This window comes from Agelaius phoeniceus, chromosome Z (assembly GCF_051311805.1).
Source record: "Agelaius phoeniceus isolate bAgePho1 chromosome Z, bAgePho1.hap1, whole genome shotgun sequence".
Classification (NCBI taxonomy): domain Eukaryota; kingdom Metazoa; phylum Chordata; class Aves; order Passeriformes; family Icteridae; genus Agelaius; species Agelaius phoeniceus.
The window spans coordinates 44,225,582-44,513,939 of record NC_135303.1 but is presented as its reverse complement, the minus strand read 5'-3'; the positions used below and the strand labels follow the sequence as shown (position 1 = coordinate 44,513,939).

Below are 288,358 nucleotides of genomic sequence, written 5' to 3'. Positions count from 1 at the left end.
TGAGTGCCTCTTCTGATCATAAAATAACTAGATCCAAAACAATTAGGGCCTTGAAAGCTTTGAATTTTCCTTGGGGACTTCCACGCAGCCAGTGCAGCTGTCTGAGCAGCAGTGTAATGCTCTCCTGTCACAAAGTCCCACTTAAGTGAGCTACCAGGTTCCAAATTAGTTTTGGTGTCCAAGTGATGTCATTAAATAGAAGATTAAGGCCAGATAGGGAATAGGCCAGCCAGAATCTGAAACATCAATCCATAGCTTCTCCAATTGCAGATACATCTTTCTAGAAAGTGTTAAAATGCTATGTCAGCACTCATCAGGTAAGGTTAAGTGCTAATCAAAAATATTTATCATTGTGGGGAGGGATATATTTTAAAGTGCATGATCATACCCATACTGTTCTGATGTGTCATTCACAACAGATTTCATGCAAGACACACCATTAGCTTTTCTATACCTCCTATATATTGTCAAGTATTTAGTAACAAAGCATGACAGACATTGGTTCATGGTGGGTCTCTCTTCTTGAAATATTAGAAGAATTGTGAAATTCTGCAGTTTTCATATTTGTCTTCCTTTCCTAAGATATTTTCCCCATAATGGCAGGCCAAACTAATACAACATGGACTGAATGGATTTTTTTTTCATGAAAAATAATTCAGAGTGTGTTTGAAAAGGGATATAGCTTCCCTAATAAATAGTGGGATCACTGGGAACTGGGGTGAAGAGGACAGTTTGCATATGATCCTTTGATGATCTTATGTAAGCACCGATGGAGCAGGGATCATGGTAGCTCTAAGCAGGATTTTAGATGTTCCATGGAGGACTTCTAAGAGTAGAGGGAAAATAGATTAGGAGAAAATTTGTAGGCTAGTAGATCTAGTAGTAGCCCTGCTTAACAATGTATTTTAAGTAGCTCTTGTACACCAGGAAGGAAGAATTCAGGTTGAATTCTGAGGGATACTCCTCTTGCCTCACCATACCATTGTAGCTATATATTTCTTTCACCTCTGTGTGTCCCACGTTAAACAGAATATTTTTCTTATTCATTTCCTACTGTAGCAAATGCAGGTGAGTAGGCTGGGCCTAGGTGAGAATATAAGCTTGTTTGATATTTGATGAAACCTGGAGATCTCTTTGCTTCCTCTCCTGAAGAGGTTATTGTGCATTGGTGTCCTCTTACAAAACTCTGGCAGCAAGGGTTGAAGGAGTGGGTTCCACTGCGCAGAGCTCATTAGTTCAGCTGATGTTCTCAGGCAAATCAAACATCCAGGCTGTCCTGTCTAGTGCTCTAAAGGTTACAATGATTTTCACTTATTGGAAATATATCCTTCAGCTATATGGAGTCATTGGGAAAAGCTGGTTTTCACTGACCCTTTTTTTAAATCTGCCTTGAGTGGCTGAAAACTAAATCCTTCATCAAATAGCTCTTAGCAGAGCCAGAAACTCAACCAGTGTGTGCTTTGTGGACCTGACAGAGTCCTAGGCCCATTCATGTTATATTAATGTTGCAGCAATCCCAGGAGGAGACAAAATTCTGGCATTAGTTTCAGAAAAGCATTATTTCTGCCGTTGATAGGAGAGAGGAAGCAAAGGTTTAAAAACAAACAAACAAACAAACAAACAAACAAACAAACAAAACCCCCACCAAATAAACCCCCACAAAACCAAACCAAACAAACAAACCCACAAAAACTATGAGGAGAGGACTTACATTTTGTCAAAATACACTAAGATTATAGCACTTTCTGATCCACACATTTCTGAAAAAACAATCCTAAAGAGATGTTGTCAATATAAAAGCTAAAGTAAGTCCAGAGAGCATTTTGAATATAACCATTGTCCTGAGAGAAACCTTAAGCAGTGTTTGAGTCAGAAGAAACAGTGATTGAATTTTGCTGTTTACTTTTTGCAGATAGGAATAGCAAATAATTCTCTAATCTCAGAGGGACAAAGGGCACTGAGTTACACTCTTGGTGACCTTCATATAAAACATATAATCTTTTCATTCTAGAAGCAGAAGATTTTCCTAGTTCATGCTGCTAAAATTGGGTAAAACTTGTTTCCATGTACTTCACAATAAAATCTGGAGGATGATACTTACTACCAGCAGAGGAGTTATATTTTGCTTTGGAGAATTCTAGGAAAATTATCTTAATGCAAAAGTGAGGCTACTAATTTGGGCACATGTTGCCTTTCCCTCCAGGTACTCCTAGGTGTTTTCTCTTTAATTTTAGCATCACTCACACTGCTTGGCAAACATCAAAGAGATTTCATTACTGTAGAAATGCACAAGTCTCTGCCTCTCTCTTTCAGTTTTCAACCACAGAAAACCGTGAGAATATCCCACAGATGAGCAGAAACAGGCACATAGCAAGGGAAACAAGATGATTCATGCCAGTCTTTTGACCTCAGCAAGGTTTCTCTTTCACTCATGAAACCACCAGCAAATTTAGTCTGCTGGTGTTCACCTGCTTTTCCAACAAAACATGATTCCTTTCATGAGACACTGCCAGAGCAATAACAGCCTATGACCACCCAACCCACAGGTTAACGCCAGTGTCAGACCTTGGATAAATGTTTTTCTTCTCTCCTTACCAATTTTTTGGCCCAGACCCATAATGAGTTCTTGAGGCAGTTGTGACAGAGCTGGAATAAAAGCAGGCAACCAACAGCACGCATGCAGCAAAACATGCTTAGGCTTCTGGCACCACCAAAAGACCACCAAATGCTCTTGCTGATACCTTTCGGTTGCTGGAAATAATTTTTTCTATGAGCAACTATAATTATCAGGACAATCAGCAGAGGGAATAGCTGCCTTTCTGAATCACTGAACCAAAAAATAGGCTTTTGACACGATCACCATAATCTCTGGCCAACATCAACAAAAAAAGGATTCCAAACCTAATAAAGTTGTTGTGGAGCCATCCAATGGCTTTAGTCAGAATTCTTGAACTTTCCCTCCTCATAACCTGGCTCTTGGCAGTTCTGTGAATAATGAAGTCTGGTTGTAAGAAGTAGCCATTATACAGGAGGCATTTGTGAATGCTCCATAAGTCACCCAAAAGAATGACAAAACCAGGCTTACCATGCTTTTTGTAACATGGTATTTTCAGCTGTTGCTTGCCACTACACTGTATTTACTGAAACACCTCCAAATTGCAAAAAAAAAAAAAAAAATCTTAAATTGGAAATTAAAAAAAGCCAAACCACAAACAAACTAAAATGGACACACACAAAAGTCCCCAACACCAAAACCAAAGCAAAAAAACCCCAACACAATACCCCTGAAAATTAGCAGATATATGAAAAGGCTGATTCTGTGTTTACTTATGATAGCAAGGACCCTGTTTGAAATTTACCCTAACGTGTTCTTTTGCCAGGTATAGCAGTGGGAGATTTCCAGATTGTGTTTCTTTAGAATAAGTAAATCAGGACTGGTGGCACAGTTCCTAAATATAACAGAGAGAAGATTTACTGCTATAATATTTGTGCTTCATGCCAACAGCTTCAGTACAGTCTCCATAGTAAAAAAAGAACCACAAAAAATCAAAATAATGCACAGTAGCATGTGAGTCATGGACTTTGGAGTAGAGAACTTAGACTTTCTATTAAGAATACTTACACCAAAAAGAAAAGGAAAGAAAGGAAAGGAAGGAAAGGAAGTGGTGGAAGTGGAAGAAGGAAGGAAGTGGCGGAAGGAAGGAAGTGGCGGAAGGAAGTGGCGGAAGGAAGGAAGGAAGGAAGTGGCGGAAGGAAGGAAGTGGCGGAAGGAAGTGGCGGAAGGAAGGAAGGAAGGAAGTGGCGGAAGGAAGGAAGTGGCGGAAGGAAGGAAGTGGCGGAAGGAAGTGGCGGAAGGAAGTGGCGGAAGGAAGGAAGGAAGTGGCGGAAGGAAGTGGCGGAAGGAAGTGGCGGAAGGAAGTGGCGGAAGGAAGTGGCGGAAGGAAGTGGCGGAAGGAAGTGGCGGAAGGAAGGAAGGAAGGAAGGAAGGAAGGAAGGAAGGAAGGAAGGAAGGAAGGAAGGAAGGAAGGAAGGAAGGAAGGAAGGAAGGAAGGAAGGAAGGAAGGAAGGAAGGAAGGAAGGAAGGAAGGAAGGAAGGAAGGAAGGAAGGAAGGAAGGAAGGAAGGAAGGAAGGAAGGAAGGAAGGAAGGAAGGAAGTGGCGGAAGGAAGGAAGGAAGTGGCGGAAGGAAGTGGCGGAAGGAAGGAAGTGGCGGAAGGAAGGAAGGAAGTGGCGGAAGGAAGGAAGTGGCGGAAGGAAGGAAGTGGCGGAAGGAAGTGGCGGAAGGAAGTGGCGGAAGGAAGGAAGGAAGTGGCGGAAGGAAGGAAGTGGCGGAAGGAAGGAAGTGGCGGAAGGAAGGAAGGAAGTGGCGGAAGGAAGGAAGTGGCGGAAGGAAGGAAGGAAGGAAGGAAGGAAGGAAGGAAGGAAGGAAGGAAGGAAGGAAGGAAGGAAGGAAGGAAGGAAGGAAGGAAGGAAGGAAGGAAGTGGCGGAAGGAAGGAAGTGGCGGAAGGAAGGAAGGAAGTGGCGGAAGGAAGGAAGGAAGTGGCGGAAGGAAGGAAGGAAGGAAGTGGCGGAAGGAAGGAAGGAAGTGGCGGAAGGAAGGAAGGAAGGAAGGAAGGAAGTGGCGGAAGGAAGGAAGGAAGTGGCGGAAGGAAGGAAGTGGCGGAAGGAAGGAAGGAAGGAAGGAAGGAAGGAAGGAAGGAAGGAAGGAAGGAAGGAAGGAAGGAAGGAAGGAAGGAAGGAAGGAAGGAAGGAAGGAAGGAAGGAAGGAAGGAAGGAAGGAAGGAAGGAAGGAAGGAAGGAAGGAAGGAAGGAAGGAAGGAAGGAAGGAAGTGGCGGAAGGAAGGAAGGAAGGAAGGAAGGAAGGAAGGAAGGAAGGAAGGAAGGAAGGAAGGAAGGAAGGAAGGAAGGAAGGAAGGAAGGAAAAGAAAGAAAGGAAGAAAGAAGGAAGGAAGGAAGGAAGGAAGGAAGGAAGGAAGGAAGGAAGGAAGGAAGGAAGGAAGGAAGGAAGGAAGGAAGGAAGGAAGGAAGGAAGGAAGGAAGGAAGGAAGGAAGGAAGGAAGGAAGGAAGGAAGGAAGGAAGGAAGGAAGGAAGGAAGGAAGGAAGGAAGGAAGGAAGGAAGGAAGGAAGGAAGGAAGGAAGGAAGGAAGGAAGGAAGGAAGGAAGGAAGGAAGGAAGGAAGGAAGGAAGGAAGGAAGGAAGGAAGGAAGGAAGGAAGGAAGGAAGGAAGGAAAGAAAGAAAGAAAGAAAGAAAGAAAGGAAGAAAGGAAGAAAGGAAGAAAGGAAGAAAGGAAGAAAGGAAGAAAGAAAGAAAGAAAGAAAGAAAGAAAGAAAGAAAGAAAGAAAGAAAGAAAGAAAGAAAGAAAGAAAGAAAGAAAGAAAGAAAGAAAGAAAGAAAGAAAGAAAGAAAGAAAGAAAGAAAGAAAGAAAGAAGAACAGAAAAAAATAGAAGGAAAGAGAAGAGGAGAAAAGGAGAAAATTCTGCATCTTCTTTTTATAGGAAAGAAACAGTCTCCTTCTATCTGTAATCACAAGAGCACATGTGTGTGGTATGGAAGATAAATTGTCTATTTGTCCCACATGAACAGGAGGTAGAGACCACACCTTCAGGCCCAAGTTGTTCTGGCCATCCCTAGAGGGTGGCTAGGGACTAGAAATAAAGCTATTAATGAATGTGTGGAAGAGGTACATTGTATTTGCAGCAGGTGCATGATATATCATGGTGGTAGCAGCTCTCAAGAGAACAGTTCTTTCACCACTGTACTTTGGACACTCCCTCAGCAACCCCATCATCATCCTGCCTTCAGCACACATCAGCAGTGCAACCACAGCTGTTTGCAGCCCATCTTCCTGTCTATTGTGGCCTTGGCTAGGCTGGTCAACACTCTGCATGTTTCCAGAACTATCTGAGAACCAACTGTGCTAGATCTGTGCCATATACATAATTTTCATGTAGTGTGGTGTGAACGATCTGGTATAGTATGAAAGAGCACTCTTGTATTAAATATGTCTTTGTGACAACAGGCCTTCACTGTGTAGAAAGGTGGAGTTAAGTCAGAAGTTAATGCTCAGTACCACATGGTCATGCTGTGAACAGCAAAGAGCTGTAAAAATCATGAGTCAACCATGATGGATACTAATGTGAAGTACCCTCTGGGTTACCAACTGAAAGAATGTAGGGAGAAAGTATATTTAGGTTTGCATACATTGTGACTTGAGACTATTCAAGGTTTCATTAATTGATTGCCCGCATGTGTTGAATTTTTTGTATGCTTTCAAATTTTTATGTTTGTAATTTTTCTAAAAGTAACAGAGGAAAGCTAAGTCATGCTGGTGATGAAAAAGGAAAACTCTCTTAAAGAGGGACATAAAACATCTCCTCTACAGATCCAAAGGGTACCTAAAGGGCTGAGGTAGTAAATGCCTTCTAGCCATTTCTGTGTGCTTTGAGGTTGTGTATCTGACCCTGCTTGAGTCCAGGTGGGCATTGCAACACACAGGGGCAGTCTGGTGCCAGCACCTGATCAGCTGATTCAGGGCTTTCACATAAAATGAAACCAGTACATTTGATGTAGAAGGGAGTAAAAATGATGTACTTTGAAGTCTGTCATAAAAATTACCTTTAAGTTTAAATTGGGCTTAACAAAGCCACAGCAATTTCTTGTAGACTCAAATCAAAACCATAAGCTGGCCACTTGAAAAAGGAAAGAGGATGAAGTAGGCTCGGATTTTATCCTCCTTTCCCAAGAAAACAGTGGTTATGATAGCATCATGGTTATATACGTGCCTGTATTCTTATTGTCCCCTGCTAGCCCTTTGTATAATCAAGGGATAAATTAAGGGATGAAAATATAAAAAATGTATGTATTATGCCAGGGCAGAAAAATAGATGTACACAAATTTTGTTATCTACCAAGGAGACAAAGTGAATTTAGTCCTATCAGGCACAAGACCCCAAAACAATACAGAAAAACAGGCGGAGAACAGCCACAGGAAAACAATCCTTGTAAGATCCACTTACAAAATTTTGGTTCTTTCAGAGCATCCAAGCACACCTAATACTAAACAGCAACATCACAATATGTTATTCCTACTAGTTCAAATTATCCAATCGGTGTAATTCTCCATCTTGTATTCCCAACAGTGGCAGAGACTAAGCAGTCCTCAATCATTTGATGCTAAATTAAATTGCATTTCAGTTTGCTTGTACTGACAAAAATTAATCTGAAGACCTACTTTCTTTTTTTTAAGCTGTGTATTTTGCGTAGTAGGAAGACGAAAGAGCCTTAACTTTAACAACTTTGCAGTATGAGATTAGAATAATAGGGCATAGATGACTGAATCGACTCCTGGTTAAATTCAGCAGAAATAAATTGATTGATTGCGTTCACAGCTCTGGTTTCTGGCTTCTCTCCCAGCAGCAAAGGAGCAACTTCCATCAAACATGCTGGTGAACGTAGCCATGGCAATGATCCAGACTGCAACATGACTACAGGGAATGGAGAAGCAGGCACCTTTCTGTTCAGAAAGTCAGCTGTCCTTGATGTGCTTTTAAGCACTCTAGTAATTTCTGATGGTTAGAAAACAAAGGGGTTGTGGATTGAAGTTCAGGAAAAGAATTGTCTGTAGTTTGTCCTTTCTGGGCTCTTCTTTTGTTACCAAAAATAGGTTCTGCCTAAGCAAAGCTGGCAGGTTCTTGATATGCTTTAATTATTATAAATCACAGAAAAGAAAATGCTGTCCTCAAAGGCACTGTCTGTCCCTGTTTGAGTGTATATAACCAAATGGATCTTGTCAACTACACCTACTGCATTTTTTGAAACATCTTTCCACGGAGCATTTAGAGGGATGCAAACTTTTAACTTTTGGGGACAATGGAAAGGCAGTTACTTGTTTTCGTTGTTCAGTTGTTTTAACAGGGAGCTTGTCTGAAAATTATTTTACTGTGTCACTGTTTTTTAACCTGGCATTGTCCTTATGTTTAGGCCTTTCCAAATACCTTAGGAAATTTGGACTTTGACAGATTCTCTTTTTTAACCTACTCCTTCTTAGGGCTGTGATCCTGCAGACTCTCTGTATGCATGTTTTATTGTCTTTAATTTTGTACATAGAAATATGAAACACAGTAATGTCAATGTCAAACCGTTTCTGCAGGGCAGAAAAAAGAACTGATTCTGCCTGAAAGCAGGGAATTGGTAATGATATAAAAAAGCAGTTCTACCAGTGACTTAAACCTTTCTACTATCAGAAAAAAGATTATTTCTACTGCTATTTGTTCAGATATCTTTGTGAGGAACATTATGGTTGCCTCATAAAAAATAGAAAATTGTTTCAAAAAGGGTCACTTTTCAGGCTTTTCTTACAGTGTTTGTGAAGGTTGCAAGAGTTACTTCTATTATCTTTATTTGCAAGTGTTAGGAAATAGAAGTTAATCAGTCACAATAGAGTATTTCCTTCCAAGCAAACCAATCTTCTGCCCCAGTCACAACATGCTGGCAGCTTCTCAGGTACCCATCCACCTTTTCTCCTCCGGTTTGGCAGCCAGCAGTTCCTAATCCAACCTCTCATCTAAGAGGCCACAGATTCGGTCCTTCCCTCAGGCCAGCTAAGGTTCTGCTTTGACTCTGCCACATGGAAGCTGCTACCTCACTTCATCTCCAGTTTGAAGAGAGACAAAAGTTGGGCCCTTCTGTGACAGTACAGTTGGGATCCACAGCAGGGCAAGAGGCCACCTTCTTTGCCTTTCACAGTGGGAAAGGAAGCACAGTAGTTTTCAACAAACCTGGTTGATTTGCTGCTATTTTCTGCAAACCTGTTAAGTGGACGGTTCTTGGTCAATGTTTGCCCCACTGCTCTTATTCACAAAACACCTTCAATTTCGCATGATTATTTGTCTTGCATCTTTGTCAGGTTGTACCCTTGTGGGTCTCTGCTGCTTGAAAATAGGGAAATTTGGGGTTCGTTCACTCAGTAAAACCAGGATTTCCCAAACTCATTGTGCATTGCTGTTAGGTTTGCATTTTTTCCACCTAAGAACAGAGACTTTGGCATATAACCACCCTACTTTTAGTTGAGTGTCAGTGAAATGGGTCTCTGCTGTTATTCTCTCTTTCCTCCCACCTTCTGCCTCTTTTTTGTCTGCAGAAAAGATGGGTCAGATGGGAAGGTGTAAGAAATCTTTGTAGGCATGAAAAAGAAAGAACTTTTTTTCCAGTTTGTGTGTGTATATATAGTCAGCTGGGAGAATGTATGTTATGGTTGGGTATTTTCCCTACTGAGACAATCAGTACAATATAACTGCGAAGGTAAGTATTCTGTACACATGACTGTGCATCAACATACTCCCAAAAATGCCATGGGTTAGATAAATCAAAAATCGCATTAGCTGATAAAACAGTAACATGGATACTGTTATTTATTCTATCAGTCAACCCTGAGATAAGGGTTTGTGTCTATGCTGATGACTACCACATCAGCTGGGATACTGTTATGGAGGCAAACTCCTCCAGAGCACTGTGTCTGCAAGGAGCTCTGTGAAAGAGGAACATGGGGCCAAGGTTTTTACTGCTACTGCTACAGGTTCTATGGTTGGTCAAAGTCTCACATTTGTTGCCTAAACTAAAGTTAGGTTTTCTCCCAAAACCTAATTTAGGTTTTAGGTCTCTTCCCAGAAGCTGTCTCTTCCCAGAAGTAATTTTCCTGCTCTCGTCTGCAGTCGGGCAGCCTCGTCTGGAGACCAGTGTGCAGTTTTGGGTGCCATAACAGAAGGTATAAAGCCATTAAAGAGGGTGTAAAAGTGATGAAGGGCCTTGAAGGGAAGCCATATGAGGAGCAGCTGAGGTCACTTGGCCCATTCAGCCTCGAGAAGAGGAGACTGAAGGGAGACCTCAATGCAGTTGCAACTTCCTTGTGAGGGGAAGAGGAGGGGCAGGCACCGATCTCTTCTCTCCAGAATGTGAATTTGTGACCAGTGTCACAAACTCACAAAGTTCGTGGATCAGGTGACCAGTGACAGGACACAAGGGAATGGCCTGTAGTTGTGTCAGGGAAGGTTTAGGGTGGCTATCAGGAGAAGGTTCTTTACCCACAGGGTTGGGTACTGGAACAGGGTCCCCCCAGCACCAAGCCTGACAGAAGTATTTGCACAAAGCTCTCAGATACAGGCTGTGACTCTTGGGGATATCCTGTGCAGGGCTGGGAGTTGGATTTGATGATGCTGGTGGGTCCCTCCCAGCTCAGGATGGGCTGTGATTCCGCAGGACGCGGGCTGACCCTCGGGCAGGGTCGTCTGTGCTGGGGCTGGGGCAGTGTGTGCTGAGGCCCGACCGTGTGCGCTAGGGCCGTGGGGCGCGCTGGGCCCAGGTCAAGCCGCGCACGGGCAGGGGCGGAACGCTCGCCAGGGGGCGCCCTCCGCCGCGGCAGGGCTGCGCGGGGGCCCGGGGCCGTCGGGGGTGGCGCCCGGGGGGGCGGGACGGGCGCCGAGCTGAGCCGAGCTGAGCCGAGCCGAGCTGAGCCGAGCTGAGCCGAGCCGAGCCGAGCCGAGCCGAGCCGAGCCGACTAGACTAGACTAGACGAGACTAGACTAGACTAGACTAGACTATAGGCGGGGGAGCCAAGCCAGGCTGTTGCGTTCTTTTCCTGGCCCTCAGGCGAGGAAGGCACCTGAAGGAGCGGCGGCGCCCAGAGGGGTGGGAGGTAAGGCTGGGCCGGCGCACGAGAGGGTGGAGGGTCGGTCCCGCCGCCCACAAACTTTCCGCCGTGAGTGGGACGCGTTTGCGGTGCGGCAGCGGCTCGCCTGCTCCCTGCTGCGCTCGGTCCAAGCGGAGGTGACAGCCTTTCCCAGCTCCTCCAAGCCCGCGGGGACTGCCGTGCTTGGGGGCTCGGCCGGTGCCAGCCCCGCGGGGTGGGGCTCCTGCTGCTCCGCGGCCGCGCTGCCCTGGCGCCCCCGGGCCTTCTCCTGAGGCGGGCGCGGGCGGAGGCGGAACGTGCCCCTGGTGCCGGCCGGAACGACCGGTGGTGGGCGCTGCCTGGGAGGATGGGATGGTGCTGGTGAGCGCGCTCCGCTCCGAGCAGCAGCCCAGCACGAAGGTGCGCTTTCCCAAGTGCTCATCTTTCCTTTTACTTCTCTTTTTTCTTTTTTTTTTTTTTTTCTTGGGGGGGGAGGGGGTGGGCGTTATCTGTTCATTTGTTCGTTTCCCTTTTCCCCATCCCGTCTCTCAGAGGTAGGTCTCCGTGTCCTTCCTCCAGAGCTTCAGGAGCCGGCTCGGTGCTGCGCGGGAGCCGCGGGCTCTCTGGACCTGCTGCCCTCGGCGGGTGCCCGAGCGCGGCTGGACGAGCTGGGCTGGGCCGGGCCGGGCCGGGCGCAGAGCTCCCGCCGCCTCTCCGCACCGTGCTCTGGCGCAGGGAGGCGAGGTCCGGAGCCCTGCGTGCTGGTCCTGTTGTAACCGTGTAGAGCAGAGGGGTGGGAGACTCAGCAAGGAGCTTGTCGTCTTCCGTGGAAAATGCTGAGACACAGCCTCTTAAAAAAGGGCAATTTTGCTGCCCTTTCTTTAATGCTGTGGGCGAAGTTAGTGTCTCAAGAAACGTGCCGTGCAGCTGACCTGCCAGGTCTGTTGTAAAGACACAGGCTCGAGGTGCTGGATTTTACTTTTAGTTTTCAAGGTTGCTCAAGGAAAAATGATTTGTGTTAAACTCCTTGTTCCCTAGTGGAACACAGTATCTGAAATCCCTGCAAGTCTTTGCAGTCACAGTGTGACAGCCTGACAGCTGCTGTCTCAGAGACGGACCCAGGGCTTGTTACGGAGAAATGCTTAATTGCCGGTGCAAGGACTCACACGCCCTAGAGGTACCCACTGTTGGCTTAAAAGGGAACTGCAGTGCAAGTGCAGGCAAAGGCTATTGGAGAGTCCTGCTTGAAGGTGATTGACCCTGCCGATCATCTGTCTTCTGGCAAGACTGCTGCCAGCCAGCATTTGAAGGTGTAGAAGCCTTCTTGCTCCCATTTGATGGTCAAATCAGCCTGTTCTGGGACTGGTTGTGGACAGCTTTCATAAATAAAATATTCTGATTGAATAGCTGTATGGTGGTCTAAAGGATAATGGTGTTTGAGGACTCTTCCCAGCCCTGCCTAAATTTCAGCAAGTTTTTATATAGGCATCAGGATTGCCTCTATTCTCCAAGATTTTTAGTTGTATTTTACACACAGGTATAAATTGTATTTAATAGGAGATACTTGTGAGACAATGTTCTGGACATACCTAACTGGACAATTTATGTGCTGGTTGCACTGCAGTAGGTAGAGGAGAGCCCGTTTCCCGCTTTTCCACAGCAAAGCATGTTATTAAAGATTTGCACAAGTCTCTGAGTGGACCAGTAATTGTGACCTGTAAGCAGGTTGCGCTTCCCTGCTCCATGGCACACAGAAAGGAGCATTCCGGGAACACAAAAACAGCTCAAAAAACCCCAAACATAAGAACAACAACAAAAACAAACAAACAAACAAAAAACAAAACAAAACCCCCAAAAAACCCCAAAACCAAACAAACAAAAACCAAAACAAAACAAAAAACAAACCAAAACAAAAAACCCCAAAAAAACACCAGAAGGAGGAAACTGATGTTTTTTAAACAGACAATATGCACATCTGAAAGTGGACTGTAGGGTAGAAAGAAAAGGAGCACAAGGTAGAGTACAGTCAAGCAATACTGAATTCCAGAAAGTGCTAAAGAGAAAAGGAGGTGGGTGCAGAATGGCAGGATGTTGCTTGGCATCAAGCCTCTTGCAATGATGATTTTATGCAGTTTGCTGGTGTGTTGGTGTAGTAGCTGATGCTGCTTAGAACGCATTAGCGAGTGATGTGAGACTTGGGACTGGACCAGATCACTTCAGTTTTTTTGCTGGTGTTTCTCTCCTGAAAAATATTCTTTATTAACTGCCAGCAAAGTACTTGGAATCGTTAGGCCCCTGGGGAAGGTATTTGTGTTTTGGAACAGAAACTGAGAGAAACAGAGAGGTCCTAGTGCCCTGGGAACCATGACCACAGAGTAATTTGGAATAGCAGTTGTTTAAAAATGTTATAGGACAAACATGGTGCTCATCTTTGTTTAATATTTAGTCTTTATCACTAGTTAGGTAAACTGATATTTTAGATGGAATTTTTTAGGCAAAACACAGTGCTATTTTCAGTCTTCTGTTTTAGGGTATTGTCTCAAAATTAGAGACTTTGGCACCTTTGACAGATAGATAAATGTCTTGTGAGCCTCTTCTGAGCCAGTGACTTAGGCAAGAACTGTCCAGATAAGATGGAGAGAGAAACCTAAAATGAGTCAGCTAGAACTGGAATTTTAAGCTAAGTACTGCAGAATTAAATTTATTTCCAGAGAAACTATACTGTGCTATTCCACTAAGGTTGTGGTGATGGGTAATTAGCGTATTAGTATATTAAAGGAGAAATACTTGCGGAGGAACTGCAGATACGGCTGAAGATCATTTATGTGTGGTGTAACTGAGAGGTTCTTTTAAAGGCATTTGGACCAGACAAGAAAAGCAGAGGAGGTTTTGCTCACTGTTCTTGTTACCCAGTCTTGCTGCAGCACTCCCCTTTCTCTTTTGTGCTAGTTCTCATATGCAGTGGGTCTTCTTCTCTGATTTTAAAGCTTTACCTTTGAACAAAACTATGGATTTTATTTGTTTGGGTATTTTGGATAATTTTTTGTTTGTCTGATGGGCTTAGGAAAAGGTTCAACAACTATTAAAGCAGGACAAGGATGTGAGATTGGAAAGAGGGAAAGGGAGGAAGAAAGAATGTAAAACTTGGCCATCTGGTCTTGTGAACCATCACTGTTGTTTGATTTCCCCTGGAAGGATACCAGGGGACTTTGCCTAATCAGGTAGCTTAATGGGACCACACTTTTTAACAGCAGGGGGCTCTTTAGCCAAGAGTTTCTAAGAACTGTTTGGTCTAGGAAGTCTGTCATCGGTTTTAATCTAAGACATGTGCTGCTTCTGCTGTTGAGGTCATTTGCTTACCACACCAACACAATCAAATAAAAAATAAAAAGGTTGTTTTGTTGTTGTTTTTTTTTTTTATTTTGAAGATTCAACATACCCTTATGCTGACAAAAGGTGTAGGTTTTTAATCTAGAAAGAATTTAGTAGGTTCTGTGGATAATAGCGTGCAGTATATCCAGGCGGTTGGTAATAGATGACCACTTCTGTCTTAAAAATAACTTTCTTTCTGCTATAGTGAGCATTAGTTTTGGATCTTGGATTTTTGTTTTCTGTGATTTAGCACTTACTACCACTTGAGTATAGAAAAAATGAAAAAAAAATTATGCCACTCTAAAGTTTCAAAGCAAATTCTACCAGATAGAAGAATGCACCCTCTGGAGAGGGTGCTGAACAGGTGTTTAAAGCAGCCTCATGAGCCCTCATACCAGACATTGACTTGGGTGGCACTTCCAGTGTCCTGAAACTGGAAAGGTGTGATGGGGGGCTGATTTCTTGCCCTTTGGTTATTCATTCCTTACTTCAGCTCCTCATCTCCGCAGAATTGCAGTTTATCTTTTCCAGCTCACAACTGTCTGTATTTCAAAGTAATCCAACCTTTCATTGATCAGTACAATACAGTACAAATGCTAGGAGCTTTAACTTTTTCTTCTTTTAACCAGGAAAAAAAATTAAGAAAATCTTGAAATTTAGTCACCTTTTTTTTCTTAAAAGAAATTTTAAGTGGCTTTGAAATTTTTACTAGTTTTAATGATTAGTAATTATTTTCACTTTCCCATTTTGGTGTCTCCCTCCCTCCCCCCACCCCCTCTTTGTTCTTGTACCCACTGGCATGGTATTAGAGTGCTTGATGAAGATAGACATTGAAGTGGTGTCTATTCACAGATATATTGAAGCCAATACAATATAAAAACCTGAACAAACAGACATGGTTTTGTTTCTTTTGATCTCCAGTTACAGCAGAGATAGAAAGTTACAAAAAGATTTATTGTAAGAGTTATGTGTAACAGCATTAGTCTAGAATTTTTCATGAGAACGTTCAGTACTTAATTTTTAAGTACTCTTTTAAAGAAAAAAAAGTCAATACTTAGTTATTTGACTTTAAATAGTAGAAGACCATATTCAATTTCAGAAAATGCAGTTCTTTTCACAGGAGTAGAAAGTTGCATATTGTTTCCTCACGGAGGGTTAAGACTGAATTCCAGGTGAGAAATGTGAAAATAGTATTGGTTACAGTTACTTCTTTTTTCTTCTATAAGATACAGTTAACTGTAACTTGTGAAAGCACAGATTTTTTACAGAGAGCTAGCATGGGCAGTTCTTAAATAGCTGTGTTCCCTATAAAAGCTTGGCTGATGTCAGTTAGGTAAGCTTACCTGAATACCCCAAATTATCATCTAATGAGGTCTCTCTTCCTCCCTTTCAAAAAACCCCAAGCAGCCTGCATTTTGGAAGTGTGAGTCACAATTGACAATGAGTTAATAGGTATATCTTTTTTCTGTTCATTGAAGCACCTCTCCAGAAGAGCAGATGGAGGAAGTGAATGTTTCCATGCTGTCCAGGGATGAGCTCTTTTTAGGTCAAGGTGCTGTCATTACCTAACCAAAACATGCTGTGATTCCATGGAGAACTGATAGAATCCAGTTAGAATCCACTAGGCTGTGCAAGGTTGTTACAAGTCATAGCTGCTGAAGTCTGTGCTGATTCTTGGCGTTTTAGAGACTGGAATCTAAGTGTAGAGCAGAGCAAAGAAAGTAAAATATAAACATAGGTACATATTGATACAACCTTATGTCATCTTGCCTGATACATTATGCATAGGGAGACCTTAAGGTCACGGCCTTCAGTTTGTCAACTTCCTTGAGTTTGTTATCCAAAATTGGTTTACTTTAATTCCCCACAGTAACCACACATTAAAGGCAGCAAATTAAGGAAAAAAAAATCAGAGTTAAGTGTACTTGAACATATTTTGCAGACATCAAACATCACTTCAGTGTCAATGTAGTTGCAAAGTGTTTAAATTAATAAAACAGAGACTGACTAATAAAGTTGGGAATGTTACATTATCTATGTGCCGAACTTATGTTCCCCAAAAAAACAGTTAAGAACTGAGCTCTTCTGTTGGTAATTGAAAGCAGAATTATATTCAGGAGTCTGAAGCCCATTCTTTCCTCCCTGTCTCTGTAAAGAAGGAGCATATGAGAAGGGAGTGGGTGGGCCTGATTTCCCTAGCCCAGTGTCTAATTTGGATGCCTAAAATTAGGCAGTTGAAAATACCCTGTTGTTGCATTCCTGGAATAAGGAATTATACCAATTCATTGCAATAGCTGCATGCAGAATCAGTTTTCTTCCCCTCCACCACAAAGTGGAAGGGATTTTTAAATATCTATTTCATTTGAATAAAGGAAAGGAAGGCAATCCAAGGTACAATCCAGCCATTAAACTTCTTAGCAAAATCTTGAGATTCTGTCCACAGGTAATGGTAACAGTACATTAATTTTTTTGTCAAAATAATCCCTTTTTCTTCCCCAGTTCCAGAAGTCATGGACATATTTTAACTCCTTCTTACATTCAAGTTTGACACGTTTAATTTATGATGAAAATATATGAGAAATGAGATATTCTTGAAGATATATGAAATCTGAGGTGGAAAAAAATCCATGTTAGAGGTTTTCCAGTTTTCAAATTAATAGGGAGTGATACAGAGACCATAGGGTATTCAAGATGTCTTGAGTAAAGATTAAACTGATGAAGATGATAATTTGAAGTGTTGCTTGATTCTGCCTGAATGAAGGAAAGAAAGATAGAAGAGGGATGGAAGAAATTTGTTAGTATATGTTCATTCAGTAGTTCTTTTCAGAGTAATTTTGTCTGCTTATGAACTTGAAGCACATTGAATGCATACATATTTTACATAGTGTTGTGAATCAACATGTCCTGAAAATCTATGCTATAGTTATTCAATATGCTGTATAGAAAGCTATATATATAAATCTGTCTATATATATATAAAAATATAAATATATAGTTCATATATATTTATTTCATATTTGTATATTTCACATCTATAAATATATCTCCCTAGGCTATGGAGACAATTATACTTGCAAAATAAAGATCAAAGCTGGTAATTGACTTTTCTTGTTTGGGATAATCTGTCATTATTTTTTGAGTTTAAAGATGTCTTGGTCATCTTAAATTCTCATCTGTTTTGTAAAATAAGATCTTCATAATGCATAAGACTACAGGACGGTCTGTCTTCCTTATGCATGTCTGCATCTTGTACTTTTTTCCTGAGTGAAAGTACTGCAAATAAAAAATCTATGCAGTAATGTATGTAAATTTTTCAGGTTGTAAAACAACTGTTATTTTATGTGGAAAGACTACAAAACCTTTTTAAAATAGTGCAAAGAGACAATACAGGAGCAATATCCACTTGTATTTTTAAAGACCTACAGAAGCAATGATACCAAATGCCCTTTCATTTGAGTACTCTTCATGTTTAACTTAGAGCACTGAATGTTTTTTGAAAACAAGTCCCAACTGTCAGTTTGAAAATTATTAAAATGTGGATATGAAAAACATACCAAGATGAGGGAAATTATTGTATTATTAAAAAGAAACAAAACATAAAAGAATTTACCTCTTTATGTAGTTTTTTTTCCAAAGACTGTCAAAAATTCTGTGACATGTTCTCAGTTCCATTTGAGCTACTTTCCAGGAACAATGGCTGTATTGCTTATCTTTTAAGAAATTGGTGATTCTTTGAAAGTACTTTTTTATGCTATATGTCGAGCTTTTTAGGATCCATGTTTGAAAACTGTTTCTTGCTTTTGATTGTTCTTCTGACAAACATGTCTCCAGTTCTTCAATTTGATGATTAATTCTATTTTGGAAGCTCTCAATCTTGCTTGTATTCCAAACATCAACAGGAAGATTTTGGGTAAATAGTTGGAAGATGTGTTGAAGAAACTCATAGATGATCCTTATGATGTTCTTCTGTGTAACCTTGGTAATCTCTACAGGGAATCTGAAATCAGTTGTTTTGTTGAGACATTGCTGGGGAAAATAACCACCCATTTTCCACAGAAAGTTCGTGATATGGTAGTTCACTTTGTTTCCTTGGAAAAGACAAACTGAATGTGAGATTTTGATGTACAATGCCATTATCATGCAAATTTGCAGTAAACTTCTCTGAACCATAATGGTCATGCTGCTGAAGCAGTCAGCACTATTTTCCTTTCCTTTTTGCAGATCCGTTAGCTTGCAGTTTCTTGGTTGTCTTATCTTGCTTTCCTGCTTCTCTTTCACATCTCTGAATTTATTTCATCTGTACAACACACTGGGTATTACTCACTGTGTGGGAGTTGCTCTTTCTAACAATGGTCCTGCCAAGGTTTACTGTTTATTTCAGTTTCACATGGTTGCAAAGGTTTTGCTCATTTCTGCTGTATTTAATTGAAAAATGAGTAAATCAGTCAATCCAGTGATTCAGAGGATATTGGCAGATTAGCAGGTTAGAATGTGGTAAGAACACTTCATCTTCTTACATTCTTATTAGAATTGGCAGTCCTGCTTGAAAAATTTTACTTTTATGCTTAAGTTGGCAAAGACAGTAAAAGATAATCACATCCCTGGCTAACAGATATGCAACCAAAGCAAGATGTAATTTTATTGATTTAAGAATAAATATCTTTTTAGTAGGATAAATTGTTTTGTTTGGGCAACGGCTTAAATTTTATTAGCAAAATAACCTTGTTGTTGACACAAGCATTGACTCTCTAGGGCATATGTTGCTGTGACTATGTTGGCAAAAAAAGTAGTATATACAACTCTTGAGACAGATGCCTTTTTCTCCAAAATCTTGATAGCTCACTGTTCAGAGAAGCTTTGTTCTACTCCATCACTTGATGAATCAGCCTCAATTTTTAAATCCATTAAAGAAATCATGCTTTTACCTAAAAAAAGGGAATTCCTTACATTTCAGATTAAGAAAATTCTTGTTCTGAAGCCTCCTCCCATTGTCTCAAAGTGGGTTCTTTCACCTGGTTTGTGAGAGAGTCTGGCTCTGCTCATCCACTGAAATGCAGAAGAAAGCATCTTTTAAATCCAAACCAGTCACATCAGTAATTGTCCACAGTTATTTGGTGTATTGCTCTTAAATCCTGTTCCTTCTGACTTTCTTGTTCCTCTGGAGTCTGGGTCACTAGTAAACAGATTTAAGCCTTCTGTGCCTTACCTTGTGAGATGTATAGAGCCTTCTGACTCAAGCGTTTAACTTGCATAATAAATCTCATCCTAGAAAAGACAGCAACATTCTGGCATCTAGAAACTCATGAGTGAGTTTAATGTCTCCAATTGGCTACTCTGTGAGTTGCAGGAATGGCCATAAAGCTGCCCCAAAAATCAGTGTTGTAACTTCCCTTAGCCCTTACAGATAGTTTTTATTCAATATGTGTCTCTGCTATTTATAAAAAATACTTTTTTTTCCTCTGGTTTTACTGGAACTAGAGGGTCTCCTGGGGATTCCTTGATATGTCCCCCGGGTCCCCTCATTCATTGTAAAAAATTCTCCAGCATCATAATTTTTCCATGTTTTCAGTGACCCTTACTGGCTACAAATACCACATTGATTTAGGCCAGAATAGTGTGTGTGTATTTGTGCAGAGGAAGTTGGGGCCTGAAAGGCCTTGCTTGCCTGAAAGCCCCTTGCTTATCATGTTTCTTTCACCTTTGTAATACCAGTCTCTTTTCTTTCCACAGTAACATGGTAATCAATCTAGCCTAAGTATGACCCCAATTAGGGTAACCTGTTAGGTTAACAGTTTTCAAAAGTTGAAACCAACAGATCACTTCCAATTTGACAATTATGAAATATAAGAAAGGACATGTATAAAACCTGGCAGACCCCTGCCGCTTGTTTTAAAGTTGCCTGTATCCCTGCTTGCTTATTTCCCTGAGTCTGGCCAGCAACAGGACTAAAATCCATACTTCTTATATGCTCTTTATTTTGATCCATATTCTCTTCATCCATCCCCACTCCTATGTTATATGGTGTGAAAAGGAGGGAACTAACATTCACACATCTTCTGCCTCATCCCCCCTGCAACACACTATCTTTACCTTAGTACATGACATCAGCATATCTCCTCCCAACATATACTTTTTCTGAATACCTGGGTCTCTATACAATGTCATAAAAGCATCAGCATAAACCAAAACTTATCCCATTTACCAAGTCAGCAACAAAACACCAATTCCAAAATAAAACCACAAAAATCCATTTTCCCTATTCACCAATTTATAAGGTGTCCACTACTGCTTACAGTATGTATTCATTTTATCTTTAGTCATTGGATCTTCCCCAGCTTACTCCAGCTTTTCAAAATAAGACCGCAAGAGCTACAGGGTAGAATTGTTGGACTAGTTTGCCAATACTCAATTGCTGAATTCCATTATCCTTAGGTCCAGACCCTTAATACAAATAATTTTTTGCTCTCTGTTCTAACTTCTTGTTAGAAGAAGTTAGAGACAGAGAAAGGAAAAGCTCTCTCTTCCATCACACAGTTTTGTCTGTAACAATTTTAATGCCTAGTCATTTATTTCCCAGTTCTGATCTCCTGTTGTTATTTACACAGTGCCCTGACCTTGTGTCAGCAAAGACAGGAGGACACCTCCTCTCTTTCACACACTATTTATGTTGTGTACAGTGATAGTCACTGTTCCAAATCTTTCTTATCCAATTTACACAGAGCTTGAAGTTTTCAACTACCAATCCCACTGGTCAGCCCAGGACTGCTCACACTGATCAGTTACAACAAAATGAAATTTGATACTCACCAGTCTAGAAATTCACATCACTTTTGCCCTTGTTCAAATATCTCTGGAGTGTTTTACCTTTGAGTTGCTCACCGCCTCGATGCTGGAGAGGATTTGATGGAGTCTCCAACCAAACTGGTGCAAATTCTATTTGATCTGATTCTCCTTTGCTGGTAGCAGAAAGGTGATCTGGGCAAGGCAAGGCTTTATAGTTCCCATTGGATCACCTAGATTGTTGTCCCAAAATGGGTTCTTTCATCTGTTAATGCAAGAGATGATCCACACACAAAGGTGAGGTATTTGATTTATTTAGAGTTCTGCTCAGAAAGGGGTGCTGGGTGACAAACCTGCAAACCCAGCACACAGACTATCAAAGCTTTTTATTGTTTCTACATTTTAGCAAACAAAGGCATTAATGTTCATTTGTTAAAAGTTACATAATTCTGCTATTAATTAGTATTCTGTCTTCTCTTGGTTAAATTATTCCCTTGCTTCTTTTGCTAATTAGTCTGCTCACTCAGTCTTTCTCTTCCTTGTGTTAGTGTGTTTCTTCAGTCCCTGGTCATTATTTTCCCTTGCCAGAATTACCCTTTACCCAGCTGAAGTGTTGGCTTTTTTACTTCCTTATCTTGGGAGTTCTGCCAAATGACCTTGTGGCCTATAAATTCTGCATTCTTTGTGTCTACTATCAGTGGTGCATCATTCTCCCCCAGCTCTGCTAACCTCCTGCTAGGTCTGTGATCATTGAAGCATGACAAGCCCTAAACCTTAACAAGACTATTCTACGAGCAAGTAAATAATCTTTCTAATACCTGGATATCACTCCTGTGAAAACAAGCTCTCAAGGGGACTGAATTCACTTGTGTTGGTAGGAAAATGTCCCATCTTCAAGACTACTCCAGCTGGTGTAAGGCTGAAATTTTTCTTCCAGGGTCTGGCTGCTATACTTCTCTGACTGTCAGTTCTTTGGGCCAGGTTGTAGTAGGACTGCAGGTAGGCACCACTTGATGAATTCTAAGTGTCTGAATCAATCTGAGCCTTTGATAATGACACTTCTAAGAAAGTGCCACTAAGCACTCTGGCCTGAAATTGAAGTGCTTGGTTGGTTCCTGAATATGCATTAGCAAAGTGCCATGTTTCTATGTATCACTGACTTCCTCTAGTGCAGTACCACCTTTTGAATTCATTCCTATAATCACAATATAGGAAGTCACTGGTGGTTGGAAACAAAGACTGAATTGACCATTAAGATAAGCAAAAATTATGAAGTATTCAGCAGGCAGATTTGCTTTTCTTCTTGTGGGAATCTTTATGGATTGCTAATTCTAATAGTGAACAAAAGTGATTTACCTTTATGTTATTCAGTCTGCATAATTACAGGATTATTTGAAAAAGAATATGGGAAATGTATAAGTTCAGAAATATTTGATGTCCTGATTTCATTTGGAATAGGATTTGGTTTTTTCCTAATTGCATGATGTGTTTTAGATTCAGCAGGAGGATAGTGTTGATGAAACACTAATGATTTGGCTGTTGCCATTAGGACTGTTGTTTCCTGTGTTCTGCCAATGAACAAGTGCAGAAGAAGTTGGAAGGGAGCCCAGCGAAGACAGCTGACTTGAGCTGGTCAAAGGGATATTCCACACCAGAGAACATCATGCCCAGTATATTAACTGGGGGGAGTTGTACAGGAGCTGCAGATCTTTCACTGGCCAGTAGGTGATGAGGAATTGTATTGTGTATCATTTATTTTTTTTGGGTTTTATTCCTCTTTATCACTATTTTTGTGGTTGTTGTTGTTTATCATTGTGATGATAATGATATTACATTATGTGTCGTTTATTAAACTGTTCTTACTTAAACCTATGTGTTTTACTTTTCTTTCAGATTTTCCTTCCCACTGGGGAAGGGGGAGGAGTGAGTGAGTGACTGTGTGGTTCTTGGTCACCAGCTGGGGTTAAACCATGACAGATGCAAGCAGTGAAGGAATTCCACAATGATCTTGAGATTAGAAAGTATTTTTTAAAGGAAAAATAAATCCTGTTAATGCTTGGAAGGATCTATTATTGTCTGACAGAGTGAAACATTGCTATGGATAAGCAGTTTGTTTTAGCAAACCGGTGAATGACTTCAGTAGTTACACGTAGTATCCTAGTAATATAAGAACTCTCCCACAATTATTCTTGTTTTGCTTCTGCTGATGCTAAGGCTGTAGTTATGTTGTGGTATTGTCACAAATTATCTACACACAGAGGTCTTCAGAGAAGTTAGTTTATGAATGAAATATGTGGTAGGGATGTCTTAGTGTTTGAAAGACGGAAAAGAGAATCAGGAGGACTACGGTAGATTTAGCACATTGATTTGCCACAGATGTGTTTTTAATTTTAATTTGGTGTACATGTGTATGGATCTTTTGCATTAAATGGAACATTGATTTAAGTCAAATAAGGACCAGTTCTTTCATCTACTAAAGTAACTTGAGAAATGGCTTAGTCCTGTGTAACAAAGTGGATCTGATTCACTGTTCAGTGGTTCTATTCTGTTTATACACTCTCATACCTCTTTTCCTTCCATTGTCATTTCATAGGAAACCCATGAAATATTTGATTGTTGTGGGAAAAAAAAATAAAAATTCCAAGTGGAGATTAAGCAGTATGGAGTGATTGTAAGTGATGAAGAAGAGAATATCCTGTGTAAGAACCTTCAGGTTAGGGTTAGGGATCAGTGACCGGTTTGCTTTGTGCAGCTTGTCTAAGGACAAATCAGGACAATTGCTTCTCAGAGTAGCTGGAGAGGATTTGATGGAGTCTCTAATCAAACTGGTGCAAATACTATGTGTCTACCTAATATTATACGTCTACCTAATATTATGCATAACCTCCCTAATTTGGGGACATCTGAGGATCCACATGGAGATTACCATCTTCTAAATCAGAACTCTTCTTTCCTGAAAAGAGAGGAAGGAGATAAACACATTCTACCTTGTAGTGCAAACCAGCCACCCTGTGACCAAGCACCTCACACTGGCCCTTTCCTTGTCTCTTCCTGTAAATAAGAAAATACTTTTCCTGTGGAAATGAGAAAAGTGGGCTTGAATGACTGAGTCAGAAGCTATGCATCTGTGCTTTAGTTTCAGTGCTTCAGGATTTTGCATTTCATTGTGTTCTTGCCTCCTAAACACTTCACTGAAGTCTGGTGGATAAACCAAGATCTGCTGAAAGAACCTTTTTTTTTGTCTAGTGAGATAGAATATGGTTGTTTGGTTTAGATTTTTTTGGTTGCTTCTTTTTGTGGTTTGTTTTTCTCAACAACAACAACAACAACAATAATAATTTTAAAAATCTGTCTGTCACAGATTTTGTATGTCTGTAACAAATGTGAGCATCAAAATGTCTTGTAGTTATGCTTACATAGCCTGTTATGTTTCAGTGAAGGCTAAAGAACTTTTGGACTGAGGATCCCATTTTGCACCAAAGCAGATAACAATATGAACATTTTATGGCTCATATGGGAGGTGAAAACAAAATCCAGAGGATAAAGCTGAAGGTCTGGTACAAAGGACTAGGTGTCAGCTGAATGGAACTGAGATCCCATATCTGAATTCACCTAAATGAATTTATCTAGGTTCAAAGTTTCTTAGTTTTCCTGTATTTTAACTACATCTTTCTTTACAAAGTAGATATATCTAGTTAGTACGTGTCTTGGGAGCGTTATACAGTTTTACCCAGACTATTTGTCAAGATTGTCTAATGGAAGCATTATGAAGAATGCAGAAAAAAAAAAAAAGGCTGAGACCTGAAAGTCAGTTTTGACTTTGGGCAACCCTAAATTCTGAGAGATGCTACTTTAGCTACTTTAGCTTCCATATTGTCTTTGTTTCCCTCAGCATTGCCCTCTTTTCTTGCTTAAGAAATAGTAGTGATAAACTCTTAGTTTATGTGATAAAAACTTGCCTGTGCTCCACAAGGTAGTGCAGAGAAACATTGGCAGGTGTGGACAAGCCTTAGTAACCCTTTCCGCGGCTGCTCCCAGCCCCATCACTGGATCCTATCTCCTCAAACCCAGAGGAGCACAAGGGACAGTGGCAGACAAAGACCCAATCTAAGGATTCTGAGGAAAGGCCCCTTCCAGCATTGTGCTGGGGCAGCCTCATCCCCATGGCGTGGGAGAGAAATGCATCAATATGAGCCCGTCCTGGAGCACCTCACAGACTTCCTGGTTTTGCTGCCTGGAGGTAGAGGACACATTGCAGCACACAGAGGAAGACAGGACTTCTTATGGGATGCTTAGGGGAGAAACTAAAGGCAGGAAAAGGAATAGAACTGGGTTGTTTGGGAAGGAAAAAGCATGTGAAAGTAAAGGGAGGAAAATGACTGGTCATGTTTAAACAGCAGCTGGTCAAAACTCTTCTCTATTATGACCTGAAGACCATCATGCCCTCCCAGTAAACTCCATTTCTAAATATTTTCCTGGATGAGGGACTGTTTGACTTTCCAAAGGAATTTCCATCTGGCTGCATTGTCTGACTCTTTGGGTTAGATTTTCATGACTAATGTTCTCATCTGCTTACAATCAATTGTAATAAACAGTTAGACTAACTGTTATTGTTCATCTGTCTGTAAGAAGGTCATCTTGGCAGCTAGTGAAAGAGTGGTTATGAAAACACTACCCCAGAAATAGGAGATACAAGGTTCCTAATGCTTTTTCACCTGTATGAGTTAGTGCTAGTCTAGTTAAAGTTGAGGTGTCGTGTGATAAAAGAAATCAAAATGCCACATTAGATTTGCTTGGTTTTCCTGCTGAACAGTATTTTTGTTTCTGGGAAGCATGCATCACTTTATTTTTCCCCTGGAAAACCCTTACGCCTGAATCACAGAATCCAATAAACATAATAGGAAAAGCTCCACTGACTTGTTTACCCACAACTGCAGAGGAAATATTTCACACTGCATGTATTTTAAGAGATCTCCATCAGCCAAATTACTCCTGGGAGCAAGCCTCTAACAGGACATGAATGATCTCAAGCTTAAGGTGAAGTTTACTGCACACAGCCAAATTGATGTGATGGTTAACTCCTACCCAAAGAGCTGGTCCTTTTTCTCTCCTGTTTGGCCTTATTACTGTTTCAGCTTGGAAAAATAGTGTGACTGGAAAGCTAATCACCTTTCCTTTCTCTGAGCAGGAATGATGGTGATGAGAACAATCCAGAGGAGCACAGCCAGTAGGGTGAAAGAGTGGATTCTGTCCCTCTGCTCTGTTCTATCTTGGTGAGACCCCACCTGGAGCACTGCATCCAGCTCTGGGGGCCTCAGCACAAGAAAGATGTGGACCTGTTGGAGCAAGTCAGGAGAAGAGCTGCTAAGTTGATCAGAGGGCTGGAGCACCTCTCTTATGAACACAAGCAGAGAAGGTTGGGGCTGTTCAAGGCTCTCATAAACCTTGCCAGGAATGTGTGACCAGAGAGGTTCCTGTAACAGGATGGATTCTATGTTAGGAAAAGCTCATGTAGCCCCATGAAAATATGACTGTATATGTTCTCCTGTGTTCAGAGAAGTGCCTACAGTACCGTCCATTCTCACAGAATCACAGAATAGGTAAGACTGGAAGGGGCCATAGTGGGTCCCACATCAGCTCCAACTTCCTCTTCACACTATATCAGAAGCAGTTCACATTTCCTGCTTGAAGACCCTCAGTGAATCCAGTGATATTCAGTTGATTTGCTGTGTAGATTGTGACTCTAAAAACTAGAGAAAAAACTACTGGTACTGTCCTGTTTGCTGCTTAGAATTTTTTCAGAAGTCTGTCTGTGGAAGAACTTGCACAGAACCTAAAAATTAAGTGGGTTCCTAAGCCCTGTCTTAGTCTTTGCTGAGTAAGCAGTTGGACTGTATGGGAGTATATCACTTGTGGAATTGGTGAACTGGCATGAGTCTTTTAATTGTGTGACTTTAGTAACTGGTCATTGGCACCCTTGCTTATTTTGAAATTGCTTAGCCACACACAACAGGCAATTGAAGAAGGTTGCATATGACAGATCAATGTTTTGGGCAGGACAAAAGTTCTGAACACAGGAACTTTTGATGTACTGAAGCCATGAACAGCTCACTCTAATGCTTATTTCAAAGTCTATTGGAAGGAGAGCTTTGAAACCCGTGATGAATGTACATGTAGAAGATGTCAAGTTTGTGCTATCCATCAGATGTTTCATTTACACTGTGAATTTATTAGATCCAAAGGACTCCATTATCCAGTGGAAATTGGGATATATGTTGTGTTGAGCAGGTTCAAGCTGAGAGGGGCCAAATCTGTTTAAGAATGTATTTGGAGTACAGCTTTATGAACAGATGGCTGCTCCAAATGAGGCAACTGTGTTTTCCTTCCTTGATCTCTATTGGCCTGGTGTGCGACCTTGGACAAATGGCTTGCTCTCCTATTTCTTGCTTCCATCTGCTGTTCCCAAAGCTTTTGAGGAGACATAGTTTTTACATGATACAGTGGTTTTGATGAGAATTTTGTGGTTATATCTTACAGCAAAGAGAGCAGTCATTTGAAAACCTGATCTTTCACTATTAAAATAAAGCAGCTTTCATAATCTGATTTCTTTTGTTTATTGTACTGATAAAACTACCAAACACAACTTAATTACATTAATGACCTTTATAGAATTATAATGAAGGAAAACTTCTCTTAGATTGTATATCTTATTATGCTTGCAGGTGTAATTTCTTATCTTCTTCATTTTTATAGTGCTTTGCATTAGTAATTTACTGGTTTTTGCAGGTCATCAAATGTGGCATATTGCAGGGGCAGTGTGCTTCCATTGGGATGCATGGAATGAGACAATCCAGAAGTGTAACATATAGTATGTAAGATATTGCTGGCATTCCACTGTAATCCCTGAACAACATCTTGATTTCACATTATGCTTAAAAAATCTTGTCGTGCAATGAAAGTGCTTAGGTTGAAAAGCCTTCTACTGAAGCAGTTTGGAGGAAAAGGAGAGGATAAGCTGCTAAAAAACAGAATCACAGAGTATCCTGAAGGGATACATGAGGATTGGAAGGGATACATGAGGATTGTCAAAGTTAACTCCTGGCTGTTATCTGTAGGGTACAACACAGGTTAATATGATTTAACTTCCTTAGTCTCTTCTTTAGTGTTTTTTATTTTCAAAATCCTTTGCAGGTAAAGGGATTTTGCATTCCTTCCTGACTACATATTTAAGCAGCTTCTCTCTCTTTTATGAGGAGTCTGAAGGGTGCAGAACTTTCTTTCTTCTGTTTGCTTCAGGTAATCTTAAGTTCTGGTGTGATCTGCTTTACAAAATACAATCACCCAAATGCAATCCCCAAGTCACATTAATTTTTAGACAGAATTGCAAATTATTAATAAGCAATCTCTTAGCAGTACAACTGGAGCACAAGCTGGGAGATGCCTGTGTAACCCAGCTCTCCCACTCAACCAAATAGGTTTCCTGCAGAGTCTCCAGAGTTTTCAAAGTTCTCAAGGCTTTTCCATTGAGACAGACTGCAGAATCCACGTGGCATGAGGCATCAGAGTCTGCTGTGATAACCTCAGTAACTAATAACCTCTTTTCCATGTACTATATTCTGCACCATACTGTAAACTAACATGTTAACATAACAGAACTTAGCAAATAAATAAAGGCCTGAGAGAGAGCTGTGGATCACCAATACAGCTTCCTGTTTTCCAAAGTCTGTCCTACTCATGTTCTTATCTAGGAACCTAGTTAGGATTAAAAGATGGTGTCATCGGTTGGCCCTGGACAGTTGCCAGATACCCACCAAAGCCATGCATTCACTCCCTTCTGCAGCTGGACACAGGAGAGAAAATTTAACAAAGGGTTCCTGAGTTGAGATAAGGACCAGGAGAGACATCACTCATCAAATTATGTCACATGCAAAATAGGCTCAACTTAGAGGTATGCATTGAATTTATTACTAAGAAAATCAGAGCAGGAAAATAGGAGTAAAATGAGCCCTTAACAACACCTTCCCCCTACTCCTCCCTCTTTCCAGCTCAACTCTTACCTTAGTGGTGCAAGGAGACGGGGAATGGGGGTTATGGTCAGTTCACCACCTGAGGCTGCTCCCACTGCTCAGGGAGAGGAGTCATTTTCCTGCTGCACCCTAGGGTCTCTCCCATGAGAGACAGCTCTCCATGAATTTCTCTGATGCAGCTCCATCTCCTTAACAATAGCTCCCTGTGACCTGCTGCACGTGACTCCCTCCCTTGGGCACCAATCCCCCTCAAACTGCTGCAGTGTGGGTCACTCTTCCATGGGGTGCAGTCCATCAAGGACAGGCTGCTGCAGCCTGCGGGCAGGGCCCCTCTCTCCATGGGTCTCCCAAAGGATCACAGCCTCCTCTTAGGCATCCACCTGCTCTAGCATGGGGCTCCTCCACAGGAGGCAGGTGGATCTCTGCATCCCCCGTGGAGCCCTGTGGGCTGCAGGGGCACAGCTGCCTCACCATGGGCTGCACCACGGCCTGCAGGGGAATCTCGGCTCCAGTGCCTGGAGTACATCCTGCCTCTCCTTCACTGACCCTGGTATCTGCAGCATTGTTCCTCTCACATGTTCTCACTTTGCTCTTCTCTGGTCACAATTACAACTGCACAACCTCTTATTGTTTTTCTTTCTTCTTAAATATGTTAACACAGAGGTGTTACCACCATTTCTAATTGTTCCAGCCTTGGCCAGAGGCACATCTGTCTTCAGAGCCAGCATGAGTTGGCTCTGTAAGACATGGAATAAGTGTCCAACATCTTGTCACAAAATCCACCCCAGAATCCCTCCCTTTCCTCCCCCCTGCCATTTCCAGAACCAGGCCGTGGAACTCCAGTACAGATGCTCATAACTCAATGTCTTCTAAGAAAAAATAAGGTAGGTATAAGAAGTTAATTTACACCACAGTAGAAAGGTTCACACCATAACAGGGAGTAAATATGATTTATTAGATAAAAAATTTAACTTTGAGAGTCTGAATTCAACTGGTTAGAGCCTTTTAATTTAAAGGCTCATGGCAACATATTTAATACAGTGAAAATAAAATAAGGTGACTGATAGCCTGTAATGGCACAAGTGGACGCCACAAAAGATCATGTCAGGCTGCTAATTGCCTTGATTCTAACTGTAATTCCCTGTATCTTACCACTATCCAATGCCTTTTCCAAGAGGAAATACTCCAGGTTTATGTACTTTGCTATGAAAATAACCCACACAACTTACACAAAGGCTTTAGCTTTTGCCATGTTCTAGCTGTGGCAGTGGCTGCTGCACTTGGTCCTGCTGGACTGCTGTATTTATTTGTGCCAGAGCCAATGGCACAAATGTTGTACATTATTGAAGCATTGATTAGCCTGAACATACTGCTGGGCTAGTGCACTCCAGAGGGCCAGAAGGCTTCCCTGGTTTTCATGCTTTGAGGAACAAAAACATTGAGAACTGGGCTGGGATGGTAACCAGAAAGCCAATACATTTTTATGTCCTGGGGGCGCAGTGATGAAGCATCAGTGCTGGCTAGGTCACTTGGCTTGGGTGATCAGGCTGTGTTCACTGTGGAATTGTCTATATGTCTCTTCAAATCATACAGTCAAAATTCAGTCCTATGCCTTTTCAGAATTTAGTCCTTTTTAGACCATGCCAGTCCAGAGGCATAGTTGTCTTACTTTCTACTCTTCATGAATGGTTTTCTACTGAATTAAAATACTGATAGATGTTAATTGAGAATTCCTGGGGTTGCTTGTTAGGAACTTTGTTCAGCATTTATTTGTTGTAGTATGTGTGACTGTTTATTATGCCATGCAATTTGACATATAGTCCAGAAAAGTGGTGTTGCTGAGTTATTTTTTGTAATCATTGTATTTCTAAGGGAGGGCCATTAGCTGCTCATAATATAGACTTGTTCTCAGCAGTGCAGTAAGTTAAGCTGATGCTACATTGTTGTGTTGTTCATATTGCTCTTTCATTTGTAAATTGTGGCATTTAATTATGCACTAATGATTGTTTTTAGGTAGCTGCAGTAATACTATCAGGCATTTATCCTACATTCACCACAAACTCACTGTTTTTCATTATCAAAGCTAATTTTCTCTTTAGACAGGTCAGACTAGTTTTATTAGTTAAACTAGAGGAAGGGACATGCAAAATGTTTTTAAACGTCTCTTAGACTCTTGAATTCCAAGATTTATTTCAAAAGCACTTCATGGGAAGCACACAAGAAATCAGATCAGGGCAAATCTTTGTTTGCCCTGCAGACTACTCTCTTACCTCTTACATTCAGTAGAAAGAAGATGGTAGAATTACCATCAGTGGGCTGGTTTAGAATGGTATTATAAAAAGAAGCAACTGTGACCAGTTCTGAAATTGTCGTGGTGAGGGAAACTTGGACGCTCAATATGAGTGTTTAGCAAGCTTCGTTTATTGAAGAGAGCATCAGACTTTTATGCACAATAAGTAATAAGCTCATACATATTCTGCAAGCTAAGCAATCTATTGGCTATACTACAATATCAGCTCTTCCTTGTACCTTAGAGGTTACATCTTTCTTTTCTCATTCTCTCACTACTTGTTATTGTACCACAGCTATGCTCAAGGACACAGTGTTTTGCAGGTGCAGGGGCCCAGATTAGCTGCATCCTCCCGATTCTTGGTCCAGAACATGGCCCCTGTCATGTAGCCATTCTTCCACATGAAATGCTAAATCCTCTTTGAGAACTCTTTCTAAAAGTGTCCTAGTTAGGAAGTCCTTAACATCACATTGCATCTCATGGTTGATAGGTAAAGTATTTCCAGAGTTGTTTTTTCCCTTAAACAGAAATAGGTAAAAGGGACTGTTACTACTTACATTTCACAGGGTCATCAAGTTTTCGCCTGCAACTAATGTTCCACGGCTAGCAAATACTTTTTTCAGATCTGTAAACATGACAGAATGTGTTATGGATATGATAGCAGAGAAAACTGATACACAGTCTGCAAAAACAGACGTAGAAAATTGATTTGAAATTTTACCTAGTGTGGGGAACATGTTTACCCACAAAAAGACATCTGCTTTACTTTAAGAAGGTGTTAACTGGGTCATAAGTTAAGTCTTCACGAGACAGTTTTGTGCTATTCTGTGCTTCTCTTTACCTCTGTCTTGGGAGAAAAAAGTTTGCCTCAGTTCTTATTCTCTGCTTAGAGCTTAAACGAGAAGATGTGTTTCTACTCAAAATTTATTCCTAAAGATTTTTCTGTGTGCATGCTAGTGTTTCAACTCAAATGCAGACAGTAGGATAATAGTAGGGATCATTTTAGTTTTCTGGGATACTGGGGCCTGGATTAGTTAGATGATTCCTTGTATTCCCCATAGATGTCTCTACAAGGGATTTCCTCAGTCCAGTTCATTATACCTTCTCACAAAAAAAGAAGTGCAGTTGAACCAATTCACTTGTTTGGCTTGCTGCCTACACCTTGGAATATGTTCTATCAAAGTTCCATCTTTTGATGCTCCTGTGAACAGTAGTACAGTGCACCATCTGCACCCTAGACTAATTATCATTCTGATAATGTCTTAGAAACCAAAATATTATGAAGTCATAAACAGACAAGAAGCATAAAGCTTGACATAATGTTTCCTTGCATTTTTTCAGTGGAGCTGTTCTGTAACATCTGCCTGATGCTGGAATAAACCATGCAATTAATCTAATAGTTCTAATGACAAAGGGATGTGAAAGATCAGAAGAGAGCATATAAGGTTACCTCTTACCCTTTAGCAGCTGTATGTTGAAATCTCTTTTGTAAAAGGCACAGTTCAGGCATGGAGTATGCAGTTTCACAGTCTAGGTACGGTATCTCTGCCACGGAGCTGAAATATGAGTCAGTTTATCTAAAGACTGCTGTCAACAGATACATTTTATGTCTCCAACCTACCACAGATGACATCTGTTCTGTGGAGTTTTTCAGGGTATTGTGTCACTTGGCTTTAAGGGTGTTGGATGGGCACCTGTGTTAAGTTTTATGCTCTACTTCCATGGGTGTGTCTTCTGAAAAACTGGAGATTGCATCAAATTTATCAGCTTTGAATTAAATCTATAGAACTGCATAGCACCTACCATATCTCTGTGGGACAGAAAAGCTACATGCCTGTATCTGCGTGACTCTGTAGACAGAATCTGCTTTGCTATAATTACCTCGGAATTATATGGTTTGCTTGGGGCCTACACATTTACAGAAACACCCTTACTTTACATTTTTATTATATTCACAAGACTATCAGTATGTTGGTAATAAAGTAAATCTCATTTAACCCATTGGATAGGTCTGGATGGACTTCTGAAAATTATTTTTGTTGAAATATAGACATGACCATTTTGCAAGCCTTATTTGACTGCTTCTGTTCAATACAGTGATTGAAATATATTTGAATATTAATGTATGCTTGCATTGCAAGTTAGGTCTTTATTTTTCAATATCTAGGTCATAACGAGTTTTGTCTGTTGTTCTGCCTACTTTTTTTTTTTTTTTTAAGTAAGTAGTGGAAAATACAGTGCCAGTGTCCATGTTTGTTTTATAATAAAGAAGTTGGAGCTGAAAGAAACAGAAGAATTATAGTGTTTCACAGAATTTGGAAAATCCTGATTTTCTGGCAATAGTAGATTTTCCATTGCAATTATAACTGGCAAATTCAGTATTTGAAGTATTTTATCATGTTCCTTTATAGTGACCATGTTCTCTAAATACGCGTGCCACTTATACCACATTTTTCATGTCAGTTTAAGCAGATGTATTAAAATTGAATAACAGACGGAGTAGTGGTTTTTATCTTGAATTCCCAGGTGTGCCACATCAGTATGGCTCTGACCTAAATGGAGCTTTTATTTTAGAGCAAGCAGGTGAAGAGTTGCATGATAGGTTCTGGTCGTACAGGATGTAAAACTGATAGTATGTTGTCCTGTTGTAAAAACAGGAAGTCCACAAGAAGAATAATCCTCTAATTGCATGTACTCCCACATACATGCAATAATTTAAAAATTGAACCTGTCTGAACATGATTATGTAAAGGGCAGCAAATGTAGGTAGTTTACACTATCTTTGTATATATGCCTGATTGTTTTCTACAGTTGAACCTAGAGTTAGAAACTCAGTGGAGACAAAATGCCATGTGGCCAACAGCCTTTGCTGTAGTGTCTGCCTGTCATTCTTCTGGACTGCTGTTTAGCTGACACTTAAACCAAAGCCTGGTGCAGTGTCTGGGTGAGTGAAGGAGATAATAAAGAAAAAAAAAAGTGTTAAGGTAGGGAAGAGGGTGTTTTGAAATTAAGAAAGGAGTAGAAGGTATAGAAGTTCCTCACAAAGAACAATATAAGAAAGCATTTCAGAATTTAGCCTGATCTTACAGCATCAGTGAGGTGTGTGTTTTCTGCATGTGAAGCAGTGTGTTTATTCATTATCATCCAATTGGCTGTAATCATGACAACTGCAGATGCACCTCCCTTTTTTGCATCTTGGTACTCAGGTGTTATTCGTGGCTCCTAAAGAAATAACCCATAGTTGAAGTTTCCAGTCTTGCTGACATCAGAGTTATGATTTCCAAGACAGTGACAGTGGCTCTTGCCTAGAAACTTGGTTTTGTGGCTCGTTATCCAGGATTCTCACTCCTTTTTCTAAAGAAAATTTGGACCTCAGTCCCTGCTGTTCTAGGATGGGGATACAGTCAGTCACCTGGGTGGCGTTCTTTTCAGAGAACAGATTATTATTTGGGAGTACTCTTGGGATCTGTGGTGATTGCTGCCTCAAAAATCCTGATGGTATCTGCCTCTCTAATAGCAGATCTTGTTTGTGATACAGCTGGGTATACTCAAATAATTTGTAGACTGGATCAAAACCATAAACATATGGAATGCATGAGTGGCAAAAGATGTAATTGAAGGGGGGGTAAAGAATAGCAAGGTAGCAATGAGATTTCCTAACCATTTATTATGTAGCAATTATAATGATGAAAGCATCCTAGGGGGAAGTAGGTCTAAGGTTGTTTTGGCTTTGTGCCAATTCAGGAATAAATTCCAAGTGCTAAAACCTGTGTGAATTTAATCAGTATCCTGTGTGTTGTTAAAAATTCCACAAAATTCTAGTGGATAATAAAATGTTAGAATAAATATAATACAGCTATGTACTAGAAGTGCTAAATAGATAAAAAGTTCTAGCACCATTATTTTTATTCATTGAAGAATGTGTGTCTCTGGCAGGAAGCAGTAGAGGAAAGGACATAAAACAACCTGAGCATAAGGATATTCAAAAATACAACAAATACTCTTGTTTCTGTCATTGTGTTGAGAGGGCATGGCATCCAGGCCATGGTCTGGATGAATGGGTGAAAAACCTATTGCCAATCCAAGTGCTTCCCATTTGGAAGAATGCACAGAAGTGAGGAGAAGACTGCAGTAGGGTAGAAACCTCAGACACTAATCAAGCAGTAAGTGATATTTTGGGAGGATATTCTTTGTTGTCATTTTTCTACAGTTGAATACAATTATATTGAATGTATGAACTATTATTTGTGTAAGGTTCTCCAAATTATCTGCAAATGTTTATTTTGAAGCTCTCCTAGCTTTTCTTTTAACTCAGTCTTTCACCAGCTGAGTATTAACTCATAATAAAGTGCCATATATTCAGATTCTCAAACTGAGGACAACCTGTTGAAAGAATAAGATAGAAGACTCAGACTGAGTGCAGGTAGTTCAGATAATACAGGGCTTTTTGCCCCAGTGACTTCTCCACCATTTTGGTGGCTTTTCCTGCTTATCTCACATGTTTTCTCTCTTCAGTGATTTTCTGGCTTTTGGACTTTTTTTGAGTTGGGGATCTGTTTGGTTGTTTGAGGGTGGGGGTAGTGGGGAGACAATGTCTTTGGCAGGTGATTTTGTTTGTCAGTTTGGTTTTGGTGTTTTTGTTGACTTTAGTGGTGGTGCTTTGGGGTTTGGGTTTCTTTTTTGCTATGATTACTTTGAACCAACCTCTGCTTCTGATGTCTTTAAGTGTCATGCGAGTGTGCCAGTCTTATGAAATCTTACTTTGGGAGAAAAGGAATCTTACTGGTGAATTGGTTATATGCCTGGTTTAGTGATATACTGAAAATGCTGTGAATTGCTCCACTGCTGTAATCACAGTAACCGTCTTTTGGTTTGGATGTGCCTTTGATAAGACAGCCTGTCCTGCAGTATATTTTCCCAGCATCTACACTGTCTTAGAAAGTGCCAAGATTTCGATGCTTTTAACAGTTCCCACTAAAATTCTTCTGTGAAGCCATGGGATGAGATATGGTGTAAAGTGGCCTTAAAGTTTCAAGGGGTCCTGAATAAACATCACCACAGAACCCCCCAGTGACCTTTTAATTAGAGCAGCAAATTAAAGTTTTTTATGGTGTACTCTGATTGGGATCTGAGACAAAGACCTTCCTGTTGAGTCACAGCATGTGCTGCACAAAAATGTGCAAGTAGACACAAGAAGCTACTAGGCTTTCCTTTTTCTTGATCAGAAATTATGGGGGACGTAGTGTGGGAAACATGCTGCGTAAATGCATTCTGTAGGAGGAAGTTTATCCACCTGACAACTCCTGCATTCAAACTGTGCTGTCTTTACTATAAATTTTTTGATAAAATTCAGCAATTGACTTTTGTTTAGAGCTAAACCGGGCACTGCCAGGCTGTGGGGAACCACTGTACTGCAATGCAGATGCCACCTTCCAGAGCTTATCATCTGTGCTTTCCCTGTGTGCTGGCAGCTGTGGCCACACAGACAACAAGGAGCACTCATTTATTTTGCTTCATAGTAAACTGCCTGCAATGGTCATAGGGAAAGAACTCAACCCTGCTGGCTGGTTATGTTCATATGCTGTGTGAATAATGAATTTTGTTCCTTTCTTTTTTAGTATTGGATATTTATTGGCCACAGCTGTGGGCAACATGGTTTGAAAAGCAAGATCCTTAACTGGCAGTGAAGGTAGTTTTCCTCTATTTATACCTTTTAAGAGTTTGGTGCTATAGCTCTGTTACAGTAATTTTTTTGGATATATGGTTAGAAGGAGAGCTTGTACTGTGTGAAACTTGCTCTGACCACAAATTGTAAAGAGTAATAAAATACCGTACTTCTGACTATAAAGGGCTTTGCCACAGTGATCTATTTATATAAAAAAATTACCCAAACCCTTATTCCAGATCAGTTTGTGATTAGTTTTGTTTGCTTTGTTAAATTCCTTCTGAAGCACACCATGGGTTAGGCAGTATGCAGAAAAGGCTTTCAAAGTAGTTTAGTTCACTAGAAAGGTAAAGCAGAGTCATAAACTGAGAAGTTACTTTTCAGTGTGTAGAGGGAACGAGGCAATTCCACAGCTGTTCCCTGGGGCATACTACTAGTGCATTGCTCCTCTAGTGCTGGTACTTTATGGTCTTTTCAGAGCTGTGCAGTCAATACAATGCTGGCTGGTTACTGTATGCTCAACTGCATTAAAAGCAGCACATTTTTGCTATCCTAAACTCTCTCCTGGTGAAAAATCGTTGTTACAGCAACAATTAGTTGTATTGTCATTGGAGAGGAGACTGGCGTTCCTCAGAGGAAGTAGTTATAATGCTCAAGTGTCAAGTGTTCTTTCTAATATTGTTTTTTATTTATGATGTCACTGACTTCCTTTGCTTGCTTTCATATTTCACATATGGCAAGGAAAACAGTTTTTTTCCTCCAAGTCCTTCAAGACTGCTGATTTAGAGCTCTAGAGTGCGGATGGTTGCTCCACCCTAGGTATTCTGTTTCTATCTAGCAGATTCTCTTTTTTTCCTCTATGCATGGTAGTAGGTCTTTTTGGCCAAATGGTAAGTTTGAACATGCTAAAGTCTACATGGTGGGGATCAAAATTATTCTCCAGAGAAAATTTTTTTTCAGCCGTCAAGTCAGTTCAGTTCTGCAAGTTAAAACCTATGTAAAATCAACATTGTGGATGATTTATTTCTTGAATTTTGAAAGCACAAATCCCCCAACTAGACAATTATGACCCCACCACCACTTGCAGAGGCTATGCCATGTGACTGCATGCTGCTAAAGCATCTTATCACTTGCCAAATTGCAGGCTATTACTACACCATGCCCTTGACGTATAAAACTGTGAAGTCGTAAATCTGTGAAGTCTTTAAAAGACATCTGTACAAATACCTTTCCTTTGTCTCCTTCATATAAGTTTGAAAATGTCCATCCTGGGATGTATCAGGTACATCATTGCCAGCCAGGTGAGAGAGGGGGTTGTCCCAACTTTGCTTTCTACTGGGGCAACTTCACCTTGAGTACTGAGGGCAGTTCTGGGTGCCACAATACAAGAAAGACATTGAGCTGTTAGAGAGTGTCCAGAGCAGGGCATGAGGATGGTGAAGAGCTTTGAGGTGAAGCCATGTGAGGAATGGCTGAGGTCACTTGGTCTGATCAACCTGGAGGAGACTGAGGGGACTCATTACACTTACAGCTTCCTCATGAGGGGAAGAGGAGGGGCAGGCACTGATCTCTTCTCTGGGGTGACAGTGACAGGACCAATGGGAGTGGCCTGACCTTATGTCGGGGAGGTTAAGGCTGGATGTCAGGAGACGTTTCTTCCTCCAGAGGGTGGTTGGGCACTGGAACAGAGTCCCCAGGGAAGTGGTCACTGCACCAAGCCTGGCAGAGTTCAAGAAGTGTTTAGACAGTACTCTCAGGCACATACTGAGACTCTTGGGGATGTCATGTGCAGGGCCAGGAGCTGGACTTAATGATCCTGATGGGTCCCTTCCTACTCAGGAATTTTGTGATAATCAGCTGTAGTTGCTGCCACTCTGTCTATTGCCATATTGAGTGCTTTGATCCAAACCACAGAAAGTGGACTTCTGCTGTTATTTCATACACTTAACTTTTCTGATAATCATGCAGAGCTGTGTTTTAAAGTTAATGGATTAGGTCCTACAGCTGCTGGAGGTCTGTTTCAGAACAAGATTACAGATTTATGGTATAAATAATTGGAAGATATTCACAATTAAATTATCACTTTTGAGTTATTTGCAATTAATTTGAGGGGCTGCACTAGCTACCACATGATTTTGTTTCTTAGCAACATGGAGTTAAGGGTAATTTTTTTCTAACTGAAAATCATCATGTTCATGTACAAATTTATCAGTGTTTGTTAAGAAAGGGTGCAGTGCACCAACTAAAGGATGTCATAGCCTCCTTTGCTTTGGAAAATCCCTCTGATATCATGAATATCTTAGAAAAGTTGCTGAAGGCACTGTGTCAACAACAGTGTGTCTATGCTGTCCATCCCGCTGCATTAACCTGAGCTTTGGTGGGAGAAACCAGACTAAGGCTAATGGGTCTGAATGGGTGTCAGCTGAACTTTTTACATCTTGTTTTCAGTGTGTGTGCTTGTGGGAAGTGCCATTTTCACCCCAGTGTTAGCTATTAGTCTCTGCCAGCATAGTGTTTGTAACTTTACTCTGCCATTGTATCCCTGTTTTTTGCATGCTTTACTTGGACAAGAAGGTGAGTAGCTTTATTTGAAATGTCACTGAGATGTAACATATGATTTAGACATTTTTTTGTAAAGCAGAACACATACACAGTTTCCTAAAGCTGAGATTTAGACCAAAAATAAAATTTCAGTTTGGCCAGGGCATGCAGACTAGGACACCTGAAGTTCTAGGGCGTATAAAATTTCTGGCTTCTAGCAGATAGGCCTTCTACAGAAAGGCCCTGGAATGAGGTCTGAAATCACATTTTTGCATGTGCACATTTTTCTGTTTCGTGTAGCTCATATGAGCTGACTAGCATCTTCAGCGGAATTGAGTGGAGTTGGTTTTAGGCTATCATATATGGGAATTGCATGGATGATCTGATAATGTTGGAGAAGGCAGGAAATAATATTTTAACTCTCTCAGAGTTTACTCGGTTTTGTCAGTACTTTTAACAGCCAGAATTTAGGTTTAGGATTTAAGCTGAACAGAACAGAGGGATTTTTTAAGTTCAACCACAGTTTGATAAGGATATGTTATTGTTTTGTAAAGGAGAGTTTTCAGAGTGTAACTGTAAAATTTTAGCTCTGTTTTCTGAATTCATTATCACAGCTCCCACTGAATGCAGCTTAGTCAACATTTCATCTTCAGGAATGGCTTGGAATCAGAAGTTAAGCAAGCTGGAGGAAACAAATGCTATAGTATAATAGAGAATCAAAATGTAATTTGATTTGTGTCCTCTTCTTTAAGGCTATTTTAACTTAGTCCTTTCACCTGATCTTAGTATATTGACTTTAAAGGAATGGAGGATTACTGTTCTCTGTTGCAGCAAATGCTGCAATATGCATACTACAAAAGCCTAACAACCATCCACTGTTGGCATGAAGTCTCTGTCCCCAGATACCAAGAGATTTTGGCAGAAGCAGGGTTAGTGAGCTGGTTCTGTTGGTCTTCATACTGCAGTTAGTAAGCTGACCCACGCAGTCCAACAGTATAGTCAGCTGTGTACAAGAGCAGTGATTGTAACAGCAGCTGGTGAAACAAGCCACGTGCAGCTGTAAAGGCTTTGTTTTGTTGGTGTGGAAGGATGTAGCAGGTAACAGGGGCTTGATAACTGAAAGCAGAGGCTGGTTTTGTACTTAGTAAATGTGGTTTAGTGGTTCAGGATTAGTGGCACAGGATTCAGTGTGCTTGCACGTGTACTACCAACAGCTCAGGTCAGTAAAAAAGCCTGTGAACCAGAGAGAGAACTGGAAAAACCTGTGTGCAATTAAAAAAAACAGCATTCAAAGGGAATGTCAGAACTGCATGCTTCACTGTGATCTGTCACTCTGTCAGTAGTTGCCTGAGCTAAAGGGAGTTCCCCATCTGCTTGAAAGTTTGGGAGGTCTGAAATTGTTATGGCAAACGTAATTCACTTAAGTGGCTGTGGCTAAATAACCACTCCCATAGGGTTTTAGTCCATCTGTCTCATCCTCTGCCTTCCACACACCTTTTCTTATATTCTCCTTTTCTCTGTTTTGTGTGACAAAACAGGATCAAAGAAGTTGATTGGGATGAAAAATCTGTGGTTTTTTTAATTATTAAAGTTTACGTGTGAGTCTCATACAGCTCCCTACAAGGGGATGTATAAATGCTTGGGCCAGGTATCATAGGGGAGATGTCAAGAATGTAGGAACATGAAAAGAGAGAAGAGAAAGTGGGACTGAATTTTTAGAAAAATAATGTGGCCATATACAACCCTGCATGACTTTCAGCCTGTAATGGGTTAAGACCTCATATTCCTGGGTAACAGGGGAACATAAGCTGAATTTCAGTGTAATCTAACTAATGTATCTTTTGTAGTTTCTTTACTGTAGTTCTGAGAGATACTTATTTCAATTCACCTTACATTATATACTACAGGAAGTGCACATTCCTCACTAGAATGCCATGGATGCTGTAACCAATATAAACTTGTAGCAAATAAGCATCAGGGTATTTTCAGTTCCTTTGTGGTGATCAGTGTACTTTTGCAGAATTTCAGATGAGGTGTAATTGGATTTAAGATTTGTAAAAGGCACTAGAATTATACTACTTGAGCAGCCAGTTATCTGTTAAAACATAAACATTTACCCCATCGAGAAAAAGCATGCTTCATTTGCATTATTAAACAGCACTTATCATCTAGGATTTGAGCACTCATACCTGATTCTGCTGCTGTTAAACAGCTGATGCACTTCATCATAGAAATTACTGCTGTTTAAGTCAACTTCTAATTGTTCTGTACAACCAATTTTCCTAAAAGGAAAGAGGCGCATCTCCATCTGTATAGGAGGGAACTTTGTTGAAAGAATTGGAATTAAATATTTTTAAATAAATTATTGGGATACATAAATTCAATAGTTCTACCTAACATCACCTAACATGCTCATGGAAAATATGATGCAATATTTAAGGGCATCAGTCTAAGAATGACTGCAAATGTTATCTTTTGTGCCCTGATCTAAGCCCAAGCCATTCCTACTCAGTCATGACAGTGATTGTGTTCTTTAGCCAAATATTATTTTTCAATTTTATCCCTATGAAAACCTCAGTATTTTTTAAGAATCATAAATCATTTATTTCAGGCTGATCCAATTTAACAACTATTTATCTCTTGTTTCATAGCTGCGTTCATTTTTAAAGCACACAGTTTTATGGACAGCTATCCATTGTATCTTGCTTTCCCTTTCCAGCCTTCTACCTTAGAAAAGTATCAAAGGTTACTTATATTTGCTCCATTGGACCTTAATACTTTCATTATGGAAACAATATGGTGATTCCTGTGATTGTTTACAATTGCAGTTTTTTGTTAGTCTTGCAAAATCACTTGCCCCTTTTTTTTCCCCATGCCCAGACAGAGCATAAGGTAGTTATTGCATGTCAAATGAATGCATATAGTTATATGTTAGAAGTGTTTCTGACTGTGAGAAGGCTTCTTTCTAATCTGCCTGAGTGTCTTGAGTCTGCAGGTCATTATTTTGGTTACTAGCACAAAGTAACCCCAGCAGCTTTAGAGGAAAGGAAATTGTAACTCAACCAGTATCACTCCTGATAGAATGGGGAGTGGAGACTTAGATTTTAAAGAGAAAAATATAAAAATGTAGAAGCGAGCTGATGCAGAGTTGGTTTTCATATTGTGCATTGCTGGATAATCATCTCTGTGTGTGCTTTTTCTTGGAGAAATAATGTTTCTTCACTGTCTGGTTTAATAAAAGAGGATTTATATTAGCTACCTTCCCAGCAGACCTCTAAAGCTTGTGTAACTCTCCCTAGAATATCATGATGAAAGGTATGTGTCTAGAAACAGTGTGTCATTTAACATTCTTGTTCCCTGTGATTTAATAGAAAATATGTGGAGAAAGTATATAGTATGCTTTTAACACAGCAATGACTCTGATATGATGCTGGTCATGATGTGTGTTTGTTGTGTTTTTTTTTTTTTTAATGGTATCTGCATCAGTAGGACTGGTTTATTATTTCCAGATGTTGGTATACGTGATTTTGGGCCAAGTTTCTGTCTCTGTCTGTGCACAAACTGGAGGACAGAGTTGGTCACTATGGTGATGCCATGGATGAAGCTTATGAGGTCTGGTTGTCCTGAGACCATCTCCACATCTGTGTTTACCATTCTCAGGCATAGCTCTGAGAATGGTAAATTCCCCAGCAAGGGAATTCACCCAGCTGCATTATAAATGCTTTGGAATAGTCCACCAGGAAAAGATGTTGGTGACTGTCCCAGAAATACATTGCTCTGAAAAAAAAGAGAAACTAAATCATTGGGAGGAATTACCTTTCTGAGCTGCCCATACCAGGACAGTCATTTAGTTCGGAGGGATGTGCAGGACACTGTCCCAGTATACCATTAAGCCAAATACCATGAGTGATAACGTTATTCTTTATGCCTTTATGTATAATTAGAACCTGTCATAAAAGACTAGAAGCACGTTTTTATCAGTTTTGACACAAGTATAAATCAGGAGCAGTTCTGTTGGCATTACTGTAACAGTAAACTGCAAAGTATCTCTTACCAAGAGACAAATTTAGTTTTATGTGGAATGAGAGTGGGTGGTACTGTACCACGGGTTTCAAGGAGTTATGATTCAGTGTGACCCATATCACATTGTCCACAGTGTTTCAGTTTTGAAGCAGTTCCCCCAAGACCAGTTGAGATCATGAAACTGGAAGCATTTTTCATTCTTGTAAGGTGAAAACTGTCATAGAAGTGAATGTAATGACTGGCAAAGCAAGTTACATTCTCAGTGCTTTAAAAATGGTGAGATTTTGTTTGTCATTTGTTGTTGAAGCTATCTGATGAGTTTTCATTTTTGCTGATGTTATGCAGTTTTGAAGCAATAGCTTTGATTTTTAAGTTCCGCCATACAAAGTTTTAATTGACAGTATGTGGTTTAGGATGAAATGAAAAACCTCTTGTCATGATTGTTGATTCAAGCACAGTACAGGGAGTGCTGGAAGTCTAAAGGTAGAGTTCCTGAAACGGATTAGTGAATCAGGCCTCAGCAAAGGAGTGGCCATCCTGTCATTAACACCAGCCACTTTATTGCCTAAGCAGAAAAGATGGTCTTAGAGCACAATGATTTTGTCTAGAGTTCTCCCATTAGCATCAGCCTCTGAAGGATCCAAACCTAAAATGCCTGTGCTTGATCACTACTGAAAATAAGGTGAGCCTGCTCCTTTGTCTCCTGTCAATAAAGGAAAAGCTTCTTTATTCCAAGGAAGTAGTGGTAATGTTGTTTGTAAATGTTTACAAAAGCCTAAATTTTTATTTCTTTGATCATTTCTGTTAGCTTTTGAGTAAAGATAATAGTTAATTAGATAGCAAATACCATCAAGAACCAGGATGCAAAAAAAAAAGTATTTCATAGGGTTGATTCACTGCAGTATTTTGTGAAGGTCAGGTCTTATAGTTTTCTATTTTTCATTCTTGTATGTGAGAATACATGAGTAAACAAGTCTGTTCATCCCCTGGCATTGCACAGTCTTCAGTCATATTTCTAAACAGAGAAAGAGGGAAAAAATAAGCTCTTAGCAGAGCTGTATCTCTTAAGAGAAGTTAAACAGTGAGATACAAGCTTTGTACTTTGTATTTTGGAAGGTTACAGGAAGATGAAAGAGGAACAGCCTTGGCTTTTATTGCAGGATACTGAACAGAAGATTCTCCAGACACAAAATGTGTAGGAAGTTCTTGTTTGTTCTGATTCTGCCCGGGTGAGGTAAAGAACAGTTTCATCTGGCTGCACAGTAGAATAATTTTTTAGATGAGTCTTAGAGGTGAATTTGACCAGAATGTGTGTGTGCTTCTACAGAGACCTTCAACATCAACATAAGACTTGAGATAATGAGTTGTTTGCTGAATGTTTCGGTTGAATTTTCTCTGAATTAATTAATTTTATGCAGATTTCCTGAATATATGGAGAGGAGTGGGAAACATTATTTAATGTGATTCATTTTGTTTGCATATTTAGTAGAAAATAGCTTATAAAATACAGTGTGTTCTTTTTTTCTTGAAGGAGCTTTAATTGCTGTGAGTACTGTGTTTCAAAGTGTCTCTTTTGAAGATGAGTTTTATTTGCTGCTCAGCTTGTCGCTTTAAATAAAACTCCTTACATATTCTGATGAATATTTGCAGGTGATGAAGGGAGTCAAACCACATAAGAGCACCAGGTGTATTAATGTGGGGAAGAAAGTAATTACCTGAGTTGTAAAATTCTGGACTTAACCTGCTTATTATTGCAAACTGGGACATTGGCTCCATGCCATCTTCAGGTGTGTCAGTCACAGGCTCAGTCCATGCAGCACTACTCACCTATGTTTTTAAGGGCTTTTAAATAAACAGATGGCTGCCACAGAGTATTTGAGGCTGGAAGTTTTGGGTCTTAGTAACAAACAACAAATTGTAGGGCAAAGTTGACTATTTAAAAGTACCTTCATTTCCTGCCAATGACACTTAACTGTTCCAAGGCTACTTTAAAGTCTTCTTTCCCTGATCTTTGTCAAGGAAAGAATTTCTGGACTGGAATATTCAGGATCTCAGTCTTTGAATATTACTCAAGGGTCATGTCAGATATGACAATAATCTCCCTGGAGCTAATTCCAAAACTTCTTGGATTTTGCAGATATGGAAAAATGACTGTTTACAAGGTAATGATTGGAATATCCCTCCATCATGCCATCAGGAAAAGTTAAAGCAAGCACTTCTCTGCTGATTCCATGTGACTGCTGCTTACCAACAAATTAGCTTGCATGATAGTCTTTCACATGTTTGGAAGAGGATTTTTTTGTGGCCACTTACATCCTATTGTGGGGACACAGGGTCTAGCACACCAAATTTCTCTTTGCTAAGGTAGGTGTTACTTTCTTGTGGATATTAAGAAGAAAGCAACACCTTTTTCTCTTCCTTTTTGCCCCTCAGCAATGCCTCAGGCAACTGTCTTCAGAAGAATTTAGTGCTAGGCACACACTGCCTTGTAAAATTTTCATGGACATGATTTTGGTTAAGGAAAACAGTGCAACACAGATAATCCCGTAAGAATTGGCCACTGATAAGGGAGGATTTTTGTATTGCTATGCAGGTTTAACATATATTGTGTTATTTAATTTAATATTGCACAGAATGAAATGTTTATTCTCTGTATTTATTCACAAAATCTTTAGTACTAAAACAAAAGTCTAATTGAACCAGCTCCTCTCTATCCTGTCACTCTAAGTGTATAGATTTAGTGATAATATACTTTCTTTCTTGTACAAATATGAGAGCAAACAAAGCTGTAATGCAGTAATTTGTTCAGTCAGGCTCACTGTTGAAACCATTCCACTGCCTGCTTAGGTTAGATGGAACAACACAAAGTCTATGCTCTTGCTTTTGTAAGAACAATGCCAAGTATTTCCCTGTAAAGAAGATGAAGAGAGCTATAGAAAAGTGGTGGCTTCACAATTGCTAATAGTTGTACACAATCCAATAAAAATCTAAGTCTACTACTGAATTTCTGAAGGTGGGTCAATAAAAGTAACAATCTCCATACAGTTTTGTGGGAAACAGGAATTATTTCTGTGCAATACCATAGTTATCCTTCTTATTTGTTCTATGTGGTTTGCAAAAGTGAACACCTCAATAATTTAAAACAGAGAACAAATATGGATAAGTTTTGCTTGCTGATTTCTTTTTGCCACAGAGATGAGCACTGAAGCTATGGCAATTGGTTAGAGGCCCCATTGGTAGCTACAGGAGCAGTTAGATAAAGATTCTAAATTGTCACATAGTTTTTTTTCCTACTTGACTTATATGCACATTTTGAATGTTATACAGTGGCTGTAAAAATGTAGCAAAGTGAAAACGTTGGTTTTAAAATTTGATCATACAAGATTTATTGAATTCCCATCTTTATAACTTAAGAACCTCTATTGGGGTAGATATTTTAAAAGAACAGAGAAGTTAATTCCTTAATACTTCAAAAAATGAGTCACTTAAAAAAAATTAAGTCATCTAGTTAGGGATTGGGCAGCTTTTAAGGCTAGCATATTACACATTATATTTTATCTTATAATTGCTAGAAAATTCTGGAAAAAAAGTAGCAAACTGATGGGACCAGTCTTGAATTTGCCATTGATGTGTATTGTTTCTGTATCCTTAGGGAAATGAAGTCATTCAGGGGGGCTTTCAAGAGGAAGAGCTAATAAATTGCTCTGAAGTTGATACAAGCTTCTCTGGGAAAAAGAGCAGGGCCTGGAAAGCCTGTGATAGAGAGCAGCTGTTTCCAGATACTTGCATTAAATCTCAGACGTGCTTTCCTGCCAGCTACTTCAGTGCAGAAGATTAACAGACATGTCCATAGCACTCAAGCAAGTCTTCAATAAAGATAAGACTTTCCGCCCAAAACGTAAGTTTGAACCTGGAACCCAGAGGTTTGAACTTCACAAACGAGCGCAAGCATCTCTCAACTCAGGTGTGGACTTGAAAGCAGCTGTGCAGTTGCCCAGTGGAGAAGACCAGAATGACTGGGTGGCTGTTCATGTTGTCGACTTCTTCAATAGGATCAACCTCATTTATGGGACTATCTGTGAGTTCTGCACGGAGAGGAGTTGCCCAGTGATGTCTGGAGGCCCCAAGTACGAGTATCGGTGGCAGGATGACTTGAAGTACAAGAAGCCCACAGCACTGCCTGCACCCCAATATATGAATCTTCTCATGGACTGGATTGAGGTGCAAATCAACAATGAGGATATATTTCCCACAAGTGTAGGTAAGTGTAAGGAAGAAGTCCTAAAGCATAAACTGCCTTTCATTCTTGTACTAAGCATGTTCTTTTCCCACATATTTAGGGACATAAAAGCTGTTGAACAGCAGGTGGGTAGTAGGAGGGATCAGAAATAGTATGTAGTTTATGAAATGTTAACTATGGTTTCTAGGTATGGTAGTGTTTGTTAGCCTTAAATGTTTATCCCTAATGAGCCTCTGAGTTTAATCACTGAGTGTGATCAGCATTGCATTAATACCTTCTTGAAAACTAATCAAATGTGTAAGGCTTTGCACTTTGGCCAGCTACTTACATACAGAATGGATGGAAAGCAAAACTGGTCAGACTGCTCTCATAGTGTACATTTATAAACAAGACAGTGGAGAATCAAGAATGCAATGAACTTAGCCCTCCCACCCTCTCTTGATTTCTCATCCAAAACTCACAAGTTGTTAATTATTCTCCAAAGTATTGTTTTCAGTACTACATATAACTAATAAGCATTGTTATTATTTAAGCAGACAGCCTAGATGAGAGAGCTGTTAACAGCTTCACAAATTTCCTTTTATAATATTCTCTCTGAAGAGTGGCACAAGTAGGTTAAAGTATCCTTGCTGAAAGTGGAAGAATGCATTGTGTAGTGTAGACAGCATAAATATTTAGCTATGGCTGCATGCAACAACAAAAAAGTTATGCTTTCGAAATGTACTTGCTTGATTTTTAGCAGTTTTAATTAATGGGTCCTGATTTACTATTTTCAAATGGAAACGCTGGGGGCTTTCTGTAAGAAATGCAAGTTGTTGTGTATTAGTTGTCCCAGATGAGTAACAAACAGGAAGAATGCCATATGTTTAGATAAGCTCAGCCCAATATTTTGGAGTTTATAGGCAGCTAGGTCCTGCGACTAATTGGTAGATCATGCATCGAGAGTCTGTGTCTATCAGTGTTTACAGACCTTTGAAATACCTTACACTTGGACTTGATGGCTATCTATCTGGACAAATCTGTGGTTTGTTTCATAGTTTCTATCACTTTTCCGTTCTACTCTAATAGGTAGAAAGGATGCATTAATTACATTTTTAATCTGGACTTTGACAACATGGCAAGAAGATGGATGATATCAGAAGAAGCAGTATCATATATTTTTTGTAGGTGAAAAATGGGTTTGATTTCTCAAGCATTGGTTGCTTTTTGTTTCTTTAGGGTAAATGATTTTTGGAGTTGAAGATTGTTTGAAGGTGCAGAGAAATAGATGATTTTGCTTCCACTGGTATTTCTGCAGGCTTTCGTTATACCAAATTTCTTCCTTGGAGTATTCCAATATTGTTTTGTTTTTGTGTCATTTGCATAAGTAGAAAGTGTTTGTCAGCAGATATAGGGAGCAGGTAGCACAAATGGTGTGCTGATGGGTTTTACTGAACCAACTAATAATCTCTAACACACAAGCATTCAGCCCTAGATGCTCTGCCATTATATTTGTAATAAGACGCTTCTGAAGGAATTTTTGTCCTGATGGTTTACCTATTGTAAGCTAAGAATGACATCAATAAATACTCTCAGTCTACTTCTCCCATCAGCTTCTGCTGTTGTCAATTAAATCAAACATGAAACAACTGAAGGAGGGGAAAGACGTCTGGTCTCTAAAATGGGGCTGGACACTGCTAAAAGTAAAAACAGGAAAGCCCAATGTTCATAAAAATCTTTGTCTTACTCTGAATTGATCCAAAGGAAAGGGACAAGTCTGCTTGTATTGCTTGTATACTGTGCTGTATTCATTTTACAGACTGACATGATTGGACCGTCCTGTAAAGAGATTCTATAGATACCTTTAGAGCATTATTAGAGCAGCGCTTCTACCCCTATTACTTTCTTGCCTCCTCTCCAGCCTTTGTTGCAGATACCATGCTGGCCCCCTGCATATTTCTCATTTTCTTTTTGATTAGCCGCTTTCCATATGAAACTGTTGATAAAATTGTTTGGGAGCCTTTAGATCTTTCAATTCAGAGACAAATATATGCTATGTTGTATTTAGTATTCTGGGTATCTCTTATGTGAACAAGTCCCTACTTAGGAGACATGCAAAGGGAAGTTTGGATCTGTTCCTGGGGTAACTTGCCTTACAAAAGAATCTTTTTGGTTGATTTTCATATCAGTCCCAAATTTGAATGTGATACTACCTGTAAACCTATCTGAGTAATGCATTATAAAGCTGTTGAATGAAATTCACTGAACGTGTGTATTGTTACCTGTGCTGCATTTCACAAGTGATCAGAGAGGGAACCTTGGTTGCTGTGTTAGGTACTGTTTATTCCTACCTGTTCTGCAGCAGCCTTTTGGTTAGCCTGTGCACCATAGGCATAGTGCTAATTAAAATATCTATTTTCATTCACATAAATTAATGGTGATGAATATGACAATTCTTCATTCTTCACAGCAGCTGAAATAAATTTTGAAAGATTATATACTCAGAAAACAAAACAGGCTTATATATGACCTTACTAATAGGACAACAGTTTTAAAGTATTGAGTGGCTGTAAATTAGAGATTGCTTCATTGCTTTGAATCTTTCTAGTCTAAAGATAATTGTTCTAGGAAAAAAAATGTGTCCAGTGGATGGTATTTGGGCTGACTTTTTCATTAGCAGAAAAGTTTAATGAGGAGATCCAGAGTTGGGTTAGTAAGTGCTGTTCACAGAAACCCTGAACACACTTTTTCTCAGCTTAATCCTATTAAACTTTAGCTCTTTCATTTAGCATGTCTCATGGAAACTATCTAAAGAAGGATTTCAAGAACTGTAATTAAGTGCAGCTTTCACTGAGGAGCTAGTTTCAAGGTGTCATGGTTTGACACTGGCACAATGCCAGTGCCCCCATGAAGATACCTTCTCCCTGGTAGCTGCTGTGAGATGTGACCAGGAATAAGCAAAGCAGGCTCCTACTTAGGGAAGAAAGAAAACAAAACTTTATCAACTACACTACAACTATGGATAAAAAGGAACACACACACAGGGAAAATGAAAACCTTACAAATACATTTCCTCCTCCCACCAAATTTCCAACACAATACATCTATTCCTCAAATCACCAACTCTTAGTCCAGCACCACTCTTCAAACAATCAATCCTCAGTTCATCAAGAGGAGAGGAGTCCTTCTTGTACCATGGGCTTCCCCTGGAAACACAGCTGAAGCCTCGTGTGTTTCCGTGTCACTCGTGGCACTGCCTGGAGTACATCTGCCATCGTGACCTCTTCCTTTCATGTCCAGTGCTCTCACCACTGAACACGGACCAGAGCTGCTTCTAGGGTTGTCTTTTTAAGGATGCTCTGTCCCGATCCAAAAAAGGCACAGTCTCTCCTTTAGGACACCTGTCCCCACAATCTCTCCTTTGGGACACCTGTCCCCCCCATATTTTTTCACCCCTGGGGCCGAGGGGCACCAACACTGAACCCTCTTGGTTTTGTGGCCATTGCCTCCCCCTAGAATGCAGTCTCTGTGTCACAAGGAACATGGTTCTCTCCATGGCTGTACAAAAAGAGTCCAGCAAAAGCCACTCCATCATCTCTTCCCACTAGGATTCTTCTCTACTCTTCCACTATTTCTCACTTGCCCAGACCTCTCTCACACTTGCACATTTCCTTCCTCGTCTTCCACTCTATCAATGATCTGTAAAGTTCTCATTCTCTGAAAAGGGGCCAAAAGCTCCTACCAGCAGCCAGCTGCACCCCCCCCTTCTTCTCCGTCCCAGCCGTGCTGCCGGCACAGGCCCATGTTTATCCAGTCTCAAGGTTACAGTCCCAGGCAGCGGCTCTCTCTCTCTATGTCTCTCAGGGGGGGCTGCCCGATGGCTCCCGGTCTCTCTCTCTCTCTCTCTCTCTCTCTCTCTCTCTCTCTCTCTCTCTCTCTCTCTGTGTCTCTCAGGGGGGGCTGCCCGATGGCTCCCGGTCTCTCTCTTTCTCTCTTCCACCCTTCCACCCCGGGGCTCAGGCCTACCTCTCCCGGCCACATGGCTTTTCCCCTCCCCCTGCCCAGCCAGCAGCTGGGCTGGGGGAGAGACCCGAACTCTTTCCCGCCGGAAACCCAAAAGGACCCTCCCATGGGAGAGCTCTGCTTTTAACCCCGTGTTCTCAGAGGCATGTCCAATGTACTAATAGCCAGGTTAAATGCCAATATTAAAGTCTGAATATCCATTGGCCAAAACACAGCATCCCAAAAAACACGTTTCCTGTCAAACCACCACACAAGGAAAATAATTTCAGAGTAGGAATAGCCAGGTTTGGTGGGATCTTCATTTTGTGGTGGTGGTTTTCCTCAGTGGTAAAAAAAAAAAAAACAAACAACAAAAAAACAAACCAAAAAACCCCACAAATGCAATTGAGTTATAAATTGTTATAAATGTTATATTTAACCTTGTCAGTGTTTATACTGGCACAATGGCCTATGGCCTCTTACCAGTCATCTGTGGTCTGATGTGGTCTGATTTCCTTTCTGCTTTCCCCTGTCCTTCTGATTTATTCATTTTATTATAAAAAGCCTTATCCCTCAACCACTCTCCCACTTACAGGGAGCTGGTTGCATGGAAAAAGAACTGTCAAGAATTGTGTGCATGTGATAAAAGCAGGTGCTGAATATCAAGACCGCTTCTTTGTATAGCAAAACTTGAACAACTGTTTTTATAAAATGGCCTCACCATCTGTAGAAGATTGTATACATGATTATGTTCTTATGTCCTTAGTGGATGAGAATGCAGTAATAGAACAGAGTCTGTACACCTGCTCAGCCACTACTGAAGCTATCCATCTCCAAAATTAGTTTTTGTAATGTGCCTGGTGTTTATTTAGCTTTAGAGTAAATTCTTTGGTAAGTACTAGTTTCTCTTTAGGGCACCTACTAGTCTCACTGTTTAACACTTTTCAAGGAATATATTTCTCAGCCTTTGGTAAACAGTCTGAAGAAATAATTTGGAATGGAAAGCAGTAGATCCTAGGAAAAGATGCACTTTTTGTTGAACTGTATCAGCTTTCATCAAATGAGTTTTGGCAACCTCAAAAAAGGAGCTAAGAAAGATTTTTTTCTTGGAAAGAATTCTCACAGAAAAATTCTATTTTTCTGTGCTCCCTTTAAATCCTGATTTCAAACCATGATAAATTAATTTGCTTTAGGTTCTTTCCTGTACTTATTGCAGCCTTAAAATGAGAGTAATTATGTCTTGTTGGGATTCCATTCACTTTTCAGTGAATGGAATGCTGAGGTTTTTTCTGTTGTAAGAGTCACTGGGAAAGGTACACAGAAATTTAAGGCCACAGGGCATTATGTCATTTATTCTAATCTGAACACCAGCATAACACAGGCCAAAGAACATCACCACATGATTTCTTCATCTGGTCCACAGATTGAAATGAGAAGATGGTCAAGCAACAGAAAATGTTGCTGAAACTAACAGAAAATTCACTTCTTTTCTGGCTTGACATAATGAATTTTTTTTCCCAATTAAAAAAAAAAAATGGGAAAGAAGAAGAAGAAAATTGAAGAAAAGTAGTTGACAGAGACCAAAGGTTGTGCCATCTCCATCCTTCAGGGTTTTCAAGACCAGTCAGAATAACACCCCAAGCAACCTAATCTGATGGGATGCAGACTTCCCAAAACCAGTGCTAGCTTTAAATATTCATGATTCTTAATTCCAATTTCAGCACTGCCAGGCTGCCTAAGGAACTAAAAGAGCTAAATTTATTAAAACCTGATTAAGCAGTTTAAGAAACCACAGTTTGACATTTAAAGGATGTACAAAATCACTTTTAAGGTATGAGAGTTCTCGTATAGGAGGATTTTAAAAGTTATTAATTAATCAAATAGCCTAGTCATTGCTGATCAAAATAAAAATACTTCAAACATATTTAAAGCCTAGGACTTCAGCTGAAAAATTAATGTATCTTTATCAATACTTTGGCTGTTCCATGTTTGGCTAGCAAATTTTGCTATCTAACAGCTTCAGGTTTTGCAAAGAGCATGTGTGTGATGCTGCTTTCAAAGAAAGGAGCCTAGTATGTCACAACAATTCACCTACAAAAGCAGACCAAGATTCTGGAGGGACTTTGTAGATATAATTCAAAATTTTCTATGGTTTCCTACTAATATTGTGGTACTGTAGAATTTTCTACAGTTTTCTTTTATTACAGTTATGCCTGTCTTTTTCTGTTCAAAAGTACGAGGAAGTGTCCATAGTGTGGGCAAAGTGGTGCTTGCTGGCATTTCCTGCATACACTTTTTGTTCATTTTTTTGCTGCTGTTGCAATTGCACTATCTAGGAACTGCCATTGTTTCAAGCACACCCACCCCACAATCAAAAATATGCAATCTCTATAGCTGGTATGTTTCCATTTTTTTTAAGACAAAGCTTTGCCTGGGAGCAAAGGGAGAGGTCAGATTGCTGTCTGTTAACTGGTAATCCAGTCACCCAGTGCTAGATGCATATAGCTGTAGTCTACCACCTGAAGACCAATGTAAAATCCAAACAATCCTTTCTGCTTGATCTTTGCACGTGTCACACTATTGATGAATTTGGTCTGTAGAAGGGTTTTATTTTGTAAGGTTTACCTTCTTGTCCCTGTTGCTGCCCTTTCTTGGTCACTCCTTCAACATGGATGTGCCTGCCAAGAGCTTTGAATTATTCTTTATGTCAATGAAATAAAGAAAATTCTGCAAAATACAGACTGTCCTATGGCTACAGCTTTTTTCCAGTTATTAAACATTATGAATTCTGTGCCTATACGAATGTTATAGCAGCAGCACAGCTATGCTCTTAGAGAGTTTGGTGTCTTGAAATATATGTGCTTGGAAAATATCAGGTAGATATTTTACTATTAGATTACACATTTGAGCTTCCTCCTCCTTGCACCTTTTTCCTGCCCCTGTGGTTCAGGATCTAACAGATGATTCAAAGTAACCTAAGCTGGCATATGAACCAGCCCACAAACCTAGCATGCTTCAAGAGTATCATCACAAAAGATTGATGAAAATTGTATTAAGTCCATCTGGATGGTGAGTGATGCAGTTTAGCAGTTAGCAATCTGGTCTTCTTAGCATTGAATTACTTTCTTGCTGACTGATTATATCTTGGAGGAATTTGATTCCCTATTTGTATCTGATATCTAAAATGCCTTGATTAGTTTAAGTATCCTACTTTTACAATAATAGGGACTGAAGCTTGGGAGTAGTCTAGACTAGTAGTCTGGTCCTGAAGCCATATCACTGACAAGCCTTCCTCAGTGTACCCCCTTGGTCTGTTGCTCTGTGTATCATTTGAGGTACCTAAAGGTCCACTGCCAGCTCAGACATATGAATTAACCCATTCTGCAATCTAGTTTTGATGATAGAAGAAAATACGTGCAGCAGAAAGTAAGTGCAAATCTATTAGTGTATTCTCTGCTTTTCCATGGGAAGGATTTAGCACTGCTGGTACGAAGGAATGCTGTCTCACCTGGAGAATGTGTACTGGGAGTCTGATGCCTTGTGTGACATGTTTTCAGTATTGTGGTAGTCATTAAGGGCTACAACGCACTTTTACTAACAGACTAAGAAGCAGGTCTCAGTGGCTTTCTTCATTCTCCATGTCTCAAACTTGAGGGAAATAAAAGGAAATCAACTCAAGTGGTGGTATGAATGGTGGTGGAGGGAAAATTTGAGAGGAAGAGGATGTATTAACTGGCTCTGCAAAGGTTTCAGGATCTCTGCTCAGTCTGATGCTGGTTTTGGAGGAAGAAAAAAGTACAGAACACCCACAAGAAATGGTGTCCCATGTAGGAACTGGGGTGGTTTGTCCAATATCTGCCATCTCCCTTGTTCTTGAGGAATTCAGCTTTTCAGCATGTTGTCAGTACATATGTTGTGGGACATTACTTAAATTAGTCTCTCAGAGATTCAGAAATGCCATGACCACAACTTCTACCCTAACTGAACTTGTGACCTCTTCTCTTTAGCCACCTTCACAGCACAGCCAATGTCTACAATTTTTAAGTAGGCATGCTGGGGTTGAGCTTGTGCCCAACTCAAAAGGTGTGGGAAAATGTGATACCTTGAACATACTTTACCTTGTAAAGTGGGTTTTTGTGAACTGAGCACTCTGCATTCTGCAGTGATGTGTGAATTCCTTCCTGTGATGAACAAGAAGAATAGCTTCTTATGTAAAACCTTCTAAAAAAGACTTTGTGTCACAGGCTTCGAGGCAGAATGTGTGTAGGAGAAGAATTTACATATCATAATGACTTTGCTAGTTCATTGTTTGGAACACAAACAAAATCAGATTCACAGGAATAAATTTTTTTAGTGACTACCTCTTGCTTATGTTTTTTTTGCCAAATTGAAGTTGTTGTTTAAGCTCAGAAATATTGTAGAAAATATTGTAGAAAATTGCTCCATGAGAAGTAGTCCCTACTTTGAGAAATGTATTTTCATCCTCAAGGTCAATCTTCTGAGCACAACACTGGCACTTTGGGGCATTGTTTTATGCACAATCTGGCCCAGGGAAGAGATGTATGCCCTGATAACATGGCATCATCAGCTGCACCCAATATATGGTAACAATCATCAGAATGAAGTGTGATCATAGAGGCATGAAAATAAAATAATTTAGTCCTAATTGGTTTAAACAACAACCTCAATTTGATTTCACTGTTGAGTGGCTGAAGTGATGCTTAGTGTGGCTCTTAGGGAACTTTTGGAAGTCCTAAGTCTAGGAGAAGATTTTTGCTTCAGACAGAAACATCAATACTCTCTTGTAAGTTTCTCCATCCTCTTTCAAGTAGAAATTTGGCCTTCTAAATTCATATAGATTATGAATATATGATATATGGAGCAAAAGCAGAAACTTTAGGAGGGAGAAAACTTATTAGTTGCTTTTAAATGAGGTTCTCATGTATTTTATAGGTATTTTTTGAAGAAAGTCAAATATGTATGTAGAAAATACTTGGATAAAAAAAACATTGTGCAGCTAAAAGCCAAAAATAATGTGGCCAGCAGGACCAGGGCAATGGTGAGGTCCACCTTGAATCCTGTGCCTAGTTGTGGGCCTCTCCCTACAAGAAAGACATTGAGGTGCTGGAGCGATTTCAGAGAAGGGCAACAAGGCTGGTGAAGGGTCTGGAGCACAGGTCTTTTGTGGAGTGGTTAGGGACCTGGGTGTGTTTAGTCTGGAGAAAAGGAGTCTGAGAGGGGCATTGCTCTCTACAGCCCGCCTGGTTGCAGCCAGGTGAGGGTCAGCCACTGATCTCAGGTAGTCAGCAACCAGACAAGAGAAAATAACCCCATGTTGTGCTAGGAGGAGTTTTGATTGAATATTGGGGAAAATTGCTCCATGAAAAGCATTGTTAAGCACTGGAACAAGCTGCCCAGAGAAGTGGTTGAGTCATTTGGAAGTATTTGAAAGACATGTAGATGTCATGTAGAAGGTACTTGGACACATGTCTTAGTGATGAACTTGACAGTGCTAGGTTTATGATTTGACTTCATCTAAAGGGTCTTTTTTTTTCAAACCTAAATAATTTCATTCTTTTATCTTTAAACACAAAGCCAAGAATTATATATTCAGATAACCTGTAAGTACAGTATTCATTCTGATAATGCCACAGAGAAAACCATCAAACCTTTTAAAGTTTGATTGTTTTCAATAGGAGTATTTATAGGTGTGATTAAGTCACTTGTGTGTTAACGATTAGAAGACAACTGTATTTGTACATTTCTATGCCTAGTTCTGCAGAAGTTCTCTGCCTTGAGGAGCTTTACATGCTCATAGAAAAAAAAGTCAGCAAGAGATTACAGGAAGAAAAATTATTTATATATATATATATATATATATATATATATTATATATATATATATATATATATATATATAACAATACATATACATATATATATATATAAACATATAAAATTATTATATTATATAACAGGAAGAAAAGTAGTTTAGTATGGCTTCTGCGAGGATGGATTTTTCTGCATCATATTTGTTTGGTCAGTGTTTTCAGCTGAATACTCACTGATAGTGCTGCACATGACATGATTAGTCCTTGTCTGCATAACTGCGTCTTATGGATCTCTTTTCTTCATGAGTGTGTTTATATTTGTTAAGGCGATACCAAAGAAGTTAAAGGTAGGGATGATGGGGGTCATTCTGAAGGGAGTTCATTTCAGACACTCTGAGTGGCTTCCCTTTAGCTCCATGGTTGTTGTATACACTATTTTTATGGTATGTGGGCCACTGTATTCCCTCATGCAGAGGATTGTCAATACTCTATTCCTCAGCTACTCAGTACTTTGAGGTAAGCAACTTGAAATCTAGACTTCAATGTGATTCTGAAAAAGACAGCTGTATTTCTTCTAGCGTATTGATTATTAAGGGTTGTAAGAGGTCTGGGACCTTAACAGAGAACTTTAACCTTTTAGGAAGGACAACAGTATCCTTTTTCTTTTTGAAAAATATAAGTGCATGCAACCCTGAACATGAACATATAAGGTTGCTTAGGAAGTAGAGGAGGAGAAAAAAGCAGACGTCAGTCTTGCACCATTGCCAATCTTTGCATTGTTAAGGGCAATGTTAATTTTATTAGAAAACTTTTCTACAGTCCACGCAAACCTCCTGCTTATTCACTGTCCCTCTGTCCTTAGCAAAGGGACCCAAGGCTTGCTGTATATGTTCCACAAGACTGTGATAGAGTAATTCAGCCATTCATTAAAATAGAACAGATTTAAGTTTATGTGCTACATTCAGGAAAAGCTGAATTACTCTTAAAAGCAGGTTCAAGTCATCATTGGTTCACTAAGGGAAAAGAGTTTGTTCATGCCTTTGTCATAACTATCAAACTATCAGTACCACACAGGATTCACAGCTGGTGCTGTGTACACAAATACTAGAGGCACTGCTGTAAAACATGTTTCTTTATTTAATGTTCCAGTAATGAGTTTAAAGTAATGAGTTTTTCCCTGTTTATGGAAAATTGAAAATGGAAAATTGTTTTCCTGTCAAAAATGGTGTTTGAGCATAGAATTGTTCATATTGGCTGGCAGTCCTGTAGTACTCCCAACACAGGTTTTCTACAACTTCCTAGCTAATGGAAACTTCGAAAAGTATATAGCTGAAAAGTTTTTGAAGTATGCATAGGTCCATATTGAATGGTGGAAAATAAAGTAACTGAAAACACTAGAACAACTCAACAAAAATGGATACTCACCAGCTTATGCTCCATGTTTTGATAGGGCAAATCTGTGCTTTGGTTCTAGCATGGAAATCTGTTATATGCCAGGGGACTGCCTGACTTCAGAAAACCTAAACAAAACTTAGAAGCTTTAGGAGGTTATTCCTTTCTGCTTTTATGGGTCTATCCAAGAAAGCATAAAATGCCCTCTTACACCTTTTCAATGGCCTGAAAAAATCAAAGCAGAAGCCTTGAATTTTCAGAGCAGCAATGCAAACACTTCTATAAAGATGACCAATATAAGGAATGTCTGTAGGTGGTGAGAGCTAATTGGTGTTGAGTCCTTGATATCTGGGAGTTGTGTTTTCCCAGTCCACCAGCACAGGCCTATGTGACTTGCTTTCTTGCTCCTTAAAAAACCATCCTGTGGTTGTTCATGGGAGGTGTACAACTTCACAGGGTCATGGTTTTTAAGCCCTGTAGAATTTCATCTACAGTCTCTAATCTATCCATAAGTTACCTCTGTGCAGAGCTGTTACCCCCATGAAAATCTACTTTCTATTTGACTGAAATTGCACGGATATGCAACAGAATCTGGAATTTAATAATTCTCTTTCATTCTCTTCTTAATGCTGTAACTGACTGTAAACTGAGCAGTGTTGATTGAAACCCATCAACCAACACATTCCAGAAACTACTTGCAGTGAAAAAAATGTGCATCCTGCATATGCTTTTTGGTGTTCAAAGCCAAAATATTAAAGCCAATCTTATAAATGTATCTGTGGCAGGGCCAAATGCTTGAACTACAAACAGATCTGATGAGTAAAAGAAATAATGTAAACAGTTGCCTTCTCTGTTATCTTCTTCAGGCCATGTGGATGTGGATAGGTCTGCATAAGCTGTATTCAGGCAATAAACTTTCCTTCTCCTACCCTAGTGTTCAATGTAGGCTCTGTGTGCCTAAGCAGTGAATGAGAGACACCAGGCAACTGTTACTACCCTGTAACTCATAGTAATGACAGGCTCCCCAGAGAAAGGCTCTGCAGCCTGACAGTCATTCTTGGGCTGAGTTGTAAGCTCTGTGTCACAGGGATAAACTGCCTTTATAGTACAAATTCTTCTGTTACAGTGCCACAAAACTTACATGTGCATATTGTGGACTGTGGAAATATAAAATAATTTTCAGTGCCTGAGACTGTTTATATGAAACCTCAAGTCATTACACAATTTTTGGTTACACATTTAACCTGAAAAAATTGTTTCTAAGTAGAGAAAAACCACAAAAGCCAAGGCCTAAATAGTTTCCTTTTCCCTGAAGACTCACCCAAGATGCTGTCCAGCAGATGATTTTCCATGGCAGTAGCTTCCTCCCTGTGCAAATGAACATAGGAATTTCCTAGAAACACAGATCTCTGTAGTGATTCATGTGTCTCCCTTTCCAGAAGTTAGCTTCACTTGGAAAATCCTCTGAGTCATGGTTAGAATGCTTGTAATAGGGGGTATATGTGATACCTGTTCAGTGACTGTTTTGTATTGCTGAGCAGAAAATAATGCTTGCAGGAAACTCAAAGATTAGGAAAGACCTTACAAATGCTGACAGCCTCTCAGCAACACTATGGAGTGAAACAGGCTTTACTGACAGTGCTGACACAGGGGATTTTTTATTTCTTTCCATCTCACAGTGAATCACGTCTAGGAATTTCAGAAAGGCAGTGTCATTTCATATGCTTGAAAATATGCAGTGGAAGCTTGTATTTCCTTCTCATAATGTGAATCAGTGGCACTTTGACTCATTTAGAGATAAAAGGATGGTTGCTGAGTAATCAGCAGGAATCAGAGATAATCGAGAAGGGAATAATCAAAGTCAATTAATAGTTAGAGGGGAAAGGGGAGGACAATGAACAGCATATCTTTGATAGACTAACCTCTCATTTGGATATGGAAAGAAGTATCTTTTCATTTAAAAAGATGATGTTCAGGTGAACTGAGAAACATTATATTTTACCAATGAATGTATACCGTCAACATTAGCATGGTGAAATAATAGTGATTTTTATTTGTACAGCACTGACTGTAACCAGACTTAACAGACAAAATTCAGTCCTCTAATAGACAAATCCCTGAAGCTGGCTATATAACTAAGCAGGAGAAACATGTCCAAATCACATGCTGGGTGACATCATATCTTTTGGAAAAGTGCCAATGAATATTTAGGCATTATAACAACACATTTAGAATTTATATGCTTTAAAATTAGTTGCGTTTCTTGATTGCCTTTCTTTTGGATTTTTAAGGCTTGGTTTTGTTTGTTTTTTTTTAAATGAGATGTAATTGTTCAAGAGCCCTATAAGGCATGGTAAATGTTACTATTTCACTTGTCAAATTGAAGGCCAAATCTCAGGTAATCAAAGTAGTCTACATAGTGTGCAAGTAGCTATTCAGGTTGGAAATTCTAAGTGAAAATTATTTTTCTTGAATTGCAGTTTGTTTGTTTGTTTGTTTGTTTGTGGATCCAGAAACAGGTCACAAATACATGGTAGTGTCAGTGATGCCAAGTGTACTCTTTATCTGTTCCTAAACTCCTAGATCCATATATGCAGGAGAAAAGAGAATGAAAACTGAAAGGCTTTAGAAAGACCCCAAATCCCATGCATTTCTAGCCTTCCAAGAGAACACTTGATGCATTTTCTGGGGGGATTAAAATTGTAGATCAAACAGAAAGATTTCGCCCAGCTGTTTGTTTACTCAGGACCCATAAGATCCCACTTTGAACATTTGGTTCCAGATCCCTGGCTTTTAAATACACAATCTGCAGAAGCAAGGCTGTAAAGGTCAAAGCAAGGGTCCGTTCAGCCAAACGGGGAATGTTCATTGTTCAGTGTAAGAAAGGGAAAGGGAAAGATGCTATTTCCCAATTTCCAGCAATCTACATGATAGAGATTGTCTTGGAGGAGTCAAAATATTCTCTGACTCCTGAATGAAAGAAAGAATGAAAATCTCACAAATTACAATCTTACTGTTTTATCTTGGTGGTGACTCCCTGTTTTATGCATTTCAATTTTCTACTGTTTTGGGCTGCATTGAAAATTTCTGCCCATGAATTTTCCTGGCAAAGAAATGAGAAGATGATAAATTTTCCTTGGACAGGCATATGTTGAAAACATTTTATGTCACAGTAGCAGTCACAGCCAGACCCAAAATTTTTGAGCAAAAAGCAATGATAATTTCAGTATTCAGGTTGTGTTGTAATTGGAGCTGGTTGAATATCAGTTAACTAACACGATATATTTTTGTCACAGAGATTGCAGACTTTTATAAATGTCCCAAAGCATGGCAAAAGGTGTCAAGAAACTTAAAAAAATTACAATAATGTAATTGTCTTCTGATAAACCAACAGCAGAAAAAGAGAAAAGAAGGAAAAAAACCTAAACACAGCTGAACCTTGTTGACTCAAAGAAACTAGCATTATTCACTCATGTGGACATTTGTCACCAGCATTGGGATAAAGTTTTAGTTTTGCATAGTTTGTGCCTCCTGCAGATAACTGGGCTGCAGGACACTTAGGGTGTCTTTCTAAAGATTCAGCTGCTTGTGTGTGAGCTGAAATGTTTGACATAAAGCAAGCAATGTTGTATGTATTCAAGATGAAAAAATTATCACATGGAATATAGCCTTATCTAAAATGAAGGTTTTCCTTGTTAATCTCTCCTGTCATCTGCTGAAGCTTACTCTAGCATGTCTCCTCTTATGAGGCCTCAGCTGTTAAAGCACACAAAACTTCATTCACAATGTCTCAACAGTTCCTCTTTAAATAAACCATAAAAATCTTTTAATTCTCAAAGTGAATGCTGGTGACAACAGGACCTTCCTTGATTTTTTTGAGCAGGTTTTTCTGTATGTGTGTTTTTATAGGGCTAATTTACAAAAGCTATATTTATTGTATCAGGTTTGTGTTTTGTTGGTAGTGCAATTTACCCTGATATTTTTTATCATCAGGCTTGGTTTCATAAATATAGGGGAAACAGAGTCAGGCTCTAAATATCATTGACTTTCAGTGACACTCTTGAATCTAAAATCTGAATCTTTTATAAAACCTTTCTAAGACAGGCCGATTCTTTATGGCATAACTGGGAGCAATATACTAATGATTTCTGTCATTGGAAGTATGTCAGAGTGTTTACGCCAAAACAAAAAAATAGATGAAAAAGAACTATAACAGTTCTTTCCACCACTCGCAGTTAGTGCCACTTAGCACTTTGGCTAAGTGACTGCTTAGCCAAAACTGTCCTAAAGGTCACAGAAATTTTCTTGAGCAGGTGGGATCCTCAGACGTACACCAGTACTACTGTAGTGCACCAAACCCTGTCTATGCACGGCACAACAAAACTGGATTTCTGCTTTGAAAAAAAGTTCTGTGTCAAGCAGATGCAGTTATCATGGAAAAAAATGCAGCCACCTTTGAAAGCTATTTCAACTCTTGCTTCATCCTGCAGTTAAACCCATAAAAGCTCACTGGAAATAGTAACAGCTAATGAACTGTAGTCCTTTCAGCATCATGGGGATATATAGCTATAGAGGCCACAAATGGATTTAAAGGTCTTATTAAAATACAGTTCCTTTAGAGAATTCAGTCCCCATTTCTTTTAATAGTTTGACTTTTGAAATATTTAATTTTTGAACTGAACAAGTCTTTTTCAGTTTTATTTTGTGATACATATTGTAATGTAAACTGTCACCTGCTAAATTTCTGGCCCTAGACTGCAAGCTAGATATTTACAAATGTTTCTAGTGGCTAACTACAAAACTAGATTTCACTCTTCCAGCAATGAGAAAACAACCTGTCCAGTGTCAAAGACATATTTTGCCTTCACCAAGGTGGCTGGCTGAGCATGTGCCTAAGCTGTCTGCATCCCTGAATCTGTTTCCACTCTAGGCTCTGCTGCTGGATGGAAGGGCAAGTGTTTGTCCATTTGTGTCTCGCTTTTGGGGAATGAATTGCTTTGTGAACCTGTCAAGATACCTGTAATCTGTAGCATTTTGTCTAGGTCTGGTACCTAAGTTATTCTCTCAAAGTACTTCTATAGCTGTGCAAGTAGAGATGGGAGCTGTGCAGTACAGCTCCAGGTTGGTTGATGGGAACAGGCCTCCTCACCTCCTAAAGTGATCATGCTTAAATCATACCCTAGCAGTTCTGGTGTAAAGGTGCTTCTTAAAGGCTATGAGTGCAGCGTGGTAAGACAGTGAGCTCTCTGGTACTGATCCTCACATTTGGGGCTGTACTGGACAAAATTAGAATCACAGAATAATTGGGGCTGGGCTGGAAAAGACCTCTTGAGATCATCTGGTCCAACCATCCGGCTCAAAGCAGGACCGTGTAGAACAGGTTGTCCAGTCCATGGGTGGAGATTCCACAACCCTTCAGGACAACCTGTTCAAGTTCTTGACCACCTTCAGAGCAAAAACTCATTTTGTTGTGGTCATGTGGTATTTCATGTCTTAATTTGTGCCAGCTGCCTCTTGTCCTGCCAGCTGGACTATGCAGAAGAATCTGCCCCCTTATCTTCATTCTCTCTCATCAGGTACTTTTGCACATAGATAAAACCCCCTGAGTGTTCTATTTGCAAAGTGAATAGTCCTACCTCTGAGCCTCACTACAAATGAGAGATGTTCTAGTTCCTTCATCCATTATCTCTTGGGTCCTGCACTTGACACTGTTCAGTTAAATCCTTTCTTCTACTGAGGAGCTCAGAACGGGACTGAGCACTCAGGTGCAGCCTCACCAGGGCTGAGGAGAGGGAAGGACCACCTCCTTTGACCTGCTGATAGTGCTCTCCTCAATGCAGTCGAGGGTGCTGTTGGCCTTTTTCACCCTGAGAGCATACTGTTCACCTGTGGTCAGCTTGGTCTGCCAGAGCTCATATGTTCTCCTCAGCAAAGCTGCCTTCCAGCTTCTCAGCTGCCAAAGTGTACTGGTGCCTCCATTGTTCTTCCCCAGGAACAATACTGTGCAGCTACATGTGCTGAACTTAAGGAGATTTCTCTGTGCCTATTTTTCCAACCTCTTTAGGTCTGTCTGAGGAGCACTGCACCTTTAGTCACTCCTCCCAGCTTTGTGTCCTCTTCAAACTCTGACCCAGTATACCAGGTCATTGGTGAAAAGGTTAAACTGTATTGGCCCCAGTATTGAGCCTTGAGATACACACATACATATACAGATACGCTGACTTACCTCCAGCTGGATTTCAAGCCACTCTATGGGCCCAGCAGCTCAGCCCATTTTCAATCCATGTCATTGTCCACTTTTCTAACCCTAATTTTTCCAGCTTGTCTGTGATGGCAGAGATAGAGTGACTTCACTGGAGTCAAGTTAAAGAACATCAGCTTCTCTCCTCACTTTTATCTGCCTAGTTAGTGACCTCATTGTAAAAGCCATCAGGTTGGACAAGTGTGTTTTCCCCTCATAAATACATGCTGACTGCTCTTAATAAACTTCTTGTCCTTCATGTGTTTGAAAATGTGTTTCAGGAAGATTTTCTCCCAGTAACTCCCAGAGACTGAGGTGAGGCTCTGTGTCCTGGAGTTCCCCACATTTCCAACTCAGCCTTCTTGAAGGTAGAAGTGATCTTTGCCTTCTCCCTGTTTCTAGGAACATGAGATCACCATGACCTTTCAAAGATAATCAAGAGTGGCCTTGTTGTAACAGTTTTGGGTGAATCCCTTCAGGCCCCATGGATTTATGGATGTCAGATAACACATAGCTTAACCTTCCCCTAAGTCAGTTCTCCTCACTGAGGGTAATGATTCTTTTTTCCATATTTTTCCTTTGGTCTTAGAGGTCTTGGGTTTCTAAAGGCTGATTTAATTAGTAAAGACTGAGCCTAGGAAGGCTCTAACTTTTCTGTGTCATTTGTCACCAGTTCTCATGCTCCATTCAAGCAGCAGACACGTATTTTCCTTTGTTTTTCTTTTGCAGTTTGTTTGCTTGTAAAATCCTTTATTGTTGCTGTTAACATACCTTCCAAGATTTCAGCTCCTGTTAGGAGCAATATGCTCATTGCACATCCATGCAGGCCTCCTGGAAGATTATCCTGCTTTATTTCATACTTGTCTGGACAGACCTTTCTTGAGTTCCAGGAGGTGATCCTTTCATATCAGCCAGCCTTACTGGAACCTTCTTCAACAGGATTTTATGCCATGGCATTCTTCCAGGGAGACCCCTGAAGAGATGGAAGTGGATTTTTGTGTAATCCAAGGCTGTGGTCTTGATTTTTGCCTTCCTATCTCCTTTTAGGATCTGCCCTCAACCACTTTATAGTCACTGCAGCCAAGGCAGCCTCTAACTTTCATGTTTCCTAACAGTTCTTCCATCTTCTTTAACAATCAGACTTGGCTGAGTACCTTTCCTTCTTGGCTCCTTCATTATGTGTTCCAGGAGGTTGCAATGCACACAAGAAGTATCCTAGATTACTTGAGTCCTGCTGGACTGTCCTTCCAAGAGACATTAAGGGTGTTAAGGCTCCCCTTGAGGGCCAGAGGCAGTGAAAACTTCTGCTTGTTTGCTGAAGACATTACCTGCATTTTCCTGAGCAAGCAAGCCATAGCACATTCCCACCTTAACAGTGCCTGTGTTGGTCTGCCCACTAATCTTGATGCAGAAGCTCTTCACTGACTGCCCCAAGGCACACCTGTTTGCATTTCAAATGCTCTCACAAAGCAGGTTATTCCCCACATAACCGTGCCTGCCTCTACTGCCTTAAAGCCTGCATCCCTTCATTGCAATCCTCTAACTGCAGTCCTTCTGTCAACATTTATAATGTGATCACTTAGAACAAGTGTTACAGTTTCTGATGTGCATGTAACTACGTTTAAATGGCATTTTGTGGTATAACCCTAGGTGGCAAACTAGCTTGAATCTGACCTGCCAAAATATTCTCTGCTGTATCTGGTGGAGATCAAACCCCTTCTTCCAAAACCCCTTGAGGCCATGTAGCTGGCAGCTGCTAGGAGACACAGGCAGGTGGCTCTGGGGAGGAATAACAGAAGGTGTGGCGAGCAAAATCCATTTCCATAAAACCTCTTCGAGTGTAGCTACTTACACACACTTACTTGTTCAGAAAATACATTTGGATGATATGTCTTGTAGGCAAAGAGGAAAAGATAGGATGGAAATGCAGATTATTAATCAAATCCCAGATAATTTTAAATTATTTAAAACTGAAAATTGCCTTCACTGTAGTATGCCTGACTATGAAAACTAGAATATTGAAGATCAGGATTACTAGTTTCAGATTATTTTTGCTTCTCTTTTTCTTCATAATATTTTCTTCTAGAATAGAGCAAATAATATCTTTCTCTTGTTTATATTTTCTCTCTTCTTGGCTGCTATATGTTCCCCACATTCTCCTCTATAATGCATATATTCATCTTGTCTAGATTTATTCAGGCAGATAAGAATTTAAAGCTCTTACCTTCCACCACCAAGTCTGTTACCAATGAGTAAAGTTTTGACTAACAATCTATTTGTCAGAATATGATCCCCAAAAGGCAAGTAGGGGATCTTCCAGTACTCTTTGCAGAACGAAATGGACACTGCTTTCTTCTTTAAACTTCTATTGTTAATTCCTGTTGACTGTGATAGACAGAGACTTAAGTGCAAGGCCTCTCAGCCATAGACCCAGACACTAATTCAACCAGCCAGCCCCTGCAGGCTTTGGCAGATGGCTCCTTCTTAGTACTGCATCTTTAATAACCCATTTCCCCTTGTTAGCCAGGGACAAGCTGTAAAATTACCTAATGGTGCTTAAAGATACCTTTTAAACTTATCATCTGCATACCACATTTGAACTCTACGCAGTGCTTTTTTTCTAATATGGTTATTCCAAGAGAGTTAGCCACAAAGTTTCCAATTTATATTTCACTTGCTTTTTAATGTCATTCACATTTTGAATTGGATTTTTCTTCTTTTTTTTTTTTCAAGCAGAAGCATGAAACTCTCTTAATGTTTACTTTTAATGCTGGTGGTCTCAAAGGAAAAGGAAAAGCTTGGAGTAGTTTTTAAATTTTCAGAAATTATTAATGATTTGATCATGCGACTGTGTGAATGGCAGAAAAACAAGGTTCTTTGGATAAGCCTTAGAGTGGGTGCTGGGAATGTATAAGAGGCAGCACATGATTCACGGCAGTGGACCATCTCAATCTAATGCCATACACAGCATTAATTTCTAGGAGTGTGGTGAAACTTAACTGCCTGAAGGAATAAAGTAAAGTAGGAAAGTTTTAAGAGTTTTCTTTGATCTTGAAAGTGGGAGGAGATGTTTAGAAAAGTCTTATACACCGAGGGCATAAGATTATTCTTGATGATGCAGTACACCTGATCACTGAGTTGGAATAGCAGAAAATGGCTCAACTGCCAAATGAGTAACTGGCAAAGAAAGTCAGGTATGCCAAGTTGTTATGAGTGGGTGAGCTAAAAGAATAAAGAGCAAGAACACAGAGAATGCTGAAATAGATTGCACTGCAGGTTCAGTGGCTACTGAAATTGGTCAACCAAGAAAAATATAAGCTTTCATGTTAATGAGGTGCTACTGCAGGGAATGAAAAAATTAACTTTGTTACTGTTGCCTTACTTCAGAATTAGGTGATGGATGCCAACTTGGGGAAGGATTCAGTTTGTATTAACCCTGTAATTAATCCATAAAAGAGAAAAATTTACTCCAGTGAAATCAGGGTGCCTCCCTTTTCCAGCTGAATTTGATAACAGAGCAAATTAACTTATTTTTGGTTAGTTATGTCTTAAAATAATTTGTTCTCTTTCAAAACTTTTGACCCAATTGTGCATTTGATGTTTATTGATTTATTTTTCTTCCAAAATTTACTTGGTCCAGAATGTATCTTACAAGTCATTGGTGTAGGTCTAGTTATTTAATCTTTTGAATTTTTTTCTGTAACTGTCCTTTGCTAATGACATTAATATATTCTTATTCTGCTTAAGGTTTTTTTTCTTTGAAAGAGGTAGGATACTTTTGCTTATTGATTTTCCAGACTTATTTTCAAGGAAGTTAGTGGCTAAGCTTTCTTTGATTTCCAGGTACCAGATGGACCCCATTGCATCTGAAAAGTCAGATGTTACCATCTATCAATGACATACTGGAATAATCTGTTTAAGTGATAGTGGCTCCTTTTGCACAGACAGTTGTAGGTTTTGAGTGCCTTGTAAATCCAAGCATCTTTGGCCTATACTTTATCAGTTAACATAAGAGTTATGGAGCATATGCAATCAAAATATTCAAATTCTCTTTATATGGGTTGTGTTCCTGCTTTGGAATTATGCTGGACCCAAAACCTGTCAGTCAATGATAGCTTTCCTGCAGCCTTCCCTGTATTCCTGTGTTTGAATTTGCATGTGTATGTGTGCATGTGTGTGCCTACTGGTACAACCTAAAATTTCTTGGAAATTCCTGTCACCTGTGAGTGTAAACTCCTGTGTACTCTGGTTCCTTTTCTGGAATAATTTGAAATGGCTTTCCTTTTATGAATCATCTCCTGATATGCACTGAGAATATTGTCATACACATACCAGCTTCGTAAGTCGGCACAAAGAATCAGAAAACACCTTGCATTAGAGGACATAAGGGCTGCAGTGTGAGGAGTTAAAGTTGCCTATTTCTTTTAATGGCCTATGAAAATGAATTTAGCACAGCAATCATCTTAGGAGAAAAATTTTTTTCTGTGATATTAACCTGTCAACTACAGCTGCTTGTTAGTGTCATGATGAATTTTGTCAGATGTGGGGCCTATTTTTCAGCTGGAATATCTGTGTGCTGTAGACAGGAAGTCTGGTTCTGAGTGCATCACCAAGACTGTAGCTGCTTGCTACTCCTGATAATGTTTCATTTTGCTGCTTCTTGCAGCCCTTCTGGAGAGGGGCCCTTAGCACAGCATGTGTCTTCCAGTGTCCCTGTGAAATTAATGGGCAGCCAGAATGTTTGGTATTGAAGACATCAGGAGTTAAAGAAAGTAAAAGCTGTGCTGTGGTACACTCAGCATGGAAAGCCAAAACCACATAATTGCCCAGAAATTGTCAGTTCATTGTAAGTATTGTATGAACAGGGCTATTAACAAGTAGGGAGGAATGCTTTTCCATTGATAACTTGGCCAGGCTCCAGTGTTGTACAAATGTACATAATTTTTCCTTATGTTCATTCAATGGGTTAATAAATTCTCTTTTCCCTTCCTAACCTGTTATACTGCCAAATGGCTGCTATATTTTCTGTCCTAGGAGAGGCTGCATTTTGCACCTGCACTATGGTTTCTGCTCTCAGAGGTATTCTAATAGTTTTCCAAGCTAGTTTAGGATATATGTATATATGTATGTAAATGCCATACAGACTTGCTCAAATGCAGCAGTCCAACAAACCTAATTTTGTTACTATATGGAAAATGAATCTTCCATGGCAGATGAGTTATACTGACACATAATCATGACTCTGCAGCTTTTTATGTCAGTGTTCTCTTTGCCTTGAAGAGTTCCAGAGCTGTTATAATGAGTTTATCAGGCTGATCATTGTCTGGAGTAAAACTAGCTTTGCTTGGAATAGGCAGCAAGAGTGTTCTGCTCTGTGGCATTTCAGAGTTTCTCTTCTATTCATTCCTCTGAAGCAGCAGCAGCAGCAGCAGAAGTAATCAGTAAAGGGGAGGAGGTTAGATTGCAGTCAAGTAACAGCCTCTGTAAATTTGCTCAAAGTCCAAGGGATCTATCTGGCTTATGCAGGGCAGGAATTTAAGTCTCTGTACTCTGATTTCAGGAAGAGTTTAATTCAGGTACTTTGCATACTGTTTCACAGTATTTGCGTTATAAGATTGGCCTTGTGGTGAAATTGACAATTAAATTGCAGATTTTAGTGCCATCACACATTTCTTGAAATAGAGCAGCAGAGGGAGCTGTTAGGGATGTTCAAATGCTGCAATGCTTCCAACAATTTTCTGATTTGTAATTTGTTGCCTGTAAGAGTTCTCTTCAGGACAGCACATGAATACTTTTGTTGAAGAACTGACAGTGGACCTGCCTGCTGATTTATGTTACTGAAGAGTTACACTGTTAGGGGTATTCCTATTTAAAAAGAAAGTGGTACACCATTTTGCTAAGGAAGCCATATAATCTCAAAATTGTTTTCCTTCCTTCTGTTCCCTCTGATTTGGCAGCAGAAGGGAGGGCAGTATCATGACGATATAGGTACACGGTAGTGTAGATTATCCCTAATATTTTGCAGCTATCTACTTACTTATTTGAGGAACAAAGTCCAGCAAAACTAACATTGTTTTCGTTGGCCTTTCAGATAGACACTTCCTTGACTAACACACTATGAAAACATTACACATTGGCTTAGCTCAGGATAGATGCTTCTGCAGCAAAGGGCAGCTTTTGCAATTTTTTGTGCTTTGAGAAGGAAGAGTGGAACGGTTTGGTTCAGCTAACTTCTCAACATTGTTAGAGTCTGGTAACACTGTTACTTTGATAGCTATTATAAAATTGGAAACAGTTCTTATTTTACCAGGTTGTTACATTCTTAAGCTGTGTTTGCAATAGAATAGTGTCAATCCTTTTGACAATGGAGAATGCAATCTTTTTTCCCTTCACATGTATTTTTAAAAAAGAATGAATTATGATTGGAGCCTGTAAAAGGATTTTCAAATGTGCATCAAAATTTCTGTGCACAATTGCCAAAGGTCTTAACAGCTGCTTTGACTAGAGCATGACTTAAAGCCATACAGATACAGAAGGTAAAATTGGTAATGCATCTGGATCACTCAAGGTTTAACTAGGCAGTCATTTTCCTTGCATGTTACAGATAGGAGGACTGTGGGCCAGTTGAGAACTGCAGGTAATGTGGCAGACAAAAGGCCAGGTTGTTCTCTCTGGCTCCTCAGCATTGTCTTTCTGTGACCTTACGCATTCTGATTCTTGCCTAGAGAAAATCAGGCAACAAAGACCATGTGTATAATGACTTTTCTTCTTTTTTCTCTCTCACTTGTACCATTGACCTCCTCCAGGGGCATTGTGATGCATATTGAAGTAAGAAGATTCAAGATTTATATGTCAAATGCGATAAGCTTTTTGCCTGTGGCATACATCTCAGATGTTTAGCTACCGTCTTTTATTCCCACCTAAGTTAATTTCTTTAATTTTTAATCTCTCTTTCTTAATCCATCTCTTTTTTTCCATCATGCAAAAAACAGGTTTTTTACCAGCAGGATTTAAATTAGGGCCTTCAGAATGACATTAAAACATCCGTGTTTTAAACCAGCAAATCATTACCTTACTAGTAATCACTGTGCAAGATGCTCAGCATATATTTCCATGTGATTGTGACGAGCTTTTTGAGCAGATAGGAGTTGTAATTGTGCCTTTGGAGAGTGAGTCATGAGGGGAGGGCCATGACACTCTCTGCAGTTATGGAGGTGGAATATGCAAAGAAATAAGGCAAAAGATCAGTGTCATGATTCACTTTTGTAGCACTGTGCTGTAGATCTGCTTGATGATGGGTAGATGAGATCTGGATCCTCGCTCCAGCACAGGAGCAGATCACCTGACAGCAAATTAGGAAAATGTAACAAATGAAATTGATAGCCATGGAGATCCATGGATATATGGCCCTTTTCAAAAAGAAAAGGCAAATCCCTCTATTTTCTGAAGACTTAAGAAAGACCTTAAGTCTTTCTTAGAACCTTCAGGAATATATTGGGCCAATTGAGTTTTTTAAGTTTTAGAGAGCCCTGCTTTATGTGAGAAGTAGCCTTTCCAGCCAGTCAACAGAAGCAAAAAGATCAAAGAAGTATGGGGAGACTGGCACGCCAAGGAATGGCAGATATGCTGCTTCAAAGGCTTTTATATATCCATGAACAAGGCCAACAAGGAGAACCTCACCAGCAGGAGTTTACTGTAAAAAGAAACACAGAATTGTAGTGGGTGACTCTCTGTTAAGGGACACTGAGTTGTTCCTCTGCTGGCCTGATAGACAGTCACAAGGGGCATTCTGCCTTCCAGGAGCTGGGTTCCATGGTGTTGCCAAGAGGGTATCCTGATCTGTCATACACCACTACCCCCATCACTTTTTCATATGGGTACAAATAACACCACAAACCAAAAACTAGATGGATCAAGGAAGACTATTAAGTGCTGACAAGACAGGTGAAAAATATCACAAGGCATCCCCGTGCCACAAGTGATCTCCTTATCTGCCCTGCCTGTTAGAGAAAGCAGGACAACCAGAGACAGACACATTGTGCAAATCAGTGTCTGGGTTTGTGGCCAAAAGCATCAAGGAGGTTTTTGCTTCTGTAACAGTGGGTTGTGTTTTTATGATTTTTAGCCTGTTATGGGGGAAGGGGATCCCCCTGGCTAAAATGGGCAAGAGAATCATTGGCAGCACTCTGGCCAGTCTGGTGAGATGGGCTTTAAACTGAAGGACCTGGGAGGCAGGGTGCAAATGGCAACGATTGTGCCATTTGCTTCCTCCTGGGAAGCAGGTTATAGCAACCACTGCAGAGTCAGATGTACCTTGGCTGCCCCTGGAGTTGAGGATCAAAGCACAAAACATATCATAGGTGCTTATGGCTATGGTGAATCCTCTTACACCCCTTCCAGGCAACGTGGCTTCTTGATTCTATTATTTTATGTATATAAGATATATATATATATATATAGAGAGAGAGAGAGAGAGAGAGAGAGAGGAGGTGGTAGAGTTGCTCTTTATGTGAGAGAGTAACTGGAATGTATCAAGCTTTACCCACCTAAGAATTTATGGGTAAGAATTAAAGGATAGCCACAATTTGGGTGGCACTCTTGTGGGCGTTCACTGTAGGCTACATGGTCAGGAGGAGGAAGGTGATGCGGCACAGGCTCTGGTTCTCCTGGGGGACTTCAGCCACCCTGGTATTTGCTGGAAGGGCTACACAGCCCAGCGCACACAGTCCAGGAAGTTCTTTGATGCAAGTGGTGGAGGGGCCAGCGAGGAAAGGTGTGTTGCTGGACCTTGTATTTACAAACAAGGAAGTACCATTTGAAAACATAAAGGCTGGGGGCAGCCAACCCTAACAATTCTGTGATCTCTCACCAGAGCATTTGGGTGCAGCTTTTCTGCATGTGTACATCATCCCTTAGTACAAAAGTAGCATGTATCGCCCACACTCCTGAGAGGTACAGGAACAGTCGTATTCACAATGCTTGTTACCATGCCTATCTAAGCCCCACTGTATTATTTCCCAATTACAAATGTAATTCTGAGCCAAAGGAACTTTGCTGTGTGACTGAAACATTTAAAAGCTGCTTGCACATTCTTGGAACATACTGGGGAACTCTAGACTTTCAAATGCCAACCTAACCAAAATTATCCTTTTGTTACTTTCTTCCATTATGGCAGCACTGGGGCTCATCCTACATATGAATCAAGGCTGCCATTTCACTCATTTAGAAATACTTCTTGCAGAAAGAATCAGCTAGCTCAAAAATTTCAGTTACATCTTTCTTTGTCTTTTAATAACCGTAACTGAGCAGTCTGGTTTGGTAGGTTTATGTTCTGTCTCTTTACAGTGTCACGTTGCTGGTAGCAATACAGTCAGTCTTTTAACTGGGTTAGAAGGGGAAGGGGATAAGGCCAGGCTCTCTAGAGATGAGCCTGAGGGTGACATACCAGAGCTGGTGCAATGGACAGCCCAGCTGAAGTGCACCTACACCAATGCACGAGGATAACAAACAGGAGAATCTGGAAACTGTTGTGCAGCAGAAAAGCTATGATGTGTTTGCCATCATGGAAACTTGGTGGAATGCCTGCCATGGCTGGAGTGCTGCAATAGATGTCTATAAATTCTTCAAAAGGGAGACGGGCAAAGCAGCAAAGGGGTTGGGGTAGCATTGTGCCTTAAGGAGTGTTTTGCTGGTATTGACAGTGATGATGATGAAGATGACATGGTTGAGTGCCTATGGGTGAAGCTTGGGGCAAAGATCATCAGGGTGGGTGGTGGGAGTTTGTTAATCCACCCAACCAGGATGAACAGGCTGACGAGGCATTCTGCAAGCACTGGCAGAAGTCTCACAGTCTCCAGACCTAGTACTTGTGGGCAACTTCAACTTGCCAAGTGTCTGCTGGAAATACAACACAACAGAGGGAAAGCAGTCTGGAAGGTTTCTGAAGTGTGTGGAAGACATCTTCCTTACACAACTGGTAAATGAGCCTACTAGAGGAGGTGCTCTGCTGGACTGATTGACTGTGAACAGAGAAGGACTGGTGGGTGATGTGGTGGTCAGTGGCTATCTTGGGCATAGTAACCATGAAATGTTAGTTTTCAATACTGGGTGAAGTAAGGAGGACCACCAGCAGAACTTTCATCTTGGTCTTCCAGCAGGCAGACTTTGGCATGTCTAGGAGATTGTTTGACAGGAGTCTATTTGGACTCAGCCCTGAGGAGGAAAGGAGTCCAGGAAGGATGGCTGTGTTTTAGAAAGGAATTGTTAAATATTCAGAAGCAAGCTATCCCCACATATAGAAAGACAAGTTGTCAGGAATAAGACTGACCTGGTTAAACAGAGAACTTTGGCTGGAACTTGAGGAAAAAAAGAAAACTATTATCTGTGGAAGTAGGATGAGGTAACTTCACAGGACTGTCAGGATGCAGTAAGGCCATGGACGGAGAAGATTAGAAGGGCCAAGTTCTAGCTCAGCTAGAGCTTGATTTGGTCTTCAGTTAAGGACAATGAAAAAACTTTCTATAAATACATTGGCAGCAAAAGGAGGGCCAAGGACAGTCTCCATCCCTTGTTGAGTACAGAGGGTAGTGTAGTGACAAGCAAGGAGGAAAAGTCTGATGTACTTAACGCCTTTTTTGTCTCAGTCTTTAATATCAAGATCAGGTGTCCTCAGGATATGTAGCCCCCAGAGCTGGAAGTTAGGGACAGGGAGCTGAGTGAAGCCCAAATAATCCAGGAGGAAGTGGTTGGTGACCTGCTATGCCAGTTAGATACAAGTCTATGACACCTAATGGGATCCACCCCATAGTAATGATGGAAGAACTTGCCAAACCCCTCTCAATCATCTACCAGCAGTCCTGGTTAACTGAAGAAGTTCCAGCTGACTGGAGGTGGGGATTAGTCACTCCTGATGTGCCTGCAGTGAGAGGACAAAAGGAAATTGCCTTAAGCTGAGACAGGAGAATTCAGATCAGTAACTGGAAAAATATTTTCTCTGCCAGGTGGTCAGGCACTGGAATAGGTTGTCTATTGTCTATTGTCTAGGGGTAGGTGGTGGAGTTGCCATCCCTGGAAGTGTTCAAGAGGCACCTGGGTCTGGTGCTGCTGGTGTGGTTTAGTGTTTAGGGACTACAGTCATAGTTCTGGGTGGACAGTTGGACTGGATGATCTTATAGGTCTCTTCCAACTTTGATGATTCTAAGGCAAAGACTGCTGTGGCTGAGATGAAGGACAGAGAACAGGCTTCTTAACAAATCAAATGAATCTAAATATAAGTTAGTCCAGTCCCAAGAGACACTTGTAATTACTCTGTTCTGTGGCTGATTTATTTATAACTGTAGAGTTGCAATGGGAACAAAACATGAGGCCAAATTCTGACCTCAGAATATAAATCTAGAATCGTTTTGCTCTGATTTTTTTTCAGTTTTGATGACATTACTTTGAGTTCATTATATTGTGATTGAGGTCAGAATCTGTTCTCTTTTATCTGATTTTGAGCACAAAGAGCAGCAGGGTGTATGTTCAAACTAGGACTGCTGGCACCTTGATATGGGCATTGGTACCTTGAGGCTGACCAGATTTTGAGCCTCTTCTTTGTGCCAGAGATAGATAGACAGACTGACAGGCTCTCCAAGATTGAGGAGTATAGGTAGCTCACCAAAAAGTTATCAGTTGCTTTCAGTGATACTAGGAGATGCTTTTTAACTCTTTAGGACACTGTGTCAGTTTGTAAATCAGTTTTGCTGAAATATGAAAGAAGAGAGCCACTACCAATTCTCCTGTGCCCAAATTATATATTTGTGATAGCAGCAATGTTTCAGTGTTTATTTAAGAGTAAATGAATCATACACAACTCCATAAAATAGGAGAGATTCTGCAACAGCAAGTGAAACTATGCAATTGGTCTGAAACTTTGATTCATGTGAGGAGCAGGAGGAAACACTGCAAGTTTATTATGAATCCTAGGCTGTTCTATACCAACTATTTTTAAAAATATGTTGTTTACATGTCCTCAAATTGACAGTGTAATGCATCTAAAAAACTGTCAGGTGAACATCCTCTCTTGCAGCAGAAACAGTGCTCTGCGGCTCTTGTAGTTACTGCCTGTAACTGTGAAGGAACATGGCCTGAAGAGAAATTAAGGGATTTATCAGCTTGGTTTATTCAGATTGTTTTAGTCAGTTAATACAGAAGTATGAATATCTTCATTATAGCAACATTCTTCAGTAACAATTATGTGTCAGCCCTTGCAAGATTAAACTAATTATTCTCCATTTTGGAACATATTTGTTCTGGATTACAAAATACAGTGCTTTCAAGAATTCATTTCTCAGTTCAGCAAGCCAACTTGCAGTGAAAAGTGTCAGTTATTCCCCTTCCTCCTTTTTAAAGACTGGATATTTTCTTGGGTATATTTTTTAATTTCTGGTATGGGTATATTTTACAGAAATGCAAAGCAGGTTGCTGCTATAATAATTCCTGAATTTAGCCGTGCTCTGATGGCTGGAATGTGAATGTGATCCCCCTTGTTAAAGAGCAACTACTTGGAGTTTCTATTATGTTTTTGATAGATTATGTTTATTTTGCCCTTGGAAATAACAACAATTGTTATAATCCAGGTGCTTGGGTAATTGTGTGGACTTGTGATTTAAACATTGCCTAGACATCTGTACATACTGTCATTTCTGTAATTTAACCATGTCTCAGTTCATGTTTTGAGCATTCAAGCCTTCTCTGTAACCTTCTATAATAGCTTTAGCATTTAAATGAATGGATTGGACAACAAAAAGCAAACATTTCTTAAGATAAAGCAGCTGTGCTTTGATAGATGCAGCTATTTTCTGATCCTTGGTTTGTACATCAGGAATAAGAAGAGTAGCACTGCATGTCTACAAGCTACTTAAAATTATTTCAAAAGGATTTTGAAATATCTGGTTAACCCAGTACAGGCCAAAAAAACCCAAGACATTTCCCAAAATTATCTGCACCTCAGTAATGGCAAATATAGAAGCAGTTCAGGGATACTTCTGCAGGCTGATGTGTTTCCCTACTCACATGCTGATGGACATACCAATGTTAATATCCACAGTGGGTATATCTTGGTACCTCCTTGGCCAGGGATTCCAAAATAAGATGCATGTTTATGTCGATCAGATGCAGACTGGTTACAGCACAGTTGATAATTTATGTCATCTGTAATCAAAAATTTGGGTATGGAAATTCTCTCTGTATGTCCTCACATCACCCTCAGTGAAACCGGGCAATTTGTCTGTCAATTCACCACTCTTATGAGTGCTGAGCAACATTTAACAGGGGACTAAAATTTGAAAACTAGAGAGGTTGCAAAAGTGTTAGTTTAGTACGTCCACCTTATTTCTGCCAATAATAAACGTTTTTCTTCTTCAGAGCATGAACTGGGCTTTTAGACAGTATGGAAATGCTTGGCTGTGAGGGTTTTTCTAATTTTTTAAGAGGCAGTAGCTGCATTTATGTGGTTCAAATCCAACTACAGCATGAATTAGATAACTAACAAATCAGGAAACTGTGCAACAAAGCAGAGCAGCAGTAAAGTTCCAAGCATGGCACTAAAGTCATTATGTCTGAGAGACAATCATAAAAGGAGATAAAATTTTCGGATTTTGGGGATAGCTTAGCGGCACATAACTCCATGCAAGATCAGTCTTAATGGAGAGCAGTTCTGAAGAAATTATTTGTGCCTCATTATTGATGCCTGACAGTTTATTAGCAAATGGTGCTTTTGCAGCTGCTTTGGAATCTCCAGGTACAAAGTAGTGTAACTTTAAAAGTGTTTTGAAAGAGCCATTCCTGTATCTCTTCAACAGATTTTCTATTAAAGGAGCAATTGGATTGGTACATGTAACTGTGAGGAAGTTGAAAGCAAAAACGTCCTTCTGTCAGTTATTTAAAATTTGTTATTAAATTTGATGTTGTGAAATGCCACTGTTGAGAAACATGAGCAGGAAGTGTATTACTTCTAAGTGCTCTATATGTATCACTTTGGGGAACAGTTACTGTATGATGTAAATCCATCCATGTTAATAGTTAGATGTGCACTGCAGTGAAAATCACCTATGTTACAATACTGGATAGATTCACCAGTATATTAAATACACTTAAATATATTCACCAGTAAATTATATATAGGAAAAAAATAACTTGTTCCTGTCAGTCTCGATCCATTAAAGTTGTTTATTCATTTGGCTATCTTTGGTGCTAGCTCTCAAACAAATGCATGCATAAAGTGATATTCTGGATTGGAAGGGAGGCCTAGGAAGTCATAACCTAGTTTGCAGTTACAATCTCACACTTGGCTATAAAGTTTTTGTCTCGAGGGATTGACAAGATGGCTATGACAATCTTGCCTTCTCTATTCACAGGTGTTCCCTTTCCAAAGAACTTTCTCCAGATCTGCAAGAAGATACTCTGTAGGCTTTTTCGGGTGTTCGTTCATGTCTACATCCATCACTTTGACCGTATCATCCTTATGGGGGCTGAGGCCCACGTCAACACCTGCTACAAGCATTTTTATTATTTTGTGACAGAGCTCAACCTCATAGACCGCAAAGAACTAGAGCCTTTGGTAAGTGTGGGGTCTGGGCAAAAGCTCTAGGAAGTTTTCCTTCTCCCTTCACCAAGACATTCTCATCCTTGTTGCAGTGAGTTTCCTCTAGGAACAAGGTTTTTCATCCAACACAGACAATTTAAAGGGATTAACTCTGCCTCTCTGCAGAGACCCATTCCTTCTGCTGCACTATTTGTGAAATCCTCAGTAGGCTCTGTAGAAAGAAAAAAGTGTAATGTATGTTGTATGGAAAAAGATAGGGTGGAAAATCCTGGCATTTGAAAATAGAAGTTCATTTGTCTTTTGCTTCCTGCTGTACTATATACTGAGTATATAATTTTATTCAGTCTGTTTTCACTGGTCAGTAACAGCATGGCACTAAGTCATAGCAGTCACTTAAATGCGTGTAAAAGGAACAATTATCTATATAAACGTGAATTGTGAGGTTTTTTAAGTCCTTAAGTAGGTGTTTGTGAAGGTATTGAGTGTATTAGATCCAGAGCACACTCTGAATCTAAGGGAGATAGATGAAGTGAGACAGAGGTTCAGATAATTAGCAGTTTAACAAAACCAGACACTTCCTTGTGGACTGAAATAGATTAAAATTAAAATCATTGTTTCCAGAAACAAGCACCCAGAAATGGAAATGTTTTTGCTGTTGCTTGCAAATGCAAATAAAGAAAAATATAAGCAGAGAAGGAAAAGTAAGGAACAATTCAGAAAGCAGTTCAAATCCTAACTGTGGGTGTCTAGCCAACTTTAAAAGGGATTGGGGAGACATTTCCCCATAGGTTAGAGTTTGGACTATACTGTATCATACAGCCTATTAGGAAGTTCTGGAATCACTGGGTTGTGTTTTTGGTTTTTGTTTTTTTTTTTTTTTTGCACAGAATCACAAGACAGCTGAGGTATTGGCTGGCACCTGTGGATTATCATGTAGTCCAAATCCCTGTGTCACCTAGAACGGGTACCCAGCACCACATCATGTTTTACTTGTTTCATATAACAAGACATTGCAAGGCCGTGTGTAGCACAGTTTATATGAAACAATTCTGAAAGTGCAGCACAGTGATGATTGCCTGTATTTCTGCAGGAATTGGAGCTGTTGCAGGTGTGGTTCTTGTATATACTTGAACTGATTGGAGGAGAAGTCTGTGAAGACAAAATGTATCATCTTGTTTTCAACAGTTTGCAAGGCCCCTGAAAGACACTTATTTGGCCTGTATAGATAAGCTGAAATGTATCTATGTTTTTTTCTGTACAGGAGAATTTAATATGCTATATAAATATGTCCTAAGGGGTAGAAGGCAGCCCTGCTAAAGAGAGTTTTTCTGCCAGAGTAGTGATGCTAGGTTAGCCTATAGCTATTAAATACTGAAGTTGAATCATAAGCAAGATACAAATCAGAATATCTCAGAGATAGGAATAGAGGTGATGTTAAGTCTATTACAAGAGCTTTAGAATAGAGAAAGGACAAAAATGGTTGAATGCTGCAGTGAGTGGGTATCAAAACACCTGCACAAAGTTGACAGATAGGTACAGAGTGGTGCAGGAGGTTACTCAAGCCCAGCAACAGAGCAAGATGGGAATGTGCTCTAGTTGGTGTGTGCTTTCCTTTTGTATTCCTCCCTTCACAAAATTATCCTTGGAATCATTGTATGATTATTAACTTTGCTGGGATTCACCATCTCCCAGATAAAAGTTTCACCTGCTTCCCTCTTCCTGTCCTTGAGTTGGGTGGGTGTGAGCAGTGTGGAAATGCAGAAAAAAAAACATGCCTGTATTTTTCTCTTCAGCTGAGCAAGGAGAAGGGAGGGAATTGCCAAACAAATCAGGCATTACAAATAGTCTTGGGTAGTTGAGGACAATCTGTGGACTGCCGGGTTCACCATGACAGGAAATGAGCCTGCATTATCTCCCTTTATTAGAAAATGGGCCAAGAGATGATTAAATAAACAGACTGCCACATGCTTTAATAAATGGGAAGACAACTGATTTATCAACATAACTTTAAGAAGGGAGAATAATTGGGGAAGTTGGCAGTAGATGAATCATAATATTAGTCTGCAGGACTTATGCTCTATGTTTAAAATAGATTTTATCAGACTTGTGCAACCTAGTGGAGCAGTTATAAAATCAAATGAAGAAATAATTCAAACAGAGTTCTCCTTCCCATGTGGGAGTTGCATAACTCGTCCTTTCTGCAGTCAAAGAGGTGGTTATAGTTTAAAATGCTACATGTCATTTTCCCATACCCATCAGCAGGTTAATTTGCAAGATTCTTGAGTCTTTCATAGAGTTGTTTTATATGGGGACAAAAGAGGAAACTGACATAGTCACTGACCCCACAGGGCATCCTGAAGAAAAAACACATGTCCAATTGGTTTATTTAGGGAAAAAGATGTCTGAAAGTATATGATTTCTTCTTTGCAGCCAACAGACAGACAAGGGAGCACCATGAGAGCTCTCAGAAGACCTTAAAAGTGTGCATCCATGGGGAGGCTATGGGGAAACATACTTAGCTTTAAGATATGTTATTTGTTTCATGTTGTTTTCCTGTGTGGCTAGCTTTATTTCCCACTGTCAGTAGTTCACCTTAATTCACTTCTGAGCCTCTTCCAGTGGCCAAAACACCAGAGGAATGGGGTTGCTATTACCTCCATCCCACCCTCACCCTTTGTATGTGACAGCTTGTCAAATTTCAAACACAGCAACTAAATATACTTTTTAGTGAGAATCTGTACGCAGCTGCCTCAGCACATAAATTTGTTGTTCAAATATTAGTACAGCTATGGCAAGTATTGCCCCTCTACTTCTTTCCTGGGATCCCTTTTCTCTGACAATGTATTCTACAGTATGTAGGACTTCAGAAATATACCATATAACTTTATGAACACATCATGAGTAAAACAATCTTGGTTCATGGAATTTATTTAATTTATTGCCAGTTAACAAAACTTTTGATTACTGATCTGTGTATTGAGGAGAAAAAAGGGACAAAACAGTTGGCAAAGAAACACCTTTCTTCCCTGGGCTCTAATTCAGTATAAAACTTCTTCCTGCTTGCAGGTCTCCACTCACCTTGAGTTTGCTAGGGTACATTCAGATACTCCTAATCCCTTCAGGGAGGTGAGGAGCAATGCAGGAGACTGGGGAGCTGTCTGTTGCTTCTTGATTCTTAGTTGTGTTCCTCCACCCCAGCGTGGGTTTACTGTGGGACAGTCCCTCCACAGTGTCCCTGCTCTGCTGTGCTGGGACCCACAGTCCCTTCAGGGCTGTGTCTGCTCTGGCACATGGCCCTTCCTTCCAAAAATATGTCTCCAACCACGTCCCAACAGTGCCACCATTTGTCTTCTCCTCTTAACAGCTGCTGCTTTCTTAAATATCTGAGCAGAGGCACCATGCACTTGTTCAGCAGAAATTTTGGCACACGGTGGGTTTATTGCAGTGGTGTCAGGGGCAGATGGCAGTAGCTGGCTGGCACAAAACAGTACAGGATCTCCTGCCACCATAACCCACCCTGCTAGCCCCTGCCACCAAAACCCTTCCAGTAAGGCCCAGTACAAAGCAACCTCTTGTAAGTAAGTCATATGGGATCTCTTGGTTAAAGACTTACTTTCTGTTTCCAATTTTGTTTTAGGCTTTTTGCCTATCTCTGGGTTATAGGTATCTTCATCAATCTTCTTATGTGACATATAAAAATATCTAGCATTTGACAGAAGTCTTATGAGCCTGAATTTAACAGTATTTGCAAAGTACTCTGGTGCCACAAAATAAGAGTTGTACCAAGAGAAGACCTTGCTCTTAATTCTACATCCTACCTTCAGCAGCAAACTGGATCCTTGCCACATACAAAAGAAATAGGAAGACCAAAGCTTTCTGTGTTCCTTAACTTGCTGTTTGCTGATTTGCTTTGCTGTTTCTATGGGAGTTACACTGGTGGGAATGGGAAGTGAGCAAGCTTTTCCCTGCTGGGCACTGATGGGTCCATCTGTCAGAGGAGGGCAAGAGCATTTTCAGCCATAGTCTTGCCAAGCTGGTGAAGAGGTTTTTAAACTAAAGGTGCCAGCAGGAGGGGAACCTCAGTCCATCCCACTCCTACTAGTTTGATAGCAGTGCAAATCAGTTAGTTTCCCAGCGGATTCCTAAATAACTGGAAGCAAAATGGTAGCAAAATTTTCTTCAGAGGTCGAGGTAATAGAGTGCAGAATATAGTAATCTGCTTCACTTATTCTTCTCAAGCTGTTTTTTTTTAATAAATTACATCCTATTGAGCTTTTTCTCAAAGTAATTGTTATAAACATTTTTTCATAAGAGCAGAAAGGAATAATTACATTTGAATGACAAAAAGTAGAGAAATATATTGCTTATATGCACTATTCTGCTTACTTTTGAAATGTTGGTTTCATTTAGATGCAGAGACTATCAGCCCCAGTAGCAACTGGCTGGAATTGCATCTGAAAGTGGTGACCATCAGTGGAGCTGAGTGTATAAAAATGGTGAAGTTGGTAATTGCCTCTATGAGTATGGACTTCCTCTGCAGGATAAACAAGGAAATTAGGATTTCCTTGCCTCATTATTCTCACTGTAAAAGCTTCCATTGGCTATGTGGTATGATTGGTTTCTGAAAACATTTTCGTCTGGTATTTGGAGCTGCCTAAAAGTAATTATGACATGAAAGTCAAGATACCAAAGCAAGAAGCCTCTGTTTTCACACAAGTTCCACCAAGTCTTCTGTCTATTTCAGGATGTGCCATTAACAGTAAAGTAGTCATATAGTGCTCAGGTAAACACTTGAGAATTTCTGTTTTGTGCTTTTTGTTTTTCTAGGGTTATAGACCTCATAAATATCAGTCCCTCAGCTCTGTAAGTCTTGTCACTCTGCCTCTGTGCATGAGGCCAAAGTAGCTACTGCATTATGTCTAATTTATATCTTTTCACTAAAAAATTAGCAGCTTTGTTGCATCTTTATCTATACCACAAAAGAATGTTTGCTCATCAGGCAAGTCATTGGAAAAATGCCGTAAATGTAGTAAAAAGACTATAAACCTAACACTTCTGGCACTAATTTCATTCGGAACTCAGAGTGGAAAACTCAGCTGTAGCAGGTTTAGAAAAACATGGCAAAAACATTGGCATTTTGACAAAGGTATCTCAGATGAAGCACAGCTGTGTAAAACAGGATGATTAGAAGAGACTTTTTATGCAGACGAAATTTTCAAAAATATATTTTAAAATAAAAGGATTCCTATTTTAAGTCACTGGAGTTTTTCCCAGAATATCTGTTTGTCCACTTAGCTATGTTTTTATGTTGATGCTGAAAATTAGAATTTAAACTTTCCAGTCCATATTCTTTGTATATCCACTTATAATCTTCATGAAAGCAGTGAATGCATCCACAAATCAGTAGAGTCTGAAATACAAATTATTTGCCAATCAGAAGAGGACAGTTTGAGCTCAAGAGCACGGGAGAACTAATCTCATTATAGTTACTGTGTTCTTGTTGTCACTATCCTTTATAGCTACCCAGTTTTACTTTGATACTGCTGCACATTGCTATCAAAGTACAGCCCTTCAGGTCTTTTCAAGGTGTCCTGTGTTACCGCACTTAGAAAAAGCAAGACAACAGTAATATTAAGACACTCTTTTAAAGATACCTCCAGCTGTTTATCCTTCCAGACTTCCCAGTGTGTTTGTGTGTGCTGCCAGGATGGCTTAAGCTTTGGGCAGGTAACATGTAACTTTTAGTCCTGTTCAGACTTGTTCAGTCACTGCTGTCAACTAGAAAATAGGGGTTCATTTTTTCTTTCAGAAGTGCAAAAAAAACAACCAACCAACCAACCAAAAAACTCAAACAACCTAGTATTTCCTGCCCCCAGTCTAGTTACAGTGTTAATATCTAACAGGATTTTCTTTACATTGTACAAGCAGTGTGAATTTCTAAAAAAACTGATCTGATCACCAACTAAAGAAACCAATTATAGGTAAATGCCATCTTTTCCATGTTCTGCAGGAAATTAGAAGGCAATTGAGAATTCTAGGATTAAACATTGCTGCAAAACAGAATTCTCAACACTGGTGCTCGAAGAAAGCAGAGAATTAAGGTGCACTGAATTTTCTGAATATATAATTTCTGGCACATTTTTAGTGACTATTTCTATTGCATCAGCTGCTTTGCTTGTACTTGACTGAAGACAGAAGGACTTTCCTAGTGAGATTTTGGTTAACTGTTAAAAAAGTGCCTATGATCTCCTTTCTTTAGCACTTAACAGCTCCCTTCAATAGTCTAGCTAGTCATAAGGCAAATGTAAAGGCAGTATACAGAAGAAATTTCAGAAAAGCTACTTTACTTAAGTATGGGTTTTCTTAATTTGACCGTACTTGTTGAGTGACTCTATTAGTTTGATTGAGTGTTGGATTGAACTGTTAATATTCTCTCTAAACCTTCAAGAACCAGAAAACTGAGAAACAAGTCCGCTTTTTCTAATTGTCAAAGGAAAAAAAAAATCTCACGTCACGTCAACTTAGAAGTTCTGCAAAAGAAAAAAGAAATGAGGAAAGATGTATTTATTGTCCCATTTAATCAGATCTGTTAGTATATAAAATAATCTATGCAAAATACCTACTATATGCAACAAAATTGTAGTTCATAGTAGAGAACTAACATGTCTCCTGATTAATGTTATGCAAAAATTTTAATGCTAAATATAGTTGTAGTGTTTGTTTATTCACTCTGCATCATTTCAGTGTAAAAAGTAACACATTTCAAGTCCATTTAATATGGTGAGGTACACTAAACCCAACTTTTATTTTATTGTTACAGAAGACAAAAACATGCAGAAGGTGAAAATACCTCCTTAGAATATGACAATTTTAAGCAAGTCAGTCATCCAGATGCATGTAGTTTGTATCTAGCTGGGTCTAGCTCTACTCACAAGTGTATTTGGCAGGGTAATTTCCTGATCTGTTCCTGCTTGCAGTCAGTTGATAAAATACCTTTGTCATCAGTGATAAGGGGTTACATTTGCAGACAGGAGTATTATCTGTGTCCTGCAAACATTGCCAAACAAATTCAGGAGGAACCAAATAGGATTATTGTCAGCCTGTCCTTAGCTTCAAAATAACTACCCTGAAGCCAAAGAGATTGTCTGAGAGATTAATTTAATGCTGTGCATCATGATAATTGAGACTCATTCAAGTGGAAGACATTGTGAAACCTAACAAAGGAAATAACTGAATGATCAATATACCCACTGGACAGCAATTACCAGTCTGTTGGGGCTTTTTTCAGTCAGGATACAGAGAGAGCAGTAACGGAAGAAGTAGAGGAATTTCTTTTTTACCAACTTTGGAGAACAATTTCTAAGTTAATATTCAGGGTATGGTTCTAACTAAAATTTCCATTTAAAAAAAAAAAGTTTTGTAGATTAATTTATTGTTTCAATTCTGTTGTCAGTCTTCCTATCCTGATCAGTCAGCTATCTGAATACAGATTAGTTGTGCAGCACAGGATCACAGATGCAGTGATCCGGTGCTATTCCATTGTAAACAGCTTCTTTTGTCATCAGGACACAAAGAACTTTGTCCACATGTTAGTTATTTGTTAACTATTGAGAGGTTTGTGAAGAAAGCAGCAATAAAAAGCAGCAGATATCATAGCCATTTGTGCTTTGATGAACTGATCTTTCTCTTTTTCATCTGCTTATTTTACAGTTGTGATGTGAACTACAGAAAGACTCTGAACTGGCTGCACTGGTGCCTCTCTGTGTGCATATACCGTTCCCTGTGGCTTGCTTTTCTGTCCATGAGCATAGGGAGGAGAAATGTGTGTCCCAGGGATGCTTGTGTTTGCCCAGCAGAGCCTCAGGTCAGGTTGGAATGGACTGTTATGAGTCCATAAACTGGGAGGCCTGTTTGTATATTGCCTTTCTGCCCAGCACTGCCTCACAAGATGCTTGAATAGACTGTAAGTTCCTTACCTGTGAGACTGCGGTTAATGCTGGGCAATGTTTTTTGTTTGTGGGTTGTTTTTTTGTTTTGTTTTTTTTTTTGTTTTGTTTTTTTTTTTTTTGGGTTGGGTTTTTTTGGTTGCAGTATTTGGTTGCAGACATGAGTGGCTCCCTGTGGAGTCAGTAAGCTTGGCAAGTGTATTTGGCACGGTGCCCGCTGCTGGCATGTCCTTCTCCTTGCCTCTTGGTCAGGTCTTCCAGGCTGAGGGGTGCCTCCAGGCAAGGTATCCCTGCCTGTCAGCAGGTAATGCTTTCTCTCTGTCCACTTGTCTGTGAATACCCTTGTATATACATTTAAAAACCTCACTGTGCTTAAAAGAGTTGTCAAAGGGTTAAAAGGAGATGTTTCCACATCATCCTTAGGCTTGCTAAGTAGCAGCAGGAGGAGCTGAGGAGAGGGAATATCAAGACATGCTTTGCTTCAATTTGGAGAACTGGAAGTTAGGATGAGACCCAGGCACTGAAGGAGGATTTGAGTCTTTAAAGTAACACTGGTTTTAGTAAAGGTCATTATTGCATTTATTATTTTTCCTATTTTTCCTATTATTATTTTATAGAATACTATCACTTACACAGTTTTTTCACTTCATCTACTTTCTCATCAGCTTTTGCACAGGAGGGGCCTCTGGCTTCTATTATATACTGGTTCAAAGGTGATGTTTGTTTGAAGGGTTTTTGCCTTGTGTTTTGGCAGCTATATATTATACTTGCATAAGCATAGAAACACAATTTTCTTTGATGAACATCATTCTTTATGGGAAATTCATTCTTCTTGTAATCTATTCAGATGCAATCAATATCTTAGCACAGGTAAATTTGTCATATTAAAAAGAGATTTTCTCAGCTACTTCTGGCTCTGTTGCATTTTTTCCATTCTTCTCCTGCTGCATTTAAAGGTGAACTGAGGAGTAAAAATTGAAATAGTCAGGTATAGATTTATGTGCTGAATGTATCTGAAATTTATGTTGGAGCATTATGGAAGGGAGAGGGCCAGACATTTAGATATAAATATTGATTACCTTTATAAATTCTTATTTTTTCCCTTCATCTGTGAAATCAAGTTGGTATTCCCTGAAAAATGTTCAGGAATGTGTTCTTCCGTGAATTCACAAATCCTAACAAATCAGATAGATTCTTGATGCTTACAGAGTGGCTTGTTAGCATTAATTTCAGCAAGTAAGTAAATATTTGAAGGACATCATAAAGAATAGCAAATGTTTCTCTTTATGTTCCTTAGAAGTGAGTTCCATGTTAAATTCTAGTTACTAGTCTTGGGCATATCCAACACATAGAATGGGTCCAGGCTTCTGATTTGCATTTTGGATTTGAAAAACAGCATCTACTTCTGCCTTCATTTTTTTTGAGTTAACTGTGTAATCCAGAATTGAGAGCAGGAGTAAGTCTGAATGCAGAATAATGCTCTGGAGTGTCTTGTAATTAATTTTCAAAAGGAAGTGCATCTGGTATCAAAAGTTTTGGTATGGAGAGTTTCTGTTAACAAGCAAAAAAAAAAATTTGAAAAATTTTCAGTGCTCCTGTGTGCCTATCTGTGTCTCTGTGTTTGACTTTCTGATTCCCTTGTTTGTCTAGCCTTTATATTTCATTCAAGATCCAGCTGGGATTGGGCATCACAGTACCTTAAGGCAAAGAGCATTTTCAGTCTTCCTGCCTTTTCAGAAGAGTCAGTTGATAGCTTTTTGTCATCTGCTGTGTTTGGGAAATACTCTTTTGTGCTTTTAATCAGTAACTGTTAGTCAAGAGCATTCTTCTCCACCTTTCCCAGTTTAAAATGAACAGTGATGTTTCACAGAAGCACAAACCCAAGGAGACTCAGGAGAAAGTGAAAAACTTTTGTTAGCTTTTTGTTAGACAGTGCTCCACCTAAGGCTGTGCAGCAGCAGAGTAACTAAGGATCAGATCTTTCGTGAGGTTTGAGGGGGACTGTTCTGCAGAGTTAAGTGGAGGGGGGAATGTGTGCTAAGTTCTCTGGTTCCCATCAGAATCAGCAAGAGATATGCCAGCAGGCTCTGAGAAGAGTTGAGAGGTAAGTATCTCTGAGGGGGCAGAGTCTGGCAAGTAGGAGCAGCTTGTTCAGTAACAGGCTCAGCAGCAGGCTCTGCAGCACACAGCACACCTCATGCTGCCACCCAGCCAAGACTGGATGCTAGGGATATGACCCTTCCTCACCTTCTCACCAGCATTTTGAGTGAAGCTAACTTTTTCTTTGCCAGCATCCAAATTATACCAGTCTCTTGAGAAACTATTTCCTGGTTGTTTTGTGAATTCCTCTAAGAAAATAACAAGTAGAAGTGGGTCACTCCCACAAAGCTTGCACCAGTTCACTATCAGAGGAATCATGGGCTTTATCTTTTTTTAAAGCACATCTAATTCACTGTCATTGGGTGATATCAGTAAAAGCTCACACACATATATGCAGGCATGCACTGTGACTGTACCTGTGTGTGTGTCCTTCATTTACCACTAACAATATAGATCAATACAGAGAATGTTTCTATGCATCATTGGTGTCAATGTTTATTAAGGTTAAATGTTTTTCTGACTTTACAGTTTTGGGAAAATTTCCAATACTGTAGCCTAGCCGCCATTGGGACAGAAGGCCTTGCAGGAAGGAAGGTACAGTTACATTGCTGCCATTTGCAGCAATGTTCTCCTGACAGGGTGGAGAAATAGGATCTCGGGAGAAGACTGTGGATTTAATAGTATAACCAAAAAAACCTTAGAAATTAAGGGAGAGAGAGGCTTGGGGAGAATTTGTATTACTATGAAAAATAAATTCTGCCTCTAGAGAGAAGTTAGAAATAGCATGATAGGTTCATGCTTCATAGCTGTCATAAAGGCCTCTTGTTTACATCTTATGCATAGATCATCTAAGTTCCTACTCTGCCCTTTTCCTGGACACATTTATCCATATCTAGACTCCTACCTCTGATGCTATTGCAGTTTGCCTCCCACTGTGTCTGAAGGAGAGTGGCCCAGTTTACAATGGCTCTGATATGGTCCACATTACTCCCTGGACTGTTTTTATAACAGGGCAAGATGATACAGTCTGACTGAAAATCACTGTTCAGCAGAAGTTGCAGAAGGAAGTTGCAGTGTTTTACCTCACAGATCTATCAGCCTTGATTATAGGAAGTACACTACAAACATGCAGACACTGAATATGTGTAAAATTAGGGGCCAGGAAAGATAAAAACTGCCTTGAAATGCTTGAATACCTAATTAATCTTCAGTAGGAAGCTGTCCAACACTCTGCTGGATTTTATTTAGTTCTGCATTTGTGTTTGTTGCTCTAATGAAATAAACCTAATCCCAGCTATTTAAGGAAAAAAAAACCAAAACAACAAAACAAAGCAACTCCCAAAAAAAACCACAAAAACATTTAAGAAGAAAAGGAGACAGATTTTTCCATGAACAGTCAGCTTTGTCATCTTTAACAACTTGGAGGAGAAGCCAGTACTAGTTCAGTTTTCTGTATATATCACTGTGGAAATCACTGTGATATATATTATACATATTACTGTATAAACTCCCGTACTAATTGCCATTGTCTTTATAACAAATGACAACATCCCATTCTCCTACATGCATGGCAACAAAATAACAAGTAATGCAAGATAAATATACAAGAAAGAAAAACCAGTTAAAGGTTTGGAAAAGGAGGAGAAAGTCCCATAATTATGTGTAGGATTCTAGGTGGAAAAGCAATTTGTTAAACACAGAGTAAGATACAGTTACAAAATTGTCATGAAGCTATTTGCATTAGATCTTAATGACCTTAAAAATTATAAAAAAATTATTCAAGCAAGCTAAGAGATTTTTCAGAGACCTCTGGTTACTTGGTAAATCTCAATTGATTTCCAAGGTAAATGCTGTGTGGTCTGGTGTATGTGTTTGGCTGTTAGTCAGATAATGCCTTTCCAGAAATCTGCTGACAAATATGAAGTTTTATAGAATGGGGCAGCCAGTTACTAGAGAGTTTGTATGAGAGTGTTTGTAAATCAGATCAAATAAAATCCTATGTGGATCCCAAACCCCAGTTCCTGACGGAGTCTGTGAATGGTCCAAAACCCTATCCTAGAGATGAATGCCACAGCTCTGGTCAAGTCCTCAAGGTTTGTGTTCCCTTTGTGCCTGAGGGTAAAACAGCTAGGCAGAGAAGATATATCTAGGACTCGTGTTGGCTGCAGGTTCAATGACAATGATTTGAATCCTTTTTCTTACGTTAAATTAAAAGGTTTCTGGCATTTGCAGTTGATTTATTTCTTAGGGCAGGGGGATGCAGCACCATTTACCTGACATGGGTAGGGATTTATTACATTATTAAAGCTGTCAAAATGACAAAATGCTGTATTTTACATGCAGGTATGTTCATTGTCCTTGAAAGTGACAGAAAGGGGCAGAAACATGGTGCCATATAAAACCACATGAATTTGCAGAGTTGCAGAAATACTAACAGTGAAGAGGCCTGTGCACACTTTATCATAAATGCCATTTGTTTTTATTTTCTCTTCTTGTTTTACAGAAAGAGATGACAACCAGGATGTGTCACTAAAAACTACCCACTGAACAAAAGCAAAGTCTAATTTCCTTCTTACTGCAGAGTTTAAGAATATGACAGCCCTCATGGACTGAGCCTACTTGTTAATCCCTGAAAGCAGGAAAGTTGGGAGCCACAGTTACTGTCACAAATGCTTCTCTCCAGTGTCAATGTTGTTAACCCTAAATATGCTGCTAGGAACCTCAACTGAGCAACATGGATTATTGAGAAAAAAGAAGAATTATATCAGTTCTAGCTCCTTTATCAGGGATAAGAACCTCTTCAGCCACAGACAATAGTAGACAGTGCCCCTGCTGCTAAAGCTTTACTGAAATTCAGGTCCTTGGGCTGACCTCCAGACTAGTTGTTTCGAAATGAAATCTGCAATTTTGTTTTCTTTTTATTTTGTTTCTTGGTATGTGCTTTCTTTCCTAACTGCAACAGACTATTAAGAGGTTCTGGAATGAAAGAAGACTTTGCCTTTAATGCCCCCTACCCTGCTCCAGGCCACCCAAATCTTGGCCGCCATTCCCAAATGCTAGCAAGCCTTGTGTTTCCGGGAAGACAGCCATGTCCTTCAGCTGAACAGACAGAGTATGCTTCATTGTGACTCATAATTTAACGACAATGGAAGGGTTTCTGATTTCAAATACATGAACAGGGATCCAGATATAGCTCTGCAGTGCTGAGGTATTTTCCTTGAATTCATGCTGTGACTGACAGCAAATGTTCTCAGTATCTCTGTATTACATTTAAAAAAAACAGCTACAATCATCATTTTCCTGAAGTACCCAATGAAGTACACCAATCTGTCATGTAATTTCATACCCTTTAGGGGTGAAAATTAATTTAATTTTATCCCTTTAGGAAAAGGATCTTTCTCAATCACCCTAAAATTTCATCTTTTCAGAGAAAAATAAATTTAATTGGGGTAACTTGCAGGAAGATACAGTAAAGATGAGTAGTAAAAAAGGTTAGAGCAGGAGGGACTAATTGAAGGTCCCTGTTGCAGCTAAACAGTGCCCAGTAATGTGACTTGCTTTATACACTGGGCTAACACAATACATTTTTCCAGAACTTAATTCTGGAAAATGAACATGTGTATGGATAGTCTAGAAGGATCCATTGCAGCAAATCAAATCTTCTATGCCAAATGTGCCCTGAGGAGGCTTTCTTCTAAAAAAAAAAAAATTAAAAAATGAAAGTGATACAGAATATCACAAGAGAAATACTTCTGAATAAATGGGAATCAAGTGGAACACATCTATGTATTCTGTGCCTTGTAATGAATTTTGCACACTCGTGTTATTGTGAAAAGTTACTTTTTCCTGAGTGAGTGCTGAACCGTGTTGCTGCCTTCTCCTCGAGTAAGTTTAGGTATGTTTACATCTTCTGAGACAGAAACAGAAGAAAATCTCATGGAGTATCCAGTGATTGGAACATTTGAAATAAAGTGGTAGCAGACACTAAAGAAGAACAGCAAATATTTTCTAGCTCAATGTTGTAGCACATGATGATTTATTTACCTGCTTGTTTAAATCAGGGCTTGTAAAATTCTTGCTGGGAAAAAGTGCTTTTGTCTGTGAACATTTGGTATACCTATGATGGGAGCTTTTCTGCATCTCTAGAACTACATAAGCAGCATTATCCTTTGCTTTCAAGGGGATGGACCTAAGTGTTCTTACCTCCTTTGGCAGTCTTTGCAATCAGGTTAATTCTCTGGGGATTGGAATGCACAAACAGATGATTTCTGTTCTGCTGGCACTTCTGCAGGATATAACTAGCTTCTGGAATTTATTACCACAGGTATTCTTGAGCTTGCCTCATTTTAAAGAAGATGAAAAATATAACTTCTTTGGGGTGGTTCATGTAGCTGGCAACTGCCAGGAATTATAACTTCAATTGCTTATAAAGGGTGTCTTGAACTCCTCAAAGTGCCTGGGCTATGGCACTCCTTGAGATGGAGCTGTAGCTGATGCAGTGTACTTGAATTTCACTGCCACCATGGACAGCTGCCATGTGGTGCTCTCAGTCTGGGCAACACTGTATTTGAAAGATTAACATAAAGATGCAAAGGTGTGGAATTTAGCGCATAAAGATCAAAGTCACTACACAAATTGAAAAACATGTTTTTATGCATAATTTTTATGCATAATTTAGTCTTCATTTTATTACATTACTTACCATATGCTGTTTTGAGACTATTCACTGCAGTTGAGTCTGAAGATTAGGCTGAGAAAAAATTACCTGAGAAAAAATTCAGTTACCTTTTTGTGAATGTATACATTTTTTGAATACAAAACTTATCAGTTGGAAGTGTTTTCCTTTTTTTTAAATTTTTTTTTCCCCCACAAACCCCTATGTTTCATTTTCTGGTAGGGCACACTGTATGAAGCAAAAGAGTGAAATGGAAAGTTGAACCCTAGAGGATTTGTGTTTGACCTGGCCAAAATCCCTGTAATGGTAAGAGCCCATTTTTACACAGGAGATGAACCAGCTGCAAAGGAGGGAAAAGTGTACTTGTTTTGGTTGCTTATTCTGCTAGGAAGAGCATGGAGTTTCCTTCCTCCACCTGCCAAGGTGTGGCCTTCTGCTGAGTATCTCCCAACTGTGCTTCTGCAGCACAGCTAGTGAGCCACCACCAGGCCATCACATGCCACAGGCCATCTCTCCTGTTCCACTCTGTGGCAGCTGACAAGCAAATACAAATGTCTGGAATGTGGCATCACTAGGTAAAAGTACCATTTTACCCCTTCCCATAGGGAGAGAGAAGCAGCTTCCTCTTGAATCTTCTGATCAAGTGTTCCAGCTTCATCAATAATTTGCTCAGGGCCACAAACAGACAGAATCGTGTTTCGCTTGTTAATGCTTTTTCTACCTGATCATATTATTATGTATGTTTCTAATAATGCCAGCATTCCACATTGTTCTGGGACTGGGAATGGTGGGGAAGGAGAGAGAAAAAAGAAGTTATTGTTTGGATTTTTTGTTTTGTTGTGGTTTTTTTAATCACTTTTCTAGTTCTTCAATCAGGTTCTGTTTTTCTTACATATTCTTTTCCTTGATACTTACCTTTAAAGATGCTGTTGTGTTAAGCTTCAAGGCACTTCATAGTGCCTTTATAGAGGAATCATTTCAACTGATAGAAACTCAGCAATACTCTGAAGTAATGAAAGATTGTGAAAGGATCCTATGAAACCAAACTTTACTTCAGTTGTTAAAGACTTGAGAACTTTCATTGACTGTCTCTGTAATAAGAGATTTTGTAATGAACTTCTGGTTTGTGTTAACATAGATTAGTGACAACTGTAATATGAAACAAATCTGAACATAACTTCCTTAGGTTTTATGAACAATGGAGTCCCAGAGTCTTTTGAAGGGTGGGGTTTTTTTACTAAATCCACAACAGCGAAATTGATTTCTATCAGATTTGAGAGAAGCTGGAGACTTATGAAACTTACTAGTTTTCTCCAAGAACTCAGGCTCTAAAGCAGCAAAACTTACATCAGGCAAGTTGACTCTCCTGATGAATGGATTCATTAAGAACAAGGCAGGGAAAGAGAGGAAAACAGACAAGGTGTAACTCTACAGGGACCTACAGACAACAGCTCAAGATGTGCAGAAACTTAATGGGTGAACACTGTCCTCAGGGACCACAAATTCCTTGTCTGTGGAGAGAATACAGAGAATGATACTCTTTGTAGTTGGGAAGCCACTCTTGTCAAGTCTCTATTAACAGATTAAAAGGACTTTAAGCACCTTTGGGTTAAATAAATTACGTATTTTGGAGATGTCTCACAAAAAGCTAGTCCTTCCTGTTGCTTTTTACCTTCTCTGCATGTTCTTGAGGTTTCTCATTTTCTGGATGGGAGGTCTCAGAGCCAGCCTTCAGCCTTTCAGTGTTCCTTTTGCTTCCCCACGGACACTGTTGTTACAAAAAGTAGCTTTCTCACCTGCTTCCCTGCCTCTAAAAGGGCTACTTCTCACCTATGCCCCCTGAAGAGAGACCATCAAGTCTCTCTGGCTTTCTGGCTGGCTGTTTACCATCTCTTCAGAAGAATAAAAGCGAGAACAGGAGGTTCCTGCAAGAGCAGCAAAACAGTAGTCACTACATGTAAAATAGAAATATGATTGCTATAATAAAGCATGCTTGCTCTATGGGCTTTAGAAAGGGGATAACACTGGGGCATCCAGTATAGTGGTTAGATATTTCTTCCTACCTGTTGGAAGAAATTTTTAATAAAAGACATTTTTAATAATTATGGAGCATATTCCAAAGGCAAAGCAAGCCAAATCAGCACTAAGAACCTGGTGATGGTGTACATTTAAATAGTTATCAAAGTTGATTTTTTTGTGTGTTCTATGCTAAATAGGCAGTGATTTCCAAGGTTTAGCCAAATATGTTAGAGCTTTTAAAGTAGTTTCTGTTCTGTGTTTTAATAAGTTTTCCTGGTTTAAAGACAGATATAATTAATATAATTAAAAGTTATAATAATTTTCTCACAGAGAAAAAAGTTACTTGTCCAGTCTAATACATGTGTGTCTGTGTTTGTGCATGTGCGTGTATATATACATATCTTTGTGTGTTTGGGGATATGGATGTGGAAGCATCAGCATATGCACGAGTACACTCCCTGCTCTTTCCCATAAAATACATTTTTTTTAATTTTGGTAATTTTTTAGGGGAATGCATCTTTCTGAGAAATAAGTGGTTGATTCCTTTTCTTCCTCCATGCATCAGCTCTGTTTGGTGTGTTAATTTTTTTTAATACTGTCACATTTGTCTTGGACTTTTTTAGTTGTTTGTTATTAAATAATTGTTCAACTGTATGGGAAGAGAGACCAACATTAACTGTTGTAGTCATTAAAAGAAAAGTTTACTTTTCAAACCAATCATAATGGATGAAGCAATGGAATGCAAATATAAATAAAATACACATAACAATGCAGAAGTGTTGTGGAGTTATTTACCTTCTAACTCTTCAGCAAGGAAAATGTATGTGGTTTTCATAGCACAGAGCAGACGTTTCTGGCAGGCTCCCTGGACACAGAGGTGAGTGAGACCCATCACTGCCAATGCACCAGCTTCACAGACCTCCTGTCACCAATGTGATACCAAGAAAAACTGACCAAATGTCATGCTGATGCAACCAAATATCAAGCTGATGCAACTGGCCAGCCTCTCACCAACACTATGGGATCCAACAAAGCATGTGAGTAGCTGTTCCTCAGCTAAGCTGGCCTGCTCATTTTTGCCTGTCAAATGTTTGAGCTTGGGTAACTCATGGGTTTCATCATGTCCTTTACCTGAGTCCTGGTGAGACACTCCAAGGAGCCTCCAGGAGTGATGCGTAAGTAGCACCAAGCCAGTTAAAGCAAAGTTTTGTCTCCTAAAAACAAAACTCAAGAGCCTCAATTAGAACTTGGCTGCCACAGAGGGAAAAGAGCTCTAATAGGGCAATAGAAACTATCTCTAGCATCTCTAACTGGGGCACTCACTGCATTGTTCTCTTTGTCCTCATTCCTAAAGCACCGATAAGCACATGTATGTGCATAATTACATGTTGAAATTACTGTACCTAATACGAGTCAGGTCCGGAGCTCAAGGGCAGCAGGAGCATTGGGGTTAAAAATGGCACAGTAGAGACAACACCCAGTAGGAGAGCTGATGCTGGACTCTCTCTGGCATGTGGAGGTTCTGAAGATTAGAGATCTTGAAACTAATGGAGTAACAGGAAAACAGCTGCTGAGGGAAGCTGAGGAACTTGGCAAGCTGAAAGAAGCTCAATGGCAAGAGTAGCAGGAAATTTTGCAGGGCAGCATGTGCACCTCTGTACACCAGAGGGCTGTGCCACCATTCAGAGGGCCCTCAAAAGTTTGTAGAAAAATGCCAAGAGAAAACTCATGAAGGGAGTTGAATAAAGAGAAGTGCAAAGTCCTGCAATTGAGAGGACCAGGCTGTAGGAGTTGGGCAGGGAAGGACCCAGGGCCCCAGTAGACACCAAGCTCACCACAACCCAGTAATCTGCCCTCATGACAAATATGTCAAATAGCCTCCTGGACTGCATTAAGAGGAGTGTTACCAGCAGTTCAAGAGCTGATCTTTCTCCTCTGTGATTAGCCCTGGTGAGACATGCCTGGAGTGCTAAGTCCACTCCTGGATGCATCAATACAAGAGACAGTACAGACTGGAGGAATACAGAAAAGGGCCACAAGCATGATGAAAGAACAAGGGCATCTCTCACACAAGGGGAAGCTGAAAGAGATGGGACTGTTTATCCTGTACAAGCCCACTGTACAAGCCCATCTTATCCCTATATATAAACATTTAAAGAGGTGAGTGAAGAAAACAATCAGACTTTTCTCAGTGGCATCCAATGACACAAAGTACAGGAAACTTGTGTTAAACATGTTTTCATGTTAAACATTGTTATAAATTATCAAATCGAGAGCCAAATTTATAGGAAAATTTAGCAATGATTTATTAGATTGTCAGCGAAACAGAATTTTGATCAGCAAAAAACTACCACAGCCAAGGGCAGCGCCGAACCCAGGATTGACACTGGGTGAACACACGGATTTGACCCCCAAATGTCAGAGTCTCCCCTGTTCACACATGCTGCTTTGCGCAGCAAGTTTTTATACAGTTTATTCCGCCTGAGGCAGAGATGACCGAATGTTCCTTTGTGTCCCTTCACATGCAGAACTGGGGCCATACATGTGCAGAGTTAGACAAAAATCCAATCCAGGTGTCTGGATGCTGCCTGAGCACTCTGGAGAAGTGGCATTCACACTTAACAGGGTGGCGCCTGGTGATCACTGTAGTAGATGCAATTTTCGAGGTGCAAAATCATTCTTGAGTGGTCCTGGCATTCCAGGGAAGGCAGTGATCAGGAAGGCTCAAGAACTCAGGAACTCAGGAAGGTTCCATTCTTATGTTAAAGGACCTGATATTATCTTAACATCTTCCGGGGGAACTGGATGAATAAGACTCTGCTCCCGGCTGGGGTCTGGTCATAGCTTGGACATAGCTTGGATCTTACAATATTTTATACATTAATAGCATTAATTATCTCTACCATGTACTACAAACATGAAGAACCTGTTCAAAGTGACCTTGCTCTGAGTGTGGCATTGGACTAGGGACTGCCAGCAGTGCCTCCAGTCCAGTGGTGTGGTGGGCCTGCTACCACAGCAGCCTATCTAGGCTGTCCCGCAGTGAAGAGGCTCTTCCATGTGCTGTTAACAATCCCCTTGTGGAGACCAGAAGAGACCTGTCAGGGGAAAGCACAGTAGGAAACCCTCCTATAGAATGTTGTTGCATGCCTTCCTATCCTGATTCCATACAGCAGTGAAAGGTGAGCAGCAAGAGGAAGGCACCTCCCTGCATCAGCCAAGAAGTGAAGGAGTGGGGCAGAAGTGACACTGGCTATTGCACCCCACATGCCTTGCTACACTACACAAGTTGTCTCAGCTATCCATTACCACCATAAATGGGACAATTTTTTTCCTGCTGCTGCTCAGTATGATGGCAAAGCAGGATCCAGCCACCTTTTCTATTCCAAACTGCTCTTCACAGTCCTTGGAGAGAGCATAAAGTAAAAGTGAGGCAAACCTAGCATGTGATGGGGTGAAAAACAAGCAGATCTTCCTGATTAAAAAAAAAATTACATCTGACATGGAACAGATTATGCTCATGGTTTGAAACCTTAGATTGTGTTTAATGTCATGGCAATTAAAGCAGTTAAAGTAAATTTATAGGTCATCTGAAGGTGTCACCCACCTGATGCATGCATTTTGGAACGTGGAGCCATTCTGGCAGAGTAAAACCCACACGTTACTCACACCCTTAAAAGCCACACTGTAGGTAATTACTAACCATTCAGGAATAAATATGGCACAAAGGGTAGCAGTAGTTAAGAGGAGAGGCGCATGAACAGTAGGGTTCTCTTGGTGTAATCACATTCTATCCATTGAAAAGTGAAAAAAAAAACCACAAAAGCGTAAACCAAAACTAGACAAGTTATGAAATTTGGCATTTACAACCTATGAACTGTGTCGAAGAGTACTCCTAGAGCATCATAAAATCTTGTCAGGCTAGTCAGCTCTGCAAATCAGGACGTTGGTTTTTTTTTTGGTTCAGTGTTAAGCATGTTTCATGTTCCTTTCTGACTTGCAATGGGCAACAGCCACCGGCTCATGCACTGGAAAGGTCTCATAGCAAGAGACTGGCTTCTAAAAAGTGACATCACTTTCACCAAATGAAGGACAGCTCTTGCTGAACACACCTAGCCTTGTGTGGATGGAGCAGTAAAACATCAAAATGGCTGGGAACAAACAAACTGAACAAAGCTGCATCCATTATTGCTGGTGGTCTCTGTCTCAGCGGTGCTGTCCTTTTAGACAAATCGTCAATTTCTTTTCGATACACTGGCATCAATGTTCATTAGTAAAAACAGAATCACTGGATGCAGTGATAGTTATAGAATTCTAGCCCAGGTTTGGAAGACCTCCTGAGTCTGCAGATAGTCCTAAGGTTTAAAGTCAGCTTTACAGGATTATCCAAGCCTCGTCTCACCATGCTGTGCTGGAGTGCACTTCACTCATAGTCTCTGTCTTTCAGCCTCCCCTGGTCTCAAGCTGTAAAAATCAGATGTTTCCACAAACTGTTCCATGTGGTCCCAGAAGACAAGTGTTCAGTAAACTAAATGTACATGCACTTTATACCATGTTAACAAAATAAAGAAAACTACTCCACCTCCTGTTTAAACTTTCTGAGGCTTTATCTTAGAAAATAATCAGAGAAATAAGCTAACAGTGCAGTCCAAACCCTCTCATAGTAACCAGTAGCTTCAGGGACACACACAGGTAAGACCTGCAGAGTTAAGTCCAAGAATTAAGTCACCTGATCCCCCAGTCGCCATTCCCAGACTAACAATCGCAAATTAATCGATCTACTTGATTTTCAGGGAGCTATGACATGATAAAGTGTGAAGGGACAAATGATATTTGCTAGTTGAAAAACTCTTTACACCCCCAAAATCCTAATAATCCAATATACTGCATTTGTCCTTCTCAAACAGGGTGGTGTGTAATACCTAAATAGGACCTACAAGAAAATTTTTGACAAGGGCTTGTAGTGATAGGACAGGGAATAATGGCTATAAACTGAAAGAAGGCAGATCTATGAATCTATGAGCTCTCTGAGGCAGTGGAACAGGTTGCCCAAGGTGCTGTCCAAGGAGAGTGGATGGAGCTCTGAGCAACCTGCTCTAGAGGGAGGTGACCCTGCCCAAGGCAGGGGGTGGAACTAGGTGACATTTACAGTTTCTTCCAATAAAAACCACTCTATGGTTCTATGATTGTGTCAATCAACTTATGAGGGAGTGCATGTGCCTGGGAAGGAGAGCTAATTTCCTTAAGTAACAGGTCTAACTGACAGGACACGCTTCATTAAGCAATCCTGCGCTAGATTTTCCTAGCAGAAAAAAAATCAGTATGAAAAAAAGAAAAGTGCACAAAGAATACTGTTTTGATTTAGTAGTGGCGTTCAAAATGCATTGATCAAACAATCTGCTGATCATTTTCTTCTAAGGATCATCCATGGCAATGAAATCAGACTTGCCCAGTCTGTGTTTCTGCCTCAGAGTTACTTGGACATGACATATAGATATAAAAATGGGAAGAAGGTTGAACTAAAGGAAGAGTCTGAGTTGACTCAAAAAAAATTGACTTTTAGAATCACCAGTGCATGATCCTGAGCTTTGTGATGTATGTCTGACCCTCAAAATGTCTGTTCCAAATAACACACCAAAAACTGAATTTTACTGGTAGATAAATGTCAAGTGTCTGCCAGGGTTTCTATCTCAAACAACCTGAATGTTCCTGAGGATGGAATGAGCAGGAACTGTGATAAATCGTTACCTTAGTTTGACATAGCATTTTGTTGCTATTAGCCAGCTTTTCACAAGCTGATTTCATTCAATGGGCCTACATAAATCATTCTTTATACCAGCCCATTGGAAAAAAAAACAATTCCAAAATACAAGATACAGCAGAGGAAAGAAAGAGCAAAACAACTAAAGCTGATGAACTTACTTTGCAGGCCTTGAGTGTGATGTTGAAGGCCAGCCTGTACTGCTGTTGTTTCTGACATTGCCCTTTCACGTGCTGGGGAAAAAAAATGTCTTTAGTTTGTTACTTCTGATTTGTGAGCTCTTGCATTTCCACAGGTTACAATTATCCAAACTGGTCTCCGAAAATTAATCAAACTATTGTAATGGGAACATAATGAAACTCCAAACTCACACCTGAGATCAAACTCATGGCTGAAAAACTGACCTCTCTAAAAGCAAGTGTTATAAAAACCTTCTTAGAGCCATTCATTCATTCAGTGACTGGAATGACAAATGGGACTGAATTTTGCTGCCATTTCCTGTTCTTTAGAGGTGGTTTTACAGGATTCAAGGTGGACTTAAGGCATTCATTCAAAACAGTTACTCTAACAGGTTGGCTATTTCCTGCACCTGTGGCACAGCCAAAGGCTCATTATTTGATCCAGCCCAGTCATGAGACGTATTCAGAGGGATGAAATAAACTTCCCTGAGAGGGACCAATCTGATTTTTATTTATGCCTCAACGCATGGTATACATGAGGCAAACGATTCCTATAAGGGCTGTACACGTGGTGACAGCCCTGTCCCCCGAGAGGCTTCACCTGGCAGGGGACCACGGCAGAAAAAACTTCCACGATCGGGCTGCAAGAGAACCCGCCACAGGCTGGGGGTGGTAGATGCCCGGGTGCCCGCAAAGAAAGCCTCCCAAAAACGCCCGTGAAGTCGGGCTGTGGCAGAAACCTTAGCACATTAAAGCAAACAGCTGCGACGCCACGCCAGCCATTTTTGCTTCCCGTTTCTTGGAGGGATCAGAGGCTCATTGCGAGGGTCATCTTGGCCCTTCTCCCCCCGTCTCCCTTTTTCCCCCCATGGTCCTGCTTCCCTACCCGTACCTGCTTTGCCCTGCTTCACTTTTTCCACGAACCAGCTCAGCACAGGGACCTCGTGCTCCACTGCTTCCCCAGCGGAGCGGGTGCGACTGCGGCCTGCACCCAGCCCAGCCCAGCCCAGCGCGCCGCTGGTTCCCGCGCTGCCCGCCGCACGGCCTGTGCAGCGCTGGCCCACAGCCACCTGCCTGTGGCCGCCAAGGGCACCACAGCCGCAGCTCCGCCACCGCCGCCACCTGCTCTTACGGTGCCCCTACCGCCCCGAGAACCCGCAGTTCTTTCTAGGAGCGCACCCATAGCCACGGCAGCCCGTCCGTCGCCAATGGAAGAGACACACAGACGGCTGCTGCTTGGAGATCGTGCCCCGCTCGCCACAGACACACCGCGGTTGGCAGCAGGCGTGCTCCGTCTGCCGACGCTGACAGAGCGTTCTTATGGTAACGCTGTCCCTCTCTTCTGTTTCTTTCTCTATCTCTCTCTTTTTCCCTCTGCTCCTTTTTCCATCCTCTTTTTAGTAGAAACACTTACCTTTTTGCATCAATAAACGGTTCTCAAGATATAATATTGCTGCATTTGTGTTTTATTTTCATCTGAGAAATCTGCCAAAAAGAATCCTCCCCGACTTCCCCTTTTATAGTGGAACGGGACATTCTCCTTTTCTCGAAGAGGGCGATGTACAAAGCAGAGAAACCCACAGTACGAGTGAGTGAATGAGAAAGGTCTTTGTTTCAACCAATAAAAGACAGCAAACAGAGATAGGGTATTTTACTTTTCCTAGTGAAAGGTCTCGAAACAGTTACTAGTTAAATATTTTCAAGTCCAAACACTGAAACAGTATTTTCTTTTCTTTTTACTCTTCTAGTTCTTATGTGAAAGTAAAAATATCAGCTGTTGCCCATGTACTTTTATATTTAAATAAAGGAAAACAAGACTGTCTCTTCTGTACAGACTTTAAACTCTTCAGGTTGTGGTTTTTTTGGGTTTTTTTTTTGCTTGGTTGGGTGGATGGGTCGTTGGTTGGGTTGCTTGGTGTTTGGTTTGGTTTTCTTTTGGTTTTTTTAAGTATCTCTGCTACTCTGCCTTAGGCTTTTTGTCCTAAGTCTAGGAGGAAGGGAAAAAAATAGATCAGGAAATGTCCAAATCCTTTTGTCTTGTTCTCTCTGTAGGCTAAAGTTACTAAGCCTTTTTCTTGGATGTCAAACCCAAGTGCATAAAAGTGAATTGCTAAAATTCTGTTCCAAGTAAAGCTGTGGCAAGGAATCATCATGTTAGAAATGGCATTGGAACTCCATTCTTTAAGGAATACACTACATATATGTTTAGTTATGAGATGGAAAAATATGTGTTTTCTTTCCAAGTGGAATGCAACATATTCCATTTGCTAGCTTTAACTAAAAAACTAATTCTGTGATTGATGGACAGAAAGCAATTCATGAGGAGAAATTCATTAGTTTCTAGACTAGTATGAAGTGCCTCATATTTTATTCTGTTCTGGAGTTTAATTCTTTCTTTGCTTTTTGGGGGTGTTGTTAGGGATTTTGTGTGTGTTTTTGTGGGCATTTTTTGTTAGCAACAGCCTCCTCTGGTACTTGTTTCGGAAAAACCAAGAAAAGAAATAATAGAAAATGACATAATAGAAAATCTACGGGCAGGAGGTATTGGCTCTGGTACACTCAACTGGTTCCCTCCTGGAGCACTTAATGAGGGCAAAGAGGGGAGGAGATAATCCTAAGTAGAATACATGTTTATGTGTGGAACATAAAGCATTTTCAAAGACCATGACAGGAAATTAGCAGGATCGATCTCATTAACTTTGCTCCTCTAGCAATGCTTATTCATTAAGATGTCAGGCAGTACAATTATTTGTTGAAAAATGAAAAAGGAAGACAATCTGTGATTTGTGGTAAAAGGAGAAAAGTAAATAATAAGAGAATTAGATTCTTGTAGATCAATTGCAAAACAGCTAAGAATAGTAGCCTGAAATTAAACCTTTTATAGATTATCTGTACAATTCAGGTGCGCAGATATATATCTTAACTTTCACTGTATGGAAGCAAAAATATGCCCACAACCAATCTGGATAACTTCAGTGTCATGTTGTGGGGGCTCTTTTCCACAGCTTGCATTTACCATGTGTCTAGTTTTGCTAGCCTCTCAGCTCAAAATCACATTTTCTCATGTCTTGCACTACAAACACCCTGGTAGCTCTTTGATATTGCTTTATACCCCTATTCATTCTTTAGCCAATCAGTCATTCCTAGACTGCTTTGGATATGGACCCAAGTCTTTAGTGTCTCATACACGATGCCTAATCTTAGCCTGAATTCCTTGCACAGGTCTGTGCACTGCCTGGAATGGTTGCAGAGGGGATGACTACATGCCAGTTGCCTCTGTGCCATTCCTCTCCTTTGCAGCAAGGGATTTAACACTTGAATTCAGTCTACCTCAGTCAGAGGTAGCAGCCTTCTGTTCCTCCAGAGAGACACACACTCACCTCCAGTGATAATAAAGATGTTACATTTTTCACCAGAAAGAGTTCAAGTGCTCATGCCCGAGTGTAAAGTTTGGAAGAGTAGTGACTGCTACAACCAAAAGTGAATACCTCTGGGAATGGAGATGGCCGTAGGATCATAGTCCATTCCACTGAGTCAGAAGCCATTTTATTGAATTTCCAAGGGCTGCAGACTGTATCCAAGTGTGCCACACCAGAAATGCTCCTCCTTCTCATCTTTGCATTATTCTGTCAACTTTTAAAGTCTTGCTTATGTGTATAAAGTGAGTCAACTCTATACTCATAAGTAATTCAGCTAATGAAAGTGCTGATTTAATAAATATTTAAAAACTATAGCCCTCTATTGTCCTAATATAATTTCTCAGCTGCTGGATTTTATTAATATTTTGTTCTGCAACTCTCCTTTCTTTTTTTTTTTTTTAGTTTATATTTTAAAAATCTGACTTGTCTTTCTGTAGTCAGCAGAGGGAGCCATATCATTTACTTATGTGAGACCTTGTAGCTTCAGATCTGAATTTGCTCTTTTTTCACTTCAGCTAAACTAGAAACATTCTCCAGCCTTAAAATTTCTTTCAAGTGTACTGGTACAGGGGTGGTAACAGTTTGGCAGTTTGGCAGACTGTTACAGACTACAAATAGGATATATTTCCCAGGTATTTAATTTAATGTTAATCATAACAAAAATTACTTAACGTCTACACTGTGCATTATCTTAAAAATTTTTTAAGGTTAGAAGTAATTACATCTTTAAACAAAAAACATTGTAATCACTAAGATGTTTGAAAGAATTGTAGCTTAGTCAAGCAAAAAAAAAAAAAAAAGTGAGGATGGAAAGTCCACATAAATGAGGCTCATCTGGAATTTGGATGCTACTGAAACACATAGTTGCAGATGACTGCAATCTGCCCAGTTGTGGTTTTTCATCTCATTATATTTGCGCATACAATTGAGTCGGCAATGAACATGAAGTTCCAAATATCTCTGTTTCTTTATCCAAGGAACCAGCTGATGGGTTTCACTTTTTTCATCTTGTGAGGAATGAAATCCTGGAGATGAGAGCTTTTTTTCAGAGTAGTAATTGGTAATTGATGATAATGAAGTTGATAAGGTCTTAATTTGAAGTGTTGGTCTGTTGTTAAACATTGAATGTTAGAGTTCTAGGACTTGCCTTTAATTGCCGCTGTTAGATGTTACTATTTTACCCTGTATTTGTATCTCTCCCCATCATACTCTCTATTTCTACCCTTTTCCGTCTCACCCTGGATTTGTATCCATTCCCTTCAGGAACCACTTCCCCTGCTCCCCTGCTCTCAGAAGGACTTGCACTCAGACTGAATTCAAATGAGAGGCTGTTGGTACTATATGAACCCTCTCAAAACAACAAACCAGCACATAAGCTTTGACTTTAACCCACCAGAACCACACTAAGTCACCCACTCTTGACCAAAGCCAGATTCCGTCCTGTCACCATAAATTGGATAGGACCCAGCTTGGAGGATACCCCTGGGCTACGAGCCAATATGGTTTTCCTAAGGACTCCCGTGAGGACAGAAGCCCCAGCTCTGCCCCAGAGAGACAAAGCTGCGCTCCTCCTCCTCAGCATCGTCCAGTGGGAGCAGCGGCGGTGTGCGCGACCCCTCGGGTTCCCCACCCAGAGCTGTCTTTAATAAAGGCCTTTTAAAGGACATGGTCTCCTGGCCCTATTTATTACAATCTGGTTATGATTTTTATGAGGAATATAAAAGGATATGAGGAAGATATTTTTGTTAAGCTCTGTGCCAGAAAATGGACACTGTACTTCAGGGGCCCGTGAGCACTGCAGAGATGCATTTTTAATATCAATTCTTGGAAATAGGATAGTAAAGCAAACTCAGGGTTTAAAATAGCCGTAAAGCTGGTGTCAATCCTCAAAGAAGAAAAATGTGCTTTTGATGGTGTAGTTCCTACTAAATAGGTCAGCCAATAAAATCAGAAAAGATCCTTTGGATGTTGAATAGCCGTGGCTGCATTGGAGTCAGTTTTTGGTGTAGAAAAATCCCCTCTAGGCCTCTGCAAGGGAAGAAACTGACACTGCAGACTGGAGCTTAAAATACAGGGTCTAGGTGAGCATATATGGATATGAAAAAAACAGGTAAAATTTCAAGTTTGCTTTTTCTCTAGTCACTGAGTCTCAAAGCTAGGGAAGAAATAGAAAAGATGCAGAAGCAACTGTTCCTTGTGTTCCACAACTTTCTGAACTGCTGTTTGTACATGGACAAGGGCAGGTGAGGGTATGCCAAGGATCTTTTGGAGGCAAAATACAAAGTGGCTGCAAATAAAAAAACTGCCCATCCACTAAACTCCAAAGCATCAGATGGCACCCACTCATATTAACCTCTGATCTCATAGCTTTTCAAACAAAAATAAAGTAGACTATTACAATGGTTTGGGTTGGAAGATACTTTAAAGGTCACAAACTCCAACCATCCCTGCAGTGATCAAGGACTTCTTCAAGTAGATCAGGTTGCTCAGAGATCCAGCCAACCTGACCTTGAATGTTTCTGGGGATATGGACTGTGTGTGGGCACCTCAGCATGAGCTACAGCACATCTTCCTCTACACTTTGGTGTCGGGGAGACATTTTACGCTCCCTACAGAAGCCATTGTTGTGCTTGGAGGCAGCCAGGGAGCATTTTGGGGCACTCCTTTTGCCTTTGAGGGCAGCTGGGTGTGGGTGGGCTTTGCCTGAGCTTCCGTTTGCAGTAAAGGCAAAAGCAGGGATTGTTTCCTGAGCAGCAGAAGGCTGAGGAATGAGTCAGCATGTGTGTGCTGGTCTGGCCATATTTATCAGAATAGTTGGCTTCCTAGATTACCTTTAGACTGTATTTGGAGACAAAACACTTCAGAGAAATTGTTTGGCTGTGGGGCTGGTTTCATACTGGTGGTGTTTTCATGACTGGTATCACTTCTACTATTCCTTCTACAGATCACATAGGTCCCCACCATGTAAATCTCCACTCTAGGTGCTTTTCAAATGAAAGGGAAGGAAACTGAAGGAAAGTCAAGCAATCAAGGAGGTGGAGCACATCACCAGGAGCACTTCAGGATTACTTTCTCCAATACGAGCTCAGAGCCAGACACAGAATAAAAATTCTAGAAACTCTCAAAAGGTAGAAAGATTCCCCTCCTTGTCACCCAGGGAACAGTGCCCTATGTTCACTTCTGAATTGTCCATTCTTTCTTAAAGATGGCAAGTCCCTCCTGTGACTGTTCTGGTGTGGCTTGGATTGGAAACAGTCTCCTTTCTTAATCAACTCCAACCTACACTGCTTTTGGAATGCAGCACACTGCTCCAGCTTTGCCCTGGCAAGGACTTCTGGATGAGGAAGAAAGTACAATTGCATTTCCAGCCAAAAGGCAATGAGGAGCAGGGCAGCCAAAACATCCTGTGGGGACGCAGGTTTTCATCTGTGCACAGAGGCCTTGGTTCCTGCCTGGTGCAGATGACACGTCTCCCCTGTGACTGCTCCCACTTCCCAGGTGGCCATGGCTAAGAGATACAAGGCTCTGCAAGTGGAACCAAAGAAGGTGGGCATGTCTGCTGCCAGTACAGAAGAGGAGAGGGCAAAGAGCCTGGGTGTTGCCTGGCCAAGGAGGGACAGCACCTGCTGGACCGGCTCTTTGTCATCAAATAAGGACTGGTGGGTGGCACCACTCTTGGGGGCCATCTGGGGCTCAGCAATCATGAAAAGCCTCTGTGCTTGATTGGTTTTGTCCCTCTTTCTGTGCCTTCTCTTGTCCCAGTGCTCGGCGGCTGCTTCCCAGGGCTCTGTAGCTGGCACAGCTAATGTGCAGGAGAGCCTCATATGTCAACCTTTTCCATCTGGAAGGTCAGTCTGGAGAGTGAATTCTCCCCTCTGTTTGGTGGCAGAGGCCAGGGCCTGTCATCTGCAGTCCCAGGTGGCACTGAGGGCTGCCCACTGTCTCAGGCTGGTGTGACCCTAGCACAAACAACAGGAGACAATGGCAGGTGCTTGTTTCCAAAGTCACGTTCTGGAGGGGCAATGTCCCCTGTGTGTCCTTTGTCCAGCCCAGCCCCAGACCTGGGGATCGGATGCAGGCACTGCTGCTGCTGCAGTCAGCGAGGATTTGGTGGCTGGTTTCCATCCTAGCAGAACGGGTCACTTACGAAGCTGGGTGCTGATGGTGCCCTGCAGATCTCTGGGCTGCACGGCTGTGAGGGGACTGTCCCTGCTTGTTACTGCCCACCAGGGAAAGTTATGCCAGCCAAGTGTGCATCAACACAGCAAATAGGGAATACAGAAGTCTTCTTCATCTGTGTGAACTGAGAGTGGTGACCTTTGAGATTAAGTGGCACAAAGTCAAATTGCTTTAGGTCCCTCTCTCTATTGTGTTAGGTAGTGCTGCTAAATTGGCCTTCATTACAGCAGCAGGGGAAAAAGCCTCTCAGCTCAGCAGGTTTGATAATTTGTCATTTATCCTGAGGAATTTCTTTTTATAAAGGACAGAAAAACTTTTTAAAAAGTGAGACAACAGGGAATGATGGTTCCAAATATTGGAACAGCTGTGGTTTCTGTTTCCCTAAGCCCTCCTTCCTGTAGCCTAACTAGTTTCTGCCTCACATCTCCCATTTCTGATGGGGCTTGTCCATTTTTAATGAGTGGTTTCCAGGCACCACCATTTACTAAGTTCCACATTCTGTTTAAACTGTTTTGTCTTGCTTTCTTTACATCCATTACAGCCAGTTCTCTACAGATATGTCCAGGGAAGAAATGTAGAAAATTGTTACATGCAACAATATAAAAGAATATAAGAAGAATATTTAAAAGGAGACCTAATTGTCCTTCAGGACAATTTACAGTGAGACTTAAGCACTTAAAACGCAGGCAGTATTAAAGCTATTGAGTTGATGAATGACACTGATGCTTTAATTATGTGATATAATGTTCCCAGTAAAAATTTGCCACAGATGGAGATGTTCACATCAAGTAACAAAATAGTCATTTGTGTCTGCTTGTTAGAAATGTGTGAGAGTATGAGACAAGAACCTTTTCGTACCTCTGACAAATTCTGTACAGAAATTTAAGCAGTTCCAGCAGATGGTTTTAGCCACATTTGCCTGGAAGTCTAGAAAACATCCTTGGAGGTATAGTCTTAGTCACCTCACTGATTTGTAAGAATGTACTTCAACTCAAAATTGCAATGCCCATGCTACAAAAACCACTGGCTAAGTAGTCTCTTTTGAAAAATGTGGTGGAATTTGTTTCTTTTTTTTTTTTTTTTTGGAGCTGTGCTTTGGTCCAGTGAATCTGTTTGCTCTGTGTAAACTTGAAAGAAGAGATCAGACCCTGGGTTCTAAGGCAGAGTTGGTTTATTTCAGTTTGAGCTGGGTGCCACCAGAGAGGGACCCTGACCGAAGAAATCCCTGGGCCTTTATACCCTTACAGTCTGTGCACCCGACCTTCACGCACTTGTCACGTGCCCTTCATGAGCCTCTTAGTCCTATGGTGATTTACGGTCTGGGGTCTTCTAACCCCTCATTGGATTCTCCATGAGGTTTGTGTGCCATTAACTGCTCTTATATTCCAGCTTGGGGCAGTCTTGGGACCCTCCAGGGTCTCAGCCCTTACCTGAAGATAACCAGTCTTTCTCTGTTTTCTCCCCTGCTTAGCCACTATGATAAGAGTTCATTAAAAGTTCACCTACGTTAAGTTTTGAGCAGGGCCCTCTCATTCTAAGGTGAAAGCAAGTTACAATTAAACTTAAACCTACACAGATAATTTTTAATATTCTATAAGTAAACTTATTTTAATCCCCAACAATAAACTCCTAGTTTACATCTAGCACCTGGTTTACAGTGCAAGTTCTGCCTATCTCAAGGCCACACAAGTCATCTCAGCACCCTTGTTTTTGGCTTATTCCCTTTTAATAGGGAATATTATATTTGAGTCAGTCTGGTGTGTCATTAATGTTTCTCTATACTCTGCTGTGATACCCCCACCTTGCAACCAATCACATACCCATCCACAAAGAATCAGAAGGAGAAATCTTGCACTCTCTCAAGCATCTTTCTCCAAGTCTGAGGGGATGACCTTTGCACCCAACTGGGACATTGTTGTGGTCTGATGGACAGTTGTGAGCTGGTAAGTCAAGGGCAAGAGGGGGACATATGTGCAAAACATGAAGTTGGCTACTATGTGAAATTTGGATAGGGTAAATCCACCAAAACCCTTGTACTTGGCTTGACACCAGAAGTTCAAACCAATCCTTCCATTATTTGTCTTACCTAAGGATTGGGACCTTTCTGGCAGGACAAATACCACCGTTTTGAAGCATTTGAGTATGATATTTTGTAAGAGGCCATACCACACTACAGACAGAATGAAAGGGTAAAATAAACAAAAGTAAGTAAGCCCTGCTTGTATATAACAGGTAGTAATTTATAATTATGCACTGAAATTATTAAATGAAATACAAATTGAGTAAGTCTCATATATCCAGGCAAGTTGCAAAAATGTGTTTTACGATATGTAGTATGCTCCTCAACACTATGCTTCATGAATATTGCTGTATGGCTGCCTCTGATAACATTAAACACTTCAAAATATATGTATACTTTGCATGACCATGATAGTCATGCTAGGCAATGAAATAACAATAGCATGCATTTTATCTTACGGGTGTCAACAGAGCTTTTGACTAGATTATGTCTACTAGCTGACTTTTGCATTCAAACAGGAGTCTGTCTTAATTATCCTTGTTAGCACACTGGATTACAACTTCCATTGTTGCACTGCAGCTGCCCAGCATTTTTGTTTCAAACACAATGAAATGTATATGGAATACTGCAATAAGTTACCACTTTGCTATGAGTAGCTCTTGGAAAATATAAAAAACCCTCTAAGATGTCAATACCTAACGCATTACAATATGTATGTAGACATTATATCTACATATATCTAGGAAAAAAGAAAACCCCGTGAATGAAACAACAGATTTCATTACTTTAGTTTATACCTGCTTTGGACAATATATACACTTCTACAGCCTATGAAGGCAGAGATGTATATCACTGTGTGATATACACATGCATAACTGTGGTAAAACAGTATTGCTGTATTATATATAGTTAGAGCTATACACAGTTCTACACAGCACATCACATTTTGGGCTCCAGCAGATTGAATTTTGGTTTTCTGTAATACATCATTGATGAATGAAGATTTTTTTCTGTCTTAAGCAGCTTCTTCAGCGGAGCAATCAATGCCTGCATACGTAAATTTCTCATAGAGCGTAGTATTCACATAGGTCTGGAAAGGAAATAAGCAGAGAAGATGTGATGCAAGGTGCATTACCTCAAGAACCCTAAATAATAATGAAATTATGCATAGCCTAATTATTTATATCATTGTAAGTATATATATTTACATAAAATAGAGTTTTATTCTTACCTTCCTGTCTTCTAACATCCTGTTCAGCGACACCAGTATCTGAGCAAATGATGGTCTTTCATATGGTTTTTCTTTCCAGCACTGTCTCATTAGGTCATACCTTTAAAAATCCAACACCAGCATTTGATAGTTTAGATACATAGGTTAAAGTTACAAATATTTGATAATTGAAAGATTGTGCACATTCCACTTTTCACAGGGAAATGGATTTCTACATAGCTGACGTTACATTTTCCATAGTTTGTTGCTGTCACAAAAGTTGGTTGGTGACAGGAACCAACTATGGAAAATGTAACTTTAGCTATGTAGAAATTTTTTACTCTGGAATAATAAAAAGCTCTCTTTGAGCTAAAACCCTGGTGTTGTTATAAAGAACAGGATAACTGGCTGGAACAGAGAGCCTGAGAAAGTACTCATGGCAAATTAACATTGTATGTTGTATACAAAAGGACTTATGCACTTTTAAATTTTTTTAATGTAGTTTTTATGTTTTGTGCACTTTTTAAATTTTTAATGTAGTTTTTAAATTTTCCAGTAAAAAAAAATTGTTTGCCAGTTTCTTGTGGAAATCTTCTATCTTCTATATCTCAGGTTGCTGTTATTCTATTTCTTTTTTGGTTTTTTTTTCTGAGGCAATACTCACACTTCATCGTCACAGTTGAGAGGCTTTTCCAGTCGGTACCCTTGAGGGAGTTTTTCGTATAGTTCTGCACATGTCATTCCACAATATGGTGTTCCACCTAAAGTTTAACCATTGTCATGAATAGAAGCAGCTTTTAATAAAAAAAAAGGTTTAATTTCATAGTAGAAATTGAAATGACTAACATAGTAACAGCTAAATTAATCTTAAATTAGGGGGCATTTTGCAGCTACATTTTTATTGTAATGCTTCCTTACTGCTTGATGGAGGAGAAAAGATAAATTAAGTGTCAATTTTCTCATCTGTGTGGCTGGCCTAATTTTCTCTACAAGTCTGAGGGCCAGGATCCGATAATATTCAAAATATTTTTTCAATAGCATTGATGTCACTGGGCAAGTCATTCCTTCATTAGCATCATAATAAGATCTGGTATGGGCTCATGAAGCTCTTGCTGTCAGCTGGTTTTGCCCCTTTCAGTAGGTATTTGGTTGCTTAGACTTGATTTTCCACACTGCATCCATATCTAGTGCAAACCCATTTAGTAAGGAAAGCCAGGAACAAATCAGAAATTCTGAGTCCAGTTGGCAATGTGCACCTCAGTCAGTAGCCTCTCCTGGCCAGCAGACCATGGGCACATCTTCAGGGCAAATCACAAGAGAGGTGTAACACAATGATTTTGAGTGGTGCAAGGCTGTATCACAATCATGATGGGTAGAGGTATTTGCAGAAATGAACTCTAAATTTTGTTTGAAGGTTAATGTTGAAAATTTTTCTTCATGAATATTTGGAGTAGGAGGTGATTACTTCCCCACCCTGCAATATCATTAAAATATAAGTCTTGATTTGAAATGCAGGAAAGCTGAGGAAAAGTCACCCACCAAACTCAAAGCATGTTGTACTAAGGCTATATATCATATGATATCCTGGAATTTATATTTAGGTATTGCCTGGGTTTTACAGTGTAATGAAAACATGGTCATTATGATTCTTTCTTATTTAAAATGATACCTGGACTGAAAATTTGACAATTGCATTTCCAAGCATACTGAACCTAAATAAAATGTAGCAGAATAAAACAGAAAGAAATTTGAAATCTATTGTGAAGCAATATTTTTAAAAAGACTGAGTGAATAGAGCTGCCTTGGTGCAGATTGTTTATTTGTGCAGTACAAAATTCAGATACTTACCTAAACTAACAATTTCCCATAAGAGGACACCATATGACCATCTGCAACAGAGGGATATTATGAAGTGCAACAAGAATTAATATTTTAAAATGGTAGGTAGTTTTGCTAGTGTTCAGGGAACACAGGGAAGTGTGATGTTTTTCTGTATTTTTTATAAAGTTTTGTATAATGATGGGGCTTGTAGAATCAAAAACAGGAAAATTAGCAAAATTAATTCACTCTGAGTCAACCAAAGACCTTTATCAGATTGTGAGCTTTCAGCAAATACTGAAATTACAGAATTTCTTTTCCAAATACAATTTCTAGTTTCCTAAATAAAATACAAATTTCTTCTGGATTTCCCAAATATTCATCAGGTCTCAAATTTTGAATAAGAAGTACAGCTAAAGTAGCAGGGCACATCCAAGTAGTTTGTGAACACAGAACTTGATCAGACTCTGAGGAAGAAATAAAAATAACTTTTTTTGTTATGGGTTTTATTTTTTGCTTCCATTGTTTACTTATGGTGACATTACTACTGAGTATTTTGAGTTAAGAGTGGATGTCTCATGCTAGTTATCAAACTTCCCTTCATATGGAAAAATATATCTATTTTTTTAATGCCACTTGAACACATACTTACACATCACTGTTTGTGGTGTAAACACTGTAATTCAAAGATTCAATTGCCATCCATCGCACTGGAAGCCGTCCCTAGAAATTATTTAATGAAAGTTTATTTTCACTTGCTGGTATAGCAATATTGCAGTTTGTATGCCAACAATCATTCTGTGTTGCCTTAGTGAAAACTGACTTTATGCAAGTAAAATTTATCAAGTAAATAAACTTACTAAACTTGAGCAGTTTTACAGAAGAAATTCTGTATTGTGAGAGTGGTGAGACACTGGAACAGGTTTCCCAGAGAAGTTGTGGATGTGGGAGTGTTCAAGGCCAAGTTGGATGGGGCTCTGAGTAACCTAGTGTAGTGAAAGGTGGGTTTGGAACTAGATGGTGTTGAAGGTACCTTTCCAAACAAATCATTCCATGATCCTATGATTATATGATTTGCTTCCCAAAGGAACAGTTCACATGAAAGTTAATAGAAGAATTATCCAATCAGCATCAAGGTGAAATGTAAATAATACCTCAGATGATGCTTCTGACCATCGTGTTGCCTTGACAACACAGTGCTATTTCTGGTCTTTAGCAACATCATGCTTATTACATATCTTCTTTCAGATCCTCCAAAGCACTAGTTCTGGACACATCCTGATGTACGTCTGGTTACCTTCTTGCTAATTTTGGCCTTGTTCAATAGAATTAGACCTGCTTGACTCATCTATTTTACTGTCATTCATATGCATATAAATAATTTTAAATTAAATGTTATATTATAGACCTGGTATAGGATTTATTTACAAGTAGATGTATTTATATGTATATTAATAAGCATTCATATTTTACATGGTAATTAATAAAATTTAAATAATTGGTTCTAATCGGTAATACCCATAAATTTGCATTTTTCTTCATATGAAAACACAGATTAAGAAATAAGAAAGCAAAATTAAGAAAACAGACTGTATCAATTTGTTTTGATGCTTACCATGGTCTTCTTAACGTAAACTTCCTGACCTCTTGATAAGCCAAAGTCAGCTATTTTTGCAACATAATTTTCTCCAACCAAGATGTTTCTTGCTGCCAAATCTCGATGAATAAACTAAAATAATGATGATGATGATGATAATGATAACAATAATAGTAATAGTAATAATAATAATAATAATAATAATAATAATAATAATAATAATAATAATAATAATGTAATAAAATAAGGGAATCAGTATAATTGAGTTTTACATGTATTAATTTAGTGCTATATTGAAAATTGCAACCCTTTGGAATAAGAACCTAAAACAAAGAAATTGGCTTAGTATGTCACTACCAAGAACATTTAAACTTTATCTGAAAATGAAAGCAGTTAACTACCATGTTGTTTTAAGTTTTAATGCCCCTTCCATGATTCCCCATGACATAGTATTTGATAAGTTTAAATAGAGACAACAAAATAAATCTCATTCAGTATGTGCTATAGAAGCTAAAATTAAAAATTAATGTAATTAAAGGGCATATTCCCTGGAAAAGTATTTTCCATGCTTTCAGTGGGTAGAGAGTTGAAGACTGACCTGTTTCTGGCTCAAGTAGTCCATCCCTCTGGCAACATCTGCTGCAAAATGCAGAAGCTGCTGAGAGGAAAGTGTAGATGCAGTACTGTTGGCAATAGCAAATGCTGGGTCTGTCTCTAGTACTCTGCTTTTCCGAAGGAAGTCCAGTAAATTTCCATGGGGAGCATATTCAATAGCAAGGTAAAGATATCCTAACAAAACATCAGATAGTGAGCATATCATAAAGTAAGAGATGGTCAGTAATAGTCTTGGGAAATTTACACTACCTTGAGTGAAAAAAGGAAATAAACACTGGAGTGAAATGTCAAACAGGCTAATTTTTAGGAGTAAAGGAGAATTTAGAGCAAGTATTGAACATCGTTTCTGGAGTATTAATGTGGGCTTGTAGATCTAAACACAAGTTTATCTGACCTTTTAACAAAAGTTGCACAGAGGCCTGCTAGTGTTTCTCTGGACTATGTGGGCTATATTGTGAGAGGGATTTTTTAAACTAATTTTTAAAGTACATGCATTCAATAGCATCTTACCCCTATGTTCACATGCTCCCAAAAGATTTATGATGTTGGGATGGTGACCAAGTTTACAAAGAACTTCAAGTTCTCCAGCAAAATCTCTGTGATCATCTTTTGAGGCATACTCTGAAAATCAAAAAAGCACGCATTTATGTTTTAGTTGTAAATGAGTTTATAACAATGCATTTTTTTAATTATGAGGACTCCATGTTTCTTGGGTTATTACTGTTTCAACTCCAGTAGAAAGAGAAAAACTGTAAAGTACAGTAGTATTTCTAGAAAAAAATAGGATTTTTCAATCAGAGGAAAAAATTGTGAGAAGCGACTGTCCGTAGAAGCTATCTGCAGAGAAAGGAAGTATCTTAACACACTCTATCACTCTCCTTCTTACCTGAGAGTGTAAAATGTTGTAGCAGATCTTATGAAAAGGAGCTGCTTAAAAATCCTTCCATATGCATGCTGTTGATTATTTCTGCCAGTATGTGGACATTGGCTATTTTTAAATTAATCATCACACTTAAAAGTGTTTTTCAATTTGCCTACATAATGACCTGGAGAATTACAATAAAACATGTACATTCTTGCAGTATTGTACATATTGTAACTCTGTCTGGAATGTAGCTGTCATGCCCAGTGAAGAAAAAGAGACGTAATGATGCCCATGGTATGTGCATATATGGATGCGTAGGTGCAGTTGTCTCTGAACAGCTATAGTGAACAAGAGGAGCTAAGGCTGTGCCCCAAGACATGCTCTCTGCTCCTGTCTATCCAATGCCTTGCAGATGAACTCACATGAAGCTCATACTGGTCTATGAATTGAAAAACACACGATAGTTAATCATATCAACCACTGAGGAGAAATGGAAACCAACTTTACCCACCAGAAATACAGCCCTTGACAAATCTTGGCCTTGTGACACCTGATACAATTTAATTAGCAACTTTGAATATTTATTTTAGCTTTAAAAGAGGGCTACTAAGCATTTTGTATGACAGAGAAACATTTGAAATACACAATCAAGAAAACTCTTTAGTCACAGAATCCCTGGTCTTTACTACCTTTCATCCTTTTTATTGCAGCATCCATGCGTAAGCCATCTTTCTTAATGCGTGCTTTCAGGACTTGCCCAAAGTTACCTTCCCCAATCACATCTTGAAATTTTATGTCATTCCATTCAAGAACTGGATAAATAGTAGGATCTGGACTGTTTTTGGCTTTCCTACTCAGAGTGAGAGTACCTGAGTTAAACTGCAGAGCTGGCTCTTCCCTCTGCAACGGAATTAAGAAAATGACATTAACTGTGATTTCTACTTCACTGACCAATGCCCTGATTACATTTCCAAAATGACTATGCTCACTCTCTACACACACACACACACACACAGCTCAATCCATCTCTTACAAATACAGCAGACCGAGTACATTAGACAGTTACATCTACTTTACCTGCAACAAGCAGTTCTGCCCAGGTCCACAAAATTAATCAGGCTTCTAAATTGATCCTTTTAGATCTGGGCCTCCTGAACAGTTTATAATCATTTTGAAGATGAAGGACATGGGCAAAAATAATGCGATAAAACAGATCTCAAAACCAGTTATAAGTCTCAGGTTTAAGCTTTATCTCATATTAGGCTTAATTAAATCTTGTGCTGGTCAGGCTGAGCAGGAAAGGTGGTACAAGAAGAAGCAAGAAAATAAAAAGAGAGAGGAAATTATCTTTCTCTATGCTTAAGGAGACATCTCCTCTTCAGTTACACATTCTCATGAAATACTGCTGTGGGAAAAGTTTTAGGACTAGGAGACAAAGCTATTCCGTGTGGCCTGCAGTCTGATCATAGAATTGGGTGAGGCCCTCACCCCTGTTTCTGAAAAAATCTATTTAGATATGAAGGAGCTCTTTGGGCCAGCTTCATTCTGCCCCACAGGTTCCCCTCTGGAGACAGAGAAAAGCAGCAGAAAGCAGAGTGATTTAGAGACTGCAGCAGGATACAATGAAATATGTGTGTATAGAGAGATATCTCCATGTGATGTTAAAATCTTCAGCAATTTCCTCACAGCCAAAACTGTGATGTTGCCATTGATAGATCCCTGGTGTACTGTCCCCAGGTTGAAAATGGATGAGCATGTATCAGCAGCTGCTGATGCTCAAAAGCAACATTAAATATTTGGTAGTTTTCAAAATCAGGCATGATTTCATAGAGGCAGAACAGGCTCCTCTATTCTGTCTGGCTTGGTACTTGTCATACACAAGTGTGACAAGGCAGAAGAGGGATCACAGCAAATGGTCTGCAAACATTTTTTCAAGTCAAGTTTTCTACCTCCTAGCCTGTAACTGTGCCCTACTAGCTTTAGCTTTGGGGTCACTAGTAGAGAAGCTTTACAACAGTACTAATTGCACACATAAAGAGAAGACAGTGTTTGGGAAAGCCAGGAAAAAGAAATATGAAGAAAACACAGGAAAAGATGAGCTAAAGTTAATAACCAAACTGACACAGGAAAGCTGGAAACCCACCACTACATTTTGGAAAGCCTGAGCCATTCGACGCTGGAAGTTGGCTCGCTTTAACTGCAGCATGATGAGAAAGGCCAGGAGAATTGTTACACAGGTCATCCCTGCAGATCCAAGGATAGCAATAAGCAGCATTTTGCCTCCTTTTGATTCATATGGAGCTGTTGAGGAAGGACAAAAAAATACATCATCATTTTCAGCTTATTCTGAATTTAGCAATACATTAGCGATGTGTAATTGAATACTCCCCTCTTGTAAACTGTTTAAAGAGCTAAGGATACATCCTGTTGTTTTCCAAAAATGTCAGGAACACTGAATGCTCTGAATTTCAGGTGTATGAGCACCTAAATATTCTATTTAATTCAGTCAGAGCAGAGATGAGGCCACATTCAGTGATCTAATGATCTTGCTGTATGCAGCTCTTCAGTTTTTGAGTCATTGGGTCCTTTTTAGTGGATATAGAGAAACAGTGCATGTTGTCACTTCATCAATACCATGCAGTGAAATAAGAATTAAATTTTGGTGGTGCTGTGTTGTGTGTAAGAATTAATAGCAAAAGAAAACTCAGATTAAAGCATTAGTATTATGATAATGTCTTAGCTAACTAGTTTATACAACCAGTCCTGGTTTGTGCAAATCCAGTGTGGTGTATTAACTAACCTTTTGTTTCCGGAAGGGTCTTCAGTTCAAATGATGTGTTCGGGTTGCTCAAGCCAATGTTGTTCTGAGCATTAATCTGAACCTGGTACACAGTGTCTGGCTCGAGGCCCTTGAGCTGATATTGAGTAATGCTGGTGTTCTTTATGATAATATCAATGTGGTTGTACTCAGCCTTGCCATAAATTTTGTAGCTGATGATGATGGAGGAGATGGAATGACCCTCAGCAGCTGTCCAAGAGATGACTGAGGATGTGTCTGTGGTGTTAGAAAACCTGATGTTGTTCGGTGCAGGAGGGATTCCTGAGAACAAACAAAACACACAAGGCATTGGCGTGTACATCCACCAATTTCTCCTTTCCACAGAGAACAAAATATTTTCCTCGGTGCTTTTGCTGTTCAAAACACAATTTGTTGATGAGCTATGGTAACTGAATGCAATGATTTTATGATCTTGATGTGCTGTCATCCTTGTAGCAGTATTCCATACTTCCAGCAGAGGTTGGAGTGGCATTCAACATACTCTCTTGGATGAAGATACACATCCTGTATGCAAGCACACCATGTTTCCTTTCAGATTAATGCAAAAAGGATTAATATCCTTCTACACTGTATCATCATTCCCTTGTAATTCCCATGTCCTGTACTTTCACTGCTTCAGAGAGCAATTACCTGTCAGGCTGTTGAAAGAAAGTAAATTGATACCAACACTTCCAAAAATCTAATCAGAAAACTGCCAGCAGGGGTGAGTGCTACCCTTGCAGATGCAGCCATTAATATTAAGCTAAGTACCTTCTCCTGGAAAACAGTACCCTTATGTGTTTCTTAGAGCAGTTTGGTGTCAGAGCTCAGGAAAATGGAGAGTCCCATGACAGCCATTGATACTTCCACTAACACATGTAGGATTTCAGTGAGGGCCTCCTTACATTACCTACAAGGAGGAAGAAGCCCACCTTTCCAGTGTGTGGTAAGGGCAGTGTCACCCCTCAGCCATTCAGATGGACAGCTGTTCAGATGGTACTTCATTCAGATAGGGCGTTTGTTGTGGTGTTGTGAAAGCACAGTATTCACACTCAGGGAGTTCAAGGGCGGTCTTCAGTGTAGCACACTTAACTACTCTTTGCTCACAGGGGTTTTACCTTGCATTGTATCTTCTCTTCTTTAAGTGCTGACTATTTCTGTATTGTCATAGCCGAATTGAGTAACAAAAGAGCTTGGAGTAGTGAACTCTGATGGCTCATCATTCTGAGGAGGAAAAAATGCTACTTGTGTCAGAAGCATGACTTGCACTGAAATGAAGATGTGAATTCTCAAGCTTGTTTTTCTCCATTTAAAAGAAACCCACATTAATAGTTCCTGACAATTTCCAGCAGAAGAATTCTTTTGGATGCTGAGCTTTCCAAATTACAGCAATAACAACCATAAGCGATCATCAGGAACTAAGCTTTACCAAAATAAAGGATTACATTTAATGTAGTCATCAAGTGACAATTAGTCTGATCACTGGGGGTAACATGAAGAATTAAACAGAAGGATGTGAATCAGCACTTACTGTCACTGAAAGTCCATGCATACAGATAGTTGCTCCATTCTCCTTGGGACCTGGTGTTCACCCGTACCCTGCACATGTATTGCTGTCTAGGCTCAAGATCTTTAATGATCAAGGTGGACATATTTCCTGGCACTTGAGTAATAACACTGCTCTCGTCACCGTTGTCATTCACGCTCTTCCTTTCCACTTCAACACGAATATCATCCTCTGTCCTCAGTGTTAAGGGATGCCATGATAAATTCAGTGATGTCATACTTTTTGGAAAGAGAGTGATACCTTCTGGTGGAGGAAGACCTTGGAAAAGCCACAGTGAAACAGGGAACAACATTTCATGTCTGGTATCTGAGCTAAAATAGGGGTACAGTTATTCCCAACCACTTGCCCCAGTTTGGGGTGACATAGGGTAATTCTCTCAGCCATCCCACATAATTTGGCTGAAGTTACATCTAAGAGGTGTTGATAGTCCCACAGTATCTTAGCAACAGATGATGTGTCAATAAAATGGCATCTTCAATGAGCTGGTGTTGCAGATGCACTTTTTAGATGTGAGAAGCCAACAGTTGTTGTCTTGCTAGATAGGTCCTGGTGCAATCCTCATTTATTCTGTATGTCTGTATTCAGTTTGTTTAGTTTGGGATCTGTCCTAAATGAACTAAAAACTTTCCAGCTTGTTAAAACATCTTCAGTTTTAAAGTAAATTGATCTAACACTAGGAGGAAGGACTACAAAAAAGTGATTCTTATATCCAACTCTGTTGCATAGCCAGCCAAAATATATAATTTTTCCTTTCCTAGATCCCTCATCTCTAAATCAGGGACAATAATAGCTCTGCTTTTTTCTGGTTTTCTTCACCTCTGATTTTTGATTTGTTTTTTTCTTTTCTTTCCTTTTTTTTTTTTAATATCCCTTTTGCCTGAGATTCTTTTGAAAGAGTCTACAAAGTTTTCAAGTCCAACTTTCTTTGCTCAAGTGAAAGTGTTATGACAGAGATCAGGGAACAGACAGCAGAGGAAAAGAGCTGAAATACCCCATTTGTGAGAAACCACAGTGATCCCTTACCAAGAGCAGCTGTTGTGAAGCTGGCCTGCGGTCCAGGATGGCCTTCTCCACCTTCCCCTTGCCGACTCAGCTGAACACAGAACTGATACTCCGTTTTGGGTTCCAAATTGTCCAGTCTTTTAGTTGTGCCTTTTACTGACAATAAAAGTCAAAAGTAAGTAAAGCCATGGCCCATGTTGAAATATGTTATGGAAGAAAATGTTTGGAAAATACAAGGTAAGATACACAGACTCCTTTTTTTGTTGTTGTTCTTGATTCAGTAGGATAAACTAATTAGAAGTATAATATAACTTTATAATTTGAGCTCCAACTCTGTCCAAAGGTTGCTTCACCTGCCATTCTTTCAGGACAAAACAATACTGGTTGCTTAGTCAATGTCCTTTCTGTACACAGATCTTGGGTTATACTGATTTAGTAACAATAATTGTTAAAGGTCCTGGAATGTTTCCTGTAGTATTTTAGGCTGTGCATAAAATTTGAAAGCATAGCTGGAGGAGGTCATCCAACTCATAAGCAGGTTTCATTTTGCCTATACCATTACTGATAAATATTTTGGTAAGTTATTTGTCTCACTAGGGCTACAATGAACACAATGCAAGATGGTAGATGCCCCAGCATACTGCCCACTGCTTTTGAAAATCTTCCATTTACATGGAAGTTTAAAACAGCTGGGCCAAATACTGAGTTCACTTAATCCTAAGGAAGGAGGGGAAAACCTTTTGTTCCTGAAGTGAATATATACTTTCAACAACTGTTGGTGTAACACGTCCACGTGAACATCATGTGTAGTGATAAACAGTCACACATCCAGTCACAAAATTTCTATACATTGTCGAGTCTTGTGAGGCTAATCAAGAACAGAAACACATGATGTTTCAGTTGGTAGGTAAAGTTTGTCTTTAAGGGAATTAAAGAATATCCTCTTACCTTCCACAGACATCCAGGACTGATAACGTTTTGCTGGCTTGTACAGAAGTTTTGTTGACACAACAGGTCCATCTCCATTGTGTAACTCAGCATTGATATCAATTATGAGAAAATTATGTCCTCTGTCTGTCAGCCTCGGGGCATATTGTGGCACAGGAGGAACTGAACAAGAATGCATGTATTAAACTAACAGTTTAGCTCCCTATATCAATAAGACTCTTGTTATTCCTAGATCTGTAGGAAAATGAAAGATGCTCTTCAAAATTCGCATAAAATAGATGGGGTTTTATGCGCTAAAGCTGACAGTTAAGATATTTAAAAAAACTTGGGTGTACTTCTAAATCTTATCATCACACTTATTCTTTCAATATACATAATTAGTCTGTTACTTATAATGGATTTCTGTTCATATTCTAACTGTAAATATTTATTCAGGCATTTTCCAGCAGTGCAGAGAAAGCTCAGACATGCTAAAGTATAAAGCTGTCCTTAAAATTAGAGAGACAAGGACACTTGAAGAAAGCTTTTACCTTTGACTGTAACTTGAAATGGTTTCTCTGCCATTCCTGCTACTGTCTGCACACTGCAAACCCAAGTTCCTGTATCACCAGGCAGGACTCGATTAATTCTAAACATGGCTTCAGAACGATTACTGGTAGAAATTTCATCAGGCTGAAATGAAAAAAAGATGTACAGACCTGAAAAATTTGGGCATTTTCAAGTATTCCAATGATGCTTTGAGTTTAGTGATATCTATAAAAAGCATCTATAATGGTCAACTTCATATTTTCATATGTGCTGAGAAGTTCATGGGGTACTCCAGAATACCAAAATTTCATATTATGCTTGAAAACCATAGTATGCATTAACTACAGATAAAGTCAATATAAACATTAGAAATAGCAGAAAGCAATTGATCAGGAGCCTACCCTCAGAACAGTTCCATCTTGCTTCAAGAGTTTGAATTCTTCAGATTTAGGAAGCGGCATCCCTGTTGCTATACAAAATGGTTTGAACTCGACGCCAGAATTGAGTTCCACAGGATCTAGTAAGTTCACTATCTGAGGTGAAAGATCTGCTGACCCTGCAGAAGATATATAGTATAATGTCACCCTTCTAACAGACATTTTAAAAGACAGGTTTAGGTGCGCGACAGTGTAGGTGTCTGGTTCTGCCTTCCCTCATGTGGGCATATGCAAGAATCATGCTTCTCAAAGACAACATTTTTACATCTCTTTATATATAATGTGAGAAGGAACAAGCCCTGTGTTCACTCGTCTTTCTTTTTCTGATCCCTCTCCTCTCCTTGTTGTTGACATTTTAAGCACAAACAGTCTAGCCATGGCAAAATCATGCACACATTTTGTTCTGAATGTACAGTACCTCCTTGCTCTCTATTTTGACTGTTTGTAAGACCAGACAGATCATAACAGTATAATTTGGCTGGTTGGATCAGAGCCTTATTTCTCTATTTGGTTTTGTTCTTGAAAAGTTTCACAAACCAGCAGTGAATTTGTCACTTTATTTATCTAGCTAAAATAATAAATGCTGAGTGCATCTTATAGAATACCAATGAGACAAGATGTGTTCAGCTTTGTAAACTTAACTTTCTCCCAGAGAGACAGAGAAGTTTTAAACTTTGGTGTTGTCTTAGTGTCTCAGTCATCACTTTCAGGTCATGAAGCTTGTGGTATAGGCATGTATGCAGCCAACCAAAAGGTAGGTAATGATAAAATACCATGAGTTTATACAAAAAGCTGGATGTGCAGCTTCTGTCAAGGATTAATATTAAGATCAATTAAGTCCTATGGAGTAAAGCTTGAAAATCTAACGATATCATCCTGATAAATGCAACATATAGGTCAGAGGCTAAAAATACTGTATTACAATGCAGCTGTACAGAAGTGTCTGTGCTCCTGGAAAGTAGTGGGTGGAGCAAGAATACCAGTCTGGAATGGTAATGCTGTACCAGCATTAAGATCTGTTTTAGTTACACTGGGAACAACCATTTAATGCCTTACTTTACCTTTTTTTTCACATTGTGGACCATGCCATCCAAAGGAGCAGATGCAGCCCTTAAATCTGTCGCATGTTCCTCGATTGTGGCAATTACATTTGAGTTTGCAATCTGACCCATAAAACCCAGGTTTGCATTCTGCAAATACATATGTTGTAGTTAGTGCAAAAGTGCTAGAAAATGGAAAATGTCTTCCAGTATTTTTCATTCTCATTACAGAAAAAAACTTTTCACATGACTGTAAAATATATCATCTATTACTCTTCTCTTTGGTTCCCTTCTGTATTTCCTGTGTTCAGAACATTAAGGATCCTCCCATTCTTTTTTTTTTTTTTTCACTATACCTTTATCACATTCCAGTCCCATCCATCCTGTGGCACAAGAACAACCATATGGATCTGGTAGACAGAACATAAAGTTTCTGCAGCCATAATTTTCTTTACAGGTCTCTTCACATGTTTTGCCAAAAGTGTTGGCTCCACAAGCTGTTGAAGGGAGAGAAGGAAAGAATAATCCAATGGCATTGTCCATGAAAGAGCTAGTGCTTCTTATGATACTGCACTAGACAAGAGAAAACATGAATTTAAATTAAAAATAGCGCTTTGATCATTCAAATATATTAACAACCACGACAACTTAAGCCACAGCTGTTCTAATAGTCGAGTACAGGCAGCAGAAACAATTTTCTCACTGTGAGGATCTGTCAGCCAAGAACCCTTGCTTTAGATCTATGGGGACACAGATTCAGCAATAAAATGTGTTTATGAGTCTTTCTAATGTAAAATGGACAAGCAGTGCCATGAAACACAAATATTCTTAGTGGTGAATGCACATGAAACTGCTGATGTCAAGGTTCTGCTTCGATGATAAGAGCAGCGCTATGCTGGAGTGTTTTAATGCCAACTATTCCAACAGCTTAGTTCTAGTATTTTCAGCACTGCAATTCAGTCAAATAAAAGGATACATATTTAGCAATGAAGCCAAAAGATGCTTGGAGAAGTCAAAACAATGTGATGTCAACCCTAATTTTTCCAGAATCCAGATTACTTGCCACACACAGAGATTTGCACAAAAATATATACACTGTTGATGTCCCTACAGAGACGAAGCACCCTCTGAGCACATTAGCAGCTTCTTCAGAAGCAGCCAGGGAATCTCTAGCATATTTCCTAGTGCCAATGTATTCTTAAGGTGTCCTGTACCACTATGCATTTAAGTTAGTCAGCAGCACTGAGCATACTCATTTCAAGGGAGTTGTAGCACAGCCCAGATTGGAAGTGACCTCCAAAGATCATCTGGTCCAGCCTTTTGTGAGAAAAGGAGCCTAGGAGATATTAGGTAGCATACTGTCCAAGTGCATATTGATCAAGAAGTGTTGGAAACATTCATCATCCCTAGCAAAATAATCTCTACTGGGTGAAGAGAGAAAGAGAGAAATTAAATCACAGCTGCAAGAACAGCCAGAACAGAATTCAGGATTCATCTCACCCAACTCTGTCCTGTCTCTAGCACCAGCTGTAAATGCTGCAGCTTTCAAGAATAAAACTAGGTACTCCATATGATGCTTCCCTCAATAACATGCCAATTTCTTTTACTGAGAACAAATTAATAAGCAATCACTGAAAATATTATTAACTTACCTTTCTCACATGTTTTTCCCATAAATCCTGGAGGACAGATGCATTCCCCAGTATCTTCATGACAAATGCCATTGTTTGTGCAGGAAGGGCAGTGGAAGCTACAGGAAGGGCCCCATTTCTCAGCTTCACATCCTTTTATGGAAAAATATAATGATATATTCATTGTCTTCTTATTCAATAACCCTTCAAATCGTAATATTCTTTTTGGAGCAAAGAGTAAAATACATAAAAGTACAAGCTATATGGAACCCTACATGCCAGCCAACTGGACCACTGTTTTTAGTAAGGTAGTAGTAACTTCAAAATCCAAATTTGGGGCATTACATTTATTTATTCACAACTCCTGGAACTATCATGTGGATATTCATGAATAAATGTGTATTACCATCACAAATATCTTACATCAAAAATGTAAGATATTTGAACAGCTATCAATTTTTTCACATCAAATTTATATTTCTGTCCAAGTTAACAGAATATAATTTTCTTTATATCTGATGGACACAGCAGCTGAATAGCAAATTATGTAAAATGTTTGTTGGAAAATATCCCAACTCATTCTTTCAGCCAGTAGGAAGTGAACCTTAAGGGCTAATTAAAACTAAGGTAGTTTGTGAAGTTATAATAATGTATGCTAAAGATGATGAACCCTAGGATAAGTGAGGTATGGATATAACCCACCATAGAAAACATGGAGATCCGGTGAAGAATTATCTCTTTTATTAACTCACGGTGTTTGAAAAGCTGAGATGCTGAAAAAGAATTAACTGTCCTGGCAATAACTAAGATGAGCTCAACTTAAATCTGATGGCGTGTTTGTTTTTTCTCTCAGCTGTTGACATCAATATCAGCTTGTGCCAAAGGCCCTTGGTACAAAACTTTCTTCTGACATTATCTGATAGCAGCAAATGTCAAGAAATATTTTGGTCCTTATTTGTGCACAATATGTTTCATTTCAGATTAATTTTGACTATTAATCATCACACATTAATAGAACTTACGTCTTACAATAAGCCTCGTGTAAGCAGAAGTAAAAAGGTTTCCTCCTATATATCTGGCAGAGTAAACCCCTGCATCCTGTGGTTGAACTTGAGGATAGGAGACTTCCAGTTCTCCCGGCACTTCGTGCCTGGGCACAGAGTGGATGAAGGAGCCTGAGGAAGGAGCACACAGATACCACAGACAAATGTCATTCACCCTCTAAATAAATACATGAGCTTGCATTGGTAACTGAAGGACAGTTGGGGGAAGCTAAGCAGCATAATCTTTTTTTAAATTCATTATGAATTTTCTGAAAATTCTAGCTACACTGGTTTTCCTAATTGGAGAAGTGCAAGTAAAAAGGAAGAGACATCTTGACGGGATTTAGTAGATAAACAGGACAAACAACTTCACACTCAGCTTAGAGCTTAGTGGTTACAAGTGGTTATGTTTTGTTTCTTGGTCTTCTCTGAAATAAGGGATAACAATCCAAAAGGCTTCTAGGGTGGCTGGAATTGAAGAGCAAATGCCAACCAGGTCTAATTCAGTCTGACTAACACAAAGATTTACTTAGGAGACAAAAGCAGGAAGAACTCAGCATATCTTTATCTTTTCCTCCCAGATTTAACACATTTCTCTTTCTTCCAGGTTTTTTTCACCAAAGACCATTTTAATTTTATTCTAAGATTGCTGTGCTTGGTCATACATGTTTGCTAAATAAGGCAATTTGGTCTTCTTCCATCGCTCTTGGTCAACAAGTAACAACATTTGAACACTGGCTGCTGTCAAAGAGAAGCTGCATCCATTGAACTTCAGGACCCCCAGGAGTCTTTCCACTCCAGTCTGTTAGAGCAAGGCTGCTGCAGTAGGTTGATGCCAGGTCCAGCTAGATCTCACTAAAATATTTGTGCACATGCTCATCCACACTGTATAAGCAAAGTCATCCACCAATATACCCACACAGCACAACTGTGATTTTATGACTACTGCATGTCCATACGACACTCACTAAAATAGTTTAGGTTGGAAGGAGCCTGAAAGATCATCCAGTTTCGAACCCCCTGCCATGGGCAGGGACACCTTCACTGGATCAGGTTGCTCAGGGCCCCATCCAGCCTGGCCTTGAACACTTCCAGTGGATGGAGTAACCAATACTTCTATGGACAGCCTGTTCCAGCAATTTACTACACTCACATACAAAAATTTCTTTCTTATACCTGATTTAAACACACCCTTTATTCAGATTAAAGCCATTCCCCATTGCCACTGTCAAAAGTCCCTCTCTAGGTTTCCCTCAGCTCCCATTAGCACTGAAAGGCTGCTCTAGAGGTCTCCCTCTGGACTTCTCCTGGCTGCAAATCCCAACTTGCTCACATTAACAACCCAGACAGTCTGATCCTGTTCTGATTCACAAGCTCAAATGGCTGAATGAGTACTACCAATGGTACTCTCATGAATCAAATTTTCCTCATCTTCTACATTCCCTTATAGTCACACTGAAAATGCAACAACTTTTTTCTCTTTTTTTTCCTTTTTTCACTTTTCTTAAATTAGTAAGAAGGTAAACAGCATCAGGCAGAACCTCTGCTGTCTGTGACTATACATACTATCAGTTTGACTGTTGTCAAATTTCAGGGAGCCTAGAAACATAAAACTTTGCTGAGGGTCATAACCAAAGCAGCTGAAAGACTGTGGGTCACTTTAGTCCATGACAGTTCATTCTCCATGAAAACAGGGCTAAATCAAAACAACAAATAATTAAAGTAATTTGTTTTGAAACTGTGGGGCATTTTCTAGTATCTTTTGAGTTAAAAGCTGCATAACAAACTTGACAACAAAGCATTAAGAAAGGCTTATGCTAACAGGCTGCTAAGCAAGGCTCGATTCTTATGACTTGTTTTCCAAGATGTTATGCCAATGTCTTAAAGCAACCCCGTTTAGCAAAACCATTTCTTTGTCTAGACAGTCATTGTGAGATTCTGTAAGGGGGATGCAGTACTTGAAATAACTGAAGTGAAAGACTGCAACAGCTAAATATAGTAGAAGCCTTTTCTCTTCTTTTCCAGCTGCTGTATCTGGACTTCTCAGAAATGTTGTTTCAACATCAACCTCAGCTGAAAAACTTGACCTACTGTCTAGAGGCATTCTGAGATTTTTTGCTGAATTTCCAGATGGAATCGCAGCTAAGGGAGTACCATGATGTTAGCAGTCCCGCTTCAATATCTCATCTGTTTTTTTTCTGAGAAACTGGTGACAGGAGATCACAAAATTTTCCTAGGGACCCTGTAATGACAAGTGATGGCAAACTTGTCTGCTGTGCCCTGACACAGCTGAGTCTCTGAAGTCCAAAGAAACAGGTATTTGTGAAAGGCTATTTTACCTATTGCCTCTTTAAAAGACACCTTTTATCTATTTAACTCTTCCAGCCTGTTGAAATGCTCCAGGTAATCAGTAACTGGGGTTGAGGCTGACTCACTACATGAGTTCTTCGGCAGTGTGCTGTCACTTCCTTACCTCATCCTGCTCTATTTACCTCCCTGTTTCCTCGTGGCTCACTGTAAGCTAGACTGTCAAAGATGGAGCACAACATTACATGTGCTTTCCACAATCATAATTTGTTGTAGTTTAACAATTTGATTATGAAGGCACTGTGAGTTATAGTGACCTCTATTTTTGTATTTTTCTACAGAAGGTAGAGCGCAACCTGCACAAATTTCTAAGCATCAAGCAGGAGCAACACACAGCTGGACAGTGATTACATGTGGTTTAGGTGCCATGCTAGATAGAAGAGTTGGTGTTACAAAATTACAAAATTTACAACCGGACTAACTCTTGTAGTTGAATGAAACAAGGACTAGATTTTGTTTACAATTTTTTCTTTCTAATAGCAGAGTACTGGTGATTAATTTCTTAGCTTGAAGGGCATCGTAGAAGGTAAATGGCCTCAAAAAACCTTCTGAAGAACACAAAGTATCACTTGAAGAACTGTAGAAATGCAATGAAAGATACTCTAACGGGGCTTTTGCAGTGGCCCAGAAAGAAAAACAAACAAACAACCTAAAAACAATCAGGCAAATATATCAAGGGGTGTAGAAGAAAATAAAAAATTAAAACAAAAAACAAAGCAGAGATATAAACAGAGGTTTGGGAATTTTGGTGGAAGAGAAACAGACAGAACATATTGGGTCAGATCAACATATTGGATATGGAAATTCACCCCTTTAGGAGACATTAAATGTATGAGGAATGATGCCTGCTACAGGCAGATGCTGCACAGCATGGGAATCAGCAGCCATAATTTTCAAATACTTACTTGGCCCTCAACTAAAACAATTAGGGTTAGCAGAAAGAGAAAAGACAAGACTCCATACCATTCTTGTAGATCACTGCATCTTCCTCTTTTGATGCCATTCTGATGAAGGAGATGTTCACATGCTCTCCCTTATTTGCTGTAACAGTTAATGCCACTGGGTGGAATGAAGCTGAAAACAGAAGTATGTGATAAATAGCAGTTACTGTCTCTATGTGGTCTCTTGCCTGATAGCTGAGAATGGTTTGCAGCATGAGCCTCACTCAGATTTTGACACCTCAATTTCATTAGAGCATAAAGTGATTCTTTATCATCAGCAGCCTCAATCTATGCTTTGGCAAAGACAGAGGACTTGCCTATACCCCGAAACAACAGACTGCCACTAGAACCTGAGGCATGAAAAAAATAATTGGCTTCTGGCTAACTGGAAACAGTTTCTAACTAGGAACTCCAACTGGCTGAAAAAAAACACTTTCCAAAGTTTCTTCCTCTCTTAAGACATTTTTGAAGCAGACTGGAAAAAGTACTGGAAATTGTATTGTAGGGAACAAGCTGTCACTGGCAAATAAATACCTAAGGTGATTTAAGTTCTCTTCTACTTAAGCTTTATAATGCAGAACTGTGAGATAGTTCAGGAGACCACAATCATGCAGGGCTGGGAGAAGGTGAGGTAGATGTAGTAGGTCTGTGTTTGTGTTAGTTCACCAAATGCTGGAAATACAGAGGGTGTTGGATTGCACTAAGACCCAAAGGAAAAAAATCATATTCACAGGATGTGGGACTTTTACCAAAATAGTCTCACCTGAAAATATGGCTTAATGAAAATTCTATGTGAGAGACTGGTGTAGATCAGCCAGTTTTCCAGCAGGGAAATTGAAGTTCATTTTCCTGCTTAAACAGAAAGTAACTTTTCTACATTTGTTTGTAGATCTTGATTTAAACGAAAAGAAAGCAGTAGATAAAATGATTTTCCCAACATTTCTGTCCATTTCTTATCAGTACATCAGAAGATAACTGGGGAAGGGACAGAAGAAACTCAAGAAATAATAGCTCTTTCTTGAAATGGCAGTTTTAATGAAACTAGTGAAATGGTAATTTTAATTACCAAATTACATTGAAACAAGTTAGAAGTTAAGGATGCTTCCTTTCATTTACTTGGAAAATCCAAAGGAAAAGTTGTGAAGTGTTTTGAGGACAAATTCAAGTTTCAGGCCATTTTTAGCTCTGAGGGTTTATGCCATACTGTCATTTATATGTCCTATGGGAAAAAAAACCTCTTCTAGAATTAGCCAAATTGACTTCTTAGCTATCAAGCTCCTTACCTGACAGAGAATTTGATACCTCTGTACTCTCCCTTTTAGAGCACTCAGGGGAATGATGTATTGATTTAAACCAATCCCTTTGCTCTTTCTAAATTTTGAATTTTTTAGCCTTAAGGGTTCCTCCTATGCAAGTTCCTACATGTAACTCCATCTATCTTTGTTTATCCTTCTGCTGCCACCTGCCTCCCTAGCCAGGTGAGTGGGACTACTCTGACATAAGACCCACCCGAGTTTAGCTGAAAGGAATCCTTGAATACCCATTCATGCTCCTAGACAGCTCTGCATTTTCAGAGGTTCCATTTCACAGCAAATATTTTCACAGCAAATATTTATTTTACAGCAAATATTTTGTTAAGGAGCATATAAGGAACAGTTAATATAAACTGTTAGACAACTTATTAATAAAAAAATTGTCCTTTATCGAGAATCATGCCTCCTTTCTTGGTTCGTTTTTACAAAACTGTCCATAAAATATCCTTTGGTTCATACCAACAGTTGGAGAAAAAGAATTTGGAGCTTGTAGCTGGCTAAAATTTGGTAGGAAAGAAACAGAGATAGGATCAAAAAGCAGAGAAAAAATTATAAAGTAACTTTCTGTCATATTTTATATGTAACAGAGTTGTAAAAAATGAGCAGACAGATTCTATATCAAAGTTTGTATGAGGCAGATATTGTCAGTACCTCCACAACATTATTTTTCAAAATCTGAGGGAGTAAAAAGGATGATATTCTTGCAATAAAAGAAAGAACACTTTGATACTTTCATTACAAAATAGAATTTTAAGTTAAAAATAAAAATGTTTGTATCACATGATGTAAAATAAAGAAAGAAAATCTGAGCAAGAAGGAAGACATTTTTATCAATCCAAGCCAACTTCTCTCCTAGGATATTAATTCCTTGACAGTTTTGACATTTTAATGTTTTATTTATCATTGGAAACAAGACAACTACTGAAAATACACAATTCTTTGCAGAATGGAATTTCCATCCCCTGCACAGTCCTAGTGGTTATGTTCTGAGACTCTGTCACACATTTTCATTCCTTTGTAAGCTATATACAATTGATTTCAGCAGGAGTCTTCCTGCTTCACATTAAGTACAAGCTTTTGTCATTTTACCTAAACATTGGTATCTCCACTTACATTTTAGAGAAACAGAAAATTCTAATATAGAATAATGAACTAAGTTTTCATTAGAAACAGGCAACAAAAAAAACCTGAAAGCAATTCCAGCTTACTGTCAGCTCCCCAGTTAGAAGTTATTTATTAGTAACAAATGCATAGTGAAAAATCATTACCTATTTAAGAAAAAAATAATTCTACAGCTTTTGCAAAAAATAAATTGTTAACTACAAATGATCCTAAGGGGTTTAGTTACAGTCCTTTTTGGACCAAATTTAGTGAGACAATGCTAATTGTTTTAACAAGATATTGAACTTTTTTATTCCCATCTACTTTTCTTTGCATGTTAGGCTAAACCACAAGACTTTTCTACAGGGTATTGTTGCAATGGAAAGGAATGCACACTCCCTATTGGGCTCAGCTCCAACGTATTTTTAGATTGTGACTTGTATTACATAATTTCACATCTCAAGTGTGCCAATTCCTTATAGAGACATAACGAACTGAGCTGCAGGACAAATGCCATAATACTCTACTACTAGCATTTCCATTATTGTCCCTTTTACAGGTCTGTGGTCAAGTTTCTGTGGGGAAAACTCAATCAGATATATTAAAATAAACATTTATTGTGTAGAGAAATTGAATAAATTGTATTTGACTAGAAGGAGAATACTCTGTGGTGTTTTATTCTAGAAATGTGTACTTATACAGAATAAGGATCACTCCCCATAAGAAGATAAAGCATAAAGTGTTCCCTCTCATTGCATGTATGAATATTACATTTGTAAGTATAATGTTTCAGTATAAAGAATTCAGGAGAATGGACTTGTTACTTTCAGAATAGCAGATGGTAAAATAAATCAAGAAAATGAACCTGTTTCCATATTACACAGCAAAATTCTTCACTATATGTTCATATTTGATAATAGGTATACAATCAGGGAGATGGCAGTTCCCACTGAGTCAGTAGGGCTACCAAAATGATTACACTCACTCAGTGAGTGTTTCACCAGCCTCTTGCCAGAAGGATGCAAAACAGTGGCTGGGTTTCCAGAAGTGCTGCTTCTTCCTTTGACTTTGGTGTCTCCAATGGGAAACTACACATTTTGAACTCAATTTTTGCTGTTGAAAAATATATTCTGCCTTTAAAAATTATGAAGTTAACAACAGTTAAGTGGAAAAAGGTCTGTTTTCCAGATACATATGTTTTCCCAAACCCAACAATCTTTCCTTAACCCCTTTCTCCACTTTCTGTGCACTTTAATAGCTATGAGAATTTCTGATGTACCTCTCTCTCACCCATTTAATCTGATTAGATTATATACTTTCACTGAAGATTTGCTAGTTTGAAATTTGTTATTGAAAACTTTTGCAGAGAAAATCTGAGAAAGGTACTCAAACCTAGAAATTAATCCAAGAAACCTACCAACTACTGGTGTGAATGCTGCTTCTGTTTAGAGCAACATCTGTCACATAAGAGGACTTCATAATTTGATTACTTAAAGTTCTCTGCTCCTAGGCCCACAGATGCCAAATGGAAGGAGCTGATCAATTCAGAAGACATTCTTCCTCCCATGCATGTTGCTCTACAACAGCTAGAAATGTGCTCAGCTTGCTGGCAGACTGCCACAGGCAGGGTCACAGTGACATTCCATGGACTGTTATCTTATCTCCTCCTCACTGCACCCTCTTTTGATACAATGGAGTTGTCAGTTTGCAGCTGCAGATCTTTCTTGGTGACCAATCCAACCCTTCAAAGACCACATTTGGTCAGAGAAAACATAAACCAAAGAAAAATGTATATATCCTACTTAGCTTGTTTCCAACCTACCCATGTTCAAAGAAACAATAATGGGCACTAGCTGCAGCTCTTACAAATGAAAAAAATCTCCTTTTATAAATTTGTTATGTAATTTCAGAAGATACCCACAACAAAAATTGCTCTTACTAAAATCTTATAAAGATCAAAATTGTCAAACATCCTTACAGACCAGTTGCCATGGCTCAAAACATTACAGTACATTAAAATCTATTTTAAATTATCTTCAGTTTTGAAAATGTGATTTGCTGCAGAAAATTACTCAAATTTTCTTGTGCCTTTCTGTAGTTGATGGTGACCTCTGCTTTGGAAATTGTCCCAGAAGTCTAATGATGTCCAGAAACAAGAGAAATTTTGAACATATGTAAATACAATGTAATAGACCTTAGAAATCTCACCTTCTTGTCCCACTATATCCCTGCACATTTGCTTTTACTATTGTGCATAGCCTAAAACCAAAATCAAATGAATAGTGAAATCTGTAGTGGATTTTTGTGAATAACCTTCTCAGATTGTGGAAAACTTCTCTGGGCTTCCTTTCCAGTGCTGAGAGGGATGCCTCTTTTTTTTTTTTTCCCCACACTGACACAGACAATGAAGATCCAGTTGCTGATCTGTGGTTTTACTAAACCTTAGGCAAGGCAATTATTTTCTGGGCTCAGGTTGCCCATTTACTTAAGACAGATAGAAAAGTGATGCTTAGCTATCTACATCTCAGACCTGTCAAACTTTAAAAATAGAAGCCTATTTGAAATCAAGCATCTGGCATGCAAGAAACCCAGTGGAGGAGTTGTCACATATATTATTCCACGGGGTCAGTGAGGCCACTTTAACTGCTGACTTCGTGTTCCTGGCAGTAGCCAGATGCAGGCAGAATACTTAAAGATGTCTGACTAACTTCCACAAGGAAATGACTAGCACCTAGTACCAACCAGTTTCTCTGCACTGCAGAAAAAAAAAAGGCCCTGAACCAAGCCCATTTTTATTGACTCAGGACTGCCTTGCCTGGCCTGGGACCCTGTTTGTGCCCACTTGTGTCAGCCAGAGGGAGCTGCCACTCAGCAAGCAGTGCCATGGCAAGTTCAGATCTGACCACTATACTGTACCTCCCAGTGGCATCTTCATGGTATGTATCCTTGTCACCTCATGCTTGAGTTTCCCTTCACAGTAATATGCTCCAATAGTTTCACTGGCCTGTTCCCTCTTCCACACCACTGTTTTGGCTGCTGCTCTCTTGGAATCTTCATTAACTTCCAGTGGCTCCCGGTGCTGGTTTGCTACATCCTCCTGGTCCCGGCCTATCGTGATAGACTCACGGGAACGCCATTTGGAAGTGACACATATAAGTGATGTCTCAGAGTTGCCCACCAGAGGGAAGGAATTGATCAGTATGAGGTCCAGTGCCGCTCCTACTTTACCTAAAAAAAAAAAAAAAAAAAAAATCAAATGGAAAAAAATTTTACTGCAGAATTTGATGTGGCCAATCAAATCACCAGGTAAGCTGTGTCACCCAGTGCTCAGGGTTTCTCTGGCTGGTGCCATGCACAGCATTCATGCAAAATTGGATGAACACAGATTAAGTATTCTGTTACAATGACTTGAGGATTTATTTTTTATGAAACAAACAGATGGAATTTGCTCTTCTTAGAAAAGGCAGTGCATCTTGCAAACATGTTGAATTTCTTTCAAGAGGTGTTGTAGAAGCCCAAGGAAAACCATAGGTTGCCAAAGCAGATCGATCCGTGTATAGTTAGACATGCACATAAATGCCTCAATATGGTGCTCTTCTGGCAACAGAATTGGTGGATGATAAGATTGTCAGTTTAATAGTGTTTCCTCAATCTCCCTTACACGGATTTAGTACACATGAACTGATGTAAAGCAGGTATGACGTCAGTTATAGGAGATGGTAGTACTTTGAACACTTGCGGTATTTTTTTGCAGCTGTTTTATGAATTTGGACTAATGATTTCAGAGTCAATCACATTAAATATTTGAAGCCCTAACACACTGACAAGGCCCATGGCACAAAGCAGCTTATGCAAAAACAAAGAGCAAGTTGGCACTGCTAGTTAAATGAGGTCAGATTTAAATCACACAAAATTGCTTCTTTTGATCAATAGGACTGCCAGAAATACACAGAGGTGAAAGTTTCTTTGAAAATGAGAGATACAAGCCTAATTAAAATATCTTCTAGCAGAATGTCACAGTTTTAGCTGTTCAAATGTGCATAGCTGGAGGGAAATTCAGCTCTCCTATAATGAACAATTGGCAAATAATAGGCGTTTCCCTTTATTTTTTAAGTTCAGGGTAAGGAGAAGGGAAACACTAACATTTTTTCCAGCTGAAACAGGAAGAATAATTGATTTCTTTTATTCATCACATCTATTTTCCTGATTTTGATACAAATATATTTTGTATTTACATAGAGAGACCTAATGTTTAGTGCCGGTCAGCTTGCAAATGTTCTCTGATGGGAAGGAAGGGGTATAGTCTTAGATAAGGAAGGTCAAAAGGTCGCAGTGCTGACTGCAGTCTTTGCGTGTGTCTCTGCAGTGCTCTGGGCAAGGGAGGAGGTCTTCCTCTGCTTTCAATGCAAGCAACCACTCTGGGGACTGAAGTATCTTGACAGCACATTGACACTCACCACACCCAACCAGTCTTCCACTGCCGCCACCCTTTCATGTGCCAGCCCAGATAATTTGCAGTTACATAATGGAGAAATGAAACCTTCTGGAAACGTTGCAACGAGCATTAAAGCAAATATTGCATAAACGTGCAGGTCAGTAAAGTCAGTTCATCCTGCTGCACATTGCCAAAATGAATCCTTTGAACAAAGTTAAAGAGGTATGTGCTAGAAATGAGGCCAACTCACACATTCATTTTATGGGACATTTGTCTCAAGGCTCTTAGTTTTATACGAGGAACATTTGTGCTTTCATTATGGATCTGATGCATCAGCCAAAGGCCAATATAGCTCAACAATCACCAGCACTGAGAGAAGCTTCTGTTTAGATCAGCAAGGTTCACACGCCAGGTAAAAATATTCTTAAAATCACAAACTGCAAGATCCTGGTTTCTGCAAACTTTTGCGAAACTCAGAATCAAATCTGGATTCAAATTCTGTGACTTGACGTGACTTTCTGCACTGAGGTCAGGCCTAGTGTCAGAAAGCAGAAATGAAATATTTTTCTGCCTGGCATCCCCAGGGCACAGAGCTACAGCTGCCTTTCCAATACAAAGGTGTGAGCCCAAGGGCTGGTGTCCTTCAGAGGACAGCTGGTCATACAGGGCTCCAGTTCCATTTTCCCTAGTATTTCTCCATTCCTCTGACTTCCACCAAAGACTGAAAGGTGAAAATAGCACCTCTTTCCTCCCCTGAATCTCAGCCTTTTGGTACTCTGAGAAAAAGCAGTAGGAGAAGCCTGAATTTTGAGGACCAGCTTTCATGCTGCCTTTGATCCATATGCAAAGCAACATTCTACCAAAATCGGGGTATTTGCTGCATAATATTTTCCTTGTAGCAAATTCATGCAATAAAGGTGTAGAACAAGTAGACATATTGTTTTTTTAAACTTGAGAATATTCTGGGTGAATCAAAATCTACCCACCAGTGAATGGACAGTATTCTGATTCTCTGTCTAAAGATAGGTGGCTGTTTGTCATATTAAACACTGTGGGGTAGCCCAGACACCTCAATGAGGCAGCTGTAACACAGATGGAGTTTCTTCCCAGAGAAACATAAGAATTTTCTGCCTCTAAAAGCATTTTATATCTATGTGTAAGTATGGAATTATATGTCAAACATGACTTTGCAGCTAAGGTTTCATAGCTGGAATATATTGCAACACAGATGGAGTTTCTTCCCAGAGAAACATAAGAATTTTCTGCCTCTAAAAGCATTTTATATCTATGTGTAAGTATGGAATTATATGTCAAACATGACTTTGCAGCTAAGGTTTCATAGCTGGAATATATTGCAAGCAGAAATAAAAATACTGAAAGTTTTGCACTAAGAAAAACTATGCTTGAAATATAATTTGAAAAAGAAAAAAAAGGCATTTTAGCAATATAAGGCCTTGGAGGTGATAGCAATGTTTTCTTTGACTCCACTTGGTGGGGATTCATGCAGCATCTCTTTATGACAATGCAATTTCAAATAAAACAACTGCTCTTGCTAGAAAAGAACTTATCTAGTCTGGTAAAATTGAGGTCAATCATGTCCTAGATGCTAACGAAGGTTTTGAGTATGTAAGAACCAAATAAGGCAACAGAATTTAGCTTTGAGAAAAGCACAAAAAATAGAGAGAGGAAGCAGCCTATCTCAGCAGCAGGGACAATCCTTTGTGCTGCCTTGAAAAAGTCCTTTCACTCCTTCCCTGGTTCTCAAAGAGCAGACCTTATCAGGAAGGCAATTTGCTGTGTGTGCAAATGGATTTTGAGAAGAGAAACAGCTTGCAGAAGGCCAATGCTGTAAATGGGAAATACCATGCAAAGAAGACCCATTGCCAAGTATTTATGACACATCACTCACTGTGCTGCAGTGGTTTGAGTCTTTCCAGCACAGTGAAAATGGCATCCTCTATAGAAGTTTAAATAAGAGCTCACTGACTATAGCCCAGACAGCAAAACAAACGGAGGGAAACGCTTACAGTTCCTCTTGGCCCACTCCAAATTACAGGATTGTCCTCTCTCTTGCTGGGTGATACTCAGCTGATGCTCAGTCTTTGACAGCTTTTCTAGTACAGATTTCTGCTGCCCAGAGAGCTAATTGTATCCTGTGCTGCATCCAAAGCAGTGCAGCCAGCAGGGCAAGGGAGGGGATTCTACCCCTCTGGTCTGGTGAGAGGGGAACCCTCCATCCAGCTCTGGGGTCCTGACACAGGAAGGAAATCGACCTGTAGAAACAGGTCCATGAGAGGCTACCTAGATGATTGGAGAGATGCTGGAGCACCTCTCCAATGAGGAAAGACTGTGAGAGTTGGTATTGTTCAGCATGAGGAAGAGATGACTCCAGGGAGACCTTATAGCACCTTCCAGTTCCTAAAGGGGCTACAAGAAAGTTGGAGAGGGACTTTTGTCAAGGGCATGTAGTGACCGAATAAGGGGTAATGGCTTGAAACAACAGGAGGGCCAATTTAGATTAGATATAAGGAAGGAATTTTTCATAATGAGGGAGGTAAACCACTAGAACAGGTTACCCAGAGAAGCTGTTGATGCCTCATACCTGGAAGTGTTCAAAGCCAGGCTGGATGGAGCAGCCTGGTCTAAATGAAGGTGTCCCTGTCCAAAGGGGTGAGCTTGGAACTAGATGACCCTAAAAAGGTCCCTTCAGCTCAAATTATTTTTTGATTCTATGATATTGACGTGGGGAAGTTGTGCTAAACAGAGAATAAATTTGTCATGCTGTGTCTGTAGTCCCTGTGTGTCTGTAGTCCCTGTGTGAATAGCATTCCCTACCAAAATGCCATTCATACAGGCACAGTCATCATATTTTCTGTGCTGCATTGCACCAGCAAAACTCACCTAGGATCAGCTGAAAGAAATAGTTCTCAGAAATTCCCTAGAACACATCCCAGACATAGGAGCAAGGAAGCAAGCAAGCAAGTCTCTGATAAAGATTAAAATATCACTGCTCTAGATCATTATTGGTGCTAGATACTAGTGTTCATGAGTAAATGTGGCAATCTTGAGCTGAGATAGTTTGATGCCATAGATGAGTACATACAGCAACTCTTAGTTCAACAAAATCAACAAATCAACAAAAGTCTTGATTTGTCCTTTCCTCTGACAGTCCCTGCCCATACTCTTCCACTGTTAACCCTTGTCTTGTCTCCAGGAAAACATGGGAAAATTCTAGGCACCTTCAATCTAGTGTGAGGCCTTTGCTAAGTTGTCTATTATTTGGAAAAAATGTTCAACACAATGGCTTATGCTCATCTTCCACAGCAAGCAGCCAGAGTTGTCAGCTCCATCACAGGGTAACCACACCTCACTGTCCTTCAAAGTTCATATAATATGGATAGAAGTCATATTTGCAAGGGTATTGAGAATTCAAAGATGTGAAGAAGGCTTTAGTTTTTGATAATGATTGGTAGCAGAAGCAAAGAAATTGTTTAGACATCACACACCTAAAGATATATTTATTTCCTTATATTTGTAGAACTTTATAACTGATTGCTTGAAATTCCTCCTTACTATAAGGAGGAAGTCTTCCTCCTGGTATTTGGAGTGTAACAGATCGAGGTGAAGATCTGTTGTAGAGGTAAGCAGAAAGATTAATACTTTTGAAATACTAGTTATTTAAGAGAAGATGAAAGGGCAGAAAATTCCAGTAAATGCCACTCCACTTTTCACCAGGTGAAGCAGAGAATAGATGTAATATGAAATGCTTATGTAGGGTTTTTTTTTTTTTCCATTTACTGTTATTGCTTGGAACACTAATGATTCCTGCTATTAGGCATCTGGGAACAGGAATATAACATATAGCTACTATATTGGCAGGGAAAAAGTAGAATCTGAGCTTAGATTTTGTGTTATGCTGAAAGTAAAACAGTCAGTTGCATATGACACTCACTGAAGGATTTAAAAATAATTTAAAGACTGGTGAAAACTTTTAAGTCATCAATCCTTCTTCCTGAAAGTTTCTTAAAATATAACAATGAACACTCCATCTGCTTGAAATGATAAGGTTTTTATTTATAACAAACCCAACTTGCTACATAGCCTAAACCTCAGTATTTCTCATTGTGTCCTGCTTTATAGTTATAACTTCAGCTGTACCCTCTCCAGTCTTATTTTTTTGGTATAAAACAATGTATCAGATTAAAAGAATTAAATTAATCTATTTAGAAATATGAATGGCAAGCATACAAGCAATTTTACTGAGGAAGTATAGCATTTGATTAATTCTTGCGGAAGTACTGAATAAACAATGATTTTTAAAAAATTAATTAACTAGACAATGTGGAAGATAATCAGGCTGGAAATAATGCAAATTAAATATGAAGAAATAAATAAAATAGAGACTAAATCAGCATGTCTCCTCCTACAAAAGGAAAAAAAAAAAAATAAGTACTCCTTACTTAATATTAAAGCCAGTCAGAAACTAACCCAAAACATTAACTGTTTGGGCATATTTTTCATAGGAAGAGTAGAACATACACCAAACCAGAATCTGGCAATTTTGGATGTTTTTTCCTGGGCTCTCAACACTTATAATATTTTTGGTTCATTCTCAGAAAAGAAAATAATCTGATGGACTTTGAAACCATGTATTCATTTTATGGGCTCAGTGATCTTTAAGCGTCCTGTTATCTGGAATGTGAAGATAGCAGCGGCTCAGGTAATTTCTCCCAGTGAGTCAGATTCTCTTCTGACAGCTCATTCCTCCACAGGAAAATAAGTTTGAAGTTACTATTGTCCAAAGAGAGTAAGATTCTCTACCATAGAACTGGAACAATAGGGGTGAAAAAATGACAGAAATGCTCCTGGAAAACATCTGATAAATGAGCTAACAACCAGGTGTCCCAATAAAATCTTTTTTGTTGTTTAAGTAAAGAATCTGCTTGCTGTATTTTACATTATGCTACTGTGCAGCTGTGGGATGCTTCACCACTTCAATACCAAAACCACTTGCCCTTAGAAATAGGGCACTATTTGTGGGGGGAAGGTATTAGGTGAAACCAATAAGAGAGGAGAAATTATTGACAGGCTGTCACTATGCGGTAGTAGGAAGACCAGAGCACATGTGTGAAAAACAAAATAGTTTCAAAGCTATGAGGGCTGCCTATCTCGATATCTGCTCATCTGCCTTTGGGTACCTCTGGTGCAGCCTAAGGAAATACCACTGCCTTCTTGTTTTCTCTGCATGTCTGCTGTTTCACAACCTGTCAAAACAATATTTTAAGATGAAAAAGCTGGAAGAGAAACAGCGCTGCAGCTTTGTTGGGGTTTCCAGGGGAGAAGCTGTGCCAAAATGTGTGTGTGTGTGTGTGTGTGTGTGTGTAACCAAAACACAAGAAAGAAACCAAAACATGGTTTGTCATGATTTCTCCTTAGGCCTGGTTGGCCACAAGTGAGCAAAATGGGAAACAACCTAGCAGCACCAATGGTTATTTGAATAACTAGCTGACAGTACGCCAGGTAATGCTGAAAATGTTGAAAGAGGCTGAAGAATGTGGGAAAGCTCCAGTAGGACCGGCTTGTAGCAAAGGTGCATATGGTTGGATTTGCAGCCAGCAAAATATGGGTATCATATCATCAAGAGTGCATGTGCACACCAAAATAAATACGTTCCTAACAAGGCTGGCCCTTGTCAGTTGCATTATGAAGCTTGTATTGTACTGCAAATGTGCCAAGCTGAAGTAGGTAAAATAACACAGGTAAACAATTAACCAGTGCATACAATAAGCATAAGGTTGGCTGACTGTGAGCACTGACTGCTGGGAGAACACATTCTAATGCACTCTTGCCTGTACAGAAGGGCACCCTCACTTTGCCACTTGCTGATTTTTCTGACTAAAGTAGCTGGGAGGTGTTTCTGGTGCTAAGCACATTTTGTGACTAAGGAGGCCAAGGCCCCTGACCAGTGGCTTGTCTGCGATGAACAGCCAGGAAATAACACAAGGGAAAATCATCAGCACAACCAGAAGTGTAGTTGGAATTGCATTGTCAAGGAAGGCTTGTTATACTCCAAAGGAGAAATTAACTAAACCACTTCATTAGTCATGCTGACAGCACAAAAAAAATAAATAGCAGGCAAGAAAAAAACACCAGCCTTGAAGTAAAAAGTTTGCATTTCTGAAAAGAGGAATGTCATTTGTTAATGTATCTTCCAAAAATCCTTTCAGAACATAGCAAATGCCTAATATCTTTACATTGTAAAGGGGTTAAGGTTCCAAGTGATGAATTACAAAATGTATTTTTATAGCTCTTTAACTTCTTTAAGATGTGACCCATGTTTAACATTTGGAGAACAGTTATCAAATCTGTAATACAAACATTCACCATTTTAAACTCTTTATAGGAAATTCTCTATTTTAGACATGGGTTGTTCTTTGCTGCATGGCTCCACTGAAACTACAGTGGAATAGCATCCTAAATACAACCTATCCAGTACAGAATAGAAACTGTCTTTGGAGGCCAGTTCTTTACTGCAGATTCTCTAATATTTTCGCCCCTCCACTCCCAGATAGATCTTACACAGGGACCTGGTCATTAAACTAAATCAGTTTCACACAAGTGTAGGTGCACCCATTTTTGGTTCATTGCTGCTGTGCCTAAGCAACACCCTCCATACCTCTATGACTTCTTCGTCTTCCAAGAGAGCTGAACAGAGTTTTTTGTTTGTTTAAGAGATGGGTCTAGGTCAAGCATGCTTGTGTATGTGACTGATACAGAGTCAGTTTCCAGCCCAGGTAATTCTCATTGAGCACATGAAGGACCAACTGCATCTCCCTGCCCTAGAGACAGCTGTTCAGTGACAGTCAGTATCTATGACTTCTATTCTCCCTCTTGTACAGTAAAACCTTCCAGATAAAAATCTTGTGGGTATCAGACAATGTGTGCAAAATACTACAGTTTCAGTTTTCCATTAAATGAAAATTCAGCAAAAAAGTAATCTACCCATCTTAATTATGACTAAATATAAAAACCATGCAGTAGATGTGTGTTCATGTATCTATACATGAAAATTGTATCTAAACCAATAGCATATGTTAACATTTACAAATGTAGTGTGGCTTCATTTCACCCTTTCAGTGCTGATTCCTTTGGTCCTGATGCAATGCCTTTTCACTCCTGACCACTCCCAGCTGTTGAAATGACTTTTGGGAACACAAGCTTCCTGAGAGCTACTCCACATCTCTGTAGGTGTGAACCAGGCACAGTACGGCAGGCAGATGCAATTTCTGTGTCTCACAAATCAAACACACTTTAGGAACGAAAGATAAATTTGTTAAAAATTCCTCCAATTCACATTACTATTTGGATAATTTAGGTGTCAGCAAGGTTGTGCATCAGTGTAATGTCTGGTCATGTGACAAATACCTGATATTAAAACCTTACAGTTACAGTTATGAAATACCTGAAATTAAAAGGCCAGAAGTGGTTTTCCTCCATTTCTTTGAGGAAGGTTCAAAACTCCAGCACTCAGCCACATGACACTCTGAAGTTCAGCTGCCACTTTGATCTGACAACAGCCTATTTGAAGATGCTCACAGAGGCCTAGTCCCTTTAATTGTGGGAAGAATGATATTCTTGTTCACTCTCACAGGCATGGATTAGCCACTGGTTAATACAGGTTTTCTTTTGGTTAAATTAAGCTTGAAAAGAGAAAGAAAAGTCTTGAAGCAAAATTGTTAGAACTTTCCAATCCAACTAAAATTTTTGACATGTCATTTTGAAAAGCCTACAGCATTATAAAGGTGCTTGTGTGTCTGGTAATGTGTGTTAAAAGCTGTTCAACTTTCCAAATATGAAAAAAAGTCACACAATACAGATAATTTAGATTTTTTCATAACACCTACTGATCCCAAAGAAAATGCATAGAAACCATCAGCATAGATGATAGAGAGCAATTGAATGCTACTGAGCTGGTTTGCTCCACTGTTACCTTTTTCTAAAAAGGCTATTATAATCTTTTGAGTCTTTTATCATAGATGGGTCCAACAGCTAAACCAGAAAAAAAATCCTGTATTTTTAGAGAGCCACTGGATCTAAGATTATTGGCAGAGAAAAATTGCAGCACAGAAAATCTCTGTCTTGGAGAATGGAGACATTTGACAATATATTTGCTTCCTGATAGAAATAGTCAAAGAAGTGTTCTTGAAGCTAATTGCAATTGTGGCTGATTTTCACCAATCCTTTACTGATAAAGGATAAATAAAATAAAGCTCACACTTGAACATTTCTGAGAGTTAGCTCACTGTGAGAAACTGCAAGTGTATTTCTAGACAATCTGAGGACACCTGAGGATGCCAGAGGCATTTCTGAGGCAAAATGCGAGTTATGAGACTCATTCCTTTCCTTCAGAGGAATAAATAAATAAATAAATCTGCAGCTCTTCTTTGGTCAGAACTCAACAGACCGAACCTAGCCACAAGGCTGGCGTTTGAATCCATACTTCAGGATAGATGTCAGCATAATTTTGCTAGTCTAAAATGTCAGGGACATAAACAAGAAAAAGAAAAAACATGTGGTGATACTCAATCTAGTTTGAAGAACTGAAGCAGGATTAAATTCAACTTATCGGTTTAATTGAACATTTGCTGTGAAATGAAGAGAGTGCAAAAGTGAGCGTTTGTGTATACTTTGAATGCCACCTTCCAAACTGGATCATTAGCTCTAGCTGCTAATGAAGTACTGCTATTAAAAGTAAAAAGACATTAAATCAAAGGCCATTTTTCCTAATGGGAACCAAGTCAGTGGTTTTCACCTTGGAAAAGGGTGGAGTGGATTTTGTGCTTACCCAGCAACACACCCAGAGAAGCCCACAATCATCAGGGACAAGGTTAAGCCAGTTCAGTGTCTGTGCTCAGTGTAGACACTCCCCTGCTCAGGGAATGTCATTCCTGCTTTCCTGAACTCCGCCTGCAGTATCTAGAGGAAAGCAGGCTCGCATTGTCTTCCACTGCTAGCCCCAGGAAACATGATATCATTCTCAAACAAAAGCGGGAAAGCTGACAGATCTATTGAGATGGGTGTGACTACAGCACACACCTCGCTGGTCAGCCCCTGTGGAAAATTCAGGGACTGGTAGCTCATCGGCAATGGGCTGTCTGTGATCTCCACATTTTAATCTCTGCAAATGACTTGTTGCTGCTGTACTTGTGACTTAATAAACGTCATTGCTGTCTGTGTCAGATACGTATATGACACCATGCAGAGAAACAGGAGGGACAAGGAAAAAAGCTGGAATTACTGGACTTTCTTTTCTTCTCCATCCATAATGCTCACAGCACCAGATATTTTCAAAAAGTATAAAGCTGGAAGTGATCTGAGGACTAAATAGGTCGAATCCACGTGCAGCTAAACAACCAAAAAACTGAAGCCACGGAAGAGGAGTTGGCAATAACAATATGCAGCCTATTACAGCAATTGCTAGATAAGAATATTTCCAAACATGATTTCAGCAGATTAAAAATTTTTTATTTTTTGGTCTGCATTAACCTCTAGCCTTTTATCAATGCCAAAAGTAACATCTCAAACTTGCAATTTTATTGTTAACAGCTGTTAGCATGCTGCTAATCAGGAAGATCTGTGCAAAGCAATCATAAAGAAAGTTGCATGGAAATGAGGACTTCTGCCTTTTCTTCCTAATTTCTGGTTTTCATTGCAGGACAATTTGCAGTTCTACAGCACATTACATTTTCACTGTGAGATGGACTGGAACTATATGTATCTCAATACAATGGTCAGGGGTGAGTTAAGAGTCTAAGGTTATCATGTGACTTATATTTTTCTTTTACATATTTTTACAAAAGAAACTGACTAGAAAATCAAATTGAGGATTGTTAAAGTGATACTCAAATGTGGAGCAACTCTGAATCTGATGGCAGGAGGACAGTCATCCTCAGGGCTCTGCATGTGATAGATTCAGCAAGGTATCTCAAATATAATTGTTGAAATTACTGTTAACTAAATTTGAATCACTATATTTCTGTATACCTTTCTACAGATATCTCTTATGATAACTTCTGACTTGCTGAACTAATGACATTTCCTGATAATACTATATAACCATATTTGAAGTGGTTTTAATTGATCTTGTATTTTTCCCCTTTTTGCTCACTGACTTCCATCTAAAATACACTTGTGGAATATTGTCTAAAATCAGATACTGGATCAAGCTACACACATCAAGTGTACAGGTAGTTCATAAAATCAGTCACAGAAGAAATTGACATTTAATCTGTATTTAGAACAGATTTCTTAGGGTTTCTTAGGTTTTAAAGTTATCAGCTGTATGAAAAAAATTTTACCATTAGACAGAAAAAAAACCCTGCTGCAACGTGTGTCAACAAATTCAATAGTCGAAAGCTGCAGCAGTGGATGCTACATGTAGTTAAATCACCCCCAGTTGCTTGGCCCCTGTCCTGCCCTCACTGGCTGTAAGAGCTCTGCACAGAGAAGTGGACTCACTGAAACAAACATGAGTACTTAAATCAGTAAAGGTAAACGTTGGAGTGAAGGGTAGACAGTCAAAGGGTAGGTGCATACTGTGTGAAAAACAAAGAAAGGCATGACAGGTCCACTACAGCAATTAAAAGAAAAAGTTTACCTGAAATCAACAGGCTGAATCCACAGAGAACTAGGTGTGCTAGAGGGTCCATGCTTTCCAAAGTGTATCCATCCAGTTCTTACAGTTGCTCATGGAGTATCCTTTCCCCGGGGTAGCCCTTTAGCAGTTATTCTTGTCCTGCATGGTACGCTGTTTACAAGTCACAGGCAAGAAATCAGAGCACTGGCGCAGGCTGGAACAGTCTCATTGCTGTCTGAGTACAGGGAGTTTAAGTTCCTTTTTCCTGTTTCCTTTGTAGATTAGGATGGGAAAGGCAGGATCTTAAAGGCATTTTTGTATCAGCAGGACTGCAGGGCAGTGCAAATCCCGTCCATCCAGCAATACATCAAAACAATTATCTGAAGCTCTGGGAGAAGCAGGGGACTGCTGTTGTTCATAGTCAGCAGAATAGGAACAATGATGGCATCCTCCAGTAGGCGGGAGAGGGCAAGTAAAACATCCTCCACCTAGGTACAGTAGGTGGAAAGTGTTATTATCTCCTTCTTGGAGACCAGGTCTGCTAACTTCTCAGGGTGCTATTGTGTTTTCCCTTATTTATTTAATCCACATGTAAGCTGTTGGCTGCAATGCATTTCTGCACACAATAATGAAAATATGAAGTAAACAGTAACAAAGCAGCCAGCTGAATCCAGTATAGACCAAATCCATCCACAATCCAGTGAACTACTCCCTTAGTTCATGTGTTTTATTGGAAACGATTTTTCTTTACATTTGACAATTGGAACCAGACTGAAAACTTGTTGCAATAATAAAGCTCACACAGAGTTATTATGACTTCAGTAGGATTAAAATGCCCATATCACTCAGGGAGGTCTTGGAAGCTATAACAAAACCCAAAGAAAAAATACAAAGAAAAGCAGAAAAAAATTAAATAAATGGAAAGGCAGCACTCAAATATATAAACTGAATTGAAAATAAAGAGCAATCTTATTTACCACTTTACTAAACATGATCCATTGCAATATAATATTTGGAAGTTCTGTAGTCCTGCCAAGATGCCAACAGCCAGAATTACTTTTATGGAAGTACAGAAAAAGGAATGTTCAGCTTAATTTTGGAAAGGGGGCATGGGTTTATCCTACTTTAATTTAATTTCCTTTTAGCTTTGGCTTGTAGTGTAGATTTCACAGAGGAAGTCCTTCATACCCAAGATCTATTGCCATGTGGAGAGAAATGTTACAACCACAGCAAATGGAAAGGCAGCAGCCCAGAGTTCTTCACCTGTGTGCCTCCTGGCCCTCCATATAACTGAAAGCCAAATCAAGTAGAAATTTATACTGAAAATACTCTTTGAGTGCAAAAACACAGTGTGAGGTACAAACATCACTAAAATTACTTTTTGATGCTTAAAGGAGGCAGAATATAAGATATTCATGTGGTTTTGTTTCATACTAAAAATGCCCTTTATGTACATTTTGTCCATTTTAGATTTTGGAGAACATCTCCTCTTTTTCGACTCCTAGATGTAAAGCAGCAGTGATTACCCCTTTCCAGTTGGACCTTATGACAAGGTGGTTATTTATAAGTCTGCAAGCAGCAATCCCTCCAATATCAGAATACTTACTGTATTAGCAGATACTAAGTATAATCATACTTCCTATCTTGTGGAAAACTGTTTTGTCATTCATTTAACCTCTTTATAAGTTGGCCAATCCTCAATTATTTTTTAATGTCCTTTGATTTGTTGAGGGATGGGGAGCAGGGAGGAAGGAGAGGGGAGTTAAGCAACTGCAGTCAAGGCTGTGGTTCTTCAGATTGCTATTCTAAATTTAGAGGGGTTGTTGAAGTTTTCACTTAAATCTCACTTTCCTGCTGTAAAGAGGTCACTGAGGAGAAATGTGTCATGTCTCCATTTGAAATACACCTAGATACAAAGCAATGCTCCTGATACTGATTTTGGAGTATGAAAAATGAGCCAGGTGAGCTCATTCATTCTTTCTGACAAACCAACTTGTATTACTGATAATTTCATCTGCCATGATGACAAGGTGGTTATTTATCTCCAGGACAGAGTGGACAGGCTGAATATGCAGCATTCCACAAATTCAAGAAGGTTGTGAAGGCCTGCTGAAGCCATAAGAGAGGAGATACATACTAACCCAAGTCAGAATTCGTTTAGGGTACCAGCATCAGCCGATTGTGCATTTGATTTCTATTCCATTACAAAATTTCATTTTTGAAGAAATAAAGAATAGCATCTATAATTCAGCCAACAATAATGTACTCCACTTAGGTCTGTTTCTATTTGGAAAGCTTTTCAGTGCCACAGTTTAAATACTCCTCCCACTGAAGTCAAAATGAATCACATGATAAACTTTGTTTACTGCAGAATTTAAAGGATTTCAATATTCTGACTTACTCTCACTCACCATTAAGTGTCTGCTAGGTCTATCTTTATTATTTTCATCTTTATATTTCATGAGACTAGAACATAAGTATTTTTTAAGGTAAGTGATATAAATTTTGTGTCCCATGAATTAAAAGCTGTATGATCTGATCACCCTCTCATTGGTGATTGTCTGTCCCCACCACCAAAGAGACAGTCCATAGCTAACAGGGATACTGAGTCTCAGGTGGCACTCACTATTAATGACATGAAGAATTCCAAATAGCCTTTGGCAAAACCAGGTGGCCAGTAAAACAAACTGGGCTAAAAGGAAGGATGGCATAAGGAATAAAATATGGTACTGAGTTACTCTAACTTTTATTCCATGTCAGGCTGTTGACTACCAGGCTGTTCAATGAGCATCCTTGCTATATCCTCAGTCAGGTATGTAGCTGTATTTTGGCCCCTTAGGCCACACTCTTATATTTTCTAAAGGTATTGGAAAGACTCCAAAAGTTTCAAAAGAGTTCCCCTCTAAAACATCAAGTTTTTTTGTTGTTAACTGTTGATTCAAACATATTCACATCTTAACCCCCGACACAATGGCATGCGTGAATTCAAATTAGTTGCAGCACGGAAACAAATTTTCTTCCAACATGTAAATAGAACCCTAGCATTAAACATGGCTTTTCATAACTCTCTTTGCTGAAGGCTAATTTTATGATATGTCAAGTGCCCTGAACTCCTGACACTAGGCTTTCCTCCTTAGATAAGCAGCATAGTTGTCTCAAGGACAACCCATTCATACATGCTGTACCACATGGAAATATGTGAAGAGGAAAAAGAAACAATGCCACTATACTTCTTTAGTCAGGTAGATGTGTTAGCAGAAATCACATATCCTCTTGCAGTGTCTGGTTGTATTCTATTTTTTGGAACCAGGCCATTACTTTGGCCTTGATGTGATGTTAATGTGTTAGTAGGAGGCAGTAAAGGAACTTCAGGAATTATTACTCATCACAGTCAGCTAATGTGAAACAAAGGTTCACAAATGATAGGGTTGAAGCTTAATTTCTCAAACAGATCATGTTCTCCTCTGCAGCAATTCCTGTACCACTGAGGCCATCTATAGCCCCTAAACCATCTATCTGGGACCACCTGGAAGTGAGAGGTAGCAGCCAGGAGGCCAGGCAGAGGACATGTGCAGCTGCTGGTGCAAGCACTCAGGATGAGCACTGCCCTACCACTTCAGTGGCAGAGGTAAATGCAGGGAGGTAAAGGTTTCTGGGGTACATGTCATGCAAACATGGATAGGACAGTATGGAGCAATGGTGCTATTGAAATGAGTAGTTTTGAGAAACTTTAGGTGGGGTGGAGAAGGTAATGGTGTTTTTTGCTGCACCTCATTCTGAGGAAGTGCAGTTTCTTTATGCTTTTTCTACTGCTTCTCCTGAATATGCATACTTAGAAGGCAATTCAGGTTTGTAAACATAGCTATGATCTACTTTTTTTGCTCCATATTTTTGTTTTCTTTTCTAAAAAGAGTTTCTCCTGGACAACATAGCCTGGAAAATGGCTGAGTACTGAGCAGTGTACAGAATAGCCTCAGCCAAAACGAGCTGGCTTTTCCCATCTTTGTGATGCTAAAATGAAAGGGAATCTACTGAATGGAATTAAACACAGGACCTGATGGGAATTTCAGGTTTCTTTCAAAGGGAAAGCTCAGCTGATGAAAAAACACAGGAGTGCTTTAGAACTTCTCTATCAGTAAAGTCATTGTGAATGACATCAGGCCATTTGTCTAAAATCTGTGCTCTGAAAACTTCGACTTTGCAAGTCACTTGTATTCCTCTGTATGTTTTAGAATGGCCTGGCTGTTGTCAGCAGAAGGACAAAAAGATTTTGCTTCTCTGCTCTACCACTTTCATTTTAATTTTTTACAACATATTTTGAAGTATATATGAGTCTGTGTATCTATGTTTAATGGCAACAGTTGTATATCCAAATATCTTTAAGATATTGATATTGAATCTCCCCAAATGATGCACATAAATACTACTATTACTGCTTAAAGTAAAAGGGCATGAACAAGGCAAATTTCATATTTTTACATCTGGAGAAATAAAGATTAATTTCATAAACCTCTTAAAACATGTGATCTTTGAAGACCAGACTATTGTTTTCAAGGACCAGGAAATGGGTCATGTCAACTGGATCTCAGGGGTAGTGTTCTCAGCCATTAGGGTTACAGAAATTCATTCTTAATATCCTGTTTGCAGGACCTACTATCTTCCCTGACTTATTATCACACTGTTAGAATGATTCGATGGTGCTTTTTAATGGTGATTTTAAACAAGTACAACTTAGTGATAAATTTTCTGTCTACCTGCCTCTTCTTCCAAATTTGGGATTGGAAATCTTACAGAAATCTTGAAAATCTGAAGGCTTCATTTAGAATTCTGTCTCTCATGCATAACTGTTAAAGTCACTGATGCAACTGATAATTTCTACTATAGTCACAATTTTCTTTTTCTTCTTAATTGTAAGAAGTGCTGAGCCCCCCCTTACATCACAAGTATTTGAGTTGTATGTTGGAGACAGAGGTCTTGCACCTTACTCATCCTTTGCTGCACAGCAGAAATCTGGGGGCTTGATACAGAGATACCAGTGTTCAGTGAATCAAGTTCAGTCACTTTAAATGAACGCAGCTTTCAAGGAATTAGGTCTACAAGAGGAAACAAGAGTGGATAATTTTACATTTCTGGCTCTTTTTCTCTCTCCCTTTTTTTTTTTAATGTGGAGCATTTCCTCTCATTTCACACATTTGGCATATTGTCCAGTTAGTCCTCCTTCCTTAAAAGAGGAACTCTAAGTGTTGAGCACAAGTCAGGGTAAAAACGTTTTTTCCTCTGCTCCAAGATTTTGTCAATCACAAAAAATGATTGATCAAAGCTGGGATTTGAATTCAAATAATCTCTGTAGTAGTGATTGCTTAAGGGCTTCCTTCCTCTTTAATCAAAAAGACAAAGATGATAACTATTTTGTTTGGGAGGAATCCAGCTCCCTCCTGAATGCTTGACCTGCATTTCAGAGCCTTGCTCTGCACATACAAGACATGTACCATTTGGTGCTCAGCTGCTATTCACACCATGCAGATGTTCAAGCGAGCTCCAATGTTAGGACCACTTTCAGAATCTGAAGGGTTTTCACTCTAATTGCTACACCCACCACACCCATTATCACCATGAGAGACACTTCCAAGGAGCTCACTCAAAGCAGATATTTTAAGAACAGTTACAAAGGAAATCTAATCTCTTTCTCCTCAAACTAAGACATTCTAATGGCTTGCACCTCTTCATTAGGCCTGCATTATGCCTTGTATTTTTGTTTTATGCTTGCAGCAGGGAAATAGAAGTGTACAGAAAGAATTTACAAACACTTCACCTTGGAAACATATCCTTACAATTGTGAAACAGCACATACTAGCACTAAGAGCCATTAACTAAAGTTGTCAGGCAGAAAGAATTTGCAGTGTTCTGCCTGTCTGGAATTGCTCACAGGAATATTGCATTTAAAAAAACCCCTTATTTTTGCAAGAAAAACAAGGTTTTTAAAATCACCATGAAAAGTAATGAAGGCAAGATGAAACAGAAAGACCAACAAGAGGATTAGCTTTTCTTGCAGCAAAAATACAGATTGCTTGGAGATATGATATCCCTGTATATATGGGAACAAGGCTGGAGTACTGTCATGCCATCATGAGCTGGGAACAAAAGCAGTAATTCCTGTGCTCGTTCTCAAGCACAAATAACATGGCAGAAACAGATGCTTTGATTGAAGGCTTTGAATTGAAATGCTTCTTTTCATATAGTGTGCCATTGAAGTGAGATGTGGAAGTGACAGTAATTGTCAAACCTGGTATCCTTATGCCCCAGTAGCATCCTACTGAAGGGGGACTAGGTAAGGGAACTTTGTAACAAACTGCCTACATGTAATTACATGGAACTTGTTGAGATGCACCCACATGTGTAGAAAGATAGGTGACTTAAGGCATTGCAAGGTCATTCCTGAGTACTTTTTTTATTTTATGGTGGTGAGGAAGAGGCTTCTGAGTACTGAAAGCTAGAATGTGTCACTTCAGGAGAGCAAGAAGAGTGATTTGTCCAATGACAGACTGGTCAGCCTCACCTCAATCCCTGAGAAAGTTGTGAAGCAACTAAGGGGGGATATGATCTCCAGACACATGAAGGATGAGAAATTGATTGTGAGCAAGAAGCACAGACTTATGAAGCAGAAATTATGCTTAACCAACCTGATAGCCATCCACAATGAGGCAACTAATAATATACAAGGAGAGAGGTGTGGATGTTGTTTACCTCAGCATAAGCAAGGTGTTTGCCAGAGTTTTCCATTAAATCCTCACAGATAAACTGATAAAGTATGGTTACATAAGCAGGCTTGGGGCTCCCTGTGTGGTCAGTGGCCTGAAGTCCAGTTGGAGGCCAGCCAGTAGAGGAATACAACAACCATGGATATGAGGGCAATATAGTTTAACCTTTTCACCAATGACCTGGATGATGGGTCAGAGATCACCCTCAGGAAGCTTGCAGATGACACAAAGCTGGGAGGAGTGGCTGATACACCATATGGGTGTAGTGCTGGTCAGGGGGATCTAAACAGGTGAAGTGGGCAGCCAAGAATGTAATGAAGTTCCACACACTGGAATTTCACACAGATGCATGCACAGTCCTGCCCCTGCGGAGGAACAATCCAGGCACCCATGCACACTGAGGGCTGAGTGGCTGGAAACCTGCTTTACTGAGAAGCACCTTGGGGCCCTTCCTGGTGTACACCAAACTGACCGATAGCCAACAATGCACAGCAAAACAGGCCAGCAGTATTCTGGGGCAAGTTAGGAAGAGCACTGCCAGGCAGACTGAGGGAGGTGATACTTACTCAGCCCTGCTGAGAAAGGTGAGCAGAAGAGATTTTAAGTATCTCCACTCTGCAGATGTTGACAGTTAATTCATGTCCTCTCAGTCTGAAGTCATAGCATAAAATGAATAAAAGATTGTCTGGGTAGAGAGAGAGACGTGCGTTACTGAATTCATGTCCTGATGTACACACAGGAGCTTCAGTGAAAAAACATTGTCTGGTACTCAAACTGTATTAAAAAGAAATGAAAAAAAAAAATATATATAGAAAGAGTTAAAGAACAAGTGATTTTCACTCGAGAAACTACGCAAGGGTACAACTTACAGAGCTCACTACTAGGAGTGAGTTAATAATGTTCCAGAGGGAGATGAAACACTTGCCACACAGCTTACAACTCTGAATCTACACAGTTCTTTTCAGCCATGACTGCTATCAAGAAGCATATGAGTGGATTGTTAAGAGAAAGACTGAGTGATGAGATTCTTACAAAGAAACAGGTTATCTGAAGATCCTTCAGTAGAACAAGGAACAGAACTGCATGCTGGAGAAAGGGATTTCATGACAGGCATCTCCTGGGAACACAGCAAAAACCTGTAAGCTTTACCATGCTACCTTACAGAATCCCTACCAAGGAATAAAACCTTCCCTTGCCCTGAGAGAAAGCAAAGTCAAAGCAATCTATTTATTCAGTCTGCAGCTTTTTTCCATTGTTCATTGCATTATGTTATTCTAGCACAAGTGGAATTCAGGAGGTGATCTCTCTGGCTGATGGTTCGATTGGTGAGAATATTAGACTTCAACTTTATCTCTGCAAATAATGACCTTTCTCTGGAATAGCTGAAATTCTGACAGGAAGGAAGAGACTTTAGTGGGAATTTCCCCTAGATAACAGTCCTTAGTTTATAGAAATCCCGTTCCATTATCTCTAAATATTCTAAACATATACAGCAACACTATTCAGTGTGCTGAATTAGCAAACACAGTGCTTTCTGTACAATCTTCAATATTTTTAGCTTACAGATCTTTTTATACTCAAAAAGACAATCACAGATTTGAGGAAATTTAGTGACAAAATACAGACTATTTTAATGGGCTCAGAACATTTCCTAATAATTTCTCTACTCCAGTTTCATGAAGTGAGGCGCATAGTCCACCTCTTTTCTGGAAAAATTTTCTAAGAGAGCAGAACAACTATAAATCCAGATCCCACTGCTTTTTTGTAGTTTCTTTCTATAAGACTAGCTTACTGTTCAGGTAAGATTTCTATCTATAGTCAACTGTGCTATTTCTATTTGATCGGGACTAGCTTACAATATAGGTGAAAGAAATGATCAATATAGGTGAAAGGCTTACAATATAGGTGAAAGAAATGATCAATAAGCAGTTTATAAAATACATTACAGGTAGAATGTGAGACAAATATATAAATGGAAATTTTTTTTTATCTAAATGTTTTCTGAAATTTCGGTATCATAAAGCACATTGTTATTTTCTATATATAAGCCCTGTTTTTATTCTATGTTGAATCCCTTCCTTGTAGATTTTTGTCAGAGGTTTCCCTCCGCTTGAAACTGGAGGGAAAAACACATTGCAGAAAATACAAATAAGTTTCTCTGCTATTTCCTTTACTGGTGAATACTACAGCAGTAAAATGCTTCACACAAAATCAGTGTTAGCTATGTTTCACTACTTTTTATCAGAGTTTGCTCTTTATAATTACATTTTAAAAAATAACAAAGTTAAGTCTCCATTAGGAAATGAAAATTTGCTGGCATTTGCTTTTATTGTAAGATTTTACACTATGAAGCAATTTTGACTTTAAAAGATGCTTGTCATCCTTAGATGCTTTCCTTACTTGGTATAAATTGCTATATATAGGTATGGTATATTGATGTTACCATTTATCTTATTATGCACTTAATTTAAGATAATGCATATGACAGCGTGTCAAGCAGTCCTGTTCTGTTTGACAGGGGTAGGACTACAAGGCAATCAGAAATTCAGGGTGTAAAGCAGACTAAAATTTCACATTTGAGATGCAATTCAGCAATGGGCCTCAGTAACTCATTGGGCAGTATTTCCTTTTTGTTTCTAAAATTCAGATGTTTATTTCCAAAAATTTTAAACAGTGCAAAAGGAGAGATAGTATTAAAACCTGTAACTTCTAAAAACCTGGAAAAATAATTCTATCTTCCACCCTGGTGGTGAATAAATTATCTCAGTAGTCCAGCTTTCCACACAGCCTTTGCACATCTCTCATTGTTGGTCCATTCAGGCAGGAAGGAAATGCCTGGGTTCAGTTCTTGGTGTTCTGTAAAGCTTCTATGAGAGCTTTGTTGTATTCTTTGACCAGCTTTCTCGAATTCTTCATTATTGGCTGGTAGTCACTCTCCTGACTTTTTGTTGCTATGACTGATTAAAAGAATTAAGGAAACAAACTGCCAGTATAAATATGAGCATAATCACAGATCACAAAGGAACCAGAAGACCATACATTTCCTTCTGTGAAAACTGTCAAGGGATGAAAATAGTGGAAAAAACTCTGACCAGGGCTAAAAGATCTACACTTATTCACTAGCTGCCATCTCACGACAAGCACTTTAGAAAAAAGGAGTGATTACATACCTAAGGCACTTTTGTTCACATATATATATATATATATATATATATATATATATATATGTAGGCAATAAGTTCCTCATGAAGGACTCTGCTTATTGTTACATTGCAAACCAGATCACAGAAGTCCCAGTCCAAGAAAGCAGCCCCGCTCCAGTAGCCCAAGAAGATGTAAGTACTCTGTATAAAGGTCTGCAGTTGGATAGGCAATGTTTTATACTAAGTTAGGAGATACTTTAATGTCCTGATCAACTTTTTTTCTTGGTTTGTTTTAAAATCTTTTCTGTTGAGAAAAACTGTGTTTAAGAGTATTGCCTTAATAAAATATTCCTGTAGAGCCTCCTTCAAAGAGGAGGTGGCTCCAACTATATTACACTATCCAAGACTTTTTTCAGATATTTTTCTTGGAATTAGAGCATGTAGCAGATTTGAGAAATGGGATATTTGGTATTTGCAGAAAACAACATCATATGTATACATTGTGTACATATACATATGTACACAACATCATATGTATACATCATATGTATACATGCATAGCTATATGTATATGCATTAATTACTAAATAATTATCATCATCATCAGTATTATTTCTGTGACGGCTAGCCTAACACAGAATTGCCTGAAATATATCCCCATGCCATTTTAATTGCTCAACACACTACACTAGATGGTGGGGTCTAGTTTTGACGTTACCTTTACCAATTACATTTGTACTGTAATCATTTAACAGTGATTTTGTGCATCTTAGAGATTTCAGATTTTTTAAATAACAATTTGTTTCTTAAATAATTTTAAAGAAGTAATTTTATTGCAGTGAATTCACTGTCCCTAGAATATAAAATAAAAGCACAGCCTGGTCCTATTCAGATCTCTATAATAAATAAGGAGAAAAATAGAAAAATAGTACCAGATGAGAAGAACCATCAATTTTAATTAAAACAAATTTCAGTGCTTTTCCTAATTTCAAAAACTATCTTATGAAAGCCATTTGCAAATCAGCAAGTAATGATTTTGCTGACATGATTACTGGAATGCAACTTGTTAATCTGAATTCCATAGAGAGCTACAAGATAGTTCCTCTACCCCAGCATGTTTTTAAACAATGTTACGCTGGCAGATTAATATCAGATAAGACTGGAGAGATGGGAAGATAAACTTTATATGTAACCTTGCAGAAAACCTAAGAAAGAAGGAAAAATTCCAGACCGCAAGGCAAAACTTATGTTTTAGGACTCTGTAAAACTCTTTCAGACAACACATGCAAGTTTCGCTGTATATAATATCTATCAGCTAAGCAGATATTTGCAAAGGATTGCCTTTCCCATTCTCCCCTGTCTTTTGCAGCCCATTCCGTCCTGTCTTGTTCTGCTGGAGGAAACAGACTTCTTCCTCAATTAATACAGTGTGTGAATTTGACTCTTACTTCTTAAAGAAAAGGATACATTCCTTCATCATAAAGTTATTTTGCTCATGGTGCTGCCACTTCCTCTCCAAATTTGTAAGCTGAAAACACAAAACCACAAAAAGAGCCAAAAATTAAAATGGTAATAATTACACATATATTTACATAAATAATTTTGTATCAGTACCTTGTACTCTATCAACTGATAAGATTAAAGTTATTTCACATAAAAACCTCTCATTTCTCAAAAATGAGAAGCAATGGCTAAATGCTTTTAAAGCTGCTGCTGATTACCCTGCATATATAATTTAGCACTTTATAATCCATCTGTATAAAAACACTATGCAACTGCAGCAACAGATGAAAAAATCAGATGAGAATTCAAGATTTGTCATATAAGAAAGTTAACAGGCAAGTCAGAAGTAAAAAGGTGAACAATTCAGGGAGATACTAATTCTAATTATGCTCCACATATCATTTAGATGGATCTCTTCTTAGAATCAGTAAAATCTAAAATCATCAGAGATACAATATTTCCTGACACTGTCTTGGACTTTGCACTACACAGAAGAAACTTCCTTACTTCCATAGTTAAGTTTCCTGTCTGATGCCAGAAGTTGTGATAAGAACAGAGCTGCAGCGAGAAGATTGTAGGAGTGTGGGTTCAGCGCTGGCACTTCTTCAATACTTTCAGCATCAACAGGAAACTAATGTGGACATTATATTGATGGCTGCTTCCTTACAATACAATTTTATATTTGTTTTTCTGATGCTACTGTTCAAGGTTCTGCATTTCAAGATATGAAGATGTTATTTTTAAAAGTAAAACTAAAAACCATTCTGAGACTAAACTTTAAGTGGAAACTAAGGTAATAAATAAGGAAAATATTGCAGTATTTTAGTTTAAAGCTTTCCTTAAGCTGGAAGAGATGAAAATAGTTTCCATATAATTCAAACCTTAACAGTAAGAATCAGTTTATCTAGTGTACTAGCTTGCAGCAAACAAGGCAATCATTTGTTTCCAAGACTAGGTATTTCTGGCTAATTAGAATTATTATTGTCCTTTTGGTAGACATTGCTGCACATAACACAGCCAGCAAAGGAGCCTGGAACTGAAATACATGTTATCTTGCACAGAGAAAAGGAAAGATTCAGTGTATTTTTACAGTAACTGTTTGACGACCAGCTGACCTCTTGCAAAATTGCCCAAGTCCTCCACATTTATGAACACTATTTGTACCTCAAAATGCTTGACAAATGTCAAATAATCAGTTATTATAAGACATACCTTAATTCACCCTCATTTTTTTTACACTCAGGGCATAAAAAGTAAAGAAACAAATCCTTTTCACCCACATAAAAATAGAACTGCCACATTTAATGAACTGAAGAAATTACATACAACTACTATTTTATATAAAATACTTAGATTCATTATGCAAGTGTCTTAACACTGAGTATGCATTTCTAATTTACCTAAACCCCAGAATCTGATCTTGGCAAAAAAGATTCACAGTATCTGAAGTCTTTCACATTTTGGCGTGTAGGTTTGAGGATTTGTATCACCAGCCTAGAATGATTATCATAATCCTATGCTACAAATGGACACCTATGCCTCAGTCAGAGCTATGTCTTCTCATCTGCTCCACAACATTAATTTCAAAAGAAAGTCAACTTAAACATGTACAATATGACCTTCAGCTTTTGACTGTACTAGAAAAAATAACAGTTCTAAAGGACAAATATCTCAACAACATAAATCAATAAAACACAGTGAAATGCATTAAAAATCAGTTTCCCTTTCCACCTTATTTTAAGGTTATCTATTTTTCTTCTGTGCATTCAAACATATTTACCAGTAAAGTTCTGCTGTCAAAATGACAGCAATTTATGTGTGTTTATAATGAAAGAATAGAAGCTGATCAAGAAGTTATAAACATGTTTCCCGATTCACTTTTGAAATACAAATATACATATATACCAAAGTTGTTTAAATGTGAACAGACTCTAAAACTTCAGTGGCCTGCAAGGAGCAGAACTGGAAAAAGGAAAATGGAATTAATAGTACAGATTTAAAGGAAAAAAAAAGTCACAACTACTTTAAAAGCAAAAGAGATCTTAGCTAATTAGCAGTGACCTTTTTTTTCCCTGCTGTTTCTTTCTAAGTTCGTCCTCAAACTACTTAAGCAAAGGAAGGGCAGAAGGTAGAGAGTTCTGAGCAAGATTAACACAAACACTTAAACAAAGGACTCACATAACTTTTAGCTCAGAAAGATCTCTGCTAATAATCCAAAGCTTACAAGCCATTTGTTGGCACAATATTACCTTTTGTTTGAAAACAGCAAATACAGTTACACACTTACAACACATGACTTAGAAAACTCACTGAGAAGGAACAAACAGATTCTGCCTGTACAATGCTTCATGTGTATGAGAAAGCCAAAACCAAGAAACAAACAACTGAAAGAATAATATGTAACTTGACCTATACCTGAGAATGGGTCTCATTTTCTTGCAGCTCCTTCTTTAGTGTCTCATACTCTGTATTCAAATGCTCCATTATTTTCTTAAAAGCATGACTGCGTTTTGTTAATTTTTCTTTGTCGTCCTCGAGTTTCTAGTTAGGGAAAAACCCAAGAGAAACTGATTAATGGATGAGTTCATTTGATGTGGGCTTCAAGCACATTACTTCAATTTACCTTTTAAGATGCTATTTTTTTCCTTTTAGAACAAGATCACATGCATATGTGAAAAGAACTCACATGCTTTTCTCTAGCACTGCATGCTCTATCCCAAAAATAATAATCAATGATTATGACCAAGTTGTATGCTTAGACAATACTGTATGAGCACTAGTGGGAATGCTGTTATTAAAGAATTTGTAGGAAATTCTCTTTTGCTTGTGTTCTGTGTTAGATTACTAAATTCAAAGCTATGGGCAGTCATAAATTGCATAAGAGTTAAGCTGAATCGTGAAAATAGAAAGGGGAAATTTTGTGGAAAGCAGTTATTAAAAGATACCCAGCTGAATACCTGCTACATGTGCCCAGTTAACAAGTCACACATATAAGCAAAATAGTATTTGGATTGCACTGATGTGCAATCCTGTTTTTCAGCTGTCAGAAGGACTGCCAGTCACAAAACTGGATTCCCCTCCACTAACTGCTCAAAAGCACACACTTTGTTTCATCCCTTTCATTACCTTTTTCTTTTCTTCTCCTGATGCTTTCAGAGCTGGCAAATTATTGTAGATCTCCAGCTCTGCTTTTGTCTGTTCAATTTTGTCTTTAAGAGAAGCTAGTTCACCAACCATCTTGCCCTCCAACAGTTCCATCTTCTGTAGGTCCAGCTGCAGTTTTTGACTCTCTAGATCACCAGAAACACAATCTCTAATTAACAGCACTTTTTGTTTCAAAATACACAGCCCATTACATAAACATTTATGCTATATTTAACCAATATAAACAGCTCCTAAATATACTTCTGATTTTTTGTATTTTTGGGAGTTATTAATATGAAGGAAACAAAAAATTTGATCTTCACAACCATGCCACAAGTCAGACTCACACTAAACACTACAATTACTATATTATAATCCGTAAGTGAAGAATAATGAAAATGTGATGATCTGTATCACAGTGTTTCTATTTGTAATGTTTATAGCACCATGCAATAAATTATAGCACTACAATCTTAAAGCAGTGGTGATAACATACAAAAAGTTTATTGCATGCAATAGAAGTGCAGACAGAACGCAGACAAACCAAAGAAGTATTTTTATGAGTTTTTTAGCATCATGTTCTTTTTCTTTGTGGTGCTTGAATATGGATAAGACTTGATTTTAGGACAACAAATAGCGAAACTTGCTGTAAACATTTGCTTTGTAGAGGAAAACATTTTCATATATCCTTCATATATTCTTCAAAAAAGAAGTGTCACAGCTTACAACATCAACATAGGCTACAATATATAGCATTAACTTCTGAGATGCCATTAAAAACATAGCAGAGTTACGTAATTAAAGGAATTAGAACTGTGGGTGGATTATGACATAAAGAGGAAGGTAGAGACTGAAACTGTCCAGACATGTGGGAGAGAGAAAACTATATATACACAAAGTAATAAAAGTACTTTGACTCAGTCTTGGGGTAAGTTACTTACCCAGAGTCAGGAAGGACTAGATGTTGGCTAGACTTAGTTTGGATGGTTTTGTGATCTGACCTGTCATTGTATTTCATTCACATTCCTGAACATTGAACACATGGCTATATCATCTTATGTTTCAGATCTGCGTCTAACTCAGAACAACAACAGAGATAATGCAGTTTTCTTCCTACATTCCAAAGTATCAGGCAACATGGGCTATTGAGAGGGATGAGACTGCACAAAAAACCGTTTCTTGGCATATGTTTGCATCTTGAGATTTGTGCTGATCTGCTGAAAAAAGGAGAGAAAATTTCCTCCCCAGTTTAATCACGGCAGTATAAATCTTTAAGGCAGAAGAAAATAGGTGTGTCCATGTGACAGAAGGAGAGTTCACCTTTTCAAAAACTATGGGTATAGTTCTGCCAGTGGACTTACATGGGAAAATCTCACCTGATCAAAACATTCAGAGCAAGATTTTGCTACTCATCTCTCTGCTTGTGTATTTATATGCCATATACTTATATTTTAGAGTGAAACACTCACTTTTATCGACATTTCTGGCATATTACAGAGCGCTTTCATGATTTCTTTAGGAACCTCAAAATAAAAGAAAAGGACAAACCAAGATTTCTGTACCATTTGCAATTATCCTGAGGAAAGCTTATCCATAAGGTAAGATTGAAAGTGTCCTCTATGTGCAAGGAGCATTTATATAAATATGAACAATTCCCATGCAAATTAAAAGCAGTATTTTAAATTATAATATTTTTGATTGCTTCACATGTAAGTAATTCACAGTCTGCCTTCCACTGCAAAGGACTTAGGAAAACACATTCAGTGTGTCTACAATATTTTATAACTGCTCAGTCTTTCACAATGAAGTTTCTGGCATTGGTCAGTGACAGATTGTAAACCACAACTGAACAGATCACCTCTTTCCTTTCTTGTTCCTAGAGTACTGTGGTTTAAAGACAAATCAATAAATGAGAGTTTTAGATCAGAAACAGTAAAAAATAAAATTAAAAAATAGACTCAGATTGGAGAGAAATAACAGAAAACAACTATAGATGTTCATGAGTATTTACCTGGGTCTGATCACAGCATTTTTATATAGCTGTTCTAATATCTGTATTTTGTTATTTTAAAATTATACATAGTTGACCAGTTGGAATTTATTTTACATGTAAAGACTAGCACCAACCCAATGCCAAAAAGGCAAAAAAATTTCTTGGACTGTTCTGTCTAATACAGGCAATGATGAGACTGCAATGGATATTCCTATCCATTCACACTTTCTGGAGAAAAAGAACAAAACTGGAAGGGGAAAATTTTATCCTTATCCAGCAGCAGACTCAATGAAAAAACCTCAAAACTGAAAAAACCTCAAAATTCCTCTAGGGGAAGAGACAGGAAGAGGATGCAGACCAGTTCCTTCTGATAGGCCATGAAGTTGCAGCATCTAGCATGCAGTGTGTACACAGTGGCAAATTCTTAGAACAAACTACAGTGACCCAGGGAAATGTTTTTGGGAAACTATGCCATCAGCACTTTTGTTTACCCTTCACGATTTCCTTTTCTTTTTTATTTTTTTAAGGATTCTGCTGGTGGACTTTTTATATCTTTGTTATGACAAGAAAATATGGAAATCCAGATTTTAATCATAACAAAAGAATTCTGAAGATGGCTGTGCTATAGTTCAAAGATTAGAAGGAACCTCAACTGTGCAAATTGAGCATTCACTGTATTTCTGAAGGAATCTTGTTTGTTATACTATCTGTGAATCCCAGCTGTCAGACATTTACTTAGGAATAACTTGTCTGCTGAAAATTATGTACTGTAACTTCCTCCTCTTCCCTTACAGAGAAAGAAATTTTTCTTTCAATAATGCCTCTATAGTACTACATGCTACCAAAACATCCTTATATTGGAAAACAGTCAGAAATGATGCTTATACGGAAGAACAAAAAGTCATATTTGAACTTTTAATATAAGGCCCAAAAATTCAAACTACACTACAACAGCAAAATGAGTTATTTTGTGTTAAATCACACAACAGAAAATCAATTTCTCTAAAATCTTGTGCCAAATAACTTATTTGCCCGTAACTACTTTGAAGTCACAATACTGGCTCCTATTTTGAAAATTACTGTGAAGTACAACATGAAACAGCCTTCTAAGAAAATGATTTAACGTTCTTAATTCCTGCCCCTTCCTTTCAGCCAAACAAACAAGGAAAGGTTTGCTGAACCAATAATGATATTGGCAAAGACACAGAATTAAACAGTGCAAATAACCAACTAAAGAGATACTTCTTACGGGAATGAAATTAAACTACTGTCTGCTTTTTGAAATTACAGAGAACATCCTCAAGATGTTAATAAGTATTTGGATGTTTAGAAAATAAAGTCAAAATGAATATTCACTCTGCAGAACTGAAGCTTTGGGATTTGAGAGCTATTCACTGTTGTCAGTTAATTGCCTGTGGAACATACCCATTTGGAAAAGCATAAACCATAAGTAAGTTATACTAAGAACTACATTTACAAATAATTCATGGTTAGATAAATGTGCAAGACTCTGTTTCAGTTTATTAAACACTCTATCAAGATCATGGAAGATCTTATTTTGAGGCAAGTATTAGTAAAATAAAATTCTAGCTCAATTCAACCCCTGTATTGAAATACACGTGTTAAACATATATCTGTGCAAGGAAGATGATACTTTAGTGATAATAGTAAGGCAAATATAAATAAGTATACATACCTATTATAAATACATAGTATACAATATCTAATAGATAATAGATATAAATAAATAAATAAAACAAATAGAAATAAATTGATGAAAATAAATAACTTGTTACCCAGAAGCATTTCAATTTGTGAACTTATCACTGCATTTTAATATCTGGAGATCACTTGATATCTAATAATTGGAAATCTTCTACATGATATCAGTGTAACAATGCAGGTAGTCTTTATTATTTTAAGGAATTAATTAGAAAATTCGCTGATCTCACCTGTAATCAGATTCTTAGCAGTGCTCTGTGATTTCTGCATTTCATTTGATTTGAAAGTGAGGTCTTCCTGCATAATCTTCAGCTCTTGGTTGGTAACAGATGAAATTTGTTTCATATGATTCAGATTCTGTGTGTTACCAACAACAATGATATGAACATGCTGTATTTTTGAAACAACAACTGGTAACTGGATAAGTAAGAAACTCTCCTGTCCTATGACACTGTCTGTTATTTGGGTGATTTAAAAGTGAATGACTTGCATTCTGCCAACTTCTGATAAAAGATGTATTGACAGGCCAGTACAGATGAAATAAATATGCAGCAAATATAAACTGTGCTGTCATATAGGTCTGTTGTAAAGTGACAGCGCCTAAAATACACCTTATGGTATACTATATTGAAAGAGGTAAGAGACAATTAAAATAATCATAGAATCAAAGTATTACTCAGTTGAAAGTTTTCTATAACATAAGAAATCCATGGGAGCCAAAAACATTAAAAAGAATACAAGTCTTGAAAGTGAGAAAAATGGCAGACTAGAAATGGGAACAGTTTCTGAACTGCTACATTATTAATTTATAATATTTACATTAAATATTATGCATCAGGATAGTTCAGACATACTTTTAGTAGAGGGACAACTGAAATATTTTTAGTTCAGTAAAACTAGTGACAGAATAACCCATGAACTGAGTTTTGCAAACTGTGGATAAACAAAATATTGCAGTAGTTTTATTTGCAGTATTTGGAAATGTTTATCATTATTAAAGTTAGTTATAGCAGAGATGCAGAGTTATAGAAATTATGAAAATATTCCTTTGTTCTGGTTACAATATCACACACTGCTCAAAACTCTTCCCCTAGAAAAAGAGAGATATTAAACAAATCCTTTTTTTAAGTATGGCTGTACATGGTTTAATGTTTAATCATTTTAAGAGATAATTATGTAGATAAATATAAATATATAAAATCCACCATCCTTCTTTATCCAGCCACCCTCCTGTTTTGTGCGTCTGGAGTCCTAGCTTGCCAAAGGAGGATGAAAATGCTACATGCTTACCCTGCTCAAGTGCTCCAGGAGTGCAACTATGTTGGCTTCTGTTTGGGCCTTTCGTTCCAATTCCTGATTCTTCACATCTTCAAAAGTTGCTAGAAAATCTAGGGATTAACAAATATGAAAAAGAAGGCTCTTACTTTCATGGCTGCAATGTTGTTTCCAATCAAAACTTTGTATTATATTGGAAGCAGTACAGTTTCAGATAGGTTACTGTAATTGTTTATTTAAAAGCCAGGTGGTAGAGACCTTGAAACTTGTCAGCTTATTGACCTTGTTTCATTTGAATGCTGTGTATTTCACAGATTCATAAAAAACTCTTGAATGCAAGAAAGTGCAAGAACTCATCAAATTAATTCACTTGCTCCAAGACAAAGCCAGCTCTTTGTCTGTAATTCAGATGTTTGTCTATATTCTTCACAAACAGAGCTCCTGATACATACTCTACAGTTCTCCTGGATAATCTATTTCAATGCTTGGTAAGCTTTATTGGTAGGAAGTTTTTACTAATATCCAACCTGAAATCTTTCTGCACCTAGTGTGTGGTGGTTTGACAGGAAATGTGTTTTTTGGGATGCTGTGTTTTTGGCCAATGGATATTCAGACTTTAATACTGGCATTTAACCTGGCCATTGGGACATTAGACACACCTCTGAGAACACGGGGTTAAAAGCAGAGCTCTGCCCTGGGAGGGTCCTTTTGGGTTTCCGCCGGGAAAGAGTTCGGGTCTCTCCCCCGGCCCAGCTGCTGGCTGGGCAGGGGGAGGGGAAAAGCCATGTGGCCGAGAGAGGTAGGCCTGAGCCCGGGGGTGGAAGGGTGGAAGAGAGAAAGAGAGAGAGAGACACCGGGAGCCATCGGGCAGCCCCCCCTGAGAGACATAGAGAGAGAGAGCCGCTGCCTGGGACTGTAACCTTGAGACTGGATAAACATGGGCCTGTGCCGGCAGCACGGCTGGGACGGAGAAGAAGGGGGGGGTGCAGCCAGCCGCTTGTAGGAGCTTTTAACCCCTTTTCGGAGAATGAGAACTTTACAGAACATTGACCTCTCCTAGAAGATAGAGTGGAAGATGAGGAAGGAATGTGCAAGTGTGAGAGAGGTCTGGGCGAGTGAGAAGTAGTGGAAGAATAGAGAAGAATCCTAGTGGGAAGAGATGATGGAGTGGCTTTTGCTGGACTCTTTTTGTACAGCCATGGACAGAACCATGTTCCTTGTGACACAGAGACTGCATTCTAGGGGGAGGCAATGGCCACAGAACCAAGAGGGTTCAGTGTTGGTGCCCCTCGGCCCCAGGGGGTGAAAAAATATGGGGGGGACAGGTGTCCCAAAGGAGAGACTGTGCCTTTTTTGGATCGGGACAGAGCATCCTTAAAAAGACAACCCTAGAAGCAGCTCTGGTCCGTGTTCAGTGGTGAGAGCACTGGACATGAAAAGGAAGAGGTCACGACGGCAGATGTACTCCGGGCGGTGCCACGAGTGACACAGAAACACACGAGGCTTCAGCTGTGTTTCCAGGGGAAGCCCATGGTACAAGAAGGACTCCTCTCCTCTTGATGAACTGAGGATTGATTGTTTGAAGAGTGGTGCTGGACTAAGAGTTGGTGATTTGAGGAATAGATGTATTGTGTTGGAAATTTGGTGGGGGGAGGAGGAAATGTATTGGTAAGGTTTTCATTTTCCCTGTGTGTGTTCTTTTTTATTTGTAGTTGTAGTGTAGTTAATAAAGTTTTGTTTTCTTTCTTCCCTAAGTAGGAGCCTGCTTTGCTTATTCCTGGTCACATCTCACCGCAGCTACCAGGGAGAAGGTATCTTCATGGGGGCACTGGCATTGTGCCAGTGTCAAACCATGACATAGTGGTATGCTACTCCTTTTCTATCTTCCATACATATGTAGAAATAAACTATTCCATTATTATTTGAAACAGCCTTTTTACACATTTGACAACTGTCATAAATTTTCTAAAATAAAAGACAAATTCTTTTTATATCTCCTTGCAGGTCATGCTTTCTGCATACTCCCATCAGCTTTCTTAAGGACTGACAGCCCCCTTCTTTATGAGCAGAACTCCCATCTGAAGAATTTGATGCACAGGGAAAAAAATACTTCAGATGTCAAAAAAAATTACACTCCAATGTACACCTTCTGTTGTGGTATTTTCCTTGTTAGTTTGATACTGCTCAGCCATGTTCACTTTGTCTTTCATTCTCCGAGCTATACCACAGAGCTGTACCTAATGAATCGCTCTCTGCTCTGCATTTTCACTGTTGATTACTCCATCCAAGTGTAGAAACTTACACTAAGTCCTTTCCAAACTTTTTTGTAATTGATTTCTAACATAACATATATATACTAAATTCTAACTATGTCCTCCAACATGATTTCAGCTTTTCTGATGGACCATTTTTTGTAACTGCTCTGTCAGATACTCTCTCCCAATATCCAACTGATTAAGAAAATACTGACTAACTTGAACACACTGACAATCCGACACACTGCAAAACCCCACTTAGTACATCCTTTAATTTTGGCACAGAATCTTTCAAAACTAATGATTTTTTTAACTTAATGCACAATATAGATTAATAATTAATAGACACTATTTGCTTAGCTTGCTTCTAAAAAGACCACAAGGCAGCAGAAGTTATATTGAAGTTAAAGTACACATAATCTGCTACACCTTCCTTTTTCTGCAGTATTTTTCTGACACCAGAAAAGGAAAAAAAGTTGTTTGTACTTGACAAATCAATACTAGTGTTATTCATATTCCCATTCCTGTAACATTTACATATTGTTAGCTTGCATAGTTTTCCCAAATTATTTCTGGAAATTGATACTAATCTGACCGGCCTGTATTTCCCTGTCCCCTCTTCCTCTACATAGGCACCGTATTTCTCTTTCCCCATCCTTAAGACTCCTGGCATGTTCCCCCAAATCTCTCAGGTCTCAGGTCCCCCAAATCACTAACCGGTCTAGAACTCTAGCAATAACCTTTAATGATGGGTAGAAGCAGAACCAAAACCCAAAATGTCAAGCCCTGCAGACCCCATCTGCATTAATATGGAAAATCCAGATCAAGTGAGCTTTTGTCTCTGCTTCTCAGGAAACCTGGCAATTTGAAAACACAGAAACTTGCTGTGTTTTTTATTAATCTTCTTTTATTATTAGCTGAGACCTTTTTCTCAGTATCATGACAGCCATAAGTTATATTGAACATTTTTGGAGAACACTTAAAAAAAGGTATTATATCCCTTGAACCTCCATGGCATGTTTACTGACCATTATCCCTTTTGCTGAGTAACAGACCAACTTTTTTGGTAAGCTGTCTCTTACAGTATGAAAGGAATAAGCTATACTTAAAGTCAGTTGTTTTCACCCTCTGTTAGTTGCTACTGAAGTCTCTACAACATTAAAACTTTTTGACATGTAACAAAGCTTTAGAAACATTCATCTTGAGTAAATTGATACGAGAAGTTCTAATTTTATAGAATTACATTTTATCTACAGTCTTCCATGCTGAAGTTCTGCTTTAATCACTCAATCCATTAATTACAACTTCCCTTTCATAAAATAAAGTTGTGTTCCTAAGACATTTAATGGTTTATAAAAAGCCTTGAAAGATGCTCTGAATATTTGTGACTGTCATGTAAGATATCAATTATCTTGTCTGCAGAACAAGACTGCAGAACTTTATGCAAAGATCAGCACACCAGTTCTTTGCAGATATAAATTAACTTTTTTAACAGTAAAACAAAACCTGTAATTTAGTGAAATTAGGCTTAATTATATATATATATATATCTACACATACACAATATTAGGTAAAAAATATTAGACAACTTACTGTCCATGCTCTCTTCCCTCTTCTTCAACTCCTTGTACTTCCAATTTTCTTCCCCTACAAGACATGTACCATTGATTTAACTTTATATTGTCTCAGGCCTGGATTCCTTCATGAAGGTAAAATGTCTGCTTCAAAAATAAAATTTCTACATGCCTAGGAACTACAGGATTCATCCTATTTCATTTAATGTAGTCAGTTCAACTAACTATATTATATATATCTTTATATTAAAAAAGAAGATAGCCTAATAAATCAGCCTCAATACAATTTTGACAACATTTCAAGGTTACAACTTCTGATAGATAGGAGGGAGATAAATACTTGGTTTGGGCAAAGGAAATTCACAGGGGTTTCTGAAGTTAAGTGAATTTCAATAATGGAGAACAAATGCTTCTTTGTATTTGCACCAAGATTAGTTAAAACTTTCTGCAGTCCTGTTTAATGTATAAGCCACTTCAACTGCACTTTCACCTATAAGAATGGTCTTTCATAAGGATATGCAGCTTGCAAGTGATAATCTCAAGGAAATAAACAGGAGAACTGTACGAGCAATGGTCTAGGAAAATAAAATGCACAGAAAGCTTTCTACAGTTAAGTTGGAAACATTTCCATACACCTTCAATATACTGGTATTAGAAATAAGGAATAACATTCATAGACACCGTATTTTTAAATTCAACTACTGATTATAATTAACTCCTAATTTCTAAGTATTAGTAAAGTGGGACACCTGATATATCTGTCACAAGAAGATGAGACAATTCATTTCCTAGAAATAATTTTAAATTTCAAACATCTATATTTTTAATTGAGTCTGTTTTATTTTTAACATAATTTTTTAATTTTAAAGGATACAAAGTAAAAGAATCAAATAGGTACAGATAAAAGTGAGCAAATTTCTCTAGAACTTTTTATTTGTGCACCCCCATGCTTTCCTTTTTATCTGGTATATACAAACAGTAAGAACAACTGAGGGGCTGTAAGTGACTTCAATTCTGCTTCAGCTTCCTTGCAGCTGAGGCTTTGCTCCTTGCTGGACTCTCTCTCTCTCATTTTGCAAGGCAAGGCTCCATTAGTTAATGACTTAGCCTGCTCTACTCTTAAGAGTTCCAGTAATGGTGAGCCATGAAACAGAGTTACATAATCTGTCAAGTGTTTATAGAAAAAAATATTTGAAGTCCACAATTTTGAGATGTCTTTTCAGTAAGTTTTCTTTCAAATACACCACTAATACACAACTGTGTTAACCTCATCTTCAATGTATGAAGGGTTAAGTCTGTTGCATTATGAGTTAATGCTGATTTTGACTAATCATTAAAGTTTACTGCTACTATACAGGCCAAGTAATAAGTGGGTGAATTATTTACTTATTTAGATTTTTTCAGGCAAAACCTAAAAATAGTTATTCCAACATTGTATGTTTAGTCTTTTTCCAGCTCAGAAATATTTCTAACACTGAAATATTTATCCTAAAATATTAAATAATCCTTTGTTAAAATGTCTATTTTTTTTTACTGACTATTTCACCTGATATTTACATTAAAAACTTTGGAGCTGAATTCTGGGAATGCTATGTAATAATGTTTAAATACTGATCCAGAAGTAAAGTCACTGGGGAGAGAGAGAGCACAGGAATTTCAAGGACACACCAAGATACTGATTTAGAGCAGAAGTATGAATGGCCCTCTGTGATCTTCTCTCCATTCACTAGGGAAGGCAGCATTAGCAGTTTACATTTCTGTATCCTAAAGATACTCTTTATGAGTATCTTTAGTCCCTCTATGTTACACAAAGAGGTATAATTTCCTCTGTATTATAACTCTAAGTAACTTGATTCTGAATATTCTGACTGGTTCTGATATGCTGACAAAGAACATGTGCTTTTTCCTACATATGCTTCAAACTCTTCTTCAACAAATTTATTTTTCTAAAACAAGAGACAGTCAAGCAATAAATGACTGTGTGTGTGCACTGAACTATGAAATGTGAAAAGTGACTCGCTTCTTACCTTCTGTATTTCTCCAAAGTTAAAATAAAAAATGGTTGCAAGCCAAACAAAAAGGAAAAATTGAAGAACAATAAAGTTTGCAATGATATTATCTGGAAACACAAAGCTAATAACGCAGTCTTAATAAATTATTTCCAAAAATATGAAGTATCTGTAGAAATATGAAATATTTTGCCATGCAAAAGATGATAAACAGATGTCTGAAACATTTGCTTAGAGGCAGATTTTTAGATATTTATTCAACTGGAATAAACTTTCACCTACAGCTAGATTTTACGTTGATTGCACAAGAAAAGGCATAAAGTAAGAAGAACATAATTCCTCAATCCTACAGAAGTTACAAAATTTGTAAAGACTTTCAGAATGCAAGCATATATTTATCTAATTCCTATCTGAACAAGATTTCTTATAATCAAAAGAAGGTTTTCCTGTGCATGGATCTTCCTTTTATCTATAACCTTTTACAGCTTTTTAAGGGCCCATGCTCAAACTGAAGTTGCTTCCTCCAGAAGGGGAAGTAACCACAGAACCATAACTTCCAGTGCTAGGGCAAATTCCAAACTAACCTAGCCTAAGCATCAGCAGCATGTGTTTGCTGGAGGTCAGTGTAAGCTAAGGCCATAACCGGGCAGTTTACAAACTCTTCTTGCCAAGATCAACCCAAGAAGTTTCAAAGACAGATAAATATAATACTGAACTCAGTCTACTTTACACATTGCTATTAAATATCCTCAATTCCACATTTGCTGACAGTGTAACAGATAATGTAAAAGGTAAAATTAATTAAAGCATTTCTAAATATGAGTTTGTTCTGCAGTGCTTCCAGTAAGACAAACTTCTATTCCCCAAACAATATTAAAAATAAAATTGGACAGAAAACCAGACAGCTGTCCTATTATTTTATATGGTAATTTTCAATATGAACTTGTTGAATGTATCACTAAAGGTGGGTACTCCCGATTTGTTATGTCTGAAAAGAAAAGGCTGTACCTGTAGGCACAGAACTTCTCATGCTGATGAGTTTTTGACTTACTGCATAAGCCTCAAAATTTTAAGCAGCTCCTAGGTATAACAGTTATAGAACAATCAGATGCAGCTCTGCATAGTCTGCTACAACTCTAATCATATTACCTCGATGGTTCTCCAGATCTGTATCAAGTCGTTGAATGACCTTTTTAAAATAATCTATTTTTTCTTTTACTTCTGCCAACCTAACAAATAGATAATGAAAGTCAAGGTTAAAACTGTGTCATAAAAGACTTACTTTATTTTAGACAAAACTGAAAAGTCAAGAATAAAAATAGAAAATATAGATTTAATCAAACCCTAAAGAATAACAGGATTCTTGTTATTATAAAAGGTATATGTAAATCATCTGTCACTTAGTCCTCTGTTTATTAAATAGAAGTTCTGTAGGTCCTTTTTATTAAAAAACAATTTTTGTTGAGTCATCAGTAATTCTTAACTTACTCAACTAGTCCCTCTGCTGGTTGCTATTCTTAGAGGTACAACATAACTGTTGTACCTTCAAAGAAGTACAACATAACTGTTAAACCGCAATAACTGTATTCCTTAAACTGTATTTAGAAAAATCCATTAAGAAATTTTGAAATAAATCACTTTGCTATGCAATTAATCAAAGTGTGAAATGAAACTACCTTTAACATATTTCTACATAAAATCTCAAATATAATTCTTTGTTATTATTATTTATTAAAAAATTCTGTTAAGCAACTCATTATCCAATTAAAATGCATTAAAAATTAACAAATAATTATAGTTGGAAATATTGCTTAAAAGAATTTAATATTGTTTATAAGAGATTTTATGAATTATCTCAGTTTTTCTTTCAAGAAAGAGAAATCAAAAGGCTCAAAACCAGAAAATATTGTACTGTTTTTATCTCCCCCTCCATACATTACTATTTATTATAAAATTTACTTGACTTTCTGGCCAGTCTTTGGAAAGGCCCAGTACCTAAGAATCAAAAAGCAATGCCCTTCTACTCTTTAGAATGGAACTTTTGTAACTCTTAGGCTTTAAGAACACATAAACAAACTTAAAAATGTGACTGCAGTGTAATAACGGTTAAATTTCATAGCTGTCTCAGAGGAGCATCCCTTACAAATCAATGTCTTCTTCAGCCTTAAACAAGTTTAAGTTAGTGCTATTACAAATTTATATTCTCAAGGTTTGTTCCCAAGGGATGGAAGTATCTTATTATGCAGATCTAAATGTCTTATCACTATAAAACTTGTTTACCTGAAACAGAAGAACATACTCTATTCTCTATGGAAGGTTAGACTAGTACAGGTTTGAAGATATGGTGATGTTCTAAAAGTCTATACAAATAGACTTTGTGAAGGAACACAACTGTGTGTCTTTAGGGTGTACATGTAATTTATAGCAATAGTATAATAGAGTTACTCACTGTCTTTCCATGCTTGCAATTTTTTGACTATCATCTTTAACCTATAAAAAAGTTCAACAACTTTAACATACAAAATTAAATCTACAACTGAAAAAGGAAAATTATAAAAAAATCTGAATTCAAAATACAGGGAATAGAAAATTAGCATTTGAAATCACAGATTTGTGACACAGTCCAACAAAAAGTGAAGATTTAAGCATTGTCTTCTAAATGTTTAAAAATCATACTTTAAAAAATGAAATACACTTATCATTGGTCATTCAGACCAATAATCTATAAAGTATCAATGGTCAGTTACAATATAGGCCATTGTAAACTGCTCCAATTACTCCTGGACTAGTATACCTGTTCAGTACCTCACAAGGACACTCTCTGGAGTTAGGTTACAAGAGCTGTTCAACTGGATCAGTTTTCCCAACCAACATCTCTCACGAATAGGAGCAAGTGAACCACCTGAAAACCTCACCATACCAAATTTGTTTTCTTAAAATAATAGAATGGTTTGGGTTAGAAGAGACTTTAAAGATCGCCTGTTTCCAACTCACCCTTCCTCCTACACCCCAGCCCTGCCATGGGCAGGGATGCCATCCACTCGATCGTGTTGCTCAGGGCCCCCATCCAACCTGGCCTTGAACACTTCGAGGGGTGGGGCATCCACATATTCCAGTACCTCACCATCCTCACAGTAAAGAATTTTGTCATAACATCTAGTCTAAATCTTCTGTCTTTTAGTTTAAAACCGTTTCCCCCATCCTATAATTTTCTGCCTGTGTAAAAGTCACTTGCCCACTTTTTTATAAGCCTTCTTTAGGTACTGGACTTTGCTATCAGGTCTCTTCAGAGCTTTCTCTTCTCCAGAATGAACAGTTCCAACTCTCTTATCTTGTCTTCATAGAAGACGTGCTCCAGACCTGGGATTATCTTCACAGCCCTCCTCTGAACCCACTACAATAGGTCTCCAGGTTTTGGCTGGACCCGAAATATCCCAACTATTTTTAATGTCAGATTATTTGCACTGCCTAGAGGACAAATAAAGGCAAAGTTCAAACCTAAGTATTTTCAAGTATTATCACCCCTAATAATACTGGCTTGGAGAATCTTTTACATAACAACATTTTCTATTCTTGCCTGCTTTAGTAATCTCTCTCTTTCCTCCTGTGGAGACTCCATGTTCTTATCCTCAGCAATCATTCGATCTCGATGTTCCTTGAGCTCATGGAGCTTTTCGTACAACTGCACAGCTTCCTGTTTCACTGCAGAGTGTGCTATTTCCTGTTGGGAAAAGCAAACACCTACTAGCTGTTTTTAGATGGGAAGAGAGCATTGTGGCAATCATGTTTTAGTTAAGCAACACTTACCTATACATTGCAAGTGAAGCTTATTTCTTACAAAAAGCACAGAGACAGTAAAAAGCACTTTATAAAGTACTTTATAAAAAGTAAAATTTATAATCCATATTGTCAATATTTCATTTTCTGGAATAGAATATTCCCAATCAGTTATTTCTTGATTTACAAGTTCCTCCTTGGGCCAATTTTCTGAGGAGATTTATTACTTCACAGTTTCTAGGGGATTTCAAACTATGTACAACATTCAAAAGGACTGAAAAATATCTAGCAGTATTTGAAAATTATACTTTCTGACTGTATGGTTCAGGTCATAGATCCTTTTATTCATGAAAGACCAAATATGAAAAAAAATTCCCTCATTAAGATATTTTTACCCAAAACTGATTAGAAATTATTAGTGGAAACCAAAAAGCAGATTTGCCTTCCCATACTAGAGCGTGATCCTACAGTATGTGAAAATTTAAGGAAAAGAAATGATGCGTATTTTTTCAATTGTATTATTCTTTATACTAGCATTCAGTGAAGGTTAGTATAGAGACCACTTGCTATCATACATACAGCTCTTAGACTCTCTTCCTTCACATTTAGTGCATCCAATTCCTGCTGTTGAACAACCAATTCCTAAAGAGGAACCAAAATGCAAAATTCAGATAAAAAATTACTACTCAACTAACTTTTTGCTCTAAACCTTAGTATGTACCAAATGCTGTAAACTGTCCCATTGCTGCTCTTAAAAATTTGAAAGACAAGACTCTGTCCAACTCCTTCACATAACTCAGATGTAGTAAATGCTTGCTTTCAGCATCCAACTTTCCATTACTCTTATCATTGTTATTTGCAGTTGGGCTACTACCAAAAAATTGTTTGCACTTTTTCTACTTTTTTTTTTAAAATCAGTACCACTGGTAGAATTTATTATCTGTATTTCAGGAGTTTAGAGTCAAATTTTAAAATCTGAATCATGACAGTTTCTTCATAGTCCAGAAAGAGACAGGTAAGCCCTGACTACTGATTCAGCTCATTCTAAGATGGATAGGAAACATGGAACTCATCTCTGTACACACCATACAGAGGAACTTTTAAGACAGTATGCTTGAACTAGATCGTCCCAGAGAGCCTGGAAATGTTGTTCCTGTTGTTAACATAAGGATTAGTGAAGTAACAAACATTTTATACAGCCCAGTTATTTTTTTCGGATACATTCAGACATGCAATAACAATGATAATAATAATAATAGAAAAAGCTAGTCAGATTCACTTTTTTACGCAAGAAGAAAACTTTCTACTCAAATGAACTACAAAAATTGCTGGGGTTATTTTTCCTTTTTTCCTACTTTTTACACATGATGAAACATCTAAGTATCCCAGTGGCTTTTAAAAACTGCATGTAAAACCCTAAATTCAAACAGAAAATTGTGAACATTATTTCTTCCTAAAGTATGAAATATAAGAAGGTAAAGCACTTGGTCTTAGCCAATTGCTTTATTTCCAGGTACTTCTACAATTGATTAAGATACCAGCAAGCTTTTTCATTGTATTACTCTGTTGTCAAGTTCTTCCATATTTAAATTTTATCTAAACCCCAAAAAGCCAGTTTAAGAAATATTTTAGTTAAGCATAATGGAACAAGCCAACCTGTGAGAGTTTCTCATTAGCAGCTTTTATCTCCAGATATTTAGCCTGATTTTCCTGTGACATGTCTTTCATTATGTCATCTGCCACAACCTTTTCACGCTCGATATCTTCTTCTACAGCTTGAATTAACTTTTCTGTGCTGTAAAAATATAATGTTTTTGTAACTTTTACCGGTAAATACATATTGCAAATACTCATTTCAAACTCCAGTATTCCTTCAGCTTCACTGAAGAGCTCAGTGTAACAGAAAAAGCCTAGATGCTATAAAAGGGTGTTACCAACTCATATCCAATCTTCTTGGAACTGAATTAGCAATACAAACATTCACAAAATGTAGAGAAGATGAAGAATTCTCTGCCTTTATAATACTGACATGGTATTTTCCAACACTCACACACTCTCTATCTGCACTGGTCTCAACATTCACAAAAGTATGGTACTACCTCTCAATCAGTGAATTTCTGGAGTAACAGCAAGCAGTTTGAAGTAAGGAAGTAGATATGCAATTTGTGAATGCACATAAAGAAAATATAATACAGATATCAGGATTTGACAGCATCAGATGATGATGATGACGAACAGATTACTCTTTGCAAAGAATTGTTAATTACTTTAGAATGGAGAGTGGTTTCAGAGGTCTGAGAATTGTAGTTTTTAACTATGCAATAATTAGGAAATTAGGTATTTTTTACATTCTTGAATCAGGACTTTATTCTTGTTAGAAAATTGATAGTTTGCAAATACAAAAACTTTACCATTCCAGCTATAGTGAGCAACAAGCAACTGTCTTAGCAGATTTAAAAACACATAAAGAACTGTTCTCACTGTTTTATGATAAGTCTAGTAATTTCTATGCAATTCCTGAAAGCTAGAGAGTCAACTTGAGAACATACTTAAAGAAAATTAAAACTGAGACCCTGAAGGGTCTACCTTAATTCTCTTCATTGTTCATGAAAGATTGCTAAAATGGTTTGCTTGTTTCCAGAGTGATTTCTCCTGTTAAAAATTACAAAATCACACAAATACCTTCCTGCAGGACTTTTTTTCATCTGTTTTTCATTAACTTTTCCTGAGTTGCAAGATGACAAGTTGTAAATTGTGTAAATGACACTATTGGATCAAAGACTGCAGACAAAAATGACCTCAAGTTTAAGAGATGAAGCAAAATAGTGGAACTGCACAATGATAATTCCAGGGTAAGGAAATAATAAAAATATTGTAGAAGCAGGGTAGAGCTGACATTGGAATGGACTTCTGAAGGTTGTCTGGTCCAACCTGTGCACTACTCGAAGCACTGTCACCTAGAGCAGGGTGTCAGTGTCTTTTTTTAGGTTTTCAGTATCTTGAAGGGTGGATATACCACAACGTGTTTGGGCAATGCTTTGATGTTTGTTCACTCTTACAAACAGAAGAGTTTTTCCTGATTTTTAAAGGGACTTTGCTGTTCTTCATTTTCAGTCATTCTCCTGCCCTTAGGAGAATCAGCTCCATCTTCTCAACCCCTGCTCATCAGGTATTTACTTCAACAAAATATCCACTAAGCCTTTTCTTCTGGAGATTAAACAATGCCAGTTCTCTCAGCCTTATCCCACAGTATTCATCACCTACAAGGAATTCTCAAAAGAGTTTCAAAAATGTAACCACTTCCAACCAGCTTCCAAGAAAGATCCATAATCTCCAAGAAACTGAGGATATTATGTAATTCTGTCAGGTTAGCAGGTCATGCTAACAGTAATGTTAGCATGGCCATTAAATTTAATACCCTCTTGAGACTAAAACTAATTTATACAGACCCAGTCCAAATATGAGTCCCTCACTGCAAGAACAACAGTTTATAAATGGTTAATTATGTTACATGTGTTAATGGAAAAGAGATTTTTTTAAGCTACATGAGTAGTTTGATCCAAGACCTTTTGGAAGGCATGGAGCTAGGAGATGCCAGGGAGCTTTCATGTTTCTTGTTTATTGAGTGCGCCTCATGCCTCAGTGTGGACCTAGGAAAGCTGTTGCAAGGTCTTAGCAGTGATAGTTTCTCTCAAATCAAGCCCAACTGTGGACATGGAAGAAAGAAAATTGAGAAAGTGCAGTAAAAAATTCAACAAAATGCTAAGGGTTTTGATTTTCAGAAGAAATCTCTACTCTAGATGTAATTCTCCTGGAGACATTGTAATATGGCTTAGAGGGAGCTTGTATTTGAATACAAACACAGTGCCTTTCCTGGCGATCACTGGAACCTTCAAAAGAGTGAGAATACAGTTTCCTACATGTATAGCAATACCACTCTTGAGGGCAGTGAGGTCTCCAAGCTCTATAGGATTTCTCTCATCTTTGCCAGAGATTTAAAGTGTGCAAGACAGGACAAGGAAAGAAACTTGCTGTTCCAGCCCCCTCTATTTAAAGTGTGTGGACACATTACAGCGTAGCCTCTTTACATGAGGCAATTCTCCTTTTCTTACATGATAAATACTCCTGATTAAATGCTTCAAGATGATCCAGCGTGTCCTTGAGACTAGAAATGTCTGACTTACAGTCATGCATCCTCTCTGGCAGAAACCTTGTGAGGGGAGGCTGCAACTTAGTGATTTTTCAAGAGGTAATAAAAAAAAATCAGCAATGGCTGTCACAGAAACACAATTCATTACCAGAAGTAATTTGAACACTATGCATGAAGTTGAATCAGGGATGAGGCTTGGAAAATTTGTAGAATGTTTTGAGATATTCTGCAAAACAAAAGCACCAATAACAAAGGCATAGTGAAGTAAAACAATTTATAAAGTCACATATTGGAGGGGAATGGAGATAGAAAGGAGATTAACTGCTCTGTAGTTTGGTGATATGTATTGGACAGAATGAGCACTAATGCAAGTAAAAATGCATAGGACACAGCGCTTGTATATCAATATAATCCCCTTTTTTCAGCCTGTACATAGAAATTCACTCCAGAGAAAGTATGATTTGTTTTTATAACTTCCTGAAATACAGCCCTAATTACAGACATCCTTACAGGGCATGTAATTCTCTGTAAATAACAACCTTATCTGTGACCCTGCAGCTCCTCTGACAATGATATTTCCAAAACACAGGCATTAAAATGGAGTTAACTAGCTACTAGGAAGCTTTACTTTGGTATGCACATATCCTGACATTTTCTTCATTTGATGAATGATCAAATTAAAAATGCAAGTCTTTTTCTGTCTCCATCATTTCTTTAGTTGATTATAACTCAACTTGCTTGTAAATCACCTGTGGCATTTAAACTCACTGCTTCCTCTACAATCTGGAACTTGACACTTCAGCATACTACAGTTAGACTTTCCTATTGGCTGCTGATCCAATTAAATCCAAGATGATTATAAGAAGTTGCTCAACTTAGTCAATCTTTTGCTAAGGATTTTCTAGGTTTATTATTTTTTTACACTGCCTGGTTATTCATCAGGTACAAAGGTTGAAGAAAAACAAAGTGCTGTTTCACCATATTATTTCTTGTCACCACACTGAAAAATCTACACATGTGTACATACGATACCTCTCAGAAGCAACCAAAAGGTAAGATACTTGGCAAGTCTAATTCAAAATGCAGGCAAAGATTTATTACTATAACTTTGTTGCTAGACAGGAAGCCAACACATCTCAAGGTACATTAAAATTTCAGGAATTAGTATGAACCTTGGACATGCTGAGTTGTTAAGTAAATTCTACTCCATTAAAAAGCTGGGAAACAGACTCTGAAAACCAGACCAATTCTATAAACACAATCACCTTCCCAGAAAATTAATTACATTATTTTAAAATCATACAGTTTTCAAAGTTCTCAGAAGGAAATTTTTAAGAAGGCTCTTCTAATTACAAGGAAATATCAAAGTGCTACCAATGTATTGCCAGTGTTTTGCCAGGCTAAGTCTCTTTTCAAAGCAGTTAGTTTAAGCAGCAGCTCATAAAAACTGGTTCCAGTAAAATGCTAAACTGCAACTAAAATTACAGATTCTTTCCTGTTCTTTTACTGATTATACAGGTTCACACACAAAAAATGCAGACAGTCTTATTTGTAAGAAATTCCTACCTTTTCAGTAGAAACTTAAGTAAGAGCTAGGAGTTATGTTTTGGACTTAGACATACGTACAACTTAGATTTTTCAACTTGGTCATTATTAACACACAGATTAACCCAAAAAACAATACTTAATATATTTTCCCATTCTATTTAAGACAGCTCTTGTCTTCTAATCTGAAAACTACAATAATACTATTAATCTGTATTTATAAATTGCCAGGTTAAGATCTGCTCTGTTTCTGAACTTATAGGAAGCAGTATCTTTAAAGTACAAATACGCTGCAAGATCCAGATGTTAAAATGGCCATTTTGGGAGTTCTCAAAGTGCATCATGTCTTCCATTAACAATACACAAACTGACTAAAAAAACTTGCAGGCCACCAGTACCACCACTGACAAGTGCAAAACTTAATACAGAACATAATTCCACAGGGGCTGCTGTTGCTAGCACCCCTTGTCCCTGCCAGGGATAATGGCTAAATGGCGGAAGGTTTATGAACTCCCTCTGTATTCAGTATAAGTTTCTGACAGAAGTAGAAATACACAATGGATCAGATCATTTTAAGTGGCATTTATCTTCCTCTTCTTTCCAAGAAGTTACGAAATTTCCAGGCTGATTCAATTTAGGTGAATGAGGTCAATCCTCTGGCATGCAAATATATAGAAGTTATCAAAAAGACTTAATCAGTTTGTTCTATGACCTCATTTATTTCATTATGATCAGCAAAGGCCTTCCAGCACTCATTTTAAGGACTGGTGGAGGTTTTGTAAATCTGACAGGCTGCCTATATTTAGCACTGTTCGTAATTAAACTTCCTCATGTAATTTCTCCCATTCTTTTCTATTAAATTCAGTGAATGCTCTGTACAGCTTACTTTAAACAAGTATCTTACACTTTACCTTTTGGGTTTCTATTACTTTGCAAGATAGAAATCTGGCAAGGAGATACTAATATTAACTTGACACCCTATCTTTTCAGATGTTTAAGAAAAACTGGAAAAATTAAAGGTTAATTTCCTTTTACATAATATTTTCATTCAAGTATAATGAATGGCATAAACAGGGACTAACTTAACATCTCACAGATATGGTGTAACATTTCTGCTCAAAATTAATAGAGACTACAAATAGTGTCTGATTCAAAGGCAATGACTGAGAGACCCTTTCTTTGAGAGATGTTAATGTCACAGTAAATACCATTTGTAGGACCTTTCCTAACTTTCAAAAAATAAGGCTTGAATCTGTACAAAAATTCCATCAATAGAGATTGAATCATTTTTACTTAGTTCCAAAGATCAGAGCAACAACTATACCTTCATGACAAAAAAGTGCCAGTTTATGTGATGTTATAGGTTATATTATGCACAAGAAAGAGATTAAAAGATTAATCTTCTAAGTAAATATTGACAAAAATGCTTAGTAACTTACATAAGAATGTAAAAGAAATCTGACTGGAGAAACCAACAGTTCTCTAGTAGAGCACTCTGCCTCTGTCAGAGCAACAAAAGAAATTGTATGGGGAGAACATGCAAGCTTCAATACTTTCTGCAGTTTACTCCAATCATAGTCTTCCAGTACCCATAACTGCTTTAACAGGGATAATAATGAGTACAGCCCTGCCAATTTGTTTTATACATTTATGATACTTTTCTCTATTAACTTGTCTAATCAATCCCTTTTCTAGTTGCTGATACAGTCTGGACACTGGATTTTAGGTTTGGCTCAATTAAGTGAAAGCTGAATTCATTAATTCTGATAACCCCTGTTTTTTCAATTAATTTTACATTACAAAGTATTTATGTAGAACAAAATTTATTAAACTATCATTGAAATAACTGTATCTATTAATTTGTTAAACAACCACTACAGAAGACACTGGTATAATTCTGGTCTTGATATGCGAAAGTGTTGTTTTTTACTAGGCTCCAAACATGAAACTCTATTGGCTTGTGATCTGGGCTGGAACATTGTTTTTGAATCCAGTCACTGCTGACTGCAACATTACATCCCAAACTGTAAGTTTTACATTGATCTGAACTACCCTTACTTTTGGAAGATACACTTGAAGTAGAAGGCATTTTAAAAACTGTTTCATAAACATAAAAGTCCTGAAGAAAGAAATACAAAAATGCAAGTAAGAAGTGGTTTTCTGTGTAATGGACAATTAGCTGATGGTAGTCATTGTAAGTGGGTAAATAACACTGAAGCATATTTGAGATTATTTTGTATCTCAAATTTTTCCAAGCAACAGGAATGCCTCTTAACGTATTTAAATAAATATACTCTTTTCAGAAAACAAAAATATTTCAAGGTATTGAGAGCAAAGACTCAAATCAGAAAAGACTCTAGCTATGCTAACCTTTAACACAGAAAACCAAAATGAAGTTAAGTGCCATAGAATACATATATATAACAAAAGTTTAGTTGAAGGTCTGATCTAAAGATGTTATTTTAAATTAAGAGTAAATGTAGAATTTTTTTAAAAAATACATTTTAGAAACTATATTTTAATTCATTTACAGTCTTGAATAAATCTCCTCTATGACACCTTCTTTCCAGATTATGTAGGAAAGGAATTCTTTTTATACCCAACAAATAATACATTCCAAATATTAATTCCAAAATGGTATGACAAACTGGTTACATTTTGGATGATCATCACATAAAGACCCATGTATCTAAGCACTAAGTCCTCTGGAACATCAGGTCTCTAGACACTAGGATTCATTCCACTAGGAGGATTCATTCCACTCTCTCACCAGACCATGAGTTAATTAAGAAAGATGTAAATAAAACTTAATGAAGAGCAATATAACTTTTCTTTTAAAGTGACAGCATTAAAAAATAGATTATTTTCTCTTGCCTTTAAGAGTCCTCACTGAGACACCATCTTTAGCAGACTTTTCTATGGTATTTAATTGTCATTCTCTTTTTTCTATGGTATTTCTTTTTTCTATGGTATTTAATTGTCATTCTCTTTTTTCAACAGGTTGCTTGTGAGGAGTCAGCAAAGAACCTCTTTAATATCTCCCTCAACCTTTTTCAAAATGTTACTAAATTAAGCCTCAAAAACAACAAAATCACTTTGGAAGATCATGACAAAGAGATTCTTGGGCGTTTTATTAACCTCACTGAACTTTATCTGAATGAAAACAACATTACTGTACTGAACAATAACAGCTTCTACAATCTGAAAAATCTCATAACTCTGGATATTAGCAACAACTGTATTAGCACAGTTCATAAAGCAGCATTTGCAGGATTAAATCAACTCTCAGTGTTGAATCTATCCTATAACATGATTGCTCAACTGGATTCTGATACATTTACTTCACTAGAAAGTCTGAGAGTTTTAAATCTACAGTATAATTTTCTGAAATATTTTCATATAAAATCATCCTTTAAACTGACTACAATTGCTTTAGCTGGAAACCCATGGAACTGCTCCTGTGACCTCCTTGACTTACAGATATGGCTAACCGCCTCCAATGTGACATTGGGTAAGTTTTGGTAAGAGCAGCATTTAATATTTTTTTACATCAAATAACTTTACTGTGCATTTTTTTCTGATGTGGATAAAATCAATCATCAATTTACCCATATTATGCAGTAATACAATAGCTATCCGTGAGATTTTTTTCAAGTGCCAAAAAATTACCAGCATCTCATAGCGTTTCCACTGCTCACATTCACAGAAAATGAACGCAACACCACATGTACATTCCCAAACACGGAAAAAATCTCCATCAAGATGGCAGCTATCCAACCAGCTGACTGCATAATTGAAAATACTCCTTTAAAAAACACTGTAACTTCCACTCCTGCTGTTAATCTTAGAAGTAGTGCCTTAACAGCTCTGACTCCAAACAACATCACTGGAAACAATGGAACGCGTGCAGGTAATACACAGATATTTCACTTTACTGCTTATGAGCTGTTTGATTTGCTGTTCAATGACTTTATAGGGTTTTGCATCCCTAGTACACTCTGACTCTTCCATAAAAGCCAGGGCTACAGAGCAGGCATATTTCTATGTCCTGGTAAACAGTCACAGACATTGCAGTGAATATTAAGGTCTATTGAGTAAGTGTTCAAAACAGATAAACCCCACAACTCTCAAATTATACTACAAAAAGATGCTGAAATTTCAAAGCCCTAAAATTCAGATAATTGTCTAGATCTCTGCCCAACAGAACTAGGAAAGCAACTTTCAAAAAAATTTGCTTTTTCCAAAATACCTGCTTTCTAGATGCAGTTGTCTTCCTTAAACATGATAGCATGAACTTACAGATTTTACTCCCATCCTAACTGTGCTCAGTATAAAGGATGTGAATGTGCCTGCCACACATTCTCTGGAAATTTCAGTGATAGTCTCCTCACCTTTCAACGTTAATCTGACATGTCAGTTAACCCTTCCATCCTGAAATGCTTTGCTTCTTTCTTCTGGCTAAAGCAAGAAAATTATCTACAGATATATACACAAATTATAAGCTTACCACTGTGACACATTTCTTTAGCTGTACCACCTTATAATTTATTTATAGGGTAGTGGCCAGCACACAAAAGCAGCTTCTAGATAAAAAACCACTTGCAACTACAGTTTACTGAAATTTTTTTTATTAAAGAAGCACAGCTGAAAGGATATGCCAAACAAAAGGCATGATATTTTAGGGTTCAGACATGAGATTTTCATATAAAAAGTAAAGCCTGGGAAATAGAATTTGAAGCCAATTACTGATTATTTTTTTCCAAAGGTTAATCTTGGAACTTAACTTTTGTAAAAAGAAATATTTATATGCATTTATTATCTTTTATATGCCCCTAGAGCTTCGTCTTTGAAATGGACTTTGAAACAATTCTTTTTTATAAATATGCAAGGTAGTTTTATATTGCTGTGAAACATGCTATGCACATACATTATTAGTCTCTGTTACTGACTTCCTAACAACACAGCAACAACAAAGCTCTGGAGACAGTCATTCCCCTATCAATGTTTACTTGGCGAATTTTCAATTTAACTATGAAAAAAATCATACTTGAACTCTTACTAGTATTCCTCATGAAGATTACTCTTCTTTTTTTCCTGTTTTTTTAAAGAGTTACCGCTTGTTGGCAAAAGCTGGACCTTCCTAGCAGGCGTCCTAGGGTTTGTCCTAGGCACTACACTCCTGATTTTCACTGCTGTAAAATGCCCGGCATGGTATCACTACTTGATCAGCTACCGTCACCGTCGTCTGAAAGAAAATGACTCAGAGATGTTTGAACAGGAGTTCTCAGCTGACATGAGTCCTTCTCCTTCAATATCGGGCACAAGCAGTGAAGAACCCATTGTAATATTTGAGAAAGTTCATGAATGTAGAGATGAAGAAGATGGATTTATTGAGGATAAATACATAGATATTTATGTAAATGAGGAGTGTTAATGTCTTAAACAATGGATGTTGAACTGACATTTCAAAAATGTAGTACACCTGTACTTCAATTTTATGCTTTATTACATACAATACAGAATGAAATTATGCAGCCTATCTCCTTTCATCTTGCCAAATTCTTAACAAGATTTTGCTGCATCAATCAGGAAGTTAAAAAATGGGGTCATATGCATGCATTATTGGCACAACAAATACTTTAAAACTTGCAAAAATACTCATAATCCACTTTTTATAAAAACGTATTTGGCTACCTGTATTGGGGGGCTTACTATATATTCTTTAACATGAACAAAGTAGCAGGTGAAATTGGCATAATTATTAATGCTGTCATTGTGAAGAGGTCTAGAAGAGAAAAATAATTTCTCTAAAATGCTGAAGCAGACCACAGCCAGACTGGGGGCTGGCTCCAAATCAATCAGAGCTGTAACAGCTCTGAAGTCTATTAGGCAAAACTAACACAATCAGAGGATGGAGCATTTGGGTATTTTTTGACCCAAATTAGCAGAGCAAGAAAGACCAACTGTTGTATTCCCAAAAATGTGTATGTACAGTTCAATGAAAAATTACCCTTACTGCATTGGTACTGAATCAAGTATTTTCTCTTCATATTTTCTTAACACTTAAAAATTAATTCATACAGGGTGGAACAGACAAACTTGTGAGCTGTTGAAATCTACAGTATTAATACAATGCTGTAAATATTATTAACTGGTAAATTTGTTGCTTTAGAGTGATTATTGATACATAAAATCTCATTGCTGAGATTGCTTTCACTGGCAACAAGCAGAATCGTATCTTCTCCTGCACCTATCTTGCGCCTAAATTAACTACCCCAAAAACTCACTCTCAGCCTATCACTGAGATAGGCTGAGAGTGAGCCTATCACACAAGCCATTTTCATGGCTTACAAATTCTTATTTCAAGCATCTGACCATCCTCATCTGTCCCTCTGCACAAACCTACGTTACTAGCCAAGCAAAGGTCTAGTTCCCACTCCTGCTTGCTTTCTTCACTCTGCTACTCCACAACAAAACTCCCAAAACTTGACAGCAGACTGCAAAAAGACAGGAGTCTCTACTGCCATCTACCTCTTCCTGGATGGCAGGGTAAATATCTTCAGAAGAGTTACTAAAGTTTAATGCTAGGAACTCCAACTACAACCTGGCACTATTGTATCATCTTGAAATTGTTCATATGCATTGCACTGGTATGGTAGCATGTAACATCTCAATTTTCCCAAGCTGAGTTATGAGAAGTTGAGTTATTCAAAAATGAAAATCATACACATAAATGTACTTACGCTTGTCTTTCTGTGAAAATTTTATCTATATTCTGAGTGTCTCGGTCATTCTGAACCTTTAACTTAAAAAAAAAAAAAAAAAATGTAAATACAATCAAGTTTGTAATAAATCATGGAATCATATATGTTGGAAAACACCTCTTAAGATCATTAAGTCTAACCCTTAACTCAGCACTGACAAGTCCACCAATAAACCACAACAACATGTACACATCTTTTAAATACTTCCAGAGAAATTGATTCACCTCCTATTTCTGTGGGATCTATTCCTGAAACACTTCCTAATATATATGACACAGACATTGTACCTTTATTATTCAACCAAATGCAAGCAAAAAAAGACCAAGAAATATTCAGGTCATCTTTCAAGTTACCAAAACAACCTTTACTGAAACTGGTTTCTTTTGTTTATGGACAAGTTGATCATAAGAAATAAAATCTGCATAGTGCCATTCATGCCTTAACACTTAAAAGGCTGTATTAGAAATAAACAAGGAAAGCACAGGAAGAACAAAACTCTTTGATACTGTGGTGGCTATGTCAGAGACCTATTTAATATTTTTTACACTGGAGACATTTAGAAGGCTGAAGACAAAAGAGAACTTAATGCGCAGAAGACCAGGCAGATTTACAAGGCAGTGCAGTCTGCTTAAATTTGCCTTTCTAAGACTAGTGTTTTGTGCTCCCAAAAGATAAAAAAGATAATTTAACACTCATAATCTGGGGTGACAACACCCTTCTCAAATGTAAATCACAAAAAACTATCATGGGACAGTTAACACAAGACTTCAGGCAATTTTCTTACTGCTAACATGTTGCCAACATTATGAATAACTTAATTGGAAAAAAATGGCTAAGTTTTAAGTCAGTGCTATGCTTTTTTATATATGTCACACATTCAAAGCACCAAGAAAGTAACACATCCTTTCACTGTTAAAGCATAGCAAATATCCTAATTCTTACCATATTGTAATCACGGATCACTTCTGCCATATCTGTACTGGTGTTAAGTATATCCACAACCTGAAACAAGAAAGAATTCCAACCTGTTACTGCTCTCCTTTTCTTAAAAAAAAAAAAGTCAGACAAAAGGTTCATGAAAACAGCAAGTTTTGGCTATTGCAATTGGAAAAAACATGATTTGGCAATCTGAATAGATCACATGTCATTTTTAGAAATAATCATCATTACATGTTGCTCTTATAAGCACTGAAATATTACACAGCACCAGTTTCTTAACTCCATATGCAGATGCTTCTCCTAATGTATAGTACACTTTTTGTTTTCCTGTTTCCATCTCTTTCCTTGCCAATAAATGAATAAAAGCAGTATTAACTAGTAAATTTTCACATAGAAATGTCAAAAAATGATTCAGAATAAAGCAAAAGTAGCAAGAGAATAAATAGGAGCATTCAGTATCAAAATTTGACAGCAGCATACCATGTTGTAGTCTGCTAGTTGACCTTGAAAATCTTTGATTTCACCAGCTAAAGCCTCTGCCCTAAATATGAAACAAAAAAATCAAACTTCAGGTGGTAAGATTTGCACATGTAAAAATAAAATAATGAAAAAAATAAAACTATTCACTGATTCCTTGAAGCCTGCTCAATACTTGAAAACAGTCTTGTGACTTAGAAAGTTAGCACTGCATTAGCTGCAATTTATCTCACCGTTTTTCATAGGACAAATAGACCGATTTCTCTTGCTTGTACATTTCTACTTCTTCCTGCAGCTTGTTAATTTCTGTTGTAAGTTCATTTATTTTACTTCTGAAAAAAATAAAGGAAAAAGAATCATCACCATTTGGCTATCCAACTAAAGCACAGCTAAAACAGTAAACATATTTTACGATAGGAGGTTTGCAATTAGTATCTCTCACACTGCGCTTTGTTTCAACACAGCATTTCTAAGAAGAGGTAAGTGTAGAAAAAAGCAAAATGGTTGTATCAATTAAAGTCCTAAGTAGCTGCTGGAAAACCTTGGTATGAAATAAAATGTTTTAATTAGCTTTTTGTCTCTGCTGGTAAAACAGATGTGGAAATAAAAAAATCACAGTCTAATTTCACAGAATGTGGGTACCATCCATATTTAAAATGACATATTTTAGGACTAATTATTCAAAAGTCTAATATGAGCAACTGATAAATCCTGCATGCAATAGTTTGCACAAGGTCTTGCCTTTGCCATTGCTAGCTGAATGTATAATCCAAGCAAATAATCTAAAATGTACAATAAAAAATTTTTGTTTTGCAATGCTACTTGTTACAAATGGAGCTATCAGACCTAATAAACATTGGAGCTGGAAGCTCAGAAACACTGACCCTCCCCTTACCAACACTGTGAGAGAGCATTTAACTTAGCAAGCCTAACAAGAAAAGCTCAAGGGAATCTACTTCCTTTCCTCCTACAGAATATCTACACGCAAATAACCTTCACTTTTACAGCAGCACTCCTATAAAAGTTCATTATACATGAACACCACTTATTTCATGCTATTTTCAAGCTTTAAGTCTGTGTCTGAAAGGGAACAGACCATTAAATGTGTGCTGTTAAGACATACCTCAGCACGCCAAGATAGTACGTTTTATCCATTATCTGTCTCTGAGGACCTGATAAAAGAAAGCAATATGATATTTTGTTTTAAAATCCCTAATTTAGATGAACTGTAAATTAGGAAGACAATTTGCAAAATTTACATTAAAAAATGTATAACTGATATCTTTTGGTGTCCCTATACAGTTATTATGTAATTTTTAAAAAGAAGACATTTTTGGACTGCTGTGAAGATAAACATTACTAATACAAATATACAAATAGTTACTACGTAACAGAGTATTTTAAGTATTCTGTAGTGATGGAAGAAGACACAATAACCTTTTTTTATTCTTTTGAATTATTTTTAAAGACAGCTCAGTTATAGAAAAATGCTTATCTTTGGCTACCAAGATTAATGACAGAAAGAGGGATGCTTTAATTTTCTCTTTCTTTTTGCACCTCTTTTTAATCACAGCTCTTCACTCTGCAATTTACACAATGATGAAAAGCTTTCCTTTAAAAACCTAAATATTCTTTCAAAATGTTTGCAGACATCTTGAGGGTTATTTTCAGTATAAAATACCTTTCACTGCAGTTTTTATTCCACTTAATCCCTTAAACCCTTCACAGACTGCTGTGAAGATAAACATTACTAATACAAATATACAAATAGTTACTACGTAACAGAGTATTTTAAGTATTCTGTAGTGATGGAAGAAGACACAATAACCTTTTTTTATTCTTTTGAATTATTTTTAAAGACAGCTCAGTTATAGAAAAATGCTTATCTTTGGCTACCAAGATTAATGACAGAAAGAGGGATGCTTTAATTTTCTCTTTCTTTTTGCACCTCTTTTTAATCACAGCTCTTCACTCTGCAATTTACACAATGATGAAAAGCTTTCCTTTAAAAACCTAAATATTCTTTCAAAATGTTTGCAGACATCTTGAGGGTTATTTTCAGTATAAAATACCTTTCACTGCAGTTTTTATTCCACTTAATCCCTGTTGAGTCACTGGACGGTCTGCAACTTTAATCTGAGATGATAAGACTCCTCCAGGAGTCAAAGAACCACCACGAGAACCAGGTCTTGCTGTACTAGGAGGCATCTATAAAAAAAAAACAAATGAAAAATCTACCAAGTCTGAAATATTACTTTATTATCCTTAAGTAATTGCCAAAGCAGTTAAAAACTTCAGTTAGTCTCTACACTCTTTCTGTAGAAATCTTTTAGCATTTACATCTCTTCAGGGAAGCAAAGCTTCAGATGAATATCTGCTGTAGAAGGTAAGGGATTACTTTTGAGCAGCTGTTCATTGTCCCATCTATCTGCAACATTAATGCTATGCTGGTCTCCCAGGTGAACTCTGGATGCTGGAGGTCCCTGATCTCCTCCAGGCAAGGATCGCAAAACTTTATACAAAACTGAAATCTTAAATTCTTCTCAAAAAAGGACTTCTCCTCACTCTGCTCTTGGCACTAAAAAATAAGATTAGCAAAAACAAACAAACAAACAATCTAAATACATAAAAATTAATGATATATTTTTAATATTTTCTAACATACCGCTGTTCCTACTCTGCCTGCTGACGGAGTCCTTGATGAAGAGGCAGGCCTTGATGAAGAGGTCAGTCCTATTCCCGATCTTGAGGCAGAACGAGCCGTGGGAGGTCTGTTACCGCTGGCCATACTCGTTTCCTCTTTAACTTCTCTCTGGTAAGAAAAGAAATCATCCTTTGATTTGCACAAGGTCCTTAAAACTATAAGAAACCGACTCTTTAAAGCATAACTCTTACTAGAATGCTATGGGGGGGATGGTTTGTTTTTTTTAGCAATCTGCAAAATACTTCCTTACTGGATGGTACGAGACCATGAGCGGCAGGGCTCGGGAAAGACCACTTAACGTAAGCTGAGGCAGCACTCTCTTTTCAGTGTTTAGTGAGCTCTCAGCTTATTCTTGTAGCATTTATTTTTTCAGTATCTGAATGCAAATCTTTAATGAAACAAACAGGAAGCAAGCAACTGGTGCAAATACTCATTCTGGTTATCTACAGAGGGTGTCCATAAACCATCACTCATCACTACAGCAATCCCAAACGGCAACTTTCGCCGCCCCCAAAGGAGCCCGTCAAGGAGCCCATCCCAGCCGCACAGCAGCGCAGAGCCAGCGCCGCGACCGCCCGGGAGGGCCGCGTCCCCTCACCGCGCCCCTCAGCCGCCATCAGCCCGCGGGCAGCGCCGCCGTATCGCAGCAACCGCTCGCGCGGATATCGCGATGGCCGCAAATCTCGCTCCAGCCTGCCCTGGCTCCCGAAGACTACGACTCCCAGAGGGCCCGGTGAGGGAAGAGCGGGGGCACAACCGCCTGCGTAAAGCGCGGTGCTTGCCGGGATAAGGACCCTCGCCTTGGTCCGGCGGCGCGCCCTGTGACGCCACTTCCGGCACGACTTCCAGCGGCGCGCGGCCCGTGCTGTGTCAGGCCGGCACTGCCGCCATGGCGGGTGAGGGCAGCACGTTCCGGCTGCGCTGCTCCCTGTTGGGGCACGGGCAGGACGTGCGCGGCCTCACCCGCGGCCTCTTCCCGGAAGGCAGCTTCGTGTCTGTCTCGCGGGACAGAACCGCGCGAGTCTGGGCCCCTGACGGGTGAGTGCTGGGCCGCGGCGGAGAGCGTGCAGGTGGTGCCACAGTGGCTTCCGCCCGTGCCCCGCCGAGTTCGTCCGTGCAGCTGAGTTCTCCTCAGGGGCTGCCGGCAGAATCGGTGGGGCCGAGAGGGGTGGCGGGCGGCGGGAGCCTGTTCGCAGGCGGCGCTCGTTGTTGGCATTGTCACTTGTAGAGAATCACGTTAGAGGTTTAGAAGGGACTTTCAAGATCAGCTAGTCCCAGTCCCTCAGCCACGGGCGGGGAGACTTTTCACCAGAACAGTTTGCTCAGAGCCCTGTCCATTCTGGCCTTGAGCACTCCCGAGGGTGGGATATCCACAACTTCTCTGCAGGGGCCCTGTAGGCCCGTTTAGATACTGGAAGGTTGCTATGAGGTCTCCATGTAATTTTCTCTTGTCCAGGCTGAGCAGGCCTAACTTCTGCATGCCTTTGGGGAAAGTTGTATATTTTAAAGCCGTTTGCTGCACATCGATGTTGTAGTGTGCTTTGGAAATGGGAACAATGTCATTAGTTCTAGGCATCTTATTTTCTAGGTGGTATTAATAACGTTGTTTCTACCTCATGGTATTCAGTGCCCAAGTAATCCTGCTAAGTAACAGTGCTGCTATTTTGACAATAAGGCAGTGGGGTTTTTTTTGAAAAAAAGCACATTAAAAACCCCCATCCTTTCTCACCCTTGTTAAACAAGCTTCTTTAAACGTAAAATGGAATATGAACAAAAAACTGTACAGAAAATTAAATACACAAAGACATAGAAAAAGAAAAAATACCCCAAGATTAATTTTTCTGATATTCTACTAATATGTCTCCTGTTAATTTGTGTAGTTGAATTCACAGAGTGAATTTTTCAGCATATTACCTTGACCAGAAGCAGACCAGATACACTGCTAAGCAATGTGTGTAGGAGATGTGGGGTATTGCTGGAAGCTACAGGATGTACCTCCTCCCAGACTAGAGTTGTGTATTGTGATCTGTATTCTGAAGTTACTGGGCATGAATATTCTTCCCATTGCTTTCATGTAACATAGAAATAATTGGCAAATTTGCTGAGTGCTTACATGTCTCTTCGTATTGATCTGTGGAGCTCTGCGACTGAGGTGAAGAAAAACTAATCTTATTAAGTGGGTCTTACTAAGTTTCTTATCACAAGACAAAGAACTTGCTAAATTGCACAGAAATTTGCAGGAGGAAAGGAATTCTAGTTCTAACCCACAGTTTTTGAGAACTTTGTGAGGAAGAAGACATAACTTGTATCAACTTAAAATGTTGATATTGATTATGCTTCTCTGCTTTGAAGGCTCAGGAACTACATTAGTCAGGGTTCAGTGGGTGAGGACACTGCTGTGTGCTGTTTTGGTTCAGCTTTTCCAAGAAGAGATGTTGCTCCTATGATTTGTTTTCTGTGCCTTAAAGGGAGATCTTTTAGAATCTAGAAGAGTATCGTGATTTCCTTACATATTTCAAGCTTGCCAAGCCTTAGGGTTTGAAGGATAACAGTATGATATCATATGATAGCTTTTGTTTTTGAGGGAGGGGGAATAAATACAGGAAAACCTAACAAGCACACAACACCACAACCTACATGTTTATTCTATGGGAATAAGTAGCTTTTTTTCCATTAGTGCTGTAACTGCTGAGATTGGCTGAGGATGAAGAAATGAGGGTGCTGGTTGAGTCAGTTATGATCTGTTTAATTTTTATTCCTCTGTAGTGCTCCTAGTGAAGAGGCAGTGAATACACTTGGCTGGCAGTAAACTACATTTTTGTGCTCTTGCTTTAGCATGTACTTGGACATACATTTGAGTTTTCAGACCAAAAAAAGATGGCATAAAGACAAACTGTAGCTATTTCTGATCAAATTTGGCAGAGTGTTTGCCAATGAGCAAGTAAGAACAAAAGTCCTTCCAGGCCTATCACTGCATTGAAAAATAAGTGGAAAGCTTTAGTATTGTGTATGGGGAAGAATTCTGGGATGTAATTTTTGTCTTAAATTTCATTCTTTCTAGGCCATCTATAGTACTCACTCAGCACAAGGCAAGCATAGTTATTAATTAATAAGAGCTGTAATTTACTGAAATAAAGTGCTGTTTCTGTCATGATTCTAAACTGATTATCATCTATGTTTAAGTCTTAACAGGGGTTTTACTGAGATGCACTGTATGAGTGGCCACTCAAATTTTGTATCTTGCGTGTGCATCATACCTCCAAGTGACCTCTATCCTCGTGGGCTGATTGCAACTGGTGGCAATGATCATAATATTTGCATTTTCACAGTTGACAACTCAGCTCCTCTTTACGTCCTTAAGGGTCATAAAAACACAGGTATGTAGTAATTGTACTTTGGAGATTTTTACATAAAAGTTAACGTGATTTATTAGAGAGGAAATTAATTCAAATTTATGAAACTCAGTTTTGATTTATTTGGTGTATAATGTAGCAAACTGTTTAATTATGTTCTCTGCAAATAGAATTTTATAATCTTAATTCATGCAGTGACCATTCATTGCAAGGACTTCCAACTTTGTCCTGATGAATGTTTGAACTTTCACTGTCTCTCTAAATTCCTGGCAATTCACAGAACGATTACCCTTTTGTCAAGAATTGCACTTTAGTTCTTCATGTATTAATTTTTTTGTCAAAGCTGATACAAGTGGAAAAAATGAGCTTCCTAAATAAACTTCCTCTGCCCATTTTGTTTCTTAGATGAGTATTTAATATTAATTGGTGCTTTAAATACAGAGCTTTGCAGTGTGTAAATTGCAGATTACCTTTCTACTAAATCTTTGAATCTCACCACAATTTCTTGGTGGTAGTATTTTACCCTCCAAGAAGGTGAGCTAAGTGTTTTTCATATGAAATAACTTCTTGAAGACATAAATTAGTACCTATAGAAAAAACTTTTCTTTCTCTTAAAAACTACACATTTGCATTAATTGTGTGTCTTGACTAGTTATCTCACCTGTTTGTCATCATATTCTAGTCCAAGAGAAGAGATCTGTGACTGAGAGAAGTATAAAAATATGAGTGGCAAAAATATTTCAATTTTTTAAACGTAAAATTAAGAGAATTTTAAGCATCTTCTTTCTGGGTTGCAATGCAAGTACACTTCACTTAATTCTTCTCTAGACTCCTCAACACTAAATATGCTACTAATACCAAATAAATCCTCTTAAATGAATCTCTTGAAATTACTTAAGATTTGTGGCAGTGCAGGATACTTGTCAGTTCTGACTTAAATGTTCATTCCAGTTTGCAGCCTTTCATCTGGGAAATTTGGCACATTATTAAGTGGATCATGGGATACAACAGCAAAAGTCTGGTTGAATGACAGATGTATGATGACATTACAGGTATGAAGTTCCTCTACATGAATGTGAAATAAGTACTCTGAATTTGATTCTGACATGTCTTAACAGTGTTGGGTTTTTTGCAGGGTCACACAGCTGCAATATGGGCAGTGAAGATACTTCCTGAACAAGGATTAATGTTGACTGGTTCAGCTGACAAAACTATAAAACTGTGGAAGGCAGGCAGATGTGAAAGAACATTCACCGGTAAATGTTGCTGCAGTTGATAATTTCATTGGTGTGGTCTGTTCTTGTCAAAAGAGAACAAACATCAAAATATTACAAAAGCATGGATAAACTGAACAATATTTAGGCAGGATTTTGAAAGTAAACTACTTTTTGAAGTAGTTATATGTCCAGAGGCCACATGACTTCTAAAAAAATAAGATATTTTTCACAGAATTGTGAGCAATTACTTTTTTTTAACTGTTCCCACAAAGATTTGTTGCATGGATTTAGATGTGAGCTATACAGAAGAGGTATACTGCTGCTAATGGAGACAATAACTGCATTAAAATTTTCTCTTCCTTTTGTAAAGGACATGAAGATTGTGTGAGAGGTTTAGCTATTCTCAGTGAAATGGAGTTCCTTTCCTGTGCTAATGATGCTAGTGTTCGAAGATGGCAGATCTCTGGCGAGTGTCTGCAGGTGTATTATGGACATACAAATTACATATACAGCATTTCTGTCTTCCCTCGATGTAAAGGTAGGATTCCTTCCCAACTGTTACACAACATTCTTCAAAAGGAAATGGGAGGGTATGTATTCTGATTTTCTGTGCCACTGCCACAACTGAAGAACACAAGTATTGTTTAATTTTGTTCTTACACCTAGTGCAAATAGGTGTAAGAAAATACACCTATTTTCACTAGGTGGAAGAAAAAAATAAAATACATTGAGGTTGACTCCAAGTTGCACTGCTGTCAAAATTGCCCTGGCAGTATGTGGGATAAAAGGTCCTGGGTTAGGGCTAATTGAAGGCTTAAGTAAAACTTAGATGAAACAATAGGCAAAACTGTTGTCTTAGCTGACACCTGTATTTCAGTGCTGTTGCAGAGTAGTAAAATAGTAATGTGTGGCATGCCAGTTTGAGATAATGTAAATTTAGATACTTCCACAATGTGCATTATATGTAGTTTAGGTTAAGAATTTCATGGTATGAGGCTTAGTTACGTTTGTTTTCAGAGTTAGAGATTTAGAGGTTCAGAACTAACTGTTGAGCCAGTTGCAGAAGAAATTCCAAGTCAGTGACCTTTGTGGGGTTTATTGGACACTTGCACATTTGTTCAATAGGTCAAGTGCATGTATATGGGTTAGTACATATATTGTAGACCTCCTATGCCTTAAAATCCCTCATTGAGGAGTTTGCAGACTTTTAAAATTGCTTTATGTGTGTTTCCTGATAAAGCAGGCTTACCTTCCAAAACTCAATTTGAAACAAATGCGAACTTAAGCAACTATAGTGCAAGATGAAACTATGATGATTATAAAATTGTTCAAGACCTTTAAAGGATGAAGGGATCTGTTTTGTCTTGGGCACAGTTTTATTCACTGTCTGGCTCCTTAATCTGCAATTTATGCACTTTGGATTTTTGAGAAAAAAAATCTCTACTTGTAATTGAGAGAAGTACTAAATTGCAGAAAGATTCTTTTACTGTTGTGATTTTTAGATAGCCAGTTTCAGAATAGCATCCATTATCACAGTATGCTAAAAATATACTTCAAAACTTTTTTTTATCTTTTTATTTTCAGATTTTGTAACAACAGGAGAGGATAGATCTCTTAGAATCTGGAAACAAGGGGAATGTGCTCAAACAATCAGACTCCCAGCTCAGTCTGTATGGTGCTGCTGTGTCTTAGACAATGGTGACATCGTAGTTGGTGCAAGGTATCCCAAGTTTTACTTTCAATATATTTGTAGATCCAAATCTAACAATCCTTGAAGAAATTGCCAGCATCACTTTGGATGTCAGTTTCATTTATATTTAAAAATAAAGCCATCAGAGTGTATGTGTGTTAAATTTAAACATGCACTACATTACATCCAAGAAGTAATTTTTTTATGTCTTTCATAGAGGTAGAGTGAGTTCTTTGGAAATGTGGTAAATCATGAATAGACTTGAGAATAAATTTAGTAAACATGGTATAAAAACACTTTGCATAAGCATATTGTATCTTGACTTGAAAATTATTCTGAAGACAGGGTTACTTGCTTGATTCCTTCTCTATATGGTTTTAGTATGAGAGTGAATTCCTTTCATAGCTATAATTGGGAGGGGTAGTTGGAAATAGTGATGGTTTATTGTGACATAGAAGTCACCATTAGAATTTATGTAGTCGTTGTGATATTTAAAATAGTATTTCTATTTGAATCTTTTCTCTCCATTCAGTGATGGAATTATTAGGGTGTTTACAGAGTCCTTGGAACGTACAGCAAGTGCTGAAGAGATTCAGGCTTTTGAAAATGAGCTTGCCCAAGCATCCATTGACCCTAAAACTGGTGATTTAGGAGATATCAATGCTGATGACCTTCCTGGAAGAGAACACCTTAAGGATCCTGGTAAGTTACTATACTTATGTCATGTCAGAGGTGCCTCCAAATCTTGGTTGGAGGTATTGAAACTTCTGATGGTTTCCAAACTTAAAGCTTTAATCCCTTTCGATAGGGTTACTGAAGGAAATGGCTTAATTTGGCTCTGGTATCCTTTCACAGATTCTTTTGGAAACAGGACTCAAGGTTTTTTGGTTTGGGGGGTTTTCTTATTCTCCTATGAGATAATTTAGAAAAAGGTGGAATTGATGCTACATTATGTTTGAGATATTTTCTATCTGTTCTGCCAGCTGCACCAAGAGTATGTGAAACAGGTAATTTGTAAAAGGAATACTGAATATGCAAGCTTTTTTCTTAATAAAAGTAGAAATGCAAATTTTTTGCTTTAGCTTTTGGCTTGAAAAGTGGTCTTGATGGGCTCAGTTCACACTTTGTAGGTACTTGAGAATGCAGTAGAAGCAATAGTAAACATTATTCTTAAACAGACAAATACTTTTTCCCAAGGTGAAGTAACCCGGTGACTTCAGCCCTTGGCTATGATTAGGAAGTGGCATAGATCTTAGATCCATATGAAACTTTGCATCTTGTTAGACTATGGGAGAATGCCACTTTTCTTAATTGGTATCTCACTGAGAAACTGATAAACTTCTAAAGTACTTGACCTAAATATTGGTTTGCCATTTAGTCGGCTGGCAGATACTGTTACCATAATTGTAAAATGCTCATTAAGATAGCTGATATTCTTGTTGTGAGATGTAGTATTTTGTCTGTTTTTTGCTGGCATAGAGTTGATTTTCTCCATAGTAGCTATTATGAGGCTGTTTTGGATTTGTGCTTGAAAACAGGGCTGATAACACAGGGCTGTTTTTGCTATTGCTGAGCAGGGCTTACACAGAGCCAAGGCCTTTGCTTCTCCTCACCACCCCACCAGTGAGGAGGTGGAGGGTGTGCAGGGAGCTGGGAGGGGACACAGCTGGGACAGCTGACCTCAACTGACCCAAGGGATATCCCCATACCATTCAGCATATAATATAGACTAGGGGGAAGAAGAAGGAAGTGAGAGGGGGTATGGAGTGAGAGGGGGTTTGGAGTGTTGGCGTTTGTCTCGCCAGGGAATTGTTGAGCCTGATGGAGCCTTGCTCCTCTGGAGACAGCTGAACACCTGACTGCCCATGGGAAGTGGTGCATGAATTCCTTGTTTTGCTTTGCTTGTGCATGTAGTTTTTGACTTACCTTTTTAATTGTATCTCAATCGCCAGATTTTTCACTTTATTCATCTGATTCTTTCCTGCACCCCAACCATGAAGCCAGTGAGTGTGTCTGTGTGGTGCTTAGTTGCCATCTGGGGTTAAACAATATATCTGCTTAATTCCCGTGCTTTTGTTTCAAGTGTTGTTGAACTATTTTTAAATTTTTAATGCTGAGCACCATTTGAATATTTTTCTCTCCTAAAGTAAATCATATCCTTGAAATTGTTTGAACTCCTGCCTACAGGAACAAGAGATGGACAGACACGACTTATTAAAGATAATGGGAAAGTAGAAGCATATCAATGGAGTGTAAGTGAAGGAAGATGGATAAAGATCGGTGATGTTGTTGGTTCTTCTGGAGCCACACAACAAACATCTGGAAAAGTTTTATTTGAAGGAAAGGTATGTCCAAACTTTAATTTGTTTCATTCTTTCCTAAGTAACTGGTCTTTGTTCAGATAAAATAAAATTTAGAAAACAGGTATTTAAAAAATATCTGTATTAGAAAACAGGAACTTTTTTGTTACCTTTGATCTCAGAGGTAGAAGTGTAAGTAAGTACAGTTTATTACTTACAAAACATATTTTGTAAAATGAGCAAGCTAATGGGCACAAATTATTTTGGAGAAAGGTAAACCATTAGTAGAGAAATTGTCAAGTTCTATTGTATGTATTGTTAATACCTTGAGAAGTTAGTTTAAATATCCGTCCCAAAGGAAATGAACTTTGTAATGCAAGGCTTACCTAAAATGTTAGGTACCAGACTTTCTGTACCGCTTCTCTATAGTAACTATTGAACCTCAAGGTAAGCTGACCTAAAGACATATAAGCTGAAAAATGTTTCCTTTACTGAAACATACACAGAAAAGCTTGTCAGGGTCCACCACAGAAGAAATGCCTCCAAAATACTGATTTTCACTCTCACAGATTTTAAAGAAGCATTAGGAAGTTGTTTGCTAGCATTAGAAGTGTGTTTTTAAGACTCAAATTTCTTGAGGTATCTGATTGCTCTATAGCATTGGAGGGAGCCAGAGGTGTCAATGAGAGTGACCTCTCATTGTAATTTGTAATATATCTGCGCACTCATTACAATGATATGTTGTTTTACTCTGCTCTTCTTAAGCAGAGAATTCTGGAAAATATAGGTTTAAGTCTGTGATGATTTTGGCTGAGACAGAGTTTGTATTCTTCTTAGCAGCTGGTACAATGCTATGTGTTTTGGATATAGTATAGCACCAGTGTTACAACACACTGATGTTTTGGCTGTTGCTAAGTAATGTTTAGTGTTTACCCTAAATCAGCAAATGTTTACTTGCAATTTCTCAGGAGAGTATTGCTGATATGTTCTGTAAGTAGGAGTGGTTTAAGTTTTTAGGCTTAAGTTAGACTACATTTAATACATCATTATGTAAAAAGTGCTGGAAGACTTCTAATGTGTTTTTATTTTTATTCCACTTAAAGGAATATGACTATGTTTTCACCATTGATGTAAATGAAAATGGGCCTTCCTACAAACTGCCATATAACATTACTGATGATCCTTGGCTGACTGCATATAACTTCCTGCAAAAGAATGATCTAAATCCTATGTTTCTGGATCAGGTGGCCAAGTTTATTATGGACAACACTAAGGGGCAAACACTGTTGAGTACAAGTAATCAATTTTCAGATCCATTTACAGGTAAATATTTAATATTAAACTATGTGATGACATTAGATACTCCTCCGAGTTTTGTGTCTTCAGCACACTCTGACTGATCTTCGACACCATTGTTAGTGAAGATGTGGAGTAGGACTGGATGCAGTACTGACTCCTGGGGTACACCACCAGTGGCTGGCTTCCAGTAAATGTTGTTGCATTGGCCACCGTCCTCTGGCCATGGTTGTTCCAATCCATTTCACTTTCATAGAATCATTAAGATTGAAAAAGACCTCTAAGAATATTGAGTTCAGTCATTAACTGACCACTTCCATGTTCACCCCTAAATCATATCCTCATATTCACTTAGTTCTTTGGATACTTCAGGGATGATGATTCAGACACTTCCTTGGGCAGCCTATTCCAATGCCTGACTACCCTTCCAGTATAGAACTTTTTCCTAATATCGAATTAAGCCTCTCCTGGCACAGCTTGAGACCACTTCTTTGCATTCTTTTACTGGGAGAAGAGACTGACGCCTACCTTGATACCTTTGAAATTCTTGTAGAGAGCACTAAGGTCCACCTGCACCACTTAAACATCCCCAGTTCCTTCAGGTGCTTCTCATAAGACCTGTGCTCCAGACCCTTCACCAGCTGCATTGCCCTTTTCTGGACTTGCCTGCAGCACCTCAATGTGTTTGTTGTCATGAGGGGTCCAGAACTGATCACGGGATTTGAGGTGTGGCCTCACCAGGGCCAAGCACAGAGGGACGGTCACAGCCCTGGTCCTGCCGGGATAAAAGCCAAGATACTGTTGTCCTTCTTGGCCATATAGGCACACTCCTGGGTCATGGTCAGGCAGCTGATGATCAGCATTGCCAGGTCCTTTTCTTCTGGGCAGCTTTCCAGCCACTCTGCCCCCAGCCTGTATCTCTGCACAGGGTTGTTGTAACCCAAGGGTAGGACCCAGTACTTGGCCTTGTTGAGCCTCATAGAATTGCCCAGGCAGACTTCAGTGTTGTAGCTCTTGAACTTCTTCTGCAGATACTTTCATATCTTTAAATGATTGAGGGCAAAGGCACAGATAGTTCTGAAAAAAAAAAAAATCCAAAAAAAGAATATTCAGCAAAATTCTAATCAAGCCAGTTGTATTTTTCAGTCTAGTCTTTTTTCCCAGTGAAGGAAAGGTCCAGTTTTCATACAAGAAGTGCCAGATGCTGTTGAGGCAATTAATAAAATACAAAAATTTGTCCAGAGAATTAGTCAAAATACATAAATGTGAAATACATAAATTAATTTTTCAGGCAGGAAATGGAACTAGAACAAGTTGATTACTGATAAGCTAAACCATTGTTCATCAATTACATCCTGCTTATCACATTTACAAAACAAGCTAATTCAATTAATTTCAAAAAGATGAATTTTAGAAGAAAACAGCATTAAAATAATTGAGCTAGATCTTTTTCTTGCAAGGGACTGAAAATGGGAATACAGGCTTGTTGGTTTATATGTAAATCTGAGAGCTGCAGTTGTTCCAGAAGTAATTAGTTTGGAAAAGACCTCTGAGATCAAGTCTTACCTATGACTGAACAGCACCATGTCAACTAGACCATGGTACTAAGTGCCACACATTCAGTCTTCCCTTTAACACGTCCACCACCTCCCTGCTCAGCTCATTCCAGTATCTTCCAATCACCCTTTCTATGAAAAAATTCTTCTTCATGTCCAACCTAAACCTCCCCCAGTGCAATTTGAAGGCTATGCCCTCTCCTGTCACTGGTTCCCTGGGAGAAGAGGCCAATCCCCAGCTGGCTACACCCTTCCTTCAGGAAGTTGTAGAGTGAGGTAAGGTGTCCCCTGAGCCTTCTCTTCTCCAGGTTAAACCAAACCCAGCTCCCTCAGCCACTCCTCATAGTATAGGCACTCCAGACCTTTCACCAGCTTTGTTACCCCCCTCTGGATTTTAATAACACCAAGGTGTGTTTAATAGTCATTGCTTTTCTCACTGTTTGACTAGGTGCTGGACGTTATGTTCCAGGCTCTTCATCTGGATCAAGTGCAATACCTGGAGCAGACCCATTTACAGGTAATGTGAAATTCATATCTGTCTGGCTAGCACTTAAGATATGCATTTCAGTCGTTTTCTTTTGCATTACATGTTTAGCCCCAGACAGCTGTTTCTTACAGTTCTCTGTTTGGGGCAGTAGTGTGGAACAGCCTAGTAAGGTGGGCTCTGCCACTGCAAAGCATACTGAGATCTGTTCAGTAGAGGTAAGCCCTCTGCTGTTGGGTCTGCCTCATGTCACTCTGTCCACTACAGCAGAAGAGTAAGGACCTAAACCTTTTGTTTTGCCAGACTTCATACTCATGAACCACACAAGATCAGGTATATTCATAGAGGTAGATTTCCATTTTCATTTTTACTTGGTTTTTTTACATGATCTTTGTTGGTACCATGCACCCCATACTTTATATTCTGATCCTCACTGGTGTAGCTATTGTAAAGTCCTCCTCACTAATTTAGTAATCTTGTTTGCAAAAACATTCCCAGTTCCAGCCCTGCATCGGCAGACTTCTCCCATCCCTGATTAGGAGCTCTTAGTCCTCAAAGAGGTTCCTGTAATCACTTTATGCCAAGATCTTGCCTGCAAAACCAGCTGTGCAGTCAGTTGCGGACCCACTTGATATTTGTATTCAAGCATTTCTGCTTTGTTCAGAGTAACAAAGAAATGGCCTGAACTCTTCAGCCTTGTTCTCAGAGTTCTCTAATCACACTTGAAATCCTCCAAGACCTCCTTGGCAAAACCATTGATTGCCATGTGGAAGAGTAGCAGGGTAACAGTCTGAAGGCCAGGCAAGGCTTGGCAGTGTCTCTTTGGCATCCTGAATCCTTGCTCCAGCAGACACGTACCTCACAAGTTACCAGGCCATATGCATAGGCAGGTGCCTCCCTACCATGCAGGAGGTTACTCTGCTTCCCATCACTGCTGCTTGCCTTTCCTGTTTTTGCAGACAGGAGGTGTAGTTTCAGCTGTAGTTTTTTAACACATCACTGCTGGGTGTTGGTCCACACCAGTGCCAGAGCGCTCACTGCCTGCTTTGCAGTTGCAGATCCACAGGTAGAGCAGAAGCCTTTGTGCTGTTACAAAAACTCACAGCCTTCAGTCTTCTCAGTCTTGACCAGCCTTCTGTGTCCAGCTGTTTCTCCTCCATGGCTTTTGTGGCTCTGTGGTCTCTGCAGATGGAGGCCTCACTGAGGCCTCAGTGCAAGAGAGTCCAGCTCCCACAGGAGAGACCACTCATGGCTCAGGCACAAGAGATACACTGCCAGGGCAGTGTGCCCTCCTGCTGGAACTTGTCATGGATAAGGTATCTGCTGTGCTGTAGCCTTCTTCACCTGTGAGTGCCAGAGATCCCACAGTGTCCCACAGGGATGACACAGTGTCTCCCAGCTGTGGCTCACAACTTGTGAATGCTGTCATCACCAACATCCGCACAAAGGCATTGATTTAATCCTTAAAGAGGTGTTGAGCATTACTTCATAATTCCTTTAGTGCACAAAAATAATTTTTTAATAGTTTTGTTTGAAAAGTAGTAACTAAATACAGGTATACATAACCTCTTTATTGGTGGTGGTGTTTAAAAACTTGACATCTTTGTTAGGAGCTGGTCGCTATGTTCCTGGTTCAGCATCAAACACAGTTCCTCCAGTGGGCGGGGTTGATCCATTTACAGGTAAGAGACAATGTCTGCCAGTGAAAAACATTCCTGATTGTTTGGTTTTTTTCTCTGACATGAATTCTGCATTGATGCAAATTCATACTTTATTAAAAATAGCAGATTGAAGCTGCTTATACTCTGAAATTAATCATAAAAGAGGGATAACAGAGCCTTCTTCCTTTGCATACAGGAATCATGCACACAAGCTTTAAAATGTATAATAATAATAATAATCTGAGAGGATTATTGATCTCCTAGTAGTTGTGTTGTTGATCAGAGAAACTGGTATATAGTTAATGGGCATTATACAATATCAGCCACTAGACCTGTGAGTTTAAGAAATTATTATGGGTGATGATAAAAGCTCTATATTGCTCCTTACAAAAAGACATTTCAGGCTACTATTGCATGTGCCCTAACTTGGTCATGTCTGCAAATCTTCTAATATGTAAACAGTTTCATTATGAAAATAATAAAAATACAAGATTTCAGGGGCAAGAGGGATATTTTTCCTAAAAAGATCCTTGCCATTTTTATGTGTTAACTACAATAGCCGTTGCTATAAGTGACTATGTATTTAGTTCACATAATTAAGAAATGAGTGTTAATAATTTCAACTTGTAAACTTTTCATGAGGGGGGAACAGTTTGTGAAGATATTGCTTTCAGTTTTAACCCCTGAATGTAAAAATAATGTAAGAAATGACAGCTGTTTGCATAGACATTCAGGGTTTTTTTCAAGAGATATTTTTCCGAGTAATGTCCAGCAGTAGAGAGTTACTGCTAGGACATCATTCCATATCAGACACCTTGGTACACTGTTGAATGCTCTGTATTGCCCTTCTGTAGGAATGGATGCCTACCAGTCAGCTGCAGCTAAAGTTGAAAATATTTATTTTCCGAAGAAAGATGCTGTCACCTTTGACCAGGCCAATCCTACGCAGATACTGGGTCAGTATTTTAATATCAAGGATTTTTTTTTAAATATTTTTGAAATAATTTGACTAACTGAGCTTTTTAAAAAAAATTTCCTTAATGCTAGATCCATTACATTAATCTAATACTTTGGTTTTTAAATCACACTGAAGATTGAATATAGCACATGTCATAAGCAAAACATGATCACATGATTGAAGTAAAAATAGAAAAATTGTGATCACACTAAGAACATACACCTTTATTGTTTTTACTATTTAATAAAAGAGCAAAAATAAATTGTATTTCAGTTATGAAAGCTCTGTTGTTCTTATGACTCCTTTCTGCATTTTTATCTTTGTTTTCTAAAATTTTTCTACAAATTCTGAATCTTTGTGTCGCATTGTTAAAGTGGAATTAATAGTAGCAATCATTGTGATAATTAAAATCTTGAAATGAGAAATTGTCAAATTGGAAAACACATTTAAAAAATCTCACCTCCCCAAAACCACTCAATTGCAATAGTTGCTACTTGTTTATAAAGTGCTTTTGTAGCATTTCAGTTGAGATCTCAATTTCTAAGGTTCTGTTTTGGGAAAGTTGTGCCTCGTCTTTTGGTATTATAGGCAAATTAAAGGAACTTAATGGCAGTGCAGCTGAAGAACATAAGCTTACTGAAGATGACTTGATAACCCTAGAAAAGTTACTGTCTGCAACATGCAACACCTCTACGGAAACACCTACAGCACAGCAACTTCAGACTTTATGGAGAGCAGTTAACTGGCCAGAAGGTAAACTCTTACAATTGTTTTATGCGTCATCTCATCAGTACTTCACCATGAATAAAAAGTCTCGTCATGCTGTGTGTTACACTGAGTCAGTCCCAAAGACTTGATAGCCCAAGTAGAAAAGAGAAGATGAATAAGAGGTGCTGACAGCAGTGATCAGCTTCAGGGGCAAATTTGGTAATTCGTTGTCAATTTTTGTTGGCAAAATAATTAACATAAAGAGGAAACTTGATATAAAAGTCAGTTATGATTATTTCATTAGCAGGGCCATCCTCAAAAAGGTGTGAGACTTGTCAGGAAATAGAGTAAGGAAGTGCAAACTTGGCATCCTAAGCCGTTACCAAATGAGAGATGAAATTATGAGATAAATTATGGGGGGAAAAAATCAAAAATAGCTCTGGTTTAATATGGTAGAGAAGAAGTTACTGATGCTATGCTATATGACCAAAACTGCATTAGTGAAATGACATGCTGGAAGAATGGAACTGGAGGTGATATAATTACATTTAATAATATTGTCAGCACTGATGGATTGGAAAAGCTATTTTGGTTGTTACAGCACATTCTGGAAGAAATAATTATTTGCATATACAAATATCTGAGAATGGTTAAAATTAACTGCTTTTTTAAAATTGCAGTTAAAGATTTACTAATAGGAAAAATATTTCAATATTTAAAATTCATGTTCATTTTATAATATCACTTAATCAAACAGTGTTTTGCATAAAGAGGAGCTGGTGATGGCCAATGTCATACCTTCCAGACTCTTTGTATTGTACAAGGCATTAATTCTGAAGATTCTGCATATGTGCAGGAAAAAACCTCTAATAAGATAAGTAGTTGGGCAGGTTCAGCTTTGATTTGGTAGAAAGCATTGGATACCAGTAGTAGATGCAAGGAGACATATGTATTCAGAATCTGGGAAAGCAGGGACATTACAAGGTTTCAGTTCAGTTTCCTTACAATGATTTCCAGCTCTTCAGTTGAGAACATATTTTTTATTTTCTTTTCTTGTAAGCAGTTTTGTAGCTATACTGTACTGTAAGTTATGGAATGAGGACAAAGGGAGATGCTGTCTATGTAGGGGTGTTCAATCACTGAACTTGCAGCTTTCAGAGACTTTTTTGGATTAGTTACCATATCTTGTGCTTAACTTCAGTGTTATCAATTTGAGATTTTAGACAAAGAAAAAATTATAAGATTTTCTGCAAAGCCCTGTGTTAATCCTAAATTAAGGATTATGGATTTTTTAATGATAAATGAACGTGACTAGAATGGATTTGTCAATATTTGTCTTTATGAATGTGAAACAATTTATGCTTTAGTTACGCTTGAAACTGTTAGTGTCTGTTTCCAAACCTGCAGGGCTAAGAAGGTCAGCATCTGAAAGAAACTCACTGATAAATTTACACATAATGCAGTATTAATACTATGATTTTGTTTTGTTTTGTTTCTTAGATATTGTCTTTCCAGCGCTAGACATTCTTAGATTGTCTGTCAGGCATCCCACTGTGAATGAAAACTTCTGCAGTGAAAAGGAGCATGTACAGTTTATCATCCTTCTTCTTAAATTTCTGAATCCTAAAGGCAAACAAGCAAACCAGCTGTTGGCACTTAGAGCTCTTTGCAATTGTTTTGTCAGCCATGCAGGCCAGAAGCTCATGATGGAACAGAGGGATGAAATAATGACACAAGCAATAGAAACGAAATCAGGCAATAATAAGAACATCCACATTGCACTGGCCACACTGACATTGAACTATGCTGTATGTTTACATAAAGTCAATAACGTTGAGGGCAAAGCTCAATGTTTATCAGTAATCAGCACAGTTATGGAAGTTGTTCAAGATCTTGAAGCTATTTTTAGACTGCTTGTGGCTCTTGGGACGCTAATCAGTGATGATACAAATGCTGTGCAATTAGCTAAGTCTCTGGGAGTTGATTCTCAAATAAAAAAGTATGCCTCTGTATCAGAACCAGCTAAAGTAAAAGAATGCTGTAGGTTTGTTCTTAATCTGTTATAATAATTTTTTCTTAGCACTTGGAAGACAGTATATGTAGAAAAAAAGATGCTTTTGTTCATATTTTATGACAGACTATACTTGGGAAAATACTGTGGATTAATTACACTTGTTGCAAGATACAGAAAAATAAAACTTTTTTCACTGTTTGTCATTGGACTGCTTTTCTGAAGTGATCAGTGCACAGAAACTTCGCAAGGAGTCTGGACATTGCTCAGATAAAAATAGGACACCAAGAAGTCAAACTATATCAGTACTTACAGGTCATCCAGACAGCAAGGTAGGAAATGGCTATTATTTAGTGACTGTCAACTCTGGCACCCAGCCCAAACACATTCTGTGTTCCAGCATGATTCGTCTGTTTCTTCACTGTGGGGTTTTTTTCAGTGGATGAGGGGCCCCGCGATCTCCTTAAGTTCAGCAGTGCATTTCACAAGCTTATTAGTTAACCTCAGTTAATATTAACCCTTGTCAAATAGCCTGGTAAGGAAATTTTTCAGCAGCTTTCTCCACTTCCTTTTGAAACTTAACTTGCTAGATGACTTTTTGAGGGGCAGAACCTCTACCTGCCATATGGATATTGTGTTTCACTCATAAATTTGTATCTTGCAGCTTGTAAAATGGCGTGAACTTCTAGAGAAGCCTTTAACTTGACTTTTTAATTTTTAAGAACAGGAATACCCCACTGGTTAATAGCAGATGTCTTATTCCATGTTGTAAAATCTAGATGATTAAAATAGGTCATTTTGAAGAGTGGGAGAGCCGTCTACACCTAGAGAAGAGATTGAGCAGGAGAAGCTTGAAGAAGCTTCCTAAAAGTGGTTGGTGTACCCTGCCTGCCAGTGTTTTGAGGCATTTGGACATTGTCCTTGATAAGAGGCTCTAATTTTTGTCCAGAAATGGTCAGGTCTCTTTACAACTGAAATACCCTGTTGTAAACTGCACATATTTGAAGTCAAGTTTTATGAATCAGCTTTAACTTCGTAACTGTGGTGACTGTTGACAGGGAAAATAATACTTTGCAACTTATTCCAGCAGATCTAAGATGTTCAGCTGAAAAGGGAAATGTTATTTTCTACTGCTGCAAGCGTTGCAATTGGGTTCAGAATTAAGATGAGCTAAAGAGGGTCAATGTTTAAGTTGCATTTTTCATTAGACTAATAAAATGGAAAATAGGAAAAAAGGGTCAGAATTCTGGCACATGAACTCCACACCCCATGATATCTGCCTATGTTAGATGTGAAGAATTTTGTGACCAAGAGCTCTTAACTTTTGTTTTGCTCCAGCTACCTGAACTGAGTTACTACACTGCTTCCAGCAGACTTTGTCTCTCAGATCTTTAGTTGCACACTTGTACACTTACACTTTGGTTGGATTTCCAGATAAATACCGTCACAGTCCTGATCATGGTCTGAGTCACACACTTTCTGATTTGATCTATTGGAGGTTCATATATGAGGCAGTCCGACAAATTACTTGTGATTTACAGTGCTTGATAGATGAACCCCTTCCTGGGAAAGTGTGTAAGAACCTACCTTTAGGAAACATGTCTGTGAAATAATGTGCCTGTCTGTTGAATTTTGGTTGCCTACTATACAATTGTTCTTGAAGCTTCAGCTTTCTAATGTTGTACTCTTCAACTGTGTTTGTACCTGTGCTATTTTAAGAAATTATACTTGTCTTAATATTTTTGGTTTATTATTGTGGGATGGCTCTGTTACAGATTATCTCTTTATGTGAAAATTGTTATGAATTTCTCAGACCAAAAATTAATGTTTATATTAATAAACATATTCTGGCAACTCCCAAGAAATGGTATATTAAAAGGTATTACAAAATTCACTTAAACTTGCAGAGAAATTATGTGGCACAGCAAAAAATCCTTCTGGGGACAGCAGCATTAAGTGTTAGGCGAGATAAACAAAGCAGGCCAGGACTGTTTGGAGAAAGACACCTGCTGCCACAGGGTACTGTGATACCAACCCTTCCATGATCTAGCATCATCTGAGGAAACAGAGAGTGGGGAAGTGCTTTTGATTTTAAATGGCACTGTTTAGAACTCCATTGTGGTTCATGTCAGCATCCACATGCATAAACACATAAATGCATGTAAGGGTACTGCACAATCTGCTGCTGGGGTCACCAATAAGAAGAATTCCTTGGGAATGTCAGCAGGATGAAATTACTGTTGCAGTGAAAGAATGTTATATCTGTAGTGGGAAATGTGCCAGACATGAGATCCACAGGATACAATCAAAAAATTTTGAGACCAGAGGCCATTGAAAATGAGTATGTGCCTGGCACACAACTGGGAGCTGGCTTACTATCTACAGTAGTACATTTTGAATAAGTTGATCTGCATGCTACGGGTTCCTGATTTCATTTATCAGGGGAATAGTTGAAGTATGTTTGAGAGATTTCAAGAGCCCCTTGAAGAGAAGCTGTGTCTTCTGCTAAGAATTCAAAGTCTCTCAGTAGATGACACAATTCTTTTGGCATCTTTTTCTGAGATATGAAGATTTTAGAAAGAATAGCCAACAGCACACAGTAGCATCTCACATTAAAGCATTGCTGTTAGGCATGGCTCGGGTTTTATGAAGTGGAAAAACTTGGGATGTACTTAGGCCAAAGCTCAGGACAAGTATAAAATGCCTTCCTAAGGCATTTTAGACTCCTAACTAAACAAGGAGTCAAAACAGACTTCTGTCAGCACCAACTACTGGACTTTCCAAGATAGAAGAAGACTACAGTAACACAAATTGGTCCAATCTATCACAAGGTTTCGTTAATGTCTGTTATTATGATGCACCTTGCTCATATCAGAACCCAAGTAAGCAGTGTTAATTACTCAGTCGTGTTCAGGCTACAGCCAGAAATAGACTTAACTTCAGTCTGCAAACCTATTTCATTAAAAGTAGTGTACACTGAGCTGTACATTCATGAATAATTGGATGCAGTGACTTTTTTATAATGTAACATGCTATAATAATCTACAGGAGGAGTCTTACCATAAATCAGTATTACAGAGGCAACTCCAAATGCTTTAGGAAATGTAATAGCCTGCTAGTTTCAATTGTGTGAAGTATTTTTCTTAAAAATACTTAGTTAAGCTTCTCAGCTGAATGTGATCCATTACTGTATACTGTGATCACTTGCCTCTTTTTGTCACTTTCTCCTTAAACCATCAAAAAATCCAAAGTCTAGGAACAGTAGATCTTTCCCATCTTTTCAAAATGTGTACTAAATAGACTGAAATTAAATGTTTGGCAACAAGATTCCCTATACAGCAGTTGAGAGCCTGAAGAGTATCTGGGTGTTTTCAGATGTCCTATTCTTAGAGTAGTTTTTTGATGCTTATCCACTGTAGAGATTGAGGTTTCAAATTTGGTGGGAAATTTTGTTTCCAGACTTTCCAGTTGCAAAGATAAATTTGCAATGTTCATGACACCACTGTTGGTCTGTACAAAACACATTAAAATATAGTTTAAAGTATGAACTACCCCTTTTTGACAGCAGAATTTGAAGCCTGTGAGTACATAAATTTGTATATTGTTACAAATCTTTCTATCAACAGTCCAGTTAGCTTCTGTATTCTGTATTCTACATTCATTTAAAACACAGTTTGCATGCCTAAGCATACACTGCTAGACTTTTTATTTTCCTTACAGTTGCTCAAGGGATCCCATTTTCATCCCAAACTTAGACGCCTCCTCAGTGTTTCCTAATCACATTACCTCTGCCACCTTTAGAGTATGCTGAGGCTGTTATTCAGTGATGATAAATATGAACATCTATTCCCACAATCCAGGTAATTTTAACAACATATGCTAATCAGGATTAACTCTGATACTAATCTGCCTTTGCAGGGACTCAGGCTTGCTGAAAAAAGAACTGATGGTACTTAGTAAATTCTAACCCTTTTGGAAACAGTGTCAGCCTATGCAAATACATATCATCTTCCCACAGAAATTCTGATACCAGTAGTTTTATACAACTTGCATTTAGCAGACTTCTGCCTAAATGGGCCAGTACCTCCCATTTGAAGATCCAACCCAACATGGACAAACTGGATGGCAACATGTTTGAATCTGGGAAAGAAAGCAGACAAAAAAGAGCAGACATTCAGTTGTGTTAAGTAAAGAAGAAAATTATTGCATATCTTTGCACAGTAAAGAAGATATTTAATACAAATGCTCTCTGCCTAATTATGGACATTTGTCTACCCTAGCCTTTAATTTTGACTAACCTCTTTAGGATAATAGACTGAGTTCCCTCTGTAACTAATCTTATTGGTGGCAGAAAGTTGATCAGTGTCTTCATGAATTGCACAAAACAGCCGCCTGCCTTAAACAGGCTTCTCTGCTGCAATTCCTAATCGTTTGCATCCCATGAAGAAACTTCGCCAGTACACATTAAGTATCATGGAAAAAGTTATTGTTGTTCCAGAGTTATTGGCAATGCCAAACAGCTGCCAAGGGAGGAGTTTGCAGGTCCTTGCAGCATTGAAACAGGTTGAAAGTCAGGGAAAAAGTCAGAATTAAACAGTAGCTACAGAGGATAGAACTGTGGAATCATCGTTGAATCATCCATGTTGGAAGAGAACTTTAAGTAATCATCAAGTCCACTATCCACCCAGCATTATCACTGTAACCATTGAACCACACCACCAGCACCAGATCCAAACATGTCTTGGACACCTCCAGGGAAGGTGACTTCACCATCAGGGACACCTATTCCAATGTCTGACCACCCTGACGGTGACAATATTTTTTCCTAATATCTAATCTGAATCTCCCATGTCTCAGATTTAGGTTATTTCCTCTTGTCCTCTCACTGCAGGCACGGCAGGAGACTCTCCTTTCAGAGAGTTCTAGAGAGCAATAGGGTCAGCCCTGAGCCTCCTCTTCTGGACACTAAACAACCCCAGCTCCTCGAAAGATGTGTTTTCTACATCTTCCACTTGTGTAAAGAGATCCCGTGCCCTCGTGTGGCTGTACTTTTACTGGGGCCTCGCTCTCTCCGAGCCACCCCCCACCGTACATTCCCAGCTCCTCCATCTCGAGGCTGCGGCGCGGGGCCGGCAGGGGGCGCTGCGCCCGAGTCCCGCCGGAAGCGGCGCTGCCGCGGCGGCGCGCGGCGTGCGCGCGGCGCGGCCATGCCGGGCAGGAAGTCTTCCAAGGAGAAGAAGCGGCGCCGCTCACGTTCCTGCTGCCCGGAGGGAGCCCCGGGGCCGGACGGCAGCGACAGGAAGCGGCGGAGCACCGAGTCCAGCCACGGTGCCCTGGAGGTAGCGCGGGCGGAGTCGCGGGGTCTGGCCGGTGCCGTGCCGCCTCTGCCTTCCCGGGCGCGTCCCGGTCCCGCGTCCTGGCGGCAGAGGCCTGGCCGCGGTCCTTGCCGGGGCTGGCTGCGGGAAGGGCCGGGCTCAGTCGCGCTGGTGGGAGGGCGGCGCGAAGGCGGGCAGCCCAGGCACAGGCAGCAGCAGGGGCCGGCCGAGCCCGGGCGCGCATCCCGGGAACGGCGGTCTGTGCATCCCAGGCGTGAGGGGTGTGGCGTACAAGCTCGGGTAGCACCCGAGTGGTTCTCACACTTCTGGCCTTGCGAGTCTTCTCAAGGATGTGTTGGTGTGCAAAAATTGATTGTGACATGCACGCCTAAGTAAATTCTGAGGCTGACAAAGTATATTTCTGTTTCTGGCTGGTGTTTTGTTGGTTTCTTTTTTTTGGTTTTTTTTTGTTTTTTTTTTTTGTTTTGTTTTGTTTTTTTTTTTTTTGGTTTTTTTTTTGTTGTTGTTGTTGTTGTTTTTTTTGGTTTTTTTTGTTTTTTGTTTTTTTTTTTTTGGTTGGGTTTTGTTTTTGTTTGGGTTTTTGTTTGTTTTAATTAGTTTTTTTATTCTAGTGGTCCTCCGCTGATGTATGGAGGATGCACTTTCTAATACGAAGCCCATTTTGATTCTGTGAAGACTCTGCCAGACAGGGAATTGTATGCCCATCTTAGCCGGGTAGCTGTAAATGATGAGCTTTCTGATTTAACTGCCCAGCTAATCAGATGGATTTCTTCTGCATTAAAGCATGCTTTCATGTGTAAGCACCAGCTAAGTATTTGCAGATAGTATTTCCCAGTTAATATTTAGGAGTAGTTTTCACTTCATGGAGGTCTACAAAATTTTCCCAGCACAATAATGTTCTCAGTAATAAAATACGTAACTTCCGTAATGCAGTTACCTTGCAATATGAAACACTGGAATTTGAGAAGTCCACGTTAAGATCTACCTTGCATTAATGAAGGGAAAATTATTGCAAGCACAGGTGAAGCTGTAATTTTCTGTCGTCTCTAATTCACTAGAAGATGTGCCTTCTTTGATTTTAGGAAACAAAATGCAATGTACTCTCTGGAGAAAAAGTGGAAGAAGCTGAACAACCCAGTGATATAGAGGAAGGAGGATTAGATCTCACTGTGTCACTCAAACCTGTCAGTTTCTACATTGGGGACAAAAAGGAAATGCTTCAACAGTGTTTCTGTGTCATAGGGGAGAAGAAACTACAGAAGATGCTGCCTGATACTTTAAAGGTACTGAAATACACTGACCATTTATGTATTTACCATGATCATGAATGCTTGTGTAACAAAAAATACTTATCTCTCAAGCCTAGTGCATTTACATTTTAAAAACTGTCTGTATATTTCTCAACTAAAGAAGTTTCTATGAAGTCAAGTACGCTTCTTAAGTAGTCTCCCAGTCATGGGTCTGGAAGTGAGACTTTTTAAAGATTTGCTGTTGTTATTCCAGGTTACTCCTTTTGCTACTGCTCTATCATTTCTAAACTTCAAGTTTAGCTTTATACTGTCCCCCTCTACTGGTTGGTTAAATGGAAAAGGATTTTCATGGTTATGAGGAGTAAATACAGTAGTTGTTCACTAACTAATATGCTGATTTGTAAAAAAAAATACTGATTTCCGCTTGTGGCAGCTGATTTTATTTGTATGGTATTAAAGCAATGTCTGAGATAAGAAAATAAAGCCCATTCTTCATAAACAGCTTCTGAAGCTGTAACTCCTATGGACTAAAGGTGGAGTTTTACTGGCTTGGATCATATGCTTTTTGACTCTTGTGAACAATAGGACTTAAAATAAATTAGGTTAGCAGCCTGTACAGAAGAAGAGGCTGCAAGTGAAATGTCATCTGTGTAATGCTTGTTAGTAGTTGTAAATTTTTTATCTCAATTTTTTATCTTAATGAGTTGTATTATCAATAATATAAGTGAGACAGGACTTCATTTTAAACACATGGCAAATTGCACATAGGCTCATCCATTTTTCATCTCTGGCAGAAGAAGAACTTGAGAATCTGGAAGGAAAGACATTACTGAGTTTGTAGGGAAATTGCCTCATAGTGTAGAACCAAACTTAAAATATGACTGAGTATTACAACTTGTTTATCAGCTCCTAATTTTGGTACTTGTACATGGTATCAGAGCTCATTTGAAAATGGGAAATTCCCGAATGTCACCAAGAGGTATGAGATTTGAAGGTAACTGGAATACCAGTAAAATCTGTGGCAATGTATGGGATGTACCAAGCATGAGAAATGAATCGCAGTTTACATACTTTCTTTATTTTCTGTGTTGTGATATGCATCTGTTGGTGTGTTGTCAATAGCATTATTTTCTCCAGTTTTTGAACTTGCATTCAACAGTTGCCTTTGATCTTTGTAAGCTTAATTACATAACCCAGCTTCCCCCTAGTGATGGGGGAAAAAACTAGGAATAACCAGGTCTGCAATTGTTTGCTGTTCCATGCTTCACAGATATGATCTGGTGTTTCTGGTGCTCAGTGTTGTAGCTGCAGTAAAGACTCCAAGCCCTAGGTCAGGTAACTGATAGAGTGTATATTGTTTAATTTTTCAGGTGAAACCCACACGTATGCTATTTCTTGTCATAACTGAAACACCTGGTTTTCTACAGCAGTTGCATCAATGCAGATCAGAATATGGGAGAGGCTTTAATCCAAGTTAAATCTTCATTACATCTTTAATTGCTGTCTTCTCAAAAAGTTTTAGTAGCTTGTGGTTTGTCTTATCTGTCTTCTTAGAACTGTTCCATGGATGAAATCAAAAGACTTTGCATGGAGCAGTTGGAGCTGTTATCTGAAAAAAAACTGTTGAAGATACTTGAAGGTATGAATGAAACTTTAAGACTCCACTGTATACCAGAAAATAGTCTGCCTCAACCGAATTTGCACTCTTTTTAGCAACTTAAATATATATATGTATATATACAGACACACACTAGTAAGTATATATTAGTGTGTACATAATCGCTCAGTTCCACCAAGACACACCGTTCATGTACTTTGGTTAAGGATATGACATTCCAGCTTTTCACAGCTTTATTAAACTTGCACTTGATATTTAAGGAATACAGAACTTATTTGTAAACATGTTTCTGTCTTGTCAATGAAGAAAAGCTCTTCGAGTCTGAGTGCTCCAGAGTATCTTGCTGTTAATTCTGTACTTTATTTTTAGCACCCACAGTATTGTACTAATCAGAGTAGCTAATCAGATTTTTTGTAATCCAGTATAAATGTATGTGAAGCCAACAGAAGACTCCCAGATAAGGGTTTTGGTTTTGACTAAGTCTAATTTTAGAACTTCTGCTTTAACTGGGAAAAATCCTCTTCTGCTGATTTGTTATAGAGTTAATAATTAAAAGTAAACCTAAGTATGTAGTATTAATTATATCACTTTCCTAAATTTTCATGTTTGAAACTGTGTATATCTAGGCAAGATTGGAGCTGATTCTGATACTGACGAGGAGGCAGATGGAGGAGACAAGACTGGAGGTGATTCAGTCAGTCAGTGAGTAAAAGATAAAACACTTAAACTTAATTTAAGGAGACTGAACAATTCAGAGATTTTTCATGAGAAATGATCAAATATATGATTGAAAGACCCAGTTGCTATATCCTTAATTAATTACTCTAGTTGAATGACAATGAAGTGTGGCTACTAGCAAGCCCTAAACTTACAGACATGATTTTGTCACTTTGTGACTTCAAGTGTGTCTTGAGCACATAACTGGGTTCATAGTGGCATAGTACCTATCAGCCGAGTTATGGTAATTAAACTTTCATACTTGTGTCCTGCAACAAAAGTGGTGTGATTTAGGTTGTCTTTGTGTGAGCTAAAGCAGTAAACCCCTCCCACTTAGGTGAGTGAATTGTTTAAGGGTACTTTCAGTTCAACTGAGATTTATCCCTTCTCTTTCAACTTTTCATTCTGGTCCTTCATTCCTGCCGCAATTGAAGAAGCACTTACACTCACCTGTTCAATGCACTCTGTATAAGGAGTGCTACAGAATGTAGAGTTTCAAGAACAGAGGCTTCTGGTCTCTTGCTCTTATCTTGGCATCTGGCAGTTTTGTAAAAGACAGCACTTCTTAACCTTTTCTTAAAATGCTTCTCTGTTTTTTAAAGACCATTTCTTTGTCAGGAGTTCACCTGTTTGATAGTTTCTATGGAAGTAGTGAAGGGGAAAGGAAAGTTACTAGTTATCAGGCACAATGCATCAAATTTAGTGAGGCTAACTTGTTTCTAGAAAACTAATAAGCTTTTATGTTTTCAACACTGACCTGATTACAGTTGGTCCACAGATTCAGGACACACTTAATAAACCTCTGAGACAGTACAAGACAATGCACCAGAGATGCATTTAAATAAGAACAAATGGATGGAAAATGTAGTAACACCAATTCAACTTTCACATTCTGGTCAGTATTTTTCTTTAGCAGGGACCTAGTTTCTGATCCCAGCTTTTATTCAGAACAAGCTATGAAGTTATCACCAAATTTTCTTTGATGACTTCTCATCATGCAAATATACTAGAAAATGGAGTGAATACAAAGTTAGGTTTCATTCTTTTCCTTGTGATACAGTTTTAATACCCTTTGACACTGTTTCTTCTAAGATTCCATTTGGAGCCCATTGTTAATGTATCCTGCTGTGCTATTTGTTGCCTACGTGATCTGTGAACGGGGTCGTCAGTTTCAAAACCTAGTTTTCTTATTTTGGACATTGCCCTCTGCTGGCTGTTTGGAAAAGCAGATAGAAAAATAAAAAACTACTAAATACACTAAATATTGGGTTTCTTTATGTAATATAGTGGTCTCTATGTGGAATAGTCTCTGTAAAGTGATTGATAATTTGTCAGTGAAGTTCTAAATAGAATGAGAAGACAGACTTGCTGGCTAAATAAGCCATAAAAAATACCCAAGTTTTTTGATTCCCTGAGACATTATGTGTCGTTTTGGGTTTTTGTTTAAGGCCTAACTCACAAGCTATTTGCTATTGCAAAATATGTTAAATATTCTTTATCTCCAGGATGTATGGCAGGAGTAGTGCTGCTGGATTTCAGTAAGGTTGTTCTGTATCTTCAAGATGTTTCAAAGCTACTGTTGAGACATGAATTTATGATCCTTTGATATAGTAGACTGTGTAAATTCTTTCTTATATAGAAATTATTTGAGCTGGTAAAAATCTAAAAAGAGGAAATTAATGAATAAAACTATCAAATAAGAAAAATCAGAATTTACCATTTTTTAGCTGGTGGATATCAAAGACACTTACCCTATTTTCCCATGCCAGTTAGGAAGGTTTCAGCAACTGACAGTAAATCAAGAAGAAATTGTGTCTCAAAAAGGTAAAAGAAACTGAGAGATGTTGTTCACAGTTGTAGAGCAAATTGCTTCCTGTGACAAACAGTGGTTGGTTGAGGTGCCCCTTGTTCTTGTATCTGTATCCTGATAGTTCAGGGTTTCAGACCCCTCCAAGCTGGGCAGGCAAGTTTTAGGAATTGGGGATTTTCTTCTCCCTTTCAAAAATAGCATTCTGCATCAGTGGGTGCTATCTGAGAACCTTGGCTCCACGGTTCAGCTGTGTGGTAGCATTAACATAAAGAAAACAAAACAGAAAAGCTGTTTGGATGATAGAAAAATAAAGGGATAGGAGAAAATGAGGAGAATTAAGGTTTTATGTAAATCTTGAAGTTCAGTGCTCAGTAAGTAGACCAATATGATGCTTTTACAATGGTAAGCAGTCACAAGCACTTTTTACTAAGTAGTCTAATCTTTGGGTCTTGGGTCAGCTTCTTTATAACCTGTGTGTAAATAATTATAAATGCAAGTTTTCAAAACTTCAGAAAAACGTGTTTCAGCAACAAGTTAGCCACTACAAAGGCTTAAGGTGCATATGTGAAGAAATATTGAAAACTGCATTGCTAAGACAAGCAAGCATTGTTTGTAATCATTAATTATACTTCTAATCTGGATTTAAGTAGGTAAGTTTGTTTGCCCTGGGAATAGAAAGGACTTTTCATGACCAAAAAGGCAGTTTCTCTATTTATATAATCACTGTTAGTTCTTCCTAGGTTATCTTCATTGCATATGGCTTTCATATAAATTATTTCTTTTTCCTGCATTCTATTATAACTTATTTGTTTAAAGTCTGACTTGTATTAGTTTTTACATTCAAATGTGAATGTGAAAAGAGAAAAAGTGAGTAGCAAGTTGTACTCTAATCAAAAGTGTTTTAACTGATTGGAAACATCCCTTTGTTTCTTTCATTATTGTGCTTTGAAAAAAATAAATTCAACAAATATACCTTTAGCCATCTGCATATATCAACTGAAATTCAGAAAGCTTGAATCAATACATCTAGATAAATTTTAAATTAAATAAGCAAATGACTCTCAGTCTCTAAAGAGCTGTTTCCTGTCTGTACCAGCTAAAAGTAGCAGGAATTTAGGAAAGTTTCTCTAGTTACCGGAAATTTGCAAAATTCAGGTCTTTAAATGGTATTGCATCTAATTGTAAATTGGATCTTCCTTTTTTGGTTTTTCCACATATCCTCATTCCGTTACTAGAAGTGGAAATCCTGAGGCTTTTCTTGAATTTCAACTATGTAAATGCTTCACATGCTTACATTAGCATGTAAAACATTTGCTCTTTTATTTTATCACCAGCTTATTCTGTGTGAAGCATTAGAAATCCTGCAATAACCATGCAGAAGAATTGAAGAAGCAGGGCATATATTTGCCAGTAACTGGAACATGCTGTTGCAATAGATAAATTTTGTTATTTGTCAGCTCTGTATAGGTTTTTGAATATGCAGTTCTCAGATTTTTCTTTCTGTTTCTGTGTTACTCTCTGAAATGGAATACTGTTAAAACAAGAGAATTACTGTATATGAAGCTTCCAACTAAACACCAGATATTTAATTGACAGGAGTCAGATAATGTCTTGCAAAAACCAAGTAGGTATTCTTCATCTCGTTCAAGAAGTGTTAGCATGTTTTTGAGCTGTTTCTTTTCTTTTACCTGAATTGACTCTTCAAATATCCTCCAGCAGAACAAGTGAAATTAAGTTACATGCTGTGTTAGTAAAACATTAAAAGAACAAACATTCTAGTGTCATTATAATGATCAATGTTCATACGGGTCTGAGTAAATGATCTTCTGCCTTCAATATCTTATTGGGCTTATTTTTTTCACTGAGTGAAAATTTGCAGTTTAATATTTGCTCTTTCAAGAATTTATAGGTATATTACTACTTTGCAGTCAAAAGTGTAGTTTTTGCTTGTTTTCTTTTGGAAAGGTTAGCAGTTAAAAGTTTTGTCTTGTTTTGATGTGTTGTGCTCCTGGTTGCTGGGTGTTCACAAGCATGCAATTACCATCTGATATTTACCCCTGTAAGACAATTTGGTTATTTTCAGCATTTGGAATCACTGTAACAACCAGCTACATGAGTCACTGAACAGATACATCAGCATTTGGCTAATTTGCCCCACTGCCTTCTGTACTTGTGGTGTCCTCAAACATCACCTGTAACAGGACCGATGGACTTTGCATAGCTCATTAAACTATTTGATTAACACCTGTCTTTTGAGATACCTTTCTTCAGAAACACTATTTTGTAAGAACTTTTTTCCCTTTTGTTTTTTTTAACTTGCTACTTAATGCTTGTGAATTATTTTGGTTCTCATTTGTCATTGAAAACTGTCCTTGGAACAAAAATTTGCAGGAATTTTTCAAGGACTTGGGTCTTCTAGAAATGGGTTTTAGGCCTTGAACTGAGTGCAAAGGCAAATTTTAATTCAGGAAGGTACATCATGTCAAAAATAACAGAGGTCCCAATCTCAAGTCTCACTGGAGATTTAGGTGAATAATACTTTTCCTTCTGGTCTCCAACCCCAGTGACCACTGAAACCTGGTATCCCTGCCCACCAGTATTGGAGAGCTACTGTCAATCCTTAGGCATCTGCTTCTCTGCCGGTACTCCTTTTCATAACCTTTGCTGTGTTTTACCCCACTTTGCAAAATCTACTGAAATTGGGTACCACATCACCTTCATACCAAGATGCTTTGAGAGCTGTACAAATTCCTGTTGCAAATTGTGTACAGAAACCATTTGTGTGAGCCCAGTTAGGGATTATGCTAGTGTGGTGCATGACAACATGAAATGCACGCTCTACATAAAATAAGGTAAATTTAAATTTACAACATTTGTTTTCAGCAAATTGTAGCTGTAGTTAGCTTCTTTCTGCTGAAAATAACATACTGTGAAAATGTTGTTCTGTTTAAAATAATAAATTAAAAGTGCTGAGTTTATTGCTTGGAAGATTGACTTTGAACTTAACTGTTATCTTGAGGGAGAAATATAAAGGCTGGGCAAAAGGGAGACACTCTAAATTACTATTGTCACTTACCAGCACAGCATGAAAAAAGAGAGTATTAAGTGTTTATAAGGTCCCTTAATTTTAAAATAACATATCTTCTGCTCCTGTTGTTTGAAGACCCCCCCTTTCTAACATGTATACCACAGTACAGATAATTAGGGAAAAAATGTTTTTCACTAGCAAACACATAAAACAAGGCTAACAAGTTAAATGCCAAACTTAAAATGCATTTGTTTAGCCAGTAGATGGTGCAAAATGCTTGCCTACAAAGCAAAGTCATGAAGGTTCTGCAGCAATGCAGTCCAATCCAATCAATTCTGAGAGAGTAAAACGTGCTGTAAAAGCACTTCTGTGTCGTAAAAATTCTTTTGCTGACAGTAGGTAGTCTCTAAAGGAATATGGGTTTGCTGTAATTATTGTTAAATCAAAGCATCAGGAAGAAACTTTACAAGTTTCAGTGTGTAGTTTCTTTTAAAGTTGGTAATTTCTTTTTATACGGCTGTTAAAATGGTTATGGATAATTTCACAGCCAATGTTTGAACTATAGTGGTCACTTTGTTTTCTCTGAAAGAGATGATTACAGTTCCTCATCAGACATCAAGGTGATACCAGAGTTCTGAAATCTACTGTCTGAATACTACTGGTGCAAGATCAGGCTTTTAAAAGTGACACTTTGCTGTCCACTTTGCAGACATAACTACTGAGTTCTGAATGATGAAGTATGTGTGTGAAAGAGGATTAGACAGGAGCAGCCAAAGCTGCTTCTGCTCTTAATGATGATCAGGGTATATCACAACCTAATTTTGGTCAAGAGTTAAGTAACTAGATATAACAAATTGTTAGGAGTTGCTTTAAAAAAAAAGCCAAAAACCAAGTGGTTCCATCCACATCTGCTGACCAGTAGCTGGTCTGAAATCCACATCTCTCCCTGGCTGCTGGCACAGAAGCCCACAAGGTTTGTATCCTTGTTGCTGTTGCTTCTCAGACTTCCTTGTGCATGCAGGCCTCTCTGATGGCAGGTGTAGGCCTGTGATTGTCCCCAGTAGCTGATGCTGTTCATCTCTGCGGTATCTAGTGCTCTATTATCGTCCCTCAATTTGCCTACTTGCAGAACCTAGTCTATTTTTGGAATTTTGCCTCTGATTTTATCTGTTTGATACCTTAGTCCCAGATCTTGTGTCCTGCTTCTTGTCTAGACTAGCTTGAGGTGCTAGTGAATTACAAGCATCTACTTACAGCTGCATGACACTGAAAATCCTGGAGAAGGTGTATATTTTTCATTCTGTCTGATTTCTGGCAGCACAGTCCTGTAGGCCCATCTGACCTGTGGTCCTCTTTGCAGTTGCTGGTTGCAGTTGCTTACACGTGTGTAGGCATATTTTGATTATTCTCATCTCGTTTGGAAAAGGAGTTAGTGTAGTCATGTGACTCAATAAATAGGCAGAACAGCCTGGTGTTCACATCAAGGTTTGCTAGGCAATTGTATTGACCTGTTTATTGTCCGTAATGAGTTATTGCATGATACTTGACACAATTATGTTCCAATGGCTAAAAAAAGTGGGGGAAAAAAGGAGAGTCTGTTGATGTAGCCTTTGCCACTTCATTAAAGGAAATAGATATGAAAATAACTGTCTCTCCTCTCAGACCATGGTTTCTAGAAACACTATGGTGTTCCTCCTCCTGATAAAACCATTGGGCATATGGGAAAAAATGCAACTTGTAAAACACAAGGAAAATAGATCTGTGTTCACTTTCAGGAAAGCTGTAAAGGCCATTATTGAGAAACAAGTTATTAGTCATCACATTTACATCTGTGACACCAGAATGCTGCTTCCTTTTTATAGTGTTGATAAGTTCCATGGCCAGGAGAGCTGCATTGATTCCATATTAATACAGATGAAGCCAATGACACACTAACTCCAGTTTAGAAATTTGGCAATTCTGTTGTCAAAATGCTCACTGGATGTGGCAACTGAACTCTTCCTGTGATTCTGGATTGTTCTACCTGTGCCCTTCCTGAATGTTTTCACAGTTTGTGTAACTAGGATGTGTGAAATACATGAAGGACATTAACCTTTCACTGAAATGTCTCTTCCTTACACTTGTGTAAGAGTTGAAACCCTACACATCAAGGGTAGAAGTCTTTAAGTAGGAGAAATAGAGAAATGCAGGTACTGAATACACTGTAATAGCTGAGCTGTAAACACTTTTGTTTTAAAAAGTATACCTTTGTGAAACAAGAAGATTCTGGTTTAGAAGAGGTTAGTGATGGTCTGATGATAATTTCATTAAAATAATTTTTTACTTTCAAAATAAGACAGTAAATAGTATTTGAGTGCAGCAGAAATTATTCTTTTCCCAAACAATTTAATTATGTGACAATTTATTTTGAATTTTACAGAAAAGCTCCTAATATGAGGAGCTTTTCCTTTATAACTGCTCAGCTGTGGTTCCTCAGTTATAACCATTGAGGATTGTTACTCTAAAAGGCAAGGATGCAGTGGAAATAATTGCACAAGGCAAAACAAAAAAAGTTTATTTTCAAGTACTCACATTAGCTCTCTGTATTTCTTCTGCCCTTATTCCTACCGTAGCTGGCTTATTGGCTTACCCCCTGATAATTTTTTAGTTTCTAAAAAATGTTCTGTTAAATTTTAAATTATGGTGATTAAAATGTGTTCTTAATTGTTTCCAGACAGGACAACAGTATAGACTCAACTTCTTCTCTGAGAGAAGACAGCAAGCTGGAAGGTCAGGAGTCAAAGCAAGGTATGTTGTTGAGAAAGCTGAAATTTTGTGTTCTCGATGTTGGCCAGTGACTAATTCCAGGTAGCTGACAGCTGTCTTGTGAACAGAGAATGAATATACATTGGGAAAGAGTGTTTTGTTTTGTGTACTTTCTCTTCTTAAATGCAAAAACATAGCTTGTGAGACATTCAAGTACTACAGTGATTGGCAGGATAGAAAATGCAAAGGCTCATAAGTTATTGGTGCACATTTGTACTTTTTGCACAAGAAAACAGTACTTTTAGCCTGCAGTAGTATTTGTTCTATTCCAGTCATTAAATCAGCACATATAACAATTGCCAATATTAGTTTGTGCATGAAGCACTAGAACTAGAGGTGTTTCTGTCTCAGTCTGTTTATTTTCATTTTGACTGGCTCTAAGCAGAAAGATCAGAAGTAGCTTTTCCAGTCAAAGAATGTTGAAAATTCTTCTAAGCTACATTTCTTTTCTGCAAAGATCTAACTTTATTTGCTTCTTGCAGCTACTATTTCACAATTCAGAATGTTGTCTGAAAGATGTCTCTTGGAATGACTTTTGAAACATGTTTCTTTTTTGAATTAGTTAGTGGGAAGAGTCAAATGGGAAAGAGTCATACATAATAAAAGCACCAAAACTCTTAGGTGTGAGTTGCTATGACTGTGGATAATCCTTTAAATGTTGCTTGTTGTACTGTTGGAGGAACCTTAGAACTGACAGATTTCCTGCAGATTTCTTCCGCTTCTGTGTTATCAAAAGGAATTGATGGTTACTGCAAGTGATATCATTGTTGTTTTTTATGACTTAATCACCCAGAGCATCATGATTGCTTTGGGCTAAAACAGTGGCTCCTCTCAAAATGTTAGCTTTTAAGAACTTTTGAGAATATTGTATAGATTAGAAAGTGTAACTCCAGACATTCTCTCCACTTTTGCTTATTCTCTCATGCTCTCTTCTTTTTCCCACAGCCTGAGAAGCTGTGGGAAAGAGAGTATGAGAGAATAAGCATAAATGGATAAAATTAAAATTTAAAAATGAAATTAGTGTGCTGAAATTAATGTTACAACTGTAGATGAAGAAAAAGTAAAAGTTACCAGAATGAAAAAGATAATGAGTAATGCCAGCCGTGATCCTTATTACTGTAAAAACACAGGAGCAAAAGAGGGAAATAAAGCCTGTTAGCTCATTAAACATCTGTAGGCCAAAAAGCCTGAATGAACACTGAATTCCACAGTTTTGGAGGTTCCAATTTCTAAATAGAGCCCAAGGTTGTTCTGCCCAGCTTCTCTGGGATAGACATGAATGACTTAATATTTTGTTCCTTCTTAATGTGTCAATTGATTCCAAAAGGAATCCTGTGGTGGGCTGACGCAGTAGGCACCTACCCACCCCTGAGTCGCTTGTCCCCAGTGGGATAAAGGTGACAGTCAGCATAACAAAAAGAGGACAACTTATGAGTCAATATAAAGACTCTTCAATAAGTGAAGCAAGAGCTGTACATTGAAACAAAGCAAAAATCATAGGCTTAGTTACAAGTTCCCATTGGCAGCCAGATCTTTAGCCACTTCCTGGAAAGCAGAGACTCAGCATGCATGACAGTTACTTGGGAAGATGTCAGTGCTGTATGGTGGAGCATATCCCTTAGGTCAGTTTGGCTCAGCTGTCCTGGCTCTGCATCCTCTCAGCCTCCCAGTTTACTCTCTGTGGGGTCAGAGTGAGAAACAGAGAATGCCCTGAGGCTGTTCAAGCACTCTTCAGCAGTAGCCAAACTTGTCTGTTGTCAACATGCTTCAGAAACAAATCCAGAAGCAGCATCATGCACTCTGCTGTGAAGAAAATTAACTCCGTCCCAGCCAGACTCTGTACAGGTCAGTTTGACTTTGGTAGTATAATAGGATGGTCAGGCTCAGATGTTAAGTTTCAGGCTTTGAACTGTGATCCAGTAATGCAGCTGATTTTTTGATCCATGGTAATGCTCCTTGGTTGGCCAGCATGTTAGGTAAACACTGACTGATACTGTGAAGAAAGACAGTTTCTTAATCCTGTTGTTTCCCATTCTGATCTTTCTCCATAAATTGTGGCTTGCAAGGTAAAGTTAAAAAGATACTGTTCAAAGATGACTAAATGGTAGGGGAAGTAGGGGAAACTGCATATGAAAATGAAATATTAATCTTGAAAATCTTGAGGTTTCTGTCACAGTAGGAACAGGCCAAGACTACTTAGGATCAAAGAAGGCCTTTGTATGTTCATCTCATTAGTAGTTTTCATACACACTGCTGTGAGGAGAATTTTTGGAGCCTTGTTTATTTTTTAGGTTTTCAGATTTTATTATTTCAAAATTGTGATTTATCTTGCTTTAAACAAAAGGTGAAAAGTGATCTATAAACTTCTTTTGTATGTCTTAACATCTATTTTCATGAGCTGAATTTGCTTTCCTGTTAGCTTTGTTTGGAATTTTTGAGGTGCCACATACCTTAGCTGTGTGAGTGCATTCTCAGGGTGAGTGTGCAGAATTCTTAAATATGAACTTAAATGCTGTGATGATCACAGCCTGGTACAGAGTGATCATGAGTGAGTAACTGAAATGTGTCCTATAATACAAAAAAATTTCAATGCTGAACCAACAAAACGCTAATGTTTTAAAATATTACTATTGTTCATAAAACAATTCTGAGCTGTTTTGATCTTCCTTTCCTCCCTCCTTTTATTTTTTTAAGTAGAGAAATTGCATTTATAGCTTTTGAAGTAGTCAGTATTGATTTTTTTCCCCACACCCTCAGGATGGGAGGAATGTTGTAAACACCCAGAAAAATAGATCTTCCTGAGGTTTTTGAGCACTTTTCATGTATTAATATCAAGTGCATACAGCTACCATAAAGCATTTAAAATGTTTTAAAAAAAATAACATTTTTCTAAAATCGTTTTTTCCCTGTGCAAGTGGTAAAAATAGTATTACCAAAAGTCATAATTTAATAATAAAAACTTAAAAGTAATAACTTAATTATAAAGTCTGTGTAATCAGTAACTTTATTATCATCTGACTACACATTATTCATTTTAAGCTGGAACCAATCCTGCTCTTAATTTCCACATTTACAAAAGATGTTGAAAGAGTGTGAACTTCTGAGGCCAGTGTGTCAAAAGCAAGTCTTGCTGCAGCCAAACTGGGAGAATGGTTAGTTAGGTTCTGTTAGAGCTTTGCTTTTATTTTACTGAGCTGCCTCTTTTAATTATGTTTTTAAAAATACACTCCAACTTTCAGCCACAATTAAAAATATAAGTCTTAAATTTCTCAATTTTTTTTATATGGAGTTAAATGCATCTGGAGGACTAATGATAAATGCTGAGTAGTTGTACTATGAGTTTCTATTAATTTTTAGTCTTGCATCTCACTAAAGTCCCACACCTCTTAAAATACATAACATAGTTGAGTGTAATTTTTGAAGTTGCGTTCTGAAAATTAGGTTTACTTAAGAGATAAACAAAAATCAGTTTTGCACTGCAAAAGTTTTGTTTAATATAAAATTTTTGACAATTTAATTAGGAAAATAGGTAATGTAACTTCACAGGAGGAAATAAATTTTTCCGGTATTGCTGTATTGCTATACTGCATGTTCTTTTATAATTGCCTAAAGATGCATTAAAACTTGTATAAATTACCTTTAAAAGTTGAAGGAGACAAAGAAGAGGAGTTGATTATCATATAGATTTTTTTTCTAGATTTTTTTCACTCTCTTAATTTGCAGAGTAACACTTTAAGCAGAAGTTATTTTGTAAGTTGAGGTAAAAGAATTCTGTTAGTCAACTCTGTGATAATTATATTTGTGTTACAGGCAAGGGAGAAGATAGTGATGTCCTCAGCATAAACGCAGATGCATATGATAGTGACATAGAAGGCCCATGCAATGAAGAAGATGGTCCAGATGTGCAAGAGAGCACTGTCAGAAGTGGAGCTGGCCAGATAGATGACCTTCAGAAGGACATTGAGAAGAGTGTGAATGAGATTCTAGGGCTGGCAGAGTCCAGCCCGAAGGAGCCCAAAGCAGCAACCTTATCTGTTCCTTCATCAGAAGATGTTCAGCCATCAGCACAACAGCTGGAACTTCTTGAACTCGAGATGAGGGCCAGAGCTATTAAGGCTCTGATGAAAGCTGGTGATGTAAAGAAACATCCATGAGACTGTTCAGATTTCATTTTCACTATTTGTTTCGAAGAAGGTGATGTCTGTTCTCTTCAGTGCTATGTTTGGGTTGGGTGTGACATTCCTCATTCAGACTGTATCGTGTATCCTGACCTGTGGTTCAGTGGTGCTGTTGCCTTTAGTGTGCTGCTTCCATGACATGCACAAACAGTGGTTGATGCTTCCCTGTGATGAGGTGTCCTTGTGCTGGGTCACTTCCTCAGGGAGTCACACCACATATGGAGCTGTACCAGGTACCTGGTGCCTTCCAGAAAGGTTGTTGTAGAAACATAGAATCATTGAATGGTTAGGGTAGGAAGAGATTTGAGACTGCTTAATTCTTCTTGGGGCCCATCTCATCATAATGTAGGTATTCTAATTACATTGTGATGCTTTGTGTAAAAGTATTCTCAGTTTTTAAAATTTTAATTCCTAAAGGGAAGGATTTTTACCTTTCAAATAAACAGTTGAACATGTTATTTTCAGAGTTATGAAAGTGCCTGAAAGAGACAGAGATTATTACACTGCCATGTAGTTTTGTCACTTTCCTCCCCTCTTATCTTTTGTATTATAACTGAAGAAAACAGAGTTTCTTCCTAACTGGAAAGCTTTCCTTTTGAATATTTGGCATAATATTTAACAAATCAAACAGTTCAGAAGACCTTGAGCTTTTAACATTCAATTGATGTAGTCATTTCATGTCCCCTGAAAGTAGGAAAATCCACTTAATTTCAGTATGCTTTTTTAGAAAAGGCATTTAATTTATTTATGACATTTTAAAATATAAATTCTATTTTTGTCCATTTCAGGGTATTCCTTTATAAATAAATTGAATTTCAGAATTAATTTTCATGTTATAATATCTTACAACAATTATTTCAATTTTTTTACAACTAGTGTCGTTAAAATATTTGTATGTTTGTTTACAAATTCAGACATCAATTTTTTTCTTTAAAGGTATGAAGTTTACAACTGTACTGTTTGTTAAGTAAAATAATGTATTATGTATTTTTGTTCGTGAGTTTTCCTTGGTTGTTACTTAGAAAGCCAGTTACATGCTTTGCAACAGTAGCAGACAAAATTTCCCTTACTATTGTGTAATATTACTGCAGACTTTAGTCTATTCAGATATTATGTCTTGAATTCTTTGAAGGTTTATAATTTTCTTTTTATTCTTTCATTTTATCCCTTTTCTTCCTTCTCTTTATTCTCTTTCTTTTTAAACCCCTTTCTGTAGCAAGCTTTCTGTATATTTCTTAAGTTTGATTGATTTCCTCTACAACCAACATTATTGTAAAATGTTAGTGCAGTGTAAATTTGATAATAAACTAAAACCTTCATTAAATACAGCTGATAAAATTACAGTGTGCTTCTACTAAGTGATGTCAGTGACCTGGGTAAAGTGCACCTGACTCTAGTGTTATCCACATTGTCAACGTTTTTTCTGTTATTTTGTAGCAAATGGAGATTGTTAGTGAAAATATACACACAATTCAAAAGGTAACTTTACTCTCTCAAAATCTGTGGGTGTTGTCTTTGGTCAATTCCATTTAGGTGTTTGGTGAACTTGTGTTTTATTTGAGTCTGGAGAAACTAAAGAAGTAATCAGAGAGGGACAGCTGGCAAAACTTAGATGTGCTGTCTTCTCTTTTACAAAGTCACAGACTGGTGGAGCTGTGTTAGATTTCAAAGATACATTTCGGTGCTGCTGTACTTATGTCATTAAGGCACCAAGTACCTCACCTTGCCTGCTGTGCAAGTGCAAGTCTTGCTTGCAAGGGCATTTCCTGCATCACCAGAAGAAGCCACATATATGAAATTTATTCAGTGATGTTGGAAAACAACATATTTCAGTTGTTTAGCAACACAAAAATACTGGTGGAAGTAATGATAAAATAGAATGTAATTGCCTTCTACCGACTACTTTGTGGAGGTGTATGGTATTTATTTTTCTACTGGTTTCCCAGGTCACCCTTAAAAGTTTGTTATATAGCATGTTGAAAGGCTGTTATTTCAAGCTACACTACACGTTAAAGTTAGCTAATGCTAACTTTAACATGTAGTGTGACAGAGGTGAAACAGGTTTACTATGCATATGGCAGAGAAGGTTTGTAATTACAGCCTAATTAAATTCGAAATTGAAAGATGAGAAGTATTCCAAGAAAATTCAATTAAGCTGTTTACAAAAAATAAAAAAGAATCATATGAGATACTTAATGTGATTGGTTACACAAGTGCTAATTCATTTTTAGGATATTGTACTGTTGCTGCCTAGGTTAAAAACAGATCAGTTAAATTACACGTGTTCTTGCATTGATTTGTATCACTGAAGAGATAAAAAAATCCAGTGTATTTGAAATGTTTATTATAGACCTGTTTTGTTTTTCACTTTTAAATATGTCTGTGGTCTTTACTTGAAAAATAAATTTATTATTTCATTTGGAAGGAGAGGCAATTTGTATGTAAAATATATTGAATTATTTATGAAATGTTAATATAGTGTTACTGGGTTTTGATCAACCATTTTGTCAGGAAACAGATATTAAACACTGAGTGTTGGCCAGCCTGAAAAATATCTTTTGAGGAGGAGGAGGGTTAACTGTGTACTAGATGAATAAAAAGATTAATGACTCTCCCTCAGAGAATCAGAAGTATTTATCTCTGTTTGGAGGCTTTGCTGTTATGGTGATTTCATAGAGAACAATAAATAGATTTCAAGATGCCAGTTTTGAGAAGCAAATACCAAATATTTCCACAGAATAGAATTAGTTCCCCTTGTAACACACTTTTCAATATAGTATTTGCTCTCAAAAATATTTTGCCCAAGAGAATTTATTTTAAGCTGTGTTATAAAATATGTTCCTTGCTGTTTGAAATTACTGTAATTGTTGATTGTAGTAAATGAAATTTTGATCACTGATAACAACAGGTTATTTCTAAGTGTATTTGAAAAAACAGGGAGTCACATAATGTGTGTAGGTAATATAAGATGCTGCTGTTCTAACCGGGTACTGTTGAGATGCCAGATGAAACATGAGCAGTTCAGCGCTGCATTGTGAATTTTGCCAAAAGAGTCAGCTGGGTAGCCCTTTACTGTGGCCTTGTCTGTATTTAAAGGAGCACAGTTTCAAAAACAGCAGTCACCTCGGGGAAACCTTGCAGTGGGACAAAATGTACAGAGTCAGAGCTTTAAAGCTGGTAAATGGGTGCTTGGTTGTCACTATTTACTTTTTTAAATAATGTTTACAAAAGCAGTTACTGTAACTAAAGATGCTTTTTTTCCTTCTGAGGCTAAAGCATTCTCTAAAAACATCAGCTGAAGAAAGACTTTATGCACATGAGTGCATAGTAGGTTTTTATATGGCATTTTATGCACTTATCTTAAAATTATAACCACTGATTTAGCTTTATGAGATCACTGACACTGGTAAATATGCCCTTTTCACAGAAGATAATTGAAGATGAATTGTGAAATAAGCCCTTTAGTCAGGAAGGGAGATGAGGTGGTTAATTGATCCAGAAACATAAGAACAGCATAACTTTAGGAGCATAGGCACCAAATTAAAAATTGATTATAAAGTCCTGCAATTTAGTTCCAGTAGTATAAACATTCATGTTTATTGCTAATCAATCTGCAATGTACATAGAGAAGAAAAAAAGTTTGTTCACCTTATCTGTGGCCAAATATAGATGTTAAAATACTTTACTTTTTGGGAGGGGCTGAAATCTCATGTTTCTTGGCTCTTTTTTAGCTTTAATATTGAAATATGCAAACAAAATACATAAAAGGAGGAGAAAAATTACTGCTTGTAGGAAGGGCTAGCCACATATCCCTTAATCAACCTGACTCTGTGGTCAGGTAAGGAAAGATCGCAAAAATTTAAATCTAGATATTACGTATTTATTGCATTATACAGCCCAATAATAGCATGTAAAGAAAACTCTAACCAAATATAAACAGAGAATGGAACATGTTCATTTGTTCATTCGTTGCATCATCATTTTTTTAAACTGTGTAAAGGTAACTTTTGTCCCTGGGATAGTTCATTACTGTCAATCTCAAATTGTTTTTTTGATTTTTTGTTTCTTTTTTAATCTAATGGTTCTGCAAAGCCATGAATTGTCTAATCTAAAGCCTTGCCCTCCATCTTGTGTTTCCAGACTCCAGTCAGTCCTACTTTACATAAGAAGTCTCAGCTTCATTTCACTGGAGTACTGTGTGCTGTTCTGCATGACTGTATTGAAGGCCTATCCACTGGGAGAGGAGCAGATGCAGATGAAGTCTTCTAAGGTTGCTAGAGGTGCACAGGGCAAGAGACACAACTAGAAAAGTGTGTTTAGTCTAAGCATGTTGACACTAGCCTTAAAGGCAGGTAGAAACAGTACTGGGAAAGACATTTAAGCTGAATATGAATGCTGGCGAGGAACCATGCATACATTTTGGTGTAGTTGCTTATTCCCAGGCTGTGTCCTGGTGCCCTCCCTGCTGTTGTGCAGCTAGTGTTAATGTGGATATGTACAGAACCACATCAGGAAACTTATTCACACATTATCTTGCCCATCTGCTTCTCACCTGGGGCACCATTCTGATTGAATTTGCTGTGTTGGCACAACAGAATGAGTAGTGAAAATCCAATTGCTGGATTATATTACATAAGTGATAAGCCACTTAAGAACAAATTCTTCCATTTCTTAAGATATGAGGCATGAGAAGTAAGGGCCATGACTTAATTCTGTCTTTTTGAAAGCATCTAAATCTTCACTCAAAACTGTTAGCTGAACTGTTCCAAATATAAACTATCTAAGCTATAAAATTTTTGTTAAGTCTACATTCTTAATTATTGGCTGGTGCAGATTTTCTTTGTGTATGGTTTTGAGTTTTTCCTTTGTGTCATCATTTAGTTAGAGGTTTTTTGTTGAATTCTGTGTAATTGTTAGTACAAGTAGTCTGGTGAAAGCTAGTGCCTCGTAATTGTATGTGAATTAAATTTTGGATTACATCCACACTAGGGGGCTGTGTTGCTTTAACAATGTCTGTTTCAAAAAGTGATGTACTAAGAGCAGAGTCCAAACTGTATAAACAACTTGTAAGCAGTACTTTTCCCTACATAATAAAGTGAACAGGAGAAGAATAGTAAAGGGGAATGACTTGCAATTTAGACAAATATAGTGTAGGAGCAAAGAAACTTTATTTTCTGTTTACTTGGATAAAAAGTTGAAAAGTTGAAGGATAAAGTGATGGTCTCATTGTCATGAGATCAGTAGAAAGGCTGAGACCTGGTTACTTCAGTCATGGCATGGCTCCTGAGATCTAGGATGCAATAGCACAGTTTGCTGGAACTGGGGACGTGTAGGTTGCTCTTCATCAAGATTTATCAACCTGTAGCATTTTTTCTTCATAAAGGGGGAATTTCTATGCAGAGCATATCCCAGTTACACTGCATATCCCAATGCTTCTGTTTTAGTCCCCTGTTTCTTTGACTGCCCCAGTTCACGTGTCGCTGCAGGGTGTAAGATTGCTTTGCTACAAACATTGCACTCCTTAAACTATCATTTTAGGAAGCCATTTGCTCTATATCCCAAACAAAACTGAGGTGCATTGTTTGGTATCTTCTCCAACTTGCTTTCCAGGCCTCATCAGGGCATTGACGTAGAGGTATACTGAAGCACATGTGGATGCAGCATTGGAAAATTAACTGAAGTCACCTCCCACCACTGTAAAGGCAGGTAATATCTTTTCTATCCTCAATTTCTACTAAACCTTCTAAACATTTAGTGGATCTAAACAACTCTATTAATATATTCTCTTCTTTAAAATATATAAAAAAAGGTACTTTAAAGAAACCGGTTTCTTATGGAATATATCTTTGTACTGAAGAGCTGTTGATACTGCTCCAAGGAAGTTAAAATAGGCAGCATTTACTATAGTAGGACCTTTTTTAGACAATATAAATTCCCTTTAAGTTGCTGAGTGTTATCTTTTTACATTGTTTGTATACCTCTGAAGAGCTACAACCTCCATTAGAAGGAGGAATTCTATCAAGATTAGGGAGAGTTTAGACCATTCAAATATATCTCTTCCTACTAAGTATTAACATTTGATCATATAATAGTGGAGTTTCCTCACTTTTTTCACTAACTAATCTGCATATTATTTAAAAAAGAATATGTGCAGGAGAGCACATTAAGAAAATTTCTGTGTTTTCACTGTTCATGGAGAGTGCCTCCATACATATCTTATCATGGTAATATTTTACATAAGTAAATTACTCTCCTTTGGTGAAATAAACTGGTATAGGGATTGGTAGATGATGGTTTTACTAAATTTCTGGTCGGCGAATCTTGTGTCCTTAGTATGAATAATGAGGCTCTGCAGGCATTTCTGCCTGTTTTGCTGGGTACAGTCCAGCCTGGTGGATCCTGTTTCTTCCACTTTTTCTAAATTGTGCTTTTTTGATAAAAAAACTGTCTAAGAACTGAGAATGGAGTTAACTGAGATTTTTATTGTCTCATGAAAATAATTGCATGTCAAAAATGTGAATGCCTGAAACCGGCAGCGGACCATTTTTTAACAAAAATATATTACTTCACTGCCACCTAGACAATAAAATGTATTACTTCACTGCCTCCTAAACACTAATATTAACACTAACATTTGTACTGGGAAGCCAAACAAAAAAAAAGAGGGGAGAACAGGAAGCTCTTTGTGCCCTAATTGTACCTCCACTTGCTGCAGAACAAAAGTAGTGTTGCCAGTATTTTTAACTAAATTTGTACTGTCCAAAAGGAATGAATTTACCCAAAGTGAGGGCCAGTGATGAATTTCAGCCCCTGGAATTGTTGGGACATAATACATGCTTATCATTGCAAACTGGAATCAGGGTCAGAAATCACTAGGCAGTGTTTGACACTGTTCATGGGTATCTGTAGGTGGAATTGCAATTCAGACTATCCCTTTAATCTTCTAAAACTGTTTTGGATGCAGTAACTTTAATTTATTGTTACTTCAGCAATGGTACTTACTAAGCAGATCTCCAAATGCCAATTTGTCCTCAGACCAGAAGATTTCATATTTACATTATTTTTACATTATTTACATTATATTGTCTTTTATATTTATTTTATTAATAAGAAAGGCTTCCCATCTTAATTTTAATATTAAGCAAAAAACAGAATCCTCTCATGAAGAACAAAAATTCTGTTTTCTACTCTCATGATGTCTTAAACAAGGAACATGTAGGAAACAAAGCACAGGAGGAAGGGTGGTACTGTACTGATTATGATTGATTTTATATATCTGTGATTATATTTTGAAATGGCAGATACATTTACTACTAATGTTCTAAATTACATACGTACACATGTACATAAATTAGGAATTTTCCTTTCTTTCTCCTTTGTAAGCAGATGAGAGAAAATATTTGCTCTTTGCAGCTCCCTGTATTTTTCTTGGTAAAATGTTGCAATCAACACTTTGTCTTACTATTAAATTCTTCCTTTTGTCTTGTCTCTACTAATATCTTTAGCTACTGAATAAGATTAATAATCCCCATACTTTAGCTGCAGAAATTTAATGAACAATGTTTAATTAAAACAAGAGAAGCGCAATAAACTTAAAGGGTTCACCCTTCACACTGCAGATTCTAGTAATTCTTTTCTGGTTTGTTGTGTGTTTTTAAAATTGAGAAGGGGAGAAGGTTGGAAGAGAACTTCAGGTTTTTGTATTTAATTGAACTAACAGCATGTGCTGATAAGTAATAAATAACCATGACACAGTGACTAAATAAATTGGTTTCCTCAAGCAGTGATTCATTCACTGTCTTTCATAGCCATCAGTTTAAGAGACAGATTCTTTTTGTCAGCTTAAAGGAGAAATGTTCAATAGTGTAACAACCTCCTTTTAATTCCAGCCACAGCAGCCTTTAAAATGCATTGAATTAATATTAATAAAAATGGAGCAATTAAACAAAACTTGGGCTCCTCATTGACTTACAAATAAAATCTGCAGAATCGGTTATGAAGAAAGCATATTGCAGTGATTCAGTGCACTTTTCTGGAAGAAACATGGCTGATGATAGGCAAGGTTCTTGTACTTTTGCAGAAGAAAGACTGTTGGTATTGAATCTGGACATCAGGACATCAGAAGGAATTCTGGACACCAGGAGGAATTTCTTCACAGAAGGGGTTGTTAAACATTCGAATGGGCAGCCCAGGGAGGTGGTGGAATCACAATCCCTGGAGATGATCACAAAATGACTGGGCCATGGTGTCTGGATGACAAAGTGGTGATCAGTCAAAAGTTGGACTTCATGATCTCAGAGGTCTTTTCCAACCAAAAGCTTTTCTGACCTTTCCATCACATAGTCCAACAGCAGTGTGATAGAGTAGCCTTGGAGGGATGCTGCCAAAGAGAAATTATGGGCTATTATAACTTGCACTGATAATTCAGACTGCATTTGTCAGTTATTGACACATTATGCTTATACTCTGCAATTTTAAAAATTTGATTCCTTTCAGGTTTTTGATGTTGAAGAACCCAGCTGATCCCAAACCCATTTCATCAAAGATAATTGGGGTGGTTGGAAGCATATGCTTATAGAGGAGATGACAGTTCAGAACTTGTTCTTATTGCATGGATCTCTCTTAGAAACCTTACCCTGATCATCTGCATGGCAAGGCACATGACTTCAAATGTAGTAGACTTTTTAGATAAAATAATCTTGCTACTTGGCTGCTTAAGTGTTACAAAAGGCAGTTTTAAATCCCAGAAGGCATCTTTAAACTTTTTTACACAAGAAACCGTGCCTACTCTAATTTTTTGAATCAGTTCTACATTTTTCTTTGTCAAAGCTCTTCACTTGCCACACCAACAACCCTAGGTAAGCAACAGCCAACATTGGCTGTAATACAAAGAAAAAGGTTTGCTAGCTATTTTCTATGTCCTTTAAAGAAGAGTGAATCTGATAACACTGAAAACTCTTTATAATATATTCTTAATGTCACTATGGTGTTAGAACACGTTCTGACTGTAGCTTCTGCTTTTAGCTCAGCACCAGACCCACAAACAATATTGAAATTACTCATTACTTATTTCCCACATTTCCCACAAACACCTATGGTTTAGGCCTACAAGTATGCTTGCTGCATTTCCAGCTAATTATTGCTCTCTTCTGTTGTGTTTATACTTGGAAATAAATATTAACCATGTACAGGCTGTTATTTGTCTCTAACATTTATCTAACCTTCTGATTTGTCTTTCCATCCAGTTCTTATGAAACTGTAAGGCCCTACACAGCATTGGTTCAAGTCCAGAACACAATAAAGGACTGCCCTGCCTGTGCATCAGCATTGGTCATGCTGTTGTTATGCCTTGACAGCAACTCCTAATGGTACTGCCCAGCAACAATACAAGAGGCACACCACATTCTCAACACAGAAACATGGTTCCTGCTCCACATAATCTTTCTTCTCCATATCTGCTGCAAAGTTATTGACATAATGCCTGATTTACTGGTCATGTGAGTTTTTGATAACTCTAGAGAGCTGTCAAAACAAAGCCAGAATGAACTGAATTAGTGCAAGTATCTCTTTTTTCAGTCTTCTCTATCACGCCAGCTTATAGTTGACACCTGTGCAATTCCATACTTTTGTTTCCTTTGAACTTAGGTTCCTTTCCCTCCATAAGCTCTGCTCTCTTCCTAGACTTAATTTGTGTCTCTTCTCACCCAATGGCTGATATATGTATTTTCTAAATTTTTTTGTTAGAATGAAACCTCTGACCCATGTTGATTATTTAAAAAAAAAAGTTACTCAGTGCTCAAGGTTCTCAGAATAAAAGGCTCAGATACCAGCTGTAACTGAGCTTACTTATATTCTGTTGAGACCAGAGAATTTTCACAAATCCTGACTTAATTATGTTAATTTTATAAATGTCCATGCTTTTCCTTTCTGTAGCTTTTCTTCTGTCTTCTGTCTCAATCATTGGATCCTGTTGTAACTTCTGGCAGACTGAATAGCCCTCTGTTACTAGGTTTGTTCTTTCTAAGTCATGCTTAACAACAATGATAAATGCACTGACCTGCTTCTAATACAGTAAAAAGATTGAGATCCTTAAAATCTTCCTCTGCACTGCACCTTTTCCAGTTACTTAATGAATCCTTAATCAGGTCTTCCAGGAATCCTCTCCAGCATTCTGATGCCCTCCTTGACTTGAGAACATTGAATCAGTATAAGATATTTAAGGCCAGCAGGAACCTCAGGAGGTCTCTGCTCCAACCCCCTCCACCCCCTCCACCTGGCTCAGCCACAGAGTCAGGGCATTATCCCATGGGAAACCCTCCAAGGAGGGACACAGCACCACCTCCCAAAACTCAGTCACTGATAAGGGAAAATGTTTCCCGTATCTCCAGGTATCTGTCCTTGCTCAGCTTTGTGCCCAGCAGGACACAGGACCTTTTCCTCAGGCCTGTCCTGAGCCCCATTGGCATTGCTGCTGGAGCTCTACCTGACAGGAGCACAGCTGGACAGTGCTTCTGCCCCAATGGATGGGGAGATGCTGGACCCTTTCTTCTGCATATCCTGGTCTCTGTGATGGACATGAGAACTAGAAACATTATTTTATTAGCATTAGCACACATGCCAGCTGGAAAGTACATCTCTGGTCTCCACTCCTTGATAATTTCTTGTTAATTTTCTCCACTCAGGCACGTCCTCCTGTAGTAATGTCCCACCTTATGAATTGCAACTGTCCTGGATATGTGATCCACAGCATTTTTTGTCAACTCTTTGGTTTTATTTTTGTATGCCCGTTATGAAAACTTCCTCACTCATCCTTATTTCAAGCTCTATATTTAGAATGAATGAGAATTTAAATGAACTGCACTGTGGAGCAGGGCAATCCTAAGATATATTTTACTGAGCTGGTCAGCTAAGGCATAGAAATTTGAAACCCAGTCCACAAAGCTACTCAAACATCATGCTGACAATTGGAGGGAATAACCTTCTTTAGCTTCTGTTATATGTTAGGCTTGAGGTTCCCACCTTATTCTTTATTTCCTCAATAAAATGGGCATCAGGCCTCCTTTTCACTGTATCTTCATGGTGTCTTGCTCTGCTCTCAGTCTACTGTTGGTGGTGACAGAACTGCCTCTTTCATACCTTTGAGAGAAAACTGACACTCTCTTATGGGTAAACTGATAATCTATAAATCTTGTTTTGGCATATTAATTATGGTCTTTCAGACTTGCCTCTGAGACTAGAGGTGTTGGGCAGTTATAGTAAATACAAATGGGGTTTGCATAGTAAAAGAACTCATACACCTCTCAGGGCAGTTGCCTCTGCAGTCATGGTCAAACTAGTTATTGTCTTTTTACTTTCCCTGCACCTGTTTCTCATGCGTCTTCCTCCTGTGTCTCTGGCTTTAGGTTGTGGCTCAATCTCCCCGTGAAGGTTTTTTCTAGCCATATTTTGATCTCTTGGACCACCCTATATGCCTTCCCAGATAACTAGAAATTTTTCTTATATCTTTAAAATACAGCCAGTTCTTGAGGTAGTCCTGAGGCTTATACGGAAGAAAATATTAGAAATAGAATTCTTACCTGCCAGACATTCTTCCTGACCCTGTCCTTTTCATGTCTTTTTTTCTCTTCCTTTTCTGTGTGAGAAGGACAGTCTGGTTTTAATGAGCCCCATTTCTCCCTCAGCTACTGAGAAAGAAAGGATTTTTGTTGTTCATAGCCAACAACTCTTTTGTTGGCAGCAACTAGAGATTGTTAACATACTATATGGTCTGTGGAGAAAAAGGTGTTGAACAGAGGTTTTATGAGAAAAAGAAAGAAAGAAAAGAAAAGAAAAGAAAAGAAAAGAAAAGAAAAGAAAAGAAAAGAAAAGAAAAGAAAAGAAAAGAAAAGAAAAGAAAAGAAAAGAAAAGAAAAGAAAAGAAAAGAAAAGAAAAGAAAAAGGATTGTTTTTTACAGAGATTGTTTTGATTTGTGACCTAAGTTATAAATTCCAAAGAAGTTGATAATATGATTTCTTGGTGATTTTAATATAATGTTGTCCTTAATACAGACCTGAAAAATTCCAATATGCATTTAGCTTTCATAAATGCTTAGGACTGGTATAGTAGAATTTTTGTCAAAATTTGGTATAGAAAGCTTTTCTATTGTACATATTTTACTTTACAGTGTTCAAAACATGTTTTGGTACTCAGATGGTACAAAGTTTCAAGCAGAAAGAAAGGTAATCACAAACTGCCTAAGTAGTGAATAACATTAGAAAGTATTAAAGAGTCTATATTTCTAATAGTTAAGAATTAAAAACTGAGGGAGAGTGTTTACAGTAGCCTGGCACATTTTTTTTTTTTTTAAGAACTGCATGCTCCTCATTAGAGTCTTAGTTGTATGTCCTTTTCTGTAGCCTATCCTCTTCTTCCACATAAGACCAATTATTTCTAAATGACTGGACTATCATTTCCCATACTGTATGTATTACTTGCATTTATAGATTATTATGTAAAAATAAAAAAATCCAAAAATCCTGAATAGTGTTGTGCTTGTTTATACAATATGATTAGTACTCGTTAGTATGATTAGAACTCGATAGTTCCTTTACATTTAATGTACTTTTGTTACTAAAATATTTATTTTGCTGACATTACTAATGAATACACTGCTGTTATATTTAGATATAAGTTTCAGGGGCCATCTGCAAAGAATCAGGAAGAGATTTCTAAATACTTTATTAGACTGCCTGAATTTCTATGCTAGTCATACTGCAAAATTAAATTGAGGGGTAATTTCTTTTGTCAAATTTTAGGCATGCTATTATTTCAGGTCTCCAGATTTTTTGTGGCTCAGAAATGCGGCAGAAGTGTTGATTTGTGAAGGTTTTAACAGCTACAAAAGCCTGTTTTTGTATGGCTAAAGAGGAAGAAAAGCACACTACCACTGGTTCCCATGTGTTCATATATGCTCAGCATGTATGTCCATATGTACATAAACAAGAAACCTTTCCTTTTACCAGCAGATGGAAGTAGCAAAGGTTGCCCTTAGGAAGGGAGTAACTGGAAAACAATATGGGACACTGAATGGATGAGTTTGCTGCACAAAAATTATTGAAAGAAAAATCAGAAACAACTCACGGCCGGTATTGATGAATTTAGTGTCTGCCAGTGTTTTCCTCAAGTAAATGTTTTCATTCCATGAAAACCTACTGCCATAGTTTATGAAAGCTGAGTGGACTCATTTGGTGAATATGTCTGAACTAAACACTCTTTAGTAAATAGGATTCTCCTCTGAATCCCTGCCTTTTGCCAAGAGGGTCACGGAGAATCATAAATTACACAACAAATTGTTTATTTTAGTAGCTGCTTAATATGAGTCTCTCTATGGTGTAGTAGTGGAGGTTGGAGGGAATAATAGACAAGACATTGCAAGAGATTTTGTGGACAGTTTAATTTCTTCATCTGTAAATGGAAAAACTTTAAGTAAGGGCAGGAATAAGGTTGGCTTATTGTACTTTGATGGTAGGATGTGAGCAAAGCAGGATGCATTTCTTCAGTAATAAAAAATTGTATGTCACACCAATTAACTTTTAATTTTTTAAAAGCTAATGAAACATTAAAACATAAGCAGAACACCTCTCTTGTGAAGACAGGTTGAGGAAGTTAATACTGTTCAGCCTGGAGGAGAGAAAGTTGCCTGGAGACCTCATAGCAACCTTCCAGTATCCTTGGGTAGCCTACAAGGAAGCCAGAGAGGAAATCTTCATCAGGAGCTGTAGAAGTAGGGAGGGGGAAACAATGGTTTCAAAGTGGGAGTAGGTTTGAATTAGATAGATTGATTAGATATTACAAGGAAATTTACTGAACAATTGTGTCACTGCAACTGTGGGACAACATGGAGAATAATGCCCAGCTCCTGTACTCCTTAAACTGACATTTCCTCTGAAACAAAAGACTGTGACATGGTGTCTTAACATCTGCAAAGCTCTGAAACTTAACAAGGGGGAGTGCCATACTCCACACCTGGGATGGGGCAGCTCTGGTTGTGTGTGTGGACTGGGGAACGAGAAGCTGAAGAGCAGCTCGATGGAAAAGGATGTGACCAATGTCAAGTTGAACATGAGCCAGCAGTGCCCTGGCAGTCACGAGTGCCATCCATGTCCTGGGGTGCATCAGGCACAGCATCACAGGCAGGCAAGGGAGGGGATTGTCCTGCTCTGTTCTGCACTGGGACAGCCTCACCTCGAGTGCTGGGCCAGTTTTGGGTGCCTCAACGTAAGAAAGACATTGAGCTATTGGAGAGTGTCCAAAGGAGGGGGAAAGAGGATGGTGAAGGGGAAGCTGTAGGAGGAGCGGCTGAGGTGGCTTGGTCTGTTCAGCCTGGGAGGCTCCTCAGGAGGAGACTGAGGGAGAACTCATTGCAGTTACAACTTCTTTATAAGGGGAAGAGAAGGGGAAGATGCTGATTTCTTCTCTGTGGTGACAGTGACAGGACCAAAGAGAATGGCCTGAAGTTGTGTCAGGGGAGGCTTAGATTGGATATTACGAAAAAGTTCTTCCCCCAGAAGATTAGCAGTGGAACAGGGTCCCGAGGGAAGTGGTCACAGCACCAAGGCTGACAGAGATTGAGAAGCATTTAGGCAATGCTCTCAGACACATGCTGTGACTCTTGGGGATGTCCTGTGCCAGAACAGGAACTGGACTTGATGATCCTGATGGATCCCATCCAACTCAGTACATTCTATGATTCTGTGATTCTAATACACATGTGCATCATGGAACTGTACATTCATCTGGTTTTTCCAATGAGATTTTTCAGCACAGGAATTGTTAGTCCATTTCCTACATGTATCATTTCTGTAACATATCAAGTTGCTACATCATGGATAAAGTTCCAGAAGTAATTTCTTGCTAGGTTCACCTGAGTGATAAAAGCCACAAAGTCACTTTTGTCACAACTCAGAAGTCATTGAGACCTTTGGAAAATTACACTCCTGGACATGCATTTACTCAGAAGTCATTGAAGCCTTTGGAAAATTACACTCCTGGACATGCATTAACCAGGTTAACTCTTTGTAAATTCACACAGCAGTCTTAAGAGGTCTCTTGAAGGAGCTGACTGAGCTTTCTCATCAAAGAAAAATGGATACTATACAGCCTAGAGTCACTCCTGGCCACAGCAGTGGAACTCAGTACTTAGAGAATTCACAATGTGTAGCTGGAAAACGTGTGCATAATTTGATGGAGAGCTCATTCAGGCCTTGCAACACTCTGCCTGAGGGGCTTTTCTGTAAGATGGAAGGATGAACTGAAAAACTTTGCAGGCTCTGTTTGTAGTGATGTTCTTTTCACTTTAACAATCAAAACAAAGTTGTATTTTTAGCAGAGCTATTACAGGAATTAGCATATAAACAAATGTAGGAGAAAGACAAGAAACTGTTCAAGCTGTTTTGCTTCTGATATAATTTTCTCAAATGAGTTGACTTTTCTCTAGGGGAAGGCAAATTATTGCATATGAATGTGAATAAGAATTGACAAACTCTTCTGTGCCTGCCACATTCATCTGAGAAATGTCAGCTTCCTCTTCCCATTTTCTTTTATACCAAGAGGAAAAATTGTTGAGAGTGGGATCTGAAACTCAGAGATTTCAAATGTCTCCCTCTGACCAATAAGTCTGATGTCATTCCTCTCAGGATTACAGTAACTGTTGTGGTTTCTTAGGTGTTTGTGGTGGCACATTTGCAACTCAGGAAAACCTCCAATCTTGAGTGCACCACTTGGCAGAAATACATATAAGGAACATTGTCGTAAATTTTGTCAATCTGTGTTTCTAATCTCCTAAAAGAGATTTGACCTCATTCTGGCTCAATTGGTGTTTACAGGTCCTCTACATTTAGTATAATTTGAAGCTTTCACAAATGTAATATTTATTCACTCTAAAATGCTTTGCAAGAAAGACTTCAAATAGAACCAAAACTGACTGTGTTCCTTTTCCATGAGCATCTGGTTACCTTTGAAAATTTACACCACTGCCTTTCACTCCTAACTCTGCCACTCAGATTCTGTAAAAGATCATCTTTGTCCAAACAAATTAGAGTGTGAGTTTTGAGGTAAGTTTCCTTAAAAATGCTGAAACCTGAAAACATGAAAGTGCTGTATCAACATCCAAATACAGTTCATCTAGTCCCATGTTCCCTTAATTTCCCAATCTTAGAAGTCAAATAACAGGAAAAAGCTGTTCCATTTGGTCATGTTTTATCTTGAAATCCTCCATCTGGTGCAAAAACCAAGCAGATATGGGAATGAACCTCTGTGCCAGCTCAAGCAGTTGCCTTCTGAAGGCTGAGTAAAACCAGTGCTCCTGCTTCAAAGAACTGCTAACAGAAGAAAATAAAACATTCTAAAAGTGCCCTAGTACAGTTCAGCAAGTATTTTACCTACAGAAACCTCTATACTGTGAACTAACACTGCATTTCCACTGTTAGTTCTTGAAGTTTTTGAACTTCCCTCATATTTTTGTCCTCCATTTCCTGCCCCCTCTCCCCTCCATCATTTGTCAGATTTGTATGTATGAGATGGTGATTAGCAAGATGCCTTTTTATCAGGGAAAAGTAGTTAGCTTTTCTGTGCAGAGAAAGGAGTGAAACTGAGCTCAAGCATGATGAATATCAAAATTTCAAAGATTGAAAATCACATTCTGTAACATTTAAAAATATAGTTTCTTAAATTTGAAGTACTTTTTATTTTTTTTCTGCACTTTTAACCTTGGGCTAGTGTCTTTAATCTCTTCTTCGCAATTGGGACTAAAAGCTTACTTTGGAAATACGAACTCAAAACAAGGATTTCCCTGTCCCACATGTCTGCAGTAGCAGAGGCTTTATCAACATAACATGCTGTGATATTTGTGATAAAATCACACATTTTTCTTCAAGCTTGGCAGTTAGCTCCTTTAGTATATCAATGTATATCAATGTCAATTTGTATATCAATTTGTATATCAATGTTATTAAAAATTTTCCAGGCAGAGAAAATCAGTGAAGATTCATGAGAGAGGTATTTAAGCCAGTGATTTGCCCATCTGACTTTTGCCACTATTTGGAGGTCTATGTCTGCCTATTTTTTTTTTCTTTTCAAAATATTCTCAGTTTCTGCTTTCTGAAAGTACATTTTACAGAGTGGAGAGCATTTCTGCTTTCCTCAGTTTGGATTTCAAGCCACCTTTACTTAAAATTCTGTCACCTTTCACTAGCTCTTGCTTTTCTATTGTTGCAGATATGCTTTACCCTGGAAGCTTAAATCAACCTTTAATAGTTATGTTTCTCTCACCTATGTTTGTTTTTCTTTATTTGCTAGTTTTTCTTCTTGAGCTTCTGTGTCTCTGAACTGTTAATCCATGGCTTTTTCATTGGCTGCCCTTTCTCCTCCTTATATTTTTTTTTGCCTTTTTATTTTTCAGAAAAGTTGATGGCTGATGTGTGTAAATTGTAGAGCCTTCCTCTGTCTGCCTTTTGCACACTCTGCCTCACCAGCATCTACATAAAGTGATAACTTATTTACTATTTACTTAGAGTCACTGTTCACTTGGCCAACTCCATGTCTCTCTGGACTCCTAGTCATACTCTGAAATCCTTCCTGTAAACACAGGGGTGGCTGGGGTAGTTTTGTGCAGCAACCTTTTTGGGGGACTTGACAGCCCTAGTGTCATCCTGAAGGTTGCAAGCAGAACTGGTGGGGTCAGGGATGGGGAGGCATTAGCTATTTCACTTTTTTACTTGTTTTTTGTGCAATTACCTTCATCTGTCTGTCACAGATGTTGGAAGTTGAGCAGGATTACAACAGGTTATGCTACAACAGCCAAAGCAGAGAACAGCACTTAGAGATGACCACACCTGGAGTGCCTGGTCCTGGGCTCTCTCACCCCGAGCAGCATGGACACACTGGAACAAGCCCAGAGAAGCACCACAAAGATTATCAGAGGTCTGCAGCCCCTCTTCTAAGAGGACAGGCTGAGAGAGCTGGGACTCTTCAGCCTGAAGAAGAGAAGGCTGGATCTGATCTTATCAAGATGTATGAATTCCTCATGGGGAGGTAAACAAGATAGAGGCAGACTCAATGTGCCTAGTGACAGGACAAGATGTAATGGGCACAAACTGAAAGACAGGAATATTAATTTACACATAAGAGAACCCTTTTTTCCTGTGTGGGATTTTGAGAAATGGGACAGGTTTCTCAGAGTGGTTGTGGAGTCTCCATCCCTGAAGATATCCAAAATGCAGCTGCCCACTGTCTTCAGCAACCTACTCTAGCTCAGCAAGGGAGCTAGGCTAGTTCTTCAGAGGTGTCTCTAGTCTCAGCCCTTCTATGATCCCATAACTTTTCAAGCATCGCCACAGTGGATTCATCATGCTTTCAATTTAGTGAAATTTGCAAGGGAATTTTCTTGCTTGCAAGAAAAAGGGATTCCCGGATTGCCCTGTTACTCTGATCTGCTTTTCAGGTATGTTGTAAGTGATTCCTGACTATCTTTCCAAGGTATCCCAAAATTCTGTACTCACAGTAAGACATGTTTTTAGAAGAAGGGTCCACCAAGAAATTGCAGAAATGTGTGGGCCTCTTCTGCATTTTTTGAAAGCAGCTAAGATGCCTGGTTGGTTGGTGATCTTGTTTTTATTCAGTCTCACTATTGATAATGTTCCATGTGACAATAACTTCACCAAGAGATACTAAATGAATTTAAAAAAAGTTTTGAATATAAAGGTTATATTATCAAATGGTGGTTTGAAAGAAATAAATAGGATTATGAAGATTATCCTTCTTTAAAAATGCCCTAAATTTTTATCTCCTTATCCTTTTCTCACTGCTTTCTCTCTCGAGACATTATGGTTTATTGTGTCTCCACTAGGTACCTTGCATATGATTTACACACTGAATGACTCTGCTTTCAGAGCAAGGTAATGATATAATATCCCCATTTATATTCAGAGCAGTCAACACTTTCTAGCTCTCTGAATAATAAAACCACCTGCATTTAATATACATGGAAAAATGGGAAGGCAAATAGCAGATATAGCACAATCACATAAGTGTAATCAGATAAAATATCACAATATTAGAGCAGATCAGCATCTGGTAATGACTTGAATTTTAAAAGGCTGACAAACAGCTTAGTCTAAAGCAATCAGGCATACCTCATTCAGAGCTACTTATCCCAGATTTGATTGCTCTTCTCATGTTTCTGGCAGATTAAACATTCAAGCTTTGTTATTTTAACTCTTCCTGTGCTCTTCCTCTTTTAGTGGAAAACCACTAGGTTTTACCTCTTTTTTCCAGGGTGAGAAAGCAACAATAAAATAAAGGCATGGAGGAAGGAGCCCTGTTACCCTGGCTGGCTGCAGTAAATAGAGCCAAACCCTTCTGCAGTGTGCATGCAGTCACATATCAATCTGTGTCCTCTGCCTCTGCAGCTGCTGCCAGGGCTTTGGGATCCATTATATATAGTGGAGAACTACTAGAAACAGAAAAGAGATTTCTTTGTGTCTGGCAATCTCTGGATGAGTGGCTTGTGGAAGACTTTATTTGTGCATTCCACTGCACCCTGTTGCACCTGATGCCCTTTAAGACATCCTGCAGATACACTAACACAAATAATATAGATCAAGTAACGTCAGAGTAAAGGTGGTGCTTTATAGAGCTGGGATATTGCCTGTCCTATAATTATTTCTATGCATTTGTCAACTGCCAGTCTTAGTGCAGGTGCTGGAGCTACACCCAGAAACAATGTTAAGAGTGTGTTCTCTCCTTCTCCCTCTCCCTCTTCTTCTTCCTCACCCATCCCCTATCTCCTCACCCTCTCCCTCTCTTTCACAGCTTGCTTCAATGCAAGCATCAGTGATGAGGAACTGCTCAAATTTCTTCTTTCTGATTTTGCATTCTAGGAGATGCTACTTCCAGGAATCACACAACTTGCCTCACTTCTTGGGTATGGGGAGCTCATTCACTTCTGATTAATGAGCTTGTGATTGGACTTTGCATGGTACAAATTGAATGACTGTGTCCCCAGAGTATATTGGGAGCCACGTGCTTGCTCCTGAACAAAATGCCGCACAAACCTTCCCCCTGCCCTCCCTTTTTCATTCTCATCACGGGACTCTGTGCTTACGGAGAGAGAAGAAGACATTTTACCATAGTTAAAACCATGCAACAATAGAGCATCTGAGGAAGAAAGGGAATATTCCACAGCTATAGTTTTTCCCCATTTGACCACACCTGAGGTAATGTAATATCTCAGATATTTTGCACGTAACTAGGAGAGACATTCTACAATCAGAGATCAGCATTTTTGATGAATGTAAAACCTGAAAGCAAATGGTGCCGATCCCCATGTACATGCTTAATAGTAAGCTCCGCATACTCTAGAATAAAAAATAGAGATTTTCACCTCGGAGAGTGACATATAGGAAGTGTTATCTTATTAATGACAAGGAACTTTTTATATTAACACAGTTGAAGTGTTCATTTTAGCTCACTGTTCCCCTCTGAGCCCTCTTTTCATCAGAAGCAGTCTGAATACCATTTTGTCTCCCATGAACTGGCACACAAAAAATAAGAACACATAATCCTCACCAGTAACTGCAGAACTAGAAAAGGACTGTTTTCTGCTTTCTGGATTATAAAAAAGAAGATTTTAGAATCTCATTTACAGCTTAGACCCAACATAACTCTTCCTATAAAATTCTTCCCATAAAATTCTTCCCCTATGATTCCCTTGCCTTTTTGGATGCAGCATTCTGTCACCTGCTGCCTCCTGAGAGGGAACAGTTGGGGAGTGGAGATGAGGCTCTACCATCTTCCTTGGCTGCTGGTGCACACTTACAGCATCAGATAGAGAGAAAGGAATAACAGAATTGAAACAGTGATCAGAAAGTTTAAAAACAAGTACTCATATAATTCCATTTATCTTATACAAAGTCATTTCCACTATGGAAAAAGGTAAAAAATGCATGGAAGGTATGACCAAAGTGCCACTGCACACCAGTAGCAGAGCAAAGAAAAGCTATTCTTTCCATCATATGTTTAAACTTTGTGAAATGCAAATATATACCTTTTTTAAAATTATTTTTTAAATAACACAGATTTCTTAAGTTAGGAGAGGGACACTCAATTTAGTCCTGTCAGTGAATTTGCTGTCAGGACTGTATATTCTTGTACTGCTTCCTTACTGCAGCAGATGAATGACCAAATATATTAGGCATCTATTGTGTACAAGGAAAATAGATGAGGGACGATTTGTCATAAGTTCTTTCTTTGTATTAATAAGTCATATGGCACAGAGATGAGATTATATTCTGTGTTCTCTTCTGCCTTCCATCTCTTAATGCTTCTGATTCAAATTTCCTTGTACTCATATCTTTATCATGTTCCTTTGGTTTGTAGTGTTCTGTAATAAGGACTTTGTATTCCACAGGTCAGTGCTGTTGATTGCATTACACCTGGCCTAGACTGCAGGTGAATCAGTTTTGGGGTACCCAAAATAAAGTTACTGCTGCTACTGGCTACAGCTTGTTCTTTGGTACAAGAATATGTTATTGCTTCTTAAAAATGGACTAACAGCAACCAGAACACTAAGTGTCTTTAGCCAGGGCCTACCAAAATCAAGAGTATGAAGCCCAGGCTGCAATGAATTAAGACAGAAATCTTTCCCCTTTTCACTGGAAAAAAGTTGTAACTAGTGGGGCATTCTGAATTCAGAACATTCACTCTATTTTTTGGTTTAAAGGATGGAAAGGGAGTCGAATGGAGTTGAACTCTAGCTACATCTTTTCTATTTCTGAGGCATATATGGGTAATTTTTCCCCTTTCACAAGACTTTTTTCTCCTGTTCTCAGCACTGGTGAGGCCACACCTTAAGTACTGTGTCCAGTTCTGGGTCCCTCAATTTAGGAAGGACATTGAGATGCTTGAATTCATCCAGAGAAGGGTGACAAGGCTGGTGAAGGGTCTGGAACAAAAGCCCTGTGAAGAATAGCTGACGGATTTGGGGTTGTTCATCTTGGAGAAGAGAAGGTTCAGGGGAGACCTTATCGTTCTCTACAGCTGCCTGAAAGGAGGTTGGAATTGTAGCTAGGTGGAGGTCAGCCTCTTCTCTCAGGCAACCAGTGACAAGATGAGAGGACACAGTCTTAAAATGCACCAGGAGAAGTTTAAGCTAGGCATTAGGAAAAAATTCTTTACAGAAAGAGTCGTTGGGTACAGGAATAGGCTGCCCAGGGTAGTGGTGGAGTCACCGTCCCTGGATGTGTTTAAGAAAAGACTGGATGTGGCACTCAGTGCCATGGTCTGCCTGACAAGTTGCTCTTTAACCATAGGTTGGACTTGATGATCTCCAAGGTCTTTTCCAACCTAGTGAATTCTGTGATTCTGTGGTTCTGTGACTTTTTCTTTTGCTTATCCTTCATAGGATAAGCAAACACTGAAAACATCTGAAAACATTAAGTATGGATTTGGTTTGACAACAACTTGGGGCCTAGCTTTAGGTCTGGATTTAAGCTTGACTGAGGGGTCCAGCAGGACCACTCATGGAAGAAAGTCCCCAGTGGTGAAGGAATCTAGGCACAGGTTTCCAAAGACATGGAACATGAGAGACCTTCTTGCACCATCTGATGCAAGCCCCATCCTTCACCTGGTGTTGGATGTTCAGTGTCATGACATAGCCAGACAAAAATCCTGTTTGAATTCCACATAGAGTATGAATGGTTAAACTCTTGTCAGCAGGAGCCAACACACGACTTACACTCAATTACAGTTCATCTCTATAAGAAACTCCATCACACCTTCTTTTCCAATTTTTATGCTGAGGGATAAAAACTAGCAATCAACAGAAAGATGCTGTCAGCTTTTGAAATATAAGTTACCTGCACTGTCTGGTTGGGCTTGGACATGTCTCTGCATATTCTGCTGTCCAGCAGCTGTAAATTCATCAGCTCTGTCATGGCCCCAAATCAAACTGTCTCCTCAGATGGCTGCTAATGTAAAATCACAGGTAGAATGGTCAAGTCTGCTTTTTTAAGAATTCTTTTCTTTCTTCACAGCATTGCTGTGATGATGTATAACTTTGCATGGAATGTAGTATTTATACAGATGCATTTCTTCTCTCTGTTTTCTGCTAAATTTAATCTTGAACTCTAGTCTTTTTTCAGTAGATGTGCAAAGAATCTAGTATCTTATATGCAACTTTAAGGATTTGAGTGCCAGGCCATACAAAGGTTTCATTGAAAATCTGAGTCTAAATATTTAACTCAGAGAATTTCTAGGTCTGGGATATTGTTTTCCTTTGAGAAAAACTTGAACAAACACAGTTCCTCCCCTCTTGACATTTTCAACCCATATCCTCCTTTTCCATCTACATCTCGGTTGATTCTTTCTTTTTCCTTCTTTTTTCTTCTTCTTCAGCTTGTGATCCAGAGTCGTATGTACATGAATACGTGCAAAATGAGTGTGGTTTAGTGGTCTTAGGAGTGAAATTTTTCTGCACCCCTTGGATATTCTGGAATTCTTTCCAGTCTTCTGGAATTATTTCCTAGAATTCTTTCCAGTCTCAGAGAAGAGCGAGATACAGTAACAAGGCAAGGAATAGAGACAAATGAGTTGTATCCCATAAAATGATTGTCACTTATTTTAAAGAGCATAGCAGCAGTGAGAATTACCAGCTTTTGCACATGCATGCACTCTCCCCATTTCTTTCCCCCCACACTCTTCTTTGCCTCTCTCTTGCTCACATTTGATGTCAGGGAGACATTTCCTGACTTATTGCTTGAAAGGCTCCCATTTTGCTTCATCTCTTGAAAGGGAAGAGGATTTTTAAAAAATTGTGTAATAAGATCTCAGTCAGCCCATACGATATTGCAGCCCATTAATAAAATACCAAAATGGGAAACTTGACATCTAAATGTTAAAAGAGTTATTATTTCCTATGCATCCAAAACCCCCACATCTGGTGTCCTCCCAAAAGCTAAAATGGAGTAGGACCCTCCAGGATTACAGGTTTTCATACAGAAAGTGGAAAATTGTTAGTAAATCACCACTAATATTTGTTATGCTTCCTTATACACACTGACACACAGTAAACACATCCTTTCCCAGTCTGAGGGGAATATAGAGTCATCATTGCACAGGCATGTCAGTGTTAGCATTGGTAAGCATTACCAGATGTGCTGGAGATAAAAGTATACTCCCCAGATTCCATGCCATTTTACAGCTATCGCAGATATTTTGCTACAAAAATGTGATTGAACTGTTGGCAGCTGCTCTACACCCAGGCTGAGAACTGCTGCTACTGAAAGAAAGCTAGTTACCAGTCTGCTGAGCTCAGATACCTTTCATTAGTATTTGAGGTCGAACAGCAGTCAGTAGTGTGCACCAATTGTACATTAACTTTTATCTCTGATCGGTGATCTCTCTACAGGAATCCTCATGAAAACTATTTTTCAACTGGTAGAAAATATCTGGCATTTCAAAGGAATTCAGATATTTTTAATGTATAGAAGTAATCTCTCATGACTTGTATTTAGTAAAGTAGTATTGGCAAGTAGTTAAGTAGGCTAAATAAGGAGAAAGACACAATTAACATATTTTCAAATGCATCAATGTTATTCTTTTCATGTCCTTCTTCCTGCTTAAAATTAGCAATGACAGATACTGAGACTCTATTAATTTCATAATAGGCTGATAGGCACAGCCAAGCATGGAGCAAAGAATAATATAAATTAGCACTTGGATTTATCAACCTGCAAACCCTGGGGATGATATAGCGCAGAGTATACCCACATTTCTGTTCTAGTGAAATTGGGATCAAATTCTAAAATAATTCATTAATTTTTCTTGAAAAAAGAATGCTGAGCCAAGTCCAAATCCCATGTTTCAGAACTATAAACCTAAATTTTAAAAAAATTTCTGTTGTGAATTAAGCATCGGGAAATTTTAAAATTTAGAAGTTCCTGAGTATATTTGTATCACTAATTCAAGATGTGTATTGTGATGTCACAGGGAAAAAGTATGTGCAAGTGGGAGAAAAAAAAACCCAAAACATTCACATAATTTATAGAAATTGTGAAGACATTTATTTTGACTTTCATATTGCCTGTGTGTATCTACCTTCTTCAACCTCTTCCTCTCAACACTTAGCAAGAATATTTAGAGAGGTGTAGATACTTTAGTTAATCTTGGAGACCTGCAGTAGCAGTTGAAGAAAATGAAGTTTAAAGTTTAATAACTTCTGAATAGAAAAATAATTCCAAAAAGAGATATACATATATATATATATATACTTGTCCCGAAATTTCCCTGATAAATAGAGATTAAACACATATGCAAATAATTAGCTTTAATGAACATGTTCAAAGCAGCATCTATTTTTAACTAGATGCAAAAAGCTTGCATTTATTTCATCTGGAGATTTCAGGGAGAGTCTAAAGTTAAAGCTAATTTTAGCTTTCACTCCGAGTGGTTTAAGCAAACATGAATGATGTGATGCATCTGTCAAATCATCCAGCTATTTAAGAAGGAAGCTTAAGTGCTCACTTTTTAGCACTTTTGTTCTGGTTTTAATTGTAGGAATAGTGGACATGTTTCACTCTTTTGAGAATTCAACCCCAAGGTTTGTTTTCAACACAGTTTGGTTGGAGGGACACAATGGGCACCTTTGTAATTTTCTTTTGTTTTTAATTTCAATTTTCAATACTAGTGAATTTAAAATAAGGTATGATAAACAGGTGTATTTGAAAATATTTTTTTTGATTTATCTTCTTTCTTCTGAATCTGTCAGAAGACACTTCCAGCAGGCACAAAACACACCACTGTGCTTCATCCATAGGGATATTGCCCCTGTACAAACAACCAGTGTAACACCTTTTTCTCTGCTGTAAGGTCTGTTTCTGTTGTTGTTGTCTGTAATTTTTTACAGCATGCCTCACAAAGGCCACCAGGACCACTATGCAAAAAGTGAAACACAGATGCTGAATAAACAATAACCTTACCATCACCATGAATTAGTTGGATTACAAGGTAATTCTGTTTGTTTCTGGTGTAACTCCGTAAAAGTCTTCTCCCTTTCACTTCTTTCAGTACTTCCTATCATTTCTTGCCATGGGAAAATCATGTGGTGCTGAATGAACGTCCTATGTATTCAACCACATATTTATTTTAACTTTTCATTAACTTTGTTTGGTTTTTTTTTCCTTTGGCAATGTAACAGACAAATAAGCTGGAGGTTGTACTCTCATTCCTTATATTGCCAAGTGACTAATTCCAAGGAGACTGTTACTGGTTTAAACAAAGTGCCATGGAAGAATACATGCCCTAAGAATAAACTCCATAATAGACTTGTGATATAGTCTTAGGAAGCAGCATAAACCATTTGTGCTTCTCCTCCTTTTCTTACCCCTTTGGGAGATTTGGGTTCATTGTGATTTCTCTCAAGAGCCATGCCCTGTATTTCAGCAAGGTGCAGTCCCCTTGTTTTGCACAATTTTTCTGATTTAAAGTTGTTTCTAATTAAGGTGAGGATCAGCAGTCCCATATGTCAGTGCTTTATTTCAGCTGTGGTGAAAAAGGATGGTTTAAAAGTATAGGCCATGCGAACTGGCTGAGAGGACAACTGTGAAAGACTTTGGTAAATTATGGCTGTATTTATGAATTCTGTTCAGGATCATGCTAACAGTACTGAATTGAGGTGAAGTTGAACTTGTGCTTTTAGATTTGGGAGCTCCATTGGGGAGGGGAAAAGGAAAGGAAAGGAAAGGAAAGGAAAGGAAAGGAAAGGAAAGGAAAGGAAAGGAAAGGAAAGGAAAGGAAAGGAAAGGAAAGGAAAGGAAAGGAAAGGAAAGGAAAGGAAAGGAAAGGAAAGGAAAGGAAAGGAAAGGAAAGGAAAGGAAAGGAAAGGAAAGGAAAGGAAAGGAAAGGAAAGGAAAGGAAAGGAAAGGAAAGGAAAGGAAAGGAAAGGGACTCCAAAGAATGCAAAAATCAGATCAATTTCAAGAAATCTTCATTTTCTTGTCTAGTGGATGTCTATATTTAACCTCTCCCTCAGTAACGGCAGCTCTTCTAGCAAACTAAAAGAGACAAGGCAGGAAAGATGTGGTCAGCCTGACTGGATGATAATAGAAAATGATGTCTTTAATATTACAAATTAAGAAGCAGTGTCTTAAAACATTTGCTTCTGAAACCCTCTAAGGTAATGGTGTTTTACTGAAAGAGTATTTGGAGGACACAGGTTGTGAGGGAGCAAACTGAAAAGCTCACATCCCCTCATCAAAGTGTTGTTCAGATTTGAACATTAAAGTAGCACATTGCTTGGAGTAGTGACTTAGATGAGGTATATGATCTTAGGTGCTTTTTCTACTGGGCATAATAAACTATTAATTTTTATTTATATTTTCTCTACATAAGAAACGCATCTACAAGATGCATTAAACTGTTCAATGCAGAAGAGTCACAGCTGATTTGTTGAAAAATAGAAGTGCTGGAAGAATATATATATATATATATATATATATATATATATATATATATATATATATTTATCCATCTTCAATGTATCCATACTTCTGCCTATCTACTTTCCTACATATGTGCATATATACAAAAATATTCCACCTAATATAGATGATATTGGTATATCAAGTAGTGGAATTACATTAATGGGCCATGACACTGGATTTTTGAAACAGTCTGCAAATGTTGGTAGATTTTTTTCAATTGAAGAGTGATAGAATGACTGAAGTCATTTTTGAAACAGTCTGCAAATGTTGGTAGATTTTTTTCAATTGAAGAGTGATAGAATGACTGAAGTATTAGGATTGCCTTGCTCTAGGGCAATCCCATTGCACGAATGGGAAGGCAATCAGAAAAGTCTCTTACATTTGTTTCTGAAATATATTTTACCAAAGCCAGAAAAACATAACACTCCATTTAATGTAGGTATCTCATTGCAATATCTGGTATATCTGTTTATACTGAAACTGAATATTACTAGAGAAGGCAGGTAGGGAGCAATATATTGTTATAAATAAAGAAAGTAAGTGGTAAGTAGGTTTAGTAACGAATCCATTTTTCCATGGAAAAAAGAGACTTTAAAGAAGTTGGGTTTAGAAGTAAAGATAAGTTTAAGTTGCAGAGATCATACCAAAAGTAGAAAGCTTCTCTAGGACTCAGAATGCAGAATTTGTGGAGGTGAACTTTCCTCAATTAAGCCGCAGAGCTAATTTAATTGGCTTAGAAGATACAGTCAATAATATTTTTGTTCTGGTTTTATTTTTGTACTTTTGTTTAAAAAGTATCCATAAAACTCTTTGAGCCACACATTGATTCCATAGATGTGCATATTTGCGAATTGGTCCCTTCCTTTATAAGAAATAGTCTGGAGAAGATATTTTCCAAGTTGAAAATTAGTTATGTTTTCCATAGGAAAAATAATACTTGACATTTTTAATACGGCAAGTGGAAACTCTGTGATCATGCAAGGTTGTTCTATGTTTTGGTGCATAGTATTCTTAGTTATAAATAGTTACACTCTATTGGATACTAGTGAAGTTGTTCTGATTTATGCTTATGTAAGAATAATGGCATGTACCTTTTTCTTGTACTTGAAGAGGAAAGGAATATCTTTTTCTTGTTAAAGAAATGCCGTGGGTTGTTCAACTCACACCAGAAGTGAATGAAACCAGACCTCATCTTTAATTAATGAATTCTGCCTTAAGGTGTTTATTATATGTGGGTCTCATTCACCTAAGCTCTTATCTCCTAAACTAATAGCACCAGTGTGGCATGACATTCTTCTTTGCAGTATAGTGTGAACCTATACACCTAAAACTTATAGGGTTGTCTCATAATTTTTATTTCATTCTCTTTAAAAGGTAGCAGAATGTAACTTTTGGGAAAAAGAAAAACAGATACTAACAAAATTATTACCCTCAATAGCATAGAAAAAGTTAGTTTCTGAAGCAGCACATAATGATTAAAAATTATGTTCATACTTATTGTTACACCCACTCAAACACTAGAAACATTTTCTCTCTAAACAGAAAACATTTTGTTGAAATCTTCCGGATAGTGTGGAAGCAAGCTGTGTTATTTCGTTTATGCTTTGACCTTATCCCCACATGCTTCAAGTGTTACTGTGTTATACTTCAAATTGACTTTATCTAGAGTTCTTTTCACTGGACTGCAGATTTTTTTTTTTAAAGTTGGTTTCATTTTGAAGTGGAGATGTGAAAGAAATAATTTCCTGTTCTAGATGCGATCAGGTTTTTTGAAGTTTGATTCATCTCCCACTGCACTTACTGACATACACTGTCCTTGAGTCCTGCAGAAAGGTGGAACCTGTAGGGGCCAATCCTTTCATCTATTACGTGCCTCAAACTAGGGCTAAGTGGCCTTCCTCTTCAATATGGTTAAACAGAGTTAAAGATGAGTATTTTCTCAATGTAATAGTGATGTATGAAGAACTGTTGTGGTGATTTACAAGATGCATAGATCTTTTCCTGCTCCCCTGCATCACAGAGGATATCCTCTGAACTGTATTGTAACAGGAGAGTTAGAGCTGACAGATGTGTGTAACAGATAAAAAATCTTTCAGATGTAACCACAACAGAGATATAGGATTAAAAATCTTACACAACATGCTGAACTGCCAAGTCAGACCACACTGGGAGAAACATTGTATAAAACGTTGTCTTAAGCCTTATTTCCTGAGGTGGTATAAATGGGCCCAGTGTTTGCAAGCTGACTCTATGCTGCTATAAATCTGTGAAGAACTGAAGTAACACATAGAGATGCACTTTTTTTGAGGCTCAGCCTGTATTAAAGCTAGCAGCCAATTATCACTTTGTGTTAAAACAAATAATATCTTGCCAGCTTAGTGAACATCTATTCATTATGTTAGGTGCTATGATGACTTAGAAGAAAAAGTGAAAATTCTTTGGAGAAGGGATTGCAAGCCAAGCAAAGATAAGACAGCATCAGAAAGGATGTAGTACAAAAATTCTCACTGGATTATAAAATGGGGTTTAGCAGAACTTAAAAGTATTATACTCAAGCAGCTATACCCACAAGCAATCCTCCCAAGAAGTCCTTTTTCCTCTTGTGCCAGATTTTGTAAACTACTTTTGTTACCTGTTGTGTTTTTGCATTCTGAATACATTACAGTTTGTGACACACAGTGTAAAGACCAATCCAGCTATGGTTTGAAAGCAATAGGCTCCTTTTAGTCCCACCACTGGACCTACTAAATGTCCAAATATATGACTGATTGGTATCAGTGCACAAGTGTAAATCCCTTTGAGACTGCAATATGCTCAGATGAAGCCAAAGAACCCTGGGTTTTTACAGGATATATCATAATGCATAAACCAAGGCAGAATATTACATGTACAGGTCTTACATGTGGAATGATCACTTCTGGGCTTTCTGCCTGTCATAGAGAAACCTGGAAGTGTTCATCCCCCACACCACAGTGGCTACATAGAAATGAACCAAGAGTCAAAAATTATATTCTGCTGCCAATGCTGTTAAAGTTTGGAGAATTACTTCCTCAGGAAAAACTGATAAACAAGAACTTAACAGAGAGATGAGCACAGAGGTGCCTTTCCTTTCTTTCTGAACGGAACATGACCCATTTAAAGCAAAATCTCCTGCTCCACAGGCTCATGATGCCACTGAAATGGCTGAAACTCAGTGTACATTGGAAGATTAGAATGCAGGGCCTGATGATATGGGAGTAGAGGTGTGCAGATGGAGGATGCACATTCTCCTCTTGCACGATTGAAATATTTGAGTACCCACATGTATGTAGCATGAATGCATGAGAATTTTGGGTCTTGGAGCCCTACATGCAGTTCTTCTGAGGCTGTGAAATATTTCTAAACACTCCAAGTAATTTACTCACATGCAAATGTAGTAGAAGGAATTGCAGTCAAAAGTGGCTCAGAGCCAGAAATTTTAACTTCCCCTATCTTTAAGGTACTGCCTTAGCCACACTTTTATTATATGGGAAACAATAACAAGAAAAGATCAGGCAGCATAAAATAGTACAGAGTCTAGGTAGCTTGATACTTACCATTAATGTCCTTCTGAATCATCTTTTCTGAAATTTGTTAATTAATTTTGTCTCTTCTTGACCTTATAACTGTTTTAAGAGAAGTGTGCAGAGTGCATATTGTGCTTGTCACTATCTCCTTGATTCACTTTGAATTAGGGGTACAGGAATTAAAGGTAGAGGCTTTTTGTAAAAGATAGTGTTTAGCCAAATTTCGAGGTTTTTTTGCTCCTCTAATGTTCCAGAAACCTAAAAGCTTTTTGTTCCAAAAGAGGGGTCTGAATGCAATGAGAAGATTTTCACTGATAACCACAGGAATGGACATGGTGTGGAAGATTGATGTCTGCCCAGTTGGCTTTAGTCAGTTTCAAACCTGAAGTTGAAAGTGTGCTTGCTGTAAGAGGGCCTGGAAGTTGCAGTCTCTCATTGTGCTCTCTCAGTAGTTACTTTCAAAGCCAAGTAATGGGAGCAAACACCAGTTTGAAAAAACCATGCTGCTTCATTATCCTGACATGGTTTTCTTGGCAGGGTTCTCTTCATTACCTTAAACATGATATTTTCAGAATCTAATGATACTGGAGCATAATGAGTGCAAATGTCTCTGAAAAATGTAAGTGCAGGTTTGTCTGCAAGGGTTGTGCAAATATGTTAGATGTACAACATTTGCATGAAAGCCTGACTGCTCAATATGAGCTGACACTTTCAACATTTTTGTGGCACGTAGTGGGCAGAAAAATCAGGATTGTAACCCTTATGTGAAGACAGCTCTAGTTAGACTGTGTTATTACTTGTTTTACAGTACCAGTTGTCAACCTGATCAGAATGACCTTCTGTTGAAGGCTGGCACTGAGAAAACCTGTCTCATTAACCAGGGAGGAAAAGGTCACCTCTCTTAAAAATGATGCCTACTCTGCTTAGCTGCAGCTGAATGGCTGTGAGTATGGGAAATTCCAGAATCAACTATAATCTTAAAATACCTGAACTCAACAGAGAAATTCAGGTCTCACTGAAATGTTCACAGGTCCATATTGTTTTAATAGGGTTAAGATTCAATGCGTGTGGCCATGGTATTTTTTGTAGAGACTTGCAACTGTTTAGTTTGGAAGATCCAAGATTCTTGGCTAGCAGGACTGGAAAAGTCTTTTGTTCTGTCTTAATTGATGTTGGCCCTAAGTTTAAGTTTAACAGCAATCAGCTGACAGTGTTCCCTAAAAAAATCTTGACCATTTTTTCTCTATTCTGTGCCAGAAAATCTAGTTAGGTGTTCTGGAGCCTGCTCAGCTAAACTGAAAAGAAGGTACAATATTTTCATTCGGTTAATATGTAGAGAAATGTTGGGAAAAGAGGCTGTATTCAACTTGTGATTCCTGACTGCAGCTGGATAAATTTTTCCACAAATAAACACAAAGAAAGTAGTTTTCTGGTTTTAAGATTGCACCTCAAGTTAAATAGCTGTGGGAAGGCGCCCTTTAAATTAGGGAGCCTAATTAATTAGGGAGCCTCTCATTTACTTACAGAGTAAATACTTACTCATGACTTATTGGCTAAACTTGCAGGCATATGCTTGAGTCATAAGTTTCCCTTTTTCAGGTAGGCAAAGGTTGTGCCAAGTGTGCTTTAGCACAACCAAGGAAACATGGCTTATGTGTGCAGCTGGGAAAATGCCACTGGAAACCTGTCCATGGCAACCAGCTTCATGATGGTGCTGCCACCACTTCCAACATGCTCTCTTACACTACAGCTCATCTCTTGGCTCTTGAAGTAATACCTCTATGGCCAAAATAAGCTCTTACAGAAGTTATGCCAAAGGGTCTGGGGAATCCCACCTGGAAAATTATGTGGACCTCTGGCAGTACTAAGGGGTGTGTTAGAAGGTGGGTCTACCTATAGGCAGCTAACAGTACATGCAAACTTATCTCCCCAGCCAGACACAACAGCACAACTGCTTCCAGAGAGTGTTGACTACTTTTTACTTTAAAAAATGTACATGAATTCAGTAAAAAATGCTTGAGAAGGATGTTGAAGATGCCAAGCAGAAAGAAGAAGAAAAGAAACAGAGAGAACTTGAAAATCAAGTTCTTGATGAGCGCACCTACATTAAATAAAAAAGAAGACTCGTGATTCATTAAATTGCCTTGTTGTAGTTCTACTGGAAAATGTTGAACAGAGAAGGGAACTTGCCACCTTATCAAGAGGCATGCTGGTTTTGACACTTCTTTGGCACAGCTAGTGAATGAAATCCTGACTTTTACTAGCATAAAAGACTGGTTAATATTTTAGTTCTAAAGACAAAATGAGAGAGACTCAACTTTAAAAGAAATGATCCAAGTTAATCAACCAAATATGTCCCAGGAATTTTTACCTCTCCTCTGCTGTTCCCTGAACTTGCATTAGTCTAAACCTAATACTTTAAAATATTTTTAAATACATGGAATTTTACCAAAGTGTCTGCTTTTCAGCACTCCAAATTGCCAGTTACTTGCTAAAACACTAACTTGAAGATGTTATTCAAATCTCTTTCTACCTACTTTGGGGCTGTGCATACGTCTGGGAGTGGGACTGTCTCCCACTTCCATACTCTACATTGTAATTCTGTGCTTTGATTTCCCCTGATGTAAATCAAGTGAGTTTCAAGGTGTTTCTGCAGAAATCATAATCACATGTAACATTTTCATTGCATGGAGTAAGTCATGAGTTAAGTGATTATTTTCCAGAACACTGCAGCTTTATGATTTGTTGTTATTTTCCCATGCAATGGAGTTTTAAGCAGCCAAGAAGTCCATCCATACAAGTGTGTGACAAAGTACCAGCTTTCATTCCAGAGGCCATGCAAAGAGTATGATTATTTAGTGGAATGACTTCACTCTTTAATGGAAAGTAATCCATGTCAGGGAAACTATCAGATATAATTTGGTGCAATTGAACTTTGTCTTTAACCTTTTATTATGATTTATGTGATTAGGTCACCAGAGGAAGTGGTTTTGAAAAGCATGATTAAACACTATAAGAAACAATTTCTATCTTCAAGCACCTTGTGCAACTTCATTTTTCAAGTGTTTGTCCTTCTTCATCAGCCTGGCTGCATTGAAATATAGAAAAATGACCTTTGAAATGCTATTTTATTTCTTTAATATAAAAACAGGTGAGAACAACTGAAGCTGCAAATGAATTGCTATTATTCTGATTCAGAGTTTCTTTTGTTTTTATTCCATACAGTTGCAACATCTGTTTAACAACTTTCTACTGATTCTAAGTATAGCATAATAAATATAATTTTTGTGTTGTTAGTCTACTGCAACTTACCTTGTTAAAACTAGTATATAAAATTATAAACAGTAGATATTGCCTGGAGAAATAGACACTAAGACACAATTCAGAAAGAAAAAGGTTTTGAATCAGTTCAAATTCTTTGCTTAGTACCTTTAGCTCTGTGGTGAGCTTACATTTCTGAAGAGGATGCTTTTTTGTCCATACACATCCTACCCTGTTTGGCTGTAGGCATCAATGCCAACAGATGATGAGAACCACATTTTATTCCAATGGTGATCAGGTTATGACCCACCAAAGTCCGTCAGCTTATGGATAAGCAATGAAAATTTAAAATGTATGCAAACTAGTCTCCTAAGTTCAATAATGTAATGCTTTGAACCTCTTCACTGTCCTTGGAAGGAATCAAAGAAGAGAAGTAGGATGCCTGTCAGTAGAAGTTATCATCATAAAAGGCCAAATTCAGCACATGGCCCTTCCGAAACTTCACCATGTTGCCAAGTCATGAAAAGGCAGACATAGTCACCGAATATGGATGTGAACAGGGAATATACAAATTCCCCATGGTCACTGAAATTTGTTTCCATCTGGTAATTTGAATTAGTTCTGTGCAACTGGATCGGGTTGCAGCTGTTAAGGTTTGGGTTTAAATATCAAAGCAAAGCTGATTTTCCTCTGAAATTTTCATAGCTTGTCCCTGCTGAACTTCAGAGAGTTCAGCTATAAATTTGCATACATTAACTCCATAAAGGGGCATCACAACTCAAGTCCAATCCCTCTAACCAGGGGTATTGTGCCTGTTTGTCTGCACTGCTTTGTATGACTCCTATCTAGCTATGCTCTCCTCTTACAGTACCTCTGTATGGGCAGCAAACACCACATAAGCTTTCCCCTACTGCTAATGCTGGGGAAGAAATATTAGGCTGGAGGAGGGAAAACTGGGGAAGGTCAGGGTAGTGCCTGCTCAGTAGTGCATAATTTATGTCATTATTGTCCCTTAACTTTCTTTATCTCTGGGACGCTGACAAGAACCTTTCTTTTATGCCTGTGCATGTATACAAAGATAAAGATTAGGCTCAATATCACAACCTGATGTTGAATTCTTCACATCACTGACAAGCCCTCAAACCTCACAAGAAACTTCAGTACAGAGTAAGGAGTAGAATACGATAGCCTCACTTTGTGAAGATTAGGCAAGAGAGGAGAGAAAATTAAGGCATAAAAGAGAGAAATAGAAGAAAAAAGATCACCAGTCCTTAGATCCTGTGTTGGTGCTGACGCACGGATGGTCCAGATCTGGGGACCACAAAGAGAATAAGACAGAGAGAGAGAGGAAAATGAGAGCAAGGGGGACAATTCACTTGCTTTCATAGAAAACCTGGCATACACCTTTTATGTAAACTTCTGTGGACCTTTTGTGCCGTATGGTTGGTGCATGTGCAGCCAGCCCTTCTGAGCCCTTCAGGAAGTGAATCAGCGTGGGAGGAGTTGATGGAGGTGCACTGAGCACTAGCCTCAAAGTATTAAAGGAAGCCAGCTGAGAATAGTGTTGCCCCACCTCCGTGGGACCCTTTCTTCTAGTTACACCTTTCCTGTCCCAAAAGTCAATATATTCAGGACAAATCCTGCTTATGCCTGGTCCTTTGCAAGGCCATGACATTGTATCTGCCTGATGATGAATGATTGCATGTCAGAGAAAAATTCAATAGTAATAATGCAATATTTTTACTATTTAGACCAAATTTAATGAGAGAAAAAATTACATTTCTTCAGATATTTTCAATTAGTTGCTGGCCTAAAGAAGAAAAAAAATGCATTTTCGTGAAGTTTTTACAGATATCACAGTCATTAGATACTCAATGGAGGCAAACATGTATAATAAAAGCCAGTGTAGTAATATTATTTAATTTGAAGGGTATTTTCAGCACAGCATAAGAAGCAAATGCAGAGACCACTGCTGTTCAAAGTTATCCAAAGAGGGTTGTTTGGTTTTATTTTGGTTTTGTTTTGTTTTGTGTTTGTTTGGTTTTTCCTCCCACAACAGCATGTGAATCATAGAGTCATAAAATGCCTGAATTCCTGCTATGCAATGTTTCCCACCCCCTGCCACCAGCTATTTACTGAAAACTAAAGCAAAATACATTGCTTTTCACTTATTCATACATTGATACAATGTGCCAGAGGGTCAGCTTAGTACCATCTTCTTCCCTCGTACTTGAGCCCTCAAATTGTGGAACATCTGTGCCAAGAGGAAATGGCTGAGTTCTGCTCCTATAGTAGGTCTTGCTGAAGCTTGAGTTTTCAAAGAGAGAAATAAAATACAGGAAGAAGGACAAAAGAGCTCTTGGAAAGAGAATTACTTTTTAGCTATAAAAACTGGAGAAAATAATGGAGACAGATCTAGTGAAAAAAACTGTCACCATTAAAAACTAATTAAACATTTGTATTTCAGAGGTAAGTTTCTGTGCAAAAATTTGGGAAGCAGCAGCTTAATACTGAAGATTGTTGGCTGTAAATTGCTGCATATTTCTAAGTAAGTTATACAAAATATATTGAGGATTTAGTCAGCTTTGCATAGCTACATTATTATTCTTTTGAAGTGAGTAATTTATAACTCAGAGATATTTTATCAGGCATTTATCTCCTCTAGCTGGACTTGTGATATGGAGGGATATAATGAATTTCTCTTTAATATAATAAGAACTAATCAGCTGACAACAGGAGGAGAATAATGTCTGCCTTCATGGCTAAATATTTTATATTTGGCAACAAAACTGCAATTGAAAATAAAAGTAATTTAATCTTTATCCCTTATCTGAAAACTGAAAAATGTTGGTGACACAGTGAACTATGGTATATTTGCTGCATATTGTAATTTTAATTGTTTGTAACTAAAGAGAATCATTTATTTTAGTGGGAAAAGTTCCTTGATGTCTACTCACTTCTCCCACCCACATATCCTCTGGTACTGTGAAAACTTTTATCTATCAGGTGGGCTATATTCTTTACAGCTTTTGTCCACTATTACAACCTTTAGGCAAATTTAAATCTAAAGTACTTTTATGGATTTTACCTGCTAAAGGAAAACTCTTTGAGGTCACTATTTTCCCTAGAGCAGCAATAGAACAATTGTGAAAATACTACTTGTATGCTGTTGGAATGAATTAATTCTCCATATTTTCCTGCAACATAATCAGTCTTTTTCATATCTCCTCAACCCTGTAAAGAACGTTAGAAGATAAGAAAAATTCAAATGTACTTTACATTTCTTACTAATTTTCCATAAATGATGTGTGTTCTTCTGAATGTGAAAATCTTTATAAGAAGTATATTAAACAAAGCAGCAAGTATACCTTCATACTGGCACCATTATTTATTTGACTTCTAGTGAGGCTATTTTCTTATTCTTATGAATAAGACAAATGGCTTATTCCAGAACCTCATTGAAGGCATGGATCCCAAAGATGGAGACAGAGGTGTTTCTGCCTGAATCAGTGCAAGAATTATTGTTCTGAGGTGCTATTTTTGACAAGCTGATTTGTCATGACTTCTTTTGAACTTCCTTGAACAATTTCTTGAACTGTTTGAAGCTGTAATTTAAACCCAGGGGGAGATTAAATATTTCCTAAAAATGCAGTGACAAGCAAACATTCATGGAGGGGCTTGAAAATTCCAAGCCTTGTTTTCTCACTTTACAGTAACAGTGCACATAAGACATTTAGTAGATGTTATGTCTTATGTCATCACATAAGAATAACTACCTAAATCTTTTATAGGAAAAAAGGGAATATTTCTGTGTCCATAGATCTTCTCAGTTGCTCAAAGTATCCAAACTACAGCTTTTCTCTTTCAATCCTGCTCAGTTTGTGGATTAAGTAATGGATATTTTCTATCTGGATTTTTCCAATGCTTGCCATGCAGTTTCCCACAGCTTCCTCCCAGAGAAACCGATGCATGATGGTCTGGAAAAGAGGTCTGTGGGGTGGGTGGGGCCCTGGCTCTTGGGCCCCCAGATGGGGGTGCTCCACAGCTCCTTCCCAGGCTGGCAGCCTCTCACAAGGCGGGGGTGCTCCAGGGATCAGTGCTGGGCCCAAAGCTGTTGATTGTCTTCCCAAGTGATCTGGACAATGGGATCAAGTGTACTGTGATGATGCCATGGTGATACCAAAGAGAGTGGGAAATGGGTTCTTGGAAAGGAAAAGCCACCCTGCAGAAAGGCCTGGATAGGCTGGAAGAGTGGCTGGCAAGAACCTTACGAAGTCCAGCAAAGACAAATGCAAGATCTTGCACCAGGGGAAACATAATCCAGGAGGGCAGCACAGGCTGGGATCTTCCCAGAAGGGGAACAGCCCGTGGAAAGGGACCCAGGGGTCCTGGTAGACATCAAACACACACTGGGTGTACAGAGCATGCTGTGGAAAAGAGAGCCAATGCTGGGCTGCATCAAAAAGTGCATCACCTACAGAGACAAAGGCACCACCATCCCACTCTGCTGAGTGCTTGTCAGGCCACTCCTGGAATACTGTGCTTGGCTTTAGTCCCTAAATGAGGAGGCTGGAGAGGGTCCAGAAAAGGGCCATAAAGATGGTCCAGGGGCTGGGAAGCCTGCTGAGTGAGGAAAGGCTGAGAGATATGGTTTGTTCAGCCTTGAGAAAAGACTGCTGAGTGGAAACCATGTTCCAGTGGCTAAAAAGAAGATAGAAACTCCCTTTTTGCCAGGAGTCACAGGAAAAGACAGAATGGGACAAGAGGTACAAATTGCTCCTGGGGACATTCTAATTGGACACAAGTGGAAAATTTTTCATCATGAGAACAATCAATCAGGGTAACAATCTCATCCCCAGGAAGTGGTGGATTCCATGTTGCACACTTTTATAATCCAGCTGCACAGTGTGTTGGCTCATCTTGCATAAATCTTGTTTTTGCCAGGAGAGTTAGGATCAGATGATCCTTGAGGTCCCTTCTAACCTAGTATTCTATGATTCTGTGAACTCAGGCCAAACTCCACTCAATTTTATCAGAGAGTTTAAACATGTTAATTTTACAGGCTTAGACTCCCTAGTTTCTGTTCACAGTTTCTGGGTTTTTTTTCAGCAGACTGTAGTACAAAGAATATTTTCTTAACATCCATAATGTGTTCTTCTGTGATTTTCTTATGCAGCAGAATGCAACAAGATTTTATTTATACCTAGAATAAAAAAGATCTAGACTTGTCATAGCTACTATATAGTGTAAAATAAAATCATTACAAACATCTACTAATCCTGTTGGCCCATGGTTACAGTCAAGGGGTTTATTATATCACAATCTGACTCTGCTATGAATAAGTCAGGGCAATTTTCTTTGAACTGTAATTACTCAGACAAGAACTTTATTGAGTTTTTTTAATTCTCTCATTTTATGTTTCTCCTTCTAACTTTTAAATTTTATTTATGTATTTATTTTCCTGTTCCAGGGATACTTCTGCCTTTATCTGGACCCTCCAAAAGCAGAACGTGTATTGTAAAAGCAGGGTGCCCAAGTGCAGGAAGAAATGCTGCATCTGATTCCATGATATCAGAAGGCTAATTAATTACTTTATTATACTATATTATTCAATACTATATTACACTATATTACACTACATCTAAACTGGTTCTGCACAAGCACTCAACTGACCCAAATCTCCTGACTGTCTGCTGACCGACCGTCAGGATAGGCGCTTGGCCCTGATAGACCAAGGAAACAAAACACCATCACTCTGGGTAAACAATCCCCATATTGCATTCTACTCCGGCACAACACAGGAGCAGTAAATGAGATAAGAATTGTTTTGATCATTCTTTTCTCTGCTTCTCTCGCTGCTTCTCTCAGGTTCAGAGAATGTGAATCCCACAAATGTGTTTGTGGATTCTCTTGCTTACATTTTGTGAAAAGTTAAACAAAACCATGCATGAGGCCACTTCCATGTTGCAGATCATCTATAAATAACACTTTAGGTTCTGCAGCATAAGTCTCCCTGCAACCAGTACAAGATTAACCACATGATAGTTCACATATGAGCAAGAACATTCACATAATATTATAAGTGTCAAGCCCTTTGTTTTCTGGAGATGTATTTGAAATTGAAAGCTGTATTTTAAAAATTTATTTTGGCTTTGCTGAGAAAAAGGAAACAGAAATATTTTCACTCTGTCATGATGATATCTGTGATGTGAGGCTCAGAGGAGTTAAGAATGCCTTCCCACAGCTGGCAGGACCAGGAGAGATCATGGCTATTCAGTCAGGATGAAGACTGCATTTTCCTCTCTGGTGTTTATGTCACTTCTCATTAATTTTGAGACACCTGTTACTGTACAAATCAGGATAAACAGAATCATGTGTTGGCTTAGACCTTTGTCATGAATTAATTTATTTCCCAGCAAGTTGTAAAAATGAGCAAGGCCAAAATCCCTCAGGGCACAAAATGTTATAGTGAATGCTAACACATTATTGTGCAGAGAAATGCCTAATACAACCCCTGTTAGGATATCATACCTGCTTACTACTGAATTCTCCAGAAAGTTTATTTGATATGTCTAAGCAAATTATCAAAGTCTTATTGATAAGAAGCAGCTCACTGGGCCTGAATGTGTCTGAACATAATGACTAAATTGTGAGAATTCATGGGCCTCTGCTTTGAATAATTAACTTGACTCTTTGTAGAAAGCACACAATTTGGAAACTAATTTTCTCTTTGCACAAAGCAATTTGTCCTTGTGTTGCCTTTGAAAAGTAAACTGTTCAAATGTGAGGCTATTATCATCTCCATTCTATTATCTCTGAGCTTTCTTCCTCTCAGTACATAGTGCATTGCTGCTCTTGCATTAGTACTTGCTAAAAACTGAAATGTGAGATTGTATCTTTTCCCTTCAAATAGAACAGCTGTATCCTTTAAGCATTGGCTTTGTGGCAGAGAACCTTTTTTCTCTCCATGGTGTTTAATATATTCAAAGACAACAGCTTTTCACTGGATTGTTAACAGAAACAAAAGAAGTTGGTATGCTCAGGGAGTACAACAGGCTTGGCAGGAGGGAATGTCCCCTGGATGAAATCTGGACAATATTAAAGTTAACACCAAACCCTTGCCAGTTGCTGTGAGACTGGGATTGCACTGTTCGGATCACAGGTATGATTCTGTCCCTGCTGTGTCACTGCTGCCAAGAATATTTCTCTGACTACTATGTGATTCTTTAGCCGAAGGGAATGGTTCCCAGTCTTCTTCCCAGTGAACTATTTATGGCTAAATGCCAGAAGTCACCAATGCATTTGGTACTTTCAGCATAAGAATTAAAGTATGGAACCAAGCATTTTTTTCTGGTTTGTGTCTTCCCTTTCTAGAATTGAAGAATAATAAGCCTGTGACAGTGACAGGCTTATTGTGACAATAATAATAAGTGAGAGAAAAATGACAATGACAGTGATAGCTACCTTCTGCATTAACAGGTAACTCAGATCCCTCTTTGAGTAAAACGGGAGGACTGCCCAATGTCTCGTCCTGTTGCAACCTCATTGCCAGGGACTGAGTGAAACAATGTGTAGCTCCAGCCAGAGAGCACTGGACACGGCCTGTGGGTTCTTTGACTTGTTGCTGACCCTAGACAAGGAAAAAAAATCTGTATTTTAAATAGAACTGACTGGTTCAAATGTAGTAAAACAATAATAATATGTCCAGGTGAGGGTTTACTTCTTCCAAGTCAAAAAATCATCCATCCCTCCAGAAAGAAGTGGTGGCATATTACAGCCTTCTGCTCAGACTTTTTTGAAATGGTAGAGTACTTCAGTATATTTTGAGCTATCTTTGCAGGCAAATTTCCACAGTTATATTCCTCTGCTGTATTATATTGGAAAACACACTTTCCTTCAAGTTCTGATGGAATGCATTATGAACAGGAGCTTATCAGTCTCTGATGCCAGCACCATGCCTCTAGGAAATGCTTAATATGCTTGTCATTCAAAGCACTTCCTCATATCCCTGAATCCATTGTATTCTGTGAAATGTAACAGGCATCCATCTTTGTCACCCTAGTAATGTTATTTTTGAGATAAGGAGCATGGACCTCCAATGAATTTCTCAAATCAAAAAATACCTATTTTATGCCTTAGCCCTGATTTTTAAGTCAATCTCTTTTTAGAGACAAGAAACACAGAAAGTGACATTTATGCTAAATGTGCATCATCTGTTCTGGTCTTCACCTGTAATTATTTTTATAGTTTAAAATTTTCTCAGTTTACATTAAACTATATGAAAAGTCTGGATTTAATATAGTGAAAGATAAAATATAGTGTGTATTGCCTGGAACAGAACTCTAACAATAGATATAACTGTGTCCTCAAATTTGGAAGGAGGCAGGGTGTACAACGAAACCTGCTTTGTAAGAAGAAACCTAATTAGATGTGTTAAAGGAGCCTGCCAATCTCCTTGGCAAGCATCAATCATCATCTTCAGTGTGAGCAGAGAATTTTTCCACTGTACAAAATGTGCTCCCCCCCAACTATTATTTCCATATTCCTACAGGCTGTAAGGACTGAAGCCCATTTCCTTTCCCCATGCTGGATTTAGAAGTACTGTTAATAATGAAACTGTGTGCTGTGGATAATAAACTTAATAAAACTTATTCCTTCCAATCTTGTGGTTGCTTCTCTAAAATCTGTACAGAGTTGGGCTGCATCTGGCAATTTATCAGCTTAATTCTGGCTTACTATTTAGTAAGGTTTACAAAAAAAAATATTTCTTTCTAGAGGGAGAATGGTGAAATGTGCAAAGTATTCACTGGTTGTGGCTGCAAGTTATCTAAGAAATATGCTGCATGCTTCAGAGACCATTACTAAAATAAGCAGAAACAGTGTTCTTAAACTTTTTTTGTGCTGCTTTGTATGTGAAATGAAGATCAGTGATTCAAAACACATGATGTTTATCCATGTATCTAACCCTTGTTATGGAAACCTCTTTTCTTGCATCTAGCTGTAAAAAGTGAGTGTGTTCAGGGAAACTTCATCTTGAAAAGCTCTGATCCTCTTCCTTAATCATCGATCAGTAGTGCTGGGAGGGTATACTAGGAGGGCATCCCTGCTCTGCCTGTCCTGCTATAAGTTCAGATCTTGCCTTCAGCTGCTGATCAGAGTCACAGCAGAAGCACTGTTCCAAGCTGGCATGATCTGCTACGAGAGAATGCTGCGCTATATGTCTGCTGTGCAAAACACAAACTTTGGAAAGCAGTCTTCTGTGTCAGACCAGAGTGATCACATCTCCACATTTCACACCACTGAAGCTGCTCGGCATTTGTTTTGTGGTGATTTGTGGCATTTGTTTTCACTAGTTTCAATCAAACGCTTCCATTTTTTTGACCAAAGACATTCTTCATTTATGCATCATATCCTGAGTATGAAATAATAAGGAAAAGTGGCTTAAAAAATCAACCGAGATTTTCCTTTCATCAATGTAAAATCCCCCTTATTCTAGAATTTTTTTGAGCTATGTGTTTTCTTCATTGAATAATTTTTGTTGAAGTTTTTTTACCCCATCTAAGAAATATTTCAGGAAAAACAGGAAAAATTTTATCCTATTTGAATGGTGAATTTCTGATACATGACCTTATAGCAGTAATAGTTATGTTCAAAAAATGAAACAAAACAGCTGAAATAAATTTTAGTTTTAACATTAGCTTTAATTGTGGCTAACTCATGGAGGAGCCATATATTTTTTGGACATACTGGAATTCAAACAGGATAAAATTGCCATGTGTGGATATTCTTTAGTCATGAATGAGTTATACTAAAATAGTTTTGTTGTTATTTGAGATATTTTTGTGCTTTCTAAAACCACATTGCTAGGAATTTTTAGAGTTCTGAATTTTGGGTAACTTGCTTAATGCATTCCTTATTTCCATTAAATTTTTTAAAATGAAAATTTTAACATAGTGTTGTGAGTAGGGACACTTTCAGCACTATATGACTTTTTCTCATTTTAGGGAGAAAAGGTTTTTTGTTTTTTTGTAATTGACGGTCTGACTCTTGATCTAACCCCAATGCATCACTGCTCTCCTTTTCTTCTGGATGGGGCAAAAGGACTAATTTGTATAAAGTGTCAGAGAGACAGTGGAAGAATATTTTTATTCAGTAGTATTTTATTCAGTAAAGTTAAATAAGAACTGCTAAGAACAAAGCATTTAAAGAATATGGGCTCAGATTCCCTGTCATCTATCTATATTTGGGAGGACACATGAAGTAGAAAACTGTGCTGGAAAGGAGCTTTATGTGCTTGAAAGGTTGTTGTAGAGTGTGTGTTTCTTGAGGTCCTGTTTATTATTGTAGAATTGTCCTAGACAAACTTTGTAAAGAATTTCAACCTGGCTGCATGACTGAATTTTCAAGAGACAAGAGCATTCTTAATATACTTTTTATACTCCTGTAAATAATTTCATCTAAAGCTCACAAATTTCTATATTACCCTCTTGTCTACAAATGATTTAGAGGAAATAAAAAATAATAACAGTAAAGGAGAAAGGATGTAATTGTGGAGATGATTGATTACAACACTGTTCTTCCATTCAGGGTTTTACAGAGGGAGTATAAATTATGAAGCAGAAGAGCAGGAATGGGCAGTTTGTGGGCACTGCTGATGGAGTGACTCCAAGTGGGACATCATAATAATGTTCCATCTAATTCTCTTTATTTTATATGAGAACATATTCAGAAGTTAAAAGGGAAGATAAATGACATTACTGCAGTTTTGTTGGTGCTTTTCCACTTTTCTACTTTGTGCTCTTGGGCTGTTTTGCATTCTTGTGCTATTTTCCCGCTCAGGGATAACACATCAAAATAATTTGTGTGTGTGATGACAAAGAAGTTCATTGCTCTTGCAAGTGTGATAGTCTATTGCCAAAATTTCACTGTCATGGGCTTCAGTGAAACAGATCCAATATACAAAATTTTAGAAAATATGTATAGTCTAGGTTAGTTAGGCATATGTGAGTGGAAGAGGAATTACTGAAATTCAAGTAACAAGTGAGGAAAGCTCAGAGAGGAAATTTTGAATATACTTTTGAATATATATACACACACACACACATATATATACGCATACACATGTGTGTACATATATATATACATAAAGAACAGTGAAATTACTTGAGAGATAGAATGCATTTGTTACCAACTGGGAATTACAACCTTGCCATGCATGAAAAAATGAGGATGTTTTGAGTGATTACTTGTGTCACTATGGTCTATAAATAAAGCTTGATTTTTGCCTGTCTTACAATGTCAACTACAGCAATATACTCTAGTGCAATTTCAGAATTCTGTTATGGTATCTTGCTTTTTGATACATTTTTGCATTTGCTTTATGCTATCAGGAGTGAATATTTGAGTGATTATTCAAGTAAGAAGATGATAATGAATAAAGATTTACGTGACTTGAACACAGAAAATGACTGAGAAATTACCCACTTAAATTGTCCAGTAAATTACAAATAAGGAGAAATGTCATGAAAATGACATATTTTGCATCTTTTGGCAAATTTTTTACTGGTTTTGGTGGGAAAAACTTATATCCTGGGTGTGTTTTGTTTGTTTGCATTCTTATTCTTGTTTCCTGGGCTTTTTTTCCTCCTTCTGCTTCCCTCTGCTTAAAAAGGCTGGTTTTCATTGTGTTCTTTGTAGTTTCTTTTGGTTGTTTGTTTTGGTAAAATAATTTTTTTTTTTTCTTAAACTGAACTTTTATAGGTTCCTGGTTCACAAAAAGAAGATCTATGCCTGTGGAAGTAAAACCCAGTCTCTAATGTATTTTGTCCAGCTCCAGTGGCTGTATGGCTCTAGGGCTTTTTCACTGGGACAATGCCTGGTTAAGTTCATCGTGTCTGAGTAGAGGCTATGAGCAACCTCTCTAGCTCCATCTACTCAAATTAACCCTAAAATGTTGTACTACAAACATAAAAGTAGTGAAACCTACAGTTTCCCCCTTGTAAATGAATTTCTGCCATTTTGAACATGAAGACATGTATCATTTATCAAGACAAAGACAGTGGTACCTCAGATGTTTTTACCTTTTGAAGGAGTAGGGCTATGGAAGAATTCAGTGTTTGTGACAAAATCCATAGCTCCAAAAACTTTGCATAGTTATTAATTTTGATGCAAATCATGCCTTTAAATGACTCCAGATTGCAAACACTTTCAGACTTTTTGTTGTTCTGTCCCTATGCCACCAGAATAGGTACATGTAATCTAGTGAGCCATATGCATGAAAGGCTGTTGCATCAGAGGAAACTTGGATTTGGGTTGAAGAAAGTGTGAAGGAAGCCTATAATTTTGCTTCTAGGTTGTAAGAGTTCATGTTCTAAGAAGAAGTTTTAAAAAGAAATCTTTTTCTGAGTCAAGTCTGTTTTGTCTGTGATGGTAATTGGTGAATGGCCTTCCTATCTTTATCTTGACCCACAGTTTTTTGTAATTTCTCTCCTCTGACCAGCTGAACAGGGTGGTGATAAAGCTGCTTTGGTGGACAGTTGCTGCCCAGCCAGGGTCAACCTACCATGATCTTAAATCTGTTCAGAAGCTGCAACTTGTACAGAATTTATTGACCACTTGATAAATAAAATTGGGTTTCTTTCCTGAGAACCATAAATCTGTGGTCTACAAAAGATCTGGGTCCTCCATACTACAGAGAATGCCTTTTCCCCAAGGTACTTAGCCATGGTTGCCATGCATGTGGGAAGCTGCCTGTTCATGGGATTGGAAAAGGGGTCTGTGCAGGTGGACAAGGCCTTATGGCTAAGATTACTCATCAGGTTTCTGGTTTGGTGGAGCAACAATTGTTCAGAATCGTGTTAAAGCCACCATCTTCCTGCTCTGGGGCAAGGCTTCACTGACTGCATAGAAGGAATTAATTTTCTGTATTATCTTTTCACTCTTTAAAACATCAGGGTTTTCAGTCCAAAAAAAAACCTGTTCTGGTTTAGTCAGGATGGAAAAGAGCTGACGATTTTAATTTTAGGGTGCACAAAATTTAAAGATGGATGAAGAAATGCCTCATGGGAGCTGCAAGAGTTCTCTGATGAAGTAAAGGACAGACCAAACTAAAGTGAGAGATGCAAGCTTCCCTTGCCTGAAGTCTACTTTCCACTGCTAATAATCCTTCTTTCCTTTTGCTTCTTCATTCTATGTCATGTCTTGATTATCTTTCTCTTTAAATAATTTCAGATATTGAAAAATATGTTTATTTTCAGACTGACTTACGCTGGTAGTTTGCTGTCATTGTCAGAGAAAGTGAAAGGGATTGAATAAGCTTGATTTCAGAAAGGACTTCTTGACCCATAAAGTACTATTCTTCATGTTGCTTACCCCTCTGTCAGGTATTTGGATTTAGCTGATGTGCAGGTAATAAAGTTTAACTTCTAATTCCTGTGAAGCTGTATGCCTGAAAGGGTATGTTTAAAGATCAGTGGTTCTTGTCTCTATAATAAGCACTGCCTTTAATTTCATGGTCTGTTCTAGTAAGCTGTATTTCTAATTTTATTTTAAATGGACAATTCTCTTGATCACATTGCTATTAAAAAAGAGAATAAATTTTAATTTTTAGTAGAAGGATCAATAATTTCAGTAGCTAAGAGAGAGGACTAAAATTTAAAAAAGGAAACAGATCAAACTGCAGAGTATCATAGTTGTGATATTTTAAAAAGATTTTAAAAGAGAAGTAAACTAAGGTTAGTATCAGATTATATTGCACAGAACACTTTAGACCTTTTTCTTTTAAATTTCTGGGTATAAATGCTTGTAAAAAAGGCTATATTTGGCTGCCAAATAATATTAGCCTGAGTCAAAAATTAGATAGAATAGAATCATAGAATCACAGAATCACTTAAGTTGAAGATATTAAAGTAATTTAGACCACCTGTAAATACAATATTCCTCAGTCTACCACTAAACCAAATCCCTTAGTGCTGCATCTATAGATTTTTTAAATACCTCCAGGGGTGGTGACTCAATTTCTTTCTTGGGAAATTTGTTCCATTGTCTGAACACATTTTCAGTGATTTTTTTTTCCAACATCTAACCTAAGCATCTCATGATGAAACTTGAGTCCATTTCCTCTTCTATCATTTGCTACCTGGGAGAAGAGTCTGACTCCCACTTCTCTGAAGCCTTCTTTCAGGTAATTGTAGGGCTCGATAAGATCTCAAGATGTTAGAAGAGAAGGAAGTTTGGTATAGTGGTATAATTTCCGTAAACTTGATGTTTGTTAGGTACAAAATAATAGGCCAGTTTCCAGGAAGTCTAATACTTGTGGAAAGTGAAATATAAACAGTTAGCAGAGCATGCTGCTTTCTGACCATACTTGAAATGATGATTTTCCTTTTGGGACTATAACACCCAGCTTGTGATCCAAAACATGGGAAGTGCCTGATAATGATAGCATCTTCTAAGCTCATGTATTACAGGTGCCCTTGTCACTCAGGTATAATGACTTTCTCACTGTTTTTGTACATCCAGCTTATGAGTATCTTGTTGGAATGCACCGCCTCTGGCAGCTATTCAGTCCCCACCACTCGGACAGCATCTGGCCCCTAACTTATGCTTGCTTTTTATCAGGGCCAAATTTCAAAGGAGATTGTTGGATCGGCGGGAGAAATGTGGCACACAATATGAATGATCAGCAAGTCTCGAACTTTATTGATAGTCACACATATTTATATTGGTGTTCATGAAGTTCATACATATTGCAAAGCTGAGCTCATTATTGGTTAGTTACTTATCGGCCAACTACGCCTACTTCTGTATTCTTATGGTTCTTCTGTTGCTACTTCTACATTCTTGTGATTATTCTGCTGAAACTAGCCTCATATTTTTGGCAAAAGATCCTCTCCTCTATCCTATTGTTGCACCAAGGGCACAATGTCCTTGTCAGAGGTTGGACACTGACTGCTGACTCCTAGACTTGTCTCCTTCCAGCTTGACCAGCAGTATCATGTCTACGTGACCTTTCTCAGCTAGCCCACTGAACACAAAGCTCTCCACAGGAGATTTCTCTGCAGGGCCTGTCATGAGATTCTCAGCTGGTTCTTCTTCTCAACAGAAGTTGCCTGTGCTGTGCTGTGTAAAGTGAGAAACACCTGTGTCTGAATTGAAAAGGTTGCACTAAAAAAAACAGGCTTCAGTCAACATCTTCATCTCTGATTTCTTCATCATAAGAGATCATATTATCTCTCATGTCATCATGAGAGATAATATTTTTGTCTATTTTTGGACTAGAAAACTGCGTATTGGTGTATCTTGTAGATTTCAACTGCCTCATGATCACAACTAATAAGATACTTTCAAAATAATATCAAATTTCCATTCAGAGATGGTGTTCTTCTATTGAAACCTTAATACAGATTCTCTTTTTGGCACTAAACTTCTTGAAAGAATTTTGGGAAAATCTTTTTATCAGGACTGATACTTTTTTTCTTAAGATGAATCCAGGTTTCAAAGAAGTATAGAATTTTCCATGAATATGGAGTGTCTGATATGTTTTATTTTGGTTTACATAAATACAATAGTTTAATTTTTGAAATTGACTTGTTTGTCTCTGAACATGAAAGGTGTTTTATCATCCCCACTGCTATACTGTTTTTTTAAATCTGTCTGTCTAAGCAGAGTTAAATTCTCACCTCTTTCACTGACCTTTTCTAACTGAAATCTATTGAACCAGCTGTAGGCTAGTGACACAAGATACTGTAAATTTCAGGATTGTACCTAGCCTAAATGCACATCCTTCTCTCCTGCCTTCTTTCTTTTTCATTGGAAGTTCTATCTTCAGGGACCTGATTAAATTTCTCCTTCAGAAGCAATATTAATTTTGTATTCTGTAGATAACTCTTCTGTGTGCATGCCAGTGTTTGTGTATGCTCATGCATGCTGAATTCAAGTAACCTCTCCTTTGCTTATGATTCTTTTCCAATCACATCGCAAAGGCTATATAAAAGATTTCTATATTAAAATATAGTTACTACTTTTTGATGTAATAGCACAGATTAAAAGCACTCAAATATAGCTGAGTTGCAGTAAACACAATTAGAAAAACTTCATCACTCTTGGGCTGTCTTGAAGGGTAATGATTAATGTACCATTGCAGGATGATATATATGCCCATAGATTACTGTTTGAATTACTGTGACTTCTTTATGAATTATTGTTTCCAGAGATGTCTGAACATTTCATTTAAAGATCAGAGAAGAATTAAAGCCTTTTTCTTTTCTTTGCAGAAAGTTAGGGGAAAAAAAAAAAGAAGGAAAAAGAAGTTCTTTCTCATATTTGGAAGAAACTGTCTGTACATTAGTTTCTGCCCAAGAAGGGGAACAAAAAGGAGTTTCAGCCATTCCAGCAGTAAGTTACTTGTATCAGGGGCCCAACTTAAAAGTCTCTATGCAAACCCACACAACACAGGGAATAAAGAAGAGAAGTTAAGAGATGTGTGAATGCCTGCAGGGGTCTGGTCTTGTTGGCATCACAGAGATGTGGTGTGATGGCTCTTATGACTGCAGTGTTGAAGAGGAAGGATACAGGATCCTTAGGAAGGACTGACAAGGGAGACGAGGAGGCAGTGTTGCCTTCTGTGTCAGTAACCATCTGGAGTGCATGGAACTGCACTGGGGGATGGACTGAGAGCTTATGGGTTGTTAAACCCCAAAATCTTGCTTGATGAGACTTTTAAAAGAGCTTAAGTTTGTTCATGTACTCTGAGTTAGACTCACAGGAGAGATACCAACAAGATATTCTTAAGAGGTCAAAACAACAAAATAGATTTTACTGACAACTTTAGAAAATATGAGAACTGGGGCAAAATGTTTTGGGCAACATTCAGTCAACATAAAACCCTTCCTTCTCAAAGCATTACCTTAGCCTATTCAACTTAGCAAACTGTAAACACATTTGATTTTAAGTTACTAAAAAATTCTGAGAAGGGGGAATTAAGAAGAAAAAGAAAGAGTGGTGTGGTACAGTTGACACACTGAGTAAAGGGATGCCATCCAGAGGAACTTTATCAGGCTTGAATCAAGGGCCGGTGAGAGCCTTGTGAATTTCAACAAGGCCAAGTTCTGCACCTGGGTTGGAGCAATCCCAAACACAAATACAACTGGTGGCAGAATGAATCAAGTGCAGCCCTGCACTTCAAAGGCTTAGGGGTATTGGTGGACAAGAAGCTCAACACGTCTTGACAATCTGCACTTGTAGCCAACAAAGTCAATTGTGTCCTGGGTTGCATCAAAATAAGTGTAGCCAGGAGATCTACTGAGTGGATTCTACCACTCTACCCTGCTCTTGTGGGACCCTACTTGGAGTACTCATTCTTCCAGGGAGTCTGCAGGAGAGCCACTAAAATGATCCGAGGTCTGTAGCATCTCTCGTAAAGATGGCTGAGAGAATTGGTGTTGTTCACCCTGTAGAAGAAAAGGCTCCAGCAAGACCTGACAGCAGCTTTCCAGTACCTGAAAGGTGCCTTTAAGAGAGCTGGAGATGGCTTTGCTGCATCATCAAATGTGACAGTCCACAGAAAAATGGTCTTGAGCTGAAAGAGGGTAGATTTACATGGGCTATTGGGAATAAATTCTTTGCTATGAGGGTGGTGCAGCACTGGACAAGGTTGCCTGGAGAGGTTGTTGATGCCCCATCCCAGGAAGTGTTCCAGGCCAGGCTGGATGGAGGTCTGAGAAACCTGGTCCAGTGGACAGTGCTGCTGCCCATGGCAAGGCAGTTGGAACAAGGTGTCCTTTATGGTGAGTTCCAATCCAAACCATGTACAATTCCATTATAAATGACTGTGGATGGACTAAATTCAAATGGGCTACGAGAGCTGGCACAAGTGGCTTCCATTCCTAAGGGATTATAGACATCACATAGAGAAATACTACAACCACTTTCCTCCAAGATAACTTGAAAATTGTTGTGCAGTAGACTAGAAGAAAGTATTTTTATACTTTAATATTTTTAACACTTTTATACTTACTTTAAAGAAATTATCATGAAGCAGAGTACATTTTATTTTTTTTCTAATTAATAGCTTGTAATAAAATAGCTGAAAAATAATTATAATAAGCATTACATTGACACAAATAAGAAAAAAAATCTGCAATATTTCACAAAAATATTTCATGCTTTTATTTGAAGAATATTAAAACTCTCATGGATATTTATTCAAGAAATAAACTGTAAGATTTCCAATTAAAATAATGATGAAACTTTAGGAGGGAATTCATGGGATGTAATTATTTATCTGTGGACATAATTTGAAGATATATACTCATTATAGTTAGGAAGGAAAAATTCCACTAAGTAACATCTCTAACCAATTAAAATGAACTCATCTTGACCTTGAGTTCTGAGCAGTTAGAGACCCTTGTGGACAATATTATTTATTAAAATAATTATAGAGTTATTGAGTGAATAATTTTCAGAACCCTTTTCTCACTAGAACTTGTAATGAAATGAGGTTTCACTCCTGCAGTAAATTCAAGCTTATAAAAGATCATTGCCATTATCTATTGGATCTAAAAGCCAAGAACAATGGAAGAAGAGAACAGAATTTACAAAAAAACATAGAATAAGTGTGATTTCAATGAAATATCTAATTTAATATATTTTTGTTTTGCTTATATTGTCACTTCTAGTATAAAACAGTGATGTTGCTGTATAATAAGGTATATCAAATTAGAACAATGGACTAAAATATAAAATGTAAATTTCAAATGACATGAGCTGCAATATGCTCTTTCTTGAATTGTTTTGAACATTTTCCTTTCATCTTGATGCAATCAAAATGTTTCAATGACAATGTAACAGCAATATAGAATACATTTTTCTGTTAAGAAAATGTTGTTTTGAAAATTCTCCAGTGGATTTAACACTTTTTCCCAGCAAAATAAGCAATCAGCTAACAGATACAGTATTTTTTCTTGTTGACAGTGCTTAACATTCCATGTGACTCCACTGCAGCATCTCTTACATGTGGGTCCTTAGTTTTATTTCAGATCCAGCCATTTGTAGAAATGCTGTGTGTTATTTAATTTGTTCTGTGATGTAAAAGCAACAACCGTGCCAAAAGATATTCCTCAATTGCCAAAAACTCTGCAAGGCTGTAACGGTGAGAAAGAAAATTGTCCAGATACATTCTTCTGCATCTCTTCTGGCTATAACATTTGCTATCAATATGAGTCTGCTCCAATGTGATTTACAAAGGAAAAAAATAAAAAGTAGCTATACTGATAGCTTTTTCTTTTCCTTTCCCTTTTCCACTAGAATTTTTTTCAAGTTTCTTCTAAAATTTCAGGTATTTATTCAAGCAGGAGAGTAGGTACACTCATGGACACATGCATGCATGTACCTGCACCTACAGAAACACAAACACGCCCTTTAGAATAGGAGGGAAAACCTGGTTTAACTTTGCCGGTGTAAATCTGTAGATCATTGGATATGAAGATCACAGAAAAAAGCCATTCTGTTTAGCTCTAATTCCATTAGGACCATGTATGTTTTGAATAATAGGAAAGAATTAAGACCAAAATTGTCAGATTTATTTGGCTTCACCCAAGATTTATGGCAGCTTTTTCAAGGGAAAATAAAACAAGCCACAGGATTCATATTCGTGTTGCTTTCTTTCTTATCTTTCAATATTTTATAAATGTTACAGGCAAAATCAACCTTTGGAGACAATAAAATTAAAAATCTTCCCCCTGAAACTTCAGTAAGGTCTTCTGTGTTTTGCAGCTTCCTTCCTCCTTCTATGCTGATTTTTTATTTCCTGTTCCCCAATGTTTTATACACATTTGTCTGTCTGTTTGCCAAACATGATTATGTTTTTTTCCACCATTTCATACTGGAAAATATTATGTTTTAGTTTAGCTTGTTAGTGTTTCATTATCCATTCTTATTTGCCTTTGACTCAAATTGATTTTTAAGACAAATATTTCAGTCAAATCTTCTGGACAGATGAAAAGACATAGCTGGTTTAAACACAGACATGAAACAATGAAATACCAAATTTATTCTTTGGATGCATAGAGAAAAATGCCTTTTTCTTTTTGTGTTTCTGTAAAAGAATAAACGGCTTTGCTTTCTTTTAGATTCTTTGAAATAATCTTACCACTAGAAATATTTCTTCCATTCAGATAGTAGCAGGAACCTTATGTACTTAGTAATAAGACTTATTACAATTAATAATAATTGTGAGACTTTGGAAATAGTGGAACAATATAGGATCTGCTTGAGCAAAATATGTTATTTACAATCAGAGAATTACAATATGAGATAACTCAGCCTTCATATTTATTTTTTCAGGTCCATTGTCTTGATCCTAATGCCCATCTGTCATAATCCAAGTTTAGCACTGTTTTACAATGCCTTTTTCAATGTTAGAAAGCTTTCCCAGCTGGCATAAATCAATAGGAGAAGTGTTTACTTTCTTTTAGGCCTTTGTGTCC

General features: G+C 38.4%; 6 protein-coding genes and 1 long non-coding RNA gene across 24 annotated transcripts; 5 read left to right on the top strand and 2 right to left on the bottom strand.

Moving 5' to 3' along the window:
- Positions 1–10,488: 10,488 nt before the first annotated feature.
- Positions 10,489–97,148, top strand: MOB3B (MOB kinase activator 3B). 9 transcript variants are annotated; one of them, XM_077171245.1, is made up of 6 exons: positions 10,489–10,693; positions 22,368–22,539; positions 45,502–45,728; positions 47,017–47,625; positions 79,445–79,647; positions 92,182–97,148. In XM_077171245.1, exons 4-6 carry the CDS (start codon positions 47,208–47,210, stop codon positions 92,209–92,211), a joined length of 651 nt encoding a protein of 216 aa, XP_077027360.1. In that variant the 5' UTR covers positions 10,489–10,693; positions 22,368–22,539; positions 45,502–45,728; positions 47,017–47,207; the 3' UTR covers positions 92,212–97,148. The 9 variants fall into 9 exon arrangements, with proteins under 9 accessions (XP_077027360.1, XP_077027362.1, XP_054508134.1 ...); XM_077171247.1 differs by lacking the exon at positions 45,502–45,728 and adding an exon at positions 45,015–45,151; XM_054652159.2 differs by lacking the exon at positions 22,368–22,539.
- Positions 97,149–111,063: 13,915 nt separating this feature from the next.
- TEK (TEK receptor tyrosine kinase) lies at positions 111,064–158,620 on the bottom strand. Of its 5 annotated transcripts, none has more exons than XM_077171089.1 (24): positions 157,167–158,620; positions 149,864–150,705; positions 137,688–137,999; positions 132,380–132,490; positions 129,029–129,181; positions 128,028–128,159; positions 126,732–126,872; positions 126,397–126,525; positions 125,300–125,454; positions 124,901–125,042; positions 124,371–124,532; positions 123,444–123,578; positions 122,385–122,678; positions 120,836–121,135; positions 120,179–120,336; positions 118,725–118,935; positions 117,681–117,791; positions 117,154–117,344; positions 116,574–116,687; positions 115,611–115,681; positions 114,989–115,029; positions 113,805–113,901; positions 113,162–113,261; positions 111,064–113,020 (listed from the first exon to the last, which is right to left on the bottom strand). In XM_077171089.1, exons 2-24 carry the CDS (start codon positions 149,913–149,915, stop codon positions 112,946–112,948), a joined length of 3,387 nt encoding a protein of 1,128 aa, XP_077027204.1. In that variant the 5' UTR covers positions 149,916–150,705; positions 157,167–158,620; the 3' UTR covers positions 111,064–112,945. The 5 variants fall into 5 exon arrangements, with proteins under 5 accessions (XP_077027204.1, XP_054507798.2, XP_077027205.1 ...); XM_054651823.2 differs by having other exon boundaries at positions 149,864–150,330; XM_077171090.1 differs by having other exon boundaries at positions 149,864–157,374; positions 157,470–158,620.
- A 129-nt stretch (positions 158,621–158,749) lies between these two features.
- On the bottom strand, positions 158,750–196,328 carry IFT74 (intraflagellar transport 74). 2 transcript variants are annotated; one of them, XM_077171094.1, is made up of 20 exons: positions 196,173–196,328; positions 195,536–195,682; positions 194,943–195,078; positions 193,994–194,042; positions 193,104–193,202; positions 192,874–192,934; positions 192,397–192,456; positions 191,434–191,495; positions 180,652–180,790; positions 179,575–179,637; positions 178,796–178,939; positions 177,668–177,708; positions 176,368–176,447; positions 173,229–173,282; positions 169,396–169,493; positions 168,336–168,462; positions 164,373–164,536; positions 163,662–163,787; positions 161,211–161,271; positions 158,750–159,557 (listed from the first exon to the last, which is right to left on the bottom strand). In XM_077171094.1, exons 2-20 carry the CDS (start codon positions 195,656–195,658, stop codon positions 159,442–159,444), a joined length of 1,803 nt encoding a protein of 600 aa, XP_077027209.1. In that variant the 5' UTR covers positions 195,659–195,682; positions 196,173–196,328; the 3' UTR covers positions 158,750–159,441. The 2 variants fall into 2 exon arrangements, with proteins under 2 accessions (XP_077027209.1, XP_077027210.1); XM_077171095.1 differs by lacking the exon at positions 196,173–196,328 and having other exon boundaries at positions 164,373–164,572.
- Positions 159,796–173,388, top strand: LOC129133237 (uncharacterized). Of its 4 annotated transcripts, XR_008535930.2 has the most exons (6): positions 159,796–159,935; positions 165,910–165,988; positions 167,674–167,833; positions 169,695–169,868; positions 171,136–171,243; positions 171,385–173,388. It is a non-coding gene; the product is annotated as an uncharacterized LOC129133237 (long non-coding RNA). The 4 variants fall into 4 exon arrangements; XR_013179751.1 differs by lacking the exon at positions 159,796–159,935 and having other exon boundaries at positions 165,172–165,988; positions 171,139–171,243; XR_013179749.1 differs by lacking the exon at positions 159,796–159,935 and having other exon boundaries at positions 165,172–165,988.
- On the top strand, positions 186,161–191,754 carry LRRC19 (leucine rich repeat containing 19). The gene is made up of 4 exons (XM_077171096.1): positions 186,161–186,716; positions 187,691–188,201; positions 188,397–188,600; positions 189,799–191,754. Exons 1-4 carry the CDS (start codon positions 186,633–186,635, stop codon positions 190,122–190,124), a joined length of 1,125 nt encoding a protein of 374 aa, XP_077027211.1. The 5' UTR covers positions 186,161–186,632; the 3' UTR covers positions 190,125–191,754.
- A 60-nt stretch (positions 196,329–196,388) lies between the features above and the next one.
- On the top strand, positions 196,389–214,673 carry PLAA (phospholipase A2 activating protein). 2 transcript variants are annotated; one of them, XM_077171093.1, is made up of 14 exons: positions 196,389–196,612; positions 198,767–198,951; positions 199,879–199,979; positions 200,063–200,183; positions 200,515–200,682; positions 201,729–201,864; positions 202,367–202,536; positions 204,022–204,179; positions 205,238–205,457; positions 207,435–207,503; positions 209,081–209,152; positions 209,986–210,087; positions 210,678–210,842; positions 212,298–214,673. In XM_077171093.1, exons 1-14 carry the CDS (start codon positions 196,464–196,466, stop codon positions 212,861–212,863), a joined length of 2,382 nt encoding a protein of 793 aa, XP_077027208.1. In that variant the 5' UTR covers positions 196,389–196,463; the 3' UTR covers positions 212,864–214,673. The 2 variants fall into 2 exon arrangements, with proteins under 2 accessions (XP_077027208.1, XP_054508859.1); XM_054652884.2 differs by having other exon boundaries at positions 198,758–198,951.
- A 3,025-nt stretch (positions 214,674–217,698) lies between these two features.
- On the top strand, positions 217,699–235,979 carry CAAP1 (caspase activity and apoptosis inhibitor 1). The gene is made up of 6 exons (XM_054651999.2): positions 217,699–218,147; positions 219,227–219,427; positions 220,949–221,033; positions 221,639–221,714; positions 229,281–229,354; positions 233,183–235,979. The coding sequence occupies exons 1-6, from the start codon at positions 218,016–218,018 to the stop codon at positions 233,524–233,526; spliced, it is 912 nt and encodes a 303-aa protein (XP_054507974.1). The 5' UTR covers positions 217,699–218,015; the 3' UTR covers positions 233,527–235,979.
- The last annotated feature ends 52,379 nt before the right edge of the window (positions 235,980–288,358 follow it).

What these genes read in the sequence shown, in the direction of transcription:
- IFT74 (XM_077171095.1), bottom strand. Translation starts at nt 195,658, where the DNA reads ATGGCCAGCGGTAACAGACCTCCCACGGCTCGTTCTGCCTCAAGATCG. An exon ending in TATTTGTCCTATGAAAAACG is followed by an intron (nt 192,935 to 193,103) that starts GTGAGATAAATT and finishes TTTCATATTTAG; the next exon opens with GGCAGAGGCTTTAGCTGGTG. An exon ending in TGCTAAGAATCTGATTACAG is followed by an intron (nt 164,573 to 168,335) that starts GTGAGATCAGCG and finishes TGAAACAAAAAG; the next exon opens with TGCTGTTAATTAGAGATTGT.
- LRRC19 (XM_077171096.1), top strand. Translation starts at nt 186,633, where the DNA reads ATGAAACTCTATTGGCTTGTGATCTGGGCTGGAACATTGTTTTTGAAT. An exon ending in CGCCTCCAATGTGACATTGG is followed by an intron (nt 188,202 to 188,396) that starts GTAAGTTTTGGT and finishes TCACATTCACAG; the next exon opens with AAAATGAACGCAACACCACA. An exon ending in AAACAATGGAACGCGTGCAG is followed by an intron (nt 188,601 to 189,798) that starts GTAATACACAGA and finishes GTTTTTTTAAAG; the next exon opens with AGTTACCGCTTGTTGGCAAA.
- CAAP1 (XM_054651999.2), top strand. Translation starts at nt 218,016, where the DNA reads ATGCCGGGCAGGAAGTCTTCCAAGGAGAAGAAGCGGCGCCGCTCACGT. An exon ending in TGCTGCCTGATACTTTAAAG is followed by an intron (nt 219,428 to 220,948) that starts GTACTGAAATAC and finishes CTGTCTTCTTAG; the next exon opens with AACTGTTCCATGGATGAAAT. An exon ending in GGAGGTGATTCAGTCAGTCA is followed by an intron (nt 221,715 to 229,280) that starts GTGAGTAAAAGA and finishes AATTGTTTCCAG; the next exon opens with ACAGGACAACAGTATAGACT.
- PLAA (XM_054652884.2), top strand. Translation starts at nt 196,464, where the DNA reads ATGGCGGGTGAGGGCAGCACGTTCCGGCTGCGCTGCTCCCTGTTGGGG. An exon ending in ATGTGAAAGAACATTCACCG is followed by an intron (nt 200,184 to 200,514) that starts GTAAATGTTGCT and finishes CCTTTTGTAAAG; the next exon opens with GACATGAAGATTGTGTGAGA. An exon ending in AAGTTTTATTTGAAGGAAAG is followed by an intron (nt 204,180 to 205,237) that starts GTATGTCCAAAC and finishes TTCCACTTAAAG; the next exon opens with GAATATGACTATGTTTTCAC.
- MOB3B (XM_077171246.1), top strand. Translation starts at nt 47,208, where the DNA reads ATGTCCATAGCACTCAAGCAAGTCTTCAATAAAGATAAGACTTTCCGC. An exon ending in TATATTTCCCACAAGTGTAG is followed by an intron (nt 47,626 to 79,444) that starts GTAAGTGTAAGG and finishes CTCTATTCACAG; the next exon opens with GTGTTCCCTTTCCAAAGAAC. An exon ending in GCAAAGAACTAGAGCCTTTG is followed by an intron (nt 79,648 to 92,181) that starts GTAAGTGTGGGG and finishes CTTGTTTTACAG; the next exon opens with AAAGAGATGACAACCAGGAT.
- TEK (XM_077171089.1), bottom strand. Translation starts at nt 149,915, where the DNA reads ATGGACCCTCTAGCACACCTAGTTCTCTGTGGATTCAGCCTGTTGATT. An exon ending in GGGACTGGAATGTGATAAAG is followed by an intron (nt 126,526 to 126,731) that starts GTATAGTGAAAA and finishes ATGTATTTGCAG; the next exon opens with AATGCAAACCTGGGTTTTAT. An exon ending in AAGATGGAACTGTTCTGAGG is followed by an intron (nt 125,043 to 125,299) that starts GTAGGCTCCTGA and finishes TTTTCATTTCAG; the next exon opens with CCTGATGAAATTTCTACCAG.